This window comes from Melospiza georgiana, chromosome 8, assembly GCF_028018845.1.
Source record: "Melospiza georgiana isolate bMelGeo1 chromosome 8, bMelGeo1.pri, whole genome shotgun sequence".
NCBI lineage: Eukaryota > Metazoa > Chordata > Aves > Passeriformes > Passerellidae > Melospiza > Melospiza georgiana.
This window is the reverse complement of record NC_080437.1, coordinates 21443769-21718935: the sequence shown is the minus strand read 5'-3', so window position 1 is coordinate 21718935 and position 275167 is coordinate 21443769. Positions and strand designations below refer to the sequence as shown.

The 275167-nt window shown below is 38.1% G+C and overlaps 8 protein-coding genes across 10 annotated transcripts; 5 read left to right on the top strand and 3 right to left on the bottom strand.

Annotated features, from left to right (window-relative positions):
- Positions 1–60986: 60986 nt before the first annotated feature.
- Positions 60987–122665, bottom strand: MYOF (myoferlin). The gene is made up of 54 exons (XM_058028702.1): positions 122578–122665; positions 116727–116782; positions 115758–115849; positions 109603–109711; positions 108319–108403; positions 106052–106212; positions 105441–105569; positions 104136–104198; positions 103974–104024; positions 102410–102440; positions 101854–101969; positions 100588–100714; positions 100022–100125; positions 99019–99087; positions 98855–98898; positions 98337–98419; positions 96134–96172; positions 94326–94450; positions 93744–93860; positions 93206–93383; positions 92268–92392; positions 91687–91793; positions 89251–89443; positions 88104–88259; positions 86946–87077; positions 85495–85658; positions 83699–83813; positions 83474–83579; positions 82834–82976; positions 82360–82533; positions 81027–81138; positions 79704–79781; positions 77760–77941; positions 77508–77666; positions 77259–77357; positions 76798–76959; positions 76120–76285; positions 75450–75526; positions 71954–71965; positions 71035–71133; positions 70284–70409; positions 68905–69060; positions 68707–68798; positions 67590–67760; positions 66928–67076; positions 66566–66705; positions 66195–66283; positions 66018–66113; positions 65286–65427; positions 64862–64961; positions 63793–63986; positions 62461–62570; positions 62006–62153; positions 60987–61595 (listed from the first exon to the last, which is right to left on the bottom strand). The coding sequence occupies exons 1-54, from the start codon at positions 122663–122665 to the stop codon at positions 61560–61562; spliced, it is 6177 nt and encodes a 2058-aa protein (XP_057884685.1). The 3' UTR covers positions 60987–61559.
- Positions 122666–124207: 1542 nt separating this feature from the next.
- Positions 124208–134304, top strand: CEP55 (centrosomal protein 55). The gene is made up of 8 exons (XM_058029455.1): positions 124208–124390; positions 126168–126446; positions 128700–128744; positions 129472–129610; positions 131582–131895; positions 132880–132951; positions 133570–133695; positions 134098–134304. The coding sequence occupies exons 1-8, from the start codon at positions 124208–124210 to the stop codon at positions 134302–134304; spliced, it is 1365 nt and encodes a 454-aa protein (XP_057885438.1).
- Positions 134305–143572: 9268 nt separating this feature from the next.
- Positions 143573–149579, top strand: FFAR4 (free fatty acid receptor 4). The gene is made up of 3 exons (XM_058029688.1): positions 143573–144106; positions 144861–144989; positions 148680–149579. Exons 1-3 carry the CDS (start codon positions 143573–143575, stop codon positions 149085–149087), a joined length of 1071 nt encoding a protein of 356 aa, XP_057885671.1. The 3' UTR covers positions 149088–149579.
- A 379-nt stretch (positions 149580–149958) lies between these two features.
- RBP4 (retinol binding protein 4) lies at positions 149959–155190 on the bottom strand. Its single transcript, XM_058029542.1, has 5 exons — positions 155032–155190; positions 154221–154357; positions 154000–154106; positions 152452–152664; positions 149959–150167 (listed from the first exon to the last, which is right to left on the bottom strand). The coding sequence occupies exons 1-5, from the start codon at positions 155188–155190 to the stop codon at positions 150154–150156; spliced, it is 630 nt and encodes a 209-aa protein (XP_057885525.1). The 3' UTR covers positions 149959–150153.
- Positions 155191–163578: 8388 nt separating this feature from the next.
- On the top strand, positions 163579–189398 carry PDE6C (phosphodiesterase 6C). 2 transcript variants are annotated; one of them, XM_058029291.1, is made up of 23 exons: positions 163579–164058; positions 172188–172340; positions 172447–172536; positions 172769–172909; positions 173411–173485; positions 173574–173638; positions 173745–173811; positions 174507–174554; positions 174761–174910; positions 175584–175727; positions 175813–175881; positions 178047–178193; positions 178583–178690; positions 178800–178909; positions 180949–181036; positions 182519–182619; positions 183736–183843; positions 184421–184484; positions 185261–185335; positions 185480–185563; positions 186426–186579; positions 187391–187397; positions 189338–189398. In XM_058029291.1, the coding sequence occupies exons 1-23, from the start codon at positions 163579–163581 to the stop codon at positions 189396–189398; spliced, it is 2589 nt and encodes an 862-aa protein (XP_057885274.1). The 2 variants fall into 2 exon arrangements, with proteins under 2 accessions (XP_057885274.1, XP_057885275.1); XM_058029292.1 differs by lacking the exon at positions 187391–187397 and having other exon boundaries at positions 189334–189398.
- A 2192-nt stretch (positions 189399–191590) lies between these two features.
- LOC131086446 (protein FRA10AC1) lies at positions 191591–210411 on the bottom strand. The gene is made up of 14 exons (XM_058029462.1): positions 210330–210411; positions 206875–206951; positions 204816–204908; positions 204687–204732; positions 203792–203868; positions 203029–203112; positions 202474–202558; positions 199257–199302; positions 196445–196558; positions 195400–195442; positions 194823–194947; positions 194182–194220; positions 192872–192956; positions 191591–192439 (listed from the first exon to the last, which is right to left on the bottom strand). Exons 1-14 carry the CDS (start codon positions 210360–210362, stop codon positions 192397–192399), a joined length of 990 nt encoding a protein of 329 aa, XP_057885445.1. The 5' UTR covers positions 210363–210411; the 3' UTR covers positions 191591–192396.
- Positions 210412–210567: 156 nt separating this feature from the next.
- Positions 210568–239297, top strand: LGI1 (leucine rich glioma inactivated 1). 2 transcript variants are annotated; one of them, XM_058028700.1, is made up of 9 exons: positions 210568–210657; positions 227076–227524; positions 227906–227977; positions 231743–231814; positions 231917–231988; positions 236006–236077; positions 237291–237460; positions 237874–238038; positions 238123–239297. In XM_058028700.1, exons 2-9 carry the CDS (start codon positions 227334–227336, stop codon positions 238938–238940), a joined length of 1632 nt encoding a protein of 543 aa, XP_057884683.1. In that variant the 5' UTR covers positions 210568–210657; positions 227076–227333; the 3' UTR covers positions 238941–239297. The 2 variants fall into 2 exon arrangements, with proteins under 2 accessions (XP_057884683.1, XP_057884684.1); XM_058028701.1 differs by lacking the exon at positions 210568–210657 and having other exon boundaries at positions 227454–227533.
- Positions 239298–254301: 15004 nt separating this feature from the next.
- Positions 254302–261850, top strand: SLC35G1 (solute carrier family 35 member G1). Its single transcript, XM_058029258.1, is given in 4 exon segments — positions 254302–254336; positions 254338–254573; positions 258193–258373; positions 258877–261850. Coding segments are annotated over 4 exon segments (1212 nt in total). The 3' UTR covers positions 259637–261850.
- Positions 261851–275167: the final 13317 nt, after the last annotated feature.

Below are 275167 nucleotides of genomic sequence, written 5' to 3'. Positions count from 1 at the left end.
TGATCCTCTGTATGAAGATCTGTGTGTATGCTAGAGAGTAACTTAATGGATGTGGCTCTAGGGTTTGGATGTAAAGCCAGATCTGCTTCTGTGAAAGAGGTATTTGCTATTTTTGTATTCCCAACTCCTCCCTCCTTCACATGTAGTTGCTTATTGTGAGTAGTTAATTGTTATAAATTTTATCTGTAAATGCAAGAACAGTACAAAACTGCATGCTCACTGAAAACTGCATGGAGTGATAGCAAGTGCTACAGGTCTCCTTATCAAGCACATCATGTTGAGCCACAGTAAATCAGAAAGAAAAGGAAAGCAGAATAATGTCACATAAGTTTTTCTCTGGAGCTAGTTGAGGAAAAAAATCCACAAATGTCCTCTCCTCCCATATTAGTGCTGACCTGTGTAAACACACCACTGAATCTTGTTCTGTGTTGAGCTTGCTGGTTATGAATCTTTACTTACGAAGGTTCTCTTATCAGCTGGTAGAGCAAATAAAATCTGCTTATTTCTCCTTAAAATGCAACAGCTCTGACTAGGTGAGAGATAGAGCATGCATTTGGTTGAAGAACTTCTTTCCTGGAATTCAGCAAAGTGAAAACTAAAAGGCAGGCACTAATGTGAATTGATTAACAGAGAATCAACTGTTGAGATGCAATTCCCCGGGGGTGTGTAAGCAGGGCAGATAAAATGCCCTAGGCATGACCCCTATTTTGGCTTAACCAAAAGGGGTTTTGTGGCCACCCCAGCTTACTACACCTATTAGTCTTCCCTCAAAAGTCAAACAACATAGGGTGGCTCTATAAACATCTACAAAGTAAACCAATGTAATTCAGTGTCATGAGCACTTATAGCACCATATAGAATGGTTAAATTTTTTGTTTACTTCTGGAAAACAGTCACTTTTTTATTATGTTCTCCCAAGATCAAAATTAAGGACAAAGCTAAGTTGCCCAAAATAGCTGCAGGTACCAGTTGCCCAAAATAGCATCTATGAGGTTTTGAATTTTTTAAAGGGGCATTTCTGTAATGCATTTGATATGTTTCCAGCTAGCATTTTAAACACGGGGGCGTCTAACACATGGCTTTAGACACAGCCTACATGTAACTATCAATAATTTTTTGTACTCAATTTTTTGTAGCCCCAGAAAGCATTCTTTTTAAATTGCACCTGAGTCATCCTGACAGTGTTTAAAATCTTAAATATTTTCTCCTGTGCAAACTTCTTGTACCATTATGTTTCTCAGGGACTTGATGAATAACCTTAGTTTAAACCCCTTTATTGCCAATATAGTAGTGGAAAATTGCAAGCCTTGATCCTGATTTGGAGGTGAACTGGAGTCTGGAAAACAGCAGGACCCTTGTCCGGGTATTCTTTACTAACATTTTCTTCTGTAACATCAAAATGTTCTCCAAATCCAAATAGATGCTGATATTCTCTAAATGTTTTGCTTGGTTTTAATTAAAATCTTTTATAGATGGGAACTTTTTGCATGGTCTTCATATTATTTTAGTTTATATTTTATTTTTATAAAGAATGGGCACCCAAGTGCTGTCTGGAGAATACAAACGCTTTTACAGTGTAAGTCTAAGGTCATACATGCAAGTCTTTAATTTTTGGTTTTGAGTCAAGTTTGCATGGCTTTTATGTTTGAGGAAGAAAAAAAAAATCTTATACTTAATTTGATTTTGTCTGGACATCTGGGGGCACATCTTCAGCTGCTGTAAATCATGACAACATAACCTATGTTAGGTACTGCCCCTGTAATAATTTATGTCTGTAGCTAAGCGCTCTGTCACTGCTGTGCAATTTAGGCATCCTGGAGCCAGCTTTAACGCAGCTATCCTGAGAAATGGTAGCAGTGCAGCTACAGTAAAACGGAGCTCAGTGTGGGTTAATTGCTGAAATATTTGCCCAACTTCTTGAGCAGGTTTTACAGCCGCTGCTAATCTCCTGTGCGCAGCTGTATTTTGTCAGCCCGGGCGCGGGCTGCAGGCCGGTTTCAGGTGCGCTCTGCGGCGAGCGCAGCTCAGCGGGGCTGGCGCGGGCAGTGCTGAGGCCGTGGCTGCTGTTCAGGCGCTGCAGCCGAGCCCCCACCCCTCTTGTTACGCCGGGTCCAGGAGCTGATGTTGTTGAAAAATTGCCTACCAAAAAACGAATTGCTTTTTGGCCAGACCAGGTCCTCATTCCAGCTGCCCGCATGAGCATAGTTTGTGCTGGGGGGCTGCACCGAGGCAGGAGGAAGGGGATTTCATATTCCTCCTCTTGGTTAGCCTGTTATTTAAAAGAAAAATATTTGACCAGGTCTCTCTTCAAAAAATCACACACAATTTAGAAGGTGCTGTGCTTTGGTCCTGGAGTAAAAAGCCATGATTTATATGTAGCATGCTGGTTCTTCCCCGAGGGCAAGGTGAGCTAATGGAACCCACACTTCTCCCAAAATCATGTGAGTAACAGCTCCTGCCAGCCAGCAGCATCTCTAAAGCTTAGAATTTCTAAACTATCTGTTAAGTTCTGAATGTGTTGTTCTTAACAACACACAGTTGGAGCTACTCTTTAATCAAAAGGACATTTATGAATTACACTGATGGAAATTGGCATTGAGGAATGCTACTTGATGAATCAATACTTGATTGAAAGGTAAGAGTATTTCCAGATAAGGTCAAAACAAGTAAAAGTGAATTTTGATAGTGGTTATATGACTAAGAAAAAAAATGCTGAAGACTTATTGGAAATTATTAAAAATAACTTGATGAGGTTTATTTATTTGGTCCTTGTGAAACAAAGACATGTTACTTGCATGTTGCTTTCAGCAGTTGAGCTGGGAAATATTTTCCTTTGTTATGGTTCATAGAAGAACCTATTTAAGGGACAATATAGTTTGAAGTCTTGTATGTTTAAAGTTTGAATTTTATTTTATTTTATTTTATTTTATTTTATTTTATTTTATTTTATTTTATTTCGTTACAGGAGTCATTTCCTGGACCTTGCAAGATGAGAGGCTGACAAAAAGGTTTGTTTTCTTATTTTATTCTGTTCAGTGATTTAGAATTAACCTTTGGAGTGGTACCAAGAGAAATACTTAATAATATGTAAAATACTTAATCTTTGACTTTCAAGTTGCATTTTCCTATGTGCTACAGGAAGTTTTAAAAAATGTTTTTACAAATCTGCATGTAGCCATCTTTGAGAACAGAACACTGCTGTTTTTTGTTAATTCTATGCATCTGCAGAGGTTTTCAGGGTGGATGCTGATAAAATAATATGTCTGTCTTTTAGAAATTAATGTGCACAAAATTAGAACCCTTGTTCTATTTTTTTTTTGTCATTGGAATTGATTTCATGAGGTATAAATTCTGAAAATTTGCAATCTCAAAGGGAGCTGCACTGCCTCGACTACCTGAAAGTCCAATATTATTTTTGATATAATCTTAAACACCAATTAAATAGATGAAATAGCCCATGTGTAAGTAACCTATTGCTGAATTTCTTTACCTGAAAATTACTGGATATCATCTTTCCTAGAACAGTCTAACAGGATTGTATTCAAGGCTCCTGGATCTTTCACAAGGCTAGGCAGGACATTTGCATAAACCAAATTTAATTTACTGACTTTTGCAAAGATTTAGAAATTTTAAAATGCAGACACAAATCCTGAGTTTGAGATATACTGCTGGTATGTTCCAGACCCAAATTAGTGAATTTATTTATGGCTTAAAGGTACTATGTTACATGTAGTTGTCCTCTATTGTAACAAAAAAAGAGTGGGGTGGGTTTGGATAGCATTTAATTGCGATAGTTTTGTTTGCCAGGTGGTTTGTATTGTAATTTCTCTGTCAAGTTATACATCCAGCATGCAATGCAAAACATATACAGATTAGCAGCAAAAATTCAAAAAGTTTATTAGTTGCAACCATTAGAGTGATAGATTAGGAGAAAGGAAATGTAACTGGCAGCAAGTTTAGAGAAGACTCATTACTAGACTGGCTTGCTTCACTTGTTTAATAATGTCTTACAAAAAATGTTATATGAGAAGTTCAATGAATAATGCAGCCTTCATAAGTTATGTAAATGAATGTAGCTTCGTGGGTGGGTTAGAAATAAAATATTTAACAAATCTGTTTATATCCAAAGAGTAAAAGCAGCGGAAACAGCTTTTAAAGAATCTGAGATTTAAATATTTAAAAGGTGACAGACAGAACTTTCCTATTAGGACATAACAGTGCTGTTTTAATAGGTGTTTACAGCTTGCCTCTCAGTTGCAACATAGGCAGGGCAAGATATTAAGTGTTCTCAGTTAATGAAATGTTATTTGTGCCTTTATCAGCAGCCCCAGAATTGCATTTCCTTGTATGCCGTTAGTGTCCCGGAGACGTGCAGGGCTTGTGTGATTTGCAAGGCTGGAGGAATCATTTCAGCAAAAGTGACTTATGATGTACTTGTTTGCCAGGTCATTTTGTTCACAAATACACAATCATTCATATGTTGCTAGATTTCAATGCTTTTTTTTCCCCAATTTATGACCATTTAGGAAAGCCTTAGAATTCATGGGTTCAGGCTATGCTGCTGTGCAGGACAACAGCCACAACATGAGAAAATGACAAACTCAGAACTAAATCAGGCATGGACAACATGTTCTCCTACCACATCCACAAATGCCAACCTTTCTTAGGCTTCTCCCAAAGCAAATCCTTGGATTTGGGCCTCACAGCTTACGCAGAAGGTCAAAGATTGTTGGAGGCTGTTTTCGAGCAAAAGGGGGAATAAATTCCAGAGCTGAGGGCCTCTCACAGGATCTCTCTAGAGATAAAAGTGGCCAAAATGCAGTCAGTACCATTTGCACTCTTGAGGAGGAGGCAGGCCCATAACTTCCTGGGGTGGTGGGAAGCTGAAAATATTGGTGTCACTACAGAGATGTGGGTCCTGAGCAGTGCTCCAAGTACAGTTTAAGGAGGAGATGCACATAGGCACACACCTACCAAGACTTGTTAGGTCATCTTTGTTAATGCTGCTTGAAGTGAAATAGCTTCCTCCAGGAATTGCTATTTTGAGGGTAAAAGCAACAACTTAGGTTTGGGATTTTTTCTGCTTGAGCTCTATAGGGTCAATTTGCTATATCTGTATCTCAGAAACATACTGCTTTTATAAATATCACCAGAACAAACATGTTTTCAAGATTGAACCTGAATTTTCCATGGAATTATAGTAGGTCTTGGTTTCCTTGGCTTGCTGACTTACTTGATGAAAAGAAGCAAGAGGCTGTGGTGGGCTTTACCTAAGAGCCTTTATTTTATATCTGAGCCCTCCTGAATGAGCTCACTGCTTGTATCCTGTGGGAAAGCATGGAAGGAACTGCATATTGCCCTGCTAGCAAGAGCACTGCCTGCCTATGTGAATAAAGTTGGGGTTTTCTCCCCTCTAAAATCTACATCGTGCACCTTCTCACCAAGCACGCTGCTTCTCTCCAAACGTCCCTTGGAAGCCCAGGAACTGCAGAGTAATCGGAAACTGCTCCCTGACCTGGCAACAGCCTTCTCTTCTGTGAATTGTCCCGGCAATAGCCTCCTCTGTTGTGAATTGTCCCCACCCTATCTCCTTCCATTCTTGTCAAAGTTAAGGACAAAGGGAACAGCAGTGAGACCAGGAGCGGCACTGCTCCGGCCGGACACGCAGGTGATTTTCATCCTGGTGTCATCCTCCTTGTCACACTTGTCATCCTCCTTGTCCTACTGTCTCTGGCTCTCGGTGGCGTTATATTAAATATATATTATTGGTGTTAATGGTGCTGCCTGCAGCACTGCAGCAAGCTAGCACGTGCATTACAAATCTAGCAGTAAAGAGAAAAATAATTAGTTTTGCTTGAAGTGTTAGCATGTTGTGATTTTTTTGCTCATTGTATGACATGAAATGTCACAGATCTGTGACATTTCTGAGGGAACTTTTCCTTTTAACTGGGACGAAGAGCGTGTTGGTCTCTGAAATTCACTAATTGTCAGTCGGTATTTCCAGGAAAAAAATCTCAAATTTCAACCACACGGACATGCACAGCAGAGTATATTTTACAGGGATTGGTTACTTGCCTGCAGAGTAGAACCATCCACTTTTTATGGATTTTTCTGATTTTTCTCCTCCTTTGCATACTGGTAGTAATTTTTTTAATCAACAGTTTGCAGACGTACTTATTATCAAAGTATTCAGGAGGAGAGAAAGGAGACAGGCTGAGCATGCTGATGTGGAAAACCAAGAGTCCTTAAGCAGTCAAAGGTACTTGTTTGTTTTGGTGGCTCCTTGGTGATTGTCCTTTTCACCTTTTATTAACCTGCAAATGGATTAGCCCTCGTAAACTAAAGAGAAGAGACCAGTGCACAACCCACTGCCCCAGAGATAAGGTCACAAAGAGGGGACGTGTCCCGAGTACAACCTCGGAGAAGAAATAGAAGTCTGAAGGCATTTACACGAGGCTGCCATCGCGCTTTACTGGCCCTACTGTGATTTACCGTATCAGTTCAACTGCTGACACCTTTATGTCCCTCCCTCCTATCCCAGCAGGCCGCAGAGACACAGTCCATGATAGATGCTGGTGAACTTTTCCTCTGATCACCTTCTGAAGAACTTTCCCATAATCTATTGTTTTCTATCACAGTGGAAAACAAAACAAGGGGGTTTTTTTGACTTTCAGTTACCAGCTATTTTGCCCTAACTTTAAAGCAATGTACTGAATTTATTACATCAGTGTGAAAGAAGTTTTAAACTCTTGTCTCTTTATCCTACTCCCTGAACTTAACATGGTCCAGAGTAAATCAACGTAATTGCTGTTAGACCTACATTGTTGCAGGAATGTTTTATATTCCATGTTGTCAGTTATTTAGAACAGTTAATTGAAATTGCAACCATAAAGAGAGGAAAGCTACAGTTAAGAAATTAACTTTTTTTTTTAGTGCCCGTGGCTACTTGTATGAATTATATAAAGAGCCTACACTAACTTTAATGTAAGACCCAAAGTGTCTGGAATATCTAAAAGGAAAAATACATTTGTGGATTCAAGGCAAGTATTTCCTTTAATTGACTGATTAAAATATAAGAGCCCATTCTGGATTGAGAGAAGCAGCTGGCCTATAGTTCTTCTTTATAACTCCAAAATAGTTACCAAAATTTTGGATTTGCCTCTAAATAAATAAATGCCATGGGCTACACCTGGTTTGTCTCGTCAAAATTCAGCACCAGTGTTACAGCATGGGGGAAAAGAAAGTCACAGCAATGTTAGCAATGGGTATTTTGAAGAGAGTGCACTTGGAAGAGGGGGAAACTGTGCCACACACCCTCCTGAGTGTTCTTCCTCTGAGTGTGCCCTCAGCCGAGTTCCTTGCTCCTGCAGCCTGCAGAAAGGTGGGGAAGTGTGTACAGAAGCATCAGTACCTGTGTAACGGGGAGTTAAGGAGTGGCTGGGCTGGGAAGGAGATATCCAGGGAAGGCTAAGTCAGCACTTGCCAATAGTGACCTGATTGCAGTGCTGATCAGCTTCATCCTTCATCCTAATCAGCAGAGAATTATGCTTAGAAGGTCTACCATAAAATGCTCCCAAATAGGTTTCCCCAATTTTGTGCAAGGCTCTGTGTTCTCTCTGTGTTGTGAGTGTTGCAGATTTGAAGTTGGTTTGGGGTTTTTTTTGTTGTTGGTTTTTTTTTCTGTTTGTTTTTTAAAAAATTATTTTGTAATGGCTTCTTATAATTAACATTGCTGTAGAGGAAGATTTGGCTTAATGTCATTTAGCAAATTATATGTCTTGCTATTTTTTTCTTCATATACTGAACTTCATGCACTCTAAGATCAACTTCTGGGCTCTGCTCTGTTAGCATGGCTGCCTGTGGTCTTGCAACAGTTGTTCTTCTTAGCACAAGTGGCAAAAATACAATTGAGATATGATAAACCCATCTTGTATTCCTGAATTCCTTAAAAATGATTGCTTTATCTGGCAGCATGAAACCTGCAGTCAGGTTAGGCATAGAAATATTTATTCACACTACACGTGGGCAAATGCATATAGTTATACATCTAGCTATACAAAGTCAGGTAGAAATATGAAAAAATGTTTTAAATTTCATATTACCTGTACTAGGCAAAGAAATACAGATGCACTGTGGACTTGAAGCTTAACCCGTCACCTTTAAAGTACACTGTGTGATCCACCTGGCTTCTACTTCTGTTGTACTTCTTGTTTGCTGAAAGCTGGAGGAAAGACAAGAATTTCAGCAGCAGATTCTTGATCAGACACACTGTCCTTGCAGCCACAGCAGAAAAGGGCAGGAGTGCAGTCAGGCACCAGCTTGTGACAAGGTCAGAGTAGGTGCCTTCGTGCCTGCTCATCCTGCTCAGATGGAGGGACATAAGTGTGCTGAGGAAACAACAAGTGGGGAGCACAAAACGCAGCCCTTTGCTGCTGGTTCTACTCAACACTGGCGCACCTTGCAGCTCCTGCAGGCTGAGCTGGTGCAGGCACCCGGGTCACCTCCCTGCCAGCCTCCTCCTTTCCCATCCTCCTTTCATCTCCTGCAGTCTCTGATCCCTTCTATCCGAAACCTCCCTTCCCTGCTGCAGGCCCTGGACAGAGGGTAAATGCAGTTCTCCTCCCCTCGGGCTCCCTGCGCCTCTCTCCCCTGTTCCAGCTTTCCCTTTCTCCCCGTGTCCCTCAGCAGCGCTCACGGTGGCCCTGTCTCCCTCCATTCCCGTCTGAATTGCCTTCCTCAGTCTCCTACCCCTAGTGAAGGCAGACTCTCCAGTCTTTATTTGTCTGGGAAATGGCTCATTTAACTGGGACAGGGAGGATGGGCAGTGATGAGAAAGGGCCATTGTTATGCTGAGAGCAGTTAATGGGTGCCACCAGACACTTGTGCGATCTACAGACCGTAGCAGAAGTCCATTAAGCAGCGCTGGTACTGCCCAGGCCCACCAGGGTTTCCCACTTCTCCCTCCTCAGTTTCCAAATTTTTGTCCTGCTGGTCTGGAACCACTCCTTGGCATTTTCTAATGAGTCTGATGGAGCAGTCAAAACACACCACACTACAGAGGGAGAAACACCCTGGAGCTGAGGAAAGGCCTTATGATATGGCTGCTATCAAAGGCCTGAGGCTTTGATTTGGAGAGCTGGCAGTCCCTCCGTGGATGAGAAGGACTGGGGATGGACCCGCACACAAGGCTCCACCCGCACACAAGGCTCCACCCGCACACAAGGCTCCACCCACACACAAATCCACACGCAAAGCTCCATCCACCCGCAAAGCTCCCTCCGGCTCTGCTGGAGCACCCGGCCATTGGCCGGCTTTGTGGAGACAGGGTGGCATTCTGTGGCCCAAGCCATTACTTTCTCCTGAGCATTTAAACATGCCATTGGAAAAAAAAAAACAACCCACAATTTTCCTGGAGAAAATATTTTTTTTACAGCAGATGCTCAGCCTTCAGCAGATATGTAGGTCAGCTGCAGGGTCTGGGTGTCCTTATTTAAATAAGGAAGTCTTCCTTTGTGTTCCTGTAGAAATTAGGCTTAAGTCATGATTGGACTGGAGCTTTTATGGTTATTAGGCAAAACCACCATCTTAAATAACTTAGGTTTTTACAACAAAAATCATAGTACTACTACTTTTCATGGGCCTGCCCGTTAGAGGCAATGCGAGTATTGACTTAGTTTTTCAGTTCTGCTGTGTGGAGACTTGAAAGTTATTTAAATGTTCACCTTTCCCATGCTGTTTCTCTTTCTGCCTCACCCCCTCCCTGGATCACAAGTGTTGACTTTAATGCTCAACATGAGCAGTCAGTCTCTCAGAGTTTTCCTGTGACCAAAAGAACTGAAAGATGAGTAAGATTCTCCAGGTCAGAAATTGACTGTTACTGATTCATTGAAACAGATCCAAGTGGCTCTTGGAATGTCTGTAAATATGCTGTAATGAATCACTAGTGACCTCTGAGGGGAAGATAATGTGTCAGATATTGCCTACAGATATGTCTTGTAGACTGGTATGGAGGATGGCTGTTTTGATATTCCCCAATAGGTGCAGGGAAGGCACTTGAAATAAATTCTATTAGGAGCAGGGTAGCTGGCATATGGTGTTATTCCCCTTCCAGTCACATCCAGCTCAACTCAGCAGTGGCTGGCGCAGTTATCGTTGTCCTTTAATGGTCCATGAAAATGAACTTTTGATCCCAGTCCTGTTTTAAGTAAACAGATGACCCCATCAAGCAACACCATCCCATTTGGGAGCTCAGCAGAGGCTAAAGCTAGCAGTAAAGATCTGCCATTTACAGACACTGCTAGTGAGCTGTGAACTTTCATCCAGGGGGTGATGGTGGTGAAAGGACACAGGAGGAAGTAGGAGGAGTGACACTTGGGCCTTACCAATTTATGGCCAGGTTTTTTAAACTCTAGTTCCTTCTGTCAGAAGAAATGTTGGCAAAGAAGGATATAACCCATGAATAAACTGGTGAGGAAGGAAAGGTTAGTAACCCCTCCTGCCTATCCTAGAGGCTGCCTGTGTAGTGGCAGGAGAGAGTTCACATCTGGTGCAGCTGTCCCTGCCTCGGTGGCAGCCCGACACCCTGCTGCTTTTAGCAGGAGTGATGCTGAGGGATGGAGGGCAGCACACGTGCAGCCCTGAGCTCAGCTGGGTGATGGAGTGAGGAAGTGCCTCCAGCTGAAATTGTGTGCAGACTGAACTCTTTCCCATTTCAGTGCCAGAAACCAAAACTGCTGCAACGTAGTGTGCTTAAAGGCCGCCACAGGCCACTTCAAATTTGATCTTTAAAGTGTTTTTTCAAGACCATGAAAATTCACTGTCTGTAAACCTTTTTTTTTCAGATTATTGCAATCTTCTTTGTTAAGCCAAATTCATTAGTTTAAACTTAAGGACTGCCTTATACCATAAAGCTGGATAACCTTTTTTTCTTGTTTGTTTGGGGGAAGGGAGCTGCACGGCCTTTCACCTTCCAGCTTTACAAGCAAAGCCAAATTTCTGGGCAATCACTGCAAAATGCTTTTTCCCTCCCCCTCTTCCAGCGATGGCTGCAAACAAAGGTCTTTAGGGCTGGCTACTCCAGACTTCAGGACTTTTAAAGGTCTTTACTTGACTGGAGATCAAAGGTTTCTCCTTAAAGAGTTTATCACTCAGACAACTCTGCAGTTAGCATTTCAAACTGGGTTTACAAGTCAAATAATTTAGCAATTTCTTCTAACCATGTGGCCTTATGCAGAGGCTGCTGGATGCCAATTATAGCACCATTATGACATGGAGTGCAGCACTATCTATTGACAAATGTGTGTATCCTTTTCACCATTCTTTACTGCAGAAAAAAGGAGGTTTCCACATATTCTGAGTAGGTCCCAGACTGCTCAGCTGGGGTTTGAGTTTCCTTCCTGGGATTGTGGATTCCTTCTTTGTCACCTTGAGTGTGGCTCTTCAGCTCTCTGTGCCCTGGCAGAAAATGTTTTTCTCCTTGGAAAGCACGAGAGCTATGAAGACAAGTAACAGGATGGTGGGCATTATTATCATTGGTGTAAAATGCAGCAATATGACTAAAACAAGATCTTAAACACTGCTCAAATGTCCCTGACCATTGACACTTCTCTTTTCAATGTTGCTATCAGACTGTCCTGACACGAGGAAGAAGGGATTGGTGTGTACAGGTCAAGCCAATGACCAAAACACTATTGTCAGCAAACTTGCACCAGCACATTAGCTGCTTGAGTCCAGAGCTGTTTATTTTCTGTGCTAGGTTATCATCTGTTATGTTGTTGTAGGTTCCCTTGCTGTGCTAACTACTTTAAACACCTTCCAAAAGTGCACTGAACAATGACACTAGCACCCATCTTGGATTCATATGGCTTTTCCTCTCATCAGGCAAAGGAATGGAGCCATTGAATTGTCTTGGGGATGGTGAAGCCTAGGGTGAAACTTTTGTTCCTGTTAGTCCTTTACACATGTCATCACAAAAAAAATGTGTTTACACATGTTGTACTTTAATTTGGGTGTAAAATTATGGTGGCAATATCAGCTGCCCATTAAATTGTCAGAAGAGTAATACATGGAATTCATTGAAGGGGAGGTGCCTAGGCTTGCACAAACAATCAGCCTGTTGTAAGCAGAGCTGTGCAAGAAGTATTTTATACCCCTATATCCCTTTATGCACCTGGAGGGAGGTTTTGCTCTGCCTGCTAACTATGGAGGGTCTGACTTTGGCTGGCAATTCCAGAACAGAAGCATTTTATGGTAGCAGAAAGTGAAAAAGTCAGTGGGTCAGTTTTTTCAGACAAAAGGCTGAATGGTTTCTCAGACCTCCTGTACAACCAGTATTTAGGCAACATTATTACTAGTAGTATAGCTGGCTAATTGTTTTCAATTCAAAGTGCATGGAACAGTAAGAAAAATGTCAGCATGCTATGGGTAATTTGTGGCATACATTTTTTCCAGATGGACTTTCTGTCTTGTACGTGCCAATCATGATGTAGGCTGATATGTTCAGAATTATGAGTGACTGAGTACTCAATAGAAGAATTACGTGTTTTTATGAAAGAAATGGTGTGTTCTACCTGCACCTATAAGCATGTGAAAGGCTGGTTAAGGATAGCTTTTAATTTAGGATATATTAGGTGTACGTTAAGTACAAATACTCCCTCTAGTTTTATATGACAGTGGTATCTACTGAGAATCCTGACAACTTAAAAATGTTAAATTCTTAGGAAGCATTTTGATCATCAGACCCTTTCCCCCACAGAGAGGTGGTTATTTTCTACATTTTTGGAATTGTATAGCTTCTATTCCCCAAGCTGACAGTTTCTACAAGAAGCCAAGGTCTTTCACACAAACACATTGCAGAGGAACACAAAGGGTGTTGGATCCTTCTTCTGAGCAGATTTTGCATGTTAGCCTGTCCTTGCAGTGTCCACACCATGCAGAAGGCTTTTTCAGACCAAAATGAAAATAATGATAGTGGTATGATATCCAGAGACCATTGTCTAACACAGGGATCATGCAATGTTATGTACAAAAGCAGGATATAATTCGGAAGACATCATTTGAGTTGATAAACAAAATTCCACTTGAATTTGAACAACCAGGCTATATCTAGCCAAAACATCTTGCAGACTTCTCTAGCAACCCAATCTTTATGCAGGAGTCCTATAAGGAGGCTCTCTTATTTATTTTATTTTTATTTAAAATGTCATAGCATCTAGGAACCTGTAGCATGAACTAGGAGTCTAAAAGAGCATTTTCCAACACATATTTGTTCTCAACAAGCTACAAACCTTGAGGGCCCTAGATGCATTAATTTTTTACTAGATATGCTTAGAAGAGGGGAAATAGCAGTGATGTTTCCCTTTCATCTAATTGCCTACTAATGCAAGTTGCCATCCAAGACATAGGAAACATGAGTCACACCTTGGCTGGGTGACACGCTGCAGCCTCTTGCTGGGAAGGTATTCCCAACCACAGAGCCTCCAGCAGCACCGTGGAGGGTTCGGCTCAGGGCACTAGTTTGACCTTACCTGGAACTGTGCCAGACCATGATCAGAAATATTCACTGCTCTGGTCAGGAAGCAGGATGCTACCACAGGAGCTGGAGTGCTTCTCTGAAGGTGAGAGGCTTGGCTGCACCTTTAATGAAGATGTACATCAAGAAAGTTGATTAGGCTGGGTTTGGTGTCAGTTTCGTTACCATGTTGGTGAGATGGCTGCTTGAGCGTGGAGCTGGTGTGTTCAACTCTGCTTTTCACAGTGCAACCTTAGCTCTGCATAACCCATGCTTTCTAATGATGATTGTGCTTGATTTTTGAGAGAAGAATACTTTAAAAGATCAAAGTTAAGCTCCTAGGAACCCTAATGCCAAAGGCTCAGGTTTAACCCTCTGTGATTTAGTTCAATTGTTTCTTGGGATGACAGTACAGGCCAGAGCACTCCGGAGTATATTTGCCCATTGCAGGCCTGGGAACAGTGGTTAAAACCGACAAGAGCGAGGCAAGAAACAGCAACACTGACTTACTGCAGAATGCTCATATTTCCTAATGGACTATCACCTTTTTTGTGCCTGAATGTGAACATTGTCCACTTTATTATCTCTGTCTGGAAAGAGGAATTGAATAGAAGATAGTCACAGACCTGAACCTTTCTGAGTGATTTATCAAGTAGTAGGAGAATTCTCAATATGAGGGTTAAATCTGGAAAACAGCTGTGTTATGAACTGAATCAATGCAAAATACAAATTCCTTGTTCTCTCATACCCTATTTGGTTTGTTCATTTTATTTCAATGTAGTAAATGGGGATCCAGTTTTGCATTCCTTGCTCAAATGCACAATTAATGTAAAAGAATCCCCTTGTCTGAAAACAAGTTGTGAAAGGTCTGAGTTAAAGCAGCAGGACCAGGCAGTAAGTCATACACTGCAGAATAATAACTTCTTAACATAATACCATCATGTGCCACAAAAACTAGAAACTAAAATATTCACACTGACCATAAAAATATCTTTCTACACTTCACCACATCCTAAGGTATGTTTTCTTTTGGAAGTAATGTATAATATATTCCTACCATTACTATTGCTTGGTGAAGTGGCTCTTGCAAATTTTACTGTCTGCTGAAGCAAGGTGGGGGGAGGAAGTGGAGGGAGAAAGAGCTTGTTTTTAAATTTTTATTTTGAGAGAAACTATATTAATATGTCAATATCTTGCAGGAATCATTTTACAGATAGCTTTACTTTGGCAACAGCATGGTAATTTTTATATCAGAGCTAGTAACTTTTTTCAAAAGCAATATATGTTATCATGGCACTGCTCCATAAAAGACCTTCTTTGACACTGCTGTCACAGGTAACTGCTATCTAGTCACAAAACTCATTCTCAAAATGTATTAAACTTGGCTGTCAAAACAGGTACTTGCTTCTACTATTCTTAAAGGAAAACTCTCCTTCAATGTCCCCTTTCTAATAGTTAAAACCTTCTTTGAAATCTGGAAAAAAATTACTCAGAGCTAGATTATAACCATTTATTCTTGCACTAATTTGGTTTTAAAATTAAGAAAGGTTTTTCCATTTTGAGTATAGAGAACCATTCTAGCAGAATTCACTGTATTGCACCACACAAACCTTTTCATTCTCTTCTCCAAGGTCCTGTCAGTACAGCAAGTTTTCTCTTTAGTCATTCAATTGTGAACAAAGATGAATTTAAAATATGGGCTAATGTGAACAGTATTCCAGATGAGGCTTGAACAACACCTTCTCCAGTGTTATGAATGTTTGCCTATTTCCACTGGAAGTGCGTCACCTCATATATTCCAGGATCACTTTTGGCTTTTCACAGCCATATCATGTTGGCAACTCAGTCTTTCCATGATCAGGTAATACCTCCTGACCTTTTATTTTCCTTCAGTGCTTTCCAGCTGATGAGAATTATTGGTCTCATCTTAGTCTAATTTTAATTCTTGCTATTAGTAGCTAAACATTCCCTTTATACATTACTTTTCATGCCACTAGCACACTCAGAAAAATGCCACACTCTCTAGTGCCATTCTCTTTTGGACACTACCACCCTCTTGACTTTTTGCCATCTATGAAATGAGATGATCACAAAACTGATCACTGTGAAATTACAGCAGTAATTTCTCACCCAACCACCTCTGACTAAATATTACTTCTTTTAGAACCTGTCCTCTAGCAAAATCCTTATCCTCCTCACAGCTCTCAATTCCTACCTTCTCTGTCATAACTAGTGACACCTACAAAACACCAAGTGCTCCACTGCAGGCTTTTTCTGTACACAGAAATTCTGTTATTTCTTCAAACAAACCACCATGAAATGCCTCATCCAATCTGATATATTTACCATGAATTCTCACTGGTAGAACTGAGCTTGATATGTTAGTTCTGTACAACATCCTATGAAACAATCCTTAACTTGTCAGGAAAAATTTAAAATGTATGCATTTAAAATATGGAGATGGTATTGTTAACAGCTGCAGCTTTGTGATACACGAGTGCAATATTCAATAGCTAATTCCTCCCATAACAGAGGGGATAGAATGCAGAAGAAGCAGGATAATACTTTTTAAATGCTTGTCTGACTTGCTTTTTTTTGTCTGTTTTTTCCTCCACTGAGAATCAAAATTATTAAATTCTTTCAAAGTGGATAAACAACATTTCTGTGACTATGGTTGTGCTAAAAATCAACTTTATTTATTGATTGATTAAATCTTTAGAATAAAGACCTGGCATAGTTGATCCATCATAATAGAAAAACAAGATTCAAGATATATTAATATTCTCCTAATTACACAAAGATGATGTGCATACTAACTTCTTAAAGTATAAACTAATGCCTTCAATTCAGTACCATTTCATAATTTTATATTCTGTTGAGATCTAGATTTTTATGAAGCACAATGGAATAGACAAAGAAGAAGAGGGATTTTGTCTTTTTGTGGTATGGACAACTTCAAGTAGATTTAGTTACCCATATAAAGCTATTCCTATACTATTAAAAAAATAGAAATTAAATATAGAGAACCTTCAAGATGTTTTCATCCTTGGAATCTCTTGTAAAATACTTTCTGTAATTTTTATATTAGTCATTTTTTTAATAGTGGAAAAGATTTATAATTATCAGATATAAGTCCTGGGTTCTTGTTTGTTCTCATATATATTTTAATCAATTTTTTATTAATTTTTTTTTTAAAGGAATAAGTAGGTGATTTGGAATCATATTTGGTCAAGTGACAAATACATGTAGCAAGGCACCAAAATCTTTTCTTGGATGGAAAGAACTTATGATAAATAGGCTTTTTCTCCTCCTCAAAAAATTAACCAACCAAAAAATTAAAATCAAACCACAAAAAAGCCCAAAGAACCAAAACGCCCCCATCAGCATATTTATAACTACTGAAACCCAGCTAAAAATTATAAGAAGGTAAACATTTTTGCAGATGACTTCAGACTCAGACACCTGGTTTTGCAGCACAGAACCACCTGTGCAGAGTTAAAGAGGAGAGGAAGGAAGTACAGTACACAAGGTGAAAATACAGGGCGAGGCAATGTGATGTATCCCTGAAGTCAAACAAGAGGCTGTTTGTGTGTGACCCTTCTGAGGCAGGGTATGACTTCCCAAGGCTGGAGCTCTCTACAAAGGGATGCATAAATAGCAGTTGTTCACAGCAAGGGTTATACTATATGGCTATTAGAGTGAATAGAAGCAGCTCACTTCTTCCCAATGACAGGAAATAAGGTCAAGCAAAGATAACAGGTCATTGAATTAGAGGTTTTCAAAATATTAGTCTTACGCCTTTAGTATGGAGTGAATGAGTGGGTTCTCTTTAAATGTCCTGCTTCTGAAACTCAGGGACATTTGAGACCAAGCCCATGAAACAGCAGTTGTGAGGTTTTAGATCTGCCTGACCCAGCCCCACTGTCTCCAGGAGGCAGTATATTTAATAACACAGTCAATCTGAATGCAAATCTTTTAAAAAAGCAGCCGAGGCCTTCTGGGCTGGTTTGTTCAGTCTGCATGTTCTCTCCAGAAAGGAGGGAGAAGAAATCATGTAGGATGTCAATGCTGTAATAGCACTGTTAAACATTTGCCTTGCTTGAGAAAATAAGTATTTGTACAACAGTATCTTGTTTACTATTTATCTTTAATACCTGCATGTACTGCAGGAATAGTTATCTTTTTCTATAATTCCTAATGAATTAACTACAAAATCAATATGAAGAGTGACCAAGCCTTAGCTTTCTTCCTAGGCATTTGTTAAAGGAAACTTGGTCTTTTCCCGTTACATGTTGCTGAATGTGACACATAAATCATCCAAAACCAGTCATTAGCATGTTTTACAATGCAAGCATTTAATATCAAAATTTGTTAGGGAAATAGTTTCTCAGTGATTTCTAGAAGCTCAGTCTGAGCTACTGTCCTCTTAATCTCTTCAAATCTTACAAAGTATTTTTTCCTGCAAGTGTTTTCAAAGCATGAAGCAACTGCATCTGTAATAGATATATGAAATGAAATCACAGACGAAAACTTCAGATAAACTCTTACGTACACATCATGTTCAGCATGGGGTGAGTTCAGTTGAGTCGATTCAAAATTAGTGTAGTTGCCAGCAATTATGAGGATATGGGCAAAACCATGGAAAAATTGAATATACTTTTGTTTTTGGTAGCACCTCTGGTAAAATAGTACCTCATATTAATTTTGTATTGATTTTTGTAGTCAAAATCAGAAATTTTAAAAAAATCAAACACCAAATTACTTCTTACAGATATACAGCTATAACGGTTTTTGTCTCAGCTGTGTACATGTTCCCTTTAACAGGTATGCAATTTGATTTTGCACATACGTTGTTCTTTCAATAAAATACAAATCACTGCTAAGTAATTTCTGAATAGTTGGTAAATTCATGTAGCATAAACAGATAGACTCCATATTTTGTTCTAGTGTTTGTGCACACATTTGTGTTTCAAGTTAAAGAACACTGCATAAGATAATTTATTTTTAAAAAATACAAAGTCTTGTATGTCATTCAAACAAGAAAGGGTAAAAACCCTTGATGGTCACTAATGTGTTAGTTGGGTTAAAAAAATCCCTTTCTTATTGTCCCTTAATCATAGGCAAGTTCACTGATTCAAGTTCATCAGCTGCAAGACAAGGGAAGAAAAAAATTTCACACTTTCGTGTTCCTTTTGTGATGCTGCAACTCCTCCTTTAAAATGAGATAAAGCATATTTCTAACTCAGCCTTTCAAAGGAAAACTCCTGATCCTACATAGTCTGAAATTCCTGAGTTTTTGAATGAAAAATGCTTATGCATCATTCTACAAATTTGATTACAAACTTGAGTCCTGCTGCTTTGTCAGGTGCATGGTTTTTTCTTTGGCTGTACACGTATGGACTTTCTCTGTCTATTGTAGCAACATCCATAAACATCAATATTGTGTCTGAGGTGCCTGCTGAGCGTTTCCGACACTTACCCTGGGAGGGGCACACATGTTAGTAATGATAGCTCCAGCTGCTGCTAAATAAATCACAATGCCATCTTAAAAACATTGACAAAACAGAACCAGATTCCATATTGAAAGCTGGCCAATCTTTCATATCAATGTCTTTTGCAGAAATTCCTGGGCACCTGTTATAAGACTTACTCTTCACTTTTAATTAAAAGATATCCAGAAGTATTTTTATTAAATACCTAAGCACACATGGTCATCTCTTTTTATCTTTTGTTTCTTTTCCATAGAGTGTAAAATCATCTGCCAAGTATTGTACTCTGTGCAAAGTGGTTTGTGGTTTGGGGGTCATGTTGAAATGTGTAACCAGAAAGATGAAAAAAAAGGATGTAAAACTACAAAACTATGTTTGTATATCCAATACATAAAATGCAGGCACTCTCTTTCATTTGTCTTGTGCTTTTCTCTAGAAATGAAAACATAATTATAGAATCATTTCCTTCTGGAGTATGTTACAGAATAAGTGTTACCCATATTTTAATAATAAGGAATGAAAATATACATGGGATAGGATTCTTAAATAATTCAATGGTACTTCCATATTTTTGGCATATAGGTACCCAAATGAAATCAAATTCATCAACATTGAAGGTTGTTTCATTATTTTTCTGGTTTTCTATTCCATGATGAATGATAGGCTTCTGTCTCTCTGTGCAAGTTTTTCTTGTAATGTTCTCTGCACATTTTTATTTTTTATTCTGCATTGCCTGACTTTTGTTTTCCCTGAGGCAAAATGCACAGTTACAAAATTTACCAAAGGCCTGGAGCGTTCAAAATTACTGGTAACTCTTAATAGAAAGCCTCCATGTTCCCTTTGTGATTTTCTTTTGTGGGGGCTAAGAAATCCTTTTTAATGGTCTCTTTCAGAAATATGACTTTGAGACAATTTCCCCCTGTGTATCTGTAAGCTCTGCAGAACACAGTCTGCTTTCAACACAGGTTTTCAGGTAGTCATGTCCTTCAATCCTGCTATGTGCTGTCCTTTTGAAACAGTTTATTCCTATTGTTATAGCCTAATGCCATAACAGAAGAGTGATGGTAGTTGTCTTAAGAGGAAATAAATGAGATTCTCAGGGGCAGACTGTGGAGAGAAGAATATGCAGGCCAAGGAATGTCCTTAAACCATTGACTGTTCTGCACAGGGGGGAAGTACAGTGCATGTTCAGAGGAAACCAGAGTGTTTAATATTAACCCACCATTTTCAGTGCACAAGGCTCCTGTCCTGCTGAAACTCTGTGTCAGACAAGAGCTATTAAGAACAAACTTAACAACAGGAACTGGTGGAAATTTACTTGTATGTGTTGTGATAGAAGTCATTAGTGACTAGTATGTGTGTTAGTTTGAAATAATTTCAACACCATGTGTTGCACAAGTGAGAACTACCAGCAAGAATCTTATACTGGGCTTATCTACCACATATCTGTTAATTCAAGCTCTGCAAAAAACATTGCCAAACTAGGAGGCCCCACATGCCTTTTGTTTAGCTTGCTGTATATATTGTCTAACACCTTTAAAAAACTGTTAAACACTGTTTATGCAAAGAGAATCCCTGACATTGTGTGCCAAGTTCAATGTTAGCATGGTTTACAGACTATTCCCATGCCCACAGGGCTAGAAATTCTGCCCAAGGTCATAAGAAGGGTGGAGTCTGGTTTGGAGTGATTTAATATGAGGCAGCATGTGATAGAAGTACTGGATACTAGAAAATAATAAAGCATTTTAGATTAAAGGTAGAACTTACATATTTTTATTTTCTAGTTTAAATTTATGCAAAGAAATGACAAGAAGTCAGGGTATTTTTGTTTATTTTTCTTAAGTTTTTCCCCTTAATCTCATTTTTTAAGATATTTTACTTTGTTAATATTGCATATGTTACTATCTATATGTTAGAAGCATATTCTGTTCATTTGTCTCTTTTCTTTCAGTAAAATACTCAATAGCCAATGGTTTAATTTTAAGCTCACTTAAAAGACATTGATAGTGTAAAATAAAATGAATCTAGAGCTAAAATTTAATGGATAAACCACTGAGATTATTAAAACTGTTCCATATAATAAATAAAAAAGAGGAGTAAAAAGAGCCTGGGATATTGTCATACACAAAGTGCGCAAAACATCTCATCTGCTTTCTGGCATTAACCCAGCTGAGACCTAGCTACCATGTAAAAAACAGATTAAACTAACATCCATCAAGGTGAAAGATAATTATTGCTTGTGTCAGACAACACCTGTTTTTGCAGCATTCCTCAACTGAGTTAAACTAGAGACATGCTGAAGTTTTCCACTGAATTTTACATTTGACAGTTGCCTGAAGCAATTGTGTCTGTGGAACACCTTCACCTCTTCCTTTGTTTACTTTTTAGATAGACTAAAAAAGGTAAAATACTAAAGACAAAATTTCAAAAATTAAGCAGAAAACTCAGCAGCAAAATATGTCAAGTTTTTGATGGATGTTTATTGAAAAGTGTTGCAATAGTCAGTCTTTTGTGATGTCCACATACAGATCTGTTGAAAACATTCATTTGGTAATGAGTTCTGCTTACATTACTCAGGTGAGTAACCTCACTTCAGTGGAAGTTTGCAAAAGTTCAAGTAGCAGTTCCTAGATAATGTCATAATGTATTCCTGCTATCTTTAAGCAACACTGCATAGGTTGTAGGGCAAGATGCTCATCCTATTGCATAAAGTAATCTGTATTTCAGGCACTGATTTCACAACAAAGTCCTCCTTCAGTTGTGCCAACACAGCTTAGAATCCATGGATCAAAGTGAACTCTGTTACATGAAAACCAATGATACATATGAACAGTATAGCTTTCACAGGTCAGTTCACAGAAGGATTTGGAATTTTTTTCTTTATTTTTGGTGAGTTTTTTTGTTTTTTTTTTTTTTTCCTTTTTGAGAGACGTAGGATAAAGTTTGATTTTACAACTGTCTTTTGAAATAGACCTCTTAAAATAAAACTTATTTTTCCACTATATAGGAAAAAAACATTGAAAACTTTGTGTCATCAACTACTCTGCAAGGGACAATCTAACCTGATCAGGCTAAATACTAAATATTAAGAGGTCCAATCCAGGATTCACTTAGGTCAGATAGGGTGATATGTGATAGAAAGGCCAGGTGGATGATTATGTTAAACAGTAGCCCCTAAATAAATTTGTTAGGTGTATCAATATGAATTGGTGCAAGTAATGGAGCACCAATCATCCCATTAAAATCAAAACTGCCAGCACAGGGTAAACTACGATTAACTGTGTTCAAAAGGTAAAGAAAACCCCTCTGCAAAGAATGTGCTTCCCAAGAGAGAAACACAGAGGTCCACAGAAGAGAATGAGCTGAGGTCACAGATGTGATGTTTATTGGGGCAATAGATCCAGAGGCAGCTCAGCATGGCTCATTGCAAAATGAGGCAGCAGTTAACAGTGTTGGGTACTGGCTGCTTTTAATGACAGCTTCTAAAGATTGCACACAGATTTGAAAACAAACATGATCAGACGGAGAAATGTGAAACAGAAAAAATGTATAAGCCAAAGGCCCTAAAAGAAAAGCTACTGCTACAATAATTTAGGGTAGGCAGTTGTATCAGTGCAGATAAAAGATGCAAGATCATCTTGTGGGAAAACCTTTGCTGAATGATCAGGCAGAGAAACAATTTATGCTACCTCATCTATTGTTAAGAGTTTTATCAGAGCATATCAGAGCAGTATGGCCACAGCAAGGGCAGGGCTGACACCTCAAATACAGGGCTTGAAGGGACTCCAGGGGTTCCTTTCCATTGCAACCTCATTTGGAAGGCAGACCCTGGTCAGCAGAATATGTTCTTAAGAGAGTAACCATACTCCTGAGAGAATTAAGAAAGTGTAAAACAGAAGAAAATCAGTAGAGAAGACCACAAATTGGCTCAAATCAATGGTCATTTCACCAGAGATTTAGTGACCCATAAAGATCCCTGAGTTTTTATTAAGATTGTTATGCAGGAGCGGTATTAGGTACTGACAGAAGAAAGACAGAGACAAAAAAAGCATGAACATTAAATAAAAAAGATGCTCTGCAAAAATCATGGTCTTACAGTGGATGTCAGGATGACCAAGAAAATATTTCATAATACTTTATCAACATTAGTCCCTTAATTTTCTAAAAACTTCAGAAGAACAATGAATGGGCAGAGGCCCAGATGTAACTGGACAGTACAGTAACCAGGGGCAGGAGTTAAGAGTATGCAAACAGGAGGATTGTGTCTGTGGAAAGTGTTTTAGAGATGATGCCTCAATAGAGGATGAGGTCAGCAGAGAAAGCTGTCAATTATTTGAGCTGGAAATCTACATTGCTGTGACCTGTATTAACAATACAGCTGGTACTGATTACATAAAAGCACCACAGGAAATACCAGAAAGAGTAGATAAAAAAATATCCTTTGGTTTAAGTGTATGAAAAATACATCTTTGTAGTTATGGTGGTAACTGTGGATGGTTTTAGTGCATTTCTTCACATCTTTCTTAATGTATTGATTCTGTGCTTTAGAATAATTGACTTAGAGCATGATTGAGGTACATCTAACCTCACCGAATGAATGTGTAATTGGTGATTAGAGAAGTGCAATGAGATCAGTGAGAGGAAGCAAATAATTAGCTTCCACACAATATTTTTCAGAGTTTTATATTCCAGAAAAGTCTGAGCACAGACCTAACACACATTCTTTCAAATCCTAGCCATAAAAACAGCATTATGGTTATAAAACATAATATTCTTTGCCCTGGAGTTTATAGCCTAGAACTATTTCAGTGCTGAGTCTGTATTTCTGCCTCTGTTAACATTTTAACTTCTACTACTGCCTGAAATAGTTCAAAACTGGTAGAGAAGAAACAAATGCCCTGGGCAACATAGAATCTGAAGAACAAATCATTGTGATTAGCTGCCAAAGAGATGATCACAGCTGGAGTCTGGTCCAAGGAACTGGTCTAGGGACCATGTGCACAGCTGAGTTCCATGTAATCAACCCTCACCCATTTGTCTGCACAACACCACATGCTCAAATTAGTACCAGTGATGACCATGGGGCTATATTTAACTTACAGATTCTTCCTGATCTGTGATTTCCTAAACATCTAAAACCTTTGAAACTCTCACCCCCTCATATCAGTTTCTAACACAATTTTTTGTCTGGTGCTCACAAATTCAGTTCTTCACCATGAATTTCTGCTCAGAAAGATAGCCAAAATATTGTTTTCTTATACTGTTACTTCATTCACCTGTCTCACAATTGTTCTTTCCACAATCCAAGTCAGCAGAAGTGACTTGTCCTTTAGAAGTTTCATAGCTTATGTAATCTTCTCATTCAGCATTTAAAGGTTGACTCCTATTTTTAACCTGTTAATGATGCCAGTCTATTTTCCACTTGTTACATTTTTCAAAAGAGCACTGGAGTGCTTTCATCCATATATTTGGCAGAAGCTCCATTGAGAACTTCTAAAGAAATGCAACCTATTTATCTTCATTGCCCTTAGATACAATGCCTACAAAAAATTGCCAACAACAGACTGCTGGGGTCCTGAGATGCCTGCTCTTAAAGCTGATGAGTATTGTTCTGGTGTTCTTTTGTAAAGCTCTGTTATAATTTGTGCTCTTTTATTTAATGGTACAGCTCTTTGGGGCAAAGACTCGGGGGCTTTTTCTGCTTTGCATTTATGCTGCATTTCTGTGGCCTGCATTAATGCCAACAGAAGAACAATTAATAACACTTGTACAAAACCTGTACACACAACAGCCCCTAAATGGAAATACTAACTTTTGCATGATCTACTGGCTATCTGGAATTGCCTTGCATGCCCAACCCTTCTTCAGCATCAGCAGGGAGATCCTGTTTTATTAAAAATGTCATGTCTAAACACAGACTTTTTAAAAGCCTGTGGCATGTGCTGCCTAGTTCCAAACACTGTATTCTGCACACATTAGCTACTTTGCTTCTGCTTACTCCAGAATTAATAAAACTGGTCCCAGTCTTTCAGTGGCACTGTTTGCTTCTAACTTTCTCCCTCCAAATCTCTTAAAAATGCATGAATCAACACAGCAGTCTGACAAACCATTTTAGGAGCTGATTTGATTGATGCTTCTGTAATAGGTTGCCAGTACAAGTCCTACAACAAATTAGAAAGAAATGGGAGAGCAGGGGCACACACAGGGTCTACAGAGCAAGGGTCAACTTCCTAAGTCTCACAGAGGATTCAGTGTTTCAGTGGGGGAATGGGTTTGATATACTGTTCTGAACTTCCCAGAAGAAAGACAAGGGGATCTGAGGGATTAAACACATATTGGTCATCCACACCTGTCATTGTGAAGGTAACAGCAGCCTCAGGGGTGCTGGCAACAAAATCTTCCCTATCTGCTATCATTGCAGATGCCAGAGCTAACTTTCTCTCTGGGTCGCAAAATGGATGCCCACAGCCACTCCTCCAGTTCAGAGAGGGGCAGGAAGCAGCAAAATCACTCCCACATATTTGAGATGAAAAGAAAATCTCCTTGCATGCCAAAAGGCTTGACTGGAAAGCCATGCCCAGCAAGGCCCCCCCAGCAGAGCCATTTGAAAACCAGGGTAGATCTGTGATGCCACAGTTCCAGGGCATGCATACTGCACCTGGCCCAGGCCTGGCAGGGTTTGGGGTTCCTGACAGGGTGTTCAACAATCGGCCAGGGCAATGGGGAAACTCAACTTTATCCCTTGGAAAGTTCAGAAGATCAGAGCATTTGGGGGTGTCAATTTACATACTTCATGGAGAATATAGAGAATTAATCAACTGGTGATTCAGGTGATTATTTTTCTGATCTCTGGTAACAATATAATTAGTGGTGTGTACAAAATGTTATTGTTTTAGCTCACATCTCTGTATGGAATTTAAGCTCAGCGTAGCCCTTCGGCAGTGCCTCACTGTCACCTACTTGGCAAATTTCAGGAGCACAGGTGGGTTCTGAAAAAGAAAATAAATAAGTAAATAATGAAGAGGATCCTCAGCCATCAGCCGGGTTATGAGGGAGGGCTGGTATCGAGGTGCAGGTGGCACAATCCTTTCCAGGTGACGCTGCTCAGACCTCGCCCGCGCCGGGCTCGGGGCCGCAGAGGCGGCCGGAGCGGGCCCGGGGCTGGCGGTCCCGTCCCCGTCCCGTCCCCGCTGCTCAGCCGGTGTCCCGCGGGCCGGCCCCTGCCAAAGCCTGCCGGTTCGGTGCCTTTGCAGCGCTGTAAGAGGACGCCGGGACCGTGATTCGCAGGTACCTCAGGGCCTCCCGTCCCTGCCCTCGGCTGCCTGGGACGAAGCGGGCTCGCAGGCGGCTTTGGGAGCCAGCCCAGGCGCTTCCTCACGGGTATCTGCATCGTGCCCCCGGCCGATGGCCCGGCCAGGAGCGCAGCGAGGTTCCACGGGGAACTCCTGCGGCATTTGCGGGAAAGGAGAGCCCCCAGCAAGGCCACGGGAACGGGAACGCCCGGCCGGGGCTGTACTTTCCCCGCCGACCCTATGGGACCCCGGCTCCCCAACCCTTCTCTTACTTTTCTTTTTTTTTTTAATTTAATTTTTTAAATGCAGCGAGATTGGTATTTCCTTTCCTCATTCCTGCTGACTGCTCAGCTCTTGGGTGAATAGAAAAAAAAGGAGCAGATATCTTGGATGTAAAACTTGCCAGCAAAGGAAGTGCAAGGGCTAGAAACAGAGCTGTATAAGTAGGCTTTGGAGTTAAATGGTAAAGTTGGAAGATCTAGTTAGAAAAGGAAGTTAGTAATGCAAACTGTCATGATATTGCTTTAGAATTTTCTAAATCTTGAATCTGTCTTCCTGTCATAGTTCAACTGATTAAAAACATACAACTGCATTAGTGAGCTGCAACAGAGGGCCGATACTATAGTGATTGCTACAGCTGCTCTTTGTAAGTAATCTCTGGGTTGCCTTTCCTCATTCTTTTAGATGGAAGTAATGAGTGACTCCAGCCTTATAGGCGGGTGAAATGCAGGGCTTTGTGTGGTATGATTATTTTCACAGGGAATTTACACAGTTGAAGAAGTTTATCTCTCTTCTTTGGACATTGTAAGGCTTGTTTCAGAAATATTTGTCAGTCATTTGCACCAGTGAGTTATGAAACTGCTTGTGAACTTGGCAGTACAGAACATCTTGTAGTCTTAGTAGTTTTAAAAGCCTCAAAATTTTTTCCAGGTTTTGTTAGTTGATAGGTCTAAAACTGATAAAGCATGAATTGAGACTGCTGTAGAATTTCTAATAACATTAAGAAGGGACAGTAGTAGTCATGTGCATGCAGGCCAAGATTTAGGAGGAGCATCAGCATAGGAATCTTAAATGCACTGTGTTTTCCCAGTTTTTCAAAGGCTTTTGCTGGTATATATTGGGGATGAAGGCAACAAGCTTTTTCTTTTTGGAAAAAAAGTATCTCTACTTCTCCGTATAAAAAGAATACAGCCTAAACATCAAAATGAAATAGCAGTGCAAGGAGCCAAGTGAACTCATGTGTGCAGAGTTTGTTTTGGTTTTTTTTTTAACTAACTTTATCTGTGAACTCCCAGCCCTGGAGCCTATTTTAAATAAGATAGGAAGCTTCAGTCTTGTCACAAATGCAGCTACAACTTGTCCTGGGGAAGCCTTCGTAATGGGGTCAGGTAAAGTTCAATGAACTACCAAACCAGCACTATTTCAGAAATGCTAAGGTGCTCTTTCCACTGATCGCTCCACTCTCTCTGCCTGTTATTAAACTGGTAGTTTTTACAACATCAATAAAGAACTTTCCTACCCAATTGCCCCAGACAAAGGCCTGAAAGCTAGGTTTAAACTATGAAAACTTTGTGTTAGGTTCATTTAGATTGTTTTGCTGTGTCAAATACTCACTTGAGTTCAAAAGTTCAGATGAACCATGAACTTTGTCATTTCACAGCAGGCAGTTCTACAAATATAATCCGAAAGTGAAAAAACCTGGTATATTTAAGGTGCGTTTGTTGTTCTATGTGGAATATACTTGGAGTTCCGCATTTGCAAAGTTCTGCTCGACTTAAAAAAACCTTTTAACTATTTAAAAGACAAAAACCCCTAAAACACAATTAAGCCAAATAATTCCTTGATCTCTGACCTTTTAGGCTTTCAAACCAACACATATTCAGTGACTAATCATTACTGCACAAACTAAACCCGGCTAATCTTCTTAATAAATTGTGAAGTCTTGTGTGTCTCATGGTTTCAGTGATGGCTTTTCTCCCTGTCTGGAACATTGCAGAATATCAAAACAAATGGGTCATGGCTTTATGTATTTGTTTAAAGTTTGAATCTATGTCATCTCATGATATAGTCTTGAGTTGAGAGGGTTTTACAAGCCTATGTGAAGTATAAGACTGGTAGGAATGAAAAATCAGTCAATGCAATTTTCATCTACTTGCTAGAATATAAAAATGTGTGGACAAAACCAGTTTGTTCAAAACTATTTCATAAATGTGGAAACTTCCCAGAAACTGAAGAGTGTAATAAATTCAGCTTATTTTCCATGAAAAGGAATTCCTTATGCATACTCTCTTCCTCCTCCTAGTAGGTCTGGAGTCTCAATCTATCAGGAAGAAGCAGCTCTTATTTTTCTTTTTTTTCCAGACTTCAATTTGGAATCATAAGTGATTTTAGGCTGTTGTCACTGACTGTTCATAACTTTGAATTCAAGGTTCAGAACAGAAAACCTCCAAACCCAACAGGTATTATCTGAAATATATTTTTCAGTATCGCATATATTTTCTGATTTTTGCATTACAATAATTTTGAATTTTTGTACTTTTCTTGATGCTGTATAAGGCCTGAGACTGCATATGGGGGTTTATCATTTGATTATAACACATTAGGAACTTCTCATTTAAGGAAAGCAAAATAATTACAGATTCTTGATAAAATTTGGTCTCTATATGAAGCACGTGCTTTTGGCAGAAAGAGTAATTTAATTGTTTGAAATAATTCATGTATCCTTGTGCTACTCAGCAAAGAACAGATATGAACATAGAGAAGAAATTAGCAATCATGTTCTCTGTGAACAGCAAGGAGAGAATGGGGAAACATCACATTTAGTGGACATCTGCAACAGCTCACCAGTTGTGCTAAGCCCATACTTGCAGTTGAGGTTGTGACTGAGCTTGTGATGTGAGCTGTGACTACTACTGGGATCACTTCCCTATCTCCTTCCTCTTTCTAAACGTTTATGTCTGCTGAATGGAAAAATTATACATTGTGAGAGAGTGCATTGCCTGTCTTGTCTGATAATTGCCAGTGCTGGTTATCTTGGGCGCTTCTGCTGCAGCATCTTGACCAAGTGCACCAATTCAGGGGCTGGTGACACCGAACTCGTGAGCTACCTCTGCTGCAGCAGGCATGAGCTCTCTTCTGCTGGCAGGCTGTCCTGGGAAAAGCCAGGGAAACAGAATTTCCACAAAACAAGGCATGCTTTTCTGTGGCAATAGCTTCCTACTAGTGCTGGCAGGAAGCTTTATGTTGTGCATCAGTGATTTTCAGCATGAGCCACAAACCTACTTAGGAGTTTTGATTACAATCTAATTTTTATATATGCATGTAAGTCTTTCCTCAGGCCCCTTATGCTGGGTAAAAATCACAGAGCAGTAAAACAAGCTTTCAGGATTTCAGATCTAGGTGAGGAAGACTGTCTTCTGAGAGCCCTCCTGCCATGCCTTCCAGCATTCCTGGAGGTGGATTGGTACTAGGGGAGTCATTCATCACATCTGGGCAGCCTTCCACAGCATGGTCAGCAAGTGACCTCAGAAACTGTGACACAGACTGGCTTCAGAAATGGCTTTAAGCCAACTGAGCATTCTATAATTTCTGTGAGAGCTCTCTGTAGAGGAGGTACAACATATGGGCATCCTTCCTAAACTGCTGCCTAACTTGTAAGCTGAAGAGAATTTCAGGGGTGGTGGTGGTTGTTATTTGTTTGGTTGGTTTGTTTTTGCAAGGTACAGTTTAGACCAGAGTCCTGTGTAAGCTTTCAGCTGAAGGGAGAGTCAACTAAAGATGAGGTGGCCTTCGCTGATTGCAGTGGCATAGCAGTAGAACAGCTAGGAAGGACAGGCTGCTTTTCTTCTATTCTGAACATGGCCAGTGACTGTAAACACAGTTTTCTTTTTCCATTTGGGGACATGAGCTTTACTGAAAAATATTCTACTGAAACCAGGATGCAACACTAATAATGTTAATGCAATACCATACTTTTCATTGTATTGTCTCTTTTATTCAACTTTAGTGAGATAATAGAACAATATTTATTTACTTCTAGATATCTCTTGCACGGATAGATGTTCAGGATCTAATTCATTGTGGTGGGTTCTAACAGGTGAAACCTAGAGAGGACTCCTGTTTTTATAATCACATCTAAATGTGTAGTAATTGCTATGCAGTGCATTTAATGTATTTTAGTCAGACTGAGAAAATCAAAATCTTAAAAAAAAAAAAGGACAACTCACTTATTTGTTAGATGTTTCTTCCTCTAGGTCGTCTCAGTTCTGTGGGTATGAATAGCAAAAAACTGATAGTCTCTGAGATTAATTACTAAAGCTATGTGAAAAGGTCAGACTACTCTAGTACCATTCATAAATTAGACTGCATTCATCTCATATTGTTTTGACTGAAGTAGAATAATAGTGGTGATAAATGCAATACATTTTTCTATTCAGACTGCTCTTAATGGGAGTGATCAAATTATTTAGTGGCTGGAAATAAGTCCAGGATGGGAGAAAGACCAGCACAGGAATTGTATTGCTCATTAAGGCTTGAATTACTAGGTTTTCTAGTTAATTGTAATTTGTTGTTTGTTTTAACAACAGCAATTTTTACGAAGATTTGCTGTTAATTATAATTGTATCAATAACTTTATTTAGGTACTCATGATCAGCACAGAAAGAAAGCACATTGCCTGCTTTGAGAATGCTGAAATTCTGGGGTTTGTTGATTTAAGCACCTAAAATGGTGTCAGTTTTTGTCAACCTTCTTGAGACTTCAAATGTTAACTTGAAAACCTGAAACAAAAACTTGATTTCAGATACTAACCTCTTACTGGTCCTTTTGCACGTATTTGGGAAAGAGAATTTTAGTGGTATTTTATCCTTTTGGCTCTGCTTGCAAGTTAAGTAATATTGAAAAACCATTAAGGTGATTTCAGAAACGTTCTGTTTAGACTTGACATAAAAACATTTAAAATATTTTTGGATGACAATGGTGGAAAATTTGTGCACTTTTTCCCAGAGTGGTTGAACAATTACTAATTCAGTGGTTCCTGGTCTTATCTATACAATGCAGTAGAGGCTTTGAACTTCTTTTTCAAATAGTGTCCTTTCAGAGTAAATATTAGTGTTACCTTTTTACTTCATAAACGCATTGTTACTCTGGTTAATTGTTAGATTTACTGGTCCTCTGGGAGCTGACATGGAGTTTAAAATGAAGTCACTTAAACTAAGGGCTGAACAACAAAAAGCTGAGCCTAGCACAGAGACCAAGCTAGTGCACGAGTGTATGTCTTTACTCTGTTAATATAAAGCACATCAAAGGTGCAGGAACCTGATCCTCTGACTGCTCAGAAGTCTGAAAATAATTTGGTAGTAAGGTGCCTTCCCAGAAGGGAAGTGGTAAACTGCAGTCCCAACTCTTAAGTCAGTGTGGTCAAGTCCTGCACTAGTTTGGGCAAGAGTCAGTGCTTGCAGGAATTCCAGTTTTGCCATTGGGCCACAGGAGCAGTGAGATATTACTTCTGTGGCTTGCCCAAGTGTTTGTGTCTCTAATTGCCTTAACAGGAGTGATGAAATACACACCAGAATACTTGTGAATGGCAAAAAAGTAGATTATGAAAAAAACAATAATAATAAATAAATGAGAATGTTGGTTGTAAGAATTCCAACAAGAATTCTGTCTTGGTTTTTGTCTGCATTGGGATTCTCAAGTACTTTGACACCCTACTAAGGATACTGTCAAGAGAGATCTTTGGGTTGAACTTATTTCCCCTTTTCCTGTCAAAGGAGAGTCACTGACAGCAGGCTAGCCATACATTAACATATGTTTCATATCCTCCTCATCATCAGGTCAGGTACCTGGCCAAGTTGTGGTTAGCAGGTCTAATTCTTTGCATTGTTTGCTGGCTGCAAGACTATAGGTTGCCTAATCCTTCAGTTCTGCCTCCTCTCAGACTGCTCCTCTCCTTGCTCAGCTGCTGTGTTCAGCTCTGTTCCCCTGTTCTTCAAATTGCTTTTACTATAACTGCTAAAAGCATTTTTTAAAGCTTAGATATTCTCCTGGCTAGATGGAAGTGAGAAACTGTCAGTACCGGCTTCACAGCCCATAAAAGACTCTGTGCTATTGATAGTTTTCACCACAGTATTTTGGAAAATGTGCTATTGTAGGAAACTTCCAGGGTGCACTTCTGTACCCTGTGGACCTGCCCGAGGCCACACAGTACAGTGGCCTCCTTGCTGGTTTGTTTGTCTCCACATTGGGATGCCAGAACTGTCACTGGCTTGTCCTGTGCCCAAGGATGTTATCCCACTCCAGGAAAAACTCAAGAGGAGTCACTACTTCATTGTAATGACAATGCTGCTGGAAGTCAGGGCATCCACTGCTGCACTCTGATATGGCCAGTTCTTTAAACTCAAGTTCTGCATGTGTTTGTTTTTAATGCTTTGAACAAGCTTTACCAATTTCCACAGGAACTGTGGAAGTAGTGGACTTTCTGATGGCATGTTTCCAACTTGAACTGGAGAGTGCTGTTCATACACTTCCATAATTGGTTTTGGCTTTGTAAAGTCAGTCCAAGGAAATACATTTTTCTTCAAGCAGTTCACTGTCCAATCTGTAGATGACTGCCTTTCAGGCTACCTCTTTCCCTTGGTTCACAATTCCCTACTGTCACTGACTAATTTTCAGCTTATATCAGGGACATCTGAACATTTTGCAGCTTTTTGTTTTCTCTGAAATAAAGACATCTCAGCTTGTGAATCTGAAAGTTTGTGGTCATGCTGGAGATCAGTACCTATTCCAAGGTCAAATAATGCTGTACTTGTTTCTTTTGCTTCTATAAGGTATAATTCCTTAAAATTCATCTGCTTTACTATTATTTTCTTTTATTCTTTCTCACATGAGCCTCATATAAATACCAATTGGGAATGGCACAGCTACCTCAGCTGTTCTGTTAGTATGGTAAATAAGCTTTTTCAGTAACACTGTATTTTAATGGACTGGCTGTCACAAAAGTGCACAGAAAGCACCACTCAGGTGGAGTAGAACACAGGGAATGCAATATTCTACCTCCACTTTGGGAGCTGGTTATCTTCTCACACAGACTTGGAGTGCTTGGAGCAGGCTTGCTTGAATGCAAGTGGGAAGGAAACTCTGGGAAACAGGGATATCTGCTTAGAGAAGTGCAAGAGAGGAGAAGGAAAAGGTAAAATCAAGGGTTGAGAAATTTTTTAGCCTGAGAAGATGGATTCATCATATCTGTCAGTGACACTTTCAAACAGTCCACCTTTTAGATGTTCTTGCATCTGTGATCTCTGCTCTGAAAAATCTCCACTTGCATTCTTTCATCTTACAACTGGAATATTGAATAAGTGACCTTTTCTGACTCAGACACATTGTTGTCTCTGACCTCCTCAAATCATGGCTTCACCTTTGCTGCTGCCAGATGCCTGACTGCTTTCCATCTCCCTCTCTCTGCACCTCAAGAAGTGTCCTTCATTCCTAGCAGAGTCTTTCCTGTTGGTCTGTTGCAGAGCTGCTTTTCTCACCACTTGCCTCTCAGATGATTATAAATGACAGGCATTTACGTTTTATTCCACTTTGGGAAAGCAGCTTCCATATGGAAAACACATTTTATTTGATGTTGGATTTATCCAGGAGCTGATCTTAGTCATAATAACTGTTTCTCATTCAGGGTTGCTGCTTTTCTTTCTGTATTTTCCAGCTGGACTGTTTGAGGCATAGGAGGTCAAATGACTTGTCCCAGGCTATGAGTCAGAGCTGTGAATTTGGATAAGTACCCAGTATCCTAAAGGCTCCCAGTCTTCTCCTCTGACCATCACTAGACCACGCAGCATCTCTGAAAGGATTGGCTCTATGGAAAAATACAAATTAAGAACACTGAGTTTGAATCTTTAATTCCCAGAATGTAGTTATTGAACCTTGTTCATATGACAATGAAAACATGTTTTTTTAAGTAAATAAACCATGTAACAGCTTTTTGGGTTTTGGCTTTGTCTGTTTCTATGCCCAGCTAAGTAATGGCAAAATGTTTTTTATCGGCAGCTAATACAGGAAGCAAAATGTGAAAGGGAAGAAATCTAGAAATGTTTAACCTAACAGTGGCCATGATTTAACAGATATTTTGGACTGGCTCTTTTGGAGCTGCTTGCAGTTGAGTGCCTCATCCATTTAATTAGAATATACTGCTGTTCATAACTTGAGGTTAAATCTTCCTCTTTATTTGTGATATATGTTGTGTTTTCCCAAGGGTACCTTCTGGAATGCTTAGCTAATATCTTAATTAAGATATTTTGTTTTCACAGCAGCCCTACAGTGTGAAGAGGATATGCCCTCATCTTATGAAGTATGACAAAAGTGCAGGGAGGTTGGTTCAAGAGTGTCTGCTAAGTTTGTAACTCCAGTCTGAGGTATTTAGGCCTGATTCATCGGGAAAAACAAAAGTTGTTCCTTATGATTTTAAAGATTTTGGCTGTTATTGGCTGTTTGTATTCACTAAAAACTGAATACAAAAATTACTTGTTTGTGAACAAGATCTATGTGTTTTCGCAAGATGCCATTTAATAGAGCTGATGCCACAGAAACTTCTGTCACGGGTTTTGGACTGACAAGCCCCTATAGCTTGTTTTCTAACTCAGTGAAGATGACATGAATTCTTCTGCAGACATGATATCTTTTGCTGAGGTCTGATCAAATATTTTTGTTTTCTTTCCCTATCTACTGCTCCACATCCTCATCCCCAAGCTGACTTCATGCAAGTGTGAAATAGTGGTCTCCCAAACCAAGTCTTAAGCCTTTGTTCTTAAGCATTCTAGTGCTGGGTGCTATCATTAGAATGTATTGATGGGGCAAAGGAATTCTTTTAGGGAGCAGTGGTACAGTTGCACTGCAGCTTTCCAGAGGACACTCCCATGTCTGAGGAACATGAATGTTCAGATTAAAGAGAGTAGTGAAATAATAGGTAGTTGAAAAGAGACTTCTATAGTGCAAAATGATTCTATGATTCCATGCTTCTGGTCAGCTAAACAAGTTCTGGGGATGACTGGTTCCTAAGTCAAATGTTTTTGACAACTGGAATTTGTAACAAAATACTGATATTCATTTTCCTTTAGATCATCTCTCCTAGGTAAACATCACTGTAGCAAATCTGAGACCCTTCTTCTATACATGCAAATTAACCAGCTAAGTTTTAATTCAAATCTGAATTTTAAAAATTGAAAGTTTTTTAAGTCTCTATACAGGGGGAAATACAAATGACATTCTAATTTCTGCTTCCTGCAAATACTGAATAAAGAGGTTTAGGCCCAGCGTTATTTAAGGTTACATTGAAAAAAATGGGCACAGATGAAAGGACATCCACATGCCATAAGATTCCAAGGGAAATATTTAAAGGTTAGCAATTCTTATAAGATGTCTGCTCTTTGAAATTTGATCCTTATGGAAATTCATATTCTCATGAAAATTTCAAGCAACTCCTAACAGACTAAAACTGAAGAAAATCTGTCTGGTTTTGATTTTAACTGGAGTCAAAGCTACTCATTCAGTATTGAACAACTTTGAGGAGACTGACTCTCATAGCTGAAAATAATTTTTTTCTGAAATGTTAGATGGATCAGGGCATTAGAGTCAAGGTTCTGATTATAATGCCTCTCTAACCAACTTCATATAATCATGTGCACACAAAACTTATTAAACTCATTTTGTCTATGAGTTTACCCTGATTAATTCAGATTGAAGAAGTGTCACATACTGCAGAAGGGAGGGAGTGTTGGTTCCACTTGATTTTGTTTTGTTTAAGCTTGAATTTGAACTCTGGATGTAGGATTTTCCAAAGGATATCTGTCTTGGGTACTTTTGAGGCATAGACACTTGTGAAATGGAGAACATCTGGTTCAACATTGTTAATCTCCATTTGAAGAATGCCATTTAGTTATTACTCAGACTTTATGGTGAAAAGAAAATATTTTGTTTTTCAACATTGTCTGTTGTTTTTCTGCCTTTGAAACTTTTCTGGGATGGTGGAGTGGAAATTTAAATATGATGAATGTGTTTTGCAAATGAATTTTTTTTTTGTCTCTGTAACTGAAAAATGTTTTGTTTTAGTGCTAGCTTGTCTGAAAAGATATGTTACTCTAAATAGCAAATTAAAGTTGTGCTTGCTTTGTTGTGGGGCTATAGTATGCAAACTTGCAGTGTAAACTGTTGAATTCAAATGAGACAAAATGAGGGCTAGGGAGGCTTGCCTGGTTTTTCACCTGCTGCAGTGAACTTCTGACTTCACAGAATTTGTGTAAAGCCTAGAAAAGCATTAAAGTTTTACAGCTACCAGTCTTTCATCAAATCATTGGTAGCAACCAGTGGCTAAAATACCAGTTGCTCCCTTGGGTTTCATATACTCAACACAAGAATATAATTTGACTTTCACTCTTTCCCATCTCGCTTTTGCTCCCATTTAATAAAAATTACCAAACACTTTGTAAGGTCTACATTGCAATGTACTTTGCCAGTCTCCCATAGCTGTATCCAATAAGGAGAATGAAAAAGTTTGCTTTTCTTTCTTTCCTTTTTTTTTTGTTTTTTGATAAGCCCTTTATATGGCACTTAACAATGACATTTTTTCTTTCTTCCACAGTACTCTGCTAGCTGGGCAAGTGATAATTTTGTTCATGACACAGATTAAGATAATGTACATTTTAGTAACATTCCCCATTAAATTATGTTGTTTTTTTTTAACTTTGCTCTTGAGGTTAGTTGCCAAACCTAGGAAGAGGTAGTTTGCATCAAAGGCTCTGCCCTGTTGTTGAAAAAGGTTAAAAATATGAGAACATTCCCTTTTTAATTTCCAAGTTTAATTTTTATTTCAGTTATCACTGAGCTTTTTTTTTTAATTGGTAAGGAAAATACTTTGATTTAATTAAGTGTAAGTACAGCTTCCACAAATTTTGCTGCTTTAAATAATTGGAAAGTTAAATTCAGCAAGTTCTAGTAGTGTTTTGTTTGGGGGAGGGGGAAGGTACCTATATGTGTAAAATTTCCTCTGAAGTGAGAGGGGAAATCTGTGGGAAATCTCTTTAATTCTTATTGATTTTTTTTTTTTTAATCAGTTATGACATGGTGCACCAAGAATGGCTATTTCCCTCTCCCCCCACCCTCCATGAAATCTTCAACAAGTAGCAAATTATTTAAGATAAATGCCTACTGCTGTAGACAGCTGCCAGAATAGAAGTGAAAATAAACTGGTGAAAGGAAACTGCCCAGTTCATGGAAAGGGCAGCAAGGATATAGTGCAGCAAGTCCATGACACTTCTGGATACACATGCTGAAAGACTTACCCTGGCTGGCCTGCTACAAATCTCCCAGTAATTCATTAAGGGGAAACGCTTCTTGCAACATTTCACTCCTATTTTAACACCCTTTGTCTTTACCTTACATACTCACTGGGTTCATTCCTATGTCAAGTGAGCCTCAGTGAAACCAGTTTTTCATTCCTGATAGAGCAAACTGTTTTGCTGGAGTAGAAAGATTAGATGGATGCTTTTACTGTAAGCATTTTAGCAGTCTGTGGTGTTTTTTCGAGGCTTGGGGTTAGAAGAAGGATATGATCATTGTGATCCAGTTAACAATGTAGAATGAAGTAACTTGACTAGTGACTGAAACAGGCAATGTTGTCATGTTTTCCCATAACTTTGAAGAAACACTTATCTAAATATAATACAGTCAGACATGTATTAAGATGGAAGTACAAAACCGTGTCCTGGTTGTTCCAATCTGCTTCAAATCTTTGAAATTAAAGGATTAATTTATTTTCGTTATCATGGGGCCAATTTGCTACAATTGTCTGGGGAGGAATCCCATTAACTTTGCTCTGATTTGTTTTCTGAATGCTGACCATGGGATTTGACCTGTTTAAACAAAGCAGCTTGCCATTTATTTCAGCTAGTATTTAGTTACATCAAGTGTCTCTATTCCACCTTATGTAACTTTACAACTCTAAAGACAGTTGTAACAGAGTCCTGGTTTAGTAATTTTGTATTTCTAAAACAGATCAGAGTGATGGGAAAATGCTCTAATTTACACAATACTGACTCAAATATGTTGGCAGAAACCTGGGTCTGGATAACCTGAGTGTATCTGCAGAAGCTGAACTGTCATCTTTGCTCATAGTTTAGAGTTTTATGGAATTAGGCAGGTTGGGAGGGCAAAGCATGGTAATACCAGTACCTCTGGGATGGGGGAAAGCTTGTTTGTTTGTTTTGGAGGTGTTTGTTTGTTTGTTTGAAGTGTAATAGCTACATAATGGCATACTGGCAGGTGCTGTAATACTCTGAGCATAGTTTGTGAATGGATCCATCAAGAGAAAGTTTCAGGGTGGCTCTATCAAGTGTACAATTCAAGAAGCAATCTGTTTTCCATTAGTAAGTCTCTGGCTGCAGATTACAGGGTTTTTAAGGTCTTGTTGTTATTTCCCAGTTTATAAAATAGCTCATCATCAATGGTATTCTGTGTAGCCTTTGGATTCTATTCATAAACCTTTGCAGTTTGATGGGATTTCCATGGCTGAGGCACATTCCATTGAGCATATGCAAACATCCATACGTGTGCATGTTGCAGTCTTATCTGTGTAAAGGAAACTCCTCTTTAGTGGAGGTATATAAATAAAACATCATCTGACAGAAAACATGTTTATACTGGGCCAAGAGTGGTCTGCATGTTCACATTGTCCAATAAGAAAACTAACCTCTGCAATACCTGGAAGTTTTGTTTCCTGGTTTCTTGTTTGTTTTTAAATAGTTTTCCATAGAACTAGCCAGTGTCACTGAAGGTACCATAAGCCAGGCTGCTGGAACTCCTGTGAACTTTTCTATGGGTTTAAACTCAGAAAATCAGTGAGCTGCTGTTTCCTTGGTTTTACACAAATGGTAGTTCTAACTAGGACAGAAACTTCCAAAGTTAGAAAGCAATCCCAGTGCACAGTAGTTATTTTTTCACTCACTGCAATAAGTTTGGGACTTCAACACCGTTTTAAGTATAAGTGATCCAAACACTCTCATGCTTTTATGGGGTGTATGTTTGCTGTCCATTTCTTAAAAATCCAGAGGAATCCATGTTTGGCACAATGTGGAAATGCAATCCTTGACACTCTTTCTTATTATACACACAGAACATTATTAAAGTTTCCTTTTCACCCTTACATCTTAGCATTGCTGTCTTTCCTCTGGAATTATATTCTGTGTCTAAATATTGTTTAAAGTGCTATGATTAGTTTCAAAAATCTCTCCCTGCTGTGACACCTAAGTGCATATACTACTTGATGCCCTGTCATGTGCTTGAAGAGCAGGACACAGTGAACCTTTCTGAATTCAAAATCTCATCTAAAAAGTGTTTTCTATGTTTCTTCCTTTCAGAATATTAGAAATTGACATATATGAGAACTGAACGTTTTACAAGGCATGGTCTTGCTGCCTAAAAGCAATGATCTCCTGAAGTACAGGTAATATGCTTAGAAAGGAAGCAGCATCACATAAAATGGGTTTTATTATTTTTTTCCAGAATTCAGGCTTGGGTCCTGGTACACCCCCTAATTTATCTTGAATTTATTTCTTGATTGGAACACAGAAGTACAAAGGTTTGTATTACTGCTGAGCAATGTGGCAGAGCAGTTTATTAACCAAGTTCTGAGGAAGACTTCCAAAGACATGGACCTGAATCTTATCAAGTCTCTCAAGGAGTCTGGCACCTAATATGCCTTTACTAGAGGTGAAATTTTCTCTTATTTTGTTTACCAACCTTACAAATGTAGGTTATTCTGTTTTACACTACAAAGTATGCCTATTTAAATAATAAAATTAGCTACTGCTTTCTCCCCTCTTGTTTTGTTTATACTTGTTTATTAATTACTTCTTTAGGGTTTGACCCTAGGTTTAGATTTAAGTTTTGTGTGTTCAAGGCTGACAAAGTAAAAATTTCTGCTTTAACTATGAGAAGAGATTAAGAATTAACAGGTTAAAAACTTGCTGCATAAATCTATACTGGTATGCCTTGTGCTTCATGAGGGCAAATCTATGTTGGTATATATTGCTTTAAGTTCAAAAAGAATCCCAGCTAAATTTTAAGTAACAGGGCAGACCTGTGGGGTGGAGCATCTACCTTACCAAGAAACTTTGGTTTGGCATAGTGAAAAAGAAAAAAAAAAATTCTAATGCATAGTGTGAATTGGTGAAAGAGAATGATGAGCAGCATTGCTTTGCTGGTCATGCTTCTGGTTCAGGAAGTCATCCTTACTTTAGAAAGTGTCAAAAATAGAAAAATGTGAGGCTAGGAAGAAGAATAATGGGAACAAATCTAATGGGGCATGAAAAGAAGCAATGGTGTGAATTAGAAACATCAAGATGCTGTAAGACTTTTTCTCAAGTCAAAAATGAAGGAATAAATAAGATTTCAAATATGGAACTTGCATAAATCCAGTGTGCCAGCAGCCACACATGTGTGGTCCAAGAATTGGCAAGAATTGTTGCTCAGACAGGAGATATGGAAAGATTGCTTCCATCATGCTGCTTATTCCTTGTGTCATGTAATGCCATTGAGCGTAAGGTGGGAGGTGAGTCCTGCTGTTCTGCTGTGACGTTTTAAAAGTGGCCAGTCCAAGAAGGAATCTGAGGTTAGTGTGCCCTGACCAATCAGTTACTATTTCATCTGGTAAAGAGGTGAATTACACCATATATTAGGGAGGAATGAGGACATGTGGAGAGCAGCAGGTTTCAGAAATGTAAGTTTCCAAGTTCTAGAACCTTGGAGATACACACACATGAATAAAATACTTGCAGAACAGTGCATGCTGAAGTGAAATAGCTGTATGTTTTCTTAATTAGGTCACACAAAATCCTGAATTAGCTCATCTCTACCTCAGCCACTTTAGAAAGGAGCCAAGAGCCTGTTTGAGTTATCAGAGAAGCAACCATGAGAGAGGACTAAAGGCAGAGTGTGATAGTCATGTACACTTTTGTGTATTTGAAGCTCTCATTGCTTTGCTCCTGGGATTCTCTCTCCATCAGCTAGTTCTGATGAGAACAGCTGAGTATTTACCAAGTAGTAAAGAAGCAATTTACCTCTAAATTCAGGACACAGGACCATTTAGAACTGAGTATAGGTTTTACAATTCCTTGTGACAGTCATCCTTCAGGTGAGTTGGAAGCTGGCACACCTTTGTCTCCTGGGTAAATATAACTTTGAGTCTTGGATTTGGATTCCCCTTGCTATCATCAAGCTAAATTGCATTACAAAGAAACCACTCCCATCACCACTAAATTCTGGAAAACTTGAGTAATTCGTGAAATGGTATGCCAGACTTGATGGCTACTTAGTTAACAGAGAACATAAATTGAAGTGCATTGCAAAGCAATTGGATACATTTAAATGAATGCCCCTAAGCAGGCAACCCTGGTATGTGTGAGTGTGCTGGTACTGGCAATTAAATCTTGTTCAAAAGGACAAGTGGAAATCAAGGCGTTTGCAATATCAGTAAAATAACGCTGGGAAAAGGATGGGTATGGCTGAGTGATGAAATGTGCCAGGTAAAGCAAAAGCAGCAGGTTTTCTTCACCTTTTTGTTGGTAGGTAGGTAAGGAACCAATCCACTGAACAGCTTTGCACAGGTACAGAATAACTTGGAAAAGTCCAAGCTGAATTGAAGTGGCTGGAGCAGAGAGGGTAAAATCTTTTGTAGAGATCAGAAGGAAGAATGAGTAAAGTTCTCTCCAGGACAGCTGTGAGTTGGGACCATGGCTTACTCCTGTGTCTGCCTGACACTGTGTTTTCTTGGAGAAGTGAGCAATAGACAACAAATGAAAAATTCATTGTTAATCTTCTGTTTAGTTCTGTAATTTGTAGAAATTATTTCTGCTCATCCAGAAGGACATTTACAAATTCGATAAGGAAAAACCACCAACCCCTTAATTTCTGATGAGATCTTGGTTAATTGTTAGAAATTTTATGTTCCACTGACTTTAATTATGTCTTAGTTTTGGGATGTTTTCCCCTTTTGGTTTCTTGTAATTTTCAGATATTTTTAGTTTGGTTTCCAGAGAGCATATCTGATTTACTTTGTCTCTTTTAACTTGAGTTACAAAGTTTTAGAAGATCAATAATTGTTTTTCTTGCTATGAAAAATGAAGTTCTTGATGAAAAAGGCTTTTATATGATGATTGATAGGTCTACTGTATTTCTGGTTTTAAAATTCACTTAGTTCATTTTTTTTGTAAAGCAGAATAGTGTGAATATTACATTCTATTCAGACAAGTCCACTATAGGCACTCAGATGTCAAAATGTTTCAAAAACATATAAAAAATAAAGAAATGAATAGAAGCTTCCTTGTTCCTTAAATTATTACTGTGTTACCCTGAACTGTAAGTGAACCCTTTTTGCTTATAAAAGAAGCAGCTGTTCATGCGATTGAAACCATGGTTCATTACAAGCTGACCTCAAATTCAGGAGTAAAACTTCCTCTATTTTACTACAACTATTCAGACAGGGACTAGAGATAAACAATAATCAAAATCAGGATGAAACTTGACTGGGAAACCCTCTATACTCTTTGGCAGAATTATAGCAGCTTTTGGATCACCAAGAGTGATATAATGTTAAATGACCCTAAAACATTCCCTGCTCAAATGCAGCAGGTCTGCGCTGCCAACTCTGTAGCAAACAAAGGCTGATTGTAATGACTCCTTAAGCATAAGAGTATAGAAACGTTAATTATCACATTTTTTCACATTAAACATTTACAGAGAGTCAAGATGAAAATGGACTTGTTCATGATGATTTCCCACTTCTTTTTGGGTAAGCCATGTGATTAAAACAGATTTTCATTGTGTGTGTCTTATTTGAGTTTCATATCTTTCCTAAATAGTTTTGCTTTTTAGCTAATTTTGGAATTAGGACTGGATATAAAAGTAACAAAAGTAGCTAACATGCCCCTACCTAGTTTTGAAGATGTATTTCTAGAATAATGGCATACCATTAAAAGATGTAAACTAAATTAATGCTCATTACTAGCCAACTCTTTTATAAATGAAGTAGGGCAGTGACATAGTGCCTTGGATGTATGTTTCTCTCTTTTGGTCTATTGTGTTTGTTATTCCTCTTCTGTAGCTCCCTTGTTTGTTGTTGTCCAATTTTGAGACACAGCATAATACTGCTTTCTAGTATTGTTCATGACCCATATAACAAGACTCAGAGATAAGATCCTTTACCATTTACTGGGGGGCTATAGAGAGTCCCTAAGATTTCATGATCAAATATAAATAGGAGATTATGAATATGTGTGTGCTTGCTATGATACATTTAATTACAGAGGTTTGGGGCAAAAAACTTTTGAGTCAGAGTGGAGCATAATATGAACCAAGTAGTAGCAATATCCTGATACTTGTTCAGTAAACCTGACATCTTCCTCATATTAGAAGTATGTTCAGACAATGTTTTTGCTTTCTGACCTAAATTTCTTGTGGAGTTAAGAACTTAGTGATGGGAATATGTCTCTGGGCTCTTAAAATGCATTGTAGGAGTGTCTTAAGAAATTGCTGTGGGATAAGGAAAGAAAAAACTGTTCTGCTATGCTCAGAAATCTTCTGGCTGGAGATGTGTAATATTCTGGGGTAAACTGATACTATCTTCCACTGATAGTTTTCCTTATACCTTATTAATTCATTGAAGCCTTTGTGGGCTTTGACATAGAATCTGCATAATTAATAATAATCTGAATTTGTTCATTTCTTTTACCCACAGATTTCGAGGTGTTTTTACTGAAGATGAGGTTTGTTTAAATTGTGTAGTCTTTGAACGTTAGGAAAGCAAAAAGTACTTCTGTCAAAGTGTATTTTGAGGGGAGATAATTCAAAAGCTAAAACTTCACATTTCTGAGAAATATTTTCTTAAATTTGTTGTATTTTCTTTGTTCATGACATGTGCATTGCATTCAGTGTCTTCTTCCCTACTCCACAGAGTTTCATGTCATCTTTATTCAGGTCTTGCCCCTGCCCTTCTTACAAAGAAGCCCACGGGAGGCCAGCCAACTTGACATCTCAGTTCTCCTGATTCCACTGCTTGGTTTGATCCCATCACCCTGTTAGACTACTCATGCCTGCTTGCCAGGGGATCAAGGAGCCTTATGTGATAGAGGTCAGAATCCCACTAAACTAGACTACTTCTTTTATTTTTAAACTTTCTTTTCTTAAGCTACTGCCCAACTGGTGGAAATTCAGTTATAGTCTAAGCAGAGAAGAAAGAGGGAGAGACCTTGGGCAGCTGCTTAGCTGTGACTCTGCTGTGTGACATGGAGTCATGCTTAACACAGACCATAGCTGTCTCTTGCTCTTCTCTCTATCTGGACTCTTGGGGATGAATCTCTTTCAAATGTTTCACGTATCCTGTTTTCAGTTGGTCTTTACTCAGCCTGTTTTCATTTAGCTGCTGGCCTCTCACTCCTGACAGTTGTGCCCTCTTTTCTTGCTTGTGTTATAGGTCTTCACTCTTAGCAGGCCTTTGTTCTTCTCAGCTTTTGAACTTCTGACTTCTCTGTTTTCAAGACAGAGTTTCTGGTTTTGTTTCCTGTCTGCTCACAGTGCTACTAATTTCATATTTTACTCATTTCGTATTTTCCATGAGAGTGATAATATTTCATATTTAATCTTTTTTAACTGTTAGTAAATGGCACTGGGGTCATAGCTACATATTACAGGATCCTACATTATCATATCTGATACTTGGACCCACTATGTTCTTTTCAAAGTGATAGTCTGTAAGTACATTACCGCAAGTGAACAGTGCTGTTGTTCCCAAGACTGACCAGTTTTTTGCTTGCACATGAAATTAATGGTTTTTTTCATGCTCTGCTTTCCTCGTGTTCCTGTGCAGGAGGAGTACATCACAATTCCACTTCCTCTCAGCTGCTTGCAAGATTAAACATTCTGCTGAATAAGTCTCATGCAGAGAAATCATGAAGATTTTGGTCCTGCTATTAATTGCTGCTGTTTTGTGATCAATGTTCAGCCCATGTAAATTCCTGCTGGGGAAAAAAACCCAAAGACAAAACCTGGAGAAAATTCTGTTAATAGCTTTGGGTGTCAATCTACTCTTGTGTCAGTCATCTGTTCAAGTCTTCTTAGTTCATTTTTGGTGAAGGTAAGTCCAAGTGCTCTGCTTTTGGGGTAGATGCATTTCTGTCCCAGAACAGCACTTTCTGCTTCTCAGGTGCACCCAGTTCTGTGGTTCTCAGCAGCAACACATCACAATCCTTGGCCTGTGAGAGAGGACTCCGCTCAGTACTGAGCATATCCAGCAACCACCAGGCTTCTCTGGACACCAATGTAAAAGCACCTCTGGATACTCCAATTTCACCCCTGTTATTCACTGTTTTCACTGTTCATTCCCTCAGAAGTGTGTCTATTGCATCCACTGCCACTGCTTAATGTCATCCATGTGTCTGTAATCTTCTCAACTTCTGGATGAGGAACTCCTACAGAGGAAAAGCACAAAGGCAGATGAAGACTCATTTCTGTCTTCCACTTAAGGAGAAAGCTGAGCTCACCCATAACCTTTGGGATATTTCTCTGTAGTCCATTAGCTGTTAGGGCAATGCTTCCACTTAACAAAGCTTTTATGGTTCAAGGCAACATCTTGTGGTTTATTTTGTCCTCTTGTCACCTCACTATGGAACTAGACAGCGAAATGTATCAGCTTTCCACTGGGGAGACTGGCTTCTTGTTTGGTTATCTGCTCAGCTAGAAGTATCTATGAAATCTGAACTGTTAACATAAAGATGCAAATTTTTTAGTTGCCTTTGGTAAGTGATCATTTCTCTTGGACTGGTGTGATTGGATGATTACAGGACCTTTGGATGTTCATTGAGCACCAGCTCATTGGTCATCAGTGCTTTCCAAACCTCACTCACTGAAACCAAGGATACCATGGTGGAGTTTCAGAGAGCTCCAGTGAATTTCAGAATCTCTCTTGGACTGTTCTAAAAAGAGCAGCTCTTAGATCTGTCAATTATCTTGTCATTTACATTTAAGTTTTTGTTTCTCTAAGAGCAGTTAAAATTTACCAAATTTTGGAGGTTCCATTCAACAACACCAAAATACATCAGACAAAAATTTCTGGACATTGAGTAGGACAATGCTTTTCAATTGGAAGAGATTTATAAATTAATTTGAAATCACTTTATCTGCTCTTGAAACAGAGCCATGCCATTTCCAACAAAGGGCACAAAGGATATGCACTCAGTGGAGCTGTAAGGAGAGTAGAAGAATGAAGAATTGTGCAGTGGAACAGATATATTTGCCCCTCTGAATGCCCTGGAATGCCCATTTAATGGCCTAAGTGATCAGGAGTATTGCTGTGCCTGTTGTAGCTGAGTGTAGGGTTCCATGGCTTACAGCACCCTGGATTGCCCTGTGTGTTCTCTTGCCTGTCCAGGCTGACAGTAAACTATTTCAGTGACTGTGATGGTACAACTTGCAGACAGTCTATTACCTTCTGTCTCACTCCTCAGTGTCTCGGATTAATTTCATAGATAAAAGAACCTGTGTCCTTTAAATCTTCCTTCAGTCATTTAAGTTAAAAATGAAGTGTCAAATGTGGCTTTTAATTTCCTGCCTATTTTCTTTTAGGTCAGGTCTTTTGGCATTATTTAATCCAGGTCATTTGATGTTATTTAATCAGTGTGATATTTTAATGCAGCTGTTTACATTTGACTATTGCTCTGGCATGTTTAGAAACACACAACATGCCTGCAGTATGGAAAGAAAATTGCTAAAAACTGAGAAGAACAAGGAACAAAATACTTATTTTTCTTATTTTTTAAAAACCAAAACCTGGTTATCTTAACATAGCCTAGGATGGACTTTGTAAAAAGATGACAAAGATAGTATTTTTTTGGAAGATGCTATTTAAATATGGCTCATGCAGATGAGAAGTAGTTCAAAATGTGAGGGATAGTATTAATTTAAGGAACTTCTTCATATTTTGAGATTTTAAAAACATAAATGCAAGAAATTATCCACAGTAATTTGTTAATAGTAAAAAAGAAAAAAAATCTGTACCAAACCAAACTATTAGGATAAAGCCTATACAGAATTTAAATAGCTGCTTTCAAAGCTAGCAGTGAAGTATGCTGCTTGATTCATTCATGGCCTCTTTTTAGGGAACTTAGATTTCCCTGTGGTCATATTGGATTAACTCAGGAAAACATAGAGGGGTCTAAACATCTCAGAGGGAGGTCTTCTGCTGCCTGATGCAGGGGCTGCTCATGCAGTAATGCAGGTTATGTTCTTTTCATAGAGAGTCAGAACAAAACCACCCCTCCATGACCAAAACCAAACTCTAAGATACCTTAAGTGTATTGGCCTTTCAGTGCCTTCTTTGTTCTGGAACTGCACCATCTGCCTCATGCTACACTGGGATTCCCATGAAGTGTTTATTTCTGTAGTATCTGAAAGTTTGGGCTATAGCATAGGTGTTAAAAGCACATTTTGCCATTTTTTAAAAATTTTTTTTGTTTTGTCCATTCTGCTGTTTTCTGTAGCGACTCTTATTTTCTAGTTGATTCCTGTTATTACTGGGGATTTGACTGCTCACACATGGTTTGTTGTTTCTTGTTTAACCCTTTCATAAGCCATCTTGCACTTTTACGAGTTTCTCCATTTCATTTGAGCTTTCTTCTGGTTTTTTTGCACTTGTATACCTACATTTCTTTCAGCTGTTAAACAAAATTAGTCTGCATTCTGCTTGTCACAGGCCTTTGGAGGAACCAATTCCCAGCACATAGGCCTCTGCTGAAAATGCTGATTAGACTGCTGGAGATCTTGCTATGCCAGGGCCACTGGGTATCTCTGTTGTGACCACTAAAGATAAGCCTAAAGTGAGAATGAAAACCTTGCTGTCCTTACTCCTTCTGGTCTGCTCTGTCCCTGCTTGTCCCAGGGTATTGCAGCCTGGAACCTCTTTCACCTGACTGCAAGAACAGTAACAGTGTGGCTTGCGCAGACTGTGCAGTGGAAGGAGCAGTGTAAATGGAAATTACGTGCAAAAGGGCTTAGAACTCAGAAGTGCTTAAAAACCCCCACTTCCTAAGATTTTGAATCAAAGAAGAGATTTCTCAGACATCCTACTTTACTAGCAGTAAGAAAAATTTGGTATGAGCCAAGATTTCTGGCCCAAAGTTCAGAACAGCAGGTTTTCTACTCCAGAAAGGTGCAGGTTTTGCCTTGTTGTTGATCCTTGACAGAAATCAAGTGTAAGCACCCCTCACTTTGAGACATCAAGTGATGTTGGCTCTGTTCCAGCAAAGGCAATATTCCAGGGAAAGATAGCATAGCTGAGCAAGTCAGCTGTCTAAAAATGGCTATGTTAGAAAGGAAGAAAGAGTGAGAATAGAGAATGTCTTCTCAAATTTAAAAAAGTGTTATTTTAATAGTTCTTCTGACTCCCCCCTAAAAAATAATGCGCTCTAGTTAATATAAAAAGAAAATACAAGCAAGGCAAAATATTTATTCAGCATATTATCGACATTTTATTCAATCTGAAACTCATTCCCTCCAAAGCTTATATCAGAGAAATATAACAGCAACAGTTAGTTTACAAATTGGTAGTTTAGAAAGATTTGAAATTCAACTTAATTTAGTGCTGATTTTGAAGTAATTGTTGTGTTAGGAGATCAGATGAAAGAATACAAATTTATCCATGTCTGAACCAAAAATTCCTGCAGAAATTGTCATTTGTTTTTCTGGAATGTGACTCCTGGGCTAATAATTTCCATGGAGCTGAAACATTCTCCTCTATGGCTTCAGTGCAGTTTATCACTGTCTTTCCTCACTCCACATACAAAAGTTATTTCCATGGAAGGACAGTATTTTCTAGTATCACAATGGTGGTTTTAATCCTGTTTTTCTTCCCCAATACAGCTGCATATTTCTAATGACTCGGCACTACCTATTAGCTTAGGCGGTTTTGTTTTCAAATTTATTTTCACGGAATTTCAGTAAGTACAGGTTTCTTCTGTGCATTTCTGGAATTAAGAACACAAATTAATTAAATCTTGCTCAAATGAAAGGCCTCTAAAGAAATTGTATTCAGCTGTAGCTCTCTCTGCTTTGCTAAGATTGATGAATTTTAGTGCTCAAAAGGCCAAATCTATGTTCTTCACAAACAGGAAGCCCACAGGTGGGTGCCTTTGTCAGACAGGATAACAGAGTCTGGTGAAAAAGCTTTGATGTGTGCAGTGACCAGGTCAGATGTAGTATGTGATAGTAAAGCTTCATTGGATAAGTGAGAACTCTAATATGTGTCTATATGTGTTGTTTTCCAGGCACCCTGAAGCATCTCTGGTTCATACAAAGACCCCCCTATATGAATTGCTCTTCCCCCCTCCCCAGTTGTGTTAGGTTTTGGGGGGGGGGGGGTGTTGAAGTTAAATACATGAAAGTACTTTGGGATTTTTTATTTGCTTGGGTTTTGGCATTTCTCTCTTTTAATTTTGAAGGGGTTTAAAAAAGGTTTAGCCTCTGCAACATTTTGTTTCTCCTGACACATTCTAAAAATTATCAGCCTTTGTAAAAACAAAATTCTAACTAAAACCTAGAGTTCTCCCATAAGATGATGACAGAATCTGGAAATCTGTTATTTTTATAACTTGTGATAACAGAAGTGTTGGAAAATTAATACTCTTGCAAATACAGTCCAGGATTTGAAAATTAAACAAAATACTAAAAATTACCAAAACAAAAAACGTCATGAGAGCACCACTTTTACATACTGGGTTCTGTCTTTTAATATCTATCTTCTCAAACCTCTACCTTAGAAGGGATTTGAAAACATTACTTTACGATTTCTTTCTCCTGCTGTATTTGTATCTTTTTTATGCTGCCTCATGTTGGTAGTACTCGAATTTGATGATTTTAAGGAACCTTGCAAGCCGCTCAATTCAGCTTTTCAACCTGTGGGTGCAGAAAAATTAGAAAAGTCATGTCAAAGCATTAAAATCTTGAATGCTTATGTCAGGTAGCTCTGGATTCCATGACTACTTCCATCTCATTTAACCCTAATACCAAGCTCACTCAATAGGACAGAAAAAATAGTCCATTGCAAGAGCCATCAGGTTATAAGCAGGGAAAGTGTGTTACCTCTCCCTGCCTTTCCCACTGCTGTTTGAATGCTCCCCATTGTGCTCCCAGTTAATGTTTTAGTAGAGATTCCCACTCCTGTTGCACTAAGGATATCTTGTTTAGCATCAGCCAGTGTGAACAGCTCTGGAGTTGTGTGTCTGCACAGTTCAGTTTAATTCAGTACAAGGACAGGGCTCTGGTTCCTACATCAGGATCCTCATGATACTCATCAGGGGCTGTTGCTTTCTCAGTGGTTTGTTTATTTGGGTATGGCACAGATTTGACTAGAGCAGGGAGTTTTTCTTCTTAAAGTGCACTTTTCATGCAATGGCTGTGCAATTGTTACATTGAAATATCAGAGAAAGCTTCTTCTAGTAGATTAAACCTGGGACCAGAATTTAATTAATTTGGCTACTGGGGATTGTGACCAGTTTGATAACGGTGAGCCAATAATTTTATCATTGTGTGCTTGATGCTTACCTAATTAAACCTGTTCACATGCACTGAAGCTGGATATTTTTACACATCAGAGCCAAGAGTAAGAGTGTTTCACTAGAATGCTGGATGGCTTAGTCTGATGTGACATTTATCTTCACTCATCAGAAGTGCAATCAGTGGGGAGTTACCCAGATCTTTGTTCGTGAAGATAAATGTCAAATATTATCTATCTCTGTTCTCATATGGTGTCTATCACCATGGGATCTGAATGCCTTCCAAAGCAGTGATGTACACAAATTAGATCTAAACCAGTCAGCAAATGATCATCACAGAGATGTCGCTGACAATTTTCTGGCAGTGCCTCTTTGCATCGAATCTTTCCTGTTTCCTTTCATTCTGTATCAGACAGTGAGAGATAAGCTTGTTTAATTACTGGGGGGAGAGGGAGGGAGAATCACAAAAGATAGATTGGACAGTATGATGGAATACTGAATTCATAATAAATTCTTTCTTTCACCTTCCTTTGGGTTTTCCTTTCTGCCCAGGAGGCTAAAGACACATTCTCTGTTCTAAAGTCAGTCTTGGAATAAGCAGTGCCAACAAGGCCAGGTGTAATTTAAAAATATTTATGCATTGTCAGCTCTGGAATTAATCTTTCTTAATTGAATTGACATGAACTCATGTCTGCAGGTAATGTAAACTGTCAAACACTCTGCCAGTGACAGCATGTTGATCAGGGTGGTGAAGTTAATGAGAGATCTAAATTATGATGGAATATCTCAGTATTGGCTTTGGAGCCTGATGTTTATAAATGCATTAGTAACATCACATTAGCTACAGGCTACAGACTCTGGAGTTCAGAAGGGCTAATTACTTGTTTGCAGTTTCTGAAAGAACCGGGGATGAGTTATTTGCACCTCAGAAACATTTTAGTAGTAGATTTGCTGCAGTGAAATTTCTTTCCCTTAAAATACATATCATGGAAATTTTGAGCCGTATATATTTCTCTATAGGTAGTATAGTGCTCTTAGTGTCTGGAAATACTGTTTTAAAATGCAGGTATCAAACTACTTATTGCTGCTGTCTAGGAGGGTTTTTCCCATTTCCACTGACAGTGAGATCGTGCCTGCAGTTAGCTGTTAGCAAAGCACAATCTAACAATGATGCTTTTCTTTCATGGCAAAATGGAATAACTGTTAACTTTCTAAAATGCAGAGAGTGCAGGGTGGATCCTGTGGGACAGAAATCATAGATAAGTTTTGTGTAGAAGGAACAAAATTAGCAGATGAGCCTTTGCTTGCCATAGGCAACTGTTGATGAGATTTTCCCAGGGTGCTTAGTGAGGCATCACGAGCTGTGCCTGACAAGCTGGGGTGAGGCTGCAGACTAATTTTACTGAAGAGAGGTAGGAGGTGATGAATCCAGTCTGAATGTTCCATCTTCAGAGATGAGCACTTGCTTCTGTGCCATAAGTACTTGAAAGTATAAAACTGCTTTTGGCACTAATTGGAGTTCAGACCCTTTTTAGTGCACGCTGGCTGGGCTCAAACAAAGATGCTGATTGCATTTTAAACAGCAAGGCTTTTATCTTGAAGTAGGTGGGTGATAAGAGAATACCTGACTGATAATAATGGGTCCAGTGATCCATTCTTCCAAACTAAAGGAACTGGGCTTGCAGATGGAGCCCTGGGGACAAAAAGCTAAAATAACTAAATATCAGTTTGATATTGGGACAGTCTCTCTGTGGGTTTGAGCTCAGGACAAAACCAAAAGGATCCTGAGAGTCCTTTCAGGCCTTTCACAGGCAGAATTCTGAATTGATAAAAAGTCCCTTTCCAAATTCAACAGATGCCTAAGTAGGAGAACTAAAGAACACAGTTTAGCTCTTCTCTTGCAAATTTTCAAGAGGCAAGGTAATTCATTGCAAAAGAAGGTCTCCTAAAATTTTACTGGCTTTGGGTTGTGTGGAATGAAATTATTTTCTGAAAATTTTGAGTTAAGTTCACAATTCAGGTTTTATAAGTTTTGATAGATATTACACAAGAATGTGTATTTAGCTGTCGTTTATTATGAAGGTGACCCTTCCAGTCTTCATGTCAGAGGACAGAGAAGTGAAGGAAGAATTCCTGTAGTAAGTGAACTGAAGCACACAGAGTTTGAAGCAACCTTGCTTGTTGTAAACATCAGCTAGCACAGTAAAGGTAACACCTACTGATAACTTTGAAACATATTTAAGATATTTCTCACCTGGTGTAGCACTGCTTTCTGTAAATCGTTTACACAATGGAAGCACAGGATTGTTTGACACATTTGGAGAAAATGCTGATTAAATTTAGCCACACAGCTCTTTGTTCTCAGCAGATATACATCATGCTATCACTGTTATTCTCGGCATTCAATACAAGAGAATTGTTGTTCCAAGACTGTGCAGGGAAGTGGAGGCTCTGTGGATTAACAGAGCTGCCTGGGAGCTGAGGTGCTGAGACAAGCCTGGTCATGAGGGGACCTGGTCGGGTTATTCTTCCACTCTGATGTTTTAACTGCGTTGTGTGGGACCTGCTAACTCCTCTTACCCTGACAGTGCCTGCCCTTAACATCCTCAGGAGTAATGATGTCCTCCTTAAATCTTTTCTGCCTAGCTTTATGTGTGGTTAGAAATTTTGTTCTGTGAAATAAATGGGGGGAAAAGGAGGAAATTAGTAACGCTTTTTACAAATGCTAATTTCATTTTATTTTTTTCTGGTAGCATAAGGGCAACATTGTTTATGAATGTTCTTCTTACAAATGCGTGTTAGTCAAATTCTTCCTTTCCCTCAAGTCCTCTCTAAACCACACATCCTTCCTTCAGCTGTTTAGTGATTTTGTCCTATGCCAAATAATTTATTTTAATGGGGTAATTCTGAGTTATGAAGTAAGACAAATGAGTTTAGAATTGAGTTTTGTTTGAAATTCACCATTTTGCTTTAAAATCAATTAAAAACTGTCATCTTTGTCAGACATATATCTTGCAGAGGCATGTACTTACCTAAAGGAACTAAGAAATACAAGTGGGGTAAAATTAAGTAACTTTGTTATGCACAAAAAGTAAACAGAAGTTCATTGGTCTTGACATTTCAGCCGAGGTGTTGTTCATTATACAGACATAGGGTATGTTACAGCCTGGCCGGTATCTCTGAGAGCTTGTCACAGCTCCAGCATTGCCCTGAGCTTGTTTAGATGTCAATGCTGTTACCACAGGCAATTCTGGTACCTTTCTCCTGCTTTTCACTGGAGCTGCTGTTCATGGCAAAACCAAAAAGTGTGTGTGTGTTTTCACAGACAGGCAACAGATTTTTTTCTTTTCGCCTGATTTAAAAAAAAAAAAAAAAAAAAAAAAAAAAAAAAAAAAAAAAAAAAATTGGGTTCAGATCAAAAAAAAAAAAAAAACCAACCAACCCCCCCCCCCCAAAAAAAAAAAAAAAAAAAAAAAAAAAAAAAACCAAACCCAGAGGTGAAATTTGGTATTTCCAGTTTCCAAACTGGAAACTCAGCTTTTGAGCCAGTAGTGGCATGCTGCAGGGGATATGTATAATAGAGTGGAAGTTTCACGGCGCAGGTGGCCACACGCTGAACAACTGCTGTGGGAAGGTGTTTCAGGGGTGCATCAGCATCTGTAGTGCCTGACCTCTGCTAAGGTAAGGCTGATTTGGAGGCTGCCTGAACTGAAGGCATTTCCCCCATGCGCCAAAAGCGACCAGGAGCAGAGCAGTCCCTAACCTGGCACTGACAGCAGAACTCCCGTGATGTGGCAGGCTGGCCTGGCTTTTGCTGTGCAGGAGAGATTTGGGGGTTCAATCCATTCTCTCCCCTCCCTATTGCCCTGAGCATAGTTTGTTTTCAGGGTCTTTTGCTAGTTGGAAGCACCAGAGCTAAGGTTCGCTTTCATTGCTTTGAGGGATTTCCATTCGCTTTTCCTTTAATTTTCTCCTCCCTGTTAATTGCATAAGAGAAGCTAAGAATGTTAACTGAACAGATAATTCTGGGTTCATGTATATGAGCAAGAAGAATCGAGATTTGCATGAAAATAGCTATCCTCAGGTTAGACCTTTGCATTTGGAAATAAGCTCTTTTCAGGTCTATTTTCCCCCCATTGTTATGTGTTTTATTTAATGTGAATGGTGGATGTTTGGGGAGGGACAGACGTTTGTTTGACTATTCAGATGCATTGGCAGGATTTAAGTTGGCACAGCATGGATCAGAGTAGGATGAGTGGAGACATCTTTTTTCTATTTAAAAACACACCAACATATACTTGTGCAACTGAAGTAAAAGTAAATCCTTTCTCGGAACTGATTGCTTTTAGTGCTTTTACCTGTCTACTTTGTGTGTGTGTGTGTTTAAGCTCACAGCACAGTGGGACTATCCTATTTTGTTTCAGGATATTTCAAGGCAAGAAATAACAAAAACTTGGAATAAATCCTCTGTAACAAAGTCCCTGTATGGCAACACTAGAAGATCTTGCTAGGTGTTCCAGTTGCTGTCTTTCTTGCATAAATAATTGTCTCTGGAGTTTGGTTTTTTTTTTGTTTTTTAAACTTTCTTAATATTCTAACAGTAGCAGTTAATCATATATAATGCATGCAGGTTCAAGAATGTGTAGATTTGGGGCTAGACTGCTCTGACGTGGGCAGGATTAGTTTTAAAAGTTGAATTGACTGCCTCCTACTCTAAACCAGGAGCTCTTCAGCTTAGAAAGCAGTCACTGAAATGGATCTCCTCTGCCAGGCCAGGGAGTGTCAGGGCTCCTGGGCAGGAGCTCAGGGCTGGTCCCAGAGGTGCTGAGGCTGGAGTTGCCTTTGGAGCTGCTGTGTGACTGCACAGGAGGTGTTGGGCTGGAGAGAAGGTGCTGATTAACTGTGCTATCACTTCTCAGCCAGGGAGTTATCTCAGTTAAAACAAAAGCTTTGTGTTTCTGGGAGTAAAAGAGCAGAATCATATAAAAATACTTCTGCAACCTTTCTCCCCTTGAAAACATGGAAAAGAGAGTATTAAGAAATCTGTATTTTGCTGTAGAAGGCTGGTGCTCTTCTCCAAGGTAGATGATGTCTAATGCTTTGCTGCTAACTGGAGCCTTGGTTGTTTTAGTGCATGTTAATGTGTCTTTTACATGTAGGGTAAGTGTTGGCCTTCTTATGCACTGTTTATCTCAGCTGGTAAGTTGTCCTCTTTGCAGTGTCCATCCTCATCTTTGGTACATATGTGAGCTGGTGGCTAAGTAGATTTTTGTTACCTTGATTTTATATTTTATTTAGTTTTATTTTCTTTATAGTATTTGTCCTGCTGTGAGCAAATAAATTCTTCTGGGGGCCTCTTCTCTGCTGCTGATATATTCTTGTCTCCCTGAGTTTGCCTGCAGTCCTGAAATGGAGTCTTGTGGCAAAGGAACTTGCTGACGACTCAGTTTGAGAATATTTTGTTTGATGACTACATCAGCTTAAGATATCCTTCTCAAGGCCATAACCCATGATTTCTTTCAACACACCATAGTACTATGGCTGGAAGCAAATAAGAGGATTGTCTCACACTAAACAAAAACTCAGAAAGGGTGTAGGAAGGTTGGTACTTTCTTTTTGTTTTGATTTTGTTAGTCTAAAGCATGGTAGAGAATGGGAATAAATACCTGCAGTTAGTCATGCCACCAGTGCCAATGCATTGTGAAGCCATGGCCCAGCTGGAGTGGTGACTCTGAGGCTGGCCCATGATCAGCCTTCATGGTATTTGCTCTCATAACCTGAATAGTAAGCAGTATGCAGTTAAGGCTAGAAAACTTGGGAATTCAACAGGGAAGGACATCTTTCACAGCTGTGGGTGCACAATCCTCCTCTCAGAAGCACCATGCTATCTGTCTTAGAGTGGAACACTGTTCTGGGGATTCCAGTGAGGATGGGATGCAGCGAAGTTTCAGAGCTAGCTTATTTCATAACGTTGTCCTAATATGTAAATGCAGGGAGGCATTGCAGGCTTTCCCTGTCCTTATTAAACTAAATAAGATGCTCTGCCAATGTTCCAGCAGTCACCTAAAATCTGCACTAAAACATCTCCTTTAATATTTTGTATATTTTTTGGCTTTTAGTTTGAAGGTTTTGAGAGGGGAGAAGGAGCCTTCCTGTGTGCATGTGCATGTTTTTAATATATTCCTGAAGAAATGCCTCTCTAAAGTGCCTGCTTTAGACACTTGTTATTTTCTTGCTCTGCCAATTTCCAGGCTAGTGCTGATGTCTCAAGCTTTTCTTGTACAGGAAAAGCCTACTTGCTTGCTTTTGATTGTTTTCATTATCCACATTTGAATCTTTATTAATTTATAACGTGCCTTTTTTTGAGACCTGTAGCAAAATAAAATACATGGTTTAAACATAAGAAGATTATGATTGATAGAACTTTGTTAACACGTCCTGGGTTTATTAATTGTTTCCTGTTTGATGATGCATCTAACTCCATTTATTTTCCTAACTGCTGTTTTATAGAGAGCAGTGACACAACCCAACAGACACACAGCTGTGTGAAGAGGCACTACTGGGAGTTCAGGTGCTTAGGTGCAAATCTGTAACTGTTCCATTACTGCCTAAGAGCACTTCAGGTTTGTATAAACTCTCCAGTCTCTCCTGGTTCTGCACCTTTTCCTTTCTGGAAGTATGTGTGTGGTTTTACAGCCAAGCAGCTTGGCACTGAACCTGCATCATGGCCGAAATGAATCTGGTGCTGGGCTGCTCCTGTTGCTCCGCGCTGCTGTCCCCGCTGCACCGTGCTGCTGTCAGTGCCCAGCAGTGCTGCTGTCCCTGCTGCACTGTGCTGTGGTCAGTGCCCAGCAGTGCTGCTGTCCCCGCTGCACCGTGCTGCTGTCCCCGCTGCACTGTGCTGCTGTCCCTGCCCAGCAGTGCTGCTGTCCCTGCTGCACCGTGCTCCTGTCCCTCCCCAGCAGTGCTGCTGTCGCAGCCCCAAAGCAGCGGCGAGGAGGGGTTTGTTCTGCAGAGCCCAGGTGCGGGCTGGCACCCTGCTCAGCCCGGTGCTGTGTGACCCTGCAGGCTCGGTGTCGCTCATTGACCACTCTGGGTAGCTCCGAAATGCAGCGAGCACCTTTCCCTCCTGTGCTGTCACTCCCTGTGGGATCCCTGTGGGTGCCTGGCAGTCCCACTGCTCGTTCGGGGTGTTTGGTCCCTCCTGCTGTGTTCTCGATGCCCCGGTGATGTTTGCCACAAGTCCTGACTCCTTGTAGGGGTGGGAAAGGAACGGAACTGTCTTGGAGTTATTTTCAGCACCTGCAATGCATTCAGATTTTTTGCAGGCTTCAGGAAAGTTTTTTACCCCACAGTGTTCCTCATCTAGCACTTATCACTGCATGCAATCTCTAGCCACAGCAAAGGTTACAAGGGAAATAAATTTTTCAAAAAATAACTTTGTGGTTAGAGCATGGTCAGACTCGACAGATAAAATGTGTGGGTTGGTTTTTTGTTGGGTTGGTTTCTTTTTATTTTGCACATAAATTTTTAAAGAAGTTGGTACTTTTCCATTAAAGAATTGTCTTTCTAATTCATGTCCCTGTCTGTAAACGTGACATGGCAGCTCTGAGCAATGGCAAGTACTGTGTAAAAAGCTGTATGGTATTTACTAGCTGAGCTAGCCCTGAATGCTACCATTTCACACTTCAGTACTGCCCTCGGGTTGCTCAATAGATGCTTAAGCATGTAGGGGCAGGGTGAGGATACAACAGCACAGTGGTCAGTAAGGGCCAGCCTTGGAGTCACTTTGTATGTAATGGGTAGGTCCCAAAGGTGCTTCGAGCTGTGTTTTGCAAATACACTTAGAAGTAATGGACTTGATGGGACTGCTTTCCCTTGATTACTAAATGTATCTTGTTCATCTCCGTCTGTGAGACGTGTTTAGGGTAGCGATAAAACAGAAGTATGGGAAGGCCACTGTGAACACACGAGACTTGGGATGTCATCTTGTGGTTGTTCAAAGAAATGCAAGAACAGCTTGTAAGTATGCCTGAGTTTACTGTCTCTTTACACTGAGCTGGTATAGGTGCAAGTTTCTCCAAATATTTTATCTTGAATTACACGATGGCTCTTTGTAAAGTACATGACAGTAGCTGTTAACTTCCTTACAGCCCATTCCAGTAGTCAGGGTTTGGGGTGACAACAGCAAGCAGTGATAGGAATGCTTGGATACTTGAGTGCATCAAAGATGCAGCCACTGGTGTCTGAACCTGTGTGATGGCAGAGGCAGCAGGACTCTGACAACCTGCTGCCAGTTACCCATTTTTTGTTAGAAGCACTTTCAGTTTAGCTTTAGCCTTTCCCTGGCTGTTCCAGCTGGCTGGAAAAACAAACTCATAGGAGGAGGAATTCCCTGGATTAAGTAATTTCCTGTAATAAGGAGGAGTGGTATCAGGAAAATCTACATTCTGCCCTCTTTTCTGTGGCCTCACAGGCCATTTGCCTCAGCTGCTGGTAACTGGAGTGGTTCGGATCTGGACTGGCCAAAGTGAACGTCCCAGTCACTGGTGAATGGTGAGAGCAGCACCAAATTGCTACCAACACAGGGCTAAACCTTTGGTAACTGCTCCAGCTAGACAAAAATCTGTTGCATGTTGGAGTCATGCACAGCAGCTGCACCAGGGATTACAGATTTGACTAGCATTGTATGTAAATACAAATGATCACCTTTTCTTTCTTGTGAAGATGTGCTGTCTTTTGTTTGTTACTGGGGCAGGCTGGCAGATGGGATGGCTTCTCAGACTTTTCAGTTATGTTTTTAATAGCACTGCCTAATTGAAGTGAAACGATCAAGCCTATGCATGCTTGAACAAAAAGGCATCTGGAAGAGGGTGAACTCCACTCAGAAGGGCAGTACCTGCCACTCTTCAAATGCTCTGTGAACAGTCTTGCTTGGATCTCTGCTCTTCACGCCCTTTGAAGTGAAATGCTTTCTAATTACAACCCTTAGAAGCAGCACACTTTCTTGTCTTGCATGAAAATAAGTTTGCTGTGATTTTTACTATTTGTCAGATTTATGGCATTGATTGAGACAGATTTTAATAGTGGATGATCAAACATTAGCTCATGCAAATTGCTGGTTATTTCTGGAGAGCTATTTCATCATTAGTGGAGGGACAATCCATCTGGATAGTGATTAGTTCCAGCTATAAACTTTCATTCAAGGGTCAAGATGCTTGAGAGTTTCTTGACAACAAAAAACTAAGGGTGGTGTTATGTTTTCCACAGAGTGACTGCTGCTTGCTCCACTCGAGCCACTGGGACTTGACATGATGGAAGCTATTTAATATTAGACCTTTACCCTAATTCCTCCAACAGAATAAGGTTACTTATTTTGCCCAACCAGTACGTGCTTATTATTTTAGAGTTCTGTGTTTTAAGAAGGTGTTAAGTATGTCACTAAATACAATCACAGACCTCAGAAGTTTTTGAAGAATAATTTTTGTAGTTATTGTTGACATATTTTTAAAGGCAGCTGAAGTCTTTATCCAGTCAAAAATGTGACTATCACACCAAATGCTGATTTCAGGTTTGCTGCAGAGTTCCTTTATTTCAAGGACCAGGGGATGTTCAGAGGCACTTCTGTGTCAGCCCTCCATAAAGGTGAGAATCACAGACTATAACCTGATTTTTAGTGCAGATTATATTTTATTCTGCCTTGGGAGAGGAGATTGATGCAAAATGAGATACTTCCATGTGCAGATCAGATTTCAAACTAGGGTTGATTCAAGGTCATGTATCCTCCTGTGTTTTGATTCATGGTCATCTCTAAATACAAGGAGTATAGTGAAACTAGTGAACAGATTTTTTTATTAATTTCCTAGCTAATTAATAAGTTAATGAGAACTTTGTGCAGAAGTATTTCCTTATTCACAGTGCAGATAACAGTAAAATACCTTAAATTCCAGGTCTGTGACATTATATCCTCTGATAGACACTACACAAGTCCTAATACATTGTAGTTTTGTAACAGTTGAAGAAAACTGGAAACTTGTGTTTTACTTGTGGATAAGTTTATTTAAAAAATTTTAATTATACTAAAAAACTATGTATAATTCATTTCTATGTTTATTAACTTGTCAGGATACCTGTATAGTGTTGTCAAGTCTACAGCATGGCAAATATGAATTTTAAGCAGCATGATGATGAAAATGAAAACTTTGGAATTAGGAACAATGTATGACCCTTTGGTTGCACTATGATGTTTCTTTGCTAGACATAATTGTAAGTAGTGATTGTTTTCCTTTAATTTAAAATGCAGAGTTTCAAAGTGTGCCCTTTTGAGAAAAGGATTCTCAAAAGAAAGTATCTGTTAGAAACCAGAGATAGCAGTAGCAGGCAGCTCTTCTGAGTAATTTTTATGAAAAATCCACTTTAAAAGCAAAGTCAAACTTTACCACGTAGAGATACCACTGAAGTAAAAAAAAAAAATGGGGGTTGTGGGTTATTCCTCGTTTTTAAAAACCACCTTTCATGACCTCTTGAACCTTGGCTAACCTTATTGAAAGTCTTAATTATCTATTTTACCGTTCTAAATACAAGCAAATACAAAGGATGGAGAGTCTTGCTGATTTTGGTCCACAGCCTGGGGCAAAATTTCAGCTCTATTTAAAAAGATGAGATAAAAAATTCTTCCTTAAATTGGTTTCACAATCTTCATTGATAAATAATTCTGTTGGGGGAGAAGGAAGGAAACAAGAGAGGTAAAATTATGTGCACAAAAGACTTCAGTGTAGTTTTGAAAAATACATTTTAAATATTAAAATCAAAATGTATTTAGGGCATGTAATTTGAGTTAAAGTTTTTTCAGACTAATGTAGACTCTAGGCCAACTATTAGCTATTTTAATTGTGTAGGTTATTAACTCTTCTAAAGCAGTTCCTTGTTCCATCTTTAGCTAATAGGTTATTTTTTTAATTGTTTCTCAATAAATATCAGTTGAATTTTTTTCACAGCTCTAAGGATATAATCCCTATCTCCTGCTAAAACAGAGGTGATAGACTCTGTCTGAGTCAGGAGTGTATCCTGTTGATGACTGCTGTCTAACCTCATCCCAGAGCTGAGGAACAGAACCATTCTTACCGGCAGGGAGTAGAGGAGCACAGCCACAAACAGCAGGAGAATCAGCAGGATGATGAGGCCGAGGAAGAGCCATTTAAACCTGCGCCACACAATGAATTTCATGGTTTTGCAGGGATTTGTGAACCAAAGGAAGGAAGTGTCTGGCCGGCTGCATTTTGAAAGAAGTAAGTATAATTTATACTCTAAAAATTTAGCATGAGATTATAACACTTCAAAACGTGCTGGTCTGAGGTTGAAGAAAACAGTTTTGAAATGCAAGATAGCAGTTGCAGTAGACGTGTGCCATTAGTACTGAAACCATCCTGCATTTTATCCTAATGCTTGCAGGAGGAAACAAGATTGGCTTTTATAAATGGAACTTTGCAAAGGATAACTGATGACTAATATATTACTGCATGCATCAGAGTAACTAGATACTGGGTATTGCTAAAGCTAGTGGGATAAAAGTGTCTTACTTTGGTAGATCTAGTTTGGGGTTCATGTTGGGTTCATCTCTTCCTTTACCAGCTGGCCTCTCCTCAGCTTCTTTTTCATTGACAACTTCCAGTGTCATTTCAACTTTACCCTTCAGAAAAAAAAGGGGCATGAGACAAGCATCTTATTGAAATTGCACTAATGGGACTTCCTTGGTACTTAGACAGAATAGCTGGGATCAGCTCATGGTGTACATCTGTGTTTCCAGTTTCCTCCTCAAAACACACTGATTTCTGTACTGCGACAGGTCACAACATAGTATCAGGAAAAGACACATGGAAAAAAACCAAATCACTGAACATAAAATTGTCCTGCTAGTTCATCTATAGTTCTAAGCCATAATTTTTTTTTCCAATTCAGCAAAACAAAAACAGTTCTCCTCTTCTTCCAAGAGCAGCCTAAGGACTGCATATTTTCCAAATGACCATGCATCTAATTTTTCATATTGCATATTCATATTTTCATATTGTAAATGTTTCTGAATATTTTTCCTCATTTATTAAATTCCAGTAATAAAAGTTTTAAGGCAAAAATATTAGAAAGAAGAAGACACCTTTGAAAGGCTTAATATTCTGCAAATTATAAATACACGTTTATATTCTCTGTAGAACAAGTTTGAATGCTTTGGGTCTTCTGATGGCATACATAATCACAAAGTTAGTCTGGGTTCTCAGTACAGAGATTTTGTTTGCTGTATACAAAAATCCTTTGGATTTAAACATTTTCCTTTAGTCTTTAATGCATTTGGGATGTCTCTAATGTTCTTCTGAGCAATAATGTGATAAATTAATGAATCACACAATCATTTTGGTTGGAAAAGACTTCTAATATCACCAAGTCCACCTTGTCATCTAGGCTATGGCACTAAGTGCCACATCCAGTCCTCTCCTGAACACCTCCAGGGATGGTGATTGCACCACCTCCCATTGAGCAGCCATTCCAATGCTCAACACCCCTTTCTGTGAAGAAATTTTTCTTCATGTCCAAGCCAAATCTCCCCTGGCACAGCTTGATTCATTCACATGACTTCATCAGCTGCTTTGGCAAGATAGCATAACTGGCACCACAGTCTTTCAGGTTAAACAAAGTTAGCAACAAATTACATAAATAAAGCATTAAACTCACATTTTAAAAGAAAAAATTGTTGCTGGATCAAATTCCTGAACTTGTGCATGGAATGTCCTATTTACCCCTCCTCTGTCTATCCACTGAAAGCTAACAGCTCAGTGGGAGACTCTTTACAGTCTTTCTTTGTCATTTGAAAGGAAAGGTGAGCACATCTCAAATACTTTAAAAAGAAGCAATAACCTTACCGCTAAAATACGTGAGCCATCCTTTTCAACATAGCATGGCCACCATCCTTTCATGGATTTCTGTTCAAAGAGAGAGGCAGTCCTGGGAGCCTTCTGAGAACTGTCTTCCTTGTATTCTGGAATCATGTCTATACTACACTTCTCAGGGACTTTTGCTGGAATGATTGTTTTATGTAAATCAAGTTCCACAAAGCCTAGAAGGCGGATACAAAAACAAACACTGCATCTCACAACCATCCATACAGCACAGCAGCTCAGCATCAACCTTGCTGTCTCTAAACTTGTACGTACAGGAAATACAGGAAAGGCAGTCAGCAGACACATTATGTTCTTGTTTGTCTAAAGATGTTGTGAGGCAGGGAAGTGGAACACAATTTGTTTAAGCCCCTCTTGCTGGTATTGATAAACTTGATTTAGCAAGCTCAACAAGAGCTTGCAAGACTGCTTGATTTTTTTAATAGAGGGTTTTTCCCCCCACAAATCTAAATGGAAGATACCCAAATACAGCAATATAATAAGTAATTTCTGACAATTAAATGCATAATTTAGCAAACTTTAATAATGGTTATAAATCAACTACTTGTTTTCAGGTTTTGAGGCCTGTATAGTTTGTATGTAAGCTAAAGACTTTGGAGCAGTCTTAATACAGGGCAGAGAATCCTGTGCAGAGCAGTATCTCTAGAAAAGGTAGGGATTAATAACAGTGTGAAGTAGGTTGCTTCAACCTCCTTTACATGCTATTGTCAATACTCTTATTTAGAACTGAAGTGCCCTTGTTTAAGTAATTTTATTTAAAGAAAGAAGCAAAGTAAATTTTCATGCATATTATTATTTCATGTGCCTTGTGAGAGGGTTTACCTGATTGAAAAGTATCTTGGTGTACCTGCCAGTAGGCCTTTACTGAGTGAATACTTATTCATTCAGTGAGCCTGTACTGTGAAGGAAAGCTGGAGTATATTTCCATGTTCAGTGTCTCACTGTAAATGCAATCCTTATGTGATAATTTAAAATTGTTCACTCTGATATCCTGCTTTGAGACAGCAGTAATTATTTTCATTCAAAATCTTACCCAGATAGTCATCCAAGGAGAACTTGTCATTATCCCATATTTGAATGATCAGTTTGGGTGGGATTCTGAATTCTGTCTTGTCAAGACTCCAAAAATGTTCCTAAAATTTTAAAAAACAAATACGAAAACAAATACAAAACACCTTTAAAATTACTTATGGAAATCCAAAGCTGAAGTCTGCTAGTACTTGTGAATTCTGGGCTTGGTGGAAGTATTAAGAGATCTAATCTTGCCCTGCTAAAAGCAGACTGCTGTTGTTGCCAGTGTGTTGTTTCTGGCCTAAAGGCAAAATGAATCTGTTCACAACAGCAGTGTGAGAAAGTACATGGAGCTGAGCCAAATTGTCTCTTTCAATATGTAGGTAGAAATTACCAGGCTAACTAGAATCTGTATTCTAAGAATTGACATCTTTAGGAATACTTACCTTCTTGGAAACTAAACAGAGTTGCTCTGCTGGGAGATAGTCAAAAGGAAAAACAAATCTCCAGTTGAAGTTCCCTTCGCCATCTAATGATCGGTAGTGAACATCAGTTTTCTGCTTATTTTCTTCATTACCAGGCATCCATCTGAAAATATGGAGAGACGTGTCTGGTGTTTGCAGTAGGATTACACTGTGGGATTGCCTGTTTGTACTGGAACTGTGTTATTAGGGGGTTGCAGACCAGCTGTAAGAATTGCTCACAGAGAGCTGGGGAGTTTTTCACGCCCCTTTGCAGTTTGGTTCCAATTTAGCAGCATAAATAGGAACATCTGAACTGAATTCCTGATCTAAGACCAGTGCTGTAGTCTTAGAACTCAGTGCTGAGTTGCTGAGTTCTTTTTTAAGGAGAAATTAGATCTGCCTGGTAATATATTTCTGATTTCTATTGCTTTTTTTTTATATTAAGATGAGGGAATGTAAAAATTAAGAATCCAAGCCATGCAGCACCAAAACTAACTCTGCCTTTTCAGTTGCTATCTGACTCAAGAGATGAAATTCTGGCATCTTACACCACACATTAACTGATTGTGCTTTATCTGATAACACTTCTGTAGTTCTCTGAGGTTAGCATTTGACTTGGCTGAACCAACTAATATTTGAAATCCATGGTCAAGGTATTCCCAGGACATTCTGAATATTATTCATTTTAAGTGTCACATGACAGAATGCTCCTACCCCTTCACATAAATGTCACTCATTTCTTCTCCTGTGATGCTCTTTTCATCCAGAAGGACATCTTTGGTGTTCCAGATGATCACACGCAGGATGTACCTAAGAGAGAGATTTGGGGTGAAAGGTTTGGATTGCTTTGTCAAGGCAGCCAGGGCGTGTGCAGGATGTGGGGATACTCACTTCTTGGCTTTGCGGGGTGTGATGTTGAATGGAGGGCCTGGTGGTCCTAAGCTTTTGGGGAAAACATCCACCCACATCTGCAGCTTTCCCTGGAGCAGTGCAGAAGATGGATGAGGGATTGTTTGTTGCATATAGGGTTGTCATGGCCCCTTAATTTTTCAGATAAGTTTTCTTGTTTCTACAGAAACTTTCTTTAAAAAGCTGCATTTTATTATGTTTCTAGACTAACCTGCCTTACATTTTATACCAAGCAATAATGATTTGTAGCCCACTTCCCCCTCAGAAATACCACACTATTAACAACATGACATAAATTCTGGAATGCTCCATTTCTGCTTTCGAGAAACCACAACCAAGGCAGCTCACAGTACCTGGGAGATGTTGGGCTGGAAAGTGCTATATAAGGTTCTTGTTTCCACATGTTCAGGTACCAAACCCTGGGTTCTGAGGATATGAAGGGCTAACCTCTCTTCACCTGGACCAAGATGCTGATGCAAGATTTTGTTAGCTTCTGAAATAAAATAAATGGGAAAAAACCAGGGGCTTATGAACTGGAATTTGCATTTGAACTTAAAAATTATTAAAACCAGGTATTTAAAATTGAGCATAAAAGTGTATTCAACTTGGAGAAAAATCAAAGATATATTTCTAGTATTCCATAAATAACTGGAAAGTTTTCTATTTTATCAATGTGAATTTGAGACATACATGTAAAATAAGTGAACTAACTCACCAGCATCATCCAAAGTATAGTCTTGCCCCCCGTAGTTAATCTTTCTGCCACTCTCAGAGAAGACAGGAGGAGCATAGCCTTTAAACCTGGCTACATTTTGCAATAACTGGGTGGGTTTCAGTTGATCACGCCAGGTATTCACACCTGAACTTTTATAAAAGCAAAAGAAACATATCCTATAATTATTCACCATTCATGGCATTTACACATCATGTAAAATGTATTTATTAAGAAAGAGCAGCACTTGAACTGCCTAGATTGAGGGCTCTGGAGTTTGATACAGTGACATAATTTTGTATCAGCTCAATTACCTTCTAAGACAATGTTTCTTCTCTAAGTATCAAAATAATTCAAACTCTCAGATGTTTTCATATTTACTTGCAACAGTAGGTCAGAAAATTCTGTTAAGTGTGAATTCTCTGGACAGAAATGATATACATTACTGGATTAAGAAAATGTCAAGATATTTGATGCCATGGTTTTCAGTGAAGGCTGTTCTGAAGATTTACAGTTTCACTTGGAATTTAGATGATAAACCAAGCACAACAAATGCCCTTGAGAAGCCACAGCATTGTTTTTTAACCATAGAATTAAGGGGTTTTTTTTGAGATTGGGTACTAGGTCTTACAGACTAAAATTTTCAACAGACAAAATTTACTTACATCCAGTACTGCTGAGGGATGCCACAGTGAGATCCATAACGAGAAAGGAATCTGTTTTCCAGATCAATTATGGTTTCACCCACTTTTTCATCACGAGTCAATGCATCATAATCATAGACTGAAATTTTCAGATCCTTTTCTTGAGGCAAGAAGCAGCTGAGTTCATACATTCTACACATAAAAATTGCCCATTAAGGCTATTGTTCTTTTGAGAAATGCTTCTTATTTTTAAACTTAAAAATACAAATTGAAAAAAGCACTTACTAGTTTATTTTTGAGCAATAGCCTTTGTAAGATATTAAAAGGATGCTTCCAGTGCTGATAAATCTAGCAACAGTTATCTTTCATGCTCCAATTTCTATTTGCACTAATAAATAATTTCACTTTTACTCCTCTGGATATTACCTCCTTCCTTTCTGCACAATGTATTAATTAGATGTTTTCTGCGCATCAGCTTGAATTGGAAGTGAGGAAGGAAGTTACTTTGTGTCTGTAATCAAGTCTCTTTGCTGTCTATTTCTTTGCATAATCTGAACAATTGAAAACCTGTAGTACATCATTGCAAATTATGCTTTTCAAACCCTTTATAACCCTTCTAGTCTTCCTCTCTAGTCCTCCTAACTTCTAAGTTATCAAAATCCTCCTCCCACTCTAAACCAGACCTAGAATTTCATAGTAACTATGCAGATGATGTAACTTTTCATTCCTAGCTAGTATTTTTTAGTCATACATTTCAATGGTGTCACTAACACCAATGTACTGGGAATGCATGCTAAGCTGATTACTTGTAAGATCCATCTAGTTTTCAGAATTAAAACTTTTTCCATATTCCATAAGCATATTTTGTTATTCTTATATGCCTAACACAGGCTGGTTTAAGATATATGCATTGTTTTACTTTGTGCAATTTACCCACATGACAAAATCTACGGATTAGCCAAACATCTGTGTTTCCCAATGATTTCAAAGGAAAACACCTTATGCAATTTTACTCACAATTAACTGTCAGTATATAACTATGAACAGAGCACTGAATATTTCAAGTAATGGTTTACCTTAAAAAAATAGGAAAACATTTTAAAATACAGTAAATTGAAAATACAAAAAAGTTTGTTACCTGCCAAAGATTGGGTTGAGGGTATTAGGCACGTAATGATCTCTGTCTTCAATTACCTTTTTACTTAGAGTTATTTTTATGTAAGGATCACACTATTTAAAATAAGAAAACAGAACATGTTTAAGGGCCAGTTTTCCAGACTGACTTGCTTTAAAGCGCAGCCGAGCAGCGGGCCGGCCGGCGGGGCAGGGAGCTCACCAGCCCGTTGTTGTCCTGCGGCTGGAGCTGCAGCGCCCGCACGATGTAGATGCGCACGATGCACTCCTGGGGGCCGCTGTCCGGCAGCTCCCGGAACTGCCGCGGCGGGGCCGCCAGCGCGGGGTCGGCGGGCAGCGCGTAGATCTTGAAGGAGCCCTGGAAAACAGCGTGAGGGCTGGAGAGCAGGCACTCTGCTCAGCCTGCTTTCTCTTGTTTAGCCTACACATACACACGCTCTCTTATATATATAGCCTGATCCACAGTGACCTAAAAGTCTTTGTTTTATTTTTGTGGGTTTTGGATGATAACACTAAAAAGACAAGGTTATATCCTTTGCCAGTTTAACTCAATTCAGCTGTTTTGATGTCAACACAATTGCTGAGTTTTGCTCCAGCTAAGAATATGTAACAAATACTTTGTTTCTCTCTCCAAAAACATCATTTAAGGTTTGGAGATGTTTTGATTGGTTGGTTGGTTTTATCACAGAATTTTCAAGACTGGAAGAGACCTATAAGATCATCAAGTCCAGCCGATGTTCTAACTGTTCAACTAGATCATGGCAGCAAGTGCCACATCCAGTCTTTTTTTGAATTCTTCAAGGGATGATGACTCCACCACCTCACTGGGTAAAGGATTCCAGTATCTGACCACTCTTTCTGTGAAATATTTCCTTCTTAATTCTAACTTACATCTCGCTTGATGCAGCTTGAGACTGTGTCCTCTTGTTCTAGCTGTTGTCGCCCGGAGAAAGAGGCCGACCCCCAGCTCACTACAGCTACCCTTCAGGAAGTTGTAGAGAGCGATGAGGTCGCCCCGAGTCTCCTTTTCTCCAGGCTGAACAACCCCAGCTCCCTCAGTCGCTCTTCGTATGGCTTGTGCTCCAAGCCCCTTACTAGCCTCGTTGCCCTCCTCTGGACACGCTCAAGTAACTCGATGTCCCTCCTAAAGTGAGGGGCCCAGAACTGGATACAATACTCCAAGTGATCTACATTAGCATTATTTTAATCTATAAAAGTCACAGAAACAGTACAAAATACCTTTTCCAAAATCATTCTAAAAACGTGCTTTTTGGAATTTAAGTCCTGTTTGAGAGGTTATCTGGGAAGGTTTTGTCCCATGGTTACTGGGGAAGGTTACATTAGGAGGAATTATATTTATTTTCAATTAACACGAAGCACATCTAGTGTGAGCAATGTGTAGCTGTACTTTCCTTGAAAAAGATGGGTCTTTAGCTAAGTAGTTACCAGTATCTGTTGCCCCTACTAATGTACACATCTGTATTTAAGCTGAAATTCTTGCATGTAGATCTACTTAAATAATCACTAACGTACAAAAGAATGCAGCTAGCATTTGTTTGTTGCCCATCATTTGAAATGTACCTTGAATTCCCCAACCACTGATGGATCATCACTCTCCTCAGATTTCCCTCTGTACAGTTTAAATGTATCACAGAAGTCTGTTAAGTTATTGAATTCAGGTACTTTTTCCAATTCACAGTCATACACCTTAAAAACAGAAAAAAGAAAAGTTTAGAAATTATGATATGTGTATCAGCTCCACCATAATGGCACTGCAAAGTATTTTATGTTTGATGGAATATTTTAGGGAACCAAAGCTTTTGGAATTATTTTTATATCAAAGTGGGAGCAAATGCAATGTTTTGGAGAAGGTGTGACAAAGCTTCATTTAGGCTTGGTTAAAACCAGAGTAAGTAGCATGTCATAAGGTTTTTACTTTTTTGTTAGCTGTATTAGACAAGAAATGAAAGTAGTCTCACTTCAAATTTTAGCCAACAAACAGTAAAAGTACTGATTCTCTGTGCTCATACTTTCTTAATCTGTATGTTTATTTAGGATCTGCCTGGTGCCCAAAGATGTCAAGAGTAAAATTCCCTTGGACTGAAGGCAAGATTAAATTATTAATACATCTCTTAATAAGTGTAGGTAAGTAGAAGAGAAGCCAAGATATCTTCTTAAAACCTTCATTTAATCATATGAATAAGGAAAGAACCTTTATAGAAAATCATGTATAGATAAATTTTGAAGAGCATTTAAAAATAAAAAAAGGACAGTTTTGATCAGGTCTTGGGCCTATAAACTCTGAAATATGTTATTTTATCCTGAGCATTACCTTTAAAGTGTCATATCCTTTTTTAATGTACTGTCCACATTTTTCATATTCTCCTATTGAAGCATAAAATTTGCTCCACCAATCAACAATTTCTTCCTCCTTAAAAGAAAAGCAAATAAAAAAAGCTTTTATTGGGAGATAAAGCCTCTCTCCTATCATACTGTACAGCAGAAATAATGAACAATTCAGCATATTAGCAAACAATATCCTCTAAAATTTATTATCAGTTAGGTAACAGTTAGGTAAAGATTTATCTGAAAGAAAATTGGAATATAATAATTAAGGCAGTTGCAGATCTACCTCACTGTTAACCAAATGCATTTGAAAAGTAGTTGAGTCTTGCCCCTTAAAAATAGTACTTCAATAAGCCTCATGTCACGTAGATACTAGCAATCTATACACTCTACTAATCCAGTATTTCTGCGGGTTTTTTCTATTTTTATTTAAGTCTGATAATCACTGTTAATAAAGTGCTATTTTCTGTATTCACAGGGTTTGTACAATATAATTATTTGCCTCTGAAAACAAATTTCCAATGGTAATAGATGGCATTCATTGTCTATGAATGAACAGAATGAAAATTATTCATCCACTGTGTAAATCAGATTTTTTTTAAAGATTGTTTAGACTTACAGAGAATCTTAAATATTATGTAGATCATTAATGGTGAGTATTTGTTGGGGCTGTTCTGGGTTTGTTGGTTTTTTTTTTTTTTTATATATAGGGCATTCTATTTCAGTCTTGCATATTTTTCCTATATCTACCATGTAACAAGTTCACTGTAGGTTTTATATCAAACACTTTCAGAGATTACTGTTGTCATCCACATGCTTAAATGCTAATTTCTAAGGAGTATTGCTATACTGGTTTTCAATTGGAGAAAGCAATGTGTAGATTCTTTTGAAGTAGTATACGTTACCTTTTCTGTGAGCTGCTCATGAGGATCAAGTCATAAAAAAAGAGCAAAATAAAAGCAATGGTAAGGATATGATTTGTAGAATTGTATACAGTTAAATAGGCTTTAAATGTTTAGTAGTTTGTATATAGTAAGTGTGCAAAGTAAGTTACAAACATTAATAATTTCAAAATGCTTTTGAAGAATACTTAGACACCATGTGTTTAACTTGATGATTTTTTTTTGTGCTGTCAGAAAAGCAGAATGTTCTGGATATTGAATTGGAGCATGCATCTTTATATACATATGCATTTTATAAAGCAGGTTTTCGGGATTGCAAGACATTATTACCCTGTGCTTTGTTCTTCACATTACAAAAAATCAAAGCAAAATATTGTCTCTGTGGATTTATCCATATAAGTGTGAAAACAATATGCACAATCCAAAATGCTTCACCTGTTAAATCACAGATACCAGAATTATGACCCACTAGTCCACTAAGAGCAAGCATCATGCATCCCATCTGGAAGCCATGATTAGCAATGTCATTTCTGCTTGTTTTTTATACATTGTACCTGTTGTTTTCTTTTAAAAGCATTAGCAATGAATTTTTGTGCAAAGCAGAAGAAATGTAAAACATTTTATGAATACAAGCCAAATGCATCAATAGGTCAGGACATCACTCTGGTATATCATTCATTTACTCCCATTTCTGTTCTCTTAAGTAATTATTTAACTGGGATGTTCAGGTCTATTATATTTTACTAGTCTTGTCTACCTTCAAATCATAAATACAGCATATTCTTATCAGATTAGCATGGGATTGTCATTTTCTAAAGCCAGTTGGAATTAATTTTTTTGTGGAAACAACATCATCAGTGATTTGCAAAACTTACTGGCAAAATTCATGAGGTAATTTTGAATAGTTTGCTATATTTAAATTTCACTTTGTTTAAATATTGGTTTGTAATGTTGACAATGCAAAGGTTAGCTTGCATAATTACTCAATCTTAATTCAAAGAGCAAATTTGAAATCTTTTCATGAAATATACTTTGTAGAACTTTGAATCTTTCATCAAAGCATAATGTTGGAAGAATTTAAGTCAGGGGTTATGTTTTGAGTTTGTATTGTTTTTTTCCTTGATATACCACCAAATGTCTCTTCAAATAATGCACTTGGTAGTTTTGGGAAGACATAGTTAAGGAGAAATATAAATCAAAACTTTAAGATCTTCTTCAAAAATTCCCAGAGTGAATAGTAGTCTTCAATATTCAGATATTATTGTTACTAAAAGTTGTAATCAGGACATGCTCACACAATGCCAAAACACAGAATAAAATGCCATATGATAAATTAGAGATTTTGGAGTGAAATACTCACATGGTAAAAACAATGTAATGTTACTGATCTTTTTAAAATGTACCCAATAACTTCACTGTAGATTGTTATACATGAAGTTGTCAAGATATTAACATTTAACTATTATCTTTAAAAAAACCTGGAATTATGGAAAAAAAGTCCAAGACATGCAGTGGATCCCTAGAAAAGTCAGAGTTTTGTAAATCGTAATATTATTTTCCAGGAAGTAGACTTCTAAAGAAGTTTAACTATTAATAACATAATGAAATAAATCCCATCAATTTTTTCTGCTTTTATCACGCAGATTTTAATTAAGTTGACACACAAAGAAGTTTCTAGTAGTTCATACATATTGTGCATGCATAGTAAGATCTTTGAACAAGGGTACCTTAATATAACTAATCTTACAGGACTTGTGAGCATCATCTCCTCCAGAATCCCTCTCTGGCAGAGCTGCCCAGAGCAGTCGCCCCTCCAGGCCCCGTGGATCAGCAGTGCTGCCCACCCAGCCCGTGCTGGTCACCTGCATGCATCCCTCTGGTACATACATGCACTGCTGTTGGAGAAGCCATTTTGCTGAGTGCTGCTGACATACTGCTTAAACACTGGAAATTGGAATGTAATGGATGAAATTTTGGCATTTTGTGTCCTCAGGGTGTTCTCTGCATAGCACTGACACTTTCCACAGTTTTACTTATTTCAATTTAGATTGTTCTGAGTTTTCATTTCTCTAATATGGATGCTTTCACTGTATCTAATGTTATATTTGGCTTGGGTGATGTCAAACTAAAAGAAATTGTGTTTCTGCTTATGTAGCATTTAAAATTTTTCCTTTTTAGTTGAAATAAACTACACACATATAATCAATTTTACTGGTGACTTTGAAGTGCTAAATCTTCTTTATTTCCTAAATATTTTTCCTTATAATTTTTAAAGAAAATAATAATAATATATCTTACTTATATTAGAGGAGAAGACCTATTTCAGATAAAGGTTAGAGACTGCTGTAAATTAAATATTAATGACAATTTACATGTATGATGACAGTAATCACAAGATCATGGTCTATCTATCTACTTAGAGTCTGAATATGATGACAGTAAGAAGAAGAGATGAAAGAAGAACAAGGCAATCATTAAAATAATCAAATAGCAGTAAGAGTCCAAAAGCTTAAATTCAGTATTATTGACTTTGGGACTCCTGTAACAATGTGAAATAGTCTGCATTTTCAAAAGTCAAAATTGTGGATTAAGAGCCTGCAAAATTGCTATATATTAATGAGCATAATTTCTCTGTTTCCTTTAATGTAACAGGCCATCAGAAATCTTTGAAAACACCTTCTAGGCAAGGGAAGCACTTTACAGCCCTAAAAGAATGAAATTTTTTTCCTTAAAAATGTCACATTTCAACTCAAGAGTAAAACTCTGTAAGTAGAATTATTTTTTACCTGGAAAGTAAAACTGTATTGTGGTGGTCCCAAAAGAATCAGAGCAGTAAAGAGACAAGGCACAACAGAAGAGAAGGAAAAGAACTGTTAGTGCAGAAAAAAATTTTTTCAGTGTTATTGGGTTTGGATGGCTTCAAGATAAGAGAGGCCAAGCTGTGACTGTGATAAAGTGAAGGGCTGAAGGACCAGAGCATACTCCTACTTCCAACTCCTTAATCTAGAACTGCTCAGTCTGCAAAATCAGGCTGCCCTACCCACCATCAGTGGGAACTGGGTGATGTTCTATTGTGACAGTGGTCACAAGGGTTTCAGGATGAAGAGAGAGGCGAGAATGTTGACCTCATGTTCAGAAGGCTTGATTTATTATTTTATGATATATATACTACATTATAACTATACTAAAAAGAAATAGAAGGAAAAGTTCTTAGTACCTACAAAAGTACATACTTTCAGTAGCTATTGAACAAGATAATTAATTCTTAAGCTAGTAGTGAATTTGACCAAGGACAAAATGCTATAGTTTGGCATTCACAATATGAAAACAAAGTTTAAAATTATGACCAAATTTCCTTCGCTTTCCTGTCACCAAGTAACTTTCTGCCATCTGGCTTTCCAGAGGGTTGCATATGTTTCTGACAATTTTGCTGTCTAGATAGTTCCTCAGAAATCAGAGATCTTAAGAACAAAGTTAAGCATCAAATTTCAAAGATTACCTGAGCTGTTAGCAGTGGCTGTGTGTCTTCCATATCAATTACTGTATCCTGGCGAGGTGCAGCAGAGAGCAGACTAACTGTAAGCCAAAGGTTTTATTAAGGCAATATGGTGTAGGAAAAATATCTTACTAAACAGTTTCATCAGATTTAAATCCAGACAGTTAGAGAAAATGTAAAATAATTCACTGGCCATTTGTTTGATCCTCTAAAGAAAGCAATTAATTGCCACTTTTTGCTAAAAAAAAAAAGACAAAGTACTTTTGTGCAGGATATGCAAACATTTCTCAAATATATAGAATTAAAACTAAAAGTAAGAGTAAAACTTGAAAAAATGTAGAGGAAATGCCACCATTGTATTCAGACCGTATTTGCTGGAATACTTTGGCACTAGGGCTGAGGTAATCTGCAGGTAGTTAACTTCCAAGTTGATACTAAAGAGGAACATCAGGGATTGAGCACAAGTCCAAGAGTGGACTCGCCTTTGCATTATGCCCTCTTATGCTTCACAGAATGTTACACTAATTGATACTCTCTGTCAGATGTTTTTCCTTTCAGATAATAATATCTCCACATAAGTACACAACATGAGATGGCAACTCATCAGAGTAAACAGGCAGGTAATTCTAGCATCTCACAAGAAGGTAGAACTTTTCATTTTCCAGCTTTGTACCTTTCAGCTGTGGTGCAATGTCCTGTTTAGTGGTGTAGGGGTCACAGCGAAAGCTTTCCAGTAAATCAATAGTGCATTGTCCCACGATGGGCTTCCGTCCAAATGGTCTGTGGTCTATTACTTTAATAACAAGAGATGGACTGTATAACTCCTCTTTGGGCAACAGCTAAAAATAGAAAGTTAGAGGTGTTTTTACAATGCAAACAGAAGAAAAAGAAAGAATAAAGATTTTCCCCCTAAATTAAAGGCTGTTACTTCATTTATTTAATATGGAACTATTATGTTCTATGGTTGTATGGTGAATGAAAACTTCTAATTTTATCAGTCAGTAAAAGTCAGTAAGAATAATTGTTCCAAATCTTGAATATTCTTGACTCTTGAACAGCACCCATCCTAGCAAAAAGTAGCTAAACATCTATAAGTAAACTGATGCCCTTTCAAATAAAAAAATATATACTGCACTGGATTGTGCATATAAAATTGTGCAACCTGTACAGTACATGACTGTACAGACATGTTTACGTGATCTTTATTACAATTTTCAGGCTCATAAATTTCTTATGGTAAATCAAAAAAGAATGTGTGAGCCTTCCTACTCAGAACAAATCCATGACTTCTAAAATCTATGGAGGAACTTATTTTGCTATAGATAGCTGGCATATAGGTTTTGTAACGTACAACTTTCATGAAGAGAACAGAAGATGGAAAATTAGGTGTCTTTTTGAGGTTTTTGATCACCACAGATTCCACCATTTCACCCCCACATTCCACAATTAGACTTGGAGACATAACAGGTGCCAGCTGGTAGTTTTTCATGTTTCGCAAACCCCAGGCCAGAATCTGTAAAATAAAATCCAATATGAGCATAAGTGGGAAGGGATGTCAATATGTTTAATATAATACTCCAAAAGTAGGAAAGAAGAAATTAAATATTTTCAATAATAATAGGTGTCTGGCAAAATATTTCAAGGTTCTAGTTCTAGGAAAATGAATGAAAACAGTGATATTCACAAACACTTAGAGAAAAGAGTATTTCTCACTATGAATAGTTTTTGTTTTCTGTAAGTAAATTCAAAACCTTTCTGTCTAGAGGATGAGAAGACTGCACTTGTATTCAGTTAGTTTAAGAGTAACCATACCTCAACAGCAGTGAGTTGAACTACTGGTCTGATTCCTTGAGGGACCATGTAAAGCTTTGGTGCCCTTTGTGATGGAAGAATTGGAAGGTTGGTACCACCCTGTTAAGACACACACATAAGTATTAGATTCTCCCATCTTAGCTGAAATACCCTGCAACTACTAAGACAGTTCTTCCCATGATGTCTCACCGTGTAAGAATATATGCTGTGTCTTATTATATTATACATACAAAAAAAATATATATATACCTTGTCTCTCAAAAGAAGTTCTGCAGCAAAAAGAATGTCTCCACAAGCTTTGCCATTATTTGTTACAGGATACCAGAGCAGTTTTGGTGTGATGTCATCTTCTGGGGCCAACTTGACCATGGGGGAACAAACGCTTCTTCCAAGGAATTCATCTTTACCCTGCAAACAAAAATGGCAAAAATAACCATTAATGTACTGACAACTAATATAAATAAATAAAAAAAGCAATCAGGGAAAAAAGGTTTCACCTACCACTTGGTCACTGTCAAAAAGTTCAATAACAACCTTAGGTGGGTTTTGGGCTATTGACTGTGGGTCCCCATAGATCTCAATTTCATTAAATATGAGAGTTTGGTCCCACGTAGGATTTAGAGTTGAATGAATGATTTCAGTTGTTTTGCTTTGATGGAGGAAAGAAACATGAGCATATGGATCTGAAATATCATACAGAAATTGAAAGCATAGAGTTACAGACAAACAAAACCGCATCAAGCCATGAGGCACACAAGCACATTTTTATTTTTTATCAAATATAGTGTTATTTTTCTACTGTTGTTACCAGTTCTATAAGTGATTCTATGTAAAACAAAAATGAAAGCATATACATAATTTACATTTAATAGAGCAATTTCCATTTGATTAATAAATCACTTCCTTTATACAAGGCTTGATTAACTGAGTAATAAATGAAAATGATAAAATATCTTGCAAAGCAGAAAGAGAACCAGAAAACTAAAATGAAACACTGTTTATACTAATCTTGTCTTAAATCTTGTCCATAGAAACCCTTTTTTGTTCTCTCCATTGATATACAACTATACTGCCTCATAAATAATAGAAAGAAATAATTCAAGGTCTGACTAGTTGCCAAACAACAAATTGTCCCAGGCTGTATTGCTCAGATCATGGTTAGGTTTCAAACATGCTCATTTATAGCAACCTCTTTTTGTGAAACAGCTGAATGATTCAGGTGGTCTAGGCCCAGTATTTGGCAGGCCTTTAAATCAAGAGCTCTGTAGAGGGTATCTGATGATGGTCATTAATGTTTCCTGTACCAATTGCAATCACTAAAGACTAAAGGCAATTTTAAAGGTTATCTTTAGGTCAGTTTCAATAGATTCTGCCAAGGTACAGGATCAGAGTTTTACAAAATTTGGCTAATTCTTCAAACTAATTTTAGAGGAAAATAAAATGTAGATGAGCTAGTTTAGGTATGACTGCATCTGAGGTGCCTGTCCTGAATGATACAAATGCAATTTGGAGGCATTTGTAATTGTTTCTTTGCATTGCTTTTAAGTACTGCATGTTGAAATAAGACCAAATTCATGCAGACAGCCATACAGAACCCTCCTTATTTTAGAAAATATTACTAAAACCTGTAAAGCACTGTATCTTCTGTAACAGAGGCATTACATTTACTCAATTACAGGGGGGAAAAGAGGGATGCAAATGGAGGGTAATGGAGAAAGAAAATTAATTCCAGCTTTGTCTTTTGCTGAACCTCCTTAAAGGAGGTGTTAAGTCATGTTCTTACAGAATCTAAATTCAATTTGCTCTGTGGCTTTCCAATGAAATTTTGATTTGAATTAGCAAAACTTGAAAACTGAGTATTAGTCTGACTACAAAGATGCCAGATGGACACAGCACAGTTGGAATACCTAAGAGTTGGAAATGAACATGTATAAACAAATAAAAGACATGCTTATCAGTAAGGCACAGTGTAGTTTTCTGCAAGTTAATTTCCATAATGAATTAATATAAAACACTGAACACTGAGAGGCAGTTGGTGCCATAACTAATGAAAAAACCATCCAGCTTTCTTCATCCTTGCTTTTATGCAAGCCTCCTGCACGACAAAACTGCATGTAGGCTTTGGTTAGAAGGAGAATCCAAGGCAAAAGGAAGGGCCTGGTCATGAGAAATTCAGACCTCATCTGAAATCCATTTCCCTCACTGACAATTCACTGGCAGCAACTGGCACAGGGCATACAGAGCACTTTGTTTGCAGCAGCCTCTGGGGCAGCAGTAACCAAATTCAGATTATACCTAATAAAGCTGAGACTTTCTTTATGGCATAGTTTCAGTAGCTGGGACCTACACACAGACCTTAAGGAGTTAAGATATTCTACATCCAAATAAATCAAGCTTCCATGGCAAATGTGGGTTTTCTGCACTTTTAGAAGGATTTTTCCATACCTGAAAAACTGTCTTTGTCTAAAGCCATGAGGTTTCTTGCCTGGTAGATGTAACAGCGAAGGTGGTAAGTATATACTCCTGTATCAAATAAATCAAACCAGTTCAACTGCATTATAGAGGTTTCTTTTGTGTCATGAAGATAGTTTGTACAAATGCCTTACACATTTTAACATAAGCACTGTAATAACATTTTTGCTTTTCACATGATGAGTGTATTAATACCAATGAGCTAGCCCCTGAGAATATTTGTTCCAACACAAAGCAGAAATGAAAAAAAAAATCACTAATGCTATCTGGGCTTTTTTCACCACACAATCATCTAAAAAATCCTTCTATTCAAAAATTGCTCTTTGAAACAATTTGATAGTCTTGTTCACATAAAGAGAATCAAGAACTGGGCACACCTTTGTTTAATTTAAGTATTCACTACAGCACTTCCAAGATCTTGGGTCTTTCACATTTTTAGCTCCTAGCCTAGAAAGTTATCCCAATTGCAACTCTGGTTAAAAGATTTTTAAAAATAAACCACTACATGTTAGGTGGAATAGCTTAAAAAGAAGATGTGAGTGGCCCAGCCCAGGACCGTGTGTGGCTAAAAAGCTTTCTTTAAAAGATGTCAGGTGTAACCCTATCAGCCCTTGAAAAATTCTGAGTCACCATTGTTGGGCTGAAACCTCTGACCTCTGGCAAGAAAAAGTGCTATTTTCCTCCAGCTGTTAATTATTAAAACAATATTTCCCAGGTTCTGAAATATTTAAGACTTAGACATCCATTCTCAGCAGGTTGATAAAGTTCTGCAGAGTTCAAATAAAGACAAGTCAGAGCCCCTCAAAAAGGAGTTAAGTCTCAGAATTGACCTCTGTTCCTGTTAACTAGCACTGGTGGCTCCCATCTCAACTTCTTTGCTTTTGTGATTCACATAACAGTGATTACAAAGAATTTAAAACCCATCCAGGTTGGCAAAGTCACAGTTTTTTCACTTTGCCAACTCAACTACATGGTACTGCTTCCTCTGGGCCAGGCATTGTCTAATCTTGCACTGAGCTGGTTAAGTAATGTGAACCAACAAAAAAGCTAAATTTTGCATTAAAATTCCTGTCCCATACAGGTTTTAAAAATATCTGTGTGACAGCAGACTGAAATATTGAAATGACTAACTGTAATTTTTCTTTAATAACTTAAATAGGATCTAATCAAGGGTCTGATAGTAATTACTAGAGAAGGCATATAAAGCTAGATGTAAACCACAAAGATTTATGATTCTGTTTGAAACCAAAATGAAACAGACAACATTTTTGAGAAAGGAATTGTCAAAGAACCTACTGTCAAAATAGCAGGAAACCATTGGTGTATTGGCACCAAACACTGTTGTAGCTGACTCCTTGGCTTTGTTTGAACTCTTCCCTTCTTCATCATCAGCACTATTGTCTGCTCCCTGAAATTACATACAGAGAAAAGTTATTGAGTATTTACAAACATGGAATGAACTTGATAGAAATGGACCATGTGAGGGAATTTATTGGCTTCCATCTCCCTTTCAGCACAAGGAGAAATTTACTTCTGTGAGTGAATGTACTTTACAGATGTTTACTCATGTCCAGAGGTCATTTTGTGTTGCCAATTGAAGCTCTGAAGAAGTCATGTGCAGTCATGTCATCCTACTTCCAGAATGTTTTATTTCTGGATATCTCCTAGCTTCCTATCAGCTCTTAGTGGAGGAAAGCTCGCAGGTCTTCTGCACTGTGCTGAGCCAGAGAACTGCTCCAAGGCTTTCTCCCAGCACTAGCCCAGGAACTATAGCTGTAAGCAAAACTGAAATAGGACTCAGACCAACCAAATTAACTGGAGAAAGAAAATTCTGTCAGTGAATCCTTGATCAACATTTGGTGCAAAAAGGAGAAACAAACCAAGAAAAAAGTGTGAAGTTTTGTTAATGCTATACACTCAGAATTATTATATATTTTATAAAAACAAAGGAGGCTTCTCACATTATTTGCTACAGTTTCTATTTTGGTAAATAGAGGTTATTTGTGAAGCTGTGTTAACCTCAAAAGCTGAGGAATAACTGCATTCTGCTCATCTACCTGCGTCATACGAAATTCTGGCTTCTCCTACACACTATTTTCTTTTCTTGTGGTTTTTTTTTTTTTTTGCTATCTTTTCTTGTGTTTGGTTGTTTATACAACCAAATATTCATGACGGGCAGCTTTTTCCAAGCCTGTTGTCTTTTGTGCTGATGTTAAAACATCTAAATTACATGCACAAAAATCCTGAGCTATCTTTTCACTTGACTTACAGGAGGCTTACCTAGTAATTTGGCCTTTTGAGGTAAATCTCACATAATGCAAAAATAAAAATAATTTAAAAATAAAGTAATAAGTAGGATTAAAACCATAAAATATAAATAATATATAATGTGATATATAATATTGCATATGTCATTAAAATATAAAAAATTAGTAAAAATACAAGAATCTCTACCCCAACTTTAATGATCCCTTTCTGACTAAATAATTTAAACAATACACACTGTATTATCTTCTCAGTTATACACTAGTTTAACAATGCATGGGCTAAAATGTCCAATATATTTGTTTATTTACTGCAAAGTAACAGGTTGACCTTTGAAAGATGTGTTTGACATTCTGTCTCTTACCAAAGCACCTTCAAGTTTAAAGATAGCTGCAGCACCATGTGTCTCTGAGGGAGCCATTTTCCGTCTCCATCGTCTTCGGCGGAAAGTGTCAGAGCTGCGCTGCTCCCAGTGAAACTTCCAGCCAATCAAGGAAGCATATTCCCATCCTTCTTGGTCTTCATATGATGACCTTCCCTTGAAGACATAAATTCTTGTTATCCACAGTGTTGTGTAACAGTAGTAAAAAAAGCAGCGTTTCCTCTGGCAAGCCTAAAAACCCCCTCCTAAACCACGGCTAGAAACATCAATGTACAAAAAGATAAAGAAAGGGAATGCAATGAAAATGTAAAAGGTTGTTGTAGATTTTTTTTGCTTGGTATTACATGTTTTCTTCACTCAGGTAATGAGTAATCTCATGCAGATTTAAAACCAAACAAACCAAAACCCTCACATTATTACAGTGTACCAGTCCCTGCCTGGATCTCTCTTCCTTACCCTTCCTGCTGTCATTCCCTCTGACTGCTCCCTCCTGCGTTTCCGCACCAGCCTTCGTCGTCGATGTGTGTGGTACATTTTCTCTGCAGCAACCCATGACTTGGGTTTAGTGTCTGGAGGAATAGTAATTCCATATTCCCACCCTAAAACAGAATTGATGAGTTGGTACATTTTCAGAAATACAAGCGAGACACCTGTGTGTGGTGTGTGGTCAACACAAACTGGTTCCCCACCTCCTTTAGTCCCCAGACTTCCTGATTCACTTCATAGCATTACTTGGTGACTCATCCCATGGCTGAAGGCTCACAGGTAAATTATCAGACAGATCCAAACCTGGCTTTGCCACATATTCTTGGTGCAATTACAGAGGTTTCAGGTCTCAACCTTCTGATTTCTCTAAAAGCCTCTCAATGCTACTAATCCATTAAAATGGAAATAGAAATAGATGCAGACAGTGAACACTTTCTCAATGTCATATTATCTGATTCCTTAAACAATTTATCCAAATATTTCCTTGGTATTTTTCCATTGGGCAACCAATATCAGGCTCAGAATATTGCTACAGTTTTGACATGTGTCCTCCTTCATTATGAACTACAGCAGGCTGTCCTAATATCAGCAGATAAACAGTAAATCTTACCATGTTCATCCACTGCTCGATTTAAATCAGATTTCCAAGCATCATCTTCCCACACCCATCCAAAAGGACAAGTGAATTCACGTGGGGGTGGGGCTTTTTCTCCATTCTTTCATGTAAGGGAAATATAACAGTTTTCTGCATTAGTAGGGTAAATACACTGTGTAGCAAAACATAGTAGTCCTTCTCTTAAATCTTTACTTATCCAGTGAAAAATTTAACTCTCACCACATCTGTGAAGCTCTGCTCAGATGCTTTCCATTCCCCTCCAGGATAGCGACTCTCATTTTCATACACTTCATCAGTAAACTCAGTATGACCAGCATCAGCTTCAGTTAACAGACTGCACATCCAAAAAAAATACAATAATAAATAAAACCAATTTTAGTTCACTACAGAAGACTTATAGAAACATAGTTCAGAATGTGCACACATGGGGGTATTCTGCATTGTCCAGCTATTCAAAGGAAACTTAGAAAAAAACACTGAAGAAACTCCAGTTATGGTAAGCATTAGGAGGAACATTACTCATAAATATGAGTGAGTAGCAGGAATGTTTAACTGCTGTTTTATTCAGGATCTGCTTTGAATACATCCCCTTGGAAAAAGAGAAAAACATCATAAATTTAAGTGTAGGAAACAAGGACTCTGTATGAATTATATGCATCTCTAGAGCACATGCATCTATGTATATACTAAAATTTGGCACTGTATTTAATTTTGTTTTCATTTATGCTGTTGACAAGGCAAGCAATCAATTAGCTAATATTTTTCTAATTTGCAAGTAAAAGAAATAGGAGAACATGAAATCAGATAACAGCCTGTTGCTGTCAGGCACAGTGGTTCACTGTGGTTTAAAAGGCACCAAAGTGTGTTCCACACTGCCCTTTGCTGGCCAAATCGAGCCACAGATCATCTCCCAGTGGAAGCAGCTGCATGGCAAAAATATGTATTTCAACAGGATTTGATGCAATTTCTTCACGGCATCTTATTCATAAAAACAATATAAATATATACAGTTCTTTAATATAAACAAAACCTCATCCATTCATGGCTATAACTGATAAAATTTTAAAATAGCACATATTTTTCCCGCACAGTTTTTCTATAGCAACAGTTCTATTTATTTTTCACCATCAGAACACAAGAATTTAAATTGGGTCAAATATTTTCTTTTAGGAAGAAAGAAAAGTCTCTTTCTCATGCTGCTTTTTGTTTATGAAACAAATAATGTTCCCAGTCTGGTTTGAAGTGTGGCAACACACTTGGACTGGCACAACTCCAGAGCTGAAAACCTCTGGCAGAGCAAGACTGAACCTGCTGGAGCTGAGGAAGGGCTGACACTTCATGAATTTGGTCTGCCAGGGGAGGAGCTGCCACATGGCACCACAACCTTCTTCTGAAAGCAACACCTGCCTTGAGTCAGTTTGAGAAATAACCTGTGATAGTTGTTTCCTTTCTTGTTACTTTTCAACATTTAATGAAATAAGCACAAAAAACCCATCCAGTGTTTGTGAATGCCCATGCAAATGCTGTAATGGCGTTGCTACAGCATGAACTGCAGATTTATACTGGATGCCAGGGTTAAATTTCATCCAGGGAAAATCCACCAATCCAAGGGTCTGCTCTGAAATCATCACAGCAGGACCTGTGAATCTCACACAGACACATGTAAGCCTCTTAGTAGCTTCCTAGGCATGAAATACTACTATTATCCCTTTCTAAAAGATGAAGAACTGACACCTAGAAAATATAAGCAATATAGCCATCATAACATGGGGACTGCAAAACCTTAAGTTAGTTCTTAGAAATGTATACTTTCTTTCTGTTGCCTGTTTTGTTTTACTTTTTAAAAAAAGTAATGTTATTTCTAGCACTATTAACTAGCTTTGACTATTGGCTGGTTTTTGCTGCCCTGGAACATTCAGCTTAAAATCCCTTTCTCATCCAAGAAAACAGAGGAGCTTTTACTCAATGCCACAAATGCCTTTATTTCTATCTGCATAAAATTAAAAGAATCTGACCTTCTTTCAGGATCAACCATCCATTCTCCTTCCCAGTCCCAGCCCTTTGGGGGTAGAAAGTACTCTCTTTTCAGTTTGATTTTTCCTGTAACATCAGAAAACTTGTGGCGACCAACAAGTCCTGAGGTACCCCACTTTCCAAAAAGGAGAGCCTGATTTTCATACTGTGTGGGAAGAAAGCAAAAATCCAATTATTATTTAGAAATAATAAACAGCTTTTAGGAGGAAAAAAATTATATATTTATGTAACTATTATAACTGAAACATTTTACTATAAATTTACTTCCTCTGAAATTAAGTACTCCCTTTCCACATCACTCTACCATGTCTTCACCAATTTTTTTCTTTGATTTTCTTCTATGCTGCCTGGTAAACCATCTTCTCAGTGTAATGCCTCCCTACAACTACAGTAAAAATTTCTCTAAATTAAAGCTCTGTTAAATAAAATAATGTTACATTATTCAAAGAAGTTCCTTCTGTTCCCTAAATGCATGATTTTGTCATTAATTTCCATCTCAAATCTCTGCCTATTTAAAATCTTTTCTTTTGTAACATGTAGAACTGAATCAAAATCTAATCATAGGAGTTACCAGGGGCACGATTCTGATGTCAGCCCTGTCTATTTCCCCTCCTGGGATTATTTGTAGTTTATGATGGTCTTGAGTTTTCTGCCCTTATTCCTGGAAAATTGTTGGATTGTTGAAGACCAACAAAAGAGACATTCAATACCTCTTAAACTGTATACTTAAATAATGCTTTGAACACCCATTGCTCTAAGTGACTTAGTACAGCACTACTAAATATTTAAGCATAGGTGCAACAGTGGCATCACTGTAAAAATGTCTTTTTATTAGCTATTTTACTGCTACTGGATTATATGCACCATTAGGTGATGTAGCATATAAAACACACCTGCTACTGCCATCCAAAACCTCTATTATTTGCTGTGGGAGTATTTCAAGTATTTGAATTCTGAATTTGTTAACTCTTCTCATTGAAATGTTATTGTATTATTGCTTTTTGTCAGCAACAGTAAATTTTCTGCTGCTACAAAAGAACTATTATTAAGCAAAACCACTTGTATGCAAGTATCATTTATAGAAGTGAAGAAGCAATTAAAAAAAAGGGATTATTCACATGCCAAAACATAATAGTTTAGATCTCTATCTTAATTACACTGATAAAAATCTAAAATAAATATACTTGAAATCACTGGAGTTAACCAGATTTGTAGTGACTAACCAGTTCAGAATCTGGTCTGCTGAAGTTCATCTGGTAGGCACAATGGACTTGATCATTAATTGCCTTGAATGGGTTCTACTTGTTTCCTTATAATAAACACTACTCTCCCTTTCTGTCAAGCATGCAAAGAAATTCAAAAAAGCTCCAGCTGCATTGAATTCCCAACATTCACCTCCAAGTTTAAAGTAAGAAAGCAGTGCTGGACATACCATTTCTGCAAAAACACTGAATGTTCCCTCTGCAAAGCTATTAAACTTCTTTTCAACTGCACTGAGCCCCAGCCAAATGTTAATTCGTAGCTCTGCAGGCATTTTGACATCTTTGGTCTTGTCCTGTGGGTACTGGCACACAAACAAAAATGTTATTCTTTGTTCTGTTATGGAGGTATCACAGCTTTCAGTAAAATATATATTAACAGAGAGATATGAGTAACAATACATATTTATTCATCTCCTCCTGTACCGCTTTTTCTCAAAAGCCAGTAATAAGTACTACAGGAGGAAAACATTCTTTACATTATACCTGCCCAGGGCATGTAAAAACCAAACACATTAATGGTAGTATCATCCCTGTTCCTGTATATTCTCTCCCAAGTTTCATTCAGCAATGAGTTTTCAGTGTTGACAACAACTTAAAAATTCAATGTTGATATTGGAGTTTCTTGTTGGGAGACTCTGGAAATGCAGAGGTTAGCAGGGATGGTTCAGTAAAAGCAGAATCAATGATGGTTTGAACAAAACCATGAGGTTTTGTCTGCATTGAGGTGTTCATGAATATAACTACTAGTAAAATTACAAACTCTGTAAGTGCTCTTGTTTAGTGTCAGATTGCTTTTCTCCTGGTTAAGTTTATTTCAGTTGAGGACAAGATCAACTTAGATGGAGAAAGGCATTCCCATTCAAGAGTAAGAGTCAAGTCAGAGAGACAACTTCTGGGTGTGGACATGCTCCATTGCTTACAGAAAACCACCCAAAACTGAGTAAGTTTTTGGAACTTCTCTGACTTACACTTATTATTCCCTCTGAAAGTTTCCATTTATGTCCACATATCAACACCAGCTGTAATCAACTGGAATTGATATCAACTCCAATCCCCAAATATCAACTCCAGTAACACTTTAAAAGTTTTATCACAATTTTGAACTCTTTTAGAAAAGTCTCAGACATAGGGGCAAATACTGGTTCTAACTGGCTTATGATAAACTTAAAAATTCTGTGATATTTTGAAGAAGCTAAATGCAGTTGGCTTCTAATCTGTCCTGAGTTTGACACCTCATTGTTCATAGTTTGTTCACACGTTTCATACTCATGTCAGATGGCATGTCAATTCAGGGAGTTAATTATTTCTTAAGGATAAAAAAATAGTACCTTTAAGAAGATTGTTTGGGTCTTTCCACAATATTTACCAGACGATTCAGGGCTGGTTGTGGAGTAGAGCACTTGGTGTGCAGGAACACGAGCATAGGCCAGTCTTTTCTCCCCTCGGATCATCCATATGATCACATCAGGCATGCTGTTTTGTGGCTGAGGATTATTTGTGGGGAAACAAGAGTTAAGAAGAGTAATTAATTGAACAATAAACTAATCTAGAGCTGAGAAAAGAGAAACATAAATAAGGGCTTATGTCAAAGGATTTATCTTTTAGAATCATGAATGATGACGAACATGATAAATAGAGGGAATTGTTTTGTTTTGCAAGTAAACCAATATATACTTCTGAAAGAATAATAAAAAATACCATTGAGATTTTTGGAGAACAAAGTAAGTTTTATTTAAAAAATCCTTACATCTTTTATAAAATTTTATAAAGATATTTTGCATCTCAATTCCCTTAAGGTGATGATAATGACTGGATGCCATATGCTGATGCTTTGGACTGACCTAATACATATTAAAGTACTTGTGATGCTTCCACATTAAGGGTATGTAATTGTAAGAATTTTAGCAGAAGACAGAAACCACCTATTACCTTTTTGGAGTTCTGTGCCCACCTTTGTGAGTTAGCTACAAGTCTGGCCAATTAACTGATCTTTTTTTTTTTTTTTTTTTTTTTTTTTAATCAGTAGCTCTACAGACCAGAAGAAACAAATTAAAAATAAAACCATTTCTAAAATGTTTTGAAAAACAGTTATGAGACAGCCAAGATGAAAACAGAAAACATTGGTAAAAATTTTTAAAAAATCCACAGAAACATATTTAACTCAGTTAGAAGTTGATTACTAATATACCCTGCAGTTCCTGAACCAGAAAAGTGACTTGCAACTCTGGGAGAAATCACAGAGTGATCATTACCCAACACACATTCTCAGTGAGAACATCTAACAAATGAGTTTTGTAAAAGTAAATTGCAATTACAGAGGGGAACATGTTTACTTTCACAGGATCTAAAATTACTATTCTACAGAGAGTGGATATTGCTTGATCAGCAGTGAACTTTACACCCATTTGTGTTAGACAGACCTTGCTAAACTAACCAGTTCTGCTAAACCAAACACCAGTATCGTGAAGCACTAACCTCTTCACTCAGTTGCAGTAATCTATCCAACCAGTCCTCAATTTCTGTCAGAGTGGCTTTCACCTCAGTAGCCTCACTTCTCATCCTGGCTGCTGCTTCTCCAATCTGTTTGAGAGACTTGAGGCGCAGCTTTTCTATCTGAGTGTCAAGGACTGTAATATTAGATTTGCCTTCTATGAGGGGAAATGGTTTACTGAAAAGAGAATATTTTTATGGTTAATAACCCAAGTGGCTTTTATTTAGTTACACTTTAAATGCAGACATGAAAACAGTGGCAATGGATTGAGTGCCATCATTTCTGTGATTGAAAACCACTGGAACAGTGCTATTGCATCTATTTCTGCAGAGATTTTCAACTCACAAGGTATTTATAGTAAGCAAGGGAAAGGCTGTACTTACATAACAAGCACCAAGGTAGAACACCTTGAGGTGTTTGCTTTAATGTAATTGCCACCAATCAAACTAAGGAAAATCCATTTCTCTATATACTCACAATAAAATATTATCCTCTCAAAATGTACATCTCAAAACTGAAACCAGTGCCTTCAGACCAAGATTAGGTTCCTTTCCTTCCCTGGAAACTGTATATTCTCAGAAATTCAATATAAAAATATGGTTTGTGGCTATGACTAGATTTATCTAACCCTCTGGCAAGAAAACATCAAAGAACTCTGAAAGAAATCTGTGACACAGAACTTTTGAGTCAGCAGAGGGCAGACTAAGTATTCAATGGAACCAAAAAGTCTCAGAATCCTGAGTTAGAAGGGCCTCTCAAGGATCATTTAGCCTTGCCTCTGAACAGAACACCCCCAAAAAATCATACCATGTGTGTGACTGTGCTGTCCAATTCCATCAGAAAAATGAGAGGAGGTTTGAGGAAAAGCCAGCTTTTCAAAGACCAATGACTGTATCCCTTTAGCAGAGTTCATTAGGATGTCTTTAATATGATATTTTACAAAAAGTTAAAAAATTTCCAAAGACACCACCTAGTTTCTCTTCTTTGACCTATATTTAACGCTATGAACTTCTAAGGGTTTGGATTCTGTAAAACTGATAGCTGCTATTGTGCCTTCCACTGGAGTTACTTCTACTAATCTGAATGCAAGGGCTGTCTGCCCTGGGAGCTGCTTTGACATCAATCACATGTACCAGATCATAACCTTCAGAAAGTCAAATAATTTTAAGTATTGCACTGAAAACTCTCTCAAACTTCTAACTTATTTAAACCTTAGCATAGCAAGGAAAAATCTTCTAAAGACAGGGAGCTATGTCTTTGACAGAAGTTTTTTGAGTTTGTTGGGAAAAAAAAAAAACCCAAAAGAAAATTGTATCCCATCAGCAAAAAGATACAGTACCAAATGAACTTCAAAGTGCTATTGCTCCATAATTGTTGAGTGATATTTTATAAATGGTCTGAATTTATAACAGTGCAAATATGTGTCAGGATGAGGAAATGGCCTGAAGTTTCCACACTGGTTCCATGTGACAAAAGCTTGCCCTTCACATTTTATTTTCCTTGAGTTTGTCAGTCCTTTTTATCTGTTTCTTTCAGATCACAGGATTCTATGAAGTTATTAGTTTATATTTTTCTGTAAGTTTTCTATCATGTAATTCTTTGCTAGTACATACTGACCTCCACTGTTTGTTTTTCTTCTGCTAATGTTTCTATTGGCTCAACAACATGATGAATTTGTTCCCTCATTTCATGTTTTTTGTTATTTCCTCTTATGGATAACAACTGTTCTGTCATTTTCCTTTTACTTTTCCTGTGCTGTTTTATCACCCACTTGTTTACTCTCCCCATCTCAATATCTCCTTTTTGAATGTCTCTTTCTCATACAATTCCTTCCTCTCTATTTAGAATATATTCTCTTTCAAAACTCAAATGCTGACTCCTGCTGCCTTCTCTGAACACACCCAGACATACAGACACATTGACTAAAAGCTTATTCAAAAATATGATCTTTATGACCCATAATCCCTGCATAACCTTCAATTTTTTTTTTATTTTGGGCTTACTAGTGAAGTACTAGACTTTCTTCCCTCTTCAGTTTCAGAAATAACAATGAAACACAGGTAAACCAAAGGTACATGAGGAATTCTAAAGAAGGGTGGAAGCAAGAAAGGCAGCAGAGAGATCTAATATCCATTTTCAGAAAAATCCTGCCTCAGATTTTTTTCAAGAGATGCTGTTTTTTTGAGATTACTGTCAGTAATAAAACTATCCTGAGATAATGGAGAATTACACAACCAGATGGATTATTTGATTGGCAACATCCATGATGTTTTACTTTTGGAATTTTGGTTCTTAGGTCAATTCATGAGATTAGTCAGTTTTACAGTCCTCAGAATTTGTTTTCTGACTTAGCAGAGGCAATAACAAAGATTCTGAGCAGGCCTGGAATGATAACATAAGAGATAAAAAAATTCTTTTACCTTATGTCTTCTGTAAGATCATCAATCAGCTTCAACCACATCTCTGCTAATCTGTTTTCAGACACTTTAGCCTGCATTCCTGATTTTAAGGTGGCTAAGTTGGATTGCTGAGGAATTTAAAAGAAAAGAATTTGCACTTATAAACTTCCAGTGTGGTTTATGGTCAGTAGGAGTTTCAAGATTTTGATCTTATTTATTCATCTGTGTAAAGGCCAAACCAATAAAAGACTCATGTTTAAACCTAATTTGTATTCAACAGGACTATTCTGATGTTCTCCCCCACTGTATTCCACAAAACATGCAAATAACAGTCCCACAGACTTAACAGCTGCAACCAACACTGAGGACTCTTCCTTTCCCTGGGAATTCCCTGTGGCTTCAAGCAGGAGCGTGCTGAGCCTTGCTAAAATACAGGCCTGTGATTAACAGTGCCATTTGTTACACCAAGCAACTTTTAATTTTGACTAAGAAAAAAGGAGAGAAAGTATCAAAAAATTTCCATAATTTGCTCAAAATGCCACTTTTTCCTTACACCTCTAAATGAAAACGAGTAAAAATGAAAAAGATTTTAAATGTCTTACCAGTCTTTCAGCCATGTTTAGGATTACATTCACAGGGTCTAATCTGTGACTTATGTCCTCCCAAAAAGAAGTCAGCGTTACAACTGGCTTTGTGTTTGCCCATGGCAAGTAGTAATAATAATTACCTGGTGTGAAACATTTGTATGTAAGGTTTAGAATTCATGACAGGAATAGATGCTGTACACTGTTGCTACATTCATATCATATATGTATTACAAATCATGAAAAACATATAAGCTACTCCAAATTCACAAAAAGATTTGCATTTTCAAGCCACTATAGCATCTGTTGAATGGTAAACATTCACTTCAAATTGTTTCAAAATCCAATAGGTTTTAAAAAATAAATTAGCTGTTAACATATTCTTTCCCATAACATACTTATGTAGATGGCACATTATTATAATTTTATCCTTGAAATAAAATATTCAAATAATAATTTTCTAGAGTAAGTCTGATTATTTCATTTAATACAAAGGAGAAAAAAAACAACTACCCTTTGCAGTTAATAAAAAAATTATAGCCAAAATGTATTTTCCTGTCATCTAGCTAATTTTTTTTTCTAGGCTGAGAGATGTGTGACTTAAAAACAAGTTATTATTTTATTCTAAATCAGAATATTCAAATCATGTTTTCCCTACTTAACTCTAGATACCTCTAAAATAATGTGAATTCTTCTCCTGGCAAAGTTTGCGTATATCTAGTACGTGGTCAAAAGATTTCACTGAATTCTGTCCAAATTTCACTATTAGTAGGGCCTTGCAGCACGTATTCCATAAATGCAACTTCACCTCAAAAGCTCTGAAGACCCCGTGCCCTTTTCTGTCACATTTTCAGTGTGGTTTGGGCTGACACTCCACAGCTGCAAACAGCACATCCAAAAGGCAGTTTTGGAGTACTGAATACTTGAAATGAAATTCTTTTATATTTTATATTTACCGTCGAACACGGCGCGGCTGTACTGGGTGGTTGACGCCAAGGGTTTGCAGGTGCTGTCGAATTTGTTGCCGTAGTTGCCGATGCTGACCTCGAACTGGATGGGCTCCCCCGTGTCTTGCAGCATCGTGGCAGAGTGAAACACAGCAGCCAAGCAGAACTTCCGTCTGCGCTGGTATTTCTACCAAAACAACCTTTTCAGTTGGATTTCAAATTGGGGTCCACAATTATAGAAAAACAATAGCAATAGCTAAATGGAAATAATAGCTTCAATGTTTTTACTGTTTTCTGAGAAGAAACAAAAAAATATAATGTGTATAATAAATTACTGAATTTGATAGTGTAAAATGTTTCAGATTAAACCTTCTTGCTACAAGGGCACAACATTTTGTAGCCACTACTCCTCAGCCACCAGTAAAGGCCTCTCTTAACTTGGAGATTGAACTCTATTGTACTGATTTTATTGAGTTAGATCACTCTCTAAAAACAAGCAGCCAGGCACATCTCCACTACCAACAGTGACAATAAAACAAGGATTTACCTCGACAACCAGTAAGTCATCACTAGGAATCATTTCTAATTTTTTACTAACAGGCTTGTTTTCAGATAATGTAGATAGTTCAACCAGAATTCTCCCTCTATATGCAACTCCTTCTCCCTGTAACATAAACACATATCAAATCAAATTTTATATATTTGCCCTAAAGAAGCATATATTTTTTTTAGCTGTACACAATTCTGGCTTCACTGAAGTGTTCTCAGGACTCCTGCAGAGGCATGGATGTACATATTGGAACAAGTGAAATAAAGTAGTTGGCTTAATGCTGGAAGTGAAAATCATATTTATGCAAACAGGGAAAGAAGAAATACAAATGCATGTAAAGGTGCAGTTAGTGAAAATTGTGAAAATCATTTCTGCTCCTTCAAAAATACCTTTAAAACAAAGCCAGATAGGAATGGAAAATACTATAATACTTCCTTACTAATCTTAAATTTAAAATATTATTCAAAAATAAAAGAGCAAGAGGCGTGTAGTGTAAAAAAAAAATTAAAATTATTAATTCATTGATTAAAAAGAACTGGGTTAACTCTTTTATGAAAAACAATTAATAAAGAAACTTACCTTTCCAAAGTTTAATTCATCATATGGGTCTGGGAATCCAGTGTATTCTCTTGGACTTCCATAAAAGTTTAAGTAACAAGGCCCAAATGTTGGTAAAAATCCAACTTCAGTTTCTCCAGAGTTTGCTAACAGAAGATATTACCATTATATCTTTGTTAATTACCATTTAAGCCAGAAAGAAACAAGTAACATTGCTATCAAATCCATTAGAAGGAATGTTAGATATTAGCTAGGTATTAGTAATATGAGAACACTTTATTCTCTGGATATATCATATGAATTTAAATTAATTATACCAATGACTGTACTTGTACCTAACTTCACTGCACAACACTTACACTAAATGCAGCAAAACACTTCATGCAACACAACACTTCATGCAGCAAAAATCCCACAGAATGAGAGGAATTTATGTCCCATTCCAAATATATGGTTTTAATTTAAGTGCAAGGGTAATGTGCTCTTATGCTAACAGAAAACATGTTTTCTAGAAAATGTGAAGCTGAGTAAAACAACATTTGCAATCACTTAAAGGCACAGGCCAAAGATCAACTAAACAGCCACAGAAAAGATGCACTCTCTAGCAGAAAAAAAGAGGTGAGAAACAAGTCAACTTTGCAACAAAAAATTTCCTGGAATGACCTGCAGCACAGAGAGGGATGCACTTATTTCTCACAGGAAAAGAAGGCTGAGGTAGGACAGTGACAGTAAAGGGTTGTGCCTCGTGTGGCCATGCCACTACTGAGTGACACGAGTGGATTGTAAAGTGGATGTGATGTCTTGATGTCATTTCCTGTCAACAAAGTCACCTATAACCTGCACAATATAAAATAAAGATTTGCAGTTCTCTATTTTGCATTTGGCTATTTTCACACCCTTACCTCTGAATCAGAAACAGTTCAAAAATTGAATGAAAAAAATCATTTGAATAATGTCCAATTAAAAAAAAATTCTAAGGCTGAACTGCTCACATCACACCTCAGTATGACTAGGTTTAAGATACAGATATGTGTTAAATTCACTACTTACTGATGCCAATAAATTAAATAGAATATAAATTTAAAAACATATAGACAACAAAAAAACTGCCAAATCTGGAATAAAAATAATTTATTTTCTATTTTTTAAAATTTAAGATTCAGTTGTTTACTTTTAGAAGGCTAATGATCATGTATAATAGAAAGTGACTCTGAGAAATTATTTCAGCCTCTAACTTAATGTTACTTTTTTAAGAAAGGAGGATAGTAAATGAAGTACCATGTGGATGAATGTGGATTACCTTTCAACTGCACCCCACTTGTATTTCTTTCTCACTACTTAAGTATTTACCAGAAATTCTTTCAAACCTGGATGTCCACCTGGAAAATGTCACCTCTCCAGGTAGTAACAGAATCAGATTTTATTAGTTTGTTTATATAGCTTGTTAAGCATAAGCAAAACAGACACTAATTATTTAACGCAGTTATTTACTTCTGCAGGGCTCTGCAGTTGCAAATATACCCGTGATCTCAGAGCTAAGTTAAAAATTTCCAGCCATTGTTAGACTAAGCACTCTGTAATTGAAGCAACTACATGCTCATCTCTAACACACAGCTTGAAGCACCAGCCAAACAGAAATATTTTCAAACCAATTCCAGTGCCAAAACTGGTTTATAGAGTCAGTTATGTTTGATAATCTTTAATCACAATGGTGAAATCTTTTAGACAAAGAATTATTAAAAATATTTTTAAGCTGATGGACTATCTTAGGCAATACTCTTCAGTTTGGGCAATGGAACACAAAATCAGTAACAGGTGAAGAGATAAACCTTCATATGATGAAGCCCCTGTTCCCGAAGATGAAAAATCTATATTATGAAAAGAGAATTAGTTACATGACGAATGATAATAGCATTTAAAAAAAAAACACACACACCACAATGCAATCTCCATTAAAAATAAACTTGAAAGCCTGAGACAAAATAAATTTCATATGGGCTAGAATTTTGCTTCTGGTTAATACATGAAGGTATTACTCCTGTATAAATTCCAAAGGGCAAAAAGCCAGCATATATCTGACAAAATAGCTTGTTTTAGTGCTTATTTTCAGCTTTGTACAATTCTCCTCCACACAAAATATAGATTTATTTTTTAAACTACTTTAAAAATCTTAAGGACATTTTAAAACCCCGCTACATATCAGGGCCCCTTAGGGTATATTTACATTTACTGAGGACTATAGACTAGCTCAGTTTCACAATCCTTTAGAAGCCAGAACAGGCTTCAGGCACAGCACTAAAAAAAAGACAATAGAAATGGCTGTTCCAACAGCCAGTACCTGAGCAGAGAGAGAAACCAAACTAATCTCCCAGTGACTGAGTGTCTGGGTTTGATAAATGCTCTGTGACTCAGCTGCAGCTCAGGATACACACTCATAGGGGAGTACAAGGGATCTCTCCAGAGCTGAATTCTCCCCAAGAGCCCAACCCCTCTCTCTTGGCTTTCCCAATGCCTTTTTCTTCTGCTTCTGGCTGTGCACAGGATATATAAAAAGAATATTTGCATGAAGTCTTACTTCAACAGCAGTCCTTCTAAGAGGACTACTTCATAAGCTTTTATGTGACTGAAAATACAATTCCATCCAAGTCTTGCCTCACGTCAGCATAGGATTGGAGCCACTAACTTTGTTTCTAAACACCTGATACAGCTACCAGCTTAAAGACAAATTGGTCTCAGACAAGTACATATCATAGAGATTTTATAAATACAACAGAAAAAATAAGTAATTTAGATTCTTATTGTGACAATGCTGAAAATGGTTTTGAGACAGTGTCCTTCAAACTAATGTAGACAGTCAGATAAATTCATGCTAAGCCTGTTTAACCTTGAGCTTTACAATGCTGTTTGGATAACTAATATGCCAAGCTATGTTCACTAAAAAGATAAAACAATTTTTCTGGCAAGTTAACACAGAATCCTAGTGTAGGAGCTGGCCCAATTGCATGAAGGATCTTGTTATAAAAAGAGGTGATTACAGATATAGATCACAAAGAAATTATCAATAATCACAAGATTATATTAGAACATAAATGTAACTGGATTTTTTCGGATATTTTCCAAAATATTGGCAGAAAAAGTATTTCTTATAATATTTTAAAGAAGAGTTTTATTACAAAGCTATTTCCCAATGGGAACAATATTTTAGCCACCTCATATCTTGTCTAACTTGTTTTCTTGCAGTTAAACAGTTTTGGGTTTTAGCTGTATGAAATTACATATCCAGACATCTCTATTGATTGAAGTATATAGATCAGTTGTCTGCAATCATAGCAGTGAAATCAAAATCAGAGTTACAAAATAGGAATACAGAGCACTTGTGCAATGAGATGCAGTGCCTGCTTCTCTGATCAGAGCAGAGACTGACCCAGGTATCCCAGCATCTGCAAGCAGCCCAGTGGTGTCCAGGAAATGAGTATGTGGTTCTAGATAGTTCCTTTAGGATAACTACTCAGGAGCACTCCACAGCTTTTAGGTTCTCTTCTCAGAGATAGAACAGAGACTCTTATGAAGTAGCAAAAGGAGTCTTGTTTACCAGTGTCCAAAGAAGAAATGGTTCTGAAGCAGTGACTCCAGATTGTCTTGAAATTAAGTATCTTATTAAGCATCTAAGTAAATCTGCATATCTTACACATGGTAGATTGTGATATCACATAATTTTCTGAATTTGGGAAAATCCTGGCAAATTTACTCAATTCATTAGCATATATATATATAGTGGAAAACCAAATCTTGAATTATTGCTATTTCCATCATGATGTGGTTCAGTCATGAAAATTTTAATAGTTTACTTTTTAAAGTCCCATAGAATGTTTTCTAGGAGCATTGTTTGGAATATTTCAAAAGGAATAGACAATCCTGTTGCCAGGGAACTGAGAAACTATAGATAAATATATACTTTCTTAGAACACTGATCTCTGCCATTCTGTGTAACCCAAGAGAAGATTGTGTGTTACACACTGCTTAAGCAATTACCTTCAACCTCTCCTCCAGAAGAAGCAATTTTTGAGAGACTTAAATATGTTGTTCCAACTACATCATTTTTTGTAAGTCGATCCCTACAAAAAAGGAAAAAAGAGAAAATTTTTATTTAAATATAATGCTAGTCATCACACCCAGGGGCAAGCTACTGGTACGTACATTTTCTATGGCCTGAAATGCTTCAATATTACTAACAAAACCAGTAATGACAAGTTACAAAAGTGGGCTGTAATCCATGAATAAGTCACCTGACTTTTCCACTATCATTAAACAGTGACAGTGCTCAGTTCTCACTGCATACAATTAAAAATAATCTCATGTTACACTAATCAGATCTCTGATAAAGAAACCATAAAGGTACTTAAACACTTGCTTAAATACTCTCATGCATTGTAAAAATACCTGACATCTATAGAACCAGACTTTTCTCATTATCTTCTTTTCATATTTTCTTATTCTTTGCTTATTATTATTTAGCTTTTTAAGTAATTTGATTAAAAGTCATAACTCACCAGTCAACAATTGAAAGTTTTATTTTCTCACACATTGAGGGAAACTGAAATAAAAAAGCAATGAAAGTAAAAAATCTCATTACTTTTTTTCACCTCTGCAATGGCAATGCCTTAAGTTCCAAGAAAAGGCTGGTTACTGCAGAAACAAGGATAAAAAAACTGACCTTGATTTGAAGATAAATAATTTGATTCCATTCTGGATTAGCATTTTTCTCAATGATGTTTGTGCAAACCTGCCAAAAATGAAATCAAATATACAACAGAGCAACATCAAAGATAAAACAGAAAAAAAAGTATACTAGCTATGATTTAGCACACATCATCATCTGATTGGAAAAATTAGGGGTAGTAGTAAGTGAATCCTGGATTAAAGCTGCAATGAGCCATTGATGCTCAATGAGTTTTCCACTGGTAAGTGCAGTTAGAGTAATCTGCATATGCAGCATTAATGACTTTCAGAGGAAAAGAAACTATTGAAACAGTGTTTAAATATGAGATTTAGGTTATCCTGGTTTTTTTCACTAGTGACAAATAAATGAAATTATTAAAGCTTGTTAATTCCACAAACCACAATTTATTCTGCTTTTACCACTGCAGAGAAATGAGATGAAGGAATTACTTGATTCCAGCTTTCTTTATGCAGATTTTAGGGTAGATGAAGAATATATCATAGGGGAGAGGCTGCATTATTTGCTGGTCATGTCTTCTTAAGATCTTTTACACTACTGGGTGTGGTAACCTGACTATGCAGCATATTAAATGACTGACAAAAAAATTACTAGCAATGAATATATGTTGTGCAATTGTGTTCCAGATCAAATTTGGCATTCTAAGGAACACATCATTATTTAAATGTACAAATGCAGTTAATCTGTGCAGAAAGATCTGTATCACCAAGTACTAAAAGCAATCAGGAACAACTGGCAGGCAAGCAATCTAGCATATGCCAGTTCTAGCCTTTAGTCATACATTCCTTTCATTAGTCATCAGTTTTACACCCTTTCTATTGTACCTTGAACTTTATTTTTTTGCTATCTTTTCTTGAACTTTATTTTTTCATTTTTTTATTTCCATAGTTACAGTAAAATTAAAAACTCATGTTGGCTTATGAAATCTCTTCTCAGGGCTACAATTAGAATACAAAGGTACAGATATTTACTAAATTACCTTTTTTCCAGCAAAAGAAACTTCTACAAATGGATCTACCAGGTTTTTCTTGTCTGCTTCTCCTCCAAATAATTCCTTGACAGTTTGTGCAAAAGCATCATCCACTGGAGAAGTGTCAAAAATTAAATTAAGGTAGTTGTTTTATTATTACTATTTTTATTTTATTATTATTACTATTATTATTCCTAAATAATAAATTGCCCATTGCAATCTTACCAAAATCAACCAGCTCACAGATCTAGGAAGAATAAAGTCTAGCCTGATAAGAAAAATTCAGAAGTGTTGCAGGTAAAAACTGAGAATTTTGGCTTAGGAGCAATTTTAAGAATATAGATTTTTCAAACATCATATGTAGTGCTGATGTGCTCCTGAATTTAAAGGCATCACTGTATTTGAAAAACATTATACATGTATTTGAAGACACTGCTATTTGGCACAGATATAGGGGAGAAAACATGCTAGCAAGGGATAAAAAGTCACCTATATTCTATTCTGAGCAGCTAGCACAAATAACTATTTCTAACAGAGTTCAAACACCAATGGACAAGTAGGGAGAAGCTGCATACTTTGTGGAATGTCCTCAGCCCTGTAGATTTTGAGAAGGAAAGTGACCCATCGAAGTGCAGTCCCAGCAGGTAATAAAAGATTGCTCTCCACATCATCACTTTCATTATCTCTCTCCCTTTTTTCAACCTGTTGGGGGATACAGTTGTAGACAAAAAAGACAAGGCAATGTAGAGAATTAGAATGAAGGTAATTAGCTAAACTGTTGATTAGCTAAAGACTGGTGTCAGTTTCATGATGAAGAATGAGACTGTACCAAATCATCAAGCCACAAAAATTTAATTCCAGCTAAACTATTTTACTTTCAGTTTTATCTCTAAAGTACCCAATTGCAGGAGCCCACTGTAATCACACTTTCAAAATCACCATCATCAGACAAAGATGACTTTGGCACATGTAAAATGCCAACTTCATGCAAATTTCATATTCATCTCATGAGAAGGCATTTATTACAATCAGGAAAAGCTTACAAGTCTGATATAACTTAGCTTACAAGTCTGATAGAACTTACTGCTTCCTCACTTAAAAATAAACACACCACAAACAACTAGACATCTCCTTGTGATTTCAAGAAGTGTGAGAACAGCAGAGAGGAACAGTTAATATGAAACTAAAATGCAATCTGCCATGGTTCTGGGAACCACATTATATTCAGCTAAGGAGAACAGTATGCAAAAATATCAGGCAGGAAGAAAAGCAAAAATACAGGCAATGGTCTGGTAAGAAAAGCATTACAAGAAAAAATCACCTGTTTTCACCTTGACAGAACAGCTGACAGGAAGGATTGGATTATTTAAACTACCTGCTGCTTTCATCTGCATCAAATTACCTGTGCCTGACTTGTAATTACTGAAGGGTCTGATCTTCACCAGGAAATTTGGGTAGTACTCTGGTTTCTCTATGGGCTTGTCTATGTTTTGTAGTAGTGGAGACATCCCTGACTTAGTCCTGGAACTGGTATCAGTGGCTCTGCCTGCTTAGCTAAGCTAAGGAGAGTTACACATCAGCTTGCATGCAAAGCCAGGCTAACACATCTCTGCTGCCAGTACGTGAAGGAGCATCCATAAATGGTGGAGATTGCTTAACTGAGCAGAATAACCAAACAGGCTTTGAGTTAGCCACTTAGAACAGGATGAAACCACCAGTAGATTCTGTCTTCTAAGTACTGCTCACAGAGCAAATTATACAGTAGTAAAACAATGTTGGGGGGACATAAATAAGTACCTGTGGGATGGAGAGTGGAAGAAAAACATTTAAATTCAACTTACTGGCGGCTCATCTCCAGTTCCCAGGACAAACATGCTGACTTTCATATAGCCTTTGGCTCCTGAATTTGTATCTTCAGGATCACTCAGCAAAAGCCATTTTCTCATGACTGCATGGCCTGAAAGAAAACAAACATCACCACTGTCCCCAGTAATGCCCATTACAAAATGGCAGACATCATATAAGCTGTGAGCTATTTCAAAAGTATGCTTTATCCTAAATTGCACTAATTATTTAACAAAAAATCCTGTCCCAGACAGGTTTCAATAGAGTCATCCAAAACAAGAAATCTGGTGTCAAACTATTTTGGCATACTAGTTCAGGGATAGTTATCAAATGTTGCATTTTTCAAATTTTAGGTCTTTGAAAAAAAGGGGCTTCTACTTCATTGTGAATTCACTAAAAAGAGTTATATATTGTTGGATATTTGGAAGTTAATACTTAAAGCAGCAAACTTAAATAACTTTACATTAAGTTTCTTCTCTTACTTTAGAAATTCAATGAAATGTTTCAACTTGTAGTTTCAAGGAAAGAAGTTCTGAAGAAACCATTACTTACCAGGCTCATCATAAACATAGCCAATGTCAATCTGAAATAAAGATCAAAGGCATTATCTCTGAAGAAATACCAAAACAGAAAAATGGTGGGGCAACTTCCCCCATGTTTTTCATGGGCAGTACTACATTGTTCTCTTGTCACAAACACAAGACAGTTTACATAGAATAATACTAGGAGGAGAAAGAGAAAATGTCTTACCCTGAAAAATGAGAGATTTCAAAGGGATAGAGCAGCCAAGAAGAAAATGCAAGAAAAGATAATATGTGTGGTTATTTTCTTATTTTCTTGGATCCCCAGCTTTTTCATTTACCAGAGACACAAGATGGGGCTGGCTTACTGCTTCTTGGATTCCCTACCCTCATTCATTATTTTATGTTCAGACAGGCTTATCAGAACACTTTTGTTCTTTCTTCCTGCTCAACATTTCATCCTTCAGTTCCAGAAGTGAATTTTTTTTTTTAATGAATAATTTCCTTTTCTTTATTAAGAATTATGACCATTTCTCTCCCCAGTGTGTCAAATCTGGACGAGATTGCCTCATTCATTGGATCAGATTTTAAACATGTTCAGGAATGTAAGTATGTTTGCTCATGCAGTTGGGGCCAGTATTCCTTGCAGGTGAAATCTGAAAGGGTGATTTTCTAGACAGAATTACCCTTGTGGTTTCCTCTTGGAATGTGTGCCTGCAGGAACAGAGAGCAGCTGAGTGACGTGCTGTCACCTGCTTAGTGAATAATCAATCTTCCACACAGCAATACACCACTGACTCAATCACTAGAAATCACACAGAAAATAAGCAGTGAGAAGCAAAAAGCAATCAGGTTTGTGGCACAAAGTGTTTCATTTCCAAAAGAGCACTCTTCCCTCTTCGCATATTTTTGCAAAAAGCTGGTCTAGAGACCTCTTGAATTATGCAGTACCAAATAAGCAAGCAGAAGAGACAGCCAGTACTGAAAGTGTTGTAAGAGCTGATCCCAGCAGCCATTACAAGGGAATTACATGGGAATTGCATTACATGGGAATTCTTGGCAGGCAGATGTCTACTTCCAGAGCTGACAATAACAAATCCAAATGAAGACCATCTCACTAATATCATCAGAACCATAGAAATGACTTTAACTAAATGAATTTTCCACCCCTGTTTTTGCTTAACTTCTGACCAAGGGAAGACCTCTCCACATTATTTGAGAATGTGTGTCTTTATGCCACCATACATACCACTATTCTGCCTATTAGCTACCTAATAAAATTATCTCTTCAAACCCTTCCTCACATCAAATAATCACCTGACCACAAAAGAAGAAAAAGTTGCCTGGATGTAAATTGGAGAACTTGGTATATAAATCACACAAAAATTTTTAACAATACTCCTCTACTCAATTAAAAAAACCTGCTTACTAGTGCTTTGGGCAAATGGTCTCTAGCTTGAGTAGCAAGACATCATCAGGTAATTCTTTGACCCCACGAAAAAGAAGTATAAATGTAAACATTTAAAACCCGTACTTAAAAATTTTCTCCCATTTTATTTCACTTAGTCCCGATATGGAGCTTTCTTCATACCCACCTTAAATTCACCCATCAGACAGTCTGCTCGTAGAGAGTGAGAATCATACACCTAAAAAGACAGAGGAGCATGAAACAGGAATGTTCCTAAACAAGCTGGGAAATGGCCAGAGGATGCTACAGGTACGCAGCAGCCTTGTGAATATGCACTGGTTTTTCTTACCCGAATGCTAACGGTTTCATCGAGCAGCTCTAAAGGAGTCATGTGGACATTGTAGAAAAATATCTGTCAAGGTAAAAACAAGCAAAAAACCCTGTCTTAAGTGATAAACACATAATTTCTTGAACATAAAATGCAAATACATTATTTTAAGAGGCATGTGAAGCATACCTGATACAGTACTTTCACCCCACCTTCTTGCTGGACATATTATGTGGTAACTTAGTGCGGAATGAAAAAGTGAATTCAGTAAATTAACTCAGTACAACTTCCATTTGAGCAAACACTGTCAGCATAACTGTGCTGCAAACTTCCAGCACTGCCCTTTGCTCCTTGCTCTGCACTTCATATTTTTCTCAGGCGAGCAACTTCAGAAACTATGAAGTTCATTTGCTAGAACATTAAATCCTGGTCTAACCATCACTGTTGTAGTTGTCAAAGGGGCCTTGTTAGGGTTAGTGGTGATAGTGATTTGTATTCCAGTTTTAGACTACTATGGATATTGAAACTGCCAATATAAGGTGCAAACAACTTTCTGCCATTCCTATTTTTTCCACGGCTTCATAAATTTTGACTGCTACCCACAGCTTAGTTCAAATTTTAAAGTTTTATAAATTCCTTGGTCTTGCTTGTGTATGTTAAACATGCTTGCCATGCAATTCCAAAATCTTCTGAATTTTCCGCACATGCCCAGATAATGAGAGTCATCCTCGGCATTTTCTCTATTACACTTCAGGTTTGCAACTTTAATCTTTCAGCTGTGGGATCGTTCTTGTGTCCCTTAGCTGGTTTTGAATTCTCTCCTGTATTTCAGTGTGTTTGATGCACAGACCCCCTGCCTAGAGAGAGAAATCTAGTGGTGCTTTTACAAAACACAGGTAGCAAGGCAGTGACATCTCCAGATTCTGTGGCAGTCCTATGGCATTGCACTGAGCACTCACCTGCACACACCACAGAGGTCAACAATGATTTCTAATTAACTTTTCTGAGATTTTTATAACCTGAACACAACTACTCAGTCATTCTGTCACATGGCCAACTGCACCAAAGAAAACATTCCATATGTCTCAAATGAAGTTTGACTTCCTTCTAGTTAGCTTTATCTGCTAAGACTGTCAGTGGCAGAGATGTGTTTAGTGATGTGAATACATAAAGAAAAGGACTGGGAATGGTATAATGCATGTTAGCCATAATTACCCATAAATATGACTAAAAATGTATTAATTGATCATAATGAAAATTGTATTAACTACTTCTCAACATTTGATAGCCTCAACACTTCAGCTAGCATGTTCTTACACCACTTACTTCATCAAAAAATGGGTTATTTCCTCTTTTGATTCTTGTCCGGTGTGTCTGACCACAAACATGAACTTTGACTACTGGTTTTATGTTATTCCCAGGCAACTGACGACCTTCAATGACTCTAACACGAATCTGAAAAAAATCAAATATTTGTACTGATTTATTCTCTATATTATCAGTGATCCTGATCACAACAATTCCTTATTATACTAATGTTAGCCAACACCTGAAGTAGCTGACAGATTCAAACCAGACTTTGCAAGCTTAATTATGACAGTAATTAATTTTACAAGACAAGTAGCAGTTAATTATTTCACTGGGGTTTTTTCATTTGCCTTTACCATTTATTTTTAGAGCTGCTACAGTAGTTTGAAATCTGTACAACTATACAGCAAATAAGGCTCATCCCTATTTGAGTAAGAACTGTACAAAATCAGACCTCTGAGTAACAGGAACATCTGAGGAATAATTTTGAAATACTGGCTTTCAAATTAAGAGGCTAATTATCTCTGTGGTGCATTAGATAAGCTGACATTAAATTATGCTCAGGCTGTGTAAAAGCCTGTTATACTCAGCAGAAAAAGGGACCATGCAATATTTAATAAATCTAATACCTGAAAATCTTGTGGTTTGTTAGAGAGGATTCTCCGTGTTTTCTTTCCTTTGGTGATGCGTTTAGCCAGCTGGGCTTCCTTTGTGCCACTTGGAACTGCTGGGGTGATACCACCAACTGGACCATCCAACCCATCCTCGTAACCTCCATCATCTTCTCCATCTCAGACAGCAAAAAACCAGTGCAATTAATAAATTAATAGCAGAACATGCTGTTGAAGTTACAGGAACAAGAGTTTGATATCCAAGAGTTCCAGTAAAATTCTATTATTAGTTCACATCAATAATGTTTTTGCCAACTACATTCTTCCAACTCCTTTTGAAAGCTAGTCATTCTAGCCTGCTTAAGAACAACTCATATCCTAACCAAACTAACTCTAGATCAGTCTCTCGTCTGGATGCAGAGTGTCTAATACAATTCCCATACATTTTTTTTAATCAACCAATTCAAGCAAAGCTGAGCTGTAATCCAACTAGTTCACAATTCCCCACAAGGGATTCATTTTATTCCAGCTGAATAAACATTGCTTTTGAATGAATCTTGCTGTTTCCCAGCAGCAAGACTAGGCTATAGCACAGCATTGGTTTTTAGTTCAGAATCTTGAATGCACAAATACATTTAGGGTCTGCCATCCAAAATAAAACTGAATCCTTCTCTACAACATTTAAGTGTGGAATAAGTTTTTCAGTAAGGATCTTTGACAGCTCTGAAATCAGCATGCCTTTGTGGAAGACAGTTCTGCAACCACATGACATTATAATACTGAATCATACTCTGAGATTCCAGAATTGCAAAATAGGATCCATAAATATCTAGACCACAAAAGTGGCCACTTCCTTGTGTTTACAGCTTTTCTTAACTGGGCAGTGACTATGGTAAAATTTAGAGGAAGAATGAACTGTGTCTGTGGTGGTTGGCATTAACAGAACGTATTCTAACTTTATAAATTAAATTAGGCTGATGATCACTTTGTATAATCAAGTCCTTCATGGTCCTTGTAAGAGATGTATAAAACCAGAGATATTGACATGCTAAGTATTTTATAAGCAGAAGACCACACCCATCTCTCTAACATCTCTCAAAATGCATTTGCCTCAATGGATCCATGCAGCTAACTGATTACCCTAGCACTTAATTTTTAATTCTTGAAACGGAGCTGTAGCTGTCTCAGGGAAATTGATTTCATTTCATGGGAAATAGGTGTTTACAATAACTAACTAAAGTGTGTTTGATAATTCACACTGAAATTATTTCCATGCAGTTTCTGGATACTAGATAAAAAACTGCCATTTTTAATTTTATCTGTATGTTATAATTGAAAAAAGTTTAAAAGCTATCAAATAATCTCATAAAGGTGAATTTTTAGCCTTCAAGTCCACATTTCTATAAAATTACTTTGAAATGCAGTAATTCAACATATAACTTTTGTGTTTATATTACTTATCCTTTTGCTCTCCAAAACCAGCCTCTGAGAGAAGTCAGTGTAATCAAAATTTCCCTCCAGAAGACTCCTGATTTCAATTTTTTCCTTCTTATGTTACTATCTATCACCAAATAATGGTCAAACTGATTTACTTCTCTAAAATAAATTTACATTTCTTAAACATTTATTAAACTTCCTTCTTTCTTCACAAACACAGCCTTGATATTAAGCTTATTATTTTCCAATCAACTGCAAAAGTTTGTTATTTCACAGTTCTTTTAAGAGTCTGGAAAACCAGATCTCAAAAATTCTCTCAGCAGAGAGAAGTCTGGTCAATATGATATACAGAGAGACCAAAGAATATTTCCTACTGATCATAGTATTTCATCACCTAGTCAAATATCAACCAAATATAAAACAGTTTCTTCCAAAACTTAATTGTTCTACAAGGGGAAAGAGGTTTAATGAATCAAGAAAATTTTTTCATCAAGCTCCCTGACATTGAAAGTAATAGATGGAACATCTCTGCTTTTTGGTTAGGCCTAGAATTGCAGCAGATAATTGCTGTTTCCTTGAGCATTCAAAAATCTTTCTCCCCTAAACAAAAGCCATTTAGAAAAGTTTTTAAACAAATAGAGAAAATCATACTAAAATCCATTTTATGTCAGGAAATGGCAATTTTTTTTTTTTACCTTCTAAATCATCCTTAATTTCTTTGAAATATCTATCTAGCAGTCTTGACATGCTTTCTTCTGGTGAACAGTGCTGCTGAATCACCTTCTTGCCTTACCTCAAACAGCTCCTAGAGCTTTTAACAAAAACATTCTGAGAAAAGGATGAAATACCTTCCTGTGCACTGGTCCCTCCTGGATCAGTTGGATTTGCAGGTCCAGCTGGTGGCTCGTATCCTACTACCAAATCAATTGTTGCCTATAGAGAAATGGTTTTTTATGTAGCCCACAGTATTCACAACAGTTGATTAAAAGCAGTAAGTTGTTCAAACTCTGTGCATGAACAGTTAACTATTCATTGGCACAACAGTTTTTTTAGGTCTCAGCTACTAGTAAGTTAATAAACTATTATTAAGCTATATACACATGCAAAAAATAAAGATTACACAAATTCAGCTAATGGACTAGGTTCTAAAATAATATCTAAGAAATGGAGTTGCTGTGTTTATATTTAGAAAAATCTGTCACAATACAAGCATGTAAGGTGTTCTACAAATGTTAGCTTTAGATCCACAATATTCATGGCAGACAACGTGATATCCTAACTTTGCAGACAGAAAAACAAAGGCAGTAGAGAAATAACACTATCTCATCAACAACTTAACAAGTCTGAACCATAACTAAATTTTCCTATCTGGCTTCTCTAATTGCTTGTTCAAATCTGCATCCTGGAAGAAAAACAGTACGTCATTTTCCATTCTAATGATAGAATTGTCCCTTTTCTGCTTGACTGTGGTTTTGGATTATTGAACTAACCATTATTATTACTAGTTGCCAGAGTAACATGAGGGTCAGCAAAAAAAGCCCAACCTTGTGACCAACTAATCATGATTTTAAACTGCAGCTGCTGAGACTGAAATTATGCTGAGTCTCTCATGACTGAGTACACCAGAATGCAGTATGAAGTGCCTTAGCAGCTACACTGCACAAACACAGTAAGGTCCCAGGTTCCAAACCTACTTAATTAATAACTAACTTAATAAGCATTGAGATCTAAGCATGTGCTAAATCAAGTTCAGCAAGTTCTTGTGTAACTTTCTGAAGGGAGCTGGCAGTGAACATGTACTTGATCATGTGCTTTGACACAGGTAGCTGTTACAAAGCATATGGCAAAAAGGTGCATGTGGGAACTCCATCAGGTACTTGGAAAATGCACTTTTCCAACATCAGGCTGATTTCCATGCATACTCTGTGGTCCATATTATTTATAACACATAAATACAAATATATAATATATACAGAGAAAACAAAATTGTATAGACTTAATTATCTCTGGTTATAGATTTCCTCTGTCTGGAGCTTTTGCTAGACATTTCCAAGAATTAAATTGTTATTAGCCCTGTTGCTGGAGCATTTGGATCATGAATACAGCAAAATAAGAAAATATAAGTTACTCACTCCAGTTTCTTGTCCCCTTTCATTCAGCAGAGGTATGAGTTTGAAGGGAAAAGATCTGCTTTGGTTACCTACAAGATCTTTCAGTGCTACGGATGCACTGCCAATTAATCTGGAATTAAATAAAAATCATTGTTAGAACGCAAATACATATCAAACAGGGATTACCATTTTTCTTTTGCTAGCATCTGTTAGACAACAAAGTAACTCCAGCCATTACTTGAAAACTCAAAGCACAACAAAAGACCATTGCAAATGCCATGTAATGATTGCATACTGCTAATTTTTTATTTCTGTTTCATTACACTCAAATGTTGGTGTTAGTGTTGTTCAGTGAACATAAACTGGGTACAACAGCTGTTGTACTACACAAAACAGACACAAAACCAGACACAACTACATCTTTTAATGAAAACAGTGAAACAGAACAAATGCAATCCACGTGCTTACTAGAGAACCACAAAATTAATCTTCTTGCTCATAATTCTGCATTTTGGAATAGGTTCATCTTCTCACTTCTAAATTCTCAGAATGTTTCTAATGGTTCTAGAGCAGTCTACCAAAGGAAGGTTTCAGAGGATCTGATATGGATGGACTCTTCTGAGTCTACTTCTGCCTACTTTGGGACTGCATCTGTCCCTCCCACCCTCTCCCAGAAAGATGAAAATTGCATGTACTTTTAGCCCAAGAGACTACTTTTAGGCAAAATTTCTCAGTGTGGTACTGGTCTCATGATACCTGGCACTGTATTTCATTCCCATGGCATGTAGTAGCAGTTTACTCCCATACTGAAGTGGATTACTGGAATAACTGAGATTTTTTTTTTTTCAATTAAAAAAACACAAGATCATTTTACCCTGTAAATATTTCAAAGATCATGTGTCACAAATAAAATACTAGCTTTGCTGCCAAAGCAAAAAAAAAAGATCTGTACACAAAGAATGTAACTGAGGTCCCCTGAAGTCACAGAGCTTTTTCATGGAGCAGCTAAGGATGCAAGGGTATTTTTTCACATGGAGCAAGAACACTATTATAGCTACTCTTGCATACTGTGTTACAAGAACATAAATTAATTTTTTGTAAAGTACATTAGGATACCTATATATAAAATATTAATTTCCTCCAAATAAACCTTCCGGATTTTACACATCACAACTTCTGTTCAGCTGCAGAAACTTACATATTTTGAGGTGCCATAGAAGGAGAAAAAAAGAGAAAGTATTTTCCTATGCACATTTGTAGAAAATTTATATAGACTTGACCTTTTGATTTGATATAAGCTTACTGGAGCTTATGGAGTGACTTCAAAAGAATTCAGAAGCCACCCAAAGTAATCTCAAATCAGCAGGATGAATGTTTCAGCAACCACACCCTCCCATCTGGTGACATTAACTCAAGAATTGCCATTCACCTGTAGTGCTTTTCAAATTTTGCACTGTACATTTCCATTTCTACATCTTCATCTGCCCTGTACAAATGATAACTGCACACATTTGAATGCCTAGTAACTGTTTTTAAAATAGTAATCCCTTTCAGCAGACTGAAGAGGGAATCAGTTACGCAGACTTCTTGCTGGCAACCAGCTGCCTCTATACATTGCCCCTCTATCTACATGCCTTCATTTTCCCCTCCTTTAGCAGGCTGGGCAACAACAGTCTCCAGTCTTTTTCCACTCTAACAAGACTGAGAAATTTAATATTCAAACTATAAACTCTCTTAGTCTACTTATAGACTTTAGCCAAATTTTAAGCTTTGGGCACTATTCTGCCCTTCCAAAAGTTGTCCTGCTCCCTGGGTTTGGGATGTTACACCTCTCCCTCATCAGAAGCACAGAACTGATGAGGTTGGAAGGAATCACTCATGATCATCTAGTCCAGTGCCTCTGCTCAAGCTTAGTCAGCTAGAACAGGTTTCCCATGACTATGTCCAGTCTGGTTTTGATCATAAGCTACTCAACGACTGAAGTAATACATTTCAAAGTAACAAGGAATGCCTCAAAGTCATCCTTAGGTTTCATCTTTGTCACTTTTCTTAGAGAAAGCCTTTTTTTCTGACATGCTTCTCTCAGGTCTCTAATCTTTGGGCTAAGTCAGCTACATCAGACCTCAGGAGCTGTTGGGAGATCATGTCCATCAGCAGTTCATTGATGTTTAGTGCTTTGCTGCAAGGTCTGCTCCTATACTTCCCTCTGACAGGTAACTAGATCCCAGTTCTCTGCATGGCTACTGTGTTGGGTACACAACTCTGAACTCTTAAGACTTCACCTTCAGTCAGGATTGCATGTGACCTCTACCTGAAGCCATGACTTACAAGAGGACAAGGACTCCTTTCCTTCCAGCACAGCTGGAAAGACTTTCTACCAGCTGTTCATCATCAAAGGACACTGTTCTTTGCTGGACCTATTCCAGCTTTCTTCCTCTTGCCTGAGCAGATCAACATTTGTTCATTTAATTCCAGATCACACTAATCTTCTGACACCATCAAATGGGAAAGGTTCTGCTACTGGAATAGCTTAATGCATCCTTTGACCTTTTGTTCATCAGCTGTTTTAGCAGAAGACCAAAACAAATTAGTACTGTTTCTTAAATGTTTCAGTACCTCTTTGGCCAACCCTAAGACTTCTACAAGTATAATGCCCAGTCAGTCTGATCTCTTAAACTTTTCCAGCTTTGCAGGAGTAAAGCAAAACCCCTGTTCTGCAAGCAGTTCAAACATTCTGGTGTACCACTGGAGATGACACAAAAAATAATTGCAAAATCCCTACTCAGAAGCTGATTTTGAACCTTACCAGGCCTACAACAGCTTCCCCACAGTGAGCAAAGGAAAATACCTAGTTTACAAGCATGAAATCAATGAACTACTGATGGTCAACTACTAAACACTGAGTTGCATTTGTGCCAAAGCCAATTAATCCGTTAGTGCTGTGGTTAGCACTTCCTGTTAGCTGCCTAAATAACCCAGTGAAGTGAAACTCCACACCCATGTCTGGATCAGGAACTAACTCACAGTACCAACCATTTTATTATTCCTCTTGGTTTGAAGGTAGCAATATATACTAAAGTCTTCAGCCTATCATGTCCTCTAGCTGCTTGCATGCTACTTCTACTGGAAGCCCCAAGGCTTAAATTACTAAAGAGTCAAGAATTTAAATAATTTTCATTTATTTTTAAGGGTATTTTGGCAGAGGTTTATATATATTATTCTCATCAGCAACTTGATTCTACGCTACAGTTACAATTACTGTACTCAAGCTTTCTTTCTCAGTGTGTGTATTTCATTACAAATTATGCTACAAGACCCAACACCCACCCACCCTCTGTTATTCCTGCTATGTTTAATTATTTTTATTAAGAAAAACCTCTCTTTTATCTTTACTTATTTGATAATACTCTTTGCAAGAACAAACTTTAGTAAAGAAACAATTTTCTTCCTTGTTTTGAACAAGGAAGGAAAGCCCAGAACTGAATCTTAAACTGTCTGGATCTTGCATACAGTGGATGCAAGGAAATCCTGCAACTATGTACAGTCACACTGATGTGGAAAAGAATCCACACAAAAGGGTACAGCTGTAGGAGGATTTAAACAATCTGGAAATTATTTAACTATGAGAAACCCTTAGTAATGACTAAATAATTTGCTGCAGTGCTCATTTGTAGCTGCATTTTTCTGTTAGAGCAAAGGGTGTGCCCAATCTGTTTTTCCTGTCTCACTAGGTTACCAACTACACAAAGGACATGGGGAAACACTCAATCCCTGCTCATTCTCTTAACTTCACAGGGACAACTGACTTTACTGTGAGGTCTTTGGGACTTTTTAACTACAGAAAGATTTGTGTTCTGAGAATTTGAAATCTTTCTACTAACAGTATTAGATGTAATAGAAAACAGATGTGTTCTCTTTTCAAACATCTTTATGCCAGAAAATCTAACTAAGCATGAATCATATGAGTCCTCTGGTTTATTCCTATGATGTTCTTTCTGTATACAGTGGTTTGCTTTATTTATCTTTTCCAATTACTGTGACTTTTCTCCATGAAGAGCACTCATTAACCTATCTGCAAAAGTTTAGTGATCCTGTAAATGAAGCAGTAAATTTTCCCTCCTGGAAAACAAAGAAATGGAAAGATATCCAAATGTTCTTTCAGGCTTAATTTACAGAAACATGCCAAAGCAATGAGTTCAGTGCCTTGGCACAGTGCAAAAGCAGAATAACATCCACTGTACTCCTCCTCCAGGCATGTTTAAAAACAGACTGGATGAAAAGTTATATCAGCTTTTAGGAACAGGAAAAAATCATGTCTTATACTGCAATCTTCTGCTCTGTTGCTCCACAGGTTCTGTAGTCACCTCTTGGGCATAGGAACAGAGCAGGTGTCTGCAACTAGTCAGGACTAAAGAGCATGGGCCAGCAGAGTGTGCTGGCCAGGAGCTCTGGGAGTGAGCAGCACAGAGGGAGGCTGGCCTGAGAAACACAGGGCTCTGCCTATGGCTATAGACAGACAGTAGCAAAACATTTGAGAAAAAGTTGTCACTACTTTGAATGCAACAACAGCAATCCTCACTGTTTATTTTCCTTCAGAGGAAAGAAAATAGAGCCAAAGGTGTGTAGGTTCTTCTCATTGCTTGTTCTCGGGCAACAGAGGCCCCTAGACACGCTCTTTACACTCAAAAACTAAATCCAAATTAAATCTAGATTTTTAAATAAAATATATAAACCCATGAATCTCTAAAGGGAAGACTGTTGATTTCAACTCAAATCCCACTTAGCTTAGACACCTAACACAGCTCCCAAGCTAATGGGTCTACTTGTCAATGTCAGAAGCAAACACTGGGTTTCTTAAACTGTCATTAGAGTAGCTCTCCATAGTAAGGACCTTAGATAGGCACTGTGCTCCACCTTCCCAATCCTGAACTAGCATGCAGATAAACCATGGGCGTGTTATTTGCACACTCTTTCACTGAGCACTGTTTTGAAACGCTGCAGCACTTCAGACATGTATCTATTGACTTTTTCTTGAATATTAAAAGAGGATACCATGAAAAAGCAGCAAGTCTTTGATATGGTAGTCCTAAATCTCTCTCCAAATCAGGAAATAGAATCAGTAATTCTAGAGAAATACAGGTTATGCATACATGCAATTGGTAGGTGAGAAACTTATTCCACATTCCCTCCTTTCATGTACTCTTTCATCTAAATGTGAATGTTCATAAATATCAAATCTCTTCTGTTGTTACAGTGCTCTGTGTCTTTAAAATAACTACAAGATGCTCTTTCCTATTATCATGTTAAAATCAGGATGCCTGCTCATGTATTTCTCACTTCTCACCCCCTTATCCTGTTTCCCTGCCAATATCCCTTCCAAACTCATCACACATTGCAAATGTGTGGATGTGATAGAGGATCTATTTGCAAAGAGCATTACTTTGAAGGTACTACTCTGGCTTTGGTACAAACAACTTTCTGTGCATAAACCCAAAAATAGGCATTTGCACAAACTGGGGGTTAAGAGTTACAAATATGAGTCTAGATGATATTTTAAAATACAGTTTGAAGAAAACCAACCACATGACTGCTTAACTTTGAACCCATGTACAGAGTGAAACATTTTAGGTGCTTCAGATAATCACTTTATTTTTTTGATGCATTATAAAGTCCATTACAAAAGTCTGACTACTGATAAGCTTTCCTATCTCAACTTTTGAGATCTCCCTAAAGTCAGAGGCATGCAATATATTCCTGCCTAACTGATATGCAGGAATCTCAAGAATGAGAGACCTGAGGGCACTGGCTTGATTCACACTGATTTTATGACAGAGCTGTAGAGTGTTTTATGACAGAGCTTTAGAGTGTAAAAACCAGGATCCACATATTGGGAGGAGGTAGAGAGTAGTAAAGAAAAGCTAACAATGGAGTTGGGCTACTATGAGTAAACATGAATGTTTGCCTGAGACATGAAATCTGCCATGAAAAAAAGAAAAGATGACATGATCATACTTCCCTTCAGAATAGCAACAGAGAACACTGCTTGGCATTGACAGAAAAGAGAGAGCACAGCAAAGACCAGCTATCAGTTCCATTTTCCCCCTGTACTTCAGTATTGAAAGTTGTGTTTAATACTGGGGTGGGGGAGGGTAGGGAGAGGGAAAGAAGGAACATACTTGTTTTGTCCAATTGTTTCAAAATCCTTCACAATAATTGTTAGGGAAGATGAATTATCCAGAGCAATTCCTTTCAAGTCAAATTCAACAATCTGAACAAAAAAAAAAAAAAAACAACAAAAAAAGACCAAACCCAAATTATAATGACAAGTTATGTAAAAATTACCAGCAGAGTAGCAGATACAAAGATACAATAAAATTATTCAGAAATAAATTTTGTATTTAGTGAGAGGAGACCAAATCCAGCTTACATCTGTGAAAGTAAAGTAAAAAAAGCTCATAGCATGTATTTGATTTGCTAATTACTAGCAACAATAGCAAAATTAAATTGTTTAATTGTGACTCATCATTTCTTTTGCAGTTCCACTTCCTTACATTAACATACATATTGTCTTGTCATTCCTCTCCAATATTGGCTGAACTAAGTTGCTATTGAATTTAAACAAATAGTTGTGTGTTCCCTTTTCTTATAATTCTAATTACAAAATGTAAGAAAAATTTTTAACTTTCATTTATCTTTGTGAAAAAACAATTTGAAGAAAACATTTTCCCCAATAAAAATATTCCTGAAGATGCAACATAAGACTAGGCCTACAAATAAACCATGAGGACTTTCAATACATAATTCCTTTTAATTCTGTATGGTTTTTCCTGGTACGTAATAAATGATCCCATTACGTTCCCATACACGTGGCTAAACAATGGCGGAGTATCATTTTGATGGAAAGAAAGTGGGAACAAAACCAGGCCAAAACTCATCAGTTATTAATCTAATTTTACATTAACACATTGCTAATGAATTGTAATATATGGTGCAAGATGAATCCATTCACCTGCATTTACTAACACCTTGACAGAACACATTGCACCAGATCCCTTTCCAACAACCTGCTCAGCTGCTGAAACTGACTTAATGACTTTACAAGCATGGTCTTGAAATGACCAAGGATTTATTTTAAAAAACATTACCTCATTCCAAACAGGATTGAGTTCATTTTCAATTTTCTTTGTTTTCTTTTTTTCATCTGCAAATACAAACAAAGCATGATTAATTGTTTTTGCTAAAGCACTACAAAATAATAATATTTTTTCCTTTCACTTTTCTAAAGAAGGTTTGAACTTAAAACCAAATGTTCCAATTGTTTTTACCTCTTCCAGAAGTTGCACGTTTTACAATCAAGAAGTCCCCTGGGCAATTTTAGTAGTTGAGGCTTTGTATTGTTTTGTTTAACCACAGCTAGTTGTATTTCCAAAAAGTAAAATAAATATTTAGATTTTGCAACCTTTTATGACCCTTATCTTCACCTTCAATAATGATGAAAAAAGACAGACTAAAAGACTTGGAGATATCAAACCAAACAGTAACCTCTAAGTGATAGCAGTAAAGCACTACTTTTGAAAGTAGTAGAGAAAATGTGCCATATATGTACCATATTTGAGTTACAAAATATTTTGGAATGTTTAGCTCTGGAATAAAATCACATGGAAAAAAGTTCTTAAGGAGATATGCTTACAATGTCAGCACTGTCTGGTTTAAAGAGCAATTATTAGAAGAAATATGCATGTATGTAAGAGGAAATGCAATCCTTCCTGAAAAGGGGTTTCCAGACGTTATGTAGATAGGACTTCACTGAACTTAACTAAAAATTAGCCTAAAAATTACAAAAATTGCAAATTTTCTATAGTTCATGGTAAAATTTGCAGTTGGGCAAGCTACAAATCATGAGAATAAGGGATGTAGAATATGGGATTAAACATAGCTTGGCATTATTTTTCCTGTTGAGTTACAATATTTAGCTCCAATGGAGGACAAGTCTTTTGACACTCAGAAGCACAAAAGAGCACAGACAGACACACAGCTCTTTAAACAGAGATTGCATATATTAGTGAAAACAAGCACACTTAAGTGCAGGGTGTAAAGCAGCTGCTGATCTCCAAAATGCTCAGCCAGCACAAGAAGTCCAAGCTTTAGACATACTCCACGTCTTTAAAGACTCCAGTAAAGATAAATGCATTTTTGGTATTTGAAGTTGTGACTGTACTTAGCCTGGGAAGCAAGAGTAAAGATATGCTAAATGGGCAAGTTCATATACCCACTGGTCAGGCTTGCTGACTGTGGTGGCCCTTTTATTGGATGAGAATGGGATGTACTGAAAAAATCAGCCCATGCTGCAAATTACAAGAACTGACTCCCATTTATGTAACAGGAATTGTCTACAATTCATACAGGATATTGACTCACATTGTAGGACAAAGTGCTTTCATAACATACCATACATTTTGACATTTTGACATGTTCTGCCTGACATTTTGCAGAACAAAGCACTAATTACCAAACTAGTGAGAGAAATTCAACTTTATGCTATCTAATAGGAGACAAAGCATTTTCAAAACTGGCGATCCCAGAATAACTGGGGTTGGGCAGGGATATTCCAAGTCCCTCAAGAAGATGGGAGATGAAAAGATGTTTTCACTGCCGTGAAAAAAAGGAACAGTTACAGCTGTTTGTAAAAAGGATAGTAAATTACAGACCTGATCCTGATGGAACTAATGGATAAAAGTCCTATGATCCCTGCCTAACCTAAAATGTAACTGTGAGTTCTGGTTCGAGCAACAGTCAGAACAACTCTTAACAAGGTGCTAAATTTTCCACTCTGAATTATCCATTTTCACAAAAGCAAGATTTATGTTTCCACTAATATGCATATTCTAGATTGCATTGAGAAAAGCACCTTTTTCTGTTCTGCATCTCTGTGAAAGCTGGATGAAAAAACACTGGGAAGCACAGCTTACTTTGGGGTTTAGTTGTAATTTTAGTCAGAGTACAACACTCCCATTCCTCAAGGAAATACTTTGCATATATTCCTGTCTCTTTACTGACTTCCTTTTTATGACACTTTTATCGGTATTTTAATGCACTGGGTGGTGGTGATATTTGTTTTAAGCTCTTGGCAAAGCTCTTTCTTTTTCCAATCAAAAACCCCGTTGCCACAGCGGGTGAGGTGGATTGCTCAGTTATTCCAGGAGCTCACAAAAGTTTCAGCTCCTCAGGCTGTTTTCCTCTGCTGGAAATGATTGCAGCTATAGCAACCAAGACTAAACCACATCAGGATAAATTGTGCAATAGGACCAGTCACCATTTCTTGTGTGACCCTACCATGAAAAAAGAAATTATAAGGGATACAGATAAAACACGCTATACTTGTTTCTTTAAAAACTAGCTACAGTAACTGTGGCACTGTAGAAGAAATCATTATTTACTTAATCTTGATGGAGGCACCATACTACCTTACAATATAACATGTTAGTTAATATTCTTGGGTGGAAAAGACTGTAATAAGAATTTAATTGCTCAGTGTCCTAAAAAAATTAAGATGAGCTGTTTAAACAATAACTGTTCATCATTAAAAATATTACAGAATAGCAAAACATTTAATGTTTCCATCTTAATTTTTTTTCTATTATAACTAGCAATTTTAATCAACATGAGCAGATGGGGAATAGCAGAAGCAAACATTATCTTTTACAACAGTCCTAAGTCTAAGATTTAAGACAGTATCATATTTCTGTTAACTAGGTATCCCATAAAACTTTTGTCAAAGGAGAATTAAGATTGCATGATGGCAGCAACTGCAGGACCAAATGGGCAGACCTCCAAAACCCTGAAATTAAATGTAGATAATTTAACTATCTGCAAAACAGAAAATTTATATCCAGTTTAACTATTTTCTATTAAACTATTTTCTTCCACACACTGAAATATAAACTAAAATAGTTTTGAACTACTGCAGGCCTGCAGTCCTGTTGAAAAGCTCTTAGATTAAGCACAGATTGAATCAAGTTGGATTAATCAAATTAAATGCCATTTCACCTCAGTTTTCCCTGCATAAAGTGGAATGAGGCAGCCAAAATAAACGATCAAAGCACTAAATATCCCAGCATTGACTGCACATACAAGCAATTGAATTCATTTTTACACAGTGAGGAAAGAATCTAACAAACCAAAATGATTATACTGATTTAATCATTATCATTTAGTGCCAGTTTAGCAAATTGCAACAGTTTTTCATGGTAATTTGACCAATGAATTGTCTCATGTTGAGTAAAAAACTCAGAATTCTGCAAGAGCAGCACCCAGTTCCAGATAGCGATACTCGTTTACTCTCAGGGTGTAGTTCTCTTTGAACTGTGAGCTTTTCTTAAAGTAAATAAAAGTTCCATCCCATTGGACTGGACATAAATGTGTTTTAAAAAAAAAGGGAAATGCTTGCACAAAACTCCTCTGCTATATCAGAACTAAAACAGCTGCCTATTTCCTCCTAATATGCAGCTAATATATATCACTGTAACAATTATATTAACTGCCTATTCTGTAGCCAGCTTAGTTAAAAAAAATTGGATTAAATCTATTCTATTCATAGATGAAACCATATTGACTTACATGTCTTAACATATAAAACATTTGCAGTCCTTTGATATTAACAGTTGCAGGATCATGATTTTTTTCTTCACAGAATGTCTGTAAAGGTCTGAGACTGAAAGACTGTGTTTCCATGGGAGGATTAAATTTACTGAACCTGACATCAACAAAGGCCCTGTAAATCAAAATTTGACCAAATAGTGTTCTAATGAAATGCCAACTTGCACAGCAATTTTCTGCCAATGAGTACTGTTCACTAAGACCTCACCAAGAATACTCCAGAGTCAAACAAGAACATTAAAATGTCCTGCAGGACCATGGCCATAGTCCTGCTAATGCTTAAGTTTTTCCCAGTCTAGAATATGCACTCCCAAATGTGCTTTTTATGTCCCCCAGGATTTACACTGGGTAGGGACTAAAGTTAAAGATCAATGCCCTTTGACATACTCTTCCCAAAATAAGATTTGTTTCCTATCTCCACACATCAACAGGGTGAGGGGGAAACTAGCAGTGTATATAAAAAACCATCTATAAACATAAACAGCTAGAAGTCAAAGATATTTCAGATATGACTCTGTCCTTGCACTGGGTAGCAGGCACTCCACTTACAAATTAAATCAGAGCTGCTTAATAGCTGGTAAAAGCTTGATATTTTCTGTCCCACTTGAATCACTCTGGACAGGAAGCAAAAAACCAGACTGTTGGTATGTAGTAAAATCACATAAACAGAAGTGGCAGAATAATGAGAAATTAAATATCCCACTAAAAATCTGTCATAATTATGAAGCTGGCACTGGTTAAGCATATTTGGGAACATTTAAAATCCCAATTCTAGTACATAAAGCATAAATTTGAATTCATTCCTTTAATGTCTGTTGTCCAATTCCTGTCTTTGGATAACTGAAGGACTGAAAAACAAATCAAGCACCGAAGAAAAAAAAATCTGTATTTTCTATTTACTAGGTAAAAGTGAACTGCATTAGAGCACACAGAAGTTTGCAAGGAGGGAAAAAAACCAGACATTTAAGCATAAAGAAGGGAAGGCATAAACCAGCTCTGGAGTCTGAAAACTGCAGGAACAGAGGCAACACAGAAAGGCAAAACTGGCAGGAAAGCAAAGAGAGACAAGGAACTGGAAAAAGACAATGGATACTTAAGAAGTAGCAGAATGTGAAACAAACCAGAGAAATGACAGTATATTCACTTTTTGCAGGGCAAGTAAAATCATATTTTAACAATTATGAAGTTCCAAAAGCTACTGAGACAGGCTCTGCCACTTTTTCTAATACAGGGTGGGTAAAAAAAATAGATAAACCTTGAGAAAAAGGAGGAAACTAAAGCAAATTGAATGATTTCACATCTTTCTGATGCTGAAATAAATGTATCTGAAAACTTGTTACTTTGAAAGTTAAGATTCTGCATGTGCAGTGCCTCATCCTTTTTCATCCCGCAGCTGTCATGATTTCAGATTTGGTTTCTAAAGGTGACAAACTCCTGCAAGGATTTTTTCACACTTTAAAACAGCACTTGGATTTCAGTGCACAGTTAGGAAACCAGGTCACCAGGAGATAAGGTGCCTGTTTGTCACAGTTTGGTTTGATGTATTACATGATCCAAAATTGCTTAAAGGTTTTGGCACCATAAAAATAAATCAATACTAGAAATCAAGTTCCTCTAGTCCAGCCAAGTGAGATAATGTTGGCAACAAGTAAAGTACATCTAAAACATATTTAGCTTTACATGTAAATGCTTTATCACAATCTTCTCCTTCTTCTATATATAACTGAGGAGCAATGAAAGTGAAAACTACAGTTTCCTTCCATAATCTTGTCATTAGATAATCTCAACAGGCAAAATTTTGATGTGCAATTCTGTTTGTGAAAAAAACCCCAAAAACAACAACCAAAAAAACCCCAAACCAAACTCAAACAAAATCAAATACCTTCCAAAATAGTACTACTGCTATTTCAGTATACTACTTGTAACACAAATAAATCACATTTTTATTGTATGTGTGTGACAGTGAGCAGTGCCTGTTCAAAGTAATCAAGACAGGAATGATTTTTCAGATGGAAAACAAGGTAATCTTCAATACCAGAATTAAAAGTGGGTTCATTCACAGAATTAGATTTGTTTTTAAAGCAACAGGTTAATCCTTTGGAAAAGCTTGTAAAATGTGGATCCTGAAACAGAAGCACAGCTGCTCAGAACAGTCCAATGTGCTCCACCCAGTTCAAACTTCATTCAGGTAACTCCTGTCTCTAATTAAAAAGTCTTCCCTAAAATTACATCAGATGTAATTCCAGGAAAACATGATTTCCCAGATTTTCAGATACTTACAAAGGGCACTAGCTTTTACAAAACTTCTTCCCTGGCTACATTTATGTCAGTTTTGCTTACCTTTAAAAATAACAGAAACGATAGGATCTGGTTTCCCAAACTTGGTTTTAGGGATATTGGTAGCAGATTCCACAATCACCCGAAGCATTGTTTCCCTCTTCCCTAAATGTTGACTACTACCGAAGGAATTAAATCTTCAGTTTCACAGTCCTTCTGGACTGAAATGCTAGCAGGAAGAGGAGGCAGGGAATTACTGGTTTACAGCAAAGGAGGTCGTCTATGGGTGGATCTATGACGGACTAGTTGCTCAAAGCTGTGGGAAAAACCAGTCCTGTAAATTGACACCAGGGTCTGTCGTGCTGCACAGAAAGAGCTCTCGCTAGTGAAATCCCGTAACGGGATCCTGTTTAATCCTGCAAAAACTTTCTTGTTGCTGCTTTTATTCTTAAACCGCGTGATAAATCTCTCGTCAGAAACCAAGGCTAGAGTTAACTGTTAAGTACCATCAACATTAAGCGCGACTCTAGAACTCGATCTAAACAGCATCTGCCTCTCCGTACACCAAGGTATGAAATTCCACAATAGCTTATATTTTTCCCCCTAATTTTGAGAACTTTATTGTTGGCAAATGCTTTTGGTTTGTCTCCGCGCCAGCCTAGTCAGAAACTGGCGATGATCCCGAAAAACAGTGCGAGTCCTCCCCCTCCTGTTGGATTCTGGAACGACACTGCGGCTTCCTCATGGAACGTCTTGGATATAATAGATTTATAGTAGAATTCTTGAAATATGTATCCATAACTAAAAATTTGAAAGTATTAAGGAAATGCGTGCAAAAAAATAAATTAAAAGTGACAAGAGTCTGTACAGTTTGGAAGCATATGAATGTTTTGTCTTAAACACGTGCACAAACACTGCGGTAACATGACCTAGGTAACATTTACATTACAAGCACAGGAGCTTTGAGCTCCCCCGTGCTCAGCCTCAGTTTTTCTCAGCTGTGAACAGAGGTAAAAACCCGAGTGGTTCCCGCTGCCACTGCCACGCGTGTCCCCAAGGAGAGAGGGGAAGCCAGCAAGAGGCAGCAAAAGGAGTCACAAGCGAGCGCGGTTCAGCCTAGCTTTTACACGGTCGCACAAGACCTAGCTTACTTTGTAATTTCTAAAATTATTAGATTTGGGGTAGATGGAGAGGAGAAGAAAAACCCCACATGTTCAGGGAGGAACGAGGACACAGACACGTAAGAGACAGCACTGAGAGGGCCCTGCAGGCTCGGCCCGAGCACCACGGCGCCCCGCTCCACCCACCGGCCGCCCGCTGCTGCTGGCCCAGCACCGCCGCGCCTGGCAGCCCCGGGTAGGGACGGCACCGCCCGGGCGGCGACACGAGGGGACACCGCCCCTGCCGCCACCGCCCGCGGGCACCATCCGGAAACCCCGGAAGTGACGGCCCCGAGCCGCGGGATTCAAACTCCCGGAAGCGGCACGGGCCGGGGCCGGACGGAGCCGCCGCCGAGACGTGCCCCGCACCGGGCCGTGCCCCGCACCGTGACTCGCGGCCCCTCTGAGCCCCGCGGGAGCCGGGAAGGTCCGCGCCGCCTGCACTCGCCTCCAGCTGTCGGAAGCCTTGTCCTGCCCGCTAGAAGGAACCGCTGTTCCGTAGCGCCTCGTTCGGTTTGTACAGGCGCCTAGAGATGAACGCCAAGACCGCCATAGATCGAATTATTGGCAAGGGGGGCCTGAAGCTGGGCAGCTCCAGAGCTGACGGTGGGCTCGAGAAGGGGAAGCGGGAGGGCGCTGCTCCGCGGAGGTCCATGGAGGAGTTGGCCACGGGCAAAGGCAGAACGACGGAGCCGGAGAGGAGCGAGCTCCTGCAGGTGAGCCGGGCTCTCCCCGAGCCAGCGCGGGCCGCGTCCCACGGGTACGGCACTCGGCAGCAGGAGCCTCACCTTTCCTCTCAGAACTTCTGATGTCACAACTGGTTTAGTATTGTTAGTCCAGACAAACTTTTAGTTTCACACTTTCATTCTCAGGTATTTTTCAATGACAGCTGAGCTAATAAAATCACACTCATCTGACAAGGCTGGTAAATACAAAGACTTGAGGCCACAGGTGCCAGTTAGTCCATTAAGACTTGTCCAAATGTGTCCAATGGAACACATCGCAGAGAAGGCTTTTAAGCACTTCCTGCAAAGAGCTTAACGTTTGAAAACATTTGATTAACAACATGACAAAAAGCGCAGAGTGTTTGTTTGAATTGAATTGTCAAGCTCCCACTCAGCTATAGGTAAATGGAACTGAATTGGGTCATTACATTATTCTCCCATTGCATCTAAAGAGCAGAAACTAAGACACTGAAAGGTACGGAAGCATCTCTGTATCTATATGACTGTTCCACTCCAGGTAAACCTGTGGTTGCAGAGAGAGAATTTCAAGACTTATTACGTGACCTAGTCACAGCCTGTCAGGCTTCCCAGAAGGACAGGGAAACTTTAGATGGACTCTAGAAAAGGATACAACTCATGTGGACTAGGCATATTAATATTTCTAGGCCACTCTTTTTAATGAAAGGGCTTGCCATGTGTCTGTGCCACAACGTCAGTTGAGAAGTCCTAAGCCAAGGATGAGCTGTGGCTGGGCAGCTCATGCACAGCTCTGGCTAGATTCCTCTGTGTATTTGCTGATTCTCTTGGTGTTTGCTGTCGGCTCAGTGTTGGTTACTTAATACCGGTTTCCTATAAACTAGGAAAAACAGGTGCAAAATCACCATCGTGTTAGATACACCGGATAGTCTTTGGTGTCACTATTTTAATTTCAGTGAGTGGTGGTGTTCAACCACTCCCTAACTGAGGCTCTCTCAAAATCACTTGCTTTCAGTTTTTCTTTCTAATGACTTGATGTCAACATGCAAGATTTCAACATGAGCCTTTCTCAGCAGAATTAAATGCTATCACATCTGATGTCCATGCAGAGCTCCATGGCATCTTAAATGCAGTACTAATTGTGTGTAATGAATACCTGTGCTGGAGGCCTACTGGAAAAAGAGTGCATGTTGAAAATATCTGCTAAAACACATTTTGAAACTACAGGGCCAGATAACATGGAAAACAGGATCCTTCTCCCAAATGCTTTATTATAACTCTTCTGTAACTCACTGTCATGAGATTTGCAAGAAGGCTCTTGCAACCGAATATGCTAAGAAATAAACTAAGAAAGGTAGCACCAACCTATTTGCTGGAAGTGTTTTGGAGTTCTTGTATTGCTTTTGTTTTAGGGTCATATACTGTAGTGATCTTTATTCAAAACTGAGTACACACCAAGCCTGTGAAACTTTGTTCTTTGCATTCTCTCCTTGTTTCGTCTATTTCAGACTGGTTTTCCTATCACTTGATATATTTCAGATGATCGCTCCAGTATTGTCTTCTTTGAGTTATAAGCAATTTTCTCAGCTAATTAAAGGCTAAGAGAACTTTGAAAGTGAGATATTGTTATCATAGAATCATAAGGTCATAGAATGGAATGGGTAGGAAGAGACCTTAAAGATCACCTAGTTCTAACACCTTCCACTAGACCCTGCTGCTCAGATAATCTCAAAGTACTTGCTAATGCATTTGATGCATAGACTAACACACTTTTTTATTCTGTTTCATTTAGAAAATACTTTTGCTTGAGAAAGAAAAAGAAAAATACAACCATCTTCTTGGAGAGAAGGACAGAGAAATTCAAAACCTGAAAGACAAGCTTAGGTCCAAAACCAAGACTAGTGAAGTGGCCTTCCTACAAAATCAACTAGAGGAAAAAACAAAGGAAGCAGAAAGAAGAGAACAGTTACTTTGTTCTCTATCAGAAGAAATTAATAGGTTAAAATGTAATTTATCTACAGTCATGGCAAAATGCTCCGATCTTGAGAATGAAGCCAGTGGTACTTTTCAGGTAAGGACTGAAGAAATATTGCAATTGCAAATTGGATTTTGTGCCCACTAAGCACCAATACCTGCTATAAAACTGAATATTTTTAAAATTTTCTTACAAGCTGTGTTGCATGCTGAAATATTCTTGTATGAAACGAGATGGTATCCAGATCGAGCTCTAAATGAGGAACAGTCAGAGAACGCACTTCAGGCAGCACAGCTGGGGAGGGAATTCTCTCCTGCTGTACTCAAGGTCCCTAGCTCAAGGTCACACACTGGTAGTGTGACCTGTGATACTGCTGGGATGCTCCACTGCTGCTTAGGCAGGCACTGTGCCCTGCTCAGATCTGTGTGCTCTGCGAGAAGGCAGCAGTGCTGAGCAACATGGGGCACTAATAAAGACAAACTAAGCTCCTCACCTAATTCAGCTTCAGTCATGAGAATATCTTTCTTCTCTCTGTTCTTATGAACCCTCATTTGTGTCTCAGTTGTTAAAACTAATTGTCTTTACTTTCTATGGCATCACACATGGTAAATTCTTCAATGTGGCAGAGGACAGGAATAATGGGTTTCTCCTCTCATTATGAAGTGGTCAATAGATATGGTGCCAACCCTAGGCAGGGTTTAAAAGTCCATTTAGGATTCTACAGTTGTTTTTCCACCCCTGCTCTGTTCTAATAATCTTTGGAAAATGCGTTAGTAACTCCATGAGGGGCACAGGGAAGTTGTTTACGTACACGTGCCTAAACATAGGCGGCTGCAAGTCTTTCTTTTCCAGCTTTTGACCTGCAGATGGTGCTGGTTCCCTCCACTCCACACGGGAGTTGAGCAATTTCTAGAAATTCTGCTATGGCCAAACACATAACAGAATATCTTCATCTACTACTTTTGAATGGTAACTCATGTATATATAGTACTTCCAATAATGCAGTTTATTGAGAAATACCACTTTAAATGCAATGTATTTATTTTAAATTTTAAGACACTTTGAACTTCATTAGTGGTGTTAAAGTGTGTATTAAGTCAACAGGTTTTCATTATATTTTTGTCATTAAACCACCAAAATATGTGTTACTTTAAAACCATAGTTTTCTTTTAAAATTGTAACTGATTTATATACAGAGGAGAGTGATGTTTACTGGATGTCTTGGAGAACTTGAAAACAAGTCTAGCAATGCTGCTTGAAACTGCTAGGTGGCATACTAGCTCTGAAATGGAAACAACAGTTTTAGAACACAATTTTGAGAAAGTTTTTACTGAGGCAGGACTCTGATGTTCATAGAAATAAGCTCAGTGTCTCTAAATCCTATTTTTATTAGGAAGTTTTTAAGTTTAATAATTGCATTCAAAGTTCTGTATTTTTTCAGCTATAAATTCTGTTGTAAATCATGTTCCAAGATCCAAAGAAAAATGTTGGAAAAAAAATGTAGTTTGGATTTGGGAAGTAATGTGCATTTTTTTTCTCACTGAAGTTCCCTCTGACATATACCTACACAATTTCATAACCACTTTGTATCCTGCAGAGAAGTTACGTGTCAGAATGGGAGAAACGTGGCTGTAACTGCTCTCCAGTTTTAGATGGCTCTCAAGAAGTCTCCTACTCATATGTGTACATAAGTCATACTCACTGTACTGGGATCAGGCTCAGAAAATCAGGCACTTTGTCCTTGTGCTTGCAGACAGGCCTTCACAATTTCCCAGATGTTCACAGTCTTCTTGTTATCCCAGAGAAGCATCAAGGTCTCTGGCTTTCCCCAACTCCTCCTCTATGTCTGGGTCATTGTCAAATGTATGAGGATACAAAAATAGAAAAAAACATTTACTTCTTCTTGTGTACATAAATAATACCCTTAAATATCTTCATTTTTCAAAACCTCTTTGCAGAACACCCTTCAGGACTTCCAAGGCAGCAGTTCAGCAAAAAATACATTATGGTTTCCTTAGGAAATGTTTTAATGTAACTATGAATTGCATAAATTGCAATTTATGGAAAAAATTTCACGTAAATCTTTATCATATATTTTGAAGAAGAGTCTGTTTTAAATGTCTGAAATGGCTTTCTACATAACTTGGATCCTTCAAAAAAAAACCCAGCAACCAACTATAAAGATCTTTAAACACAAAAGGCACATCTGTTTTAATTTTTAAATGCATCTGATTTAATTTTTAAAATATTCTTATGCTATTTATGTGAGATTAATAGCTGTACAGGAGTAGCTTTGCTGTTTCAGCCATTTGTTTTAAACAACACTAACAAGTTGTTCTTTGTCCACAGGAAGCTGCCACAAACAGCACAGAAATTGAAAGACAATTGAAAGATGTAAGTTTCCTGTAAATTTCAACCATCTGTATTGAGATGCGGAAGAATGTAAATTATCATCATGTACATTTTGGGTAGTATGGGACCTCAGAGGGTATGTTTCTCTCTAAAATATAATCTCTAAAATGATTTTGTGAGAAGGCACTAATTTAAATTTAAAAACCAAAAAACTTGCAAAAGAAAAAATTAAGATTTCCATCATCTTTGAAAGACCTTGCTTAGAACATCAGAACCAAGTGGTTGCTGACAACTCAGAAGCCTCTAGGAACCTGGCACTGCTTGGGATAGCATCTGGTTGGATTAGAAACCTCCTAAGGTCCCTTGCAAACTGAATAAGTCAATGAGCCAGCAGCTAAAAAATCCATGTCCTTGTTCTTAAAAATTAAGTTGCAATGATACAGTTTTATTTCATTCCATTTTCAAGGTCTGTTATTTTATATTTGAGATTGAAAAGTCAATTCTTCATAATCTAGGCATGACTCATAAAAGCCTTTGTTCTTTAAGTAATTTTCCCATTGCTGCAGTTTTAACTTATGCTCAGCATCCTGAATTAACTTTCCAAATGAAGATGGATTTATTTATTTTTTGTATTGATTACAATTTGCAGCAGACTTATCTAGCATATCTTTAATAATTTCTAATATTTTGAAGACATAAGACAAATACTTTTAAAAGCTGACTAATTACCAGAGACTTTTTTGTTGTTCTTATGTTTCTTTTTATGAAGGCTCTTGAGAAAAATCAGCAGTGGCTCCTGTATGACCAGCAACGGGAAGCATATGTCAGGGGGCTGCTTGGAAGGATCTTTGAACTTGAACAGAAGGCAGAAATAGTTAGCCAGCAAGAATCTAAATCAAATTCAGAAGGTATCAACTTCATTTTTACTCCCACAAGTGACCCAAACCATAATTATCTATGGAATTAAATTTTCTGAAAACAAATACTAGCACACTTAAAATCAAGACTTTGTTCTCAATGCTTTGGCTTCTTAATGGTAAAACTTGGTTAAATAATATTCCTCTGCTTCCTGTTATCTATCTATGTTACTTGACCAAGAGTACTTCCTGTTCTTATCCACTTCAAAGATGGTTTTAACAGCCTTGACACTCTATTAGCAACCTCTCTATTTGTGGAAAGTGTTGAGGCAAATAGATGTACATCTCCCATCCTTCAAAGTACACTTTCAGTAGACATAATGGAAGCATTAAGGATTTATTAGCTAGGTGTGGATCAGATTTTTTTAAATTTACTTTTTTCAAAATAAATATTATAAAAATGACTCAAGATTGCCATGTTCTTTACTCAGCTGAACAGTTGTTACAGGGCGAGAAAACCTGTGATAGGTTTTGGCACCTCTCCAAAGCAGTGTTTCACAATAAAGATCTGGCCACCTCCAGCTCACTTCCTTGCTGTGCAGTTCCTCAATAAGGCACACCTCTCAGAATTAATAAAATTAAATTCATATTAAGCAGAAGAACCAGAAGACATTGACTTGCTTTTCTTATTACCAAATTATTGATTTCATGCATTCTGCAACTGACCTGCAAGGTAAATTCACTAAACAGAACAAACATTGTGTGGAGTAAGAGCATACCCACAGATTTGCCATGAGTAATTCATGGGCAGTGGCTTGGTTTCTGTATTGCTGCTTGACTCTTTCTGGAAAACACTGAAATATCATCACAAGCTTGTTTTGGTGCTGTTCAGAAATCTATGAACAGTATTTTTAGAGGGAGGCAGACTCGGCTCACCAGAAAATGTTGCACAGAGTTACTGCAGTCAAAGCTTTGCCACAAGAGCAAACAGGAGACTTAAAGTCAGGGTGTAAGCAAGTTCCTCTCTTCCAGCAGCTAGGCAGTAGCAGAAATCCAAGTTGAAAAGATATATATGAATATATATATATTGAAATATATATATTGAAATCCTAGCTATACAAGTTGAAAATATATATATGAAAACTTTTTCTGGGGAAAAACTCAGCCTTTCTCTGAGGATGTCACTGCCCTATAAAGTTTTGCCAATGAGAAGATAGGGCTTAGTTCATAGTGAGGGAAGGGAGAACATTGAAGCAGGAAACTCTCCCTAGTAAATTACACTTTGAATAATTAGGGTAAGTTTTCAATAGGAAAATTATCAAAGTAACAAAACTTGCAGTGCCAAAAATCAGCAAAACCCGTGAAATTCTCCCTCCCTCATTCTGCTTCTACATATATTTTGTATTGCTCCTGAATTTTTGCAGTCTGCCTCCTAATTTTTTCCTACTTATTAAACTTTTCTTGGGTCTATAAGCAGAAATTTTCTAACCCTGGTTTAAGTAATAGTTGCTACCCAGGAAGCAAGCATTTATTAATCAAAAGAACTGTCCTAGTCCTTTCTATTGACTCTTTAGAAGTAAATTATGGCCTACTAAAAGATGGTCTGCAAAAGACAGTGGAAGGTCTGGCTTTGGTCAAAAAGGTTGAAGTAGAATCTATTACATCCCCAAGGGTATCTCTGGGGAGGGAGGTAATGCCAGCAGCTTGGCTAAAGAGCCTAAAAATAGAACTAGGAATCCTGGCTTTGGGTCAGATTCCCATGTGTCAGTATAATGCATGAGGCCTTAGAAGAACTGTGTTTTCTACCAATATACAGTGAGTGTATTGGTAAGGAGACTTAATGTATTAATAATACTGAAAGCTGTTTCAACCAAAGTTTGCTTCTAATCTGAGCTGTGCAATAGCCTACTATGTCAATTTCTACTAATAAGCCTTAAAATGCTGTTAAAGATTTAGTGCTCTGATTTTTAAGTGGGTTTTTTTTTTTCACATTACTAACTCAATTATTTCTGACTCATTAAGGTCATCCACAAGAGGAAAAGCAAGAATGCTGTGACCAGCTGTTTCTGACTGCTAAGAGAGATCCTGAGACTGAAAGACGCACCATAACCCAGCTGAGATCTGAGCTCAATGAACTTAAAAAGACATATCAAGAAACACAAGGGGAAATGATGAGTTTAAATGCCTTACTGCAGTCACAACGGCGTGCTGAAATGAAGACTCAAGAAAATGAAAATACAATGAAAGAGAAAGCACAAAGACTAGAACAGGAAAATGAAACTATCAAAGAACAGCTCAGGGAAGAAAAAGAAAAGTCTGAAGATCTTTTATGTCAGGTAAGTGGGTGGATTTGGAGGTTTGAGATCATTAGCAAAGAATCAAGAGAGAAAAATTCACAGTTAATCAGAATGGACCATCTCTCTCTCTGGTAACTTCTTCACATAGATCTAGACTCATTCCTTGAGGTTAAAACTGAATTGTTTAAACAGGAAACTTCTTTATCAGTTTATTTCCCTAGTCTTAAGGGACACAAAAGAGAAGGGAGAAAATACTGAATTGATTATAATATAGTTCATCCTTAAGACTAATAGTAAATGAGAACAAGAAAGCTAAAAAATCATTTTATCATGTGCTCCTAATTATGGAATACCACTAATATTTGCTGTCACCTGGCAGCTAAAATACAACTGATATTTGAAATATGACAATAAAATTTACTAGACACCAAAGTAGGCCAAAAGCATAACAACACTTAAGCTCTCTAAAGACAGACTGGTTCTCACTGGTCAATAATGATTAAAATATGTTTATTTTATTTTATTTTATTTTATTTTATTTTTTGAAGCTGAACAACAGCATTATCATAAAAGTTGATACATGCTGAAAGCAGATAATATTTTAATGTATGCATTTACTTAATCATTATAGTATAGTACTTTCTCTTAAACTTGTTCTCTTATTTTAAAAAAATCACATTGTTTGTTTTTATTAAGATAAAATATCATGTTAGTACAAACATAGGTTTTGTGAGTATATTTCTGTCAGCATCCTGGCAATCACCAGGCTTCCATTTTTTCTTTTTTTAACAACAACATCATCCTGTATTCCCCCTTCTCAGTGCAATAATAATTTCTCCCAAGGGTTTTCCTTGGGGAAGTAATGATTTGAATTGAGTTTGGTTCTTGCATAACAGGCACACATTTGCTGTTGGCATTGGAATGTAAGAGTTTGCTTCCATCTCATTATAAATTAATTATTTTTAAGCTTATTAACTATTGTATATGGATGTTGTTTGTTACAAGTGTTCATCTGTCTTGTAGGTGCAGCTTCTTCGTCAATCATTGCTCAGACAGGAGGCAGAACACACCAGAATAGCTTTGTTGGAACAACAGGTACACAATTATGTCCTAAAGTGCTGATATTTAATGTGTTAGGCACAGAGTCTTTCTAGGCTAGCTTCACATTTAAGAATTATTAGTATATCAAATAAAGTAATGCTAGACATGAATATTCAATTGCACATAATCTCTTGATGCTTTCAAAAATTTTGACATGTCAGGAGGAAAATCTGTAACCTTGTACTGATAAGAGGGTATGATCAAACCTGATGTCGTTTTCTCCACAATCACTTATTAAACAGGTAAAGCCTCAGATAAGGCACAAGAAACATCCTAAAACTAATCATCTAATTAAAGTTTAGCAATATATTTTTGATATTCTTATAGAAATAATTGCATTGCCATATTTTCTATTTTCTTTATTTGAAATTGAAACACCCTCCAATCAAAATAACTGTACCTCTTCTAAGGGAGATTTAATAACTGGGGACATGTGAATTTCACTGTAATGAAAGCAACAGCAATTTTTAATTTTTCATTTAAATTTTCCTTTTAATCCCGGTTTTAATATGTTATTGCAGAGCAAAACTGGCTTTAAATATATAAATGGGGAACATCCCTCCCAATTCATACTAACTTTGACTTTAAGTTCTCACTTTGTTGGGCTGCCAGATCCAGATATGTACCACAGACTTAGAGAACGGGAAGCTTGATCGCCACAACCTGAAGCTTGAGTTAAACCATGTTCTCAAGGAGCTGCGCAAGGCCAAGGAGAAAATAACCCGTCTGGAACCCCTGGTATGTACTGAATATTCAACTCACAGGTGAATTCAGTCAGGGATTTTGTAAAAACACACATCTTCTTGCTTTGGGATCTTGTTTCAAACCCTGAGTAAGTGTCCCTGCATCCCTTATGTCTGTTTCCCCAGGTGCAGTGCAGCAGCAGCTCCAGAACAGGCAGGGTGCTGAGCAGGGAACACTCTGTACTCTCTATCAGTGTCTCAGTCAGTTTTGTCTGTTGCACCATGACAAAGATGCAATGTGCTTCCACTCACACTTATTGTGGGTGAACAGGGCACAGTCCTTAGTGCTGTAACACACCCAAGGCTTGTGTGCCATCAAGCCTTTAATATATTTTCCTACAGTGTTTGATCAGTGCATGCATGTCCCAATCTTACAGTGAAGCTCCTCCTTTTCCAGAAACTCCGGGAATCTGGACATATGGAATCACAAGAAGACTTGCAAGCTGTATTTGACAAGAAGCTGACCACATATGACAGAAGTCCTCCCCTGAAACATTCCAGCTGCCTTGATGAAAGTTTTCTCGAGTGTCCCAGATGTAAAGTGCTATATCCAACAAGCCAGCATAGAGAATTACTAGCACACATTGACTTCTGTACAGCTTGAGCTCCAAATGGACTAACTATCTTTGCTTCATATATGCTGCCAATATGCCTGGCAAAAGATCTTTTAAAGCTTTTTTCTTGCAGTTGTATAAACAACTGCTGATTTTATAATTCAGTTCCACAAAAACAGTATTAACATTATAATTTGGCCTCAGTATTTTACCTCATGTTTTTGCAAAACAGCTACTGCATTTTCTAGTTGCAAACAGAAATATTTTTAGAGTTAGGAATATTTTAAAGAGTAAACTACTGACGGGTTTTTTTTTGCACTATTAAATGTAGGAAATAGTAAAAGCACAATTATTATATCAGACTATGTTTTAGTTTTGGCATACCCAGTTCTTGGTTGTTGAATCCTGATTATTGTGCTTGTACCTTAACTGACAAGAATAGCTGCAAAAGATTTTTGGCCCTCATAGGTGCACTATAGATATATATATATTTATTTATACATGGTGTGAGTATATATGTGTAGTGTGTTTAGTACATACATACATGTGTTATATACCATATATATGTGGAATATATCAACATCTTGATACGTAAAAACTCAGGAGGGCCATGTTAGATCTTTGCTGCTTAAGATTGATGTTCAAAACATCAATCTTAAGTAGCTGATTATCCTGAACCACCATCAGGGATGACTAAAATGCTGACCAAGGTTTAACCTCAGAAAAACAAACTTCCTAGCAAATAAAAGCTTCCTTGGTGCAAAGAAAGTTTATATTCAGACAATGTCAGAGGCCAGTTTTGAATTTTGCATATAGAATTATGCTCAATTAAACTTGTTTTGCTTCTGTGTGAAAGAGGTTAAAGTTAGGAAATGTCAGTTATTCAACCTTAGATTTGAAAAATGTCCCAAAGTGCAGCTTTTAACAAAGTGCTCCGGTGTATTTGGAGTGTCACTGTATTTTGGTATTAATACAAAATACGAGTTAATGACAAATTCTGGCAACAAATTAGAAACTGGCAAAAAGAGTCCCTAATGGATTTGCATTTGCAGTGTTATTTTTCTCTAGCACTTACTGTAAACTTGAATGTGTTGCGAGCATTTTGTTCCTTGCATATGTAGTGAAGTCCCAACAAGAAGTTACTTCTGTGGAAATTATAAAAATGGAGACATTTTACAAAGATGCACTAGTTAAGAATAAATTTGAGCATTTTACAAGCTTGTGGTTTGCTGAGGACACACAGGTACCCAAGGTGTTTCTTTCTCTGACCTGCTCATTCTGATTGCTACCTGGTATCAGCTTTCTCCATTGTGCTTTGGAGCAAAACTATGCTTTTACCCATAATGTTCACCTTAATCCCTGATGGTTAAATCTTATTCTTAAATATGAAGGTGTTTTCCAAGTTATTGAAAATAACTGGTAGTATCAAGTGATGTTATTCTCAATTAAATCCAGTGCTCGTGAGATAGAAAATACTAAAAGGTATCTTTATATCTGAAATATCTCTGCCAGATTTATTGTATTAGCCATTCTCTATCCACTTTTCAATTTCACTGACTGTGTCTCAGGCTAATCTTTGTATTTGACAATTTGCTCAATTGCTAACAACATATTTTCTGACCAAAGATATGATAAACTAATGAGTAAAACAGAAATTGTACTTCAGAACCTCAAGTTTTTTTCATGAGGGAAATTGTCTTAATTTCATATATTTTTAAAAATATTTTCATTCAGGATGATAACTATGCTTTTCATTACAGCCTAATAATTTTAATCTCTAATTAAACTACTTTTAAAAGTTTAAGTTTGTCTTTGAACAACACCTTAATCAGCTAGTATTCTATTCTCAGCTGCATACTCAGCATAGCTTCTGCAAAAAGAAATCCTCATCTTTTATGTATTATAAATGAAATAGGTTTGCCTACTACAGGTCAGAGCTCTTCAGTAGTTCTGAGGCTTTCTTAAATCAGCATAAAACACTTCTGCATTAGAAACTGTACTGTAGAGGGAGACTCGGAAAGTTCATAATGTGATAATGTTTAAAAAGTTTTGTTCATTCCACCTTTTATGAACTTTAACAATGGATTTAGTCCTACCTGATAAATTTTACACCTAAGCACAAAAACCCCCTTGCTGATAAATTTTTACAGGTCATTATTGTGGTATATGTTGCAAAATACCAACATGACATTCCAGTGAAGTAAAACACTTTGAAAGCAGACCCACAAATACTATTGTCATCACCTACATGTAATTAAAACCAACTATAAAACTCCAACTTCATAAGGTATGCAAATCATAACACGACTTTTTTTTTTCCATTACTTAGAAAGAAATCCCAGAAATTTTTTTTCCCTCAAAGTTAACAAAGGAGATTGGCTGCTCCTCTCTAGTTATATGTGGGGAAGTTTGTGCCTAACATGCTCACCTTACTGGTAAGAATTAATTAGCTGTCAGTATAGATCTTGCTAAGGCAGGAAGCAACAGCAGTGTTTTCATTACTTCAAGCTCTTTGGGTTTACAATTTCAGGAGCCTTTTTCTGTTATGTCCCTTTCAAGTAATTGAATTTCAACCTACCAGGAAGACTGCATTATTTGAAGCTGCTGATTTAGGGAAGCTTGGGGGCTAATACAATGGTTTACCAAGAGTAGTGTATTTATAAATATAGCTTTCACACTGTTCTTTTTAAGCAAATTAAATGGTTTTGATGCAACATTGGGTGGCTGGAAAGACAGCTAAAACTCCCCATTTTTTTTTTCTATAAGAAGAGCTGCTTGTGAAATAAAAACTGAAAGATAGCTCTTTTGTTGTTTTTCTTAGATCCATGAATCAACTTGTAATACCCTGCTTGCTTGTGTAGCTTTTAGTCTCAGTTTTGATACCAATCTTTCACAAGATTATCTTGATTTTTAGTATTGTACTTCAAGAACAATTCAGACTCATATGAATGTAGTAGAAGTCTTTCAGATTTTTGATCAAATTCATGGAAGAGGCAGGCTTATCCAGTCTAGAAAAAAACATGAAAAATTACAATTTCATACAGAGGAAAGAAAAATAAGTCTTCTAGTGCTCAATGAAAAGAGTAACATATTCAAAATTGCAACAGATAAGGAAAATCTTTCCAGTGGTAGGAGCAGATGAGCAGTGAAACCCATTGCTTACAGCGGCTGTAAAATCTCCACCACTGGAGATTTATGGGGACACTTATGTAACTACCTAAACCATCCCTGACAGGCGAGGCTGCCTTGGCTCAGGGACTTCAGCCACTGATTTCTCACAGTGCCTTGAAGCCCTGTTTTTTAATGGCACATAAAGACCTGCAAGAAAAAAAGACAATAAGATTTAAATAAAAAAACCACAATGGTCATGCACTGACCCTTCATCTTCTTAAGCATGTAGTGTTATTTCACTACATGCTACATTAGTAGCTACTGTACCAGAAGTCATTAAAACAATGTAATCTCATATTTCTCAACCAGAAAATTACTAGGTATTCCTATGTCTGTATGAACTTCTAGTCTAAGCAGACCTAAAATACCATAAAATACTGCTTCAAATCAATACTTGCACTCATGCATCACTATCCTGCTGAAAAACAAGATAAACGACACAGGCACAACTTGATGTCACTTAATTCCTGATTATTGGGAAGTGCATCATACCCACATTGTTTTAACAAACAGCACCACGGTGTCTGGTTCTTTGGTATTTGGGGTCTTTAGCCTTCCCTCCATAAGGTGCTCCAGGTAGAGAATTCAGAAAGCTGGTGTCCTGAGTGGGAGCTGGCCAAGCAGCCAGTGAGAAACATGACTGCTCTAGAGGAGTCACAGATGTAAATTCTCTTCTAACATTGTCAGTGTCAAATGCGTCCCTTGCAAAAAAAGCAGACTTCAAATAGGACATGTATCCATGAAGTGAGATTCCCCTCACACCCAGTCCTCCTTCAGACCTGGAACAGAGCTCCCCACCAACATTTAGGGACAGATACTCATTTGGTGGTCTCTATGACCAACCAGAATTTTCAGTATTTTATACTGAATTAATAGTTTCAAAGAGATAGATAGACCAAGATAAGGTGCTTCAAAATATTCTGTAAGAAAGAAGCCTGGGACCTTATGGTGATATCCAGTTGGCTTCTTGATAGAAGTGCAACCAGGTTTAATTTCCCTCATAAATTCAAAACTGGTGAATGTGCACACTGTGCCAGTGAAAGTGATAGTTTTGTCCATGTAACAAGCTTGATAGGGTCAGTGCTATCTCATGCAACTAGGCAGAAAACTCTACAGCCTAATTAAGGCATCCATGCTTTCCAGACTCAGTTTATGGGAAGCTCCAAGTCACATCTTATCAGTCATCTCAAATGGCCACTGATAATGAAAACTATAAACAGTGTGGGAAATAACATGATTACCATTACATTAGGGAAGGCAGAAATGTTTACAGCAGAATTGAAAGCATTATTTGAACTTTCATTGCTTTTGCAAGATTGATTTTTCTGTTTCTCCAGCCCTAGCTTAATGCTAGCTAAGGAGAAGCCTGACAATATAGACAATCTTTGAAGCAGACAGGTGCTGTAGACCTTCCTTCAGAAATATGTGGCTTTTAAAAGTAAAGCTGCTCTCCCAATTTGGAGCTGAAGAACCCCAACAAGTTACTCCTCTAAGATAAGACATCAGGGAAAGAAAAAGGATGTTCCTCCTCAAACTTCATGAGTAAGAGCATTCTCTACTCACTGGATTCTTGACAAGGAGAGGAAACAATGGTGTCTGTGATCTCTGCACAGCATATAACCCAGCAGACCAGTGTGTTCAGGGAATGTCTGAGTACATCTCCTGAGCATGAGAGGCTGGTGACAAATTTAGTTTGTAAACCCTTCAGATGTTCACCACAGCTTTTGTTTTGATGTCTTTGCATCAAAGATCATTAGCAGGAATGCAAGTAACTTCATGCACACCTTGGCACTTTAACATCCAACTCTGTAAAAAACTCATGCAGGGTCTCAGTTCCTTGGTAAGAATGTTCTACCAGATCCTGCTATGTCCAAACAAACCAGTCTGACACTCTGTATTCACTGATAAATTCCCTAAATCCACAGACTTGATGTGTAAGTGTGATAGAGTTTGTAAGACTCTTAAGAAACAACTTCATTTAGTTAGAGTTTAGCTGGAGCTGAGTCACTCTGCTGAAGCTTGGTTAGCATGCAGCAAAACAGAAAGACATCCAGGGGAAGTCTATGTTACGTGGATTATGTTCTTAATTTGCATTTGGTTCAGAGAGAAATCTCTTCCTCACTGTAAGCCACAATGCTGATGCTGGCAAACTTCTGGTGGTCTTGATGACTGGAAGCTGACCCAGCTTTTATTAGAAAGCACATCTGACAGCATTATTGGCACTCTGCTTTTGGCTGAGGCCTTGATTAGTAATGCTGCTGCTACAGCTTGAAACTACAGCGCCACTGGCACTTGTCCCAGGAAGTGTGCCAGCTTCTAATGGGTACTGACCACAGCAAAATGAGACTTCCCAGAAGAAACAGTGACTTGTGTCCCAGAAGAAACAGGGATTCGTTTTTCACATGATAAGTGAAGCATCTAGGTATTTTCAGCGGACACAGGAATGTGTGAGCTCACTACTGTATGTAAACAAACCGATGCATTGATATTTGCACTAAAAGTTTAAAATTGTCCCTCACACATTGGTGTAAGCGCTTCAGCTCACTGATATGAAAGTATAAAATGGGTGAGCAGTTAGAAAACTTCCTAAAAAACAAAATAAATCAAAACAGACTTGTAGTTGAAACATACCTTACAATGGTAGAACATCTTCTAAGCACAGGATTCATAGTATCTAGAAGCAGAACAGCTGCAGTGTAATATGTAAGAGCAAAAATGAAAATAGAAAGTTCACCTTGGTTGAAACTTATGATAAAAATCTTATTGTGCAAATGCATGAATCATCTACAAGCTTGCAACCTCTCTTGTGAAGACAAAGAGACAATCTTTCTAATGAAATGAATTTACATCACTTGGCAAACATTAAATGTGCAATACACCTGTTACAGAAGTCAGTGCTATTTACCTAGTGTGATACAGGTGCACAAAAATACACCCAAAGACTTAAACCAGCAATCTACATGCAAGAAGATGCACAAATAAGGCAAAAACCTTTACTAAACCATGTCCAAATGGAACAAGAACACCTATCTCCCAGAGTCACCCATTAAGTGGTCCCTTTCTCTGGGAATATTTCTTAATGCTCAAGATATAAATAAGCTGATCGATCCCCACCTGTCACGACAGTTCATGGTTGCCAGGGGAACAATCTGAAAAGCAGAGCTTGACTAATGGTATCAGGTAACACAGCCCTTATCTGAAACAGAGAAGGCCAAACCTTTGGCTTTCATTAGGGATGAAGAAAACACCCATGAAAAAAGAAACAAGATTTTTTTCCTGCTAGGTTAGGCAAACCACCTCCACAGAGGTGTCTGCAGCTTTCATTTAACTTAGAGCAATGAAATCTGAGCTGACTCCATGTTTGAGCATAAAAGCAAACATAGCTTATAAAAATTATATAGGTTAAGCAATCATAACAGGTTCCAGCATTCTGGTAATCACTTCCTTGTCATGAGCACGTGGTGCACATACCACACGCAGCATCCACCTATTACAGTAAAGCCAGAGTGGCTCTGTGGGGGTTACAACTCCTCTCTTCCTCAGATTTTGTGTTCTGGTGGTTGCTATGATTAGACCTACCCAACAGCAAATACAACTTTTGTACCTCATGGAAGGGAAAAGAAAGTTGCTCTTTTAGATAATGGATCCATTAGACCCAAGAGTAATCTGACAATTTTTGCTCCTGCAAGGAGTGCCCACTTGTTTGATCAAACCTGAGGGAAACCAGCTTGTTTCTTCACACCTCTGCTGTCCCCAGGCACAGGATTTTGTACACAGGTCAGTGTGAAGTTCACTCACTAACTAAAAGCAGCACTTTGGTTCTCCTGAGCAAACAACAGGCTTATGCCAAGTAACTTACACCTAAGGACCAAAGCTAAAAGTAGTCCTTTCTAACGAAGATCAAAGATCTACCCACACACTTCCACACATCATCTCATCTTCAAATCTTCTTCTCTTCTGGCACTCCTTTCCTTCCTGACTAAAAGTATCTTAATTTCTTCAATAATGCAGCTTTGTACGTTTCAGTTTCTGTTTCCTTTCCCCTATATTGTTTCAAATGTTTACTTTTACTCTGAATTGATAGGGCCAGTTTCTAATTTAAGTTTCCACTAATGTCAAAGGGGCATTTTATTCATAATGAAATTTACATTTATCTGTGCTACCATTTCCAGCTGCCTCACCTCTGCTCCTCCTGTCCTGTTAATGCCTCCCAGGATTTCACACAGGTTCAACCAGGCTATTAACAATGGCTCTTTCCCAAATCCCTGCCATTATTTAGAGCTGACCACACCACTGCTACTGCCAGCTGCCCAGAGCTTTGGGGCTAGTCTGTCAGCTTGTAAAATGTCCCAGGCCTGTGAGGCAACTACAAGGTGTTGCTGTATTTCAAGATTCACAAGTAATTTTAAAGAATCAGTTCATAGCAGAGCCAAAATAAATTGTGGCTAGATATGCCAAGCATTGATCAAAAATGCTAATAAAAAATCAGTAGGTCTATTAAATTTACTAAAATTTTTGTAATATGGATGCAGATTTTTTTCTCCCATCAAATGATGTAGGATAAAGTATCTATATTGAGACACTTGCCAGTCACTTGTGTTGCTTTCTCAAAAAAAAAGACCCAATCTTTGCAAGTTTTCTTATTGTCTTCACTTGACTTCATAGCCCATCCCCCTAACAGGAGATGTTGTGCCCACATTTCATACGGTCATCTGTCAGCAGGAGCCAGCAGGAACATTTCTTACGCCTCTTCAGGCTGCCCTGCAAACTCCTTGCTTGATGAGATGGCATAGATAGTTAGAACCACTAACTGAAATAATTGCTAATTGAAATAAATGCAAATTCTGCACAGGCAAAGACATGGGAAGCAGTCCACAAAAGATGTCACTCTTGTCATCCCTCATTAGGAGATTGCCCCTTCAAAGGACCAAGTTTCTGGAATCCCCACTAATCTGGAATCCCCGCTAATGCTGTTGCGTAAATGGTTGATGGCAGGGTCACACCCAGGGTAGTGCAGAAGCACTGCCCGTCACCTGCTCCCTGTGGCACTCTGCTTTTGTACTGCACACACGTGGAATCACTCACCTCATCAAACGGTGTAGGTCCACACGCTGAGCCTCTAAGTGCACTCTTGAGCGCTGCACTGGCACTCAGCCAAATGAATTCACCCAGCCTGAAGTTATACAGCTGTTTACATACTTTATGAAAACATTTTATCTTCTTTTATGAGACATTATCCGCCTGTCTGTGACAATTTGCGTGCTTCACTCCCAGCCCGTTTCTAAATCATCTGAAGTGAAAAGCCTAAGTGGAAAGCCCTACTGTCATTTACAATCTGAGCAACTGCTTCTAGTAATTGAAGTTCAGAGAAAATAATGTATTTTCTAGGTTTGTCTTACTTTAACAGGCTTCTCCATCATGAACTCATAACACCAACGAGATTCTAGATGAATTTCATAAACAGATCCTCAAAATCATGTTGGTGACACTTCTCCACAATTAGGACAAGCAATGCACAGGTCTGCTGTTTCCAAAAGCCACTGTCAATACAGGAGGCAATAGGTAAATTCCTCTTTTATTTTCTTCTTTTTTTTTATTTTTACCCTAGATTAGTCTGGTCATTCAAGGCTCCTGAGGAGAGTTCTCAGAGTGGTGTGGCAGCCATCCCTGTTTCTAAGCCATGCATACTCCACTGGATGGGAGCAAACTGAGTGGCCTCCCAGGGTCACTGGCACCCCAGGGGCCTGCCAGGGGAGCTGAGCAGGCCAGGGCTGGCACTCGATGAGGTGGCTGGGCCTGGCCATGGTGATGGCAGCGTGCTGACCCACACCCTGCCTAGGGAGGTGTCGGGCAGCCCCTCACTGCCGCCCCACGCACTGCAGCCTCGCCTTTGTGTGAGCTCCACCGTGTTTACTCTCGCACTTCCTTGTTCCACTGCAGTGTGAGGGCCATAAACCGCCCAGCTGGCACGGCTGAGCCCTCGGTAGCAGGGACAGGAGGAAGAGGAGGGAGGGGGATGGCGGTCATGCCCTGGCTCTGTGCTGGAAGGGCACCCCAGGTGCCGCCGTGGTGGTTGGGAGCGCAGCCCTTCCTCTAGGGCTGGTGCCACCATCCCCGGTGCGTCTCTCATGCCCACTGGCCACCCTCATGCCCGTGTCCAGGGGCACACCAGGATGGAATAAGACCTATTTCCCCTTCTTCTCGGACTTCAGGGGCCACAATGTGACGGCCTTGCGCATCGGCGAGTCATGTGCCCTGGCCTTCATCTTCGTGTTGTCGTTGGCAGGAAACATCTGGGGCATCTGCCTGCTGGTGAGGCGGCACCGCCGGCTCTGCGCCGCCAACTGCCTCGTCCTCAACCTCTTCTGCGCCGACCTGCTCTTCATCACTGCCATGCCCTTCATCGCCGTCGTGCGCTGGACCGAGTCCTGGGTGCTGGGCAACTTCGTTTGCCACCTGCTCCTCTATGTGGTGAGCTTGAGCGGCACCGTCATCCTCCTCTCCCTGTCGGCCGTCAGCCTGGAGCGCTTCGTCAGCATCGCCCGGCTGCGCCACGCCGCCTTCCGCCGCCGCAAGGTGCTGGCCGCCGCCGTGCTCCTCATCTGGGGCCTCGCCGCCATCGCCACCCTCCCGCTCTGCTGCTTCTTCACCGTGGTGCGGCTGCCCGCCCCCGCCGGCCAGGTGAGGGCGAGCGCCGGGCGCGGCAGCCGGGCCGGGCCGGGCCGGGGGGCGCCGGGACCGGCGGCGGTGGAGGCTCGTCCGCCTCTGCCACGGCCGGCAGCGGCCCGCGAGGAGCTCGCCTGCAGGGCGGGCAGCGCTCTGTGCGCCGGGCAGGTGCGAGGCTGTGCCCGGAGGAGCGGCCGGAGCTCTCCCGCCGTCCCCCCGGCCCGCTCTCCCGGCGGACCGTCCCGTTAGGTGGGAAACGCGCATCGCCTGAGATTCTCTTTGTGTTCCTCAGTGCGGCTCAGAGACCTCCTTTTCAGCTCACTTCCCCTTACCGAGGGATCAGCATCCCGAAGGATCAGCATCCTGGGAGAGCTGCCCTGCAGCCGCAGCCCCCTCTGTACAAAATGGCCATGCGCAGATTTTTCTGCCTAATATTTTGAAATGCATACAAAAGTGCACCTCACATGACACTTGAATAAATTAATAAGTTTAGGGTTTGTAAGTTTCAATTTTAAAGTTGCCATTACCATTTGATAAGAAATTAATGGAAGTATTCCAGTTGTGGACATATATATTTGTGATTGTATGGGCTGTTAAAACCATCAAGTAATATATTACTTGACCTCTTTGTCTAAGTAGAAAGTTTTCACAGTCTTGGTTTAGTCTTGGTTTAGCCATCTTTCCCCATAAGCGTAGAGGGAGATAAGAACAGTGCTGTACTGAAAATATTGGTACAATATTGCTTTTCTTCTTCATTGTTTGTAAATAGGACATTTATATTTGCACCCTGGATTGGCCCAGCACTGCAGGAGAAACAGTCTGGGATACAACCTTTGCCATTGTTTTCTTTCTGATACCAGGATTCATCATTGTCATCAGTTACTCCAAAATCTTACAGGTATGTTTTTCCTTTAAATTTTGTTGTAAATAAAGGGAAGTAAACAATAACTCACTAGGCAGCAGTATATTGTCACCAAATACCAATACATGTAGAGGGAACGAACATTTGTTCAATAAATTATAAATATGTGATATGAAATGGAGCATTTCAACCTGCACATAACAGTCTATATACTTCAATTAAGAACATGCTTCAGCAGCACATTACCAGAGCCCAACACATGGTTTGTCTTCTTATGTATAATATTAAATACACTTCTACATTTATGTGCTGCTCATATTTCAAGACTATCAATCTCCTAAATGCTGAAAGAGTCAAGCATTTGAAATAACTAAAAACTTGATTTTGCTTTCCTTGAGCCTAAACTCATCATAAGGGATTTGTAAGAAAGCAGAGAAAGGCAGGACTAGAAAAAAAGCCATCCACTTTTTGATCTACTGACTTTCTGCATGTGTCTTTAGTACACAGATCTCATTAGATTATGCTTAATCCTCCACAATTTCAAATATTGTAAATAAAACCTATAAATTAAACCATCTGCTTCCACTTTCATTCTAAGTGGATGATGTTTAACATATATGCTGAAATATAAACCACCCAGCACCACAGAGTTTTAATCTATAGTCTAGCAAGCATTATATTAGCATCTAATTTCCTTTTAAACTATCCAAAACCAGAATGAGAAAGATCTAGACATCTTCAAACCAGGCACTTTGAACTAGTCACTGCAATGCCTAATTTTTAACAAGCACCTACAAGATCCTTGCTTCCTTTTTTGGGTAATTAAACTACTCATAAGAAAATTGTAGGTTTTGGAAAGGAACCTCAACAGACATAGATTATTGAGCAAGGAGTTAGCTGATGAAATGCTGAGCACCAACAGGCTCTGGATACACAGGCCAGAGCTGGATGTAGGTGTAAAATGAGCCAAGGACCTAGAATCTGGTCTCCACATATCCTTGCTTATTGATCAAACTTAAACTTGTAGTAGAAGTCATCAGCCTGTAGTTTCTGTATTAGCTCATTATAACCTTGAGGTAAATGCATTAGGTGAACCTCTTGTAGTGAAGTAAAGCACTTGCAACCACATACAGGTAGGCAAAGAGCTCAGAGTAACTCACTGGAGAGCGAGTCCTTTGAAAGAACTGCAAATTACTGGAGGCCAAGAAATGCCACAGTTCTTGGTCAGAGGCCAGGACAGGAATGGTGTTTGTTAGTCCTGTCCTTGCAGACTCCAGATTACAGGTAAATTTATTTTAAAAATGGCACATAGGGAGCTAGAAACCAAAAGCATGGATTGGAATACTGGATTACAAGACATCCCCATGCTGCTCTGCTCCTGTTTCTTTTCTAACTTGCTAACAGAGATGCTAAAGTACATTACGATTTCCCCTGAAATGAGGAAGTCTTGAGGGCCATAGCAAGATATAATTGAATCTTCTGTCTCTCTGGGAAGCAAGCAGAACTGAACTGGAGAATGTCTCAATCCCTGAGTCATTCCCAAGAGCAGATTCACTCTCACTTCGTGAGGATGCTCCATCATGTCAGTGCACACATAGCATGAGTCTCAGAATTGCTGGAAGCAGTGCCAAGCATTCATGTATTCATGTTACAGCATTGATCAGAATGATGAGGACTGACTACAGATGCAAGACCAGAAATTTTTTAGAAATATACACTACTACAAACGTGTACTTCACAATTTAGTCTGAAACTGAGCATTATTTTTACATAACACTTCCCAGAACCCTGGCAAAAATTATAGATTAGATGCCATGATTTGTAATTTATTTGGTTTTCCATTGTCCTGCCTCTCAGGCAAGACTTTGTCAGAGGCTAGAGCTAGGGAAGATATCTGTGTTCTGGAAGTTACATGCTTATATATATATATGACTTTTAAGTTGCTGTTTGTCCAAGTGTGGCCCAGATGCCAAGGACAGGTATCTATACTGGGTAGACCAAAAAGAGATCCACAACTTACCACTGCCACTCCATTTCTCTTGAACACTTTCTTAAGAAGCAATTGTGTCTTATTTAACGCAGTCCTCATGACTCTTGCATTCTTAGTTCTAGGCTGTGCAGCTCCTGCAGGAAAGACAGAAGTTATTTATATGGGACAGATTAAAATGTATCTGATGAGGACATTCTGTAGCAGTTTGAACAGTGATGACTGAGAAGCGCACACAACCCAGTTTTCCTATCTTTATATTAGAAGTGGATAATAGTCCTTTGCATTTTGTGAAACCTTTGTACTTACTAAGATAGGTTAGGCACTCTCTGAGAACAATTCTTGGTTTGGGCTATTTGGAGGAATTAACCTAGTTTTTGGATTCCAGATTGTACAGCAGAAGACCATCAAGCTGAAATTGTTTTACATGCTCAGGACATCAGATTTCTCTACTCCTTTCAAATCAGGGAAGCAGCTGTGATAGTGATGCTGTCCCCTTCTCAGCCTCAGAAGCTGCTAAGAAATGCACTTTTGGTTCACGGGTTTTAATTTATACATTCTATTGAAATATTTTGAAGATGTCTAGATTCTTAATGAGTATTTATCTCCATGAAAAGTTCAGAAAACTACAAACAAAATGACAAATTACTCTCTCTAAACATTTTCATCCTTACCTGTACCAGGAAGTTAAAATGTTGTAGTATTAATGTTATCCTTCCTGTAGTTTCTGCTAAAGGGAAAAGTGGCAGGTAGAGCCATATCTTTTGACTTCCTGTATAGTCAGCTAAGGATTAATCAAAACCTTGATCAATCAAGCCTTGATTGATCAAGGCTTTTTGGAAACACCCCTTCCCTATGCATGCAGGGGATAAAGTGGCATCTCTGTAATTTAGCACAAATCTTTGCTAGATATTTCAGTTTTAATTTCTTTGCATCAGAGGTATGAATGTAGCAAAATTAATTGTGCCATGCCAACTTCAGGGAAGACAGGGATTTAGAGCAGAGGATTTCAAATTTTCTGCAAGCCCACTGGGTCCAATAATTTACCTAATGACAGATGATGCACACCTGTGAATACTAGGTTTCCAAGCTACCCATAGTCTAGTTTATTATATCAGAGTGCTTTTATAAGACACAGATTTATATAGTGACTCTAACGATCTGTAAGATTTCATACAAAGCAATTGTGATTACTGTCTGAAAGGCTAAGTGTGACACAAAACAATGCACAATCTCATTCACATTTAAAATAATTTATTGTAGTAAATTCATGCTCCTTCTAATACCTACCTTACAATATCAGCCTGCCCATAAGATAATTGGATCGCCTTCCTTCTTGTGCATCAACAGGATTGTTAACTATGTTCCAGTTTGCATTTATGAAAAAAAAATCAATGGGTTTCTTTAGATAGAGCAAATGAGGTCATAATTTGAATTTAATGGGATTTCATGAGTAATTAAGACTGTTTTATGCTGAAAAGCATTTGTGACTGGTAGAGAGCCATGAAAAGAACAACCACTTTGCCTAATATTGAGATGAATTCACAGCTGAGAGGAAAAAGAATTGCTAGTGAAGTGAGAACATTTGAAATGGAACCATGGACAAAAAGTACAAATGAATTCTGCAATGTGTTTTTTTGTAGTTGCTTTTCAAAAGAAAACATAATGTGCCAAAATTTATGTTTTCACTTGTAGAAATGTGTTTCAGTGAAAGTTTGCTTTCTTCTCTTTTACTGCAGATTACAAAAGCATCAAGAAGAAGTTTAAATGCTGGTTTAGCCTATCCAGAACATCATCAGATTCGTGTTTCCCAGCAAGACTACAAACTATTCCGAGCCCTTTTTTTGTTGATGATCTCTTTCTTCATTATGTGGACTCCAATAATAGTAATTATTTTTTTAATTTTAGTTCAGAACTTCAAAGAAGATTTAAATATTTTGCCATCAGTTTTCTTCTGGATAGTATTATTCACTTTTGCCAACTCTGCAGTCAATCCAATTCTGTATAATGTTGCCTATTTCAGACGTAAATGTGAGGAAATTTTTCTCTGTTGTACAGGGAACCCTGAAAGGCATAGAGCAGGTACAGAAACCACAGTAAGAAGAAGTAACCATGAACAGCCACATTTGTCTTTCATTACCAGATAATTATTTAAAGTCTGAGCTATGCCACATTTTGGATTTTGTCTATGCTATCCCAGGTCATATAGGTCATTATGTTATAGTATTACATGCCAGAGAAGGAGGAAAAAGGCTAAATACATATTTTTAATTCCCGTGGGTAAAATTCTATTGACTTCATTGCTTTGCCTCAGTAGGATTTGGACAATTTAATTTAAGGGATTGAATTCTCCTCTTACACTGAAATAAATAGAAATATGGCAATGAACTTGGTGAATGTAAAATAGTTGAATTAAGTACTTAAAAGTTTCTAGTGAAAATGTTCATCCTCAGAAAGTATCTGCTTTTTTTAAAATCCAGTTTTTAAAGGGAACTTTATTAAAAACTTCAATAACTGTCTGCCTGAATGTAAGTTTGAGCAGACTAACTGAAACAAGGTAATGAACATGTGTTATCATCAAGTAAATGACTAGTTTGGTTCCATCTCAAATTAAAAATATGGACTTAATACATGAGAATTAATAAGTAAAGAATAAATAAATAAATAAATGGTTAATCGTCATGTGTAAAATAGTTCTTTAAAAAATATGTATATTTTTTATGTCTTTGCAAGTCATACAATAAAGTTAATTAGTGATATATAGGGTCACTGAAATTCCTTTCTCTTTTCTAAATGATTTCGAGTATTTTATAGGGAAAATATAATGTTCTAGTTGAAAAGAAAATACATATACTTGGTGGTTTATCATAAATACTCTTTTTATAGTCAGAAATTGAAACCACTACAAAAAGCAAGATGAAATTCTTAATTATCACCAGTCACCAGTTCAAAAGAGTGCACTAAGATAACAGGCTACTAATGAAACCAATGTGTACATATGTACAGATTTGCATACAATTTGTATCCCATGTAATCCAAGTTTATTAAAATGTTTCATTGGTTTATTAACAAAGTGAGCTACACAGCTCAGATAAATATATTGAAAATCTAAATGGACCCATTTAAAGCATTTTCCAGAGAACACATGATCAATGTGTTAACTTTACATCCATGGTGCTGTAACATGGCTTCTTTCCATAGGGTTGGATCTCCTTAAGAGCAAAATCCTGAAACACACAAAAGCCACAGTTATGTTTGTTAAACACTCCAGACAAAATTTAATTACACAAACTTTCACCAAATTTAAAATGCTTACTAATTTCTTTAAAATGCTCTTGAGTCCAGTAGTCTTTATTTGTAATAATAATGCCATTACCTTACTCTGCAATTTATAATTCTAAGGAATTTTCAACTCGGAACAAAACAGGAATTCATCCAATCCGTTACACTTCTCCTGAGAATTTTAATACTTTTGCAGACAACGTACTGGGCAGATCAATGACAGAGTATCTTTCAGTGATACTAGATTTAAAAGAGTCTATACTTTAACAAGCTTCTAGTTATTTCCCTAAAAAGGATTCTTTCAACAAAGTAAGAATCTCCTGACCCCCAAAACTTCTAATGGCAATAGTAAATTAGCAGAAGGAATATACCACTCTTTATTTCACAAATGTTGCTTCCAGCAAATGCTAACAGCAGATGCAGCTTTCAACTCTACTGATATGACACTGTATTTACAAGAACTCTCACTTAATATTGACATTACACAGCTTAAAGTTACTTGAGCTACTACTCTGAGAGACTAAGAATATCTTAGCTTGAGCTATATTTGAGAAGGAGCTACCATCATAAATGCAGTGTAAGTTAGAACAAAAATCTTTCATTTCCTAGGCTTCTTTTTTGCCTTGAACAGCCAGTATAGATATTTTGATTTTTTTTTTAAATCAAGTAAGCTTTGTACATCTATTAGTTGAGTGAGCGCACACACACACACACACACACACACTCTTAATTAGCTTTAAGACATAGGCAGAGTGTGCACAATTAGCAACAGATCTGATAACAGGATGCCTTGAAGCAACACAGCAATGTATTACTCTGTTTATGGATCAGATGAACAGATAATAGAGCCACAACAGCTGACCTAGCTCATCTTTCTGACTTTCTTTATAAGGCCCAAAAGTTCCTTCAGTCAATCTCAGTTTGTTCTAGCATGCCATTGAGAAAAGCCTTTAATCTTGGTTTACAGATTTCAGTGATGAAGAACATACAACAACTCTTGGTAAACTGTTCCAAAGGTTAATGACCTTTGGAGTTAAACAAATGGCTGTTTATTTCTGCTCTGAATGTGTCCAGTTTAAAGTTCCATCCATTTAAATTATTTCTGTGTTTGCAAGTCATTTTCTATCCAATTCCTATTGCTTGTGTGGACAAGCACAGACTTTGCTCAGGTCAGCCTTTAACCTCTTCCTAATAGGAAAAGATTAAGATCTTTAAAGCACTCACTAGATGACACATTTTACAAACTTTTAATCATTTTTTCTGCTTTTCTTCAAAACCTGTAATTCATCCTCAATACTTTTTCCAGTTATGCTTGTTACTTCATGTGACATAGCAATTAGACCTATGCCAAGCACAACAATCTCATGTGAGTCTTGGTTTACACATGCAAGAATTGTATTAACTCTTTTGCTCACATCATTACATTGGGAGTTCCCATTCAGCTGATTCACCAATCAAGTCTTTCATAAATAGCATGCCTTCCAGGATGTGAGAGGTGGGGAGGAAGTAAGGAGAGGTACTACTATTTTATTTGTTCTAAATATTTTGATTTTTCTCCTTTACTCTTTACAATTCCCCACTCTGGGTGTAATTCTTATCATAAGAAACATTATGGTTTCTTCTAGATAATTACCATTTGACCTTTGTAATACACTTGAGCATAAGTGAGCTAATTCCCTGTGTTGTAAGTTCAGCCTGACTATAGGACTCAAGAGAGTGTCATGCTTCCAGTATCAGGGCTATGACCCTCTTCCACAGCTCTTTGTGAAACAGTTAACATGAGGACTTGTGAGAAAGGGTCTTCTGTAAGGTATCCTTTCCAAGACTTCCATTTTCCTTAAAAGCCTTTCTGATGAATTTCTCAAAAAAGTATTTGAACAAAGGCAAAGAGATGTGATAAAAGCTGCCCAATTACTTTTTACCATAGCTATGAAGTTTATCCTTACTATGTTTACTCACACTACATTGACTTAATTGTTATACAACTTCCTCTAATTACTGTTTCAGGTGACCTGATATGTTGCATGAAAAACTATGCACCTCAGCTCTCCTTGAGATAAGGGAAGCTAAAGCTGGAAATAAGTTACTACAAGCTCCAGTTTTCAAAAGACAGTGTTACAGCCACTAAGTAAAAGGCATTATGCACTTGATATCTAATGAGTAATAGAAACCCAGTGCTTTAGTCATTACACCCTGAAATAAAATTCTTCAGAAAAAAAAAGTTCTCACCATTATGGGCGATAACTCTGTATTTCCTGTCCAAACAGAGTTCTATCTGCCTTTGTCTGACAATTTTCAGTGCATCTGGAGGCAATCCCTTGGGGTCCCGGGAGAACACAAAGGAGTAGCTGTCAGCACAAGTGCCATCTGCATTTAGCTGGCGGCAGGAGTAATGAAGAGCATATGTATCATAATCCGTGTCCACTACCCAGTGATCATCATCTGGAAAAAAACATAGCAAAGAAAAAAAAGTGTTAGAGACACCAGTGAAATCCAGTAAATCAGAAAGGATTGCTGCCATAAGTCTATTAAAGAAAATGCTAAAATGAAGATCAGTACAAGTTATAGCAGATTAGCTTTTCATTTATTCCTGTGTCCAGTATTTACTTCCATGTTTATTTTTAAAAAGAAAATAAAGATGGACATGCTCGGCCTGCTCAAAGTGACTCAAACCCATAAATATTTTCTTACCAGAGATGTTAATAGACTACATTTTTAAGGAAAAAGATAATCATGCAGTTTGCTTGTGTATTAGAACTATTTGCTACAAGTTCTGCCATAAACCCTCTTCTTAAAACACTGTTACAACTTCAGATAATTCCAAACAATTAGCTATGTAACCTGACAAAAACCTGGTCACACTAGACACTCTGTTCTAACAGAAGTCAGGCTGTTTCAGTGTTTGCAGTAAAACCTGACATATCTGCACCTTCCTCTGCTTGAGCCAAATATTCTCCCTTGCAGTACATCTGCACTGGTAAAGGCAACACTCTGTTGTCTTCCCCTTCTCTCCTGTGGGGGGACACCAGGCCTTTTAGAAAGGCAGAGTTTGGGGTCAGCCAGCAACCTGAAGAGCCCATGACTCAGCAGCATATTCTGGGGAGACCTGGGAACTGTTTAAGACAAATTGACATCCAAAACATGCTTTGTAACTGTGTCTTTGGATGGAATGGAGCTCCTATCAGTTCCAAATTCTACCTGCTTCTCTTGGAAACAATCCAAGGAAATGTCTTGAGCTACAAATTGACTCGAGAAACTGATTTTGTATAGGGTGGAGAGATGACATAAAAGTACAAATATATACATATGATCATATTTGTCTCTTAAAACAGAGAAATCTCTACATTTGGAGACATGAGATCAAACAAAATAACATTTTATAAATCCTCTTCCCTGCTTTGCCAGCTCTGACATCAGGCTGCAGAGAGAACACTAGCATCTGGTAACTGAGTTCTGAACTAAAACAAGTCTTAAAATACTTCATCTGCTTTTCATTTCTTTTCAAACAGCGGCCTTCAATTATATTGTTGGGTAACAAACAAATGAAATACAAAGATATACAAAGGCCAGGTCTTCACTTCTTTAAAGAAAGCCAACCAGCTGTCCCATATAAAAAGTAGTGATTACCTTGTTCACATTAAGCTTTGCAGTATGATAGTTATTATGTCTTTTAAGTGCATTTAAGAAATTTGACAGAACTTTTTCTTTTCCCAGCATGGACACACAACATAACTAGTCTTTCAAGTAGTTCTGCATCCTCTATAGTTAAGTACTCACTTCCTTTCTGCAGAAAAGAGGCGACTCCCCAGTACTTCATCTTGAACTTGGCAGGATCCTCTGTGTCAGTGAAAGAGCCGATCATGTCAGCACAGACATCCCAGTTACTGTAGCCAAAGACAATATTACATTCCAATGTAAGAGCACAGCTTCAGTGACTTGCACAGGGAAGCAGGTAGGATTGGAGCTTAGCAAAATGGAACAAGTGGCAAACAGCTTACTTGAAGAGTCTGACTCTGCCCTTTGCAGTGGCAGTCATTTGTCCATTCTCATCTACGCTGAACTGGGCTACCACATTGTCCTGCAGAAACAGCCCCTCAGGATCTTTTTTTGCCATGGCATACCAGGTGCCACTGTACTGCAAGGAAATAAGAAAGGCTGCATGTAGACTTAGAACAATGGAAACATTACAAGCAGACAGTACAGAATAGGGGAGGTGACAGAGGGAAGAGCATGCAGATCTTTGACTTCATGCCTCAAAGGTGTATCTAGATGTATCTAAGAAGCAAATCTATCTGTTTCAACAGCATAAACCCATCAATACATGCTAGTGCAATCATAATGTGTTGAAATACTGACTTTTTTTTGGGTAAACTTACCTGTATCTGCAGCTGTCTAGTATAAGGATTATATAACAAAGTATATAACAAAGTATAACAAAATTTAGTGGAAAAAGGAATAACAACTAGAAGATCTTGTCAGATCTATGTACATTTTTTTCCTTGCAATGGTGTCTGAAAACACCAGAGTATTAATTTTTCATAGAAACAGCCAAGTCAATACAGTCCTTCTGCTTATACCCTACAGTTTGAGACCAGTCTGCTAAAACTCAGTTTCTGCAGTATTCCTTTATCAGGTGCACCAGGATCCAGCATCTGTGGAGGTGTGCACATCACAAACTTTAGCTGTTTTTCAGTGTCACAGTCTGTGACTTCAAAATGTGACCACACTGGTGCTACTGAATGCCAAATTTTGTAGCCTGGAAAGAGTTATGCAAGACATCACAGATCCAGGAGAATAAAGAAGATTTACCCTGGTCTTGTCGAAGTTCTCCTTGACTTTGAAGCTGCTTACTCGGCAGTCCCGCTCTGCAGTGCTGCTGCCCACTAAGGCCAGTGACAGCAGCAGCAGCCAGGGCAGAGCTCTCTGTGTGTGGACCATCCTGTCCCTGCAGCAAACAGAGAATAGCATCAGAAACAAGCTCTGTCTCACAAGCGAAGGGAAGAAGGCTGCCCTGTTAGGTCACCAGGGTGTCACGCAGCTTTCCCTGATGCATGTGCAGGCAAGGCCTCTGCTCATCCCCAGCCCATAGCGGCAGGGTCCCTTACAGACAGTGCCGGTCCCTGGAGCCTCTTGGGAGCCCGAGTGTTGATGGTGGTGGCAGTGCCCAGGCAGGGAATGCTTTATGTACTCCTGGGGCTTTCGCAACCCGCTGAGCCGCAGGGCCGGCACTGGGGAGGGCAGCGGGAGGCGGGCTGGTGGATGCTGCGGGCTGGGGCCCCTTCATTACAGCCTCTTGCGTAACACCCGTGGGCTCAGGTGGTCTTTGACCCTGCTCTGCAGCCACGCCGGCGCTAGGAACAAATGCCTCTCTTTGCTTTTCCCAACCTCAAAGCAGAGCTCACACCTGGGGGAAGGAGTGTGCACATGTGTGGGGAGAACAAACGGAATGAGAGGCATCCCACCTTTGCATGGGGGAGAGTGAACTGCCTCCACCTCCTCTGCGATTTTACACACTGCAGTCCAAAATCCATCTTACCCAATATGCTGGACCCAGTTACAAGGTGCAGGTTTGTTTCCTCCACCTCCTCCTCAAAGTCCTTCCCTCTTTTACCCTGATAAACAGTGGCAAACATAATGCTTGCAAGTTTTTGCTCCTGTTTCTGAAAGCCTGGTTATGCCACAACCTCTTCAGGTCCTCATGACTGGCTTCCACTTGCTTCCAAAAGGCTCTCTGGGCGAAATCATCTCCTGAGCAGCTCCCAGCAACAAGAACAGTGGCCCTGCAGATCCTCAGGATGGTGAAAGAGCCTTTTTATGTAGTACCAGAACTTAAGTGTGGCCTGCAAATATCCAAGTGCATGTACACACCACCTCTGGCCATTTTGACATGTGATTAACTTTAAATCAGATATTCCATAACTTCTGTTCTGTTTTTGGCAAACTGTTTTCAGTTATATAAACCATTAATTTCCCCTGTCCAGGCAAGTTTTGCTGCCTCTCAGTCAATATTTGTTCTCTAGTTTCAACATCTTTAGGAAGCATTAGAGAAAATCTGTTAATTATTTTCTAGGCATGTAACCAGAGCAGGATAGGAATGATTGTTACCAAGAGAACTAATTCACCTACCTTTTCACCTCCCATTTTTTTTTAAAGAATAAAGGCAGAATCCTGTTATTTAAAAGGCTGGTATTCATTACTTTAAAAATCAAGCAAATATATAATTTTAATATGAAGATACAAATGTAGTATAAAAAATACCTAAATAGTAGCCGATGTACAGCTTTAACCAATTTATTCAGCATGGTCTTTCCCAGAAGTTTACTTAATATTCCTTTCATACATTCATAAAAATATTAGACTTCTTACTGTTGCTGTCCTTTAAAATCTCTTCTCATATATAATGCAAACAATCTGATTGATTTAGCTTGCTTTTCTGCTTTATGTTGGAGGCTTTTTGCACACTGAATATGTTTTGTTCACTTTCTTAAACATCTATTGCTCAGGGCTCTTCCATGTCTGCCTTTGATTTCCTGGATAACATCAGTCACTAAAAATTACACTATATTTAATATTAAGCTTCTATTCATAGTAAAGAACATATTTAACCCAAGGAATTAGAAGGGTGTATGTATATTAATTGTCCTGAAACTTTCAGTGGTAGCTTTGCAATAATTCAACATTTCCATTTTTAAGCTGAGATTTTCAAATTTGCTAATTCCTACAAAGACTGAAGAGAAAAAGTAAACTCTATTCTTCTGGTGACTTTCAGAATCTTGCTCTAGTCTGGCAATGGTGATACCAGTGATACATATACATTTTTATAAAACCTTTACAAGACACTCACTGATCTTGATATATGAATTCATCATACAAACAAGACCAAATTCAACATGGATTTTCTTTGTTCACTGTCTCACATGACTGATAGCAATAAGATGGATTATAGCTTAATTCATAAGTTTTGAATCAATTACTTTATTTAATACCAAAGAAAACAATTATTTCTTTGTTCTCTGCCAATTTGTAAAATATTATAATTTCTCTTAAGTTTGTTCTGTTCAAAAATCTGCATACTGTTTTATATTACCAGAGAGGTCCTTGCAGGATCAAATCTATTCCTATCAAGTTTTCAATAGCATAATTGTCTATGAAGTTTTCAAAGGAGTCCACAGTCACTCACGCACATATGTCAAAACTGCTGAGATTTGACCACGTCTGAAAAGCTAGGTCAGTGTTCCTTTTATACATACTGCTGTTGTCAGAAGATTTACAGACAGGAAATTAAACCAAGTGGCAATTAAATAAAAGTTTACTTCTGTTAATAAGTTTTAATAAGATCAGTTCTAAATGTGTGCAAGGGATTTTCCAGTCTCCTAAATTAATCCGATGCAATAAATCTGAATCAGAAACATATAATTTTGTATAAGCCATGGCACAGCATTTCTTTAATTGTGTACCTCTACTGATCTCTGCAATATTCGGCAACTTATATCTGGTTGAGGTGCCTGACACATTTAGTAATTATAACTTCCACTTATTCAGGCCCTTGAGTTTGGAATCTCTACAAACTCTAGACAATGTCCAAGGAAAATCTTCTTTTGATGTGTTATCATTGGGAATCTGGGGCAGTGCAGCTCCAGTGAAATCACACCAGTATTTCCCAGTCAGATTTCAACAAGGGCAGAAGAGAAGCTGGGCAAGTCAGAATGCCATGGAGGTCACACAGGGAGCTGGGCTCGCTGCCTCCTCTGCTCTAGCTGTCCCTCCAATACTGCCTGCTGCAGACACAGCTTACATTGGTGAAGTCCTTTCTGGGTTACACATGAAGAACTTCCTTGGTCAGTGGGACAGGGATTTTAGGCAAAAATGCTGCTCTGCTGTTGGTTAAGTCTAGATTAGGTTGTGCTGGGGGAGGAATGGAAGGTTTCTGGCAGATGAGCAGGGCTATGGCAATTCAAGGGTGAATTCTTCCTCAGTCCTAAGAGATGCCAGCACAACTGTGTAAACTCATAAACAGTGTAAACTTTGCCTCAGTTAAATATCACTTGGATTGATTGGGCTCTGAGTTTGCTTGAGAAATTATGTCAGTGAGTGATCCTCATTCAAACCTAAATATTCACCTCTTAGATTTGTACTTCTCATGCAAACGGAAAGGAACTTGGGCCAGGATTTTGCATCTGAGAGGACTAAGCATAGATCAAATCACTGATATCCAAGGATTTCTAGGTTCTGGGAAAGCTCAGACAATTATATTTAAGGAAATTATTAAAATTCAATAAATTATTTAAATATTGATAAGTTTCACACATGACTTCTGATACCTGAGGCTGGCAGCATATTATGAATATTACAGATTTTTTTTTAAGTCACTATGTATTTTTTGGAACTATATTTAATGAAAGGAAAAGAAGGTCTTCTACCTTTGCATTTTGCCAAAAGGACAGAAAAGGGGCTGACTTCTGTCAGTGATTCTGTGACTGGATTATTTTCTACATTAATAGCATGTAAAATTCTGCAATATTCTCAATTAGGTATAGCAAGAAAAAAATATGGAAGGAAATGTCTGGGAAAAAAACTTTCATTATAGGAATTATTTTATCTTTATTTATGACTTTTAATAGAAGGAAGAAACCAGTCAAATTACTATTTAAACATTTTAACATTGGCACCTTTCAAGCTCTACATATTGAAATAACTAAAATTTTTTTTTTTGTTCACAAGACCTAGTCAAGCTCTTAGGAGAAAGTTGACTCAAAAATTGCTAGTAGGAAATGGAACATCCATTTCCAGCCAGACTACAATAGATTGAAAGACTTTTTGCTGTGTTCCCTTGACTGTTTATTTACAGAATGCCGTTCATAAACATGAGTATCCATTAAAGTCTCCGAGGCAGATTTGCAGGCAAATGAATGACCACTGTGTGCCCAGAGCAGGGGATGCAAGTGCCCTGTGAAACCAGACTCGTAGCTATAACAAATGGCATGAGCTGTGCCAAGGAGCTCGGTGTACTTTGTAAGGGACAGCAGTGTGCACTGCCACCATCACAACTGCTCCTCTTGGTGGCAGTCTGAGTACAGAGGTCAAGGACAGAAAGGAATGGAAGAGATTGCCCTTTGCTCCATGCCAGCCTGTGTACTACCTGTTCTTGTAACTTAATGACGCGACATTTTGTTTAGGGAGTAAATTTACACTGAAGTCTTTACAAATAGTATTTACTAACAGAACTAATTTAAAATGGTACCTCTATTTTCTTTAACAAATCTTTTTGAGGATTGTGATTCTGAATTGAAGCTTTTTCTGGGCATATCACTAAAATGGAAGCAATATAAAACAAAGATCTAAAGTTCAGCAACAGGCTGGCCAGGCAGGTGAGAAGAGCTCTAAATTATAAATGATGAAAGACACAGACCTTATGTACTGAGTCCAGCAATGAACCACAAAGTTCACAAAGCAGTAGGAGAATCTGATAAAAAGAGAGGCTGAGAAAGCTGAGACTCTTCAGCCCAAAATGTTTGGGGGCATCTTAACAACACACATACCTGACAGGAGGGCATGAAGAAGACTTCTCAGCAGTGCTGAAAAACATTGTCAATAGTAAAAACTTGTCAAGTAACCTAAGATCTTCAGGGAGTAAATGGGAGAATGGCTGACATTAAAAGGCTGCTGCCTTTTGCCTTAGTCTGTATACTAAAATTCATGCCAAGCTATGAAGAAATCCATACTTTTGGTCAAAGCTGCAGTGCATCTGGCAACCCTTCACACTAGACTGGCCATTTACTTCAGGAAATCTCCCCCAGAGTCTATAATCTCTGTTGATTACTAACTTCATGATCCCCCAGAGCTAATAATTGGTAGTTTTAAGAGAACATAAACATTTGCAGCTCTATGGAAAAAGCAGTTAACTTACGATCTTCAGTGTTTATGTTTTTAAAATTATTTTTGTAAGAAAAGGGATAGAGAATTATTCTAAAAGAAACATGAAATTAAGGATGTTTATAAGAGTTCCCAGAGGATACCAAGTCAGTGACACCAAAACATTTTAGTGCCAAAACCTGGCTGTGTTAGGATCACACAGTACCTGTTGTAAAAACCAACAAAATCAATTCTCACAATGTATTCATTTAGAAAAAAACCACAAACAACTCTGAATATTGATTTCTTGGATTATACATATGAATCTCCAATGTCCAGACAGCAAGCAAGATATTAATCACATCAAAATTCATGCAATTGAAATAAGCATGTTTGATCTGTGTTTTTTCAGAAAATCTTAACTGAATAAACCACATTTACTGCTATAGGATGGGCAGAGACATTCAAATACAAACACTGAGCTGAACTGGGAAGCCTTATAAATGCCTTTGACATTTACGTGCTGCTTGAATCTATTTAAATAACCATGTCTGTCAGTTATCCTTCTTAGGAGTTTCCATGTATCACAAGGGCTCAGGAATGGTCTACTACTAAGAACTACTCCATAAATAGTTTCATTTCTGTAGGTACTATGAACGTCAAAGGCAAATGATATCATATGTATTAAAATCACAAAGCACACATATTTCTGAGAGTCTCTGAAATTAAATTTAGATACAAATGTGAATTAGGTTTAATAAAAATAAAATGTTCAATACTGTGGAAAAAAAGGAGAGTAAAAGAGATAGAACAGAAAATAAATGTCATATTCCAGCAGAGAAACTTTAAAATTTATTACAAAAATTTTAAAAGAACTTTTGTTGTTTTCTTATATTTCTTTCTGTTTTGTTGCACACTTGACAGCACAAGAGTCCAATTTTAAGAGTGTATCTAAATTAAGGAAAATGCAATAAGAATTTCTTTATGACATAAAAATTATTATGGTACAGCCCAGAGACATCTGGAATATTTTATTACAAAGAAAATGTATCACCTTACAGTAGTACCAAATTATAAAATTATCTTCATTTGTTATCTCAAAGTACAAATAGTGTAGTTTATCCTTTGTAAAAAGAGATGAGCATGAGGAAGATTTGATGAAAGCATGATAAGCATTTTAGGTGATTTGCACATAGAAAAAAATTATAATAAAATTATACTAAATTTGTTAGTTTACAAAAATGTAAACCCCCCACCTCCTAGCCCCCAAAGAAAATGGTATCACTTGGTCAGTCTGCCTGTATTCACTTGTTCTCCCTCCAGAGACTGACATGCCACTTTGATGTCTAAACTGATTTATCATGTGTGATAAAGATGAATGTGTAAGTCTTACATAGAAGTTAATTTTTTAGAATGCTTTAGCTGGGCATGAGACAGATCCTCTATAGGTGCCTTCTCCTTCAAAGAAACTACTATGTGGAATGTTCCAAAGTCAGTAAAAAAATATGACTGAACACATAATGCAAAAAAATGTTACAATTCCTTCACATGATTTCACTGAGGCTCTTCATCATCCTCTTCTTTTAAAGCACAGAATGAAAAGTAATGAGCTAGAAATTAGGAAGATGCAAAGCACTAATTTAACTCTATGTAGTTACATATAAAATTATTTTCAAGTCTCTACTGCTTTTATATGTATTGATCAAATATTGAAAGTACTAATATTGAATTTGAGTAAGAATAAATGTGCCTTTCTTCCGCTGTTTTCTTGTAAACTGTGTGTGTGTACAACAGTGAGAACACTGCTGGGTTGCCACAAGTTCCTATCACTGGGTCACCTGTCAAGAAGATGCTGCAGACTCACACATCCACCAGGGAGGGGCCTGTCCCCCAGGCTGCTGGGGGCTGCAGCCCAGTCTGAGAAAAGGAGCCAGGCCAAATTGTGTTTGTAATGTGCTGATTTTCATATACCTTTTAAAATCTGCAGAGTATCTGCAGCCTGGCAAAAAACTAGTTCCATATATAGTGTTTCATATGATGGTCAGAGGGAAAAGTAATGTTAGGCATGATTGAGCATCTATCAGTGACCTGTTCTTCGTGCTCAAGAGTATCTGTGTCAGTTGCCCTTGTTGATTCTTTGAGATCTATTGATAAATACTAATGTTGACTTACTGTGGCTTCTGGCAGACAGATGATGTACTTTGGCAATACTCTTATCAAATCAAGAATGGCCAAAGGGTGTATGTTTTATTTTCTTACACCAAGAATCCCTCATTGCTTTTGATCTACATGGTAGGCATAAACAGAAGTAAGATTAATTATATTGCAGTCCTCCTACTGTGCTGGAATTCAGATCTGTTTCAACGAACACAGATCATTTACTGTCATAGCTGGCACTTAAATTCAGCCTTCTCATGTAGCTTTGGAATGTTTGCTTCTCAAATTCAAGACATTTTCTACCATTCATTTTCCATTCATGTATGTAATATTGAACTTCTAATGGCAGGAGACTTTAAACATGTACAACCATATATCTGTATCTATGTAGATACATGGTTATCTGTGGTATATCTGTGACCAGACACAAGATTCCCTCTTTGCCTAATGTTTGTCAGTTATTATCCTTTTTGCACTATTTCATAGAACTGACATCTCCAACTTTTTCTGAAGAAATGTAGACCTTGACTGGATATTTATGCTTACAGAATAAAAATTTTACTGTTTCCTCAGTTTTAATTTAATCAGTTTTCTGGCTGTGCTAAGTCACATTCTAATTCTTTTATTCCATCTTCACCTAGGTAAATCATTCGAGCACTTGAGCAAGCTCAGACTTCTGTAAGGTCTTAAGAATTTCACACATTTTATTCATGTATAGCTTCATAATTATTTACTTTTAGTAATCCAATTTCTATCATCTCCTGACTATTTCAAGGAAAGCTAAGTTCTAACCTTTAGAAGATTTCTCCATAACATTCTGTTTTCCTGCCCTTAAGTGCCTCCCACAAATACACGTGTGTACATCTGTGCACGTGTATAATGTGGGGTAAGAATCTGGGTGGAATTTCTCATATGAAGTTTTAATAGGAACTTCTGTGTACACAGCACAGTATATATACAGTGAATGAAGGAGATAACGCACAGGTACACATATCTACACATCTAACAATTTTATAAGAATTAATTGGTTAGTTTAGAATGCTAAAATGGCTCCCTGAGGATTTATGAGCTAAGAATGCTCAGGGGTTTAGTGTCCTGACATCTCTTTAATTAGCGGTCTCCAAGATCTCACACTAAGAAGATGCTAAGCCAGTGCCTTCTGTCATATCTCAAGAGTATCAGAAGGCTTGGAAGCCACAGAGGAAGATGAATGCATTATGTCTGTGAGCTATACAATATGTACAAAGTACATTTTTCTTACTAGTAACAGGTTAGGACTTTTTGCTGCCATTCCTGCTTTGATGGTGATGCAGTTCTAAAAGAAATCCTAAGAAAAATCCAGCAAAAATGGGTGAGGTAAATAAAGATGCCGTTGAAAAATACTTGGAGAACAATCCTCAGTTTGCCAAGGAGTATTTCGACCGAAAAATGAGACCTGAAGTGGTGGGAAGCATCTTTAATGTGAACCCTGGAGATGTGAAGGAAGGAGTCAGCTTCAAAGAAATGTCCCGTCTGGAGGAGAGTAACATAATTTTTGAGTTGGTATCAGAACTTCAGGATGAGGCATGTGTTATGGAAAAGATGGTGCACAAGGTCCTGCAGAGGCTGGCACAGCTGCTGGCAGCTGATCGGTGTAGTCTGTTCATTTGTCGCTCCCGAAATGGTACTCCAGAGGTAGCCTCCAGGATTCTTGATATCACTCCAACTTCCAGCTATGAGCAGAATTTGGTGAAACCAGAAAATGAGACTGTTTTTCCTCTGGACATTGGGATAGTGGGATGGGTTGCTCATACCAAGAAGTTTTTTAATATACCTGATGTGACAAAGGTAAGTGACTTCTCTTGGGGAATGGGATTCTGTGCATTCACTTCTTCCTGCCCAGAGTTTGAGGTAAAAAGTTGTTCTTCAGAAAAATCTGAGACAGAAATCCATACCAATAACATGAGAAAAGCATCAGCAGAGATGGCTTAAAATCCAATAGAACCACATAAAGTTGCCTAGTTAGGTGTTTTCAGAGTCCTTGCAGTAGTTGTAATGTCAGTGACTATAATAATGGAGGAGAGTATTAGATTAATAGAGACCATTAAGTACCTGAGTTTCTGCTGAACAAGGCAGGCTTGTATTCTGTTTTCCAGTATGGGCTTGCAAGTGTTCTCTGGTATCATTTCATGCTGCCATGCATGCATCTCTGAATCATTTAATTTGCATCTTTTGTAATGAAGAAGTATCTTTATTAGTAAGTGAATGAGGACAGAGGAAGATGATGTCAACATACACGTTCAGCTTTATGTCAGTGCTTGTTTTAAAATGGGTTTGATTTTGAGTATGTCTGGATCCAGGGCTTTTGTTCAAAACCATCTATAGAAGAAAATTATTGAGTCAGAGCTGTTCTAAAACTTTTGAGGTTCCTGTTGTATCTGTGCTAAATCACCTTCTTTGTTTAAGGTGCGGACAAGAGTTTATTTATTACATTATTTATTTATTTTAGTTTTTATTATTATTATTATTTATTACAAATGTTAATTAAAATGGTGAGTGACCTAAAAAAAGTGAAACATGCATGAGTGAGATCTGCTTTAGAAACTGCTTTGAAATACATGGGGACATGTAGTTCGAACATGCTTTGAATTTTAAGATTTCCTTAAAAATAACTAACCTTGCATCATCAAATGCTGCCATCTTCATTTCTTTTTAGTCCTATGTTGAACATAATCAAATGGTGCTGAGATAATTATAAAGACAACAGTCTGAATTCGCAGTATTTCCTATACAGTCAATTTAAAATTTCAGAATATTTAAGAGATAGAAACCACTACTGTGTCCTATGCTCCATGCAAATAATCAAAATATTTATACACTGCAATTAACTATGTTTTGCAGGAGGTAAACAAAAATTATCTTTTATCATGCTAAAAGTTATAAAGGGCTACTTTTAAAGCTTAGAAACAAGTGAATGCTTATATATAGGAAAATAACATTCCAATGTACAGTAAACTGCCTCAGATGTAAATAGGAATCACAGGGGCAAACAGAAGACTGACTGATTTGAGAAAACCATCAGTTCATTTTCAACTGACCACTAATATCCTTTCTTCAATGGCTGCTGTTCTGACAAGAAGTGTCTGATTTATTGCCTCTTACCACCACGTGGGGAGATTGGAGGATAATCCGTCCAAGTTCATAAGACTGATTACATGAGAAAAGATCAGGAGGATCAGGGAAGATGTGCCTCCTATCAGACACTGCACTGCTTCTTAATATCATTATGTCAGAGGTGCCCAGAGCAGGGCTAACCAAATATTTCTGTGTTTGCAATAGGATTTGTTCAAAATTTTGTGACAAGTATTATTTATACATGCTTAAGTAAGATAACTTTTCTGTCCATCTAATCCTGCTAGGTGTTTTTTTGCTCAATAATTTACGTCATCTGAGTATCTGTTACTATTCAATCATTCTAAGGTAATCTTTACTTAGGCACCCATTTACACTCTTAGGATTACTGAGGTCTATGCCATTAGCCACACATTTAAAAATGCAATTCAACTAGGGTCTCATTAATCTAAATTTGGTGACTAAATATCATTGGAATATTGACAGTTTATTACATAATTGCAAAACTCCCAGAGACTTCTCTGGAACCAAGGCTTGATATTTAAAAACAGCCCTAAAGATCTCAAAAACGTCAGGATTTTCATTCTTTGTGTACAAAAAATCAATGTCCAAGTTCACACTCCTCACACAAGCAGATCTCCCTATTATGTCACCAGAATCTTTATCTCCATAGCAAACCCAGAATTGCAGCTTGAATCACTAATGTTTAAAGCATATAATTAGTCCATGGCAGCAGAAATATGCAGCCACTGAAGTCTTTATCACATTTTAGAAAGGATAATTATTTTTCAGTTAACTACATATACACTTCAGTCAAACAAGGTTGTCTGCTGTCCACATTAGGAACAAAAAATGACAGGAAGAGTTAAGTCAGAGAAGAAATTTTCCCCTAGTGCCTTGTCAGAATACAAAATGCACAATGATTATCTTTAGTTGGATTTAGTACTTTAAAAATGTTATTTCTATCCACTTTTTACTGTTGACACGGTCCATATCCAAACAGCATAGTGTTTTTTAAGTCTTAAGTACATGACAACATTGACAAAGGCATGGTGTGACATTTTCATGCTTCAGTCATTACCCCTTTATAACAAAAGTAAATGCAATAAAAGATCACAACAGCAATAAATCATTGAAAAATAAATGACTCCACTTTTAGTGCCTGGTAACCGGTTCTTTAGGGATTATCTCCTTCTAACTGGAAAGGTACCAATAAACGTGAGGAAGCTCCTCATCCTGACTAATGCTCCAGAAAAGAAAAGCAGAGGGAAAGATACAGACCTTTGATAATTAACTTAGTAGTCAGTCTCCTCCCCACAAGATTATGGACCTGTTGACTGTGAGAGCTAATAGTGTTTAATCCAGGATTTCATAGTTGTGAGAAACAGGAGGCCAGGCAGGACCATTCCCCTAATAATTTGTCTTACATTATTCACAGTGTATAGCAGATTATGTGCCTCAAATATTACAAACTAAAATAATAAACTACAAAAAAATTGATATGTCCATTAATATTCTTTTAACAGTAACTGATAACACAGACAACATTATAAAGGAGAATACAATTGCCTTACATTTTTCTCCAAGGCATTATTTCCAAATAAAACTAAGAACTAAAAAATACTTCTACAAGGAGTGTGTATTTTTTGGGGAATCAAAATCTCATATTCTCAGCTTGTAAGAACCAATAATAAAGACTTTATATATTTGCTTTAATCCATAACCTATTTAAATTATTGCACTGTTCCTTTCAGTTCAAAGGTATTTGAAAACAAGGATTTAATTAAGGACTGGAAACTCAAGAAATAATATTGTTTGTTTTAGTTGAGTATAAAATTATAAAAATGGTGGGAAATGCTTCAAAAGAAGTGAAGGCTTTTGGATTAGATCTATAAAGGAGCTGAAATATTTTGATGCTGAAGAAACTAGCCATCGTTTTTAGAGGTCTTGCACTGCAATTCACAACTCCCAGTGAAGTGAAGAAACAAGAGACCATGGGAGATTCCAACTGAGATTAAACAGCCGGAAGAGTGATTGTTGTGGCACCTAATTTAACCACTGGAAACCCATGGTACAAATCAACTTAAACACATCTTCAAGTTGCAAGCACTGGTATCATCCCTTTGTAAGCTGATCCAGCTTCAGAATAGCAGCTCTACACTTTAACCCAAGAGTGGGAGAGACTTTAATTCCAGGCCTGTCTAAACTGACAGGAGTTTCAGATTAATGTGGATGTTCTGGTCCCCAGACTCCAGGCTGTCTGAGGTAGCTTTTTGCATGGGAAGAATATGCACTGTAAATGTTAATGTCTGCTCCTCCATTTTATCTTATCTTCATAATAAACACCAGATTGCCAGAAACTCATACTCAAAAAATATTAACTGGAAAAATTGAAACACATTCCAGTCTTCTATAATGGCAAAGATTTAGTCAATTTACCAGAATATTTTAATACAGGAAAGCATTCCTATTCATTGTGCCTTCCAGAAAAAAACCCCAATAAATTCTTTCCTTTATTTACTATTCTAACAGGAAAGTTTCCAAAACGGAAGGAAAAAAGTACATTAAAAATGAAAATTAAAAGCTCCCTTTTATCTAATTTTCTTGTTTTATGTGAAAAAGCAATTAATATAATACAAATCCAATTTCAAGAAGTCACAAAATAATCACTACATATGGCAAATAGCAAGCAAGCATTTCAGGGACATAACTCTAGTCATCTTGACGAAAACAAAATCAATTTGTTTTGTAATGCTAGTGAGTTGTATCTTAAAATAAAATTGACATCCCTGACAATATGTAATTTTTGGAGTGTGGCTCAAGAAAGGGCCGGGTAGATGGTATGTGTTTTTTATTTTCTATTCATACCCAATTATATCATTATGAAACAAAAACATTTGTAAGTTGAAATTAGGCTAAGTAGAAGTAAAAGATGAAGCATTATAACACATTATTATCACCTACCAAGTGGTAAAAATTTTGAGAAATTTGAGCCAAATGCAAGACAATAAGTGGAAGAACAAATAATCAGGAGGAGAAGAAAATGCTGTAAAACTACCAGAAAGAAAACCAGAAACATGTGGAGATGATGCAAAGAAATATGTACAGTCTGATTTCATCTATCCAAACCAGAACCTCCCACCCAATAGGAGCAAAATAGTCATAACTGCAAGGGGTCACAGTAACCCCTTCTTCCTCTGTGCTTTACAAGGGGAAAGAGGTGGAGGAGAACAGACATCAACAGACATCTGCTGTCTTGGTTCTATCTCCTCACCTGCAGGATTAAATCTTACCCTTGTGCGCTGGGTCACCTCAGCCTCAGACAGCAGCGCAGGGAGGAGTGGCTGGACAGCTCCGGGCAGAAAAGGGCCTGGGGGTGCTGATCAGCAGCAGCTGAACGGGAGCCAGCAGTGCCCAGCTGGGCAAGAAGGCCAAGGGATCCTGGCCTGGATCAGAAACAGTGTGGCCAGCAGGACTGGGGCAGAGATTGCTGCCCTGTACCAAGCACTGGGGAGGCCACACAATGAATCCTGTGCCCAGTTGTGGGCACCTTATTACAAGAAATATATTGAGGTGCTGGAGCATCTCCAGAGCAGGGTTACAAAGCTGAAGGAGGATCTGGAACACAAGTCCTGTGAGCAGTGACTGAAGTAGCTGGGGGTGTTGAGCCTGGAGAAATGCAGGCTTAGATGTGCCTTATCAATGTCTACAAATCCCTGAAAGGTCAGCCTCTTCTCCCAAATAACAAATAGTAGGATAACGGGAAGTGGACTCAAGTTGTGCCAGGAGATGTTCAGATTGGATATTAGGAAACATTCCTCCATCAAAAGGGTTGGGCTAACTGGTTGTGCTAGCTAGACTCTGGTGCTGGCTTTGCAAATCCAGGATATATTGCATACCTCAGGGCCTTTTAAAAGAACTGATCATTGTAAAGTAAATGGCTTGGAATCTCAACAGTAAATGGAGCTAGTAGGAAATGTCTGCAAATGTACTACAGTTGGGGAGTTAGCAGCAGATTTCTTTTCCGTAATTTCTCTTTTAAAGTCTATTTTGTGATTTAACTGAGAGCTGAAAGTTCAAAACATTGTTCTAAAAGATATTGTGAAGAATGATCTTCTTTGGAAAAAAAGAAAGCACCCAAGAGAAAATATTTTTACAACTCTCTTGGAACTAAAGGCTTCAAAACTCCTAGAAATTATGTAAAAAATATCCACTAATGAAAAGCCTAAATCCAAGAACAACATTTTGTTTGTATGTGCAAATCATGGGAGACAGGAGTTCTTGTATGTGCTGTGGGAATGCTGCCAATTTATTAGAAGGTATTTTTATCTTTCTGCTTCACACTGTCTAGGCACAGGATGGCTTGTGATTACTAAACTTTCTGTTTATTAACAGAGACTTGTATTAAAAACTTTCTATCCTTTGCAAAAATTGCATGACCAAAGTGCTTCTTCTGAACACTTCTGATCACTGCTGCTTCTACCCTCATTCTGGCATTATTAAACAAAGTAAGACACAGCAGCTGAATCCTGATGATTCATCTCATTTGGTGTCTACAGATCCCTTTCAAGTGTTCAGAAATCCAGGAGTGTCTGAAGTGTTTATTTATTCCTTCACAGGAATAACACAGTATCCTAAACCCAGGAACCTGGGCCTCACTAGGAACACTAGATGCCCTGAGTGACACAGAGGGACTTCAAAACAGGGTCAAGTTACCTGTCTAATTTACTGGGTTTTCAATGGCTAAAACAGTCAGAAATGCAAAACCTGAAGCTCAAAACCACACCCAAGTCCAGAATGGTTGTGTGGGTAGATAATACATCCCACAGAAAAACAAATATTTCCATGTAATTACATACTTGTTTAGCAGGCTGCAGGACAGTATTTGATTCTCACACAGAAGAGACAGATTGCCTGGCATTTTCTTTGGATGTCTGTGACAGGAGATGCCCCTATGCCTTTCTCTGAGAAAAACAGAAAATAACAACTCAGGCAGTTTGTTGGAAACAGAGAAAGCGTCCCATTTTCACATGGACAATATATTCAAAAGTGGCTACATTTTCCAGGAACCTAAATGGAGCCTGATACATTGAATGAGATTTATGGGGATGATTTATGTCCTTAAGGGAATCAATTCTCTGTAAGAGAGCCCAGGGCATAAATACAATATTTAAGAGTTACTTCCAGACATTTAATTTGTTTTGCTGAAATGCAGCCCTAGAAGGAAATATAAAATGCAAACATAAAAGATGGACTGCCTAAAGACTATGAAAAACAAGGAAAAAGCCCAAACCCTAATATTTTGATGACATAAAAAAATTCTTTCTTGTTAGAGTCGTATATGTTATAAATTCAGCCTATACTAGAAACAATTGCTAGAGGGAAGAGGGCCGAAAGAGAATTAAGAGGAAAAATCTAAATAACAAGCAAACAGTTTTAGTTCTGCCACTTCCAAGCATTGTCATGCTTGATTTTATAACCTAGAAAATGCTTATTTGTTTGGGGTTTTCTTTAAGAAGCTTTATGTATACTCTATGAAAGCTGAAGTTCCATGATGTGGCATCCTGCAATATTCTCCAGCCTGTCAGCAAGGAGGACACCTTGGGATGCACCAGGCAGATGTCAGCTGCCTAAGCTAAGGCAGTAATGAACAGCAGCAGTGTGTGCAGCTCTGGGCATAGACATGCAGCATGAGTGAGCTGAGTGCTCATCTCTGGAGAGGTTTGAGTACTGACATGTTAGCAGTGAAATGTGAGGGGATGGAAAAGGCTCTGTGAAGACAGAGTCTGGCTATTTTAGCTGCTTAGTAGAACCATGGCATTTCTCAGTATGCACATCTCAACAGATTTCAAACCTCTAACTCATAACTCACTTCAGATCTATTTTCTTAATAACATAACAAAACATAACAACCCTTGACAAACAGATTTCCCTGGAAATGTTTAAATCCCTTTTTTATTAAATTAAAGAGAATGCTAAAGCCTTTGAAGAAAACACCAAGAATTTCTTGGATATGAGGAAATAAATATATGAGTTAATATATGCAATAAATAATATGAGTTATCCATGAAGCATGAACCAGCTTCTCAATATTTTTACATTAAAAAAATTAAAATAATGGCTTTTGCTAAACCCTCCTCAGCATTTGGTTTTGAGGATGAAAATGTAAATATGGAGTATTGAGTTGTGGCTCATTCATTAGTCACATGGCCTTATTCCCACAGGATCACACATTCAACAAAAGCAGCTGTGGTCCTATATCCTATACCTATATCCTCTGCTTTCACCAAAAGAGCTGTAGAACTGGGAGCAACAGGGATGGGAGTGTGTCAGACAGGAAGAAATAAGAAACAGGTCAGCTAGGGGAATACCTGCTGGGGATGCTTCTCTGCCATAAGTATTTTATACAGGACAGAAGGTACTTTTAAATATTGTATGAGGGAAATGCATAATGAATTTTATTAACTGAAATAATACAATAATAATAAATATTAACACAGATATGAAGTAATTCTCTAAAACGCAAACCATATAGATTAGATTCCCAGGCAGTCACAAGATCATGTATTTCCCATATTTTTAATTCCTCAGTATTATAATAAAGACCTGCACAAAACCTGGTTTCAGAGGCTACCTTCATAACCAATGCTTCAGTTAAGCTTGTACATATAACTCTGTAAGATCAAGTTAAGTAATGATAGTGGGTTTTTCCAAGTATGAACCTGCTGCACTGTGAAACAGTGCTCCCAGCATTGCAAACATCAGTTACCAAATAAAATGATCATTTGCTCTTGGCATGGTAATTGTTCTGCATTTAACTTGTGATTTTTCCCCTTTTTTTTCAGAACAACCATTTTTCTGACTTCATGGACAAAAAAACTGGTTATAAAACAGTCAATATGCTGGCAACAGCAATTACACAGGGTAAAGAGGTGCTTGCTGTTGTGATGGCACTCAACAAATTAAATGCCCCTGAGTTCTCAAAAGAGGATGAAGAGGTAAAATGTCACACAATAACACAGCTTTTAGTTCAACAAGTAGTTTGAGTGACTCTATATCTTAATTTAATACTTTTGTTTAATTTTTGATCTTTGTCATTTTTAGGTATTTAAAAAATACCTCAACTTTATGTCTTTGATGATAAGAAATAATCATACGTCGTATCTCCACAATATCGAATCACGAAAAAGCCAGGTATAGAAGCATTTTTTAATAAAAATAGTTCATTTTTCTCTGAAAGAATTATCATTCCCACTATTTTATAAACTTGCAATCTTATTGAAGTAAGGATGCAATCTATCTATTCTTTTTAAAATTTGTTAACAGGGATACACTTTATAATTTCATTCTGGAATGCCTAGGATTCATATGTTTATGTTTTCTTACTGTTCTGAACGTTATCCTCCTTCTCTTTTGCTGTAAATAGATGCTTTTGTGGTCTGCCAACAAAGTATTTGAAGAGCTAACAGATATAGAACGACAGTTTCATAAAGCACTGTACACTATTCGAATGTATTTGAATTGTGAAAGATACTCTGTTGGTCTGCTGGACATGACTAAAGAGAAGGTAAAAACTGTTTTTCCTACTTGCTAGAAACTCCTAACATGAAGTCTCCAAGACACAAAGTTCCCATGCTTTCTAACTCTTGGGGATAATTTATTTAAAACCTAACAATCTTACAAAGATTACATGCAAAATATAAATATGGCAAAGGATACAATCAAAATAAACATAAAGGCCAATTCTGTAATAATTTTTCATATTCATAATTCCATGCAAGAAAGGGTGGAGGTGCAGGTCTGATTATTGCTTTACAAACATCTATCTGCTAAAAGAACAATTAAGCTGTGCAACTATTTAGGGATAAGATTAGCCTGCAATTAGCTGGCAAACATTTCTTGTCTGGAATATAATTACCAATGTTTTCTTAATACTATCTGAAATATGACCATTGTAAGCTAAGTAGAAATAAAAATCAAAATCAAACTGTAATACACAGATGTGATGTTATCTATGAACCCAGAACTGATTTGTTTTTTCCTTTCTCCCTGTGTGTCATTTTCTCAGGAGTTCTATGATGAGTGGCCAATCCGGCTGGGGGAGGCAGAGCCTTACAAAGGCCCCAAGACACCTGATGGACGAGTGAGGATGTTCATTTTTCTTTTTATGAATCTTAAGTTTGATACTGATGTTCTACAACTCACCTAGATGTTTTTATATTTTTATTTAGGAAGTCAACTTCTATAAGATTATTGACTATCTGTTACATGGACAAGAAGAAATCAAAGTCATTCCGTGAGTATTCACTGGCAGATGATGAATATGTGGTAATTAAACATTTCTGGGATAGAATAGAATGCCTACATTGTAGAAATAAATTAATTTCATTGTCTCTCAAAAGGTCACCTCCAGCAGATCACTGGTGTCTTGTCAGTGGATTGCCAACATATGTGGCTGAAAATGGTCTTGTAAGTTCATAGCAAAACTAAAAACTAGCATTTTAAATCATCTGACTGAACAAAAAACCCCCCAAACCTCCCCATGACCAAAATCCTCTACAAAAATACTATGATGCTTTCAGTGAAATAATTTCAATCAGTATTTGGATGGAGGAAAAGCATCAGCACAAATGGTGAAAACAGCAGGATAATTTCTCTCAGATTGTGATGATACCAGAGGAATAATATGTGTGTCTGATGTCACTTTCCTGGTGTGTTAAATGTCACAAAAAATGTCAAAGCAAGAAAATCATCACATGCAAGGTTTTAAATTTTTCTTAATTTCCTATATCTTCTTGCATAGACATACGTAATTCAAAGTCAGGATGTATGACAGCTATGGGTAACCCTGTAACATTTTTAATAGAGCCCTTAGTACTCATTTATTTCTAGAAACCCCCATGCCATTTTAAACTGGAAGTGATTTTCTTAAGCATTATGCTTTTGCGCTGTGAGACACTGAGGGACTTTGCTACAAATGTTCCAAAATTGTCTGTTAGAACAACCACATCTAATTTAAGAGGAACAGTTTTAGTTTCTGTAGCTAGCTAGGATGCTTACTATTGCTGGCTTAGAAAATAAATATTCCTTTAAAAATTATTAGACCAAATTTTGATGCACATTATATTCCATTTCAACAATGTGTCATTTTCTTTATGCTGTAGATTTGTAACATGATGAATGCACCAGCAGATGAATACTTCACATTTCAGGTAAATTCAGTAATGTTAATAATTACAAATTTTGTAGAAAAATATTCTAGTGCTTGTCATTAATAGGTTATACAGATAATTTTATAAATAATTTCTCATTTGATTGTGATGCACAAAAAAAATATTTTTGTTACATTGCTTATGTCCATAGCTGTATTATTACTTTCAAAGAAATACACATTTCCTGGTTTTTGGTTTTCCTACAGAAAGGACCAGTGGATGAATCAGGATGGGTTATCAAGAATGTCTTGTCATTGCCTATTGTCAACAAAAAAGAAGAAATTGTGGGAGTTGCAACGTTTTACAACAGGAAAGATGGAAAACCTTTTGACGAGTATGATGAACAGATCACTGAAGTAAGCTTAATAGGATTAAAGGGTTTGAGGAGCTTTGTGATGTTAAAATATTGCAGTAAAAAGTCATTTTTATATGTCAAAATTTTTCAAATAGGCCATATTAACATCTAGCCAATAGTCCATCTTCTTCACAATGCAGTTTCTTAAGAATCTGAGATTTTATCTTGCTTTATAAACCTGAAAATTTCTAAGTGATCATTTACATTCCAGCAATAAACAAAAGTTGCTTATAATTTTACTTTTAATCCTTTGACTTTTTAATGATGGTCAGCATGTCCTAAGTAGCAGTGGGTAAGCAGGTATGGTGTGCTGCTTGCCAATGGATGCCAAGCCTGTGACCATGGGAGTTCAGAGCATTCATAATCGCATGCACTCAGGCAAGGTAAGATGCTACACAGTGTACCCAAGTCCACCCACTTGACTTAAGCTTCATAAGCCTCAAAGTCCTGTATAGAAAATGGGAATATTAATTACTTAATGAGCCAAATGTCATTAGAAGCTGTGAGTGCTAACAGAACTGGCTGAAGGAAGATAAAGGCCTCTAACAAGTAGAGTGGTACCTTGCTTTTCAAAGGGCACTAACAGAAATGGGACTTGAAGGAAATTAGGTTCAAATTTTTACGTTCATTCTGTTGTCATGGCATCATCTCTGCTTTACTTGACTTTGTTGCAGACTCTCACACAGTTCCTGGGGTGGTCTGTTTTAAATACTGACACTTATGACAAAATGAACAAACTTGAGAACAGGAAAGACATTGCTCAGGAAATGCTTATGTACCAGACAAAGGCCACCCCTGCTGAAGTTGAATCTATCCTGGTAAGTTTCTGTCCACAGCCACAAAATTAAAACAGGACACTTAACTATACAAAACCTGAATTTTCTTTCTCTTTTTCATTTTTAGAAATACAAGGAGAAATTGAATGCAAAAAGTTTAGATGAATGCGATCAAAAGGATCTCATCAGGATTTTGGTAAGTCATTTCACTGAAAATTCAGGGGGTGTGTTTATATCAGAGAGTAATGTGTCCTCATCATAGAAAAGGTTGTGTATGGTGAAATCCTGATGAATACAATCAATGTTACAATCAATGAATACAATCAGTTCCACAGGCTAGATGGAGTTGATTTAGTAACATATCTTCACCCTCTTCTGTCCTTCTTTGTGCAGACCCACTGCTACCCAAAGGGAAGCATACTGTCACAAATGTACATTAAGACACCTGGACAGTCACAGTCACATAGACATTTTTATATTAATTAACATTTAAATTGTTACATTTCTCAAAATATTCATAGGGAAAATGCTATATCTATAACTGAATTTAATGTATTTAATTCTGCAAATAAAAGAAAGGAATATTTTTTGTGGTGAGGCTACTTGCATTGTAGGTAAGAGAATGTAGGTAGCAGTGTCCAGTGGAACAAATTTACGTTCAGATTATTTTTTCCTTCATTTCTGTAGGTAGAGTGGTCTAAAGACAGTGACCTGTGACTCCACAGAGACAAAACATATTTGGCCTAATGAGTTCTCTGCTCTACTACTCTGCTGCTACTAAAACAAAAATGAGTTTGTAGTGCAGTCCTCTGGCTGCCTTAGTATTTCAGTCTAGAAAGGCATTGTCTTTGGAAGAAAGCTCCTATTTTTGCCCATTTAGTGCACTTCAACAGTCCTGGAGCACATGAATTGCCCTACTTTATCAGAAAAAACCTCAAATTCAGAGCAAAGACGTGCTCTGAATGAAAACACTGAATGAACTTCCACTGTTAACGGATCAAAACAGAGCTAGGTTGAAGAAAAAAGGTCAAAATACACACAAATCTGTTGACTTCCAGTACCAACCACTTGACATGTTTCCTCCTATTATAACACATTTACTAATGTACACATAGCCATAGGGAAAAGATCTTAAATTCTTTTAAATTATGTATATATGCACGCTGGAATGCATTGGTATTAATGTTTTACTGGCTTCCACACAACAGATGCTCACACAGCTTGCAAGTGGTGAAAAAAAACATCAACAGACAGTGTGTAGCTTCACATGCCTTTTAAAGGAAATTTAATTTAGCAGCATGAAAATCTTCAAAGAATAATAGACAATATAAAATTTTTCCATGGGTAGAGCAAAATCTGATTATTCTGATACAGGCTCTAAATTTAAAAACATAATACTGGTATGAATTTTTAAATCTACAAAAACCAATTTGTTCTTTCAACATTGTGGAGTCACAAATTCAAAGGTCTAATATCTTCTGCACTGCCAAGGCTACATGCAAGTGCTTTATCCTGTTATAAGACCTGGAATCCCAGATAACTAATAGGATAAAGCAGGTGTTTCTAGATCTGATGATTCACCAAGCAATGGGTCTTAAAACAACACTGGTCTAGGTTTCTTTGTCCTTGATCTCAGATCTGCGTAGATATAAAGGAAAAACCCAGGGAGAAGGAAAGGGATGATCAGCCTTATTTGTTGAAATATATGCATGCATTCAGTTGTATTTTTTCTTTATAAAGAGAAGATCCTTTATAGACTACTGAGGAGGGAGTAATTGTGATAATATAAGCTATTTTTGTGCTGCATCAGGCTTCCTTGAAGACTTTTTGTTTGGATTGGAACACACTCTTTAAAATCAGATGCTGCTCTCTCTAGGCTTTGAGAGAAATGAAGAGTGCTAGACAACAGTTCACTAATAGCACTATTACCAGTTAGGCTATTCAGTGTGACTCTGTATCATATATACAAAATGGGCAATTAAATTTGGCTGAGAAAAAGATGAATGTAGCCTTCAGATCAGGCTAAAAGTGGGAGAATCATGGGGTTTTATACCAAGGAAAAGAATTTCCAAGGACCAAGATTTCTAAACTAAGGAAATGTTGAGAAGCTTACAACACATTTTGTTGGAATTCAGAGTAGGAATTGCCCAAGGCTTTTATCTACTAATTTTGAGAAGAAAACCAGCAGTATCATGATTGTATTTCATAATTTAATATACATTAGTTCATACTGACACCTGAGACCTTTGAAGACATAATAAGCTACTGTCCTTGAATAGTATTTCTACTGAAGAAAATTAAAAAAGCTTTTCCATCTTTGTTCTTGACAGAAAACCCCTTGTTTTTGTTATTTCCTAACAGAAAGAAGAATTACCCGATCCAAAAGATTTAGAACTGTATGAATTCCGCTTCAGTGACTTCCCTGTTACAGAGCATGGCCTGATAACTTGTGGAATACGACTGTTCTTTGAGATAAATGTTGTTGAAAAATTCAAAGTCCCAGCTGAGGTCTGGTTTATTTTTCTTGTTTCTATTTACTTTTAAATAGAAGAAAAAATCTGGTTTTACATGCTTTAATCTAGAAGTTGGCAATACTAAAATATTAATGGTATGTTTAACAATATTCCATTCTCAATGAAACACATTTGTCAGAAAAACATCAAATTAATCCTGCATTGTGTAAGATAGGTAAGGAATTAAATCCACATGCATTTATGTTAGAAAAATTTGCTGTTTCTATGTTTAATTAAATGAAAAACATTTGTTTTCAAAGAACTTGCAAAATTAAAAAAAATCATTGTATATTCTAGAATTTCATAGTATATTCTAGTTATTTAATGGGAGTTCCTTGGTTCTGTTTCAATTAACAGCTGTCTGTTCCCTTTTGTTCCCAACAGGTCCTTACAAGATGGATGTACACGGTCAGGAAAGGTTATCGGGATATCACTTACCACAACTGGAGACATGGCTTCAATGTGGGACAAACAATGTTTACTCTGCTGATGGTAATGCTGCTAATATTAACCCCAAATTCATTAACTAGTAGTATTCTTTCAACTCCAGATGGAAAATTCAGGAAGACACACGCTCAGAGTTATCTGTTCTCTTTTACAGACAGGAAAAATAAAGAAATACTATACTGATTTAGAAGCCTTTGCCATGGTTGCTGCTGCTTTCTGCCATGACATTGATCACAGAGGGACCAATAACCTGTATCAAATGAAGTAAGTATAAGTGATCAAATATAAGGAAATGTGCTCCCTTTAGTGGAAAACAAATTTCAAAATGTCAAAACTTGCAAGAATATAAGGTATCTATTCCATACTCATCTGGCATGAATAAATAATTATGCTACAGAAGATTTCTGCCCCAGAGCACTTCAGGCAGCTGAAACACAAAGACAAAATGCAAAGGCAGAATCTTAGAAGGATCTCCTGAAGCTGCAATCCATTTTTAAGACTCTAGCTTTTTAAAACTCTAGCAATGCTTGGATTGTAGCAGACAGAGCTTCATGTGCATGAGGACACAAAGAAATTAGTAAAGTAAATTAAAATCTGTAATTGGATTATTTTTTCAAGACAGGGCGCAAGCACTTTTCTGGAAAGTGATTCAAGATGTGATATAGACAAGGGCCAATCTAGAGTGAAACGGAATTTTTTGCTGTTTTCCACTGTCTAATTTGACTAGTTCAGTTGTTCTTCCCCACACTCTGTTTCCTGATATAGGTCCTTTCCTGAGATGTAATTTCCTATGTTACACAAAAGTCTGAGTCAACAAGCTTGAATTCTACTGCTGGGTCCACAGGCCCAGAAGTTATCATATCATAAGGTTCAAGCTTTGCAATTCATGCTGTAATACATCCTGAGAAAATAGTCTAAAGGATTTCTTTGTGATTTTTACCTTGTTTGTTATGAAAAAAACATAAATTCATGTAAATTTTCCCTTGTATTAAAGCATTATGTATCATGGTGACAGTCACTCTTCTCCTGAGGTGTGAACACCCTACCATTTAGTATTTTATGTGATCTGTGTGGGCTTGTTTCCATGTGCTATCCAGAGAACACATTTCTTAGAATGTCATCATACATTCTTAGAATGTATCAGAAGATTACCATTTTCTGGCTAGTTTCCACCAACCCGATCTCCAGAGTGATTGATCCTACCCTTCTGACCCTGAATCCACTGCTCACATTTCAGCCTTTTCAGCCTGTGTGCTAGAGCAGTGACGCAAAGGGATTTTCTGATTATTCCCAGGGATTCTCCAGGTGACGTAGGAAGGAGAAAGACAGATCCTGATTCTTATTCAATGGACTGCCTCTGATCCAAACAAGTTTAATGAGGGTTGTAATCTTTCCACTGTGGTCTTCCCTAGATGAAAGCCCTCTACATGAGGTCATATGCAGTAAAGCTATTTATAGAACTCATCAGGCTTTACGACAATAGTCCTAATAACATCAGCAAATAGGGGTGCCATGTAGCAATTCACCTTGGGTTATCTGGGAAACAGAGCTATAAACCAAGGGAAAAAGGAGGAAAATACACTTCCAAGCATGTAGAACTACCTGGAGCCCATGTAAGTAGGATGCTTCTGCCTTCATCTCATAACCATAATCTGATGCAGAATTTCCTCTTCTTGAAGCTTAGTCCAATATGAGGGGAACGCTTTTATGACCTGTGGTAAAACAGAACAAACCTGAGCTATCAGGACTTTTGCTGCCCATAAAAAGGCAATTTTGGGGAGTGAAGTAGCCCAAGAGCATTAGAGGAATTAAACTCCATTATTTTGTGTGGTGCAAAACCAGCACATTCTGTTACTTCAGATTTAAGTTACAGTTGACTAGAATCCCAGGGCACACAGCCCAGTCATTACAGACGTACAGGCCATGCTGCAGAATAAACACTAAAAGATGGATAAAGGCTACTTTTAAGGTACCTAAAAGGAGCATAGATTAAACAAACAGCAAAACTGAACACGCAGGACAAAATGAAGCCATATTTTAAATACCAAAGTTTTTGAGTTTTGAGGCATCTAAAAATGACTTTGACTTTAGTGGCACTGACACCCAGCGCTCTCCAAGTTCCATCATTACACAGTTACAAAAATTAAGGGAAGCAAGTTGGGGTTTTTTCTCTGCATCATACCAATAGCTAATTTATACAGATTACACTATCATACCAATAATATGAAACCTGAATAAAAACTATTGTCTTCAAATTATATTTATATATATTATGCTCTAAATAATTTCTTATTTTTCCTCAGGTCAGCTGCTCCCCTGGCAAAACTTCATGGCTCTTCCATTTTGGAAAGGCATCACCTCGAGTACAGTAAAACCCTGCTGCAAGATGAGGTACGTCATGGACCTTCTGCTCACATCAGTCAACACTGAAGATCCAATTAAGTTACAATGTTCCAAATTTCACTGGGTCTCATGCATTTCTCTAGGTCCACATAGGAAATGCTAAAATTCAGAAGTTTAAGAAAAATTCTTATGCATTTTCCACTTTTAGAGAGACATCAGTGATTCTGTCCTGGAACAGATTCACCTCAGATAGAAAAGATTCTCCTCTGGGCCTTGCTCACACTCTTCAGGTTTTTTCTGTTTGCACAAAACAGCTGGTATTGAAACCAACGCAGAAAACGTTATATATATATATATATATATATATATATAATCTTGTTATTAAGCGGCTGTGCCTGATTTATGAGGTCTGAATTCAGCTGAGGAACAAAAGATGTTCATGGAGAGGCCCTCAGGCCAAGACCCGCCCCACATCCGACCTGGTTAACAAAGCCGGGAATGGCAGGCTCTGCCGCAGCTCCATTCCCGATGTTCCCGCATGGGGCAGCCCTCCCCAGCTGCCCATCCAGGCTCAGCTGCCCCTCAGGGTTAACAGGGCCGGGAATGGCAGGCTCTGCCGCAGCTCCATTCCCGACGTTCCTGCAGGGGCAGCCCTCCCCAGCTGCCCTCCCCAGCAGCGGGGGGACGCTCCCGCCGCACCCCCAGGCTCAGCTGCCCCTCAGGACCCGGCTCCTCACTGGGCACCGGCCACCCTGCCCTCAGTGGCGTCAGGCTCTGCCCGGCTGCTGCAAAGCACACTGTTTACACTCTCTGCCATGTATTTTGGAGGGTGGTTTAGCAGCAGGGCATGCACATATGCATCCCTTCCATCTCTTGTTTGCAGCAAGGGCAGGCGCCCACTTCACCCTCATTTTCCACTTCTAATCCCTGTGGTGATGCTGTTGCTTGACCTCATAAGGCAAGGCCACGGAATAAATCCTTACTCTGGCAGTAGCATTATGTTAATAAAAAGTCTAGAAGGTTTAAGATATGAAAACAAACAAACCTTTCCCTTTATTGATGGCAATGTACTTTGTCAAATGTGAGATGCCAGGGCCTGACTCCTGCTCTTCGGCAGAGCATTTGGCAGGACCTCTGTAGGCTCTCACCAGCATCACTGTGCCCTGGATCATGCAGGCCTTGTGTCTCTGTTAAAGAACGAAATAAAACCAAGACACTTTAAAAAATGCTGTATGATGGTCTCATTCCCTTTGCCTGAGGAAAAGGACATTGCACGTACCATGGTAGATCCCACACACTGCTGCAGGCAACTGTGGCAACCCAGTTTAACAGGAAGAAGAGGGGAACTGGGAAGCTTTAAAAAAGTCAGGAAAATTTGGTTAATGGAATGTGAATTTTTAATTTTAACACTATTTTAATTTAAGGACTGTAGTCTGCCAGTTTTGTTACCCTATTTGAGATAATCTGTATAGTACAAACCAAAGACAGTATTATGAAAGGAATTGAAATCCTCAACTTTCCACCTTGCAGAGCTTAAACATCTTCCAGAACCTAAATAAGCGCCAGTATGAAACCGTTCTGCACTTATTTGAAGTTGCAATAATAGCAACTGACTTGGCTTTGTATTTCAAGTAAGTACTAAATTCTGTATAACTTCCTACTGAAAAAAATCAGTCCTATTGAATGTATAACTGTAGTTTTTAGTTGTTTATTTACAGCATACAAAGATATTTATATGCAGAGAACAGAGCTCTATTTAACATTGTCATTGAGTCTAACTCTTGCAAAAACCAAGACATTCTCAGTTGGATTATAAGCTTTCAAATTAGAGAATGCATGGATATATATGATACTTAGTAGATAATACATTTAGTAGGTCATTCTAACATACTTTTATTTACAGCAAGCACTGTATTCCAGAAGTGTGCATTCAATAGCCTAATTGTAAGGTTGTGTGCATGGGCAACATTTAACATACCATACAACAGATACACAGAGTAATCAGGAGCATGCTGAAAATTAAAACATCCTGTCAGACATCCACTGTTCCCAGTGCTAAATATGCCAAAGACTCCAAATTTCAAACTATCAATTCTGTTCTTAAGTTAGTGAATTAGTGTGCTTTAATAATGGGTATCTTCGTTAAAGATATGTGGAAACTTTTGTTTTATGACTGGGACAATTTAAAGTCAGAAGACAGGTAAAAATTCAGGAAATTAATAGCAGTTATTAAGATTTAGAGAAGAGTAATTCCATTATTTCATTCATTCAAACCACAAAGTAGAAGATTTATGAAGCAGTAGCAAGACGGGCTTAGGTTTTTGATAGTTCTTTTCAGTCAGGTCTTAGTAACTCTTAGGATTTTTGGTGGGATGGAGTGATAGAGCATCTATTAGTATTTGCTTCACTTTTCCCAATTCAGTATGTTACAGGAAGTAACGAACATGTAATGCTAAAAAATAAGAATGTCACCCCAAAGAGTTTAATCTGAAGAGGTAGGAAATTGGTTGTTTCTTTGTCAGGAACTCTGACATACTATTTCACATGCCAGTGGTATGTAACAAAATCAAAGTGTCTGGGTCACCTGAAAAGTTTCCATTCAACAGCAGGGAAGTATTACTTTGATACTACTGTGACTAGGATGGTACTTGGAAAAAGCAAAAATATCATAAATATGATTTTATATTTTATTTTTAATACAGGAACTCACATTCAGTAATATATGCTTTATTGGTTTGTTTTAACAGGAAAAGAACTATGTTTCAAAAGATTGTGGATGCAATTGAAAAAATGGAATCAGAAGAGCAGGCAATTAAGTATATATCTATTGACCCAACGAAAAAAGAAGTCATCATGTAGGTGGTTAATATTTTACTCCTTATTCAATCAATTATCTAGGACTAGATTTTAAAAGAATTTGGGCCTCTAAACATGCAAATTTAGACTTAGTTGTTGTCCAATGATGAGCACAACCATCATTTTAATTTAGAGACTGATGCCTAAAATGTTCTTAAAATGTGCAAAATATTAATTCATTTGGCATCTTAAATTCCTTAACACCTAGACTTTTTTTTTTTCCTTTTTTTTAATAATGATCCTAGCACTGGATAGTTAGGGTTGGTAGGGACCTTTGGAGATCATCCTGTCCAACCCCTCTCCCAAGGCAGGGTGACCTAGAGTACATTACACAGAACTGGTCCAGGCAGGTTTTGAATGTCTCCAGACAGACTCCACAACATCCCTGGGTAGCCTGTTCCAGTGCTCTTCTACCCTCAATGAATATTTCTTCTTACTCACATGGGGGTGGAACTTCTTGTGGTTTAGTCTATTGCCATTGCTCCTCACCTTGTTATTGGGCAGCTCTGAAAAGAGTCTAGTGCCATCTTCCTGACACCCAAAACTATACTCCTGTTTTGGATTTTGTTTTCAAAGGGCTATGATGATGACTGGATGTGACCTGTCTGCAATAACCAAGCCCTGGGAAGTGCAGAGTAAGGTAGGTACTTTTGAAGTAGACAATACTGCATTTACTCTTTGTTTTATTACCCATTTGGTGCATGATCAATTAAAAAATTAACTTATTATTACTTGATGCATATTTAAGTACCTGTTGCTTCCAGAAAAGAACCTCTACCTTTCTGTCACTGTGAGTGTAGGTGGCCAATCACTCTGCAGCTGTCAGCCCTTCTCTACTTGTGCTTCCACTAAAACTGGCACCACTGATTCTGGCAGCTGTTCTAGCTGCCCTTAAATATCACTCAATTATTTCTTTGCTAGACACCTTCTGCTACTTTCCAGCTATTTTTAAGGCACAGGTTTAACAACAGTATGGTTTGAATTGTGTCTATTCTGTAGATCTTGGTGCCATTGCAAAGCAGCTTAAACACACAAAAATTCTGTAATACAGAGTGGTACATAAGTACTTCAAGTACTCCAGTATTATTGACCTGCTAAAGCTCGTCACTTAGCCTTACAGGAATATTTTTTAACAAAGCATAATCAAAATAAAACTGCAAATACTTGTTCTTTTAAGTTATACACATTACAGGTATTACAAGATTTATGTTGTTAATGTTGCCTTGTTTCTGTTGGCAATAACCTGTTATTTACTCAGCATGCATCAAAATATTGCTAGTGATAATTTTCTGGGAAAAAACTTTAAGTACAGCAGACAGTGTCTGTAGGTCTTTTCATGTTTTATGGAAAGCCTTGTTCTATTTATTTAAATTTACTATTTTCTGCTCACAATTTCATTGAATTGTACCTCTTCAGGTTGCCCTCATGGTCGCAAATGAATTCTGGGAGCAAGGCGACCTGGAACGAACTGTGCTACAGCAACAACCTATTGTAAGTACTAAATAAATTCACTGTGTTAAGCAATATTAACTGTTATGAAAACACTGAATAAATAATGAACCATGATGCTTATGAGATCACTATGCCAAAAAGCATGATATCTACATATTCCAAATTACTGCTCTTTTGTTCTAGCCTATGATGGACAGAAACAAAGGAGATGAACTACCTAAGCTCCAAGTTGGTTTCATAGACTTTGTGTGTACATTCGTGTACAAGGTAAGAATTTTGTTTTGTTTTCCTGTTCCAGCAGTTCTGATGGCACAATTACTGATAAGAAAATGCAGTAAAAATTCCAGACAGCACTAGTACTCTTGGTCACAGGCTGAACCACTATCACAACCACCATAATTTTTCAGTATTTTGTTACATCAAAGAATTGTTCCCATAGAATAAATTCAAGAGATGTGAAGCAAATTCATAAAAGAGGAAGACCCCAGTGAAATTTCAGGGTGAGGATTTGTTATTGCCTGGAAAGACTGAGTTACAAAGTCCAGCTTGATTCTTCCTAGTCCCATTTAATATAAGCAAGCAATGTGGATAGTTAGAGAAAGCAGTTAATAACACAGCATAGGGAATATGAATATGCAATATTTGAGGCATGTAATATGCTGTTTCTTTTGTAAGGCACTGAAATGACTACATTCTTTATCCCTGTCTGGTTTTTAATATTATTCAAAAATGACAGGCAAAAATGTGATGTGATTTTTTAACATCTTCAGAAATATCCCCATCTGCTTGGAATATATTACAGGATAGCAGACTTTTAAATTGTATCCTGATACTGATAATCATATGATAAAATACCATGTATCACAGTTGTATTATATGAGTCAGGCTAATCATATGTGGGATTAAGGAAGATATTAAAATGTGCAACATATAATTTCAGTATTTTCCTAACAGACTATGTGCACAATAGGGCATTATAATCCAAACACAGTATTTCCAACAATATGCCTTGGAATTAGATGTAATAGAATAATGAAATGTTTTCTCAACAGTATTTCTACAATTTCAGACCTAAAAATTAATCAGTGCTTACAAATTTCTAATTTACTAATTTCAATTGCTTGTACAGGAATTCTCAAGGTTTCACAAGGAAATTACACCTATGTTTGATGGTCTTCAAAACAACAGAGTTGAATGGAAAACACGAGCTGATGAATATGAAGAGAAGATGAAAGCTATTGAGGAACAAAAGAAAAAGGAAGAAGAAGCAGCTGCCCAAAAAGGTTAAGTAACTTCTTAGGTTTTAATTTACATATATTTTTATGGCAGCCAACGTATTCTCTCTTTCTCTCAAATTCACACATGCAGTGCAGTTGTGCAATATTAAACTTTATGCTAATGGTATGCAAGTTCTGAATGAGCCAAATTAGGTTTATCTTTACTTGAAAGAGAAGTAACCTTTAAAGACTACACAAATCCAGTACACTGACCTCATTTTCTGAACTGCAGAATTATATAATATGATCACCACAAAAGTGAAGGGAATGTAACATTTCTTCTATCTAAAGACTTGAAACTGAATGTAATTAAATCCTTGCTTATCTGAAATACAAGATATGTATCAAAATTCTGCATGGCATCAGCCTCAAATGTATTCAGGTGCTTTGTTTTCAGTTGAAAATGAAAAACATAAGGGATCAGAGTATGCATTTGGAAAATAAAAAAATAGTGACAATCCCCACTTCTCTTCCAAGTTTAAGATAAAGCTTTTGGCTCTAGTTCCCTACCACCAGTTTCTTGGCTGAAATACACTCTCTCATATAACAAATTCAACATTAATCTTCCAAAGACAGACCAAGTCCTAAAACTGGAAGCATGGTTCTGCATAGCATAACCTAGAAGAGAATCTGATTTTATAGAAACTTGAAACCTGTCACTCACTTGAGTGAAATGAGTCAGTTACTTTTATTCTTTGTATTGCATGTGGAGCAGCAGCTACAGCTCTGCCAATTGATTGAGATGACTGAACAGGTTCAAAGATGAAAAAAACCCATGTGTGATTAAAACAGTGATATATGGTCAGCTAGTCTGAAGGAGAAAAGTTAGTTTACTCTGTGTTTCACACATCTTTAAAATATAAACCAGTTCTGAATAATTTGTTAATCAGTATCTGTGGCAAATAGGTGAGTATTATTCCCATTTCACAAAATAGAAGCTATCCAAGGCCACCCATCAAGTTACTGTCAGGGTGTGAAATAGTTATAGGCTCCTATAAATTTGATACTAGGTTACAATAAAAGTAAATATAAAAAAAAGAAAAAAAGTTGTTGCAAAGTAGTATAAGAAGTCCTGTAAGTTACATGATTTAATCAAAGCAGATTTTTGAAAGAGTTTAATAGAACGAGTCAAGTATTTTGGTCTGCTCACAGTGTGATACTACTTACACATATTTTCACAAAAATTCCACCCTCCTACTTGCTCCCAAGTTTATTTTCAATTACACTTTCATTTTTTTGAAATCACATAACTTTATTTAAGATTCATTTATTGCTGAGAACTAGCTGGTTGTCAGTATGAAAAAAGTACTTTTTCCTTACACTGGAACATAACCATCTGATCTTTACAGAAATACCAGCAAAACAAAACAAAATCTGAAAAGTTTCCATTCAAAACCTGGGACCTCCTTACACAATTTAAAACCTCCTTATACATTTGCTTTCTCAGCAAAGAACACTACCAAAAAAAGTTACCAAACTTAGATCCAATGCTGCTAAGTACAAACTTCTTAAATAAAAATTAAATAATCAATTTAGGAAGAGTCAGTTATTTCTACTCTCACTTGGAAGTTAGGACCATCCTATATCATTGGTATTTGGAATCAAGTGTTTTCCTCATAGGAAAACAGGAAACCTTAAACAGGCAGGCATGGACGGACTGATGTGCAGAATCCAAGGATCTGGCCTTTGCATATCATAATTGGCAACACAAAACAAAAGGGAATCATTCTGAATCCTTTAAAAACACACACTGGAATGAGGCCATGGGCACTTGTGAAGAACAGATCTGACCCTGTCAAATCAAGGCCATGTAAATATATGGGTTCGTTAAGTCGGTTCATACAAACAAAGATTTGATACATGCTGAACCATGGTGGTTTCTCTAGAACACACTGACCTGGCTATTCTTAGCCATCCAGTAGACACAAAATAAACATGTTTGCTGAACCACTACAGTGGAAAGTTCAGACTGAAGTAAAGCAAAATACAGTATTAAACTGAGAAAATCAAATACATAGTTAGTAACATAGTGTTGATTATATCCACAAATTACAGAGGGTAGGACACTGATCATGTGACATGTTTCAATGCAGGTGGAAAGGGTCGAAAATGACCTAGTAACATGGTGATCCACAGCTTTCAAATGTAAGTTTTAATTCTAATATTGGTATCTTACCTTAAGTGAATCTGGAAATGCAGTTTATTACATTGAAAGAATCTTAACTATGACCAATGAACATCTGTGGCATCATTTGAGAGAGAGTAACAGAATCAGTAGCTGTAAATAAAAACATGAGAAGTCTCTCTCTCTTAATTAGAATTTACAAAGGGATTCATGCAGGTTTGGAAAAAGGTTTATGCAGTTAGGTCAAATTAGAGTTTTTGTATCATCTGCTTCAAAAACAGATTCACAGATTATATTGATTCAAGAATTTTTTTCTTTGGCATGGCTTGCATACCTCAGTTTTGTATGTGTGGGACAGTCATGTATTTTAAATACTGAAACTTTCCAGTAAGAGTGGTTCAGTGTGTGTTTGGTCCCTTGAGAAATGTTGGTATCAACTCCTACATTATATACACATATGTATTTATAACGTGTCATTGTTTCTTATTCCAATATCCCAGACAAGCAGTGAAATTTCAGACAGCCAAACATACATAATATGCATCAAATAAAAGCAGCACTCCATAATAAGGAATTAGAGCAGCTAAAATTAACAGAAAATACTTATTTTACTTTCCTTCCTTGTTTTTTAACAGAAAGTGCTGCTGGAGGTGGTGGAGGTGGTGAAGAAGGAAAATCCAAAACCTGTGTAGTTTTGTAATTCTTTGTCTCAGACACTGCTCCTGCTACAAGAAACGACATCTAGAAAGAACTTCAATGAGCCCCAGTGGATTTCTGCTTTGCATAGAATAGTATAGATCAATCTTTTAAACCTCTTAAACACTTGCCATTTGTTGGAAATAATTTTTAATGGATTTAAAAACTGGTTACAATTAAAAACTGGAAAAAATAATGGTGCAAAATGAGTTAACTGTGTGCTCTAGGTATTTCTTCATGTCACTCAATTTACATACAGTGCTTTTATTAAAATATGTAACTTCTACACACTGTCCAGAAAAAATATAAATAATTTTGACAGATGTTATATGAAATTACTAAATGAAACTTACGATATAAAATTCAAACCAAAAATTGCAATATTTGTAACTTTGATATTTAGATTTTTATATTATGTGTATTTCCTTAATCTGTAATTCTGTCATTTTCCTTCATTCTCAGTCCTATATAAAGTCCCATTTCTTTCACTTTAGGAATGCATAACACAACTCCCTAGCTCTTATCCATGAAAAGCAGGCCGATGGTACACTGAATTTTTTCCAAAATTACCAATGATAAATCTGTAAATTATAGCCATTGTAGCCTTTTGATCACATGCAAATGACTCTCCCACAGTTCCTAAACTAAGCAGCTTTTATTGTAAAAATGTAAAATAGCAGACCACACAAGTAAAAGTTTACTAAGATACACCAGCATATCTACAGCAGAATCTGCCTTCAAGGGCATTTTAAAAGCTCACATACTCCCAGTGCATATCTTTCAAAATGCAATAAATTAAAGTATTTGAAAACCAATTAATTGGCATCAATTTAATCTTCTGAGGGAGAGCAAAGCGGAAGTAAAACACATCAAAATTGCCATTACCTGTGTTTCTACCAGATAACAAGAAACCAAGTAGACAGAGTGCACACAAATTAGCTCTTCATGAACACTGACCTTCCCCCTCAAGTCCACTCCGTACCTTCCACTCGGGAAGCCAGCTCCTCCATGGAGGAGGGAAAATGGCCACTATGTTAGACACACACATGAGTATTCACTGGAACAAGTTTCAAATCTAAGGAGGTGGATGTCAAATGCAACTCCTGCAATAGAGAAATTCAACATTCAGACTCAATCCTGCCACTTTTCCTGCTCCTTTGAACAAAGCAGACCCACGCTTTTTCTTTCCTCTGAAGGACCCTCCGTATCCATACGGAAGGAGAATGAGCAATTTGCTCTTTATAAACCTTTCTAAGAATGCTCTGTGAACAGAGATAACTGTGTACATTTCTCACTCAAAATTAAAGGAATCCACAAAAAACCTCCAAACACTCACAACATTCTGACTTGTAAATGAACCAAGTATTTTATGCAAACAGTTATGACATAGAACTGGGTATCACGTTAGTTTCTCTATTAAATGCCGCTGCTAAAGAAAACCATTTCAAGGTTGTCTGATAATGTAATTTTGTTTAAACTGTATTAAATTATGTATTTAATATGTATAGTGTAACTTTTTATAACTGTATGTTAAAGACCCAAAGAGAAGCTAGTTATTCAGAGCATATAATGAATATACAATACTTGAAGCAACAAAAATAGCAACACAATCAAGAGAAGCCCCTTGGGGCAAGTTGCACACGTTTAAGCAGATTGCTGCAGATTGGATTTGACTCTCAGTCAAGCTTGCAAGATGACAGAGAATTAACCTTTAAATCCCCCTTCTTACCTAAAGAAGCCTTCATGCAAGGATATGTTTATTTCTTACTCAAGGACGCCCTATATATGTCCTTGTACATCTATTATGTAAGTACAAAATGTTTAAAATGTAATTATAGTAAGCAATACTTGTAAATAGAGTTCTTAACTTATTCATATGAGCGCATGTGAAATGTTCATAAATACACTACAACCATCTCTGCTGTTTTGGTGTCCACATCAAATACTTACTAGAAATACTTTCTACGCCTACAGTGAGAAGTACTTACCAAAAATATATTTTATACAACATTAACTTACTCAGATTAACATGAAAACTTAATTTTAAAAAGTGTGACCCTCATATACAAAGTAATTTTCACCAGACAGAAAAAATATTGGCATAGTACTTTTTCATGTGCAGTCTGTTTCTTTGGAAACATGACTGAATGAATGTTTAAAGATGTGCTGCAAGTGAAAGAAGATGAACCCAGTACATTTCTCAAGCAATATACAGGCTTTATTTGTAAATTCAGGATTACACATGAAAGAAGGATTAACGTTCAGTCAATGGGAAGGAGATCAGAAGCCACAGATAACATGAAAGTCACGTACAACTCCAGTAGAAAGCTGCATGTTATTTTTTACACCAAAAATTTCACCAACCAAACATATTTTTATAGGTGGAATTGTAAGACATATCACATTACAACTAAAATTTAAAAGAAAGTCACAATAAAACAAACTTTTTAAAGGAGTAGGAGAGATAGAATACATATTTGACAAAATGCGATGTTCTCCAATAGCATTTGAAAATATTTACAGAGATTAATACCCAAATATTAAAATCTAAATAGCCAATAAATTTAAGGCTATTAATTCCTGTTTAATAAATTAAAAATATAAATAAAGTGTATGGCTTTAAACTACTCACACAATCTTACAAAATGCTCCTTTACAAAAATTTGGCAATAACTGAAGTTTGAGATCAAATAAAAAGCAGTGAACTTCCTTGTTGTAATGTTAATAAACTATATTCTTGTTTGTATAAGTTTGGGTGCCATATATATTTTGCACTGAACTGAAAAATTATTTCTCTTGTTTCAAGAGTATGCAGCCTACTACAAGAAATAAAGTTTTTAGATTTAAATCCTTCTACAAAGAAAATCCACCCAAATGGTCCATATGAGTGACTGTAGAAAAGGTATGCTGGCAGATAGGGGTCTCTGGAAAATTATGACTGGATTTCCAGACTTCCATCTTGACAACTCATGAAGAAAATCAGCCAACATCAAATGCAAGTTTTAGAGAAATAAATCTTGAAAATACTCATGAAACTCCTCTTCCCTGTAACAACAACAAAAAATAAATGTCAGAAAGTTCTGCTTTGGATTTGTACCTAGGAGATAATCTTTGAATAAAAAAGTTTTAGCAAACTTCTGATTAGAATTGTGAAAAGTATAGATAATTTTGACTTACTCACTACATTCCAATACCCTTCACATTTCCCTGTGTGAGCTGACCCTTAGGACCTGCCACTAAGATAATAATGCTATAGAGGGGGTAAGGCAGCAGTGCTATGGCAGTGGCTTAACAAAGGTTTTCCTCAAGAGTTGTGTATGTCCCCTCTTTAAATACACAATTTTAGGTCCATTGCATGGAAAGAGATTTGACATAACCTTTTATGTGTGAACACTCATTGCAACACTGGACAATTCTGTCTTGCAATTCTGAATGGACCCTGTACACTTCAGTAGCTGCAAGCTCAATCAAACTAACCGTGATTTTTCATCTGCTTCTTGTAGAGGACCTTTCAAAGAGTCAGCTTCTGAAGGACCATCTTCAGCACTGCTATCATCTGAATCTGTTAAAAAATTTAAAATGCTTACAAAATAAAATTTAAAATAATATTTTTTAAAATTAGATGGTATATTGCTAGAAGCAATGTTTAATTGCAACCATGAGAATAAACAGAACACTTTGCATAAAGTGAAAATGAAAATGTTTTGCAATGCTAATTAGTGTAATCAAAAAGATTCTTAGGTATCACAAAGCAATGTTTTGGTGAAACATAACAACAGCCATGTCAAAAAAATTATCTTGACAACAGCAACATAGCATTTTTTTTTCCTAAAACTAAATAATTACAAACCCAGGTACACAATATAGTTTCAATTTGTGATACTAGATTAATCAATTACCTTACTTAAACAATAGTTCTTATCAATTGTGACTTATCAGTAAATGAAATTATAAAAAACCACGGATTATTGCATAACTATTTCATATCAGTGTACAGGAATTTCAGATAAGAAACTCCACCCCCCACCCCCCCGAATCTTCCAATAAGTTTCCTGACAAAACAAATTTGGGCATGGCCCAAATCATAAGAAAAGTGCTTCAGGTCTTCCTGTATCTAACTGGGAAAGCCTAGGGGGTGAGGACATTCTTAAAAATGTATAGCAGAGCAGTGAAAACAGTCAATCACTTTAGACAGTCTGCAACAAGGACTGGCATGACCAGGAGATGGGGCCTGTTTCACAAAAAAAGGAACTGGAGACTGGACTCACTGAGATACAAGCAGTGGCTAAATGCATCCACCTGCAATAAATAGGTCTCTGAGGTACTACAGGTGGTAGTTGGAAAAGACATTAATTAAAGCCTAGGATTTATTTTAATTTTTTTTTTTGAGAAGAGTACATATCAGTTTAACTCCCTGAAGGAAAATGTAGCTATTATATCAGAAAAATACTATCCTTACACAGTACAGACTACACAACATGAAATTATTAACAAAGTACCTATTTTTGCACCCTCGGCTCTTTTTTGCAACAACCTGACTTCTCATTTTTTCTGATTATTTTCATTCTGTTATCTGCCCACATTTTTATTTTTTGATTAAACAATCTCCTCTTAAAATTCCCTACACTTTTTCTCCAAGATATGCAAACCTTCATATTTCTCCTTGTTTCAGACAGCATTCTTATCATATAAAATATTGAAACAGACAGCTAATAAAACCAAGATCAATGACAACTGTCTATGATATTATACAACTTATTACAAAACCATAAAGGATACTAAAATACCTTTATCAGAATTATCTGAATCGTCTGAAGAAACCTGATCTGTAAAGAAATATCAAAATAAAAAAAAAACAGTAAACAGCTTTTGATTTTATCTGTTATCTTATATTGTTTACAAAGATTTTTCTATCACAATCTCTTACACTAAAGATGTGTACATGCATGCACACACCACATTCAGAGAAAGAGAGCAAACACTGAAATAAAAAGATTTTTTAAATGAGTGCAAAGGTCATCAGTTTGAGCCTATTTATGTCAACCCAAGATCCCTGGTGTAAAAAGGTTATCTAACATTTCCAAAAGGCTTTCAACCCCAAAGCCTCATGGAATGAAATACTTCACAACCCTTTCTAGTATGCAACATCCAATGCTTGCACAAATTTCCCTTGCAGTGCATACTTTTCAAAAGGCTGTCCCTCTCTGTTAAATATAAGAAACTTATCTTTTTTCTGCATCTAGGAAATTTTACCTAAGAAATTTACCTTTTTGACTACCTTTGTTGCAGTCAAGAAAGTTACATATCTTTCTGTGTAACTAAAAGTATTTATACATAATAATATGTCTCCATCTATTAATCTGTTGCAAAACTCAGGTTCAATTAACCTGAGTATTTTAACAACTGAAGTTTTAAAGTTTAAATTTACCTTTACCAGTCTTTTTTTTGGACTTCTTTTTTGCTGAACGTGACAATTTTCTCTTCTTATTTTTTGGCTCCTTAGAGTTCTGTGCAGCTGTGCCTCTTTTCTTGCATGCTTTGACTTCTTTCCTCCTTTAAAAAAGATGAATGTACACCTCCTCTGTTATACGTACTTCTTATGCAACAGTAAATCTGAAATATTTAATTCAGTCAAATATTTGTCATATTTTCAGACACCTATCAGTAGCTAAACAGAAAAAAACTGATTCAGTTAAAAAAAAAAAAAAGTGCTATATAGAAATAGAGGAAAAATAATTACTGGGCTGAAATTAAGCAAATGAAACTTCTGTGGTGGTAGGGATGGAATTCTTCCAGCCTGGGGGTTTTGTGCTGTCATTAGCAGAGCATCTTAACTCTCAACAGTGACAAGTCAGTGGCTTTATAAGAACTCCAGAATATTCATGCTGTTTCAGGATAAATGAAGTTCCTAATCATCTCACTGATGTTTTGTCCCTGTGTGCTGCTCATCATAATTGTAATTTATCAGTAATTCAGTCCCCATTATTTTCAAAATATTTCATTACCGGTGATGGAAGTTTAGCTTGTGGGAACATTCTGGACATAGTCCTGAAAAAGAGAAAATGAGAACACTGCAGCCAAGAATCTGATAACCTGAAGCATAATTAAGAAAAATACAAAACTAGTTATAGCTAGATCCTTCAACATTGGCAACTTTTCCTTCAAAACACTAGTTACAATGTAATTGCACTCAGGATTGAAAAAATACATGATGAAAGTCTCTAGTACAAACTCAGATTTTACTAAATGCAAAGGACAATCACAAGTTTAGCACTGGCAGCTCTTCATTAAAGAACTATCAGTGTACAGACATCCCATTTATGGATCCTTGTGCACAGATCCAATTCTTCTGCAATTACACTGAAGACGTGTAAATCTCTTAGAGCTTTGTCAGAGACCAAGTGCTCCCACGTGGAATGTCTTGTGCACAAAAGGAAAAAGCCCCACTACTCACTCATTTTACATGAAGTAACTGTATAAACTGTACTAAGTCTAATTATCTGATAAACAGATCATCATGTACACAGTTCTGAATGAGAAAATCACAGTCGAGATGTAAGGATGGAAAATTGTTTAAAAATAGAACTTGAGAATTCTTTTTTAGAAGAAAACTCAAATATTTAAAATAAAATCAGTAAAGTCGAAGATGTGCAAGAAGTTGTCTGGTCCAAAGCCCTAAGGACTTCCAAGCCAAGTAACTGAATGAGCAATGACAATGTTGAAATTCTCCTTGCAATGCAGTATTGTCCATTAAACTAGAAATGCTTCTATGTGAAACAGCTTATAGCCAATTATTCAAATTTTATGGTATGCTACTTATACAGAATAAAGTTCTTAATCTGTAACAACTTTGTCATATATAATGATAACAGCAGCTCTCTCTAAATCAAGAGCACCATACTACTACCTGTGATTAATTCAACAAAATGATCTCCTATTCTGCCTTTGTCATGAACTCATATTATTATCACTGGGTCTCACTCAATAACATTCAAAGTACAAGATACTTGTCTTCTTTCAAGTGTACATATCCTAGAAGGGCTGACTTACTCAATTTTACAAGTGCATTCCTCTTTTCACCATGTTCAACGTAACCAAAATTCACCTCCCAGCTCTTCAGGCCTTCATTCTCCTCACAGTGTTTATTTCCACAGGAAAACTGACCTGTAAAGAGTAAAAACCAGCAAACTGTGGTTCAATGATTAACATTAATAATATGGGGTTGTTATTTCCAGTTCTGCTCTGTTTTTGGTTTTCATTTTCCATTTCTTTCAAATAAAAAAACCCCACAAATCTAAAAATAACATATAGATTAAGGAAATAATAACAGGGAACAACAAAGCAATCGTACTTGTCCAATATTGCCTATTTGCAAAGGAAAAAACATATCTGTGTTTTGAAATGTATGGATGAGAGTGTACATTATGAAATAATAAGCCTAATATGAACTCTGAAAAAATGAACGTCACCAGGATACATCCTATACCCCAAATGATTACTTACTTAGCAGATGCTGATGGATCAGAAGTTGTGATTCAGACATGCATCTTTAATGACATCAAATTATTCAAAGCATCAGGTTTGTACAGTACGAAGATGCCCACATGCTTTTTATGTAACTAGTGTACCTGACATACAGGACATACAATTTGTATTCTAGTGAATATCCATAAATACCTTTCCTTTAAGAAAAGGAAATTCAACTTCGTTAGAAATGCTATGTCAGCTTTAAAAGCTTCCTTTGGTTCATTATGTGAAAGCAACACTGATTTTAAAACAGATCTGCACATAATCAATTTTGTTTGCACCACTGAAGTCCCAATATTGGTGTAATAAAGATACATGCACTCCCTTTGCAGAGACTGATTTGTATGCAGAGCAGCAGAAAGGATGTGCATTAATAGGCTCACAAGCAGAACTGTTGGTGAACGATTAACCTCAGAAAATTCTGCTTAAGCAGCTAACTGATGGATTGGCAGTGTCCTCAGATACTTCAGTTCTGTAATGAAACACCACTTGCAATGCAAACATTTGAAGTAAAGAAAAAAACCAGAACTCTCACTAAAAAGCAAGTTTCAAATTAATATACATTAAGTATGTTTAACCCCACGTAAGGTATGGCTATCATACCCTATGTCATAGCAATCTCCAATATGATCTCCTTTCAAAACTTATGGCAAAGACGAAAGATGCCAAAGAAACAATTTGGCCTTTTCAATTAGTAATACATCACGTCTTCTTTCACTTATCCTAGCCCTTCTTTTTTGTAACCATGCAAAGACAGGCACCAAATGCAAAGCAACCAAATGGGAGTACTCCATTCCTGCATGCCCTTGTTACCACCTCCAAACCTTGGTAAAAGTGCACCAGCAGTGGCTCTCATCACTACTGTACATCACCACTGACCCATCTACAGCAGTACATACAATAGGTACATACAAGGCTAATGCTAACGCTAATTATCAGTCAGGTAGGTGTAGATGCGTTATTACATTTAATTAAGCAATTTCTATGGTTGATTTATATTGTAAAATAGCATAAATGATCCACGGGTGTTTTTAAAAGGATTTTTTGGAACCACACTTAGCACGTCCGACACGCGCGAGCGGGTTGGCTTCTCGCGCCCCCCTGTGGTGAAAGGGAGGATTTACCCACTCCTGCTCCCATTGCTCGTTTTTCATTAGGATCCCATTAAAAAGCTTGGAATATATAATTCTGCACTTTCCCCCACATTTTAAAATATGAAGTACCACATATTAAACATATAAAGCTATAATTTTTCCCTCACGAAGACATAAAAATAATTTACTTCTCATTTAATCTTAATTATCTTGGTAAGGTATTCAATACAGCATGTAATTTTATCAAATGTAACTATCCATTAATATAATGTGTAGTGCTAAATGCAACATATGACTACAACTACCTTTAGAGGCTCTAACATTTACAGTTCAAAAATCCCCACCATTAATGTTCATGCTTTCTACTCTGAAATACTTTTTTTTTTTTTTAAATCATGAATGCATTTCTAACTGTTTGAAATATATTACAATACAGGTGTTTGCAACAGCTGTTTAAACAACTGTAACTGAGTGAAACTCATCAGCAACTCCATGCAATATTCTGGCATGTGCATCCATGACTTCAGAAACCCACAAGTGTATGAGAAACCCACAAGTGTATGTATGTTCCACCCCAGGAACAGCAATACTTGACCCACCTCGCTTGCTTGCTCAGCATGTTGAAAAAGCCCAAGCACCTCTGCCATGGAACAAGGACCACTGTGCAAAGTCCCAGCAACACACTGGTAAGACTTCTCACCCAGAATTAAGGTGCTGATTTAGAGGCAGGATTGGGAGACATGATAATCATTCCCACCAAAGCTTTCAAAATCAGTTTAGTCTAAGACAGGTCTCACACAAGAAACTTTAATTAAAAAGTTTTGCAGAACAGCACTGGAGAAACTGTTAATCAATAAATTATATCCTGAAGAAAACTACTGAGAGATTTCAATTACAGGTATCAAAAGCTGCTAATGAGGTAGAAGAACTGCTAGAGAAAAGCAGGTAAAAAGCCCACCCATGAAATTCTACATTATCAAACATATTAAGGTGGTGCTCATTACAGAAGTGACCTTGTGAAAATGAACTATATGCTCTTTTAATTGTAATATGTGCAGATCAGCGTGCAATCTAAACCTATGTAGCATAAAACAGGAAAGCTGAAAGACATGTCAATTTATTGTACATTATTATCTGATAAACTTACAGGTATTATCAAATATTATCTAACAAAATTATGTCCAAAAGCAGCAAGAGGAGCATCAAGAAGAAATCTAACATAAAATGAAAGACAGCATTACCTTTTCCTGAAATTACTTCTTTTTCATGTCGCCATCGAAATCCAAACTGTTAAGATAAGAACCAAAATTGAGTTGTGAATAGTCAATATATTAAGCACTGTAAAGACTAATTTCAGTTGATTGGTGTCCTTCATGTGGCTCATCCTTTTAATTCTGGTCATGAAAATTTAATTTTTTCTCTTTTAATTAAAAATATCTCTCTGCCTCAGCTTGCTAGAACAGTATTTTTAAAATAAAAACAGTTTAAGTATTTGTATTTTTATTTTTACAGGAAGTCCTCCATGCTGAAAAACAATTACAAAAACAAACATATTAACATTGCCAAGTACAAGACAAGTTGGCCTAGAAATCTGGAAATGAAAACAAAATAATAAAATGTATTTTATTTAATGACCAGGTGTCAAACAGATTTCATTTCTTAGCAAATAGGACACACTTCCAATCTGCTAAGCTAGAAAACAAAGTACAGAGACAGCAAATAAGAAATTCTCTAGGAAAATAAGACAACAAAGGGAACATTTCCAGTCCAGTGCATATCAAAGTAAAACTTAAATGCAGAGCACCCTCCTGCACTGCACTGCAAAGCTGACAATAGAACTATCTGACAATACAGATGGTCATTTATCAGCCTCAAAGTTTGCAGACAAGATGCACTGAAGGTTCAAAGACAACCTTGACCTAGAAAACTCTTACCTGGGGAAAGTGTCAGGAGTAACAGACCCAGCAGAAGCAAGAGCTGTCAGAACACTCTTCCACTGTCTCTACAGAGCCTCACACCAGAGGTTCACCTTGGCATTTCTGATTAAATGCAAACACCAGTGAAGACCAAGCCAGACTTGGTCATCAGCAGGTGAAGCAGCCTGGGAGCAAGAAGGGTGAGTGGGTCTGCAGCTCTGGCTGTGAGAGCACCTGAGAATCTCTAGGGATGAGAGCAGGGGAGTCCCAGCAGTGTGTGTGTGTGTGTGTGTGTGTGCAAATGAGTACCAGCAACTGGAACATGCCTGTGGCCTCAGGGGCTCATCTGTTTTCTTCTGAGCTTCTGTTTTTGAGTAGGTGGTTCTGCTTATTTTTCAGATTCTCAAAGGAGATGCTCCCATGAAACCTTTATCCAGTCCTTCGTAAAACAGTGGTTAACTTCAGAAGAAAAGCTGCTAAAGAGATCTGAGCTACAATTTCTATGCAGAGATCTTTAGAAAACCAATCTAACTAGAAGATTTTGGCCAGTAGCAAACAATTACAGCTGTGAAAAGACAGATGAGCACATAAGTGCAAGTCTCAATCTGTGCAAAGTGCAAGTCTCAATCTGTGCAATATATGTACTTAAAACAACAGAGAAAACTGACCTCCAACTTTTGCTTTCACACCAAGTAGCATGATACAGAATCACAGAACCAAAGAACAGCTCAGGCTGGAAGGCACCTCAACAGACTACCAGCTTCAACCTTCCATGGGGAAGGGAGCCCAGATGAGATTATCTATCACCCTGGGCAACTGCATCGGAAAAACCTCCAGCAATGGGGATCCCACTGTGCCACTGGGGAGGTTGTTCCAGCAACTGATTGTTCTCACTATAAAAGAATTTCTTATATTAAGATGAAGCATCACAACTATCATGCAAAAGGCCAACTAGCTGAGAAGCTTTTATCTACCCAGCACTTCTCATAGCACCAGCACTGTAAAGCAAAAGGCACAGGGGGCTAAAGATATCCAGCTTCCAGTTTCTGGAGATGCAGAAATAAAAATTAAGGCAGGAAAAATCTGAAAGCACAGACTGTATTCCATCAGTGCAAATGGGATGAGCAGCTTATTTAAGACTTCCAAGAAAAAAGCCTGCTTTGAAATCCTTCTGTACCAAACATGGGCATGGATAAATCAGTCACTGAGAAAAATCTCATACTTTCTTCTATTTTTTCTAAGAATTTCTAAGAAAGGACTATCACATGATCAGAATGTATTTGAGAAAAGGAAGCATATATATTTTACAAATTGCCTGACACAGCACTTATGCTGACATGGCAATTCCAAAAATAGAGGTAATGACTTAGGAGCATAAATGGGAACAGAGAGTGACCTCAAAGGATAGACACACTTGAAGTCTGACAGGGAAATACTGTTCACACAACACAAGAAAACACACACAGACACACACACACACACAAAAAAATCTGGGGCAGAACAGTTTCCCACAAAAGACAGCAAACATATGGAAACTTGGCACAGTAGTGAGAGAAACAAAATCTGTAAGCATGCTCAAGGGAAATCAGCTGGGGGGATGGGGGATGGAATGGACATTGAGGGATAGGAAATACCTACAGGAAAATAAAATCAAATTTAATCAGAAAAGAAGGGAAGGCATCTTCAGCATTTTAGCTTTTGTTGATTTTAACTGCATTTTTGTATTTTACTGTCCCAATTGTCTTTAGATGACTGGTCAGCTTTTTTTCTTAACAGAGCTAAGCCCAGTCCTTGCAAATATTTACCAGTGAATGTAATTTTCAATACTATAAAATAGTTGAAAAGAACTATATAGACTGGGTTACTGTGTGCTAGAAACATCAAGACACATCTGAGTTCAGCACCAGTCTTTGGAAAAACACAATAGGAAATTCATGTATACTCTCTGACTAAGAAGTTAGTCAGCCAAAAACTTGGAAAAAACAAAGGCTGTTCCAGTTAAGAAGAAAACCTGGTGCTGGAATTGGGCTGCTCCTCTTCAGAAATTCTATTTATTTACAAGGCACATACAAATCCTGTTTCCACAAACAGAAAAGAACAACCAGCAAAAGATGCTGCTTTAGAATAGACTTTTCCAAAATTGTTTCTGCCAGCATTCAAGTACAAAACTCTTTTTTAGACTTTTTTTTCAACAGTAACATTCCATGGGGTTTTAGGCTTCATCTACTGCTCCTCTCCAAGCAACCTCTCCAGCCTTCTTTCTTTAACCCCTTTGCATTTTCTGCCTTTCACACACAATGTACCTCTTCATAAAACATCATCTGACAGAAATGTTCCTATTCCCACAGAAGCACATTTTTGAGGCAGTGACAATACTTGGATTCAAACTGCTGCTTGTAAGTAACTTGACAAATTCTCAGAGCTCCCTTTCTATGGAAGGAGTACTAACATTCTGGTTTTACAACATATCCACAATCATAAGGCAATTTTTAAAAAAGGTTATACTTCAAAACCCAAGATGATTTACACTAAGGAAAGATACCTTATTTTCTTTGTATCTGCTGAGATCTGCTATACAGTATTCTTTGAACAATTTGTCATAATACTTCTTTGCAAGCCTCTTCTCCCTGAAACAAAAAAGTAATATAGAAGACAACATAATTTACTTTACATTGTAATGATATTAGCAAGACAAAGACATGTGGTTTCATTGAAAGAACACAAGTTGTAGACCTAGAAATGCAACAGATACATAATCATTAAACTAAGGAGTAATTTCCATAAAACTGGAAAAATAAATATAAAATAAATCCACAGTACATACTAAACTGTATTTTTTTCAAACTCTGCTTTCTTCAGAGTTTTTGAACGGTTATTTGGATCTCAGAGAATCACTATTATTTATTAGTTCTTTCTGTCATCAATTCATGTTGGCATTTGAGCAATATTACAACATGAAAGACCTTCTAATGGTCTTTCATTTTCAAATGCATCAAAGAATGATCAAGTATGCACAGTAATTCTTAATTAGTAAGGGAAACCACAAATTTAGTACAAGCAATCTAAAAATAACATATCCTATAATAGTTTCAGGTACCAATTCATGTCTGCTTCATCTTCTTCATTCCACAGGAATCTATGGTTTTCTCTAATAACATCCAGATCTGTCTTGTCATTTGCTCTGTAAAAGGACACACCTTTTTTTAGTACAATGTAACATTAAAATGAAAAGCCATCAAATAATAATTTGGTAAGTATCAATATTTTAGAGTTCTGATCTCTACCTCACAGCATAAAGGAATATATTTCTATGAAATAAAACTACCAAAAATGTATTCCCTGGCATACCTGTTCCCAAATAAAAAAACTCACAGTTGAAAAAGGCCACTGAAATTGTGGATGACTTGATCCTGTCTGAAAACACTTTTATAATCTTTATTGAGGACAGTGATGTTAAAAGGCAGTAATGGATAGCTCTAAAGAAGTTATTATTCTGGACACTGGATAGCAATTCTGCACACTCAGAAGTATTTCAGACTGTTATTTTGAAGATTCTGACAGATATTTCTCAATGTACCCTCCATTAATGATCACCTGTCATCCTTCCTTTTACATAACAAAACAAGAATAATTCAGCTCATGGTAAGGTCTTACCAAAAAATATAAAAACAAAAAGAAACAAGACAGTTTTGTGTTTGGGTATTTCCAATTACTGTAGTTACCATTTGTGACCAAAATAATTAGTAATTTGACACACAGCTACATCCATCTCTGCCCCCAAAGCTATGATATATATTCAACAGTTTTACAAAGCAGGGAGTTTTGAGGTCAGGAGGGGAAAGGTTGCCAACAGCTCTCACCCAGATCTTCGGAAATCCTCTATTTTGCCGCCATAGTATAAAATGTAGTCATGCACAAACTTCTTATGTCTTTCATACTGAATAAAGCGATTAAGGATTGTTTCAGAACTTATTTCCTTTTGCCACAGTTTTAAATAAAAAAAAAACCAACCAAAATCTTTTTATATATTTAAGAGAAAGACTTTTCTCCTCACAAACAATTTAGTAATTTCCAAAAAACAAAAGAGAATGCAGTTAATTAGGAACTTTTACTTAATAACCTCTCATAGAAGCTAATTTCCAAATACAGGAATTCTAGGCAATTTCATCTTTAAAACCTCATTCTTCATTTATAAAACCTTTATCAAAGATGCTCTGTATGCATATACACAGAAACTTGGTTCATTTTTTCAACTGTGATTTAGACAACAGCCTCTTTGTACTGCAGTTTTAGTTTAAATCAGGTTTGTACTTTTCTATTATAAAAACAATCTGGCTACTAAAATGGAATAATTTGTTACATTTCTACCACCAACAAACAAATAAAAGTTGTATGCTTTAGTTTGGAAATGAAAATCACAGAAAAATATGTAGTGCTTCTTAGAACACTTTGGCCTCGTTGTGAGGCCAAAACAGAAACATAATTTGAAACACATTTTGTACCACAATTTGAGCAAAATGTGTAATTACTTATTCAGAAAATAAATGTCTTCACAAATAAAAACTTTATATATGGCTTCTTAAAAGATTTTCAATTCACTTTTATCTCAGCAGCAAAAAGAAGCTCCTCTGAGGAATGACTCAGTATCTGGTGCTGCACTATCACTGATTGTGGTAACTGAGAAATCCCAGTATTTTACCACAATGGATAACCTCTGCCCCATCTTCAAACCTGAAAAATGAAACAGAAGGATACAGCATCCATCGATATCAAGTGAAATCTTCTTTTTCTTGCTTCTTCCCTGTTAATAACAAACATGTTCCAATGAAAACTATCTTTCCATTAAGAGGAAAATGTCTCACAAAAGCAATATATAAAAGATACCTATCACATTCTTCAGCGGCAAATTGTCTGTGAACCACACTGCCTTGTTTTGGTTTTTGGAATGGCTTTATCAGAAGGGCATTTTCCTGTATTCTAAAGGTGGGAAATAGAAAGAAAAGTTAGTCAAGAACTTTTCATAAGCAATAAAATTTTCAAGTGCTAAACCTTGCACTATCTTGAGTAACAAAAATTGTTATATTGTTATTTTCTACAAGAATATAATGAAACTTCAGAACCAACATCAGCTTGGACTTTACCTCACTTGTAGAACAAAATCAGAAAGGCATTTGCTTCCAGCTGGCATTTAAAGGCAATTGCTTAAAACAGCAATTTGTAATACTTGTTTTTATTATCACTATATAATCACAATGCTAAAACCTGGAAGATGCTTCAGTTTCACTCTGATATTTAAAGTCCTTTACAAATCTCAGTTGGACAGGAAAGTAGGAACAGGAAGGACAGTGCATTCACTGAGAAAGACTGACTGGCAGTAACCCTATTCCACCCTTTCATGCCAATGTATCAACACCTCATTAAACAGCTCTGCATCTTGTAGTGCAATCACAAGAATTACAAATTTGAAAGTCAATTGCCATGTAATGAACCATATTTGTCAGTAGACAGCTAAAATTACTTTTAGGGTTCAACAAAGTAATAAAAAGTTAAACATTTTAGCTAGTAAAAGGTATATTTAGTTAATTTCATTCATAAACTGAGATGAAGAAAAGGTTTTTTCCCATAATTATCAGTGGGCAGAAAGCATGGTAATCAGAAACCTGAAGAAAACAAGCCAGGGAATTTGTTTCTAGCTGTGAAATATAGGACTCTAGAAACTTAAGGTATCATTTACTCAAAAGGATCTGTAAGCACAAAATTCCCTTAAGAAGGGTCTATAAAACAGCAACTTGGAGAGAATTTAAGACTACTATTTTCCTTAAAGTAAAAATAAATACAATGATAGAGCAAAAAAGGAACCCACGTAAGAGCCCTACGGGGAATCAGCAGTTGTGTGCCAGAACAAGGATAACAATGGTATTTTTGAAAGGCTTCTGATGGTTACTTAATATTCCACCTAGAAAGTGGAATGGCAGAATATGCAATGGCACCTAAATAAAATGAAATCTGAACAAAACCAGTGATTATTTTAATGGAGAATGGCTGTATTTATTAAATAAATTAAATGGCACAATGCATGCTATTATTTCAAAGATTAAAACATGATTTTTTTCCCCCCAGAATGCAATTAGACACTACAAAATCCATTATTTCAATTCTCCTACAAAGGAAAAATATGCAAGAGTCCTAGGACAGTTTCCAGAAAGTCTTCTTAAATAAAGTCCAATAAAAGAGCAAGGGAGAGACAAGAAAAAGTAAGAAAAGTACATGCAAAGTGTAGGCCAAATATTCAGTATGATGCAGAAAGTGTCAAGGTGTTTTGCAGTTCAAAAGCAAAATCAATAAATTAACAAATAAATCAGATCAGACTACAAAATTCCAGGTCACTAACTGTGCAAATTACTGAAAGTATTGGCCAAGGTCATCTCAAATAAGAGATGTGCAGGTGCATTTCAAGGATTGATCACAACACAATTTACCAATTCCCAGGTCTCCTCAAAAATTAAATAATAAAGAAGTAGCATCAGTTCTTCACTTTGTATCTCTATGTGTTTTGTATCTACAAAGCCTGCTACCACTTGGCCTTTTTTGCCTTGCTCTCCTAGCAGTTCCATTTGTCCTGATGGATCACAGTGGTGTGAACAGTGCTGCCAAAACCCAGCAGTGGATACTAATGCTTGGAAAAACAAAACACTCTGCTCCAAGAACTGAGGGGCAAATACACACCAGATGGAGATGGCAGAACAGCTCTTAATCAGCTGCCCCTGGAGATGACAAGCTTTGGCAAGCTTGAGATGAGGAGATGCAGAAATCAAAGAGATTGATTTTTTCAAAAACCATTTCAACACCAGACCTTACATGCAACAGCATCACCTTGTATGCACACTAAGAGGCCATTTGTACAAAATACATAATGCAAAGTGTTAATTCTGTACTACATTACCTTTTAGTCTTTTGCAGAGACTTCTCTCCACTCTCCTCATCACTAAAATCAGAATCATAGCCTCCATGGCCATGTGCCTGGAAATAATAGACCAGTCAATATATCTGCTAATGCAATATGGATATGGCATCATTACAAATCAGCACTGTCCATCATGCATAAATAAAAGACAGAGAGACAGAGAGCAAGCGAACTAGTGCAAATTCTCACATGTCTAAGCCAAACAAAATTCCACAGACAATGCAAAGCATATTCCAAATAATACAGGGCAAAGAAAGATCACTTTGTAAAATAGATCACTTTACAGATAATTTATATGCATATGTCCTCATATTTAATCTTCACACAGGTGCAGCAAACCAGAAGTATGATAAACACCTTGGGTTTTTATTTTCTAAACAACGTTCCTTATGTAAGACAACCATGAATATCTTCCCCAGGAGCTAGTCTTTCAGGGGGCTGGATGACAGCAAGTGATATGTCCACATTATAAATGAAGGAAAATGGGAATAAAAGTTTATTGGGCTGTCATGCAACATTTTAGATCATTAGATCTTACACTGGTAGCTGTAAATCTGAAAAAAAGACCCAACTCCAGATGATGATTTTGATGACAAAAATACCTCACAGAAATGCCATGGTGAGGAGTCAGAGTACCCTCTACTGACACCAACAACTGCTTTGTATTGTGCACAATATGTAAAACACTGTCTTCTCAAACTGTCAGTGAAGGACTCATTTTAAGATTTTCAAAAATCCCTTGCTATTATTATTAATAAACAAATGCTGTAATGTTCCTCCCACTCTTCTGGATGCTTCTGAAGAACACATAACTCTCCTACACATATATATTTCAAAAAAAGAAAATCAGAACTTTTTCTGAACTATTTCCTATTTCCCATGAGACATAAAAATCGTCCATTACCAAACAAAACAGAAACAAACCAAAAAATCAAACAACCCCCCCAACAAAACCCCAAACCAAATAAACAACTGCAGCAGATCTCTGCTGTAAACCATCCTCATGCACTTGCAAAAAAGCAGCAACAATGTAGTCTCATAGCTAGGTGGTTCTAGTAGTCAACTTGTCACTACTTTTGTTAATGAAGCTTATATGGTTTTTAGCAAATCTGAACACTCTATAAGTATGCAGCAAATATATTTGCTGCACACTTGGCCTCTAAATTTAAAAAATATCATGCTAATCTGGGAATATTTTAAATGGCATTAGTAATGCTTCCCAAATGAACACCGAGAGCTTCCTTCACACTCAACGCCTGGGAAGTCTCAGCCAACACCATGACCATGAAAGCCCCAGACAGATGAAGTACTGAAACAGGTGAGAAAGCTCAAATGAAAGGAGATTCTCACAAAGCAGTTGCCCTTGGATGATATACCCCAGGAAAGGAACAGACATCCTCACTAACCAGCTCTCAAGTGATTCCAGGAATGATTCAAATAAAAGAAAAAAGGATGCAAGAAAAGTTACTCCAACAGAGTCATACTGTAGGGCTCTCAGAAGCTGGTGACTGCCTTTTGTGAAGTTGACTGTGAGTATAAGGGCAGGTCTGGCTAAGGACTAGGCTGCTTTTCCAACAGGAAAGCTCTTCACAGCTTCAGACATTCTTCTGAATCACTGCAATACCTCACAGATAAAAATTCTGAGTGAAAAACAACACAACCCATGACTGATGATCACTCCTGACACTTGTGGATCACTCGTCTGTTGAGGCAACAGCGGGACAGGTGCTGCATTGATGCTGGGTTTGACAGCAGCAGCTCCAGCAGGGCTGGGTGACACTCACAGAGACTGGGACTGAATGGTTTCTAACCTCTCACCTCAGGTCCAAGATGACCTGACTCTTGGTAAAACATGCCTACTTCATTTCAGGAACTCCATCAAAGAACCCCATCCATAAATGAACCTTGCCATTTTGGAAGGACAATGTAAACAGACAACTACAATCCCAGATAAGGAAAACATATTTAATATTTAACTGTAGAAATAGACAAGCAGATACCAAAGCTTTGTGCCTAACCTAGCAGATATAGACATGGACATGCACAATCAACAGAATTTAAAATAACTACTTTCACTATTTAGTAAGCCCTTCAACACAAACTTTGCTTTGACGGAATTTGTGAGACTCAGAATGCTTCTAGTTAATTACTAATACAAATACCAAGTGTTTTCTCAAAACACGAACCTGAAAGCTGACTTAAATGGTACAATGTATTTTGCTGTTGCGCCAACTTTGATTTTTTTATTCCCAAACAATAAAACAAACTGAAACCACAAAATTAAAACAAGCACAAATATGCTTTGGAGTACATTTAGCTCACACTTAAGTAATCCGAACATCTTGGATTAATTAATGATGAAACAACTGGAGACAGAACAGAGTCCACTACACTCTTGGCTCCTAAAACCCACACAAAACACAACTGATGTCAAACTGAGATACCAACTCTCGACATCAATTCAGGACACTACAGACTGCCCAGCACTGCATCTACAGCAGGTATTTGCATCCAGAGAAGACACCTCCTTTAAGCCTCTCCAATGAGGTAAACACACACTTGTGAAATGTGTCCACTCTTGACCACAACATGTGACTGAACATGAAACAATAGTCAAGAAGAAGAAAGAAGGCAAAACAATCCTATAAAATATTCCCAACTCGTGGCTCCTGACCTCGGGCCCAGTCATGCCACTGTCCTCATAAGCCCATCCTCCCTTTTATCTGCCCAGCACATAGGTCTGTGGCGGTGTCTGCTCACAACCAGATGTGACTTGGAACAGCCCTGAGTGCTTGTTTTGGTACAAACTATTTGGGGAGGGTATGAAGGAAGCACAGGATCTATAAGAGGACTTGAGGAGCCATCCTTGATGGATAAAAGATGCTGTGTGGAAGGTCAGAATGCTTCACTGCAACATGCTCTTCCCACCTTGATGTTGTCTATGAAGTTTTGCCACCCCACTTGGTGCAAAAACCTGAGAATAAGCAACTTGATTCTTCCTTGTAAAACCTATTACAAGGCGTGCCTGCATATACTATACAGTGAACGGCCCTAAGAAAGAGAAAAAAGCACTCGCAAGATATTTCCCCTTTATTACAGCTATGAAAGAAAAAGTAGGACTAAAAGGTAGCTAACAGCAGATCACGACATCAAGGATTAGAGTTTTGTGGAGCTTCAGGGAGAAACCGAACACCGGCCAGTCAGACGTCGCTTCTGAAGCAGTTCTTTCTTGTCGGCTATCCTGCAGCGGCCCAGCGCTGTCCCGGCCCGCCTGACCCTTCCTCCGCCGCCGCAGTGGGGCACAGGGACGGGCCCCGGCGGCCCTTCCTCCGCCCGCCCCGGCCCCGCCGCCATGGAGGCCGCGGCCTCCGCCGGGCCTGTCCCCGCCCGCCTCTGCCGGGCCCCCTCCATCCCTCCCTCCCGGCCCCACTCACGGCCGCGGAAAGGCGCAGCTGCTCGGGCTCCATGGCCGCGGCGCGGCGAGGGCCGCCTCCGCCGCCCGGCCCTGCTGCCGGCCCCGGCGCTGCTGCGCTCCCGGAAAGCAGGGTAGAGGCGGAGCAGGGCCGCACCGCGGGCTCCCTTCCTCCCTCCGTCCCTCCCTCCGCCGCGGGCGGGCGGCGCGGGGCAGCGGGGCGCGGGGGAGGGCGAGCCGGCACGGGAGGGGAGGGGAAAGCCGCTCATCATGTTTAGGGGCGAGGGGAGTCTCCCTGCCCGGGAACCCGGTCAGCGGCCCCGGCTGCCGCGGTCTCCGCCTCTGGGAAGGTAGGACTGTGCCGCAGGGGCTCCGAGGGGCCTGAGCGCGCCCCTCTCCCCGACCCGGGTCGCCCGCGCACCATCCCCGGCGCTCTTGGGCAGGGCAGTCCCTGTTGTGGGGGCACGGGCTCAGATGCCGCTGCGGGTGCCGGGGCTCGGTGGAAAGGGTGCCTCGGGAGGGATCGGGGAGGCGGGGGTCGTTGTTCGGGAGGGGACCTCTCCCGCAGAAGGGGACGCTCCGGGCGGGAGGCCCCGGGAGGCGCCCTGCGGAGGGCAGCAGCTGCCAGGCGTGCCCGGGAGCTGCGCGCTGCACCCGGCGCGGCACGGACCGCGATCCCCTCGGTGCGTCACTGACCGAGATCGCGACCTCGGCACGGCGATCTGTAACACTGATTGCTGCCTGTGCCAGCGGCTTCTCTCCTCGTCAGTCGCATCTCGCAGTTAGAACGAAAGGCAGTATGTGACTCAGTTTCCCTCTGAGGACCGGCGGCAACTGGGCGATAAGAATTTGGGAGCCCGTGGGTTGCATCATAAAAAGGAGCTTTATAAACCAGAAGTATTTGCTGATAAAGTAGCTGGGAAGCACCAATCTTCGGCATTAAGTCATCAGATAGAGCATTTAGCTGTCAATGAATTGATAGTTTCCCATCAAACACAACCTGAACTGCTGAAGTCTGAAATGCTGTAGTCCATCTAGACTGTGTTTCCAGTTGTGTTATTGATTCCTGGATAGTTAAACCACAGACACACTTAATACAGGGAAATATTAAAAATTTAGATACTGCTGCTACCCTTGTAATATGCAAGTTGTAAAATATAAGTTGTAGGTGTTGCTTTTCTTCAGTAAGACAATCACACACCATAGCTGACAGTGAATCTCCTTACCTTGGCTAGTAGATTGCTGTTTTCAGGTTTTTTTTCTCCTGACCTAGTGTTTGTGTTACTTGTTATGCCATTATTGCTGTGAAGGAATGCAAAGATGATGCTAAAGTGTCCCATGGAAAGGAACTGAGTGGCACTGTGCATATTTGAGTGCATGCAGTATTCTGCTGAAGTCCTACTGAATGTGGCCCATTTCCTTTAAAGGGCAGAGACTCTTTTGCAAGAATGGAATTATCCTAATTAATAATTTAAATATATCAAAATAAATAATGTATACTCTCAAAGCTGTAATAGCAAGCATCTTTTTGTTGTTCCTGTCTTATGGAAATGACAGCCTGCTTTAGTGTGAATGAATCCTGACATGATTCTAGAAACTGGGCCAACATATCATTGATTATGCACTTTGAAGAAGAGTGGGAAAGGTAGAGGAAAGATTTACAGTGCTTGAATCTCTTGGCATTGCCCTGTGGCGACAAAGCCTGCATATAGAAAAAATACAGTTTCTGGGACAGGAAAATTATCTGCAGTGAGTCCATCTATAGCAGCTGCTGTAGATGCTGAAGTTATGTTATAAACAGCTTTTCTGAGAATAGCAGCTAGATAATTTCATCTTGCTATGCTATGCTTTTCTGATGTATAACTGCGTTGCTTCAGAACATCACCTGACTGCATTTTGTATGTGGGCTACAGTAAGCTACAGCTGGGGAATGGGTTCAGAAATGGCCTCCTAAATAAACTGGAATTTGAAACTGAATGTGCCCTTAGCGTTGGTATATGCATTATACTTTGCTCCAATGGGTGTATCTCTGTAGTTTAATTCCAGCAGCAGTATATTTTGACACCAAAAAGGCACTTCTCTTATGAGTCCCACGGGATTGGAAGATACAGGAAAAAGAACAGATGAGATGGACATAACTCATTACAGGGCAGGAGGTTGTAAGTGGGATTTCAAGGACTGTACAGCCAAACCTTAGGAGCACAGCTTTCCTTTACAAGTAAGTCAATCTGTGCCAATCTGTGCCAATCTTTACAAGTAAGTCAAGCTACCACTGAAGAGAGTATTCTTCTGAACTGGATCTAATGCTCATCTGACCACTCTTGCTGAACAGCAGAATTTAATTTTCTGCCACCCTACCTCCTGTGACTGTCCTGATGTGGTGTCTGGATGAGTAACCCTGGTGAAGCGAAAAAATGTTAGGGATGGGACAGGAGGGAAGTGGGAAGTGAGCAGCAGCTCTGTTTTAGATCAGGTCAGCAGTAATGTGAAACAATAGTCTTAAATTACAGTAGTCCTGAACTTTGTGGTCCACAAAAGAGAAAACATCATTGTAACTTTAACTTTAGTTCTGCCCTAAATCTAGAACGGGCTAAATAAAGTATGAGACTATGAGACCTGATGTATCCAGAAAGTTTAAGTCAGACATGGTACATATAGAGATGCAGAATTCAAAGTATACCTGACACATACTTATTGAGCTGTTCTTAAGAGGTTCTAGTGTAGATTTCACAGCTTAATACCTTAATCTACTAACCTGTTAGGTATAAGGGGTTTTTCCTACTATCTAAGAAAAAATCTTGTTTGTTGCTACTTGAGTTAATTTCTTAATGCCCTGAAGACATATATCCCCACAGTTTTCCCTTTTTGTAACCTGAGAAGGCGCTTCAATCTTTCTATCCAGGTTACATATTGGAGAACTCTTACATTTTATTGCTCTTTTTCAGACTGAGTTTTCTCTATATATTTTTAAGAAATATAAAGTGTAGATGCTTACTCCTTAACAGTATTTAGCCAGGAAGAAACACATCAGCCTTCCTGCAGAAGATGATTGCCCCCTAAGATCTTTTGGTAAAGTTGTTTAAACTCAACAGCCTCTGATCTGTTGAATCAAAATTAGTTTGGTTAACCAATTTAAAAATTGTTCCAATTTTTAATGAAGCAAATCAGAAGGCTTTGCCATCAGGCTTGAAGAGGCAGCTACCACTGGTATGGAGAGCAAGGGCAGGGCAGTCACTGACAACTACGCCCATTGTGAGCTGTTGCCACAGACCACATTTGAGTTTGATTATGAGACAGTAATGTGGAACCATCAAGAATGCTAGTAAAACTGATATTTGTCCTGTTTAATCTTTCCTCTTTCTCCATTAAGTCAGTTCTTCTGTTGACACATGAAGAAATTACTTTCTAATGCTATTTGATATTGGCACCTTCCTATCTCCTACATGTCTGTGAAGTAAGTTGCCAAATCATTTATTTTTGTGTCTTTTGTACGAACAGTACTTTGGCATCTGTCATGTTCCTGATTTTTATCCTCTCCTATTTGAAACCCCCTAGTAATTTGTAGAAAAATCAAGTAAAGCTAAAAATGGACGTTCACGTATGCCAGTAGCATCACATTCAGCAACTGTAGCTCTTTTTCATTTAGCTGTACCCGTGTACAATTTCAGGGATGTGCTGTGCCTTCCAACAAGTCCTGAGGAAGGTATACACTACAGTCAGGCAGCTGATTCCCAAGCTTAGCACTTCCTGACAGTCAGGGAAAACCAGTGGGGCTGTACATGAGAGGCAGAGCCTCAGGCTCATCAGTTCACATCACAGGTACTGGTAGCTCCAAACTAGTCATTAATGATATTGTGTAATCATCTAGAGGCTATGTGGAGATAGCAGGCAGTGCATACCTGGTTTGTCAAATTCAATAAATGGTGTGTTCCACTTTTTTTTCTCATCCACAGAATATTAAACAGGAATCTTAACTAGCCACTAGATGTCAATGTTGCTGTGCTAAAGGGCAAATGCAGTTTTATTTGTTTGGCTGATAAAGTAATTTCATCCTGAAAAGAACTTCTATATTTAAAGATATTTCCAGTAGAGGGTCAGTTACAAAAAATAATCAGGGACAAGCCCATGCTATGTCCAGTATTTGTGTAGTTTTGTGATATTTTGAAGTTGCAATTAGCTTTTCTGCGTATAGTCATTGTTAGAAAGGTGCCTTTGAAAAATAGTATCTGATTGACCATCAGTTTCCTTCCTTGTTCTAAAATCCCAGACCTTTGTAGAAGTAGCCACAATCATTGTGTTGCATTTCACTTGTTAATAAGATAAAATAGAGATAATTAATAGATTAGAATAGAATAGAATAGAATAGAATGTATATCTAATCTTATTGTAAGAGTTATTGAATCTCCTGAATTCCAGGTATCCATGGACATTTTCCTCTTAATTATTTCTGTTTAACACCATTGGATATCAGTGTCAGATACATTGTATGGAGACAGAATTTCTAGAGCACCAAGACTTCCAATATGATAGGCAATTTGAAATTTTGGAAGTGTGTATGTCTAAAGGCAGATCTGACAGATGATGGCATTTTAGAAGGATACACGAGGTAGAATTTGACCCATGGACCTTTGTTATTCCTGGCTCCTCTACCTCCAGGGTGAACTAATCACTGCCAGTCTCCACAACTACTTACTGCCTGGTGCACTGAAGGTGCTGGTTGTATTGTATTGTCTGTCTACAGAGCATTTATTTTGAGACCAAAGTTTGAAAATTGTTTTCATAAACAGTTATGGAAACCTGAAGAAGACAACAGCACACATCTTGAATTCAGATTAGCTTGTTCTGCTGTTAGGATAAAAACAAATCTCAAAGGCTCATATTAAAAATATAGTTGAAACCTCCTGTTGATCTGAAAATCTCCCAAGAAGTCAAAGATGTGGAAATTGCACCCTCATTCTTAGCTGATTAACTTGGTAAACAGAATCCCTGTTTAGGCCACAATGTTAGAAAATAGAGCCTAAATAACCTGATTTATTCCCTTAGCTCCACCTCCTATGATATATGCATATAAGGCCTCTCAACTTCATACACAATTCACAAGATTTTTTTTATTACTGTTGACAGAAGAGCAGCCTTTGTCTTCATTATCATGGACTGAAGTAGTTGAAGTCCTGCCCCACAGTTTATTTGATGGTAGCATTACTTCCACTCTTAACATGCCAAAGAATCACAGATACACTATGGAGGAACTATAACTGTTTTAATTCCTAATACCTATTTAGTTTTATTGCCTATGAGTACAGAATTATGTAAGAATCTTATAATAATATCTTGAAAACCAGATTGCTTCATTAATTCATTTTGTTGTAATTAAGGGAACACTCAAAGCATCAACTTTGTTCCTAAAACTTCTGTGTACTTCAAAAAATTTAATTAAAATAAAGTTTTCTGCAAGTCTTTGTTAAGATGTATAGTGTAAATAATAGCAGTATGATCATGTAAAGACTAACTTATTCAGTTATGGAACTAATAAATCAGACTTTGATAAAAAATAATACTTAGAATCAACTCCCCATATTATCTTTAAAGCTTGGGCTTATTTTTGCAAAATGTACAGAATTTTACTAAATAAATCCCCTAGAGATATATTCTGTAGACTCCTGTCTAGTGTCTTTAATCATCACTGCTAGTTCCACATTTGTTTTGTGGCAGGTGATTTTTGTCTCCAGAGCTTAGTCTGGCAACTCTGCTCAGAAAAAAGCTCACTACAAGATTTCACATGCATGTAGGCATGCATAAACTTGAGCAGGGACTTCAGCCTATCAGGAATTTAATTTAAAAGTAATTATCAGTATGTACAAAATACTACTTCTTAGTTTTATCAACCTGCACTTAAGTAAGTGGAATACAGAAACTAACTCCTCTACCATGTTCCAGTTTTCATTTTAGAAAGGAGAAGGTTTTAGAAGTTCATTATGCTTAAATACCCTGAAGTATGAACTGTTTCCTAAGAGAGCAAAGAATGCCTAATCTTACTTTAATGGCTAGATCTGCTTTGGTGGAAAGTGACTGATGGCATCCAATTACGTAAATACAAGAGAAAGGCAAATTTGTTTTTCCAGTTTGATATCAGAGTTATTATATAAGATGAAAAAATCATAGAAAATAATAAGCAAGAGAAGGAAAATCTAGTTATGTGGAAATAAATAAAAGAAAACAACTGACAAGCAATGTGCTTATTTTCCTTAAATTACATTGTTTCCCACTGGATTTTTTGGAAGGGGAAAAAAGAAAATACATGAGCAAAGTTACAGTTTGAACATTGCATTTTTAAACCATAGTGGAAAAGATATGTGTTCCCTCTTTTCCCAAGGTGCATTTTCATCCATAATGTCTACCATGTTTATATATTCATAATACAAGAATTGAGGAAAGGTAAAAATCATTGTCAGGGAATGTTTTCTGAAGTCTTCTGTATAAAAAGGTGGCAGACAAGCCACTGTCATCTGAATCATGCAAGCAGTTAAGCACTGTTTTGTACCCAGCATTCTATGTAACCTGGAATAGAAAGGTCTGAGTCTGAGATATGATGTTAATAGAGATGTACAGTCTCATTGCTGCTAACACGTTCCAAAACCACATGTTTTTTACACATGTGTTTCATCTTTACTTAGAAGTTGAGCTCTTAACTCAGCAATCCAGAAGGCCAGTTGTGAAAACTGTACTGTGGAGCTGCTCAGATGAATTCATCACGGTGTTTTCCGCTGGTTGTCCTTAAGCAGTGAAAATAAATCAGAGATTATTTGCAATATACAGTGCTGCAGGCAGGTGTTTGGAATCTCACAGTCCGATTAAAAAAAAACAACTAAAGTATTAGAGCATAATATAATGTAGTGATGGCAGAACTGGCCATCACTTTATCTTACTAGTTCAGTGGGATTACATAGTAAAGCATTACAGTAGCTGCATGTAAAGGCTGTTAGTACCAGATTGAGGTGATCAGTACCTGGTCCTTCAGTGAAAACTGAAGGATACAGGGATATAAAAATACTGCTCTGAGCACTGAAGTAGGATGAATCAGTTAAAAATTCCTATTTCACAGTTTTTGATGAACGTGCTTATAGAGTACTGCTGTGAGACCTCGTTTAATTAATAATACCATGAGCCATTCTGCTAGAACTGAGCTTTTATTAGTAAAAATATACTACTGATCGCCAGGGTTTGGAAATAATAGGGATTATATTTCAAATTAAATACAATTTTATGTTATTTAATCACTAGTATCATTAAGACATGAAGTACTGAAACACTATCAACCTTTCTATTGGAAGTGTTTCCAGGACACTATTCATTCCATGGCACCTAAGTGGAATGGGAAAGATAACTATCCTAAATGGCAACCATTAGTCTAACTTGGTTACAAATATCAAGTTATGATATTTATAGCCAGCAACACTGAGCTGTGCAATATCCACAACTCTAGAAGTAAAAATGTCAGACTCAAAAAACACAGAGGAAAGTTATCTATTTCAAGTAAAAATAAATATTGCAGCTTGTACCCTAGGGGAGATCCTGCTACTTGCTGAAACCACATTCAATTTGCAAGTGTAAGTCAAAATGTTAACAGTTACATATCTAGATGACTGCCTTTCTTGAATGGAAGCAAAACCACATGGAAGATAAGGGTCGGGATGTGAAGTGAGATCTGAGTGAAAAACATTTTCTTTAGCATTTCATAAAGCATTCTGTCAAGTTTGCATTACCCTGTCCTTAAATATTCTGCTCATAAAAGATGGATTGTGTTGTTTAGATTTATATTAGGGTCTGTTTTAATACTTTTTATCAATCTTGGTTTAGTAAATCCATGCCACTCTTTCCCTGTAAAACTTTTATTTGAACCTCAGCCTTAACAGAGTATTTGGCGGGTTTCTATAATATGAGTCTGTTAATGAAAGGAAAATACTATTCTGACTACCTCATTTATCTTAGATATTGTCATCATCCAGCCACAAATGTTAAGAAGTAGAAAAAGTAAGACTAGAGAAGCACTTTGATATTTTCTTACTTGAAAACATCAATACCCACAGAAAAATATGCCCATACAACAGAATACTAAATTATTCTCCCAGTTAAAAAGAAGCTAGTATATGAATATTAGTTTCATAATTATATGAATACTGTTGTACTGTGATCTAACACTACGGTGTGAAAAACAAAGCCTTAAACTTATGATGACATTCATGATTTGTATTGATTTGCAGTTCATTCCAGCCTTAAGAACAACACAAATACCCCACCCTTGTAGCCTCAGAGCCTTTGTGAAAGGGCATCACAGCCCTGGTGGCAGATGCCCATCACATGCATCCCCACGGATCCTCAGCAAGGAGGGATTTAGCTGCCTTTGGAACATCACCCATTCTGAATCTATAGCAACCCTCCTCTAATATGCAAAGCTATTTTTAGCATCAGGGCAGCCTTGAAAGCAGCAGGTAAAGCATGAAAAGAATGAATAAGTGGTTTTGGTGCTCGCCTGTGAATAGAAGCTATATATAGCTCCTGAGAGAGATCTTAATATATATGTGTATATATAATGTGCATATGAAGGGATATCTGCCTCCCTGAGAGGGAAGCAGGGGTGTCAGAAACATAGAGTAGGCTATGAACAAATTATTACTATTTGTGACCTGAGCTGTTATCTAAAGTAATTATTTCCAATTGTTCTGTTTAAGAAAATAAATTGTTAATGGAATTGGGTATCTTTGATCCAGTCTTTATTTGCAATGAATGTATAGGCTTAATTTCTCTAAGTGAAGAGAAAATTGAACAGCAGGAGACTATTTGCAGTTCCAAGCTCTTTTCAGCCATTACTTGCTCCAAGAAATTCTCTTGCGAATTTCTCAGGTCTCCCTTTCCATGCCTAGGAGCCAACATCTCAGTTTCTGTGATGTTAGCTGTTCTCTTGAGTTCTCAAACCTGTCTTTTTTTTTAATCCTTGTCTTTTACTCTTATATATTCATCCATTTGCTTCTAAAAAAAATCTTGGGAAAAAAGGCCACATGTGGCTTTGTTTAATCAGTACTGTGTGCCATTTATTTAGCTGGGGAGCTATGCTGCTTCATGAAGGAGCTGATTACTTCTTACTGATGTGTTATATTGAGGCTGGGAATTAGGCCCTCCAGTTTTAATGACTCTTTGCCTAAATCACAAGGGCAGCAACAGTGGAAACTTACAGATGCCTACAAGTGATTGGTGTTGTTCAAGGTAGGGAAAATCCTTTAGCTTCTGAGCAGTCATAACTAAAATGTGTATTTCTCTGTTGCTATGAAAATTATATTTAAAACTACAGTCAGTTTCTTAGATAAGGATGTTGTGTTGGTTTTGTTCTCCCACTGCAGAGGGAAAGAGCCAGCAGCCAAAAGAGCAAATCTTTTCTTAAAGCTGTACTAAATATGTAGCATATTGGCATATGAGCAAACAGATGAAATGAAATTTTCAGCCCTCTGAAGTGTCCTCTGCAGGGCAAATATGGTTTGTAAGAAAGAGGGACTTTGGAGTTCAGCTTGGTGCAGTACTTGATGGAGAGTCAAGTGCAGTGACAGCATGCCTGCATAATGTAGGGTGGCAGATTTGGTATTTACTTAAGGTAAAAAGGATTAACCCTTACTGAAAAAGTAAAGTATTTTTCCAAATTTCTTGAGTTGCTGAGAACAGTTAAAACATCAGTAAAATACATTTGTGGAGCTATCACCAACAACTCCTTAAAATGTTTCAGTGCTGGTCCAAATCTCTGCTTTGTAAAGCATGTCGATTAGCAATGATGAAACAATAATATGTGTTTGATGAGTCACTTCCTTCCTATTATGTAGATCCTTATGTCCATGGCACTCCAGCAAGGCTTCTACTTGAACTATTTCTGTGACTTCAGTGGCACTAAGATTTCTTCCATTGTTAATTATTCAGGACATAGAAACCTGGTTTTAACAAGTAAAGACTTTCTCCTCGAAAGCCTGTTGTCTCTGCCGTACAACAAATAAATTTTCTATGTACATTTAAATAAATAATATTTTGTTACTTCTTTTCTGTCTGCAAAATGACAAGGAAAATTAAAGACAAGTTTATAAAGATTAGAATAGTTCTTCGGGGAGCCAATGCCATGAAAAAGTACAGAAGGGCATATAAGATAGCACAGGTCAAGGAAAGGATTTTGTAACACGCCGTCTGTTTTTAATTAGCATCTTGGCACACTGGAAGAGCTCAGACCTTTTTCCATGAAGAAATGTATTATAGACTTTTCTAGCTGCCAATTAAATGGCATTTAGCTACACTGACAGTAGTATGTTGTTTTGGGTCTGCAGAAAGCGCTTGCTCATGCTAGAAAATCTGGGACATTTTGTTTTGTATAGAGGGTTCTTACTGGACTGACTTTTCTATCCCTTCTATTCTGAATGTAGGCATGAAGGAAACCTATGAATAAATACCAAATTAAGAGTGCAAGGAGCTGGCAGAGGGGATAATTATGAAGTGTCAGTGTGTATACACCTGCTGAAAGTCTGTCCTCCAGTTAGAAGATAATTTTTAAACAATGCTAAATACTGGGGTGTTTTATGAGGTTCATATATTGTCCTGTTTGGTAGAGACTGAGGTACTTTGTCACCAGTTCTGTTCTATGATTCATTTAAATATGAGCATTTGTAACATGAAACTGCCCCTCAAGTGTGCAGCTCCCTATGCATTTTCTCTAACAGTGAAACCAATGCTCTCTGCCCACTCCTGTCCTCAGCTGCTTGTTCTGGCTCTGGCAGTTTTAGGGGGTTTGGGGGGTTGGGTTTGAAAGATTTGGGCTTGTTTAGGGTTTTATTTGTTTTCTAGTTCTTTTGCCAGCTAATTTATTTAATCCAGTTTAAAGAATAGCATTAGAACAGAAACACCAGCAGTGATCTGTGGAAGAAAGCAGAATCAATAGTACTTGCAAGAGTTGGGAAGAGAGAAACCATCCTATTAAGGAAAAGTGTTGCACAGAATATGTTCTTAAAATCACCATGCCAGGTCTGAAGAAGGTGGCAATTACAAATTAAGCATAGATTCTCTCACTAGTATCATAGTTTTAATGTCTGGTAGTGCTATGTAGAGGGAAAAAAGGCAAAAAGTAACTTGCCTATTTAAACAAGACTTCTCTTTGCTGAGAGGTTCATTTACAGGACACTTAATCTTATAGTAAGGTGTATGCTAGCTGGTGAATGTGATGTCAGTTCCACTGAAATGGATGGGCATGTTCACTGTGTCAAGTGTGTCCCCATTTCCACCATGGGAGAAGTTGACCTTCTCTGAGTAAACTACAGTCAAATTTTCATGAGAGTTGTCTTGAAAGATAGAAAAAAAATCCAGATTTCTGCAGCAGGTGGAAACCTCGTGTTCTTTTATATTGTCTCCTTTCCTACACTTCCCCCTGTATTAGGTGTGGCATCAGTTCCTGCTGTGAACCATGAAGTGGCACAGCTTCATACATCTTTGAATTGGGCTCTGGTTTGCTCTTGAGCTTGTATGTTTGCTCTTTCATTTCCCCCGCAACTTTAAATATCCATTGTTAGCATTTTCAAGGCCAAACACAGACAATAGAAGCAAAGCAAGAACTATTTGTGTAGGTCTAGAGAGAAGTGGCTGGTTATCAGGAGAGCAGTTAATGTGATGCTGCTGGGTTAGGTGCTACAAAGCACACTGGTTTATAATAGAGCTTGGAAGCAAACAAAGCATCGAGAATCATAAGAATGTTGAAAGGTCTCAGTTGCAAAAAAATAAAACCTAATAGTAGATTCATTTTGTCTGGCTTCCCTTTGAAAGAAATACACTCTGCATCTGTTTTTCTTAAAGAGAGATCATTCAGATATCAGTACATCTCTCCTGACATATTTTTCGTCATTGGTCAAATTCTGGTGCACCTAAACCAGCAAGCATTTCCAGAGACACCTGCACATTGACTAGGACACGCTCAGTGGAGCAGATGTTGTGACATCACTATGGAATTCTGGCCATGAGAGCTCACTTAAGAGGGGATCACTTCCTGGTCCACAGTGAACTGTGAACTGGCTACTTTACATAAGGGAAAGGAGACCACCCTCCAAGTCTTTCTTTCCTCCGAAGCTGGCAGCAGTTAAGCAGCCATTTCCTTGGCTTTTTGACACAGGGACTGGCCTGCTTGTTCTGCTTTTAATGAAAATGGTATAATGAAGAAGGATACCCATAATACGAACCTGTATAGACAGGATAGGGCAAAGTCAGCAGAACTTTCCAAATAAAAAGGTTTGGGCAGTCTTGTGATCATTCCCAAGCTTGTCTGTGTTATGAGCTGTTGTAAAGGCATCTCAAGTTTTATTATGCCTAACCTGCAGAAGGCCTCTTCCTGGCAGTGACTCTTGGTGCCAGATCTACCAGGAAGCATAGTCTTTTCAGAACTGTTTAGAATTCACAAGACTTAGTTTTGTTTATTGAAAGTACAGCCTCATTCTCAGCTGCTTTAAATTTGCCATTTGCTGCAGAATTTCTTAAAAGGGTCAAGAGAGCCAAGAGAGCAAAATCTCGGACTCATGAGGTATTTTTAGGAGTCTTTGATCTCAAAATCCTTCTGCTCCAAACACAGTGGTAACATAGCAATGACAATGTTTTATTCTTTAGGAGACCAGTGAATACTGGGTGTGATTTGGGCTATTGCCATGTGGTGTAATATTATGGGCTTAACACCAAGCACAGTAAAGTCTCATCATCACCATCAGTGGATTTTGGATTAGGCTAGGTATGCGCAGGCAGCTCATTCTAAACAGAGAAAAGGCAGCACAGTTTTCTAACAGCAGGATGAAATCAAGGGTAGCTTTAACAGGATATGGATCTGCAAAGGGAACTGTACTGAATAGGAAGCTTATTCAAATTGTGTCATATATTGGTAATGAAAATATTCTAGTCTAATGCAAATATGCAAATATAGTCGTTGGTATGGAGTGAATACCTTGAAAATATTAAATATTTTTAAAAAACATTTTTGCTCTAAGTTTTGACCATTTGTGTCTGTTGTCCTCAAATATTTTAGCAAACAGATTTACTTGTAGAAGTATTAATATTTTAACCAGATATTGGAGAATATGTGCTAAAAATGTATGTAATAATAATAATAATAATAATAATGAATATTTTTGCTCTAGAAAGGAAGCCATGGAAGTTGTGCTAAGTGTGACCAAAGAACACCAGCAGTGGTGGGTGGTGAATACCTCTAGTGGCAGCAGGCAAAAGTAGCTTTAATTTTGACTGTCATATACTTGCACCAAGATTTTTACTAGATGGTTGATTATAACCAAAAATTGTCGTCAGCAGACAATTTGGATACATTGGAAGAAACAGCAATTTGTTTCTTAACACGCAGAGCCACTGCGTGGGAAGCCACTGATGCCTAAGGCGTACTTGGCTCTGGTTAATAGCGGAGAGGTGGAACATGACGGCACATTGGTGCAGGACACGCTGCGGCCGCTCGCCGTGTGCCCACTTGGTCCCGCTCGGTCCCGGCCGCCGCCGCAGCTCGGGCCGGCAGCGCCGTGGCCGCGGGTCCGTGAGGGCGAGGGGCGGCCCTGGCGCAGCCTCGGGCCCGGCCTCGCCCCCGCCCGGCCCGGCCGCCCAGCGCGGGCGCCGCCCGCGGCCGCCGCGTTGCCGGGATACGGGGCCGCGGCGAGGCGGAGGCGCGGGGCCCGCGTCCCTCAGCCGTGACCCCCCGCAATGTCCCCCTGCAGTGTCCCCCTGCCCAGCCCCGAACGCGCCTGACCGCCGGCCCCCTCCGCGGCACGGCAAGGTGCGGGGTTTTCGGCTAGAACGTCAAGTGATGGGAAGCAGAGCGAGGAACGCATCCGCAACTCCCTCATCCCCCCTGCTGGAACCTTGCAGAAAGAAAAATAAATGAGTTTCGAACCCCATTGTGCCTAGTCAGTACCTGAAACAGCCGGGAAAACAAGCAAGGGCCGAGGGGCAGGCGCTGGTCCGTGGGCGCAGCAGGCGGCTGCCCGCTCCGCTGGCCCGCACACAAACAGCCATGGCATCGGCAAAGGGTGAGCCAAGTGTCGCCGGGCTGCAGAGAAGCTGTGCCACTAAAAATCCACAAACGACTTTGGTTTTAAACTGCTACATGGCAGGAAATGAGATGCTGAGCTTGGCAGAAAAGGACCCTGGAAAATGTGATTATGCCTCTCTTTTGATGGGACTGTTATAAATATTCATAATATTGCAATTTTGGAAAAGCGGTTGTTTTGGCCTGTGGTTTGGAATAGAAAACTAACTTCCAGGCGCTTCTCTGCATGGACAAAACTGGAGTCAGGTTACTGCTCTGCTGCAGGATGTGCTTTTGTTACCGAAGAAAATACTACACTGCAAAGTTTTCAGGAGGTTCACAATGTGGTTGGAGTATTAATTAAAGAGAAATGCCTAGGTAATTGATGGCGGATTTCAGTGAATGAGCCAAAGGAAATGAAACACAGGTTTTCACCATCAAGGGCAAAATATTGCCATGGCAATGGGTGGCTTTGCCAGGAATAAACAAACAAACAACAAAAGGCCTCTTTCAGGAAAAAAGAGAATTTTCTGTTCTCACCTCACCCTGTCTGTGCCATTGGACATCTTGGAGGGGAGAAGATGGTGTAGCCTACTTATGCAAGTCCTACAAATCCAGCTTCCCTCTCAGTAGGTACAATTAGATCGTTTCCAGAGCAAGAAGTCACCTTTATACTGGGGGATGGGAAGGCAACAACATTTGCTTAATAATTATTTCAGTGCCTTGGCTACTGTAATTATTTTCCATTTTTTTACTGGAGGTGGATAGGCTCGGAAATAACCCAGGTTTTTGCCACTCTTAGCTGGTGCTGCTTCAGGGAGGGACTGCTGACAGGGAAGGTTTTCTTAAGAGCAGAAACATGGGCCTGCAGTTAAATTAATAAAGACCTTTACAAAAACACAACAGAGAGAGCAAGGCAGCTGAGAAAGCACGAGCTGCCCTTTCTTCCGTGGGCTCAGATGCCTGGCAGGGTGTGCCCATGCACAGGCACTGCTGTCCTCTCCCAGCATGGCCTTTGAAGGTGGCCATCTGTCTCTGAAAGCTTTCTGGACATTTCTGGCTGCAGCAGTCCCTCAGAGGATGCAGTCCCACCACCTGGTGTGAGCTCTGGGTGTCATCCCTGGGAGATGGACCTCAGCCCCCACCCAGTCAAGGATTCAGCAGTGCTGGATCCTTGTAGCCTTAGACTGAATTCCTTGCAGTTTTGCAGGCTGTTGTTCTGCCCATATCCTGTCAAATCCCAGGTGGGCACCTGGATATGCACTAAGGCCTTGTTGTTGTTCCTGAGGAATATAGACATGGCCTGATGTTGATCTTGTGATTTTGTGGCTTTTTGTGGCAGGAGCAATGAGCTAGCGCCAGGTGGCCTTGTGAAACCAAAGGAGGGGTAACCAGAAGTCAAAAGAGATCTCCTCATCAGGAGATCAGGTGTCCCCTGAGGAGGACACAGCATCCATGTGAAGGAGCTAATAGTGAGCCTGACTGTGTTAAATGTTTGTACCAGTGGGTTGACCCCAGTAGTGTTTGTAAGCTGTCTAATATAAACTATCCAATGGGGAAGCGTTAAAGTTTGCAAACTGTTAAAGTTTGCAAAACTGGTCTAATAGCAATATTATATTGAACAAAAAAAAATCCTGTGTGGCTTCCCAGCTATTTGGCATTGTTAGCTTTGTCTTACAATTCTTAATAAAGTAATACTTAGGTACTGCTTAAGTTTCCAATAAAATATTTAATGTATTTTACTGTAAAGTCTTCAGGCTGAGGACTGTATCTCACAGAGCACTCATACCACACCTAGCACTCATTTGATTGCAGCCTCCAGGCAGTATTGTAAAGGTTCATTATTACCACCAAGATCTGTCCTTATCCTGTCACTCTTCAAAGAAGGTCCATTCTTAACTACGGGTTTAACACAGCTGGTATTTAAATGACAATTTTCTTTTTTTTTTTTTCCATCAAAAAGAATCAAACCAAGAAAATAGATTTTTTAACTTGAACTTTAAATTAATGTTTCTCATATAGAACTGTGCTTGATCCATCTATGCCTTCATTTAACCAGCTCAGAAAACATGCAACAAATAAGAAGCATTCTTTTTCTGAGGAGAAAAAAAAGGGAAAAAAGAGGAAAAATAAAAAAGGGGGGGAAAAAAGAGCTGTATTTGGGATCTATTTTGCATGAGAAAATATTTTGTTTAGGAGTGACAGTCAAAGGCATTCTCTCATACATTGTAATATTTTCCATGTGTGGCAGCTTGTTTTTCAGTGGTACAAATATGTGCAATAAAGGCTGAGGATAAAAATGAATCTAACAGTTTTTGCAGCAATGCTTTTGATGGTTTCATTCGATTTCATTTTCCTGTGGATACTGCCATTAGTTCTGCTGCTTGCAATATGTGAAGCATAATTCTGAAAGGTTCATGAGGTTGTAGGGATCCAGTAAGAGATGACTGATTTCTCCCCCACACACATATACTCCACCCCACACCCACTCACCCACCCACCAGCAAAACATAATGCTGTACTATTTTTGGAAACAGGGAAAGGGCCTCCCTGTGAAAACAGAAAGCAGTGTATTTCTCAGTTACATCACTTTGCAATCTAATGCTGTGTTGTGCTCAGTGTTTTTGTGGTGATGCAAGTCTTTTTTTTTCTTTCCTTTTTTTTTTCTTTTTTTTTTTTTCCCTTCAGCCGGTTGGATTTTCCCCATCTTACAGCACCTCGCAGGTCTCTTCTCTGAGCAGTACGTTGCCTGAGTGAGTGGAAACATACAGATCAGCTGCAGGTTTCTATCTACAAAAACAGAGTGAAAGAGAAAGAAAAGGGTTGGGAAAGCAGAGACAAATATTGACCTGGACTTAGAGAAAGACATCCAATGGCTGAATAAAGAACCCTGTTCATGTTTTGGGATATTCTTTCAACTGGCTGGAACGAGAGCGGATCAAAAGAATGGGAAATGCCAGCAGACCCTTTAGAAGAATTGCTTATTTCTTATGCCTTTTATCTGTGCTTTTGCTGACTGAAGGGAAGAAACCAGTGAAGCCAAAATGTCCTGCCTGGTGTACTTGTACCAAAGATAATGCTTTATGTGAAAATGCCAGATCTATTCCTCGCAGCGTTCCGCCTGATGTTATCTCACTGTAAGGGCTGTAAGCATTTGGTTATTTAATTTATGCTTTAAAATGAACTAGGATGTGTGGTGTTCTCAGTGCATACTCCCTGCTTGCTGCAGGGAGTACCTCCAGCATTCAGAATCATCAGCTAATGTGTTAAAATTGTGCTGCATCCTTGAATCCTGATTTTTATATCTCTTTCATCTGTCTGTCTGTCTGTGTATGTGCACACATCTCATTTTATACCTTCTTGTATAGTACATGAAACCTGTCACGTTATATTTGGGGGGGGGGAAGGTAATTTTTTTTACTTATATAAATAAATTTCTCTGTGATGACCAGATCAGTCTTATAACCATGGATATATGAGGCTACATTAATGTATGGTTGTTTTTTTCTTCTTTACAGATCATTTGTGAGATCTGCTTTTACTAAAATCCCAGAAGGGAGTTTTTTGCTCACACCATCTCTGCAGCTTCTGTGAGAAATATTTATATGATACAATTTTTGTTATGAAGTGTATATGTATTCATAAATATTTCAGAAAGGATCTTAATATTAATTTTATAAGAAACAGCAGCAGAAGATTTATTAGATCATAAAATACATTACTTTTGAGCAATTTGAAAGATAGTGCATGTTTAATTTTTACTTAGTATATTGCAAGGCTGTCTGTTGTCAGTACTACGAATGCTTACATGCTAAAGCTTTTGGTGACAGAATGCATGTTATCTTAATTATACTTTAATTAACATTACAGTGAGGACTTAAGTATTGCAACAACTATTTTTGTTTATTTTCTGCATTCCTGGGACCTGATCCCAGTGTAAAGCTGTCCATTTGCAACTCCCATCGACTGTGAGCTCAGAACCCCCCAGATCAGGCCCGTCATTGCAGTGGGACAGGTCCTGAAGTCCTTTTCCATGTAAAATTGCCATTGACTTCTGTGGAAGTTTAGTCACTTCAGTGGGAGTTTTGCCTTCATAGTACCTGAATTTGACCCTGCTTGTCATTTTATGGTCTTAAAAATAATGACAATTTTCTTCCAATTAAAGACTGAAGTAGTTATTTAAAAATCAAATACTGTGATGAGGTATAGACGGAAAGAGAATATTTTGGGATGTTTAGCTGTTAGCTGCATTTCAGCATAGGATTTTTACAGGCTTACAGGCTTTCCTAGAAATGTGGGCATACGATTATATAATTGTGAGCTATACAGAGGTAGAGGGGGTGTAACCTGAACTGTTTATAGTGGATGTGCTGCCAGCCTGATACACACCCAGATTTGTCTCAGAAATCCTGCAAGGCAGACTCCCCAGTGTGATCAAAACCAGAATCGGATGTCTGTCCCAAACCCACTTCCATGCGCTCTGGATGTGGTCAGAGGTGTGTGCTGATGGACTGGAGCTGTCTGGCTGGTACATTAAACTGGTGGCATACCAATAGCTGAAGCCCTGACCCTGGCTGTACTCTGCTACCTCAAGTGGAGCTGATAAGGAGTTGCAGACATACTGTACAATTTTGGATACAGGGTAAATAGGTAAATGCAGTTACTATGGAAACCTAAATGCTTTTCCATGGTGCTTTATTCCAGAGAAGCTTTTTTCAGGTGGTCACAGATCACAAAAGGGACACATTTCGCATAATTGCCACAATGGGCCTTCCAAATGAGAGGGGGGAAAAAAAGCAGCAGCCCTGGTGGGGCTTGTATCTGAAGAGAGTGAGTAGGACATCATCTCTCTTGGCTACGATACACCACCTACACTTAGCAATCCCACTGCAAAGCAGGCAGATTTGGGCATGGTAGAGTAGGACAGACACAGTCATCTTATTTTGAGTTATTATAGTGCCTGGCACAGTGGGCTTGGACAACGTCTTATGACATTTTGGTAATGATAATAATTTCCATTTCTACTGTACAATGAAATGCATGTTCTGTGCTGCTGTTCATAAATGCTGCAACAAAAACTATGACCCCAGAAAAGCAGGGTTTGTTCCACTGTGGGCTTTGATGAGTGATGTGTTTTCCAGATATATTTTTAACATGGTAGTTGAGCTGCTTGCCATCCTTGGAATTTCAGGCTGCTGATCTAAGGCAAATGACTCCTTTAACACAGACCATAGGAGCAGGATTGTATCTGTGGGGACAAAACTCCAGTTTGTACGTGGGAAAGAAAAATTTTATCTTTGGCAGAAGATAGTAAGGGGAATAAGAATATGGAACACTTACGTTAATTAAATATTTCAGGAATTTTTAGCTTTGTATGATTATAGATGTATTGGTAGGTTTAATTTAGCCAACAGCAAGATTTAGCAGCTTGTGTGTATTTCTATAATAATAGAAATGCATATAGAAATAGTCTCCAGCATTACGTTTTTGAAGTCCAAATGTAATTGGATATCTCCAATACAGCAGTCAGAGATGTCTAAATATGGTGAAATTCTGCTGCTATTATTATTTACTACTATTTTTAATGTAGTAGCCCCAATGGTCTCTGGAAAAATCATGGTCTTGAGCTAAACACTACTCGTAACTCGCAGTCCAGGACAGCTTTTCTTCTTGTGTAGTATGGACGGCATGCTCTGTGCTCTTCGTGCGACAACAAAAACACAGAGAACCTACACAGCTATGGTGAAGTGCCAGCAGGAGTGTTCCCTAAATGCAGAGAAAACCTCCCAGCTCTCATCTTCAGCACTTTTATCTCTGTGTATCAGCAACATGCTGAGGGTGCCCTTATAAACTGAAGACATGAAAGCCCACAGGAAGAAGGGAGGTTATCATGGCATCAGGATTTGTACCTGCTCGCACTGTGCTGTTCCTGCCAAGTGACACAGTCCCCAGCTACAGCGCCATACCTTCAGCCTCCAGCCCCAGAAGCAGCAATTATGGTGACTGAGGACAGTTTGGGGCAAAAATACTTTGTGCATCAAATACATCTGATGTAGCCATTGGGAAGGGGTATGAGTTGGAAGGCAAATGAGCTCACCAAGTGCAAGACCTATGCTGTAAGCCTGGCAATCTCTAAAATAGCAATACTATTTAAAGAGATACCACCCTGTTCTGTAAATTATTGAGTGGAGTGCAGAAAAGGAAAAATTATCCAGTAAAATCATATCAGAAAACTAAAATTAGTTGCAGGATTTAATAAATTGGTCTTCTGGTTCAAGAATTCTATCTAAATACTTGTTTTCTCTAAAACTGAAGTATTTATTGATTTTGACAAAAAGGAAGAATTTCCTGCTTGTATTTTTTCATACATTTCATATAGGAATATACTGAAGGTGGAAAAAGCACAATCTGAAACAGCCAACTGAGAAAATAAATTACCTACAATTTATTCTGAATGTAAACATCAACTTAAGAGATTAACTCATTAAGTGGATTAATTAGTACTTGGAAATCTTGCATTCCTGAATGTCTAAGGATGCCACAGTATGAATCTATTTATCCATCAGGTCAATTGATTAAAATATAGATGTGCATGTAGTATTCCACTGGGGTGAAGTTCATCGTGCTTTATGATGTCCCACCACATTAAAAGTGTAGCAGTCCAGGGCTAGATTATAATGGACAAATGCTAACATGGCTGATAAGCATGAATAAAGCTGGAAAAATCAATGCTAGTCCACTTTTAATGCTTACAAAATTACATAAAATTAAATGTGCTGCTGGTATTTTTACTGTTAGATGCATATGCTAAGAGTACCTCCAAGAGGTTTAGTGAGGTCTTTAAAATATTTTTGACTTGAACACTGACTGAATTTAAGAGATTTTTCTTTTTTTTCCCCCCCAGTAATTTTCAGTACCCTCAGGTTAAATACACTCAGAAGTTTAACTTAAAAGTTAAAGGATTTTCCTTCCTGCCAGTGTTGCAAATTCAACCTGATGTCAGGGTAACCAGCAATTTACACCAAGACAGTTTAAACCTCTGTAGTACTTGAAGATTTCATTGTTGTCCTAGTATATCTCCAAAGGCACTTATACAATCCCATTGTTTTACTGGCATGATAAACCCACGTTTACATCCCACAGAAGTCAAAGGAATTTTATCAGATGGCCCCAGTAGACAATTGTTGGATCCTTCCCTTTGCACCACACTGTGGTGCAATATTTCAGCCTTACAGTCCTATAGTGCTTGCACAGAAAAAAACATGAAACCAGGCAGTGGAAATTGGGCCTTGCTGAACCATTTTCTAAAGCTGCTGATAACCTAATGGTCTTTTGTTTTGCATTTCCTTATGCAGGTTGTTTACGTCCAACACTTTTGATGTTATTAGTGATGATGCTTTCATGGGCCTTCCTCATCTAGAATATTTGTGAGTGGACAAAAGTATATTTCCTGGCATTATTGAAGAGAGTGGGTGGGCTTCCAATTTCCAGGCATTGCTTGACCAGAATCACTTTATGACCCATTACAGGTTCATAGAGAACAACAACATTAAATCAATTTCAAGAAATACTTTCAGAGGACTGAAATCTTTAATTCACCTGTAAGTAAAGTGATTGAACATATTACTTTGCATATTTAATATAGTAACTGAACCACTGTATTGTTTAATTTCTCATTTTCACATATAACTGTTCATAGTTATTTAAGTGGCATTAATAGTAATTTGATTAGAATGTGTTAATCTTTGTGTTTCCACCAAATACTTCCAAACTGGTATGTGTAGAAGGCAAAGACACAAACAGCTTCCAAGCACTACATGTTTGGCAGTAGTTCCCTGACTTTCTGTGCTTGGAGCACAGGGGATTTCCAGCTGAGCATGTAGGAGCAGGGAGAAGTATGAATTGGGAATCTTGGCGCCGGATGAGGTCAGTCCCAGTTTGGGACTTGGAAAGGAGGAAGGTGGGAGCTGTGAGTAGGAATGTGAGAGGCTGAGGAACGGACCCACACCTCTTCTCAGGTACCCCAGTCTGACATGCATCCTGGAGAATATTACAGCCATTCTTGGGACAGGCCATCACTCTCTGTGCCCTGTTCACTTATGACAGTAATAGTATACAGAAGAATTTGATTAAATCAAACTTGAAAAATCCCACCCAGAGCAATTTTGGAGACTTGCAACAAGATATTTTTGTTATGGCTTACTGATCTACTTCTTCCATTCTGCACCTACCTTCCTCTGCACCCTGTCCTCTCCTGCATGGGAGCAGGAGCATCCCACAGTCAGGACCTGTCACACACTGGCACTGGGATGTGCTCACTGTTCCTTGTGTGCTGCTCAGCCCTTTGGCTGTCCCTGCCCTCTGACCTGCTGCAGCCCCTTGCTGCATGAGCTGGGAGGGAAATTGCTCCAAGGCACTCTGGATGTCAGTGTGCTGTAGGAGCAACGCTCCCCATATCCTCAGCAGCAGGAGCATTTCTCACATTGGCAACAAATACCTGCAACATTTCACTGCAAACAAGAGTAGCTTCCTTGTCTCTGAGCTAGGAAGACAGTTTTTATACAGGCTTTTGTCTCTTATCTTACAGCAAGTTTATCTTGTAGCAATAATTTAATTTAATGAGGAGTACATTTTTTTAAAAACAAAATACACACTATAAGAAAACAGGAAAAAAATACAAAACAAGAAAAGGAAAAAAATCTGTAGTGTGCCTGGCATGGGTTTATACCCAGTTCTGAGCATCTGCATTCTGAAGCATGTCATGTGGTGTGTGTCATAGGCAGGGGAAGGGATCCTGACCTTTTGGCCTTAACATGATAGCCTCCAAGAGGGTTTTGAAACAGGGCCATTTAACTTTCTCTTTCATATATTTTGACAGAGGAGAGAAAGCAAACGTTCAATTTTAAACAGTTAATGCATAAATATAATAGTTGAATTGCAATTCACCACATCTTCACCACCTAGTAAATGTACCATAAAACACTTTATGCTTTCCCCTTTGGTCAGGACACGATTCACAGCTGGCTGGAACTAAGCCTACTGTGACTGCTCATGTAGATAAAGTTACTTATGGAATGGCTCTAGGTCTGAGGAAGAGGAACAAGAGAGGAGAGGGAAAGAGGTACATAAAAGGGCTGTGCACATCCCATAACAATCCATATTGGAGGTACAGGCAGAATTATACTGTTGTTAGAAAAAAAGATAGCTGGATAAGGCTGGTAACTGGGACCCTATCTTCAAAATATTTACGCACATGAATAGCTTTATATTCACAAGTGGGTCCAGTACATTATTTATCATATTCATTTACTTATTTAGTAGCTGCTGGTGCCAGTGAACAAATTGCTTTTCTAAAACAGAGGAAGGCACAGTTTCTTCTCCACAGGAAGGCTACCATCTTGTCTTGCCTGTTACATTGGTTTCTGGGGATGCTTCAGGAGTTTCACAAGAGAAAACATACACAGAAGACAGATCCACATTTGAGGAGCCATTGTCATTTGCATGCACATTTTTGGGACATAGATGTGTGCATCATGCTGCTATTGTCCATGGAGCCCTATTCACAAAGACAATGAGAAATTTGTGGCAAATAACTGCAAATGCACCACTAGTTTAATCTGCTTGAAGAACCACTCCCCATCTTTTGGGGAAAATTGCATATACACATTAAGAATGATCCATTTGGCACCCTGAGGCAATTTTCATTTAAGAAACAAGAGAGTACTTGTGTACATAAAATATATTAAAAAGAATCATAGTAAATGAGCATGCAAATAAGTTCTATGAAGTTAGGTAAGATGAACTTTGTCCTATTTATTCTATTTACTTTCTTTTCACAACATAAATTTTGGAATGCAGTAAGCTATCCAAACATTTTTACTTCTATAATGCAATTAACTTCAACAATTACAGTGTGTCCTTATTGTAAGAGAGAGACATTTAGAATTTATTATTGTGCAACAGGACTTATTTGCTGACCAGAGTACATTTAAAAACAGAAAAATTTTTAAAAGACTGCATTTTTTTTTACTAATTTACTAATTTAATGTCAGAATCTTACAGTTAGCATTGGATGGTAATTTCTATGCACAATGGGTAATTTTGATTGCATTTCTCTCAAAACTGGCACCATTAGTTTACCTGCATGCTTGAGCCAACCTTTACTCTCTTATTATAATCTAAATACCCCATACAGGACCATCTAGGCAAGACAGTGTTTTGAAATATGTATGTTTTTTAACAGTGGACCATAAAATGCATGATTTTCAATCAAAAATTGGCAAATGGATAAACCTTACTTAAATTTTTCTGTCAGTCAGGTACCCATGGCAGCGGTGAACTCCTCCTACTTCCAAGTACACCCTCCCTTTCAGTTTGCTATATAATAACATATTAAAACAATATAGGGCATTAAACTTGTCTCAGCTTGCAAGTCCACACAGCTTTCTCCATGTGGGTTATCTGATTTTTAAAGAATTGCTTTGGAGCATGAAATTGCACATAAATGAAGCACATGATACATTCACATACAGTGTTACAATCAGATGTACTTTGAAAGTGGTGAAGTCAGAATGAACTAATGGAAGCATCCCATATTTACTGTTCCTGATCAGACAAACACTTATTTTTAAATGAGGCAGCAGACCTAGTACACGTGGGCTTGTTCTTGTCTTTTAAGTATGTGCCTAAATGTCTTTGCTTGGCTAGAGAAATTGTGGTTGATAAATAACATTTATGTTTACAAGTTAAAACAGAAGAGGTTCCAAGTCTTACTAGCTACAGATTCTAACTGGGATCTTAATCAAGAATGATTTCTTTCCATTTTTATTTCTTCTCATAACTAATAAATAATTCTGTTAATTGGAAGAGGCATAGACTATACCCTACAACATGATTCTGTCATGCCCTGTGTGACATCTGAGACCTTTGGCAGGCTCACAGAGGCAGTCAGACTGAAATGTAATATACTGTTTGTTCAAAGCCTGCTCACATTTCCTTGTCACTTTTACTAGCTGGAATACTCACTGAATTTAAACAAGTTTTCCCAACATTGAAAACTGGGAATTAATTTTTTTTTTCTGGTGTAATAAACATTTACACAGGCACATGCCAGGAAAGCAATTCACACTTATCAACAATTTATTGCCTATTACTGCATATTTTCAAAAACTATGAGCTAAACCTAAGCCCATCAGCCCATATTAGTAAGATTTTCCTTCTAGAAGAGGTACAAGAAAGTGGGGAAATTGCAGTGATATGAGCACCATGTATTGGGATCTTGTAGGGAAAACATCAGTAGATCCAATCAAGACTAATTATTTCAAAATGTTAAATGGTGTTGGCAAAACACCAAAGGTGATAGCACTTTTTACTCTGCTAAGTGAAGTATTATAAATGCTGCAAAGCTGCTGAAGAGTGAGAAAGCAGGAGACATGGCATTTTAGTGGAAGGAAAACTCACAAAGCAAATGAGCTATTCTTAAAAGCAATCTTCTAGAACTAAGTGTTGGAGAATGCCAGTGTTCCATAAGTAAAAACCCCACACAGTATATCACAATTTGCAAAAATGTGTAGTTTCATGAACAACTAGCACTAATACTGAGGTGTTTTCTTTTACAGGAGTCTTGCAAATAATAATCTCCAGTCACTTCCAAAAGACATATTTAAAGGCTTGGATTCTTTAACAAATGTGTAAGAAAGCAATTATTAATATTTTAATTATAATAGAAGTATAAAGAGATTATTTTAGAGGACATTCTGAGTAACCATTCACACCACTAGCCAGTAATAGGTCTTGCTAGTGGGTAGAGACTACACAGTATGAGTAGGCTTGGGTTTTTTTGTCTGCCGGTGTTGAGAATTTGTGATGGCTTTGAATATTCCACCAGTTATGAAGATCAGTAATATTGTTAGTAGTTATGTAATAAAGCTGCATGTTCATTAAGATTTCGTGAATAAGAAGGGAGGATTCTTAGGGATGCATGAGAGAGCAAGGCATGCAGGGAAGGTAGAAGATACTTAATGGAGTAACACATTAATGTGCAAAAAGTTCCTGGGAAAGCTAACTTTTATCAATAAAGCATGGGTCTAAGTAAGTATCCCATACTAAATCTAATTGCAACCATATCAAAACATCAAAATATCATAATATAATTTATTTATATATATATATGTATGTATGTATGTATGTATATGTGTGTATATATATATAAAAATACCAGTAAAAATCCTGTTCCATCTGATCTGGATGATAAGCTCAGAAAATCCTTTGCCTGCTCCTAGTGTTAGCAGGTAGGCTGAATCCCTGGAGCAGAGCTGCAGCAGTGAGATGTGGCCATGGGCAGTGGATCTGGAGCATTACTTGGCAAGGCTGAGCGTGGCCAGGTGGTTACACAGTCTGGTCCTGGCGCTCGCCTGTTCCTGTACATACAGTCACAAATCTGACTGAAGACAGCTGTAAAGGCCTTAAACAGAATTCCTTTGCTTGTATCTCCCGAAGCTCTAAATGAGTGTAGCTAAAGGAGATAGTGAATACTGATGGGCTGGCCATCAGGTTACATTAATTCCTTTTTTTTATCCAGAATTCTTCTACTGAGAAAGAGTAATGCAAAGGAAACAGGAGTCCATTAGTATGGGAGACTTTTTGTACCTGTAAACTTGGAGAAATAGATAAAAACTTCTGACTGATCACCAAGTTAAGGTCTCCTTGATTACCTTAATGTAATTAAATCTGTGTGGGTTCTGGTATGTAGATTTAACTATGGGTCAGGATAAATTAAGTCAGGAAGGCCTCAAGTAAGAATAAGCAAGAGGGCACTTATTTAATAAAAGCCTGTTTTGTTGTTCTCAAGGAGAAATACATTAGCTGACTATTTCTTTTCAATGCATGATTTTTTTGTTGTAGAGATCTTCGAGGCAATGCATTTAATTGTGACTGCAAACTCAAGTGGTTAGTGGAGTGGCTGGGCAGCACCAATGCAACTGTTGAAGACATTTACTGTGAAAGCCCACCAGAATATAAGAAGCGCAAGATCAATAGCCTCTCTCCAAAAGAGTTTGATTGCATTATTACAGGTAATGTGCCTCAAATTATTTAATCTTCTTAAAGTCAAAGCTGTAGATTGTCATTCTAGACCCCATTTTTGCAGGAATGCTGCATTCTGGGTGGAATTTCTACTAAAATCAATATAAACTTTGCTGGTCTAAGTCTGACATGGGAATCATTTGGGAGCAGGGTCCTATATTTCAGTATCTACTCAAACTTTAGTATGTTACATAATGATTTGGAAAACTGGGACATAAAACAGTACCTCTTTTTATTGAGAAAGATTGAAAACCAAATTGCAGTGCTCCTTTATCAACAGAAAAATTCTACTAGTGATGAAATACTGTAATTTGTAATAAATTGGTATCTGATAAGCAGATGTTTTTTCAGTACAGTATGTAAAGTATCTCTGTAATTATCATCTGTTGTGTACAATTTGCAGAATTTGAAGTTTATCAGTCCCTGCCATACCAATCTCTGTCAGTAGATACTTTCTCATATATGAATGATGAACATGTGGTTATTGCTCAGCCTTTTACTGGAAAATGCATCTTTCTTGAATGGGACCATGTGGAAGTGATGTTCAGGAATTACGACAACATTACAGGTATGAACACTGTTTGACAAATAACCTTACAACAAATTATCCAAAAAGTGATACTAACCCTGTCTCTTACTTTTCTTTCTATAGGTACTTCAACTGTTGTGTGTAAACCTATAGTTATTGAGAGTCAGCTGTATGTCATTGTCGCACAGCTGTTTGGAGGCTCCCACATATATAAAAGAGATATTTTTGCTAATAAGTTTATAAAAATTCAAGATATTGAAATCCTTAAAATCCGAAAACCCAATGACATTGAAACTTTCAGGATTGCTGAAGACTGGTATTTTGTTGTTGCAGACAGTTCAAAGGCTGGTTTCACCACGGTTTACAAATGGAATGGGAATGGATTTTATTCCCATCAGTCTCTGCATGCCTGGTACAGAGATACTGATGTGGAGTATCTTGAAATATCTGGCAAACCACATTTAATTCTGTCAAGTAGTTCGCAAAGACCTGTAATATATCAATGGAACAAAGGAACAAATGAATTTGTTAAGCGGTTTGATATTCAAGATATGGAAGATGCATATGCAGTGAAGCATTTCAAGGTGAAAGAGGATGTGTACATTTGCTTAACAAGATTTATTGGGGACTCTAAAGTAATGAAATGGGGTGGTTCAGCATTTCTGGATTTACAAAGGATGCCATCCCGAGGGTCAATGGTATTCCAACCGCTTCAGATAAATAATTATCAATATGCCATTCTTGGAAGTGATTATTCTTTCACTCAAGTCTATTATTGGGATGCGGAAAAGGCAAAATTTGTGAAGTTTCAAGAATTAAACGTGCAGGCACCAAGATCTTTCATACATGTCTCCATCGATAAACGAGATTTTCTCTTTGCTTCAAGTTTTAAGGGAACTACATTGATTTATAAACATGTCATAGTTGACTTAAGCGCATGACACTCATAATTCTGAGATTACATCAGACTTTCTACCGTAAGCGGACAAAATGAACTAAATGCATGATGACTCTCTTATCTTACTTCCAAATGAATGCCTTTAAAAGTTGAGATTGCTAGAACAAAGTATTACTAGTATCTTCATCTTTAATTGTCAAGTCTAGTGGTGTTGGAAGTTGCATTTTTTAACAAAAAGAAATTAAATTAACTGTTCTTTGCATCCACAGTATGTAAATACATGTGCAACTGCATCTGTTGCTATAAAGAATATTAAGATGTACTTTTCCATTTATTTATTCACCTGTTTGAAACAACTGCCAAATAAAATGTTTACATTTTGTGTCTTTCACATTCCAAATATTATTTGCAGGTGATACTTTTTATTTGTGTATATATTATGCACATATAAAATAAAGCCAAGAAGGCATATTGCCCAGTGCAGTGTTGTACTGCATAGAAGATGCATGAAAGATCAGGTGGGTTTTACTAATAACAAGAAGTTCTTGATAAAAATACTGCATTGAAACACAAGCCTATAAATTATCACCTGGGCAATCCTTGCACTTATTGGAAACTTCACTGACTTAAACAGACCTCTAAGCAGAAAAAACCCCTTCAGTTATCTAGATGTGCTTGTAGGATGAAGGGTTCAGTTATACACATCTAATTGTAGGCTAGGCCTTTGTACTATGTGTAGCTGTTTCTAAACATCTACAAAGAGCTTGGCAGAATAAAAGACAAGGTAAAGGTCTGTGTTTGTTCACCTGATGCTGAAGAAGCACAAAACAAATATCTTGTACAGCACTGGGGCTGTTACTATGCTGAAAGCTAGAAGAAAAGCTTATTTTTCAGCTAGCATTATTTCTGTAGCTGAACTGTCACACATCACTTGCATGAATTCTGTGTCCTTGTCAAGTCTTTCCACTGTAATTGCAATTATTTAGTCTTCAATGAATTTATTCCTTATTCTGAATGAAGCTAGTGAATGGGAAGTAATTTTTTTCCACTACCCTGCAATGAATCTTAGTACCAGGTAGTTCTGAAATTCAGGGAACTTTGGATGTGTAGTCAGTTTGTATAGTGTATGCAGCTCCAGGGAAGCTAACTACATCTGTTAAATTGTGCCAAATCTGAATGTGGCATGGAAATCTATCACAAGCTCAAAGTTAAAATAGTCTTTTGTTTTTATTCATCTAGTGCACCATTTGAGAGAAACCTACACTGATGCAGAAGATGATTTGGTGCAGCTCAGGAGGAAAGCTCAAGTTTATTTTAGATACCTTTGCATTCACTTAAGTTACCAAGCATTGTGCTTCAGTGCCATCTTTAAAATAGAGACATGAATACTGTGTTCATTTCTAGACATTTCTACCATTCACAGATGTTGACTGGTGAATAAAACTAATCATACTGTGCATGTCAGCTAATCACATGAGCTGATTAATGTATATTTAGGAAGTCAGTCCTAAACAGTATGCCTCTGTAATAGATAATGGAGGTTTTTTTATATTTAATGTTATTTAAAATCAAAAATTCCAACCTGAACAACACTACTCTAGTAAGTTAATTTTTCTGGTGTCTTTTTATCCATAGCTGCATATGCTCTGCTAAGCATTTGGCTTAGTAACTACCTATTCCATAAGTGTTTACAATGTGAGTAGAAAGATTTTAAACTATGTTTCACAGCTGAAACTTCCCAATTGTTTCTTAAATACATTTCCAAATATCATCTTAATAAATACTCTCTTGTTTGGCAGTTTCCTTTGTATGTCAAACCATATTTCCTTTATATAGTTTTAGCTGTTACATCAGCATGATTTCAAACCCCAGATGAAGCCAAATAATAATTTTTTTTTATTTCTCAACATTGGCTGCATATCTGTGACTGCCAACTCAGTTTCTTCTTCAGTGCCCTTTGCATGGGAAAGGAATGAAATATAAACATGAACTCATCTCCAATCTACCAGCAAACCATTAAGTGTTTTCTATTCCTCTTGTCTTCTGTTTCAATCTTTTACTTAAGGTCCTATTGAATTATGTGCACTGGTTTTTATCTGATTTTTCCCATTATACTTGCCTACATGCACTGTCTATCAAATTATAAAGATAATGGCTATGCATCCTTCTCATTATGAACATATTATAAACATCTGGCTGAATTTAAGTGGAGTTGGAGAAACTTGCTAATCTGCTACCAACATTTATTTACAAACAGCATATTGCCTCACAGTGTACCTTGAAAAAGTTACATTTCATGGAAATATATTCCAGAACCAGCCAGCTGTGCTGGCTAAGGCCTATGCTATCATAGTGCTGTGATTGCTCTCCTGAGTTTTACCTCATTCTGAAACGATGTGACAAACTTACAGGAATTCACTGTTACTCCTAGGTTTAAATGAGGAATTTAAATGCCTGCAAGGGTGTGAGTCACTAGAATTTTACATTCACAATACATATAAAACTCACCATGCTGCAGTGGAGGGTGGCAAGGGATCAATCTGCTGGAGAACACAACTGCAGTACCAGTTTGGTTGTTCCTTCAGAAAATTTTTTCCTATAGTCAAGCACTAGTGATTTGGGAAGTTCTTAATGCCTATGTCATTTCTGGAAGGTCAGCTAATTACTATAAAATGCTGAATCTAAACCTGTTTTCTTTTGAAAATTCCTTTCTCTAGTCCATTATGTCAGGTGGAGACTCACAGGGACAACAGCCAGTTTCTTATTGTGTGACTAGAGCATTTCTTTGTACCACATAAGGAACTGGGGTATTTTTAGAACAGGACCCATAATCCTTAACATAGGAACGTGTAAAGGCTCATTAGGTGGCTCCCTGTGCTGTTTCTTCCTGATTTCAGAGACTGGGCATTTTAACAGCTCATCTGAGCATAAAGCTAAGGCCTATTCCATCCTGGTTCTCTGCTCAGTACTCTTTCTAATATCAGTGGAACAGTCAGAAAAAAAAACTAGAACAGAACCTTTCATCATATATACATTGATACTTTTTAAAAATGCCATTTTTTTCAGCAAAGTCTATGTTACTTGTGGCTGACTGGTTGTCTTCTGTAGTTTTAATGGATTTTTGAAACTCCCTAATTGTTTTGTTTATGACTGACAGAGTATGCAAGGTACTTAATGTATTACAGAAGACAGTATTGAAGGTTATTAATGGATACTGCTGATCCTTGATGCTGCTTAGTAATGTTAATGTCTAAGATAGAAAAAAAGAACATTAATGGAATACTATTGTATTCCTACAACTACTTCATTAGATTTTTAATAGACCCCAAATATAAAAGAATATGCAGCTCTGTACTTGGGAAGAGATATATAAAATACATTCAGAATACCTGATACTATACCATGTGTAACTTTTTTTGTCTATTGCAATGCCTAGGACTTGAAGTTATTTTTGTTTCTACTTTATTTGAAAAATATTCCAAAAAGCACTCTTCCTACTAAGAAATAAATTCAATAAGGAAATATCTTGTTGTGTAAGGTAACAAACAGAAATGCATTGTTGGTTTGTACTTCATTTTAATTATAACTTCTCCTAAATATTGAAATTTTTAAACTTTATTTGAAGGGGTTGTAACAGCCACTTGAAGTATGCTTGAGGATGGGAAACAATTATTAGCATAGTTAATGATGTGTGATATGCTTTGATATGTTCTAGTGGGAAGCTCACTAACAGCTGTATTTATGTATATACGCATTAAAATATATTGTGTTAGCATTCAATGAAAAATAAAGACTATTTAAACTATAGAAGTAACAAAAAGTCCTCAGACTGACAATAGCACCAAGAGAAAGCAGAGAAGTCAGCATGCCCAAAATGTTACAATTAAGAACAGAATATAAGCACTCAGCAAGTTTCAAGAGAGTGGAAGTTTCCCCTTTCAAGGAAGTCTTTTCCTTTCCATGAAACACGTAATGTGTTTCCCCTCAGTGGGGAACCCTGAAAATCCAGATAATCACCCAGTTCTTGCAAAATACAGTAAGAGGCTTACAAACTTAATGCACTACGTCCATGATCCTAATATGTGGATTTTTTTCCCTTTTGACACCTCTCTGCTACATCAGTCTCAGCCCTGGTGGCACAAAGGGAGTCGTGAGCACTCCACTGCCCACTGAAAGCGCCAGGGCCCTGCCAGACAGAAGTTAAGCCAGGCTCAGCAGACGGAAAATGCAAACCCAAGCACTCGATTCACTCAGCTGTTAATGCCTCCCCCACTGCCTAGCAGGTTTTCTCTCTGATTTGTTATACATATTGCCAACAGTTCCCACTACCTTTCATCTGCCTGCAGGCCTTGCCCTCTCCTTCCTGCTGATCTGGAGACCTAAGTGTGGCAGTAAAGCTGTGATTTAGACTCCTATTGATTAGAATGGCTGAATGTGTTCTTGTGGCTGGGAACTCACCGATAAATGTCGAGGTCTTGGGGAGTTCAACTCCTCCAGACCGATCTGCCGTACACTGCCTGACTTACTGCTAATGGCAACTTTTCTTCCTTACTGATGACTCTGAATTCTAATGGCTGGTGTTACAGGCATGTCTCTGTTTATAGTTCACTTAAACAAAGTGCTCAGAGGCAAACCTAACCCTATTTCTATTCAGGAATTTTCCTGAAATGAACTGGAACTACAAAGACCTCCAGTGTGCTATACAGAAGTGGTGTTGTATTTGTGCTTTGAGACTCTGAATCGCTCCAATTAGTTATGGTAGTGTAATACTTCTGTCTTCAAATTTGTTACAGTAGAAAGCAATTTGCCCCTAAATATGCATATTTATATTCATATAATTGTTTATTTATACTCCAAATAAACGGAAATGGATGATAGTATTAATTACATTACTGTTCCAAATCTCCCATTCATCAAATCAATTTCTGAATTCTCAAAAGTTGTTTTCAACTCAGCCTTACTTTATTCTTCCTACTGAATTATTTCAATTGAAAAAGGACTTTCTGACCCATTCTCCCTTCCTGTTCGAAGGCCTGGATAGCAACACCAGTATGTTAGCAAGTTGTCAACCTGCCCAGATGGTGAGCATCCAAAAATACTGAAAGAGCTTCAGAATAAACAGGCTGATCTGCTAAGAATACATAGTCCTTCATTAAAAACCATTTATGTGCCAAAGAACTAGAAGTAACAAATATTATACTTATTTTTTAAAAAAGCTAATGGGATAAATAACCAGTGGAATTTCAGGCCAGCAAGATCCACATTTCCCTGAAATTCTAAATGAAAATGGAAGTGTAAAACTTCAGGGGAAATTAGGTAACTAAGCAAGTGGGACAGGATGACTAGTGAAGTTGAGAGTCCAGAAAGGCAAAATACTAAACATAGGAAAGAAATGCTCACAAGTCTAAAATTAGCAGTAAAGAAAGTCAACTTGACATTGTTGTGAACAACTCAGAAAGATACTGATCTCAATGTACAGCAACAGGAAAGAACAAATAATGCTACCACATGTACAGGATAATAGGGAGACTACAACAGTACATGTCATGGCAAATCACTGCTGTTGCCTTATTTGAGATACTGCATGCAGTACTCATGTAGTCATCTCAAAAAACTCTGCAAGGTAATTAAGGACTCAGAGAGATGTGGAAAAATTTATTGAAGGAAGCACTTGACACTATCAAATCCCAAGCCCTAAACCAAAATACCTTCCCCCAAAAAATAAACTGTGGCATTCACTGTCATAGGCAGTGACATAGGTGACAATAATACAGCATTCAGAAAGTCAAACATGGATAAATTACATTAAAAAAATTCTATCACTTTAGTACTGAACAAAATTGCTCTTTATTAGGGAAAAGAAGTCTTTGCACTTCTGTGCAAACATCTGGTTGTAACCATTTGGGATGAAAAGCCAAGCAGCTGAATAATGACTGTGCTCCAGTATTGTATTTCCTATTTTCAGTTCTTGAGACACAGTGCTCAGAAATTAGCTTTGTTGCTGAGGTCCACAAAACAAAATATATAAGATTTACATATGCCACAGCCATTTAGAAGCATTTACAATACTGAGAATGTGAACATGGAGAAAATCTGTAAAATACCAGCAACATAATTCCTTGAAATTATGTCAACATTTAAAAAAATTTGGCAAACAATTTGCAAGCACTTGAGAATGTAATTGCACAACTCAGGCTGACTTCAGCTATGTAAGTCATGACAGAAGTAGATTCCCATGGGAAGATCAGAACTCAGCTTTTTATAAGCCTATTATTAAGCTTTGAGTATTAGAGCTGTAGGAATATTAGTAGCAAAGTACCTTATGATTAAGCAGGTAATAGTACTGTCCTGTGAAGGAGTAATTTCTAAACCACAGAAGCAGATCAACAATTTTGGAAAAACTAACAAACAAACAAACAAACAAACAAACAATTCCCCTTGTCACAGTTTCCAAAAACCTGTGCAATTTGAAACCCTTATCCTGCCCTCTTTTTTCCCCCATATACAATAACATAAAGATACTACCCATTCAGGAAAATCACCATGCCTATGTTGCTCCAAAGTGTGAAACAAAGAAGAAAAATGATAAATCTGGAACAGAAAATTTAATTGCACATGTGAATATGTAAATTTTCTGACAGACAGACTACTACTAAAAAGAGAGCATCCTTTTAATGTTTACACTTGAAGGCATTAGCTACATGGATTATAGATTACAATCACAAATAAAAATCCTCTGCTTCTAAATAATTCATGTTCACTGACACAAGTCCAGTCTTAAATCTTATCATTAACTTTTTCTTAGCATTATTTAAGATAACAATGAGTCCTTAAAACTAAACTCACTTCAAGGCTGAGACCAAGAAAAAATATCTGGTAGAACAGCTGCTAGAAAAGCTTTGCCTTTTTATACAGGGTTCTGGACTATATCAAACTGCAACAGCACTATGCTAATCATATTTTATTAGCTTGAACCAAATTGGAAATGAATGTTTGTTCCAAAATAACAACTCATTTCAGAATTTCTGTAAAACGATTTTGAGAGCAGTGATGCAATCAGAGGATCTAAGAGTAAGAAAAATGGAAGCTAATTTCTACTGTCTATCAAAAAATCTTATGGGTGTGGTTGTGACTTCATCCAAAAGTTGTATAAATGCAATTAAGCAAAATTGCAAAATAATAACTTAAAGAATGATATGAACTGCAAAAAACTGGCAAGACTATTACAAATTAATTATGCCATAGAGATATCATTCTGTACAGCCAGAGCTCCCTTGAGCCAGTAAATTGCAAGGGTCCTTCCTTTTCTGAGAATACCTGATAGCCCTCTTTGCTCCTGCACTCAAAGCAGGCACCCAGAAGCTGCCCTTGGAAGAAGAGAACGAGCTCCAGTCATGCCTCAACAGAAACAATTTCCTTGAAGTATGGCCACAGACCAGAGGCGTTCCTCTCAGTGACAAGGACAACTCAGCAAGGTCTTGAGGGCAGCAGCTTGTGCATGTCAGAACATTCCCACTTTTGCTGGTATTTCAGAGGGAGTAATCAGCTTGTGTGTGTCATCAAACCTGAGCTCACTTAGCGTCCACTTGCTGGGAGTCAGGAACAGATTGCAGAGGTCAGCACATGCCGCAAAAGCTTGGTCAGCCCATTCCTAGGGGGCTGCCACTCTGGCACTGTTCACAGGATCTGAGCTAGCTGAGGTTACAGGGACGTAAAAATAACCATTTGGAGTTAGACCTGGGCTCGTGTGCTCCAGTGTCCTGCCTGCTTGGTGATGCTTATTAGAAAACCCAACAATATGGAATTACAACACTATGATTTCCCAGTATACCCTCTCAGCCTCCTGCAAGAAAGGAAAAGAAACCCTGCTTCTTTCCTGAAGGAGGTGATCTTGTGGACAGCAAATGCCCAGAATAGGTACATCCCTCATGCAAGGCAGCAGCAGGGTTTTTGCTCTAATGAGGAACGCTCTTCTGCATTGCGGCTCCTGGAGGTAATGAAGGAGCACTGACTCAATTAAAAAATCATGAAAAAAAGAGACCCCACTTATGTCTGTGACTCTGACAAAACAAAAGGGCTTTCAAATCTGTATTGAAAGGTTTTCTTTCCTTAACAAAAGCTGGAGCTGCATTTCAGATCACTCCCCTTTGAACATACTGGTACAAGCAAACTGACAGGAGTGAGCTTGTTGGAATACGGTGAGAGGTGCACAGGCTGAATGATGTTGGTGTTTCATATGTTTGTCATAAGTCTATATATACATACCAACATAAATATGCTTTATATAATAATGTAACAATAGAATAAATCATTCAGATATATAAAAATATATAAATGTATTATAGAGTCCCAATGCACTAGTATTGAACCGTCACCTGTGACAAGGTTATTTACATTTTATGTAATTTTTGTTCTGGAGAAAAGTAGAAGCTAATGAAGAATAATCTCCTTCAAGTAAGGCATATAAACAATTGCTTAATAATTCATAGGAGTTGCTAGTAAGGAAGCATCCCCCTTCTCGCCCTGCAGAGCAGCCCCAGGCAGATAGCTTACAGAATAGGAAACACACTGTGTAAGTGCCAAGAAATGCAGCTGATTGAAATAGTTCTCTCCCTTTCCACGAAGAGAAACTATACATTCAGTCATTACTGCTGTAAAAAGTCAGTTAAAGTGACAGTGACAAAATATAATTGAACAAATTATCTTCCTCTCAAAGTAAAAAAAGGGCATTATAGAACAGAACAAAAGAAGCAAAAATGGCAACTGTGAGCAATTTCCACTTTCCTTCACTCCTCCTAGGGAGCTCTGACCCTCAATGGCACTCAAGCTGTAGTTCTGTTTTCTGACTTTGTACTGTACTGCCAGAAATCTCTGGAAAGTCACCACCACAAACTTTAAGATTACATAATATTTTATATCTCCTTTGTTTTTTTTTCTCTCCATGGTGCTTCATGCTATGAACAAGAAAGAAATACTCCCTCTTGTCTGCTCCTAATTCTCTAACTGAGTAACTTAAAAGGAGTATGTATTTTATGATTGCATCATTTCTACTCAAGCAGGTTGCAGAATGGTAACTGATAACCTTCTGCCTATTCCTGTTTTTTCTATCTGTGTTTCAAAGATTATCTGCCCTTCCCTCTTTCAAGCCCTTTGGCTTTAGTAGCTGCGTGGAACAAGCTTTTATAGTAATTTCAGTTATACATAGTGGCAACTAAATAAGAGGAAAAATTATTTCCAGGATTTCCAAGAACCTCTCCAAGAGAGAGGTAGAAAAAAAGAAGTTACCAAAGAAAAGCTACCAAAATTCCCAAACATGTTTTTTTTTAAAGATCCAGAAATTGGGGTAGATTGGGGAAAGAATTTTAAATGAAAAATATGTTTGGGACTTATATTGTTGAAACTCCAAATTTAGATATTTCAAAATGAAGCACTGTATTTTGGAAAGATCTAAATTTAAGAAACCACTGAGAGGAGATGCTTACCAGAAGAAGCACCTACCCAAGGCAGTACATGCATAAATTCTAGCATGCTCATTTCTTCTTTTTCATAATCATATGCCATCAATTTTTGATTTTGTTTTCTGGATTCCTTTTAAAGTTTCTTGTATTTTCCTTCTTTTTTTCCACTGTGCATCACTGACTGATCTTAATCTTTATGAGTAACAACTTATTCAAAGGGAACTGATCTTTACTCAGTTTTATGGCTAATCTGATAACTCATAACTAAAAATAGTACTGACACATCAGGAAGTGCAGTGAGGCAAAGAGAACATGCCAAGATTGCATTCACTGCATAAATGGCTCCAATAAACAACTGGAATTGTAAGAATCCCTGTCCTGGAAGTTTTTTATGTATAGTGAGTACTCAGATACCTCCAATCCACGAAATGAGACAATATGCCTGAATAAAACCCCACCCACAATTCTTTTGCCAGAAAGGAGACTTTTCTAAATTCAGACTTTCACACTGGTTGCCTTGCCAAGTTTATATTGAAAATATAGATTCTCCTAAAGAAGTAGAAATAATAACCTTGTACATGTTTTATCAAGCACTGCCAGTTTGAAACATTAGGAATTCTGTTCATTACCTGCACTGTATCACTGCATAAACTAAGAACATACCTGACATGGAGGAGTTACACCTGAGAGAGAGGCACACAGGCTGTGTAAGTACACATTTATTGTTAAAAACTCCTTTCACTGAGAATAGCATGATATACTTGTAACAATCTATGAAACTTCACTGCAGTACAACAGCAAGTGCTGCTGCTTCCTCAGAGTAGCAGGCCAAGGCCTGAATGCCACCCATCACCACAGTGCTTACAAAACTTATTACAGTTTTGGCCTGTGGCAAATACAAATGATCCACAAACCAGTGCACTGCTGTTCGTTTTCTTTTCCAACAGCGAGTTCTTTCCCAAGAGTGAGTGAACTACAGTTCACTCTATTGGTTTGCTTAGATGTTTGTTTTCTTTGGTGGAAATAAAATGATAGAAAAAGGAAGAATCATACAGAATTTCATTAGGTGAGTAAAAGAAAATATGTTTTTGTCCAAGATGTATTGGAATAACAGCCTTTTCCATGTGCTTAAAGAGAATTTAAAAATTGCATAACTTTTTAAAGATCACCATCTAAATTTGCATAAGCTCTGCAGACATTCATGTGAAATACAAGAATGAAAACACTGTGGTCTTCAGAGTACGTAGAAATTATTTTTAATTTATCCTTCCAGGAATACTAGCTATAGAGACTTGATTGCTTAGCAAGCAGTGCATTTAAGCCATCTGAGGACAGAAGCATGACCTTTATGTGACCAAAGTCAGCTAAGCAGTATACCTTTAATACTGGATTGAAAGCACCCTAACAAGTATAGAAGCAGAATTCTAATATTGTCCTGCTTATCCATTATTTTTCAATTCTTCAGAAGTAAAGAAAATAAATTCTTCCATTCTGGAGACCCCAGAACTTTTTTTACTTCCTACTTCTACTGAATTTACCTATTTCAATACTTTCAGTTTCCTGAGGAGCAACTGCTAGTAGTGCAATCTGGAAAATGCAGTTAAAAAGAGCCTCAGGGTATCTCCCTTATATTGACCATAACTGCAGGATTCCCTATTATTTCAGTGTTCCACCCCATCTCCTGTTTTATAATACTATTCATTACAACCACCAGCTCAGGAAGAAGAAAACTGTGATACTTGGAACATACTGTGACACAAGATTAAAATGTTTGTACAACAGTCCTATATACACATGCAGAAGCAATTAGTGGTGATGGCAAAACCTGGGCTCATTCACCATCCACCTTAACAGGGAAGCTGAAAAGTACAGGTCTCTTCTAACACCTGAGGAGGACATGAAACCCACTAAGACAGACTGGAATTTTGATGGGGAGGCAGGAGCTCATATGGACCACATTTTCTGTGCTGAAAGACTACAAGTTTTCATTCATCTTAAACATAACTTTTGTTTTAAAGTTTTTTTTTTTAATGTGTTTGAACACAGGAGCATGTTGCCCAGGGAGGTGGTGCAGTCTCCATCCTTGGAGATATTCAAAGTCCCAACAGAGAGAGAATCTTGAACTCTAGCTGACCCCACTTCGAACAGGGGAGGGTGGAGCAGATGACCTCTCAGGGCACCAGATGTGCCATCAGCCTCAGCTATTCTGATTCCCAAACAGCTCTGGGTTGGACAGAAGTTTGAATGAATGACCAGGACAATGAAAATCCTTGGTGCTGCAATAATCATCTGTTTTATGGCACTCAGGTGCAGAGGTAAATGGTTATTACAATGCACTTAAGAGTTGGATCCATTTCAGAAGCTGAGAAAGTAATTCTTATCTGGATTTTTGTTAAATCTTTTCAGAAGGAAAGGAAATCATGCAAGTTTATTATTTATTTTGTTACTTCACATTAGTCTGTATTTTTTTGGATGAAATTTTGCCCAACAACTTTAAAAAACTGGTTTTACAGAATTGGCATTTTTACAGAATAAGTGTCATTGATATGGACTACTGTTTTGATTTAAATCTACTACTTTTATAGCTTAAGCAGTACCTAACAGTGCTGACACAGCTATGCTCGAATGAAACTGGGATAGATGTCGCCAGGGTGTTCCACATACCAGGAATCTAGATGCCTTTCCTGCTGGAGCTCTGCAGAGCTCTTAGTGCTGCCCTCAGGAGAGGTGAGTAAGGGCCACCTCAGCCCTCAGTTTATATTATTTAGTTCTCACTAAACCTCCAAGAGCAGCAGTGTTCCAAAAAGCTTATTAGAATATATCAGCAGTGGATAAAAGAAGTTTTGTGATAATGGATAAAGTTCTTATAATCTCTTAGAAAAGTCCCACGGTTCTCCACAAAACTTACTTAATTGCTTTGTCATTTGTGCTTGTTAGTGTTTCTGGAAAGCCACTCTGAGGAGTCAGAAACAGCATTTGCAGGGGGGGAGATGGAAACCAAAGGGTCCCTTATGAGGCACACAGACCAGCGACTCATTACAGGACTTTCAGTACCTGTCAGGCCTGTACCTCAACCTGCAGGGAAATACTGGATTGTTCCTGGCATTTACAGTGACAAAACCTGTGCCTGAATTCTAGATGACAATATTCTTCCTTTGGAAAGAGCAGCCTCTGAAAGCTCTATGTGTGGAGAGTGGTGACTGCAGGAGCTGGCTCGCTTTCTGCACTTATGGAAACCAAATAAATGCATTTCTAGCTGGTGCTGCAGTTACATTTCAATGATCAAATTGCCCATGCTTACTAAAGTCTTTTCTTATGGAGTTTGCACTCAGCAAAGACATTATAGGTGATGTGCTGGAGAAAGGAACAGCCAGTTCTGGGCACAGTATCACAGAGATGAGACTTAATCTGTACTTGAAAAAGCTGCATTAGACATTGACCTGCACATTTATGCAGGTACTTAATTTTCCAATCTAGGGCAGCATGCCTGCAAATTACATTTGCCTGCTGCTTAGTTTGGGCAGCTGCAACTGCTCTGTTTCCTTGTTCAGAGAAGAGGGTTGTACTTTACAAGGAGAACTTGGAAGCTCTCAAGCTGAGACAAACCTGGCAGTTTGACCAGGAGCAAACAGAACACTTCATGTATCTTGGCGCAAACAAACACTGCCCTCAGATGTTCCCTTTCAAAACCAGACACGGAGGGGTACGGAGGGGGTTGTTGCAGTCTCTTTGAAACTCTCAACAGCTCAGCACTTGCCACTTTAAAAAAATTTACTATTATAAAATAAATATATAATCTACACATTTTAAGAAATAGCCAGAAATTGTAAGAACTCATTAAAATTTGTTCTGTGTCTGTACTGTGGACCATGTTTAGGCTCTGGTTTTGTTCACTGAAGATGAGCTAGCCAGCTGCTCCTGCTGTTACTGACTCCAAAGGCACCTCACCCAGCGACTGTGCAGCCAGCCACAAAAATTGGGGTGAGTGTGTTCTGCTGCACCCCCAGGGCCCAGGGGATGGGCCAGGTGTTCCCCTGAGACACCTGTGGGATCAGCAGCCTGGGATGGCTGCTGAGAGAGAATCCCCACTGCTCTTCCACCAAAACTCATCTGGGGAAGGACAGCTCTAACTTTGTGTTGGTGATTCACGGAACAGCGGCCTGTGAAAGCTGCCTTGGAGTGCAAGGAAGTGTAAGTTTCTTCAGAAAGCAGCAGGCTGCTAGGCTTATTTGCACCTTTCTCTCTAAATTAAACTCCGATTAATAGATAAGTGCATTAAGAAAAAGTAACTTCTTAATTAAGAGAAATTTGGGAAAATTTGTGTCTCCAGAGAAAATATTAAAGCTTTCAGTATAGACTTTGTAGAGAGCTATGTTGATAGGAAATGTAACACAAGTTGTTCATAAATACTGCAGCATATATTTAATTATTTTCTTGGTTTATAGCAACAGAAGTTCAGATAATGTAAATATTTAGAAATAATTCTGATTTCAACACAACCTTATTAATTGATTTCTCTTATTTTAATAATTGATATAGCACATCTAATTTTTAGTTAAGAACAATTTGTGAAACAATTCTGGTCATATTAATCAACTGCTGGCTCAAGATAATGAAATACTTACAGCCTCTGGTGGGTTAGCATGGACTATAAAATGTGCTAAATTAGAGACACCAAAAGCTTGAAATAGCTTTTATGAGGTAGCTTGAGGGAAAACCTAAAATCGTTTGTAGGAAATAGCTTTTATCTACCATTTGGCATTCATTTTGCTAAAGCTGTAGATTACATTTCCCTTTGTTAAGAATAAAGAAATAAACAGGGATTAATTTATGCAGCTAAGAGATTAATGTGAGCATAAATCTTTCCTTTTAATAGAAATTCCTCCCATTTTAATTATTGATAACAGTTCAACTTGCTCGAAAGGGGAAAAAATAGCATTTTAAATTTATTCTGCTTCTTTTACTCTGCACTTTTTTATGGGTGAGGAAAAAGGACTACTCCTGTTTTTCTCTCTACCCTTTCCGATTCCCCTGCCCAAAGGCACCGGCAGCATTGCTTTCTTAGGGAAAATATCCAAGGAGGTGGCTACATTTCTGTACCTCACTAACAATCCTGACTGAACTGCCCAGCAGGTTCGCATCTTCATTTTCACCCGGAGCAGGCAGCAGCTCTGGCAGGGAGCGATGCGCTGTCCCTGCTCATTGACTCGGCAGCACTGACGGGGGCACCGGGGCCATCCCGGCTCTTCCACGGGGCGCGGAGCGGGTCCAGGGAGGTCCCACGGTGACAGCCGGGCCAGGCGAGGCTGCGGCCGCTGCACTATCTCGGGGCAGTATGTGGGTGCACTATGTGGGTGCAGTATCTCGGGGCAGTATGTGGGTGCACTTTGTGGGTGCAGTATCTCGGGGCACTATGTGGGTGCACTATGTGGGTGCAGTGTCCGGGCGATGGGCCCGGCCAGGCTGAGCTGAGCTGAGCTGAGGGGTCAGTGCCGCGGGCACACACAGCGCTGCTTTCACTTTGGGCGCGCAAATGACGCAACGACGCCCCCAAAATAACTTCGCGTCACCTTTCCCCAGTGTTTTATCTCTTCTGCTCGCAAACAGCCGCGGCCTGCGCGGCCCCCTCCGCTCTCCGGCGAGGTCAGAGCTCCCCCTCCCGAGGCACCACGGCCTCGCTGCTCCCCGGCACCGCTCCCGCTGCCCTCGCCGGGTGTCTCTCCGGGGGACGCCAGGAAGGAAGCGGCGGGGCGCTGCCCCCTGCTCCGCCGCCGCCCGGCTCGCAGGCAGGTACCGGCCGCGGGAGGGCCGGGCCGCCCGGGCGATTCCAGGCGGGGCCTGGCGGGGGGTGGCGGAGCCGGGACCCGGTGCAGCCTCCCCCGCGGGTGCTCGGCGCTACGGGCGGGCGGGGGGAAGGCGGCGGGCGGCGCTGGGCGGCCGCACCGCATGCGCAGGAGGGCAGGTGTCGCCGGCAGCCGAGGAGCCGCCGGGAGCATCGCGGCAGCTCCGCGTCCTCATGGTGCTGTGTCAGGGCGGAGAGGGCGACGCTGCTCCGGCAGCGGGCGGGCAGGAGCCGGAGGTGCCGCCGGGCCGGGAGGACGGGCCGGGTGCGGTGCAGCCGTGCCCGGCGCCCGGCGTCGAGGCGGCGGGTGCCGAGGAGCGCCGCGCTTGTGGCTGCTGCTCGGGCATGTCCTGGCCGTTCTGCTGCGAGGCACCTGGTGAGGAGAGAGAGTCGGGCAGGGGGGCAGCGTCGTCCCGGCAGGGCTGCCCTCTCTCGGGGTGACATTGCCGGGCCACGGGGGATGAAGAGGCGGCCCGAGGGCATCGGGCCGTCCGCACGTGGCGGCGGGGCGGGGAGCGGCCTCGGGCGGCTGCAGAGGGCGCCCGGCATCGGTGCCCGCCCCGCCGGCGGCAGGAGCCGCTTCGCCGCTTCCGAGCCGTCCCCGGCGGCGGCAGCTCGCACCTGGTGCCCGCGGGTCACCTGCGAGCGGGTTCGGCCTCGCCCTCGTCCTCCCGTCCTCTTGAGCGGACAAGCTGGCCCCGGTGAGGGAATCAACTCCCTGTGCCTGTGTGCCTGGCGCGGCTCGGCCGGGTGCCCGGTGCCCCCCGCCCCGGGAGCGGGCACAGCGGCGGCACCGCTCACCCCCAGGGCCGGGCGGCTCTGTCGCCTCGGGAGCAGTTATTCCTCGGGAAAACAGTACTTCCTGTTTTTAAAGTTTTAAAGACTTGACCGGTTTGGATAAATAGAGGTGCCTTCTGCCTGTGTGAACTTCTGACACTATAAATGCATTTGAGAGCGCGCTTTAGGTGGTCCACGTACTTGGGACTGTGACTTCCTGATAAAGCCACAAATTGATAAAGCCACAAACGTGTTGGGAAATATGTAACATGTAGGTTTAAAGTGGAGTTGTCTTAAAACATAAATGCCACCTTAAAATAATTTCTGAAGTTATCTGGAGTACTTTTTTTAAAACAACTTCACTGAAAATGTGTTTGTCATTAAAATGACTGTAATTGACTTTCCAGCAGAAAATAGATTTGTTGGTGAGCTGTGGAGAGGCCAGAGTCCTTCATCAGTGAAATTCACATTAGTGTCACTTACAAAGCAAAGCTTGGGGGGAAAAAACCCAGTGTTTGAAATCCTGAGAAACTTTGATTAATTAGCCAGAAAGAGTACTTCGGTTTTGGGTTGTCTGCCTCATAAAATTGTTGACTGAGGTGATGACTGAAGACTATGAATCACCCCTAGATCTTGTCTGCATGACCATGATTAGTTCCAATGCAGGCTGTTGTGCTCCTGGCACTTTACACAAGTCAAAGAGAGCTCTTCTACTTTTTATAACTTGGGGAATCTTCTGCCTTTCCTGAAGGTCTAAGACAATCATCTTCTCACTGACTATCTTTCCCAAAGCCAGTACTCTTCTGCCTCTCCTGCTATTCTTGAGATTCTTGTATGTGAGAAGTGTGATTTTTTTTCATTGCATGCATTTTGCAAGTGTAAAACTGTTTGCAACAAAGTACAGCATTAAAAACTCAATTAGAATTTACATCTAAAACAGGTCACAGTGGGGGGCATTTACCTATGACTTAAAACAGAAGTGGAAGATTGTTTGAAAGTATTATGTGTGGAGATGGCCAGGAAATAAAACTGGAAAACTAAATCTGCAGCCAGTCAAAAAAAGAGGACTTGGGTACTGCTTGAAATCTTTTGATTTTCAAGCTGCTGCATTCTTTGAAATGAGTGCTTGACTTTTTTGATGGTGTTAGGCTGGTATTTTGAGGCTTAATATTTTGTGGGGTGGGAATGTTATCTTAATGTAACTCCTCTCTAAAACTTACTTTGAAATAAGTACTCTTCAGAACTGCAGTTCTTGTTTTTGGTGGAAGAACTTAGACCATTTTATTTTTAAAAGGAAATAAAACACTTTCTTATTGCACTAAGTTCATGCTTTGGCAATTCAAGGTGTTGATGGTTTAAATTCTAGTATTACAAGATTCTAAAGATTCTGGTTTTGATAGGCTTGGTCTATTGGGTAGCTTACAGAAATTAGTTCCTTCTGATTTTTGTTTGTTCCTTACAATACAGAGTTTAGTTTTGGATATAAGATCCTTTCAGTATATTTTGCTTTAATTTGATTGGTTTTCCATTTCAGCGCTTCCTTTATTTAGGTTGGCTTCATTCTGTAATAATCAGAGAAGCTATCATGCCTGAGATAAGTTAATAGTTCTGTTTGTGCTGTGTTCATCCCTAAGCCAGCCTGGGTTTGGATTTCCCATTTCAGTTATAAGCCAGTCTGATTCCTCTTGTTTCAATATTAGTGACTGTTAATTTTGAAGTTCTGTTATGTGGCTGTGTGGATTAAGCTATTACGTAGTTCATGGACACTTTTTAAACACTTTGTTTCATAGCTGGTAGGTGTCCTGGTCCAGTGTTGGTTTGTGGTAGTTTTTATAGTCAGTTTTATGTAAGAGGCTGTTGCTAAACAGAAATATTTCAAGTAGAAGCTGTAACTCTCAGCTGCAATGTGGCAGGATTCCTTGAGAAGTAAACCTTTTGCCTACTTGCGGTTGCTGTTGTAAAGCCTGGGTCCCTAGGACTCCTGCCTGGAGTCTTCCTTCTAGGCAGTAAGTAAGATGCACTTTCTCAGCCTTGAGTGCTGATCTCAAGGAAGATCAAAATGGTTTGTGACAAGTTTTGTTAATTTAAAAAAAAAAAAACCTCTCAAAACCATACTTAGTTGCTAAGCAACTCGCAGCAGTACCCAGCTGATGGTGTTTTGGAGGATCCATAAGGCTCACCGGCTGCCACACTAATGTGAGATGAGGCACCCTTTTATCAAAACACTGCCTCTGGGACATGGAGTTCTTGCTCCTATCTTTAGAGGGAGTTGCAGAAGAAAAGGTAGCTCCCAGTGTTTTATGCAGGTAGAGAAAAAAGAGATAGTGAGGTGACATCCCACTCAGAATTTTAGATGGGCTCTGTTTTCCTTGGTGTTCACCTCTAGGTTCAGTGGAAATACTGTTCCTTTTATGCAACAAAGCAATAACAAAAAAGGCTGATTTCTTTGGAGATTGCTGCTGCTGACTTCAACACAGTTCTCTGTCTGTCTCACAGTTCTCCCTCTCCTTGCTTGCCTTTTTTTTTTTTTTTTTTTTTTTTAATCAGAGTGGAGAAAATGAGTGGAACGAGGAAGAGTATGTTGTTGAAAAGAGCCTGAGGCAGTGACAAAACTTGAATAGAAACATTAGACTTGGGAAACTTTCAGGAAGGGGAAGTCTGATAAATAAGCATAAACTAAGGTCTTCATGGAATTATGATAAATACCAGGCCTTTGATGTTCTAACATTAGTTACTTAAATTTATTCTGCTTAAAAATCTGTATTTGATGCCTATTTGAAGAAAATATTTGGATTCTTACAGCGAGATAAAAATGTTATCGGTCTTGGTCAAATTTAGGGTGATTTAGTTGCAAAATAAACATGAGGTATAATAAAAATGAACTTCTGTAAAGAGATTTTATATTGTGTATTTGTGAGAAAGGAAATTAACTTTTGCTTAGGAACCTTAGTTAACTAAGAAGCTGATTCCCAAGATAATAGTTTCAGAGTCTGACCATGGACTGTTTTGTAGTCAGTTACATTTGTTGGTTCCTGGGCAGAATTGTGACTAGTCCCTATATAAATCACCCGTACTAGTTGATATCTACAAGAAGTAAAGTCTGCTCTCTCGTGTAGAACTGCAGTGTTATGTATCTCTGTACACTGCAGTGTACAGAGCTCTCTGATCAGAAAAGTCTTCTAATGGATCCTTATTAACTGCAGTTTTATCTGTTGCAGGGGCAAAGAAGAAAGCTGCGTGCCCAGGACTTGGTCTGTTTTATACCATACTGTCTGCCTTCCTTTTCTCAGTGGCCTCTTTACTTCTTAAAAAAATAGAAGACGTACATTCAGTGGAAGTGAGTGCATTTCGATGTGTTTTCCAAATGGCATTTGTTCTTCCTGGTTTAATATACTACAAGTAAGTGTAAAAATGTTTAAATTTCAAGTTATTTCTTAAAACTAGATCTAGAATTATCACTCAAATATGATTGCAATGCAGTGGTATTTTAGTTTGGACGTCAGTTGCATAACTGCATTATTTTAGATTAGTTGTTCGTTTCTTAATATGATTCAGAAAACTGAAAATCCTTGACTCCCTGAATGGTAGAGGCTTCTACTAGGATTATTGTATCAAATGCTTTGATTTCCACAAAGGAGTGATCTTAAAAAACAGAAGATAGTTTGTGGATGCTGTTGAGTTATTTTGGAAGTGAAAAATTAATCACTAGAAGAACAGGTTCTGAACTCTGAATGTGATTGGGGGTCATGATGGAAATAAGCTGGTCTGTGATCAGACAGTTAAGAATATTTGGGTATTAAACTCCTTTGACTAGAAAGGTATATACCATACTTAAATATGTTTGGATGTTAGTCATGAAATAAGCAAGGTAGTGACATTAATATAACATTTCTGTTTTTCAGAACAGGGTTTTTGGGACCAAAAGGTAAAAGAATTTTTCTTTTCTTCCGAGGATTCCTTGGCTCTACTGCAATGGTTCTTCTCTACTATGCTTACCAAGTCATGCCACTAGCTGATGCCACTGTTATAACTTTTACCAGTCCTGTTTTTACATCATTGCTGGCATGGATCTTTCTCAAAGAGAAATACAGCCTTTGGGATGTTCTGTTCACTCTCTTTGCAGTCACTGGAGTGATTCTTATTGCCAGACCACCATTTCTGTTTGGCTCACGTGTTACAGGGATTGAAGGAAGTTACTCAGATCACCTTAAAGGAACTATAGCAGCGATTGCAAGCACGTTATCTGCAGCTTCAACTATTGTTATACTAAGGAAGGTGGGAAAGTCTGTGCATTATTTTTTGTCAATTTGGTATTATGCAGTCATTGGATTAATTGGATGTGTTATAGCATTGTTTGTTTTGAATGAATGGCGTTTACCACATTGTGGTAGAGATAGGGTTTTTCTAATATTAATAGGCTTGTTAGGGTTGGGGGGTCAGATATTTCTCACAAAAGCATTACAGATAGAGAAAGCTGGACCTGTGTCAATAATGAGAACAATGGATGTGGTGTTTGCTTTTATTTTACAAGTTCTTTTTCTCAATCATATACCAACTTGGTGGACTGTGGGTGGTGCCCTTTGTGTAGTAGCCAGTAGTTCCGGAACCGCCATTCGTAAGTGGAGACACAGTGTGAAAAAAGCTAAACAGAGGGAAATCTGACAATACAGACACCAATTCACTACAGAAACAAGCAATCTTGAAAGAAATATAAATACAATATTTATTTTTATTTATTTAAATATCCCATTTACCAAATTGTAGTACCAAATTATATCCAGTAAAATAAGTTGACTTTTTTTTAACCAAAATCGAAGATGTTTTAGCAACTGATGAGGTATATACTTTCTTATATTTAGGCGTGCTAATATGGGCAGTAGAAAGATACTTCAAAGATGTTGCTTCCTTTCAGAATTGTACAATATTTATTTTCCTAAAGTTCCTGGCTCTCCACTTAGACTCTATTTTTCAGAGCAGTGGAAATAAGTCTCCCAGACTTAATAATATTCTGTGCTTGATTACCACAGGGATTGCAGTACAAAAGTTGGAAGAGAATTAAGAGTTGATAATCCTTAAACAACCAGCTCTTATAGAATAGATAAAACTTGTACTTCTATAAGCTTTCTAATTATTATTTTGCACAAAGAGATGCCAAATGTGGATTTAATTCGGATTCTAAAAAAACAAAAGCAATTTCATTTTTCCAAGTAATATCAAGAGAAAATTAACTTGGGAAAATTACCTATCAGCTTTGCTTTTTAAAAAAAAGTATTTTAAGTGTTTGCACTTACTTCACAGACATAGTGAAATAACCTAATCACCTATTTGTTTCACAAGTGATTTTCCCTGTAAACATATCTTTAGTTGCTGTAGTCTCAGTGATGAGAGACAACAGTTAATTCTATACCACACATAAATTAGCCCTTTCTTCTGGTAGGGACTGCTGCGCTGTAGCTGCACTTTTCTTTATTCTATGCAAAAGATTATATATTTTAGGTATTTAATATAGGTTATATTTTATGCTGCTTATGACTCTTTTCAGATCCTTCTATACAAAAGTTCTTTATGAGACCAAGTTTGAGTCTCCTTTGCCTTCATAAACTTAGAAGGATTTACATTAAAGCTTTTGCCTGTTTCCTAAGAATGTACAAGAGTGCAATGTAATTGCAGTTTCACAGAAAATGCAGGCTGGCCAAGGTCATACAGAGATTCTACAGAAGATATTTGAGGAAAGCTTGGTGGAAGGGTGACACTATGCATACAAATCACATTCAGGCATCCACACTGCATCAGACAGTCCTAGTGGGCAACTTCAGTCCCACTTCTCATGCTGGCCCTTTTGAATCTGCATTTATCACTTCTCTTGCACATCTTCTCATTTTTGTAGGCTTTATTTTGAATGCAACAAATACTAAAGAAAAATAGTTTTATTACTGATCTTGGTGTCTTTCACATTTCAGGAGGACTAAGTGTTTAGTATTAGGAAGTGGAATTTTCGCAGGTTGAAACTTTTGGGTCTTATCTCAGTAAAGTTTAAAGAAAATTTTTATTGGAATCTTTATTTGGTCCTTTGTATCTTGAGGAGGTTTTCAGTTACTTACTCAGTCTAATGTTTTTCTAAAGAGAATGCTGTCTTCTATACATTTGATAGATGTTTTTTTCTAAATCACTAAATGTGGTGGACTTTTTTTTGATTTATAGATGTCTGGTCACATGTCTTTTCCTTTGCCAGTTAGCGTTGCATCCTGTCAGGGCAGATCCAGGGACTTCAATCCCAAAGGCATGGAAAGCAAATAGTACTTTAGGGTCAAAGCATCATAATATACTGAGTCAGAAAGGGCCTGTCAGAATCATTGAGTCCAACTCCTGGCCCTGCACAGGACACCCAAAGGGTCACACCACATGCCTGAGAGCATTATCCAAATGTTCCTTAAATCAGATAGGCTTGGTGCTGTGACTGCTTCCCTGGGGACCTTGTTCCAGTCCCCAGATATCCTCTGGATGAGGAACCTCTTCCTAATATCCAGCTTAAACCTCCCCTGACTCAGCTTCAGGGCCTTTACTTGAGTTCTGTCACTGACTACAGGGAAAAGAGATCAGCACCTGCCCCTCCACTTCCCCTTATGAGGATGCTGAAGACCTCAGTGAGGTGTCCCCTCAGTTTCTTCTTCTCCAGGGTGAACAGACCAAGTGACCTTAGCAACTCCTCATAAATCTTCCCCTGCAGACCCTTCACCATCTTCATGGCCCTACATTAAGCTCTCTAATAGCTTAATGTTGTTTTACCTTATGGCACCTAAAACTGCCCCCAGCACTCAGTGCAAGATGCAGAGCAGAGTGGGACAGTCCCCTCCCTCACCCAGCTGGCCATGCTGTGCCCGGTGCTGTGCTGTGCCCAGTGCTGTGCCCAGTGCTGTGCTGTGCCCGGTGCCATGTTGTGCCTGGTGCTGTGCCCAGTGCTGTGCTGTGCCTGGTGCTGTGCCTGGTGCTGTGCCCAGTGCTGTGCTGTGCCCGGTGCCCCCCAGGACACGCTTGGCCCTCCTGGCCACCAGGGCACTGCTGACTCTTACTCACTCACCTTGCCATCCACCAGGCCTCCAAGATCCCTTTCTGTGGTGCTGCTCTCCAGCCTCTCATTCCCCAGTCTGTCTGTTGCCCCACCCCAGGTGCAGAATCTGTCACTTGACCTTGTTAAACTTTGTATGTTTGGTGGTTGCCCAGCCCTCTAATTTATCAAGGTATCTGTAGGGCCTCCCTGCATTTGGGGGAGTCAACAGCTCTTCTCAATTTAGTGTTATTGATATTCCCTGATATTCCTTGGAGTCCTGCATCCAAGTCACTAATGAAGATGTTGAAGAGAACTGGGCTGTGTCTGGAGCCCATTAGAGACTGGACCCCTGATGTCACCCCATTCTCTGTAACTCTCTGTGCCTGACCCGTGAGCCAGTTGCTCACCCATTGTGTAACACAGTTATCCAGCTGTGTGCTGGACATTTTGTCCAGAAGGATGCTGTGACAGTATCAAAAGCTCTGCTGAAGTTCAGAAAGATTATGTGTACTGGCTTTCCTAGATTGACTAGGAGGTATGACAATCAAGACTTGCCATTCATGGAGCCATGCTGGCTGGGACCAATGATTTTGTCCTCCAGGTGTTTTTCATTACCTCACAGAAAAACCTTTATCTATGTATCTGGATATGAGGAGCTGTCTTTGTCCAAGTTTCTGTAGGTAAAACCTGCACCCTGAATCTGAATGTTTTTGTGGATATGAGAAGATTCCATTTGAGTGGTAGAACTGGTTCCTGCTTACAGCTGTCTGTTCTCTGCTTTTCCTGAGCACTGAAGCTCAGCTACTGCTGACAAGGTCAGGAAACTGCTTTATTATCTCTTAAAAGCCTCACATAATAATAAAATTCCAGTTTGGCACCCTTTTTGCTTAATACTTGAAACTGAACTGGGATTGTTTTTCTGCTGCTTAACCATCACTGCCATTGAGAGCAGCTTTCAGGGGAGGGAAAGAAAACAGACTGCATTTTTTACTGCTTCACTTCATGTGTAATATGCATGTGTTTGAATTGCCACTTATAAAGGTGTGGTTCCAAAGCTGTTCAGATTGATGCAAACTTGGATTGTCAGCTAGCCCTGCTCTCTCCTCTTGGCTCAATGCCTATGTGGTTATGTGATGAGCTACTCCTGGGAGCTGATCCAGTACATATCTTCTTAGTAAGGGTGTTGGAGAGGGCAAAACTGGAGTAACCTAAATTTGATGACAGTATAAAAATTTCAGGAAGTAGAATACGGTAGTAGTTTAAATTACATTATATGAATGCTACTTTGTCAGTATAGAATAAAAATTATGTGGAAGCTTACATTAAAAAATATCTTTAGTCCATGTGATTTCAATCAATCTTGTTTACACTTAGTAGAGAAAACAGGTTACTGAAGAAAGGATTGTTTTCTTGTCCTTAACACATAAGTAAATGTAGAAAATATGTTACATGAGCAGAAGTCAACATCTAGGTATAGTGGTTTGTAGTTTTTGTCTCAAGTTCTAGCAGAAACTCCTTCAATATATTTCTTGTGCCAAAACCCCCAGATGATTGGTTTTTTTCTTTGTTCAAACATACAGGGTTTCCTTATGGCTTCATCTGCTTATTTCCTCTTGATGTTCTTAAACCTTGCTAAATATTTAAGTTGTTAAGATAATAATCTAAACCAGATCCTGTGTTGGCAGATGTATGTTTTGGAACATTGTTTGGATTTTGATAGATCTTTAAGGGAACTGTTTAACTGGAATGAGAATGAAGGACTTGACTAGGGCTTCTCTGTCCATAAATCACGACAATGTAGTTTCTGTAATTGGCTTTTCTAGATGATGTTGGGAATTAAAGACATTTAAGCTTTAAGTTCTTCAACCACCTCAATTTTAAAATTTTTCTTCCTCTCAAATATAGGCAGAAAGCCTAAATATTGGTTGCAAGCCTTAAAGATAATGAAACTACAGAAGTGTGGATACAATGAAATGCTGGGGTTTTTCAATTGAAAATATTTCTTAAAATTTCTGTTGGGATGGTAAAACTTTTCTTCAAAAATTAACAGTTTGAGAATCTGAAATGGAACTGGCTGAGTCTTGATTCTTTTAGATTTTGATTCTTTAGCTTTTTAATACAGCAAGTTTCTCAGGGTCAAAAGTTATTTTTCTGAGCTTTGAGTCAGAAATATATTGATGTTCATTGTCTGTAGTGTCCTGCTGTGATCTTTACTTTATAAATATGCTATTCTAATAGCAACTCCTTCCTAGGTAATATGATGGAATATTGTTGCATTGCAATTGCTTTGTTTTAATGTTAAGTTTCTCTTGAATTTCAACATATTCATTCAATGTTCTGATTTCAGTGGATTCTGAATAGAGGGAGTAATAACTAATTACTGGTTATTTTGCACAGAAACATAGGGATAAAAAGATTTTAATTTTCACTGGTGCATCATAAGTTTGGTTCATATGTTCTTTACTATGCAAGACACTGTAATTGCTGGTGGTGAGACTTTGTAGCCTTAATGCCTTATGTACCCAACTCTTCTATAGAAAGCTGATGGCTCTGTACTGTCACTGTGCAGCAGCCAATTTCTTTCAGGTTCAGTTGGTTGTTCAAAGTATGCTCTAAAAGCCCTTTAAACAAGGGCTTTTAAATAAGTCTGCACCAAGAATTTGACAAGCTCATTGTAGTAGACAAGAGTGGTCTATATAATTAAAATGGATTTCTATCTAACACTAGACATGAAATAACCTCAACTTAACAGCATTGGTGATATTACTAGTTAAATGTGTAACTTTTATTCTGAAAACAGATTCCCAATTCCAAAAAGTGGTCCAAGATGATGCTTCTCAGAATTAGTAATAACAAAATGGATCGTACTTCCCTTGATCACAATTTAAAAAATAACAACTACTCCCATGGTATTTTCTCTTCCTTGAGCTTTTGTTTTAAGAGCTGTCTGATGGAGGTTTTATTTCTAGGGAGGCAGCCTCTTTTGAAGTTATTTCCTTGCTAACTAGCAGTAGAGAGTTTGTGTTTTAGTTCTCTAACCATGATTACCATGGCAGGCTCATCTGTGGCATCAGCCCCACCAGGGTAATAAAAACATTGTCTGTGTCCCTGCATGGATTCAGTGTTGGCAGTGCTGATCACTGACTTCAGCAGGACATCGCAGCTACCAGCAGAATGTTTTTGGGGTCATAACTGCCTGTACATCCAAAGAAAAGTTTTGGCTTTATGTTCCTGCAGATGCAGGTGACTTCGGGGGGGAACACACATAGAGTTCTATGGTGATAACTTCTGTATATCAGAATGAGTAATTTCCTATGTTATGTGAATTACTGTTTGACAAAAAGGGGGTAAAATACCCTCAGCATTAATTAAAGGATTTTTGCTATGTTCTATATATTGTCAAATATATGTTGAATTATATGTTTTGTAGAAGTTACTGGCTTTGTTATGTAGTAGTATATTTTTATAGACAATTCTTATATATTGAAATGTTAAGAATATTTTCATAAGAGATTTATATTCCTTAATGCTAATAAAATGATTCTGAAGAATTAATCTCTGGTTTTGCATTGATTAGTGGAATATAACTGAATGCATTAATTGTAAAACTTAATGAAAGAACTGTTAATCAAACAGTCCCCAGTAAACATGAACATAGGCCTCAAATTCTGCTAATACTGTCATGCTGCATCACTTTTTATGCCTTGCAACAAGCTAGTGACAAAAGGAAGCTTCATCAACTTCCATCCATTAATTTCTTTACTGGAAATACTATAGCATTGACAGATGAGTAAAGTTACATTTTCCTGTGTCGAACTGGCAGTCTGTTTCTGTGGATTTTTTTGTTCTGTTTTATTACTATACATCATGATTGGAATTCAACTTTTGTCCCATATGTCACAAGGTCTTAATTCACCCTCATGCTTCCAATATCTAGTGTGTTAATAATTAATTTTTCACCAAAGAGGGAAAAAAATCATATTTGCTAAGTATTACAGAAAGATTGCTAATTTTTATTGTCCTTACAGCAGTGCTGCTTCCTACAGTGTTGTCAGTTCTTGTAAGAGCAGAAGATATCAGAAGTGAACTTGTCAAGCTTGCACTTAAGAGCTTTGAAAGGAGGTGAGAGATGTTTTTTTCTGGGTGTAACTTAGAGAGGGGAAAATAGAGGAGAGACTGTGAGTTCCATCGTGGGGAGTTACTGGCAGCATTGGCCTGTCTATCCAGCATCCTCTTCACTTTGTATGCTCAAAAGTTAACTCATTGTAGGACAACTTGTCACTGTTTGTTTCACATGCTTTGAAGTAAAGGAAAAGCAAGGTACTTTCCAGAGATCTAACTCTGCCAGGCATAGGCAAGGGAAGATTATTTGTGAAAGAAACTTTGCCCCTTTCTCTTGGCAGTTCTGTGTGTTCTTTGGAACAGCTAATCTAAAAGAAATTTAAGCTTCGAGGGAAGGAGGAGGGAAAAGAACTTTTTTGGTGACTATTAAATTTTTTTATTTAGAAATTATTAGTGACATAGCCTAAGAGACAAAGGCTATTACTAGATGATAAAACTCTTGAAACAAAATTACACAATTATGCTATTCATACACACAAAAAACCCCTCCCAAAACCGGACAAAAAACCAACAAAACAAACAAACAAAAAAAACCCCCAAAAACCCAAAAGGAAAAGAGATCAAAGGATTTAAAATTAAAAAGCATTCCAATTATTGGAAAACAAACCTCACTGAAGTTGCAAAATATTTACATGCCCTGCACTTTATTGATTTGATACAGTGTTCTTACAGTCCTGAGCACAGGAAGTAGTGCATGAGATAAAATATGCAGATGAACTCTTCAAATACATTTCAGTTGATTGTTCTTCAATTGGCTTTTATGGAACTCTATTTTCTTACACTACTGAATAGTTCATGCATTACCCTGTTAAGGAGCAGTGAATTCCAGAAAGGATGAAAAACTGATTTGTCAGCTGAGTTTATACTCTGAGCAAAGGGAAAAAGATTTGAGTTCTTGCAATGCTGGAATGAAGTGTTTTTGGGGTTCCTATGAAAGAAGTGGAAAGAAAATGTGTGTTTCCTGGCTGGCAAAGTTCATTTTCCCTCTGTAGTGTGGCTGTTCTGTCGGCAGGTGGGGCTGTCTTTCTTAATTTATTCCTTAGAGTGTAAGATTAAATCCTCTTAAAAATCCAAATCCACAGATTTAGACATTAAAACTTTTAGTACAATGATGTACTCAGTTTAAATATTAAATTTAAGTGGGATTCAAAATGCTATTGAAGCATTTTATTGACTATACAGAATACTGCTCAGCAGACCCTTGGATAATTTCTTTAACTCTTTTGTCTGATGTTTTAAACTGTATCCTGCACCTCCCCCAGAGCAAAAGATTCTAGATGGTGCTGGATGACTTTGGCAAGTCTCTGTCTAAAATTCTAGGGAGCAAGGAGAGAGGGTCTGCTCCCTTCATGTGAGCATCACTGGTTGGCAGGGATCCTGCAGTGAGATTGGACTTCTTACCAGTAATGATGATACTGGATATGATGTAGTCTATATCCAGTAGCATATGTCCTAAACATTCTAATTATTATTAAATAAAAAACAATTAAAAGGGAGGGATAGCAAGTACATTCTTACTGCTAAATTCTTTGTGGTGGCCTAGGATGAATTTAGGCTACTGGTTCTAAGGTTGCACAGAAACAGCACATATGCTGTCTGAGCAGTTGACCTTGGTGATCTCTGTTTTTCTCCTGTTTGGCTGGGGAATTTAAAAAGTATTTCTGTTCCACTCTTAATTTTTATTTTGGGGCTGGGGTGAGACCCCTGCGTAGTTCTTGAGCAGGTTCTTGGTGCAGGTGCTGAGGCAGGGAGGCTTTTACATCATCTAGCACCTCATCCCCAGGCCCTACTGCCAAGTATTTCCAGTGCTTGGGTTTCCCAGTAACTGTTGTTCTGGTTTCCCAGTAACTGTTCTGGTCACAGCACAGGGCTATGGACAGGAGCAGGTGTGCTGGAAGAGCCTCTTGAGCAGAGCAGCTGATTAAATAAGGAAGTTGTGCCATACTGTGCCTGAAGCCTGGTAGAGTTGGGAAAGCTGGTAACAAATTAAGGCAGAGAAATATTAGAAAGGGAGGAGGTGACATGGCTAAGTACTACAGTGAGCTAGAAAAAATACTTGTCAACATGTTTTCCATTAGAAGTTTGGCTGGAGTATTTTTTGCTGGTGTTAACTGGCACTGTTAGGTGTTGTTCTACTTCATAGGAAGTACTGGTCAGTTTTTGGGAAGCTGAGTAATGTTAAAGAAGAGAAAAACCTTTTTAATACTATTTGGAAAGGCTACGTGGCAAATCCATTTTATTTTATAAAAATATAGTGCACTGTGAATCAGATATTAATATTTACTTTCTTGTTTTCCCATTAGTACTTTATTACATAAAGCAAATATTCCTTTATATTACCATAAAATTGTTCAGTCACTAATAAGTTTTCATCAGGAAATGAAGGAAAAAGCTGTTTGCTTTTGAAAAGTAAACCTGATTTTTTTTTTCACTTTGCCAGAATTATTTCATGTCAATCCATGCCTTGTAAAAGATGTGTGTTGAATTTCTTCATTAAACATCATCTTTATGTAATATGAATGAGACCCTATGTTCTGTTATTTGTAGTAATGTATGTAGGGAGTCCATATGAAAACACTTAGCTGATGTTCTTTATTCTTGCCATGTGACAAGACATTTTTTCATTATTAAAAATGGAGAGTGATAACAAAATACTACAGTCTGAAATCTTGCATGATAGGACTGCAGGACAGCCTTTTCTTCCCCAGAAGCCTTGTTTGCTTATGTGATTTATCTCCCTTTTCTGCTTTACCTGCCAGAACCATGTAGCTGTATCTCCTTTGCAGTTTCTTACTTCTTCATTTGCACAAAAGGTGGCTAATTTGAATTTCTGATGTTACCAGCACAGTTATGTGGTTTTTTAAAGGAAGGAAGGAAGGCACAAAATACACACATACACATATATTAAGACAAGCTAGAAACTTTTTACAGACTAACCATATTTTTTGCATCAACAAGACTTGTAAATTTTAATTACAATGTCTGTCATAAATCATCTTGACTCAGCTTTACAGAACAGCCTCTTGTGTCTCCTGTTCTCTTAGGAGGGGGAAGGAAGGGGGAGAAAAGGGAAAGGAAAAGTCTGGGGGAAAATCTTTGTTCTCTCACTGGCAAGTTCTCAGTAGCAAAGCTGTCCCACTGAAGCCTGACTGTGTGATTGGGTACAGATTTAAGGAAGAGAAGGAACAGTTTGTTCTCTGCTGATTATATAAGAATACCCTTGACAGCATGTTGCTTGCTTCACATTACAGCCTGTATCCCATGATTAGCACGGCAAAAAATAGGAAAACTAGAGTGATACCCACATTTCTATTTCTTTACTATGCCTTTTTTTAATCCTGGAAACTTTGGGCTTAAGGTGATGGACAATATTTTAGCCTGTAGCTCTCTAAATGTCAGTTTTGATCAATAAATACTGTTTTCCTCAAGAAAAATATATTTGCCAGTTTGATCCTCCTTTTTGAAATTTTCTGGAGGATTCTGGTCTTTCCAAATTCTTTGATGCCCACAGATATTTTTGTAGCATGTTTTTCTAATTTGCCTTTTGTCTCCTTGGATATTTAGAACTTCATTTCAGGATTGAAAACATTTTTGCAGTCTTCAAAGATCTTTTTTTGTGACAAGACTGATTTCCTCTTTCATATGCAGAGTTGGAAATATGTTCCAGGTAGATAATGAAAAAGCATTATTAACATTTCATTTCTCCTATTTAAATGTTTTTAAAGCATTAGGAACTTCTAGACAGAAGCAGGAAGGGTTACATTGCACTTTTTAAAACTGCAGCCTAGATGTCTTTCTCTGGAGCTTAATGGATGTGTTTAGGCCCCCAAATTTTTATATAGATCATTACATGCTCACATACAATTTGCTGTAAAGAACAGCAGCTACTTCTGGTTGTGCTCACACTGTCACCCCTCAGAGGTGGAATCAATGAGATTATTATGGTGTACTCTCAGGGGACAGGCATTGGGTGTGCAGTGAGGGTGCTCAGAAAAGGGAATACAGCCCTACAGATCAGTCAGGGCTGCAAAACTCTAATGCTGCATATGGTGAAGATTCATGTGGTTTGAGATCATCTTCTGCTCCCTCTCCCCTCAAATGCTGCCCTGGATGGACTGTTCATTGGAAAGCCAACCACATTTACAATACATTGGCAACTGAGAAACCTGAAACAAGCAGATATCAACACTGTACTGTTTTCAGAAATCCTAGAAATTTGTTTTGGATAAATATTTAGTGAAGATGTTTCCATACCAGCCCCATTCACAGACAATTTGGTTCTTTAGCAGCGGTCTTGCGGTCACACTCTTCTTGGTAACTTTTCTGCAGATGATTGTAGGTCATTGGTTTGGAATTTGGTGGTGCTTATGTATAGTTTTATTATTTACTCTTTTCCTTTAAGTGTCAATTTTGTTTTTATGACTTCCATGATAACTTCAGATGTACTTTTATTGGTATGTTACCACACTTAGAAGAATTTTTGACTAGGTTGTCTGGGATTTTCAGTATTAAATGCCTCATAACCACATGTATTTATCTTCTTAACCTTAGCATATATATGACTCCAAGTTGTAATTAGTGACTCCATGTTAAACTGCACCAACATGTCTATAAAACACAGCATATGGATATCTTGATGAAAGGAAATTGGGAGATTCTGCTTTTATAAACCTGAAAGCTGCAGAGCAGATGTGGAAGGAATTACTGCAAAGAATCTCAACTGGCATATAAAACAGAAGCTGAAGTTTATTTTGGTTTTATTATAAAAGAAAAAACATTTTACTAAAGCTCTGTTGTATTTAGGTTACATAAAATTGTGTTGTTCAGGACTAGCTGTGAAAACTATGCGCACTGATGTGACAATGGAACAAGGCAATTTTTTCTCCTTTAAATATTTAGTACTAGAACTTTACAAGTGGATTGTAAAATACGTATTTTTAGAATTTACAATAAATTTAATAATGTTCCTTTTTGGAGGAGAAGACTCTAATAGATATTGCAAAGTTAATATCCTTTTTTTAATTTCATGAGCAAAGAGCAAAATAGTGATTACCCTTTTTGCAGTCTGATTGTCTGGCTTCTTCTGCGGAAAGTCCTGGTCATAAATGCTCATTTCTGAAGAACTATTAACCACAAGCATTCTCATGCTCTCATATTTTCAACACCTAATCAGTGAGCCAGACTTTGTAGAAAACACTAGATTATTGTTTACTTACCTATTATAGATTTCAGAAAAGCATTGATGTGCTTACCAGGCAAGTATTGTAATTTTATGCAAGAAAGAACACACTTTATAATTATAAAGGTATTGAGGATTTTACTGTGTATTTGAGGAACTTTAAGACTATATGAAGAAAGTAATAAAGCAGTCCAGAGTTAATAATGTAAAAAGTTTCTGAAATTCAAGTAGTTTGTATTATTTATTTATTTATTTATTTATTTATTATTTTGAATCAGTATAGAAGTTGTACTTGTTGGGATTATTTATCTAGCAATCACAAACAGCTTTAAAATAGGCTCTTAGTCAAAAAATTGTCTTAAGTGAAACTGCCTTTCTGTAAGAACTGTTGTCATGGGGCAGAGTCCCTTTATGACTGAAGCAGGGCTGTGCTTTACAGAGTTGAGATGCCCTGACAGAGCAGTCACCACCCTGCTCTGTGGGCTGCACTTCTGTAGAATGATAATTGGTTTCTTGGAAGCAAGGAATTAATTGCAGATAAAGCCTGTGTGTTTCTTCACAAGAAAACTGCCTATCCATTAGTAAATCAATGAAAATTTTGCTGTACAGAAACCAGTTAAGAAAACATTCTCTCTCCTTACTTTCACGTGTTTCTAATTTTCTTTTAGAATTTCTGTTTGCATTTGTGCAAATGTGCGTGCTTTTCTTTAGTCCTATTTGAAGGGTGAGTTTTGGAGCAAAGCCCAAGGAAAAACCTTTTGGCTATTTTTTTTTAAATTAAAAGCATATTTTAAGTGTTTTATGTAATTTGTTAAATAAATTGTTTGAAAATATTGCTATATAATACCACGATTAAAAACAAAATATTCCTTTATACACTATACTGCAGGGTTTAGGCGAGTGATTCATAGTTCAGTCTGAGTGCAGAAAAAAAGCCAGGTATTCTGGAGTACTGATGCCACCACTGTACTTTATTTTCTGGTGGGAAAATTGCCCAAGTAAACTCACATTGATTTAGTTTCCCCATCTGTATAATGTGAATAATACTTGCCATCTTACAGGAATGTGTGGAATGTAATATTTATGCATCACTTTGAAGTTCATCTCTAAATCAATTCTGTAACCCAAACTCCAGACTGTATGATTGGTGGAAGACTGTGAGACACACCAATATTTTCTGGAAGTACTGCATTTTTCTCTACCTATAAATACCATATTTGAGCTGGATGTGTTGTCTTTAGTTTATCATCAAGCCTGATGGAGCAGTAGGGTATAATGTGATGACTAACAGAGAGTTCTCATGAGAACAGGGTAGACACTGATGTACAGTGAGAGAGAAAACTGAAGCATTCTCAAGGCACTCTCTGCTTGGCTGAGAAAGTTAAAAAGAAACCTTGACCCATGAATTAAGTCCAGCAAAAAAATACTTTCTTCATCTGTATAACACTGAAGTTGCCAGGCAGTTCAAAAATTCAGTTCTGCAAAGCTCAGATGTGGGATTCCCCCAGAGAAAGTGGAATTCTGGCTGCCTGCAGAGTTTGCTCACCTTGGGAACAAATTTGAAGGGAGGAAAGTGACTTTTTTTGAGAGGAGTCACTTCCATTGTGTGTACAACCAGGGAGAGATGTCCTGGCTAACAATCCTAACAGCAGCTTTCCAACTTGTCACCAAGGAAATGAGCTTCCTCCCAAGTAGGTCTGCTTGCAGCAGCTTTATTACATATATCTGGACACCATTATTTCTTCTTAGTCAAATTTTTCTCAACCTGCAATGCTTCGTAGCAGGGATGCAATTTCTGAACTGGTAATTGCATAAATACATTCTAGGAAAAGATCAGTTCTGCAGCTTTTTGATACTCATAATTACTTCTTTCCTACACTTTCAGAGAAGCAAATGTCCTGGAGGAAATGAGCATCTAATTACCTTGTAGAGAGCACCTGTCACTTATGTATCTGAAGTGTAGCTTTCACAGTGTTCAAAAATCTTACTGTTACTAAATAATTGTCCAGTATCCTGATGAAATGAGAAGTCTTCAATTTACAGGTGAGGAGCTGGATAAAGAATAAAATCCTTAATACAAGGAATTGCTTGAGCTTGTTATTGATCCCCAGTGTGCTAAGCTGGCCCATTGATATGTGCCTGAAGACAGATGCCTTTTTGGCAGGTCAAGGTGATTTCTCCAAATTTTCCATTCAGTAAAATGCAACACTTCCTTTTCAGTATAGGATATCTTTTATTGTTGGAGGTTTGGAAGTTGGAAAAAAAGTGCAAACACATTGTAAAGGAACAGTTATATATATTTTCCCCTGGAATAATGTGATAGCAACTTTCCTACACTCTTTAAAACAAGTGGAAAAGCAGAGAGAAACTGGAAAAAGCTTCTGTGGAAAGGTTGGTGTTGCCTGTGTGTTTGGAGGATAATTCATTGTCACTTGTAGAGCTGAAAACCCATTGCATGACTTGCTATGAAGCAACTGACATAAGTTGTAGTGTACACTAGAATATTATTAATTAAATGTATTTTGAGCCAATATTCAGGCTCTAAATATATGAAACTATGGAAAAATACACAGATCACACAAAACATGAGTTGGAAAAGATTCACTACTCAAATTTCAGTTTCTGCAAAATATTGTCTTACAGCATTTTTTGGATACTATATGCACTGAATGAAATCCAGGCCATGCTGGAGGCAAAGGCAAGGATAAATTTTCAGCAGGACCTGGGTTTTATCCAATATATGTTATATTTCAGTATAGGATGATCAACATTACAAGTTAATTACCTAAATTAGTTCAGACTGACCATGTGTTATGTCTTTTAAACAATAAATTATTTAGATGGTATTCTGCTAAAAAGATTAAGGTGCTCTTCTATGGTGGACGTATTTTCTTCTCTAATAACCAGAACCTATTAGCCAGGGAAAGACTCAGAATAGGTAATAAATGTAAAGCCAGGAATTAATAATGAACAAATATATAACACACTATACCTGACCTGATTTGTTTTAAAATTCCAAATAACAACATAAAACCTGTTTGAAAACATGTAACTTACCAGTGGGTAACTTCACTGGCTTTTTTGATGTATTTGTTGAATAGAGTATTTGCTAACAGACCTTCTCCACAGTTATTAGTGTCTACAGGGCATCAATACTCTCGTATTATGCTCACAAGATAATTGTTGCAATGAGGTGATATGTGTTTGCTCAGGTAAGTAGAATACGCAGGGTTAGATCTGATTTTCAAGTGGCAATAATCTAAATAGTATCATGTAAAATGGTACGACGAGTTCCTTGTTTGAAAGAGAATGAAATAAATGAACTGTAAGTTTTCCAGCCCCACACCGGGACACAATCCCTGCATACCTTTGTTATGAGAATCGGGGCCCTTCACATAAAAACGTCCTAAACAAACACGTGTTAGCTTATAGCCAACTCTCGCCAGTTTGAAAACTGAGAATGGTTCCTTTTAACTAGAACTTAACGAGACGCTTTTCTTTCTTGTACTTTAGTTCAGAAAAAAATCGCAGGCAGAGGTGCACTGCTGCCTTCACCAAACCGCGTTGTCCCGCAGCGATGATGAAGCCCCGCCGCGTTCCGCTGCCCTCCGCAGGCTGCGCTGGCCGCGGAGCTGCTGCGGGGCGAGGCAGCGGGCAGGCTGCGCTCCCCGAGCCGCTGCGGGCGGGGGGCGCGGGTCCGCATTCCGATGCGCTGAGGCAGCCGCGGCCCGGCCCGCCCCCGCCCCGGCCCCCGCTCGCAGGGCGCGCACGGCGATGGCGCTGGACCGGCTCCAGCCGCGCGGGACGGCGCCGCTGCTCCGCGGTGCGGAGGCGCGGCGCTGGG

Excerpts from the sequence above, each read along its gene's own strand:
- LOC131086446 (XM_058029462.1), bottom strand. The coding sequence starts at position 210,362 with ATGGAGCCCGAGCAGCTGCGCCTTTCCGCGGCC. Across the intron at positions 206,952-210,329 it reads AGCTGCGCCTTTCCGCGGCC|GCACATGGCCATGGAGGCTA; the intron begins GTGAGTGGGGCC and ends TATTATTTCCAG. Across the intron at positions 203,869-204,686 it reads ACTTGATATCGATGGATGCT|TATGAAAGACATAAGAAGTT; the intron begins GTATCCTTCTGT and ends CGCTTTATTCAG.
- CEP55 (XM_058029455.1), top strand. The coding sequence starts at position 124,208 with ATGAACGCCAAGACCGCCATAGATCGAATTATTGGCAAGGGGGGCCTG. Across the intron at positions 124,391-126,167 it reads AGAGGAGCGAGCTCCTGCAG|AAAATACTTTTGCTTGAGAA; the intron begins GTGAGCCGGGCT and ends TGTTTCATTTAG. Across the intron at positions 132,952-133,569 it reads TAGCTTTGTTGGAACAACAG|ATCCAGATATGTACCACAGA; the intron begins GTACACAATTAT and ends TTGGGCTGCCAG.
- MYOF (XM_058028702.1), bottom strand. The coding sequence starts at position 122,665 with ATGCTTCGGGTGATTGTGGAATCTGCTACCAATATCCCTAAAACCAAG. Across the intron at positions 91,794-92,267 it reads TAAACATGGCTGAAAGACTG|CAATCCAACTTAGCCACCTT; the intron begins GTAAGACATTTA and ends TAAATTCCTCAG. Across the intron at positions 85,659-86,945 it reads TCAGTGTTTTTGCAGAAATG|TATGAAAATCAGGCTCTCCT; the intron begins GTATGTCCAGCA and ends CTTCCCACACAG.
- LGI1 (XM_058028700.1), top strand. The coding sequence starts at position 227,334 with ATGGGAAATGCCAGCAGACCCTTTAGAAGAATTGCTTATTTCTTATGC. Across the intron at positions 227,525-227,905 it reads CCGCCTGATGTTATCTCACT|ATCATTTGTGAGATCTGCTT; the intron begins GTAAGGGCTGTA and ends TCTTCTTTACAG. Across the intron at positions 231,989-236,005 it reads CTGAAATCTTTAATTCACCT|GAGTCTTGCAAATAATAATC; the intron begins GTAAGTAAAGTG and ends TTTCTTTTACAG.
- PDE6C (XM_058029291.1), top strand. The coding sequence starts at position 163,579 with ATGGGTGAGGTAAATAAAGATGCCGTTGAAAAATACTTGGAGAACAAT. Across the intron at positions 173,486-173,573 it reads CCAAGACACCTGATGGACGA|GAAGTCAACTTCTATAAGAT; the intron begins GTGAGGATGTTC and ends ATTTTTATTTAG. Across the intron at positions 178,910-180,948 it reads AATAACCTGTATCAAATGAA|GTCAGCTGCTCCCCTGGCAA; the intron begins GTAAGTATAAGT and ends ATTTTTCCTCAG.
- RBP4 (XM_058029542.1), bottom strand. The coding sequence starts at position 155,190 with ATGCTATTCTCTGTTTGCTGCAGGGACAGGATGGTCCACACACAGAGA. Across the intron at positions 154,358-155,031 it reads AGAACTTCGACAAGACCAGG|TACAGTGGCACCTGGTATGC; the intron begins GTAAATCTTCTT and ends ATTTCCTTGCAG. Across the intron at positions 154,107-154,220 it reads GGCAGAGTCAGACTCTTCAA|TAACTGGGATGTCTGTGCTG; the intron begins GTAAGCTGTTTG and ends CTTTGGCTACAG.
- FFAR4 (XM_058029688.1), top strand. The coding sequence starts at position 143,573 with ATGCCCGTGTCCAGGGGCACACCAGGATGGAATAAGACCTATTTCCCC. Across the intron at positions 144,107-144,860 it reads TGCCCGCCCCCGCCGGCCAG|GACATTTATATTTGCACCCT; the intron begins GTGAGGGCGAGC and ends GTTTGTAAATAG. Across the intron at positions 144,990-148,679 it reads GTTACTCCAAAATCTTACAG|ATTACAAAAGCATCAAGAAG; the intron begins GTATGTTTTTCC and ends CTTTTACTGCAG.